At 45.5% G+C, this 241,082-nt stretch overlaps 2 protein-coding genes and 5 long non-coding RNA genes across 10 annotated transcripts; 2 read left to right on the forward strand and 5 right to left on the reverse strand.

The window, feature by feature from the left end:
• Positions 1–216: 216 nt before the first annotated feature.
• Positions 217–9,672, forward strand: LOC132689244 (uncharacterized). The gene is made up of 2 exons (XR_009614931.3): positions 217–364; positions 9,128–9,672. It is a non-coding gene; the product is annotated as an uncharacterized LOC132689244 (long non-coding RNA).
• On the reverse strand, positions 7,607–17,430 carry LOC132689245 (uncharacterized). The gene is made up of 3 exons (XR_009614932.3): positions 16,928–17,430; positions 15,823–16,009; positions 7,607–8,521 (listed from the first exon to the last, which is right to left on the reverse strand). It is a non-coding gene; the product is annotated as an uncharacterized LOC132689245 (long non-coding RNA).
• A 242-nt stretch (positions 17,431–17,672) lies between these two features.
• On the reverse strand, positions 17,673–60,850 carry LOC132689247 (uncharacterized). Of its 2 annotated transcripts, none has more exons than XR_013552814.2 (3): positions 60,685–60,850; positions 19,302–20,026; positions 17,673–18,239 (listed from the first exon to the last, which is right to left on the reverse strand). It is a non-coding gene; the product is annotated as an uncharacterized LOC132689247 (long non-coding RNA). The 2 variants fall into 2 exon arrangements; XR_009614933.2 differs by lacking the exon at positions 60,685–60,850 and adding an exon at positions 28,496–29,151.
• Positions 60,851–67,137: 6,287 nt separating this feature from the next.
• On the reverse strand, positions 67,138–196,956 carry LOC132689242 (uncharacterized). Of its 2 annotated transcripts, XR_009614929.3 has the most exons (5): positions 196,854–196,956; positions 154,732–154,795; positions 71,553–71,612; positions 69,924–70,015; positions 67,138–67,344 (listed from the first exon to the last, which is right to left on the reverse strand). It is a non-coding gene; the product is annotated as an uncharacterized LOC132689242 (long non-coding RNA). The 2 variants fall into 2 exon arrangements; XR_009614928.2 differs by lacking the exons at positions 67,138–67,344; positions 69,924–70,015; positions 71,553–71,612 and adding an exon at positions 152,371–153,009.
• On the reverse strand, positions 185,967–190,154 carry LOC132689243 (uncharacterized). Its single transcript, XR_009614930.3, has 3 exons — positions 189,885–190,154; positions 189,633–189,810; positions 185,967–187,923 (listed from the first exon to the last, which is right to left on the reverse strand). It is a non-coding gene; the product is annotated as an uncharacterized LOC132689243 (long non-coding RNA).
• An 80-nt stretch (positions 196,957–197,036) lies between the features above and the next one.
• ZKSCAN2 (zinc finger with KRAB and SCAN domains 2) lies at positions 197,037–216,406 on the forward strand. Its single transcript, XM_060648810.3, has 7 exons — positions 197,037–198,246; positions 199,334–199,520; positions 202,667–202,758; positions 203,110–203,236; positions 206,084–206,767; positions 208,738–209,229; positions 211,778–216,406. Exons 1-7 carry the CDS (start codon positions 197,842–197,844, stop codon positions 212,698–212,700), a joined length of 2,910 nt encoding a protein of 969 aa, XP_060504793.3. The 5' UTR covers positions 197,037–197,841; the 3' UTR covers positions 212,701–216,406.
• Positions 216,407–222,304: 5,898 nt separating this feature from the next.
• AQP8 (aquaporin 8) lies at positions 222,305–230,278 on the reverse strand. Of its 2 annotated transcripts, none has more exons than XM_078440423.2 (7): positions 230,185–230,278; positions 229,654–229,768; positions 229,223–229,476; positions 227,739–227,865; positions 225,937–226,151; positions 223,995–224,129; positions 222,305–222,757 (listed from the first exon to the last, which is right to left on the reverse strand). In XM_078440423.2, exons 3-7 carry the CDS (start codon positions 229,417–229,419, stop codon positions 222,709–222,711), a joined length of 723 nt encoding a protein of 240 aa, XP_078296549.1. In that variant the 5' UTR covers positions 229,420–229,476; positions 229,654–229,768; positions 230,185–230,278; the 3' UTR covers positions 222,305–222,708. The 2 variants fall into 2 exon arrangements, with proteins under 2 accessions (XP_078296549.1, XP_060504794.1); XM_060648811.3 differs by having other exon boundaries at positions 229,619–229,768.
• Between the last annotated feature and the right edge of the window lie 10,804 nt (positions 230,279–241,082).

The raw sequence follows: 241,082 nt of genomic DNA on the forward strand, positions 1-241,082 counted from the left end.
CTTGATTTCATCTCCTTGTCTCTGAACTCCTTGCTGAATATAGCAACCTACTGACTCCTGCCCCACCTTACAATTTGGACATGGGCACTACTGAATGGCTTTAGGTTTTCCACCACCTTTGGCTGTGGTGCTTTCTAGAATCTCGAGGGAGAGCTTTCCATCTTAGCCCTGGGACCCTGGAAACACAAATGCTACTCTGATCCTTGCCTGGTGTCGAGGAGCGGGAAAATGATTTCCCTCTACCCTTCTTCCATTCTCCGGCTGGTGCCCGGTAAATTAGGCTGGCAAAAGGCAGATCAACAAGAGAAAAACAACGGAAGCTTACGAACACGCGCGTTGTGCGTGCATGTGGGAGCACCCGGAGGTGGGTGAGCCCAAGGGGTGGTCAGAACTTGGACTCACCTACTTCCTTACCCCAAAGAAAGGGAAAGGAGTTTAGGGTTTCTGAGAGAGGGAGGAAAGATCTGGCAAGGGGACCCAGAAAATTCTGGTCAACAAGGGTTTTTGTTTGTAGTAAACTTTGTTAAGCGGATTAAGTAGGTGGCTTCTATATTGGTAAGAGCTGTTAAGAATCCTCTTTACAAATGTAAATTTTCCTTATAAATGCACATCTCCTTAGGACAGGAAAGCTCGCGCCCTGCGTTTAGAGCTTTCCCGGCATCTGCTGGTTCTCAATGGCCTTTCGCTCAAAATAGTCCATATGCCAAAGAGGCGTATTTCGAGGTGGCACGTTGTGGTAACCTTCACGGGGGCCCCTGTTTTACCAAACCTGATCCTTCTGAAAAGGTTGTGAGAAAAAAAGGATGCCTTAAAGGTTTTTCCGTCCTTCACCCCTCTTACGACTTCCTTTGTTACTCCCGACTGCCTTAACGTTTTTCTCCGGTTGTGTCAGGGACTCTAAGGACACAAGACTGAGGGTCTTGTGCCCAGACAGTAAAATTTCAAGCTGTCCTTTTCAGCTTTGCAAGCGAAAGAGAGACAGCAGCCTGAGAAGGGGGGAATAAGCAGCCGGAGAGAGCTGTCAGTTTCACGAAGGTCACGGAGGGCGCTGCGGCTGCCAAGTTCTCAGGATTGTTCCCAAACTCCCACAGAGCCACTGCGCTCTGGCTACAGCCTCTATGCCACAGACCAGGATCTCCGGCTCATTCTGTGGAACAGAGCCAGGTTCCTCTGGGTTCTCAGACGCTCCCTGGGTGTTCACCGGGCACCTCCGGAAGCCACAGTCTTCCTTGCAGCATCCTCATTCACGTGTTCTGATCAGAACTAAAAGCTGGAGATAGATGAGGACACCGGGAGTGAATGATCCCGTCTAGGTAAGGCCGGCCGATGCCATCTTTAAAATGCGCGACATGGCCAGGCTGGCAGGACCCAGGGAGCACACCCCGCGCAGCCCACCACTGTGTCTAGCGGACCTGGAGAAGCATTGCCACAAAACTAACGATAAAATTAATAATGCTCCCCCCGGGACCCCTCCCCCTGGAGTCACCGAAGCATCCTATATATTTTGCACAGGAGAATTATTGAATAGTTTTCATAAGCATATTATTATGGAATAATAATGATAACAATAAATGATGAGGGAGCAGGAGGCAGGCTGAGGGCAAAATACAGGCTGGCACACCCTACGCCCCCAGGGAGAGCATGTGCGACGTTCCTCGGAACAAAGGAAAAGGGCTCAAGTGCTTGCCATAGTGGAGTGGGAAACTAAGGCAAATGGAAACCTTAATTCCCTTACTGCCTGTAGCCCATTGACAAGTCCTTGAAACCCGCAGAGTGACCTCTCTCGAGGAGCTCAGCTGCCTGCTGATGACCCTTTGCTGAGGGCAAAGCAGAAGCTTAGCTTAATACTATCCCGACCTCGAGGACCCTGTAAGTCTACTTCCTTTATTTCAACTGCCCCAAGATACATGCTGGTAATCATGCTTTAAGCTTATGGCCCCCCATATGCATCTGAGGGGGTCTCAAGACTGAGGTTTTATTAAACAGTAATAAATGGTGTTTCCCTGGCAACAGCTAGCCCCTCAAGGCCCTGGAAACCTTGCTTCCAAAATTCCTTAGACTTGCTCTATCCCTGACCCCCTCCCAACCTGAGGGTATAACATCAGTTAACGGTCAGGACCCCAGTGCAGCTCTTCCTGCCCACGGGTCCTGTCCCCGTGCTTTAATGAAATCGCCTTTTTGCACCAAAGACGTCTTCAAGAATTCTTTCTTGGCCATTGGCTCCAGACCCCACGAACCCCCCGTCTCACCCCAAAACTTCATTAACAAACATTTATTATTATCATATGCCTGTCACTAGTATAAGAATTATAAGAATTTCCTATGTATTAACTCATTTCACTCTCCAAACTATTATCTTATTATTATTATTGACTTGATTTTATTATTTACTATTTTTCCCACTGTAGAAAAGAAAGGAAACTGAGGCAGGAAGCATCAGACATAAGGAAGCCTGAAGCTTCTGATCTCCTCCCCTGCATTAATCAACTTCGGCCACACCCAAGATCCAATGGTTCCTGAAGTGTTCTTTTTATCCTTTGTATCCCCAACTTTCTCTACAGAGACTCCATGTATGGGTTTCTTTATTCCTCCATTCTTCTCAGTAACCAGAGGGCCTTTCGACCTAAAGAGAATATTCAGCTCTAGAAAGTTTTCTTGTTTGTTTTGTTTTGTTTTAATTTTTTTTTAATGTATTTATTTTTTGAGAGAGAGAGCGTGTGAGCAGGGGAGGGGCAGAGAGAGAGAGGGAGACACAGAATCCGAAGCAGGCTCCAGGCTCTGCACTCTCAGCACAGAGGCCGATGCGGGGCTCGAACTCACAAACTGTGAGATCATGACCTGAGCCAAAGTCGGACACTCAACCGACTGAGCCACCCAGGCGCCCCTAGAAAGTCTTCTTATGCTATCTATCACATTATTCCCATGTCCCCATTCTACCTGTGGTCCTTGTAAAGCACGTATTAAGTCTATTTGTTAGAGCCCAACTCACCCCAAATCTTAACTAGAGTCTGGAGAAAACACTCTAGTCCTTGACATTGAGAACACCAGAATCTCCTTTAGAAATTTTTGGAGATGGTGGTATTTGGAATCACAAAGATTCTGATTCAAGAGGTTTTGAGGAGAGCCCAGGCATCTATATATTTTTTTTAAATCTATACGTAATTGCTTATATACCTTAGAAACTGAGAAACCTGTCTTCATGATAATAAGCAGTATGTTTTTTGTTTCGTCTGCATGTTTCCGCCTGTGACAGTTATGGATAACTGATGACGAATTTGGAAATTCTGAATTCTTATCCCCAATCTCACCAATGAAATAGGAAATATTACCAATAAAATATCACCAATAAAAATGAAAGAGAGATATGGCATCATGCATGTAAGAGCTGAAGAGAGCTCAGTGGGTACTCCCGAGGTCCTTACCATTTTATTGGCTGTAGGATTGGAGTTTTTCTTAAATTGCCTCTACTTAGCCACCGTCCACTCCCCCGTATGTTGTGAGCTGTTTCCTCCGGTTCTGTTTCTCTGTGAATCTGATCATATCTGTTTCCCATGTATCAGGAATGCGCTGATTTCCGCGTCAGTGCATGGCTGTCTTTCTTCTTTCTCATGCTGTTGGGAATTTATTCTTTTTCATAGCCTTCCATCTGTTCGAGAAGTATCGGGGGAGACAGGGGGCATACAGACGTGCTGGCTCTGTCCACCCTCAGAGCCCATGCCTCCCTCCACGCACTCCAGATTTGACTTTGTGAGGCACTGTTTTACTTCCCACCAAAAAGGGCCTTATTGATTCAACTCAAGGATGAGGAGAAATACATCTTTCCTCGATATGGAAAGGCTTTGAGGCCAGAGGGAATGACCTGCTCCTTAGGTCAGATCCACAAGCTGGGCTTGGGAAGCCATTTTCTCTCCCCCTTCCCATCTTTCTTCTTCCACATCCATATGACTGCCCTCACTCTCTGACATATGGCATATACTCACACTGCTTGTCCTAAAAGAAGGTTCCAGCTGGATTGGGGCTGGAAAGACCCCTGAATCATGCTGATTAGATTCCAGTAGAGAGCCAATTTCAAGATTCACCCTGGCTTACAAGCTGGATACTAAAAACTCTCTTAGCATGACATTTTGATGCTGAGTGAAAGATGTCTGTTTTCAGTGGAACAAGGCAAATGTTGAGAGAAAAGCCAGAAAGGACTGTAAAAGCCATAGCTTCCAGGTCCCAGAACCAAAATATATGAGAGAGAGAAGGAACTACAGTCTATGAAGAGACGCTTAAATTCTCGCAGGGGTCAAGTTTATTCTATAAATCAAGAAAATACAGATAACCTAAGGATCATAAAGAGCCCACATGAGTTTTTTAGTTTCAACTCCCACATCTGATTCCCTGTGCGCATGGAGACCTTGGCACTTGACTAACCTGGAGCCTACAGAGGTATTGAAAAAGTGAGGATCACCTCTTGTCAGCAGCTTTATTATGTGGAACCAGAAAGAAGTGCCAACTTCAGGCCCGGAACACAAGGTCTCAACCTTGGCTGCACATCCGAATCATTCCCATGCCCAGGCTTCCCCCAGATCAGTTACATTAAAATCCCTGTGGATGAAATCCGGTCATGAACACTTTGAAAGGTCCTTGGATGATGTCAGCGTGTAGCTGAAGTTGCATGGGCAAGCCGAAGGTGAATAGTGAGAAAAATTCAACAGTTAAAGGAAGGTCTGAGAAAAGGGGGAGCAAGAGAGGGCTAGGTGTGCAGGTGGAGATCACCTGTTCTGCTTAATGGGGCAGGAGGAAATGAACATTAGTGTTCTACGAGCTTCTACTAAGACCCCCATATTATTGTCCAGGTCTTACCTCATTGAAGAGACACGGAGAGGTCCATTTGTAATTCATTCATTCCTTCTTCAAGCAACCATTTACTGATACCTACGATGTGCTCAGCACTGTCACGGACGGTGGCACCACAGTGATTAATGAGACCTAATCTTGTCTCCCAGAAGTCAACAATGTGGCAGGGAAGCATATAAACAATTATGCCCATCAGATAAGTCTTCTAATAGAGAAAATTAAAATTAGCAATTGGAGCAGTGGGGAGGGAATGATATAATTAAATTTGACTTATGGTTGAGGAAAACTAGAAACGATTCCAAAGGAAAGGAGATAATTGAGCATCGCGATACTCTATGTATTTATTATTTATTTTTTTATTATTAAAATTTTTTAAATATTTATTTTTTTTAAATTTTTTTTAACGTCTATTTATTTTTGAGACAGAGAGACAGAGCATGAACAGGGGAGGGGCAGAGAGAGAGGGAGACACAGAATCTGAAACAGGCTCCAGGCTCTGAGCTGTCAGCACAGAGCCCGACGCGGGGCTTGAACTCACGGACCATGAGATCATGACCTGAGCCAAAGTCAGACGCTCAACCGACCGAGCCACCCAGGCCCCCCAATGTTTATTTATTTTTGAGAGAGGAGAGGGAGACAGAGCATGAGTGGGGGAGGAGCAGAGAGAGAAGGAGACACAGAATCCGAAACAGGTTCCAGGCTCTGAGCTGTCAGCACAGAGCCCGATGTGGGGCTCGAACACACGAACTGTGATATCATGACCTGAGGTGAATTCTGACACTCAACCGACTGAGCCACCCAGGCGCCCCGATCTGATACCTTATATATGAGTAGCAGTTTTCTTGACTGCCATGGAAAGTGGACCATTCCAGGCAGGGGGACCAGAAAAAACAAACAAACAAAAAAGGAGCCATACATTTGAAGAGTTTATTCTGCAACTGTGTCAGAATGGTCATGACATAGGATTTGCGGCAAAAGGTAGCAAGAGATAATAAGATTTAAGAGGAAAGATAGCATTCAATTTTGGAATTTCTTGCATTGAGTTTATGGCCAATGACAAATCAGTTACTGAAAAGTTTTTAAAAGGAGGGCGACATGAACAGATGATGCATGTTGAGAAATCTCATTCTATTACAGGGTGGAGTTGTGTGGGGTGATGGGTACACGAAGACATAACAATTATACCCATTGATGGATACACGAAGTCATCAGACATACCAATTAGTTTGGGGGTTATTATTATTATTATTATTATTTACAATAATCCAGCTATAATTTGTGCTAAAGCAGTGGCCAGGTGAACAGAATAAAGAGGGATTGACACAGAAGAGATTACAGAGAAGCTGTAACTTGGGTGTGAATTAGCTTGGGTGTGAAGGCAAGAAGAAAATCGGATCTGTAGGTGTCTAGTCTGAGTGAATGGGTGACACTATTGACCGAAATGTGGAATAAAGGAGAAGGAACAAGGCAGGAGATGAGAAGACGGGTTCAGGGTTCAACTGCCCTTTCAACATCCAACCATTGAAAGAAGACCCCGAGCAAACTTGTTCTCTATAAAGTATCTAGAAAGGTAGGTCCCCGAGTTGCCGGGATGGACACACCACAGAGCTCCTTGAGAAAGGATCTAGTTACTTTTCATGACAACAATTTAAAACTATGGATGGTGATTTTCACATAATCAAGACCTCTGTATCTAGACCAGTTTAGGATCAGTCATTAGGGTTTGTCAAAACCAAGGATAATAAACTCCACGGGTTTCGGGGGCAAGGCAGATAGTGCTGGTCAGATGAGCACTGGGGTAAATCAGAAACGTAAAGTCCCGGCCGCCTGGGTGGTGCAGTCGGTTGAGTGGCCAACTCCTGACTTCGGCTCAGGTCATGGTCTCGCAATTCGTGGGTTCAAACTCCACATCAGGCTCCATGCTGACAGCGTGGAACCTGCTTGGGATTCTCTCTCTCCCTCTCTCTCTCTCTGCCCCTCCCCTGCTTATGTTCATACACGCTCTCTCTCTCAAAAATAAACTTTTTATTTTTCTTTAAAGAAAGAAATGTTAATTCCTATCAAAAGGAGAAAGCTCTCACTCGTGTTCCAAATGGCTGTTTCTTGCTTTACTAGAAGATCTGTGTTGTCAGATCTTGGAATGTTACAAAAGAAATTGTATTTTTATGGAAATGTATGTGTATGTAATCGCCTCCATCCTTCCACGTTGTCAAGTAACTTCTTTTTAAAGCATACTATACTAGCTGATGAAATTCATCCATGGCCCCTGGGCTTTAAATCTTCTCTAAAGCTAAAAGTTTATATAATTGGCTTGTGCTATCACTTTGGGATAACTTTGTGAGAAAGAGGTCTCCAATTTCTTATACAACTAGCTCCCTTCATTGGCCTTAAATCTAATTCTTCCAAGGCGGAGGGTCCTTCTCCATACTGTTGCAGGAATTTAGAAACAAGGTCCTATTCAATGTATCCGTGTTGTTCGTCATTTTACTGAAGTCAGCGGGGCCCTTTCAGGCTTCTCGTTTCTGAACAAATATTTTTTTTTATATATATTTTTTTAACATTTATTTATTTTTGAGACAGAGAGAGACAGAGCATGAACAGGGGAGGGGCAGAGAGAGAGGGAGACACAGAATCCGAAACAGGCTCCAGGCTCTGAGCTGTCAGCACAGAGCCCGACGCGGGGCTCGAACTCACGGACCGCGAGATCGTGACCTGAGCCGAAGTCGGCCGCTTAACCGACTGAGCCACCCAGGCGCCCCTGAACAAATATTACAGATTGGTCTATACACATGGGACAGTAAGTCTATAGATACAGAAAGTTTTTACCTAGAACTGCGATTATATGGGGCCATCTACAATGAGTATATAATCTCCTCACATTAGAAGAAACAAGAACCAGATAGACAAAGGGCACTGCTCAACGATCACACGATGAGTTTCTCCCAGAGCGTGACCCTCCCTCCTCTGTCTCCCACATGCCTGGGCTGAAAGCTCGTTGTGTCTTTGATTCATCTCTCTGTGGCTGTATCAGTTAGCTGTTGTCACATAACAAACAATTACAAAGCATCAGTGGCCGAAAGCAGTAGGCAATTACTTCTCATTCCCGCGCCTGCAGCTCAGCTAGGGTTCAGCGGCGTGCTCCTGGGCTTGGCTTCAGGCTTCAGGTCTGGCTTATGTCACCTGGGTTCACTCTGCTCCCGTTCTGGGGCCCAGGGCACCTGGGAGGCAGAAGAGTGGCTCCCTGAGGAGCCAGCAAAAACACACAATGCCTGGGCTCAGAATTCATGGGGTGTCATTCCCAACTACATTCCTCAGGCCACAGCAAGCCACTTGGCAAAGTCACAATAATAATCAATGATGTCACACAATCTCCACGAGAGCCCTATGGAGCATAGAAAATCACCTCCATTTCCCAGGTAAAGGCACGGAACGGCAGAGAGATTGAACGAATGGATGGATGCGACACGCACTGACCAGTAATTGGCAGAATAAGCTTTCAAAACAGATCGCTTCTACACCTCGCCACCATCGAACGCTGGATCTTTTCTGTCTTCCATGCTCCGGAAGTTATTGCCTCATCTTCAGAAGCTCATTGTAGTTCTGAGCCTTGGAAGTGTGTTGGCTGTATCAGTAATCTATCCACGTCTGTGCGTTACACAGTTATAGTCATGGCCAAACCCTGTAAGGTCAAACCCCTGCGGTTACAAGATCAAAAGGAATAGAGGAGAAAGGCCAGACAACCAAGACTGCAGGAGAAAGACGGGCTCCTTCCATGGCAGCAACCCCATTTCCCCGCGTTCCTGGACTGAAGTTACGACAAAGAATGCAAATGTAACTCTGTACCAAAATAATGGTGTGCAACTATTGGGCGACGTGTTAGCTGTTTTACCTTATAGCTTAGCCTTTGAGTTAGAACCGTAAATAAGAGTGAACACTTTCCCCCTTGACACACAGCCCCAGAGACCACATAAATAAACAGAGCCGATTTAACTTGGGAGTTCAGATAGAGCAGACAAGGGGTCATGACATTAAGTCAAATGTCACTCTCTCTCCTTTTTGTACTAACACAGATTCCTAACCAGAAAGGGCAAGATCTGGCCATGACGCTGGCCATAAAGGGATAGGTGATGAATTAGGTGCCGAGTCAGAGATCGTTGATCCCCTTTGATGTTCTTCTGATAATGAGGGAGCCTAATCTCTCTATCAGCCTTTTCTGTGCCCTAAATCTTAATGCTGTGTTTCTAATTTGGTCCGCACTGAAAACTGTTGTTCTGATGATTTTCAGGTTTACCAGACTGTCTCTTGAGACAGAGGAATTGCCTTAATCCGACAGAGACTTTTTCTGGAAATTAGAGTCCTGGACTTGAATCGTTTCCATCCTCTCTACTAAGCAGGGCCCGAGAAGATTTTTCAAGGACCTGCTGAGCGCCATGATTTTTGCTGTCCACCAGCCAAGACTGAACAATCACTGAGCTTTAACAGGGGATCTACCTTGTCCAGCAAGAGAAATTATATTTTCATGTAAACACATGTTTAGGTAAACTCTCCCAGCTGGTACTTTGATGTTAAGGGAAATTCAGGAGTGCCTTCAGACCCTCAATCAGCCACCATCAGAGGTCGGTAGAGAAAGGGTCTCAAGCTACCTAAGCCCAGACTTGCCAACATCAGCATCATTTTTTTCTGATATCTACCACTGAGCCCTGCCCCCTCCATGGCTAGTCTGGAGCTTGGTAGAGAACCATGGTCTAGTCCAGGAGTCAGCCAACAATGACCTGTGGACCAAGTTTGGCTCACTGCGTGTTTTTATAAATAAAGTTTTATTGAAATACATGCATGCTCGCTTGTTTATGTGTTGCCTACAGCTGCTTCTGTACTATAACAGCAGAGTCAAGGAGTTGCAACAGAGACCATCTGGCCTGCAAAGCCTAAAATATTTACAATCTGGCCCTTTGCAGAAAAAGTTTGCCAATCCTGGGCTAGTCCTTTGGATATCTAAAAAAAGATATGTCCAGGTCCTTGAACTGAGAATTATCTCCAGCACAACTCACTGTCTCTCAATTGTTAGGAAAATTCTCTATCTTATAACTGGAGTAGAAATATTGTGAATTAATGTGTTTAAAGCTTAGATATTATATCGGTTTTAAGATATATCCACCAATTATATCTTTATATTTTATATATGTTTATGTATGTTTATATTCTTTGACAATCCTTCCATCAAGAGGGGGAGCCTCTGTCTCCTCCTCGTGGATCTGGGCAGGCTTGTAACTCACGTGTATCCAATAGAATATGATAGAAGTAACGTGCTATGACTTCTGAAGCCACAAATGAGAAAACGATGGTGTAGTTTTCTTCTTGTTCGCTGGGACACTTATACTGGAGTCGTGAGCCACCTTTTAAGAAGTCTGACCACCTTGAGGCCACCATACTGTGAGGAAGTTCAAGCCACTTGGGGAGGTGGAAAAAAAATGAACCCTTGTGCACTGTGGGTGGGAACATAAATTGGTGCAGCCACAGTGGGAAACAGTGTGGAGGTGCCTCAAAAAATTAAAAATAGAACTACCCTTTGACCAGTGGGATTTCCACTTCTGGGTATGTATCTGAAGGAAATGAAATCACCATCTCAAAAAGATATTTGCAACCCATGTTTGTTACAGCATTACCTGCAATTAGCCAAGATATGAAGACAATCCAAGTGTCCATCAATAGATGAATGGGTTACAAAAACTTGGTATACACACACACACACACACACACACACACACACACACACACTGGAATTATTATTCAGTCATAACAAAGAAGGAAACCCTGCCATTTGCAACTACATGGATGAACCTTGAGGGTATTAGGCTAAGTGAAATAATTCAGGCAGAGAAAGACAAATACTGCACGATCGCTTATATGTGGATTCTAAAAAAACAAACTAAAAAAATCAGAGAGCAGATTGGCGGTTGTCGGGGGCAGGATGCAGGAGTGGGAAATGGGTGAAGGCATTCAAAGAGTATAAGCTTCCAGTTTTCAGATGGATATGTTCCGGGAATCTAGTGGCCTGCATGGTGATTACAGGTAACAATACTGTATTGCATATTTGAAAGTTAGTAAGAGAGTACATCTTAAATGTTCTCACCACACACACACACACACACACACACACACACACACAATTTGTAACTATGTGAGGAAATGAATGTGTTAACTAGCTTTATCACAGTAATCATTTTGCAACCTATACATATATCAAATCATTACATTGTTCACCTTAAACTTATACCATGTTATATGTGAATTATAGCTCAGCAAAGCTGGGGGCGGGGGGGGGGGGGCAGGGGGGAAGAAAGGAAAGAATGACTCAGAGTGTAGAATCAGAAGCCCAGAGGGTAAAGACAAGAGCCATGGCAATAACTCTCAAGGTCTCGTACTGAGCGCTAATCAAGGAACAGACATTTGCCTGGCTAGATGTCAGAATAGCTATGGACGAGTGGTTGCCATATACCTCTTTCCCTCGCACATCTTTTTGAACTGCAGTGGCTATTGTAGTGATTTCATCCTTAAATCATCATTGTGTGGTAGTTGTATGGAGAAGCAGATGATTTGTCTAAGTCTTTTTTTTTTTTTTTAAGAGAGAGAGAATAAGTGGGGGAGAGGGACAGAGAGAGAGAGAGAATCTTAAACTCAGCACAGATCCTGACACAGGGCTCGATCCTACGACCCTGGGATCATGACCTGAGCTGAAACTAAGAGTTGGACACTCGACCGACTGAGCCACCCAGGCGTCCCTCTAAGTCTAGATTGAAAGAAGCATACGCAAGGAGCACCCCCCAGAGAGCCTCACCCATGCCTGGACATGAGTTAGACAATGAAATCCTGAAATCCGATGCCAACTCTTATCTGACAGATAGAATCAGCTTCCACTCATGTGGGGGAGCCAACTTTGGGAAAAAACACAAAGCGTTATGAAAAAGAACAAGAATAGTTGAAAAGGGCTCAAGAAAAATTATGGGAAAGTATACAGTCATGGAAATCAGATCCCGATGAAGACGAGGGAGGGACGCTAGACCCCTCTATAATTCAGCAAACGTAAAAGCACTTTTTCTTGCCCACTGCGACACCACTTAATGTTGAAAACAGTAGCCGACAATTTTCCTTGCTGCCTGAGGACCAGCCAAGGGCTCGCCTCACCACCTCACCTCACTTGTATCACATACTGAGATTGATAAACGAATGAGTGACCCAGGTGCCACATTTGTATGCACTTTTTTTAAATGACTGGAACATAGAAATTCTTAGTGTCTCTACATCAGGAGCTAGAGAACGATATTTGGCCCTCCAGCTGAACAGCCTTGCCACAGTCGACCCAGCCCAGCCTCACTCTGATCTCAGACTCAGTAGCACGATAACAGAAGCCATGGAAGAAAGAAACTGCCAGCTTGCCAAGTCTAACCCAAACCTGGGTCTGGCTGAAAAGGCTCACACAGATTCCTTTTATAACAAGAATACTCTTACGCCCAGGTAGCATCTCCTGTGGTTGACTACCTGTGGCGGGTAGATAAGTTTGTTAGTTTTACTTCCGCAAACCCACAAGAGAAAAGACCGAGCCCTTGCAACCTCGGAGGAGAGAAGAAAGGGCAGAGACTGATCCAGACCCAATCAGCAGTCAGGTCACAGCCAGAACTAGTTCCTGTTGTGTTTAGACCATGCTAGTTTCAGTCATCATTTCAAGATCGGAGGTGATTCAAAGCTGAGAATTAAAGCATCTTCAGTTCCGAGCCCGAGTTGGGTTCCATCTTGCCAGCTCCTCTCCCCGAATCATGTAAAGCTGCTGGGACAAAATGGGACCATCTGAGCGGGAATCGGATAATAATAGCAAAGAGGAAGTAGGTTGGGGAGGGACGGTTGAGGCCACTCCAAGTAACCGGAGAACCCATTAGTTCCAACAGAATCCTTGCCAATCCCATTGGCCGCCATGAGCCTGTTTCCCCAGGAGAGCCCCAGGGATGAGGGTCTGGCTTGCTGCTGTGAGCACAGGCAGAGCCCTGAAAACCCAGGGGGACTGGGGGCTGGAAAATCCAATTGGTAATGATGATCCCTATGAACTATGTGTGTCTGCTAAGGAGTGACAGTTCTCTGAAACCTTAACACCTTGTCACTTGCACACCTGAGACACGGGTATATACTGTGAGCCCCACATGCAGCGTTACTGAATATCAAATTCTACATTTCGGGCACCAGCCTCTCAGGGGAACTCAACCAACACAGAAAACATCAATGCAGACACATGCACGGTTTGATTCTGTGGAAAAGCTTTCCACGGGGACCTTGGAGCTAAGCAGCACAGCAGGACGGGCAGGGCGGGGCACACAGAAACAGAGGCAGGGCACAGAGATTTTAGCTAAGATGTTAAATGACCCAGAGAATTGATGGACGAGAAGAAAATGGAGATGAGGGAAGGAGAAGCTCAAGAAGGAAGAGAACAGAGGCACCTGGGTGGCTCAGTCCATCTCTTGGTTTCGGCTCAGGTCCTGATCTCACAGTTGGTGAGTTTGAGCCCTGCATTGGGCTCTGTGCTGGCAGTGCAGGACTTGCTTGGGATTCTCTCTCTCTCTCTCCCTCGCTTCTGCCCCTCCCCTGCTCATGTTCTCTCTCTCTCTCAAAATAAAAAAAAAAAGATAAAAAAAAAAAAAAGAAGAAGGAAGAGAACGACTAAGGGAAACAACGGCAGTTTGTAATACAGAAATGATGGAAATAAGAAAACCTCTATTTTCCGGGGTCCCTGGGTGGCTCAGTCGGTTAAACATCTGACTCTTGATTTTGACTCAGGTCATGATCTCACGGTTTGTGGGTTCAAGCCCTGTGTTGGGCTTTGTGCTGACACTGTGGAGCCTGCTTGGGATTCTCTCTCTGTCCCTCTCTGCCCCTCCCCTGCTTGATCTCTCTCTCTCTCTCTCTCAAAAAATAAATAAACAGGGGCGCCTGGGTGGCTCAGTTGGTTGAGCTTCTGACTTCGGCTCAGGTCATGATCTCGTGGCCCATGAGTTCGAGCCCCGCGTCGGGCTCTGTGCTGACAGCTCAGAGCCTGGAGCCTGTTTCAGATTCTGTGTCTCCCTCTCTCTGACCCTCCCCCGTTCATGCTCTGTCTCTGTCTCAAAAATAAATAAACGTTAAAAAAAAAAAGAAAATCTCTATTTTCCAAAACTACCGTCTTTTATCATGCAGTGTCATGATTATTTGTTTACGTCTCTCATCTTGCCTCAAGTTCAAGACAGAAAAACTATCTAGATTGCTAGCACAGCTCTCACAGCGTTAGCAAGGTTCTTGGAGTAGACGTTTAATAAGCTGAATATAGAGAAGGGACAGGGGGCAGAGGGAAACCGGCCTGAAGAGCTTAAGGCTGAATGCCCAGAGTTCTTCCTCAGGGGCACCTGGGTGGCTCAGTGGGTTGAACGTCCAACTTCAGCTCAGGTCATGATCTCGAGGTTGACCAGTTCAAGCCCCGCATGGGGCTCTGTGCTGTCAGCTCAGCGCCTGGAGCCTGCTTCGGGTTCTGTGTCTCCCTCTCTCTCTGCCCCTCCCCCACTCGTGCTCTGTCTCTCTCTCTCTGTGTCAAAAATAAACATTAAATTAAAAAAAAGTTCTTCTTCAGTATTTAAACAATCTCTGTTTCTGTTTCCATCTCTCTCTCACCCACGTGAAGAGCCTTGGAAGCATCCGTCATTTCTCCCTCTTCCTCGACCCAAGTCTCCATCACTTTCCTACCCCCTCTGCTTCCCAATGTTACCTGTGTCCATAACTTCCTTCCCACCCTTGGCATCTCTGGCCTGATTATACTAAGGCTTCTTGGGCTGCCAGTGTGATCATAGCCCCAAAAGAAAATAAATTACTTCATTTATTTTTAATTGATAGTTTGATGAATCATTAAAATAATCATTATTTTCAATCATGTAAAAAAACTGGGGGGCCCCTGGGAGGCTCAGTCGGTTAAGCGTCCGACTCTTGGTTTCGGCTCGGGTCATGATCTCGTGGTTCGTGAGTTCCGGACCAGCACTGGGCTCCGCGCTGATAGCGTGGAGCCTGCTTGGGATTCTCTCTCTGTCCCTGTCTCTGCCCCTCCCCCGCTCACTCTGTTTCTCTGAAAATAAATAAACTTTAAAAAAATTAAAAAAAAAATTTTTTTTTTTTTGCTTAGAAATGCCTCTAGTTTACAAAGCGAGAGATCGCTGTGTCAAGTTCTGGGGTTTTTTTTAAACCACTTATAAAAAAGATGTTGACAATTCTTAGAGGAAGAAAAAGCTGTGTTACTCATTAAGTCAGAGTTACACACGGATTATATTTATAACATATATTTGTGTATCTACCATTTAGAGAGAAAAGGTAGGGAACAGCAAAGCGAGGGCTGCAGCAGTCAGATCTCTGATACTTGATTGTTTCTCACAAAGAGCGTTTGTTGGCAGAAGGGACTAACCAGAACCATCCTTGCTTGAATTGTGATGGCTCCCTATCATCTACAGGGCAAAGTCCAAGGCCAGGTATGTCCTTGTTAGTACTATCAGGGCTCAGCCCATATCCCTTGAATCCCTTCTGAGATTTCTGGGTACCTCTCCCCCTGAATCCCCCAGCTTCTGTAACCTTTGCATCAAAGGACGCATAGTTTAGACTCTCTCTAGAATCCGCACGAGTGGAGCCTCCGCCCCCAAGTACAGAGAAGCAAAAGTCAAGGCAGCCTACGACTCACTGAACTAAGAGCAGGAAAACCCAGCTCCCTTGCTTCAAGTAGGGACCAACTGTGAGGTGTAACTTACACTCCAGAGTTCCCCTGCAGATCAAGTCGAGGCCAGGACTTTGCCTCAAATCACATCCTTGCTGGGTACCTCATTTATCCACTGATGCATTGCAAACTCCTTCCAAAATTAATGGCTTAAAACAACAAGCATTTATCATCTCGTTCAGTATCTGAGGGTCAGGAATCCGGGAGCGGCTCACCTGGCTGCAGGCGGGTTGTCAGCAGGGGCTGCAGTCGTCTGATGGGGATGGAGGGTCTGCTTCCAAGATCACTCACATGGCTGTTGGCAGGAGGCTTCGGTTTCTTGCCAGATGGGCCTCTCTATAGGGCTGCTCACACGACGTGGCAGCTGTCTTTTCCCAAAGCAAATGATCCAAGAGGAGAGAGCTAGTAAGTGAGCAAGAGAGCACAGAAACAGAATCTAATCTCAGAAGGGACAGATCATCACTTGGGCTATTTGCTGTCGGTCACACAGAGCAACCGGCACAATGTGGGACAGGATGGCAAGAAAGGGTACCAGGCAGTGAGGATGATCGGGGGCCCTCCTGGACACTAACAACCACAGTGGGCCTCCTGCCTTCTCCACCCTGCTCCTCCCATTCTCTAATCAGATTTTTCTAGAAGCACTTCTCCCTCCCCACCCAGTTTTATTGAGATATAATTGACATACAGCCCTGCTCAAGCTTTTGAACAGTGTGACTTGGCTTACATATATTGTGAAATGATGACCACAATTGGTTAACATCCACCATCTGGTATAGATAAGAAAGAAAGAAAGAAAGAAAGAAAGAAAGAAAGAAAGAAAGAAAGAGGAAGGAAGGAAGGAAGGAAGGAAGGAAGGAAGGAAGGAGGAAGGAAGGAAGGAGGAAGGAAGGAAGGAAGGAAGAGAGAAAAAATTGTTTTTCTTGTGATGAGAATTCTTAGGATTTACGCTCTTGCCAACTTTCACGTACCTACCGCAGTGTTAGCTATAGTCATCGCGTTGTACATCACATGCCCAGGACTTCTTTATCTTCTAACTGGAAATTTGGACCTTTGACCACCTGTGTCCAATTTCCTCATCCGCACCCTCCACCCCCCTGCTTCTGATAACCACAAATCTGATCTCTTTCTATGAGTGTGGCTTTTGTTTTTTCGGTTTTGCTCTTAGATTCCACATGTAAGTGAAATCACACAGTATTTGTTTTTCTCTGTTGGACTTATTTCAGTTGGCAGAATGCCCTCAAGGTCCATTTATATTTGTCACAAATGCAGGATTCCCTCCCCCCCTTTCTGGCTGAATAACGTTCCCTTGTATATACATACCACATCTTCTTCATTCGTTCCTCTGTCGATGGGCACTCACGTTGCTACCCTGTCTCGGCTACTGAAAGTCACGCTGCAATGAACATGGGGTGCAAATATCTCTTCGAGATCCCGTTTCCAACTCCTTTGGCTATAGACCCAAACGTGGCATTGCTGGTTCACGTGGTAGGTGCATTTGTAACCTTCGGAGGACCCTCCATCCTGTTTCCCGTCGTGGCTGGACCAGCTTCCATTCCCACCCGTGGTGCACGGTGTTGCCTCTTCTCCACATCCTCACCAGCATCGGTTATCTCTTGACTTTGCGACGATGGCCATTGTAGCGGGCATGCGATAGCTCACTGTGCTTCTGATCTGCATTTCTCTAACGTGGGTGATGTTGAGCATCTTTTCAAGCACACGTTGGCCATTCATATACCTTCCTTCGACGGACGTCTATTCAGCTCTTTGGCTTATTTTAAAATTAGACGCTTTGTGTTTGTTTTGCTGTTGAGTTATAGGAGTCTTAAAAAGTATCCTTTAGGGGCGCCTGGGTGGCTCAGTCAGTTGAGCATCCGACTTCAGCTCAGGTCACGATCTCGTGGTCCGTGAGTTCGAGCCCCGCGTCAGGCTCTGGGCTGATGGCTCAGAGCCTGGAGCCTACTTCGGATTCTGTGTCTCCCTCTCTCTCTGCCCCTCCCCCGTTCATGCTCTGTCTCTCTCTGTCTCAAAAATAAATAAACGTTAAAAAAAAAATTAAAAAAAAAAGTATCCTTTGGATATGAGCCTCTTTTATCAGATATATGGTTTGCAAATGCTGTTTTCCATTGGGAAGTCTTCTCCTCCCTCTCCCTCCTCCTCCTCGCCTCCTGTCCCTCCTTTTCCTCCTCCTCCTTCTTCACGTGCTTCCTTTTCCATTGCTGCTTCTATAAGGAGCACTTCTTAAGGAATCACTGGCATCTGAATCCCGGTCTCAGGGATTGCTTCTGTGGAACCCAACTCAAGCCCGCAAAGTCCTCCACGATGTGGCCTCCGCCTGCTTCTCTAACGTCGTCGCTTGCCAACACGTGCTCTTCCCTCGATGCAGCAACTAGCTTGGAAAGGATGCCGGGAATCCCCTGTACCTTGTATGTGATCGTTCTCTGCCCTCACTCGGGGTCTTAGTCCTCTCTTTATCTCTACCACTTGCTACCACTAGATATTTGTCAAGTGAATGAATGAGTGCATACACCCCAAAGCACTCTCTGTCCTTAATTGGCTCCTGCACGGAGGAAACGACACGAGGCTCTGTTCTGTCACCTTGGGCAGGCGTGAGGACTTCACCACGGCCTCCAAACTCGGCGAAAGGGAAACGGAGAAATGCATTCAGTCATTTAATCATTCATCAAGTATTTACTGAAAGCTTACCATGTCCTGGACGCTTCCTGAATCACTGGACAGAGGGCAGTGGAAAAAGACACTCAAAAGTCTACCTGCAGGGCTTATATTCTAGTGGAAGAAATAGTAACAGCCAAAAAGTATGGAGTGTCGCCAGGTCCCGGGCACTGTCCTAGATGGATATAGGTCGGCACACGGATACGGATACAGATATAAATAGATAGATCACTTCATTTAATTCCTACACAACGCTTATGAGGTAGGTCTTACCATTTTCATTTTGTAAATAAAGAGAATAATACACAGACCATAAATAGCGGAACTGGAATTTGAACCCAGGTAGTAATGCTAGAGAAAAAAATTATTCGTGGCTCTTGTTAAAAATGATGACTCTTTTCAGGGGGACCACTGCGATGGGGGTTTTGTGGTAGAGAAGAGAGATCGGCTCAACCTCAGAAACAACAAGAACAAGTAGAGATTTGCAGTCAAGGATCGGGCTGGGGGTCCGCGGATGGGAAATTATTAAAAGGGGGCATCAAGGTAGGGGGGATATCTCCTAAACCAACTGCACAGGAGTTTTACTCAAGGCAGGCCAGGGTGATAAGATATCAAGGGTGGGGGAAGAAGGAATTGGGTCCGATGTCATGGGTTGTCAGATACCAAAGCTGGAGGGGGAGGAATCTAATCAGATATCAAAGGTGGGGGATTTTCACTAAACTGCCCCAGCAGGATTCTTGCTAAAACTGGACTGAATGGGCCAAGGACAGAGCCCAAGGGCGAGACCTCATCAGAACGAGGACTCACAGGAGCCTGGCTGGAGTTAGGGCCAGGACAGTCTTTCGGTGGCATGTTCCGGAACCCATGCTCTTGCCTACTCTAGTCAGCCAGTGGGAACTGCCTTGGCACGGTCGTGCTAACTACAGAGCTCTTTGCTTATCTGGATTTTCTTATCCCTGCAATATGTGCTACTTTAAATTTCTAAAAAGGGAAAAGAGTGAAATTGTGCTGATATCTTGCTTACCTAGAATAAAACTGCCACTTTGAGCCGGAATGGGCGTGAGAGGTAACGCAGTGGAGAGCAGACAGTGGGAGTTGGGTCGGAGCTAGAAACCGTGGTCCTGTCCCCGTCGTCACCTGCACAGCAAGGGAGCTGGGCGCTATGGTTCCAAGATTCTTTCCTCCATTCCCTTCGTACAACCTCGACGATCTAGCCGTAAGGTTTCACCACCTTTATGGCACGTCACCTCGCATCGTATTTATCAGCCTGTGTACCTCATTTCCCCTGTGCGACTGTAAGCTCTCGGTACAGTGAGTGCTCCCGTACACAACATTATACATCCTCAACACCATGCCACCTTGGGCGTGTCTTCTGGTGTCGAGAATGGGCCTCCGTAGCCAAGGAGCTCCCTCAAAATGCTCCTTCAAGGTCACAGAGGACACGAATAAAAGAGTCCAGATCGCCATGCGGGCAATCCTGTCCCATTCCGAAGCTGGTGCTCTCAACTCGCACCAGCGACTCAGAGAAGAGCAGTTGCTTGCATAGAATTGCTGCCGGGTCAAGCATATCATTCTCCGAAGTCTCCCTCAAAGATTTCTCTCTCAGCCACACACAGACTCTCGCTCACAGGTTCAACGTGTACATTTCGAAATGCCCCAGATGGCACAGCTCACCTTGAAATCTGTCCTTTTTGTGAGCAAGGTAGGTCCTGGCTTGAATTCTCAGCTCGAAAACACCGTGGGGATGTACTGCAAAGGAGATTATTCAGAAAGATAGATTTTATCAATATTGACATCTTTACTTCTTTTTAAAAAATGTTTTTAAACTTTATTTTTGAGAGAGAAAGAGAGAGAGAAAGCGAGAAAGAAAGAGAGAGAGAAGGAAAGACAGCATGTGTGGGGGAAGGGCAGAGAGAGAGAAACACACACACACACACACACACACACACACACACACACACACACATTCTGAAGCAGGCTCCAGCTCTGAGCTGTCAGCACAGAGCCCCACACGGGGCTCAAACTCATGACCTGAGCCGAAGTCAGGTGCTCAACCGACCCAGGCGTTCTGACATTTTTATTTGTTTAGATGCATGGGAATTCATTGTATTATTCCTTGCCTGCCTTTACTTCTTAATTGCTAAATAATATATATACTTTTAAGAACAGGGAGGCATTTTCCCCCAAGGATACTGGCTGCATTGAAGACTGACATAGTTTCAACTTCCCCGTGATACCCGGGCTCCCATCAGGCTGTAAGGGTTCAGGTCCCAGCAGGAAATACATAATGTGCTTGAAGGGGTAACTGAAGGAGAGTTTCCAGATGCGATCACTTAGAAAATAGTGGGCAGAAATAAAAGAAATCAACAGAGAGGGTGCAGCACCTCAAGACCATTAGTAAGAATTAGGAAAACCATTAGCAAGGGAAGCCAGCTATTTGAGGAAGCAAAGGAAGCAAGTGTTTGAGGAGATTTGGAGGGTTGTGGACAGGGCGTCCACAAAGAAGCCCAGCCAGCAGCCTGAACAGCGTGGGGAGGGATGGATGTCTATCTCATCCACCTTCCCATTTTCTGGTGCTCCCCGCTGGCCTCGCACAACCAGAAACCAGGTGAGGGAGGGGGGCTCGATGATGCAGCCCCCAGCGCACAGAACCGGGTGGAGAAGAGTGGGTGGAAAATCTGGAGCTGCAAAGTGAATATCCAGGTCGGGAGCCAGCCCCGTCCACCTGGAGCCCAGCTCGTGAGAGGCCAGATGTCAGAAAAGGGGTAGCAGAGGCTCCCATGTAGGTTGTGGCGTATCTACTCTTCTAGGAGTGAACACGCATCCATTTGGCCAACAGGAAATTTCCTCGGTAACAAATGGTTGGATAGATATATTAGCTCTGCTTTCCTTTTTTTTTTTTTTTTTTAAGTTTATTTGTTTTGAGAGAGAGAGAGAGAGAGAGAGAGAGGGGGAGACAGAGCACGAGCAGGGAGGTGGCAGAGAGATGGAGGAGAGAATCCCGAGCAGACTCTGAGCCATCATCACAGAGCCCAACTTGGGGCTCGAACTTACAGACCATGAGATCATGACCTGAGCCGAAGTCAGACGCTCAACCGACTGAGCCACCCAGGCGCCCCACCTCTGCTTTCCTTAAAGGGAGAAAGTCAATCCACCCATAGAAGAGAAAGAAGAGAATCAAATACCATACCGAGGAAGCGTAGCTTAACCATAAGAGTCATGCATGTAACCTTCAAAAATTCAAACATGTTGCAGGGCTGGCCAACGGGGACAAGAAAACATGATTAAATAATGCAGGAAAGTCTGTCCACCACACGCTCCATAGGCTTATGTCCGAAGGTGAGCGTGAGACAGTTGACATCAGTCCACCGATTTCCCCCATCAATCTCATAGTGCAAGTGTTTGTCACGCTAAGTGTGATTCTAGTGTGTAGGTGCAGATGCTTGCGTACCCCTTGTGGCGTATTTTAGATTACTATATATGTCAACGTTTACGTACGTGTGCAGGTTTGTATGTGCAAAGCCATGCCTACTATTCTTTAGAAGCAACTTAAGAAATGTCCAAGGGTTTACGGGGCGCCTGGGTGGCGCAGTCGGTTAAGCGTCCGACTTCAGCCAGGTCACGATCTCGCGGTCCGTGAGTTCAAGCCCCGCGTCAGGCTCTGGGCTGATGGCTCGGAGCCTGGAGCCTGTTTCCGATTCTGTGTCTCCCTCTCTCTCTGCCCCTCCCCCGTTCATGCTCTCTCTCTGTCCCAAAAATAAATAAAAAACGTTGAAAAAAAAAAAATTAAAAAAAAAAAAGAAATGTCCAAGGGTTTTAATGCTTTAGAGCTGTGATCAACACTTTTTAAAACTAGAAAACCCCTGAAAAATATTTTTGAGAATGAACTATTTTTATGTATTGTTTTCTCTTCACTGGCTTTTAAGTCTCACTCCTGCATAAGCTATAACTCTGCTGTAATCCCTTACCCACCAGGCAGACGTTAGAAAAGGAGCCTGGGGAGAGCCCATTGTGGAAATAGGTCGAGAGGAAAAGAAGATTTCTTAGCAGAAAAATAAATTAAAGTCCTTGGAAAAATCTAGTAACTTACTAACTTTTGTTTCTGTAGATGAACATTTTTAAATGCTTAATAATTCCCTTTAGAAGGTCAGCAATAAGTAGTCCTTAATCATACAAAGAAATAAAAAATATACGCAATTATATTCCATGTCATCATAAGAACCAAGGATAGGGCTTCAACGTTGGATGGGTTCAAGCCCGTCTATAACACCTGGAGTTAACTGGTGAACTCTGATCTCAAAGTCAGCAGGGATTAGGTTGTGTGTACTAACAACTATCCCCCAACTTTCAGGGGCTTAAACAAATCAGAGCTTATTTTCTCTTTTTGGTCACCTTTATTGAGGGATAATTGACAAGTAAAAACTGTATATATTTAAAGTATACAACGTGATGATTCAGTATACATTAAATATACTAACATCTCCATCACTTCACATACTTTTTTATGAGAACACTTAAGATCTACTCTCTTAGCAAATTTCAAGTATATAATATGGTGTTAATTAATTAATTAATTAATTAATTAATTAATTTTAGAGAGAGAGAGAGAGTGCAAGTGGGGGAGAGGGGCAGAGGGGGAGAGAGAGAGAGAGAGAAAGAGAGAGGAACTTAAGCAGCCTCCAAGCTCAGTGCAGAGCCTGACTCAGAGCTCAATTCCATGACCCTGGGATCATGACCTGAGCCAAAATCAAGAGTTGGATGCTCAACTGACTGAGCCACCCAGGCGCCCAGTGTTATTAACTGCACATTAGGCCCCCAGAGCTTATTCATCTTATAACTAAAAGTTTGTACCCTTTGACCCACATCTCCCCATTTCACACACACACACACACACACACACACACACACACACACACACACACACCTGCCCCCAGCCCCTGGTATCCCCCATTCTGTTTTTGGGTTCTCTTGAGTTCTACTTTTTTATATATCACATATAACTGAGATCACATATGGTCACATATGGTATTTGTCTTTCTGTGTCTGGCTTATTCCACTGAACATAATGTCTTCTAGGTTCATCCGTGTTGTCACAAATGTCAGTTTTTCCTTCCCTTTTGTGATTTAATAATATTCTACTATATATACGTACAACACATTTTCTGTATCTGCTCATCCATTTGATGGACACTTGGGACTTACTTCCCACTCACTGAGCTGGGGCTCTGCTCTCTGTCATATTTGTCCTCTCTCTAGAGCTCAGCCCGATGGGAGCCCCAGAATATCAAACATCATGGGTCATGGTGCTAGAAAGGAGGGTCTCACAGCAGTAATCAAATGCCTACTCTACACTCTACAACTCATACCTCTCTGACCAGAACTGGGTCACGTGGGTCCACCCAACAGGCCCGAGAATGGCAATCATCTTGCATCCAGAAGATGAAGGGCCAGATATATTTAGTATTTAGCTTTAGTGGCTATCACACCAATATAATGCCCTTTTCCTTATCCTGAGAGCAGAGATTCGGACCTCGGAAACTGAATGGAGGAGAAAACTGGGGTCTTTGGACCTTGGGTTGGCAAAACCAGAGGGAAGATTGAAGCCCGTGTCATCAAGACACTCTCTTTCAGAAGCCTGGAAGTGTGGCCACTGATGGCACTTGCCAGTGGTTGAGTATACTAGCGGCACGGTCTTTGATTGTGATACCCTGTGGGCAAATATTTGGAGAATGCACTGCTAATGTATGGAAACGCATCTACAAACTTCATACAAGTCCTACTGTGCAAATACATGTTATGGACATGACTACACATTATGTACATGACTATTACTGCTCTAATAATGTTCCCCAACCAATACATCATCTCGCACCCTCCTTGGGGTATGGGCATCCCACCTTGGAGACCCTCCCCCTGGAGGATCAAGAGGTTTGAGTCACATTCTTACAAGAGACCAACAGGAAAGGGATCTGTTTACGTAAAATTATCTGTAATCCCAGATGTGACCCCGAGTAATAACTTAATATCTTGGTACATTTTTTCTCTGCACGGCTATCCATACACGGAAATGTTTTTAAAAAGATACCATACTGAACAAACTGCTTTGTAACCCCCTTTTCACAGCGAACACATTGTGAACAATATATTGCATATTCCCCGACATCATTTCTATAACTTTTATCATTTTCCTTACTTCAACGGTACTATAGGTTCCTTGTGAAATCCTATTAAATGTGTATAAGCAAAAAGCGAAAAAGGAAAGATTACTCATTTCCCATTACGCAGACATGACCACTTTTAAAACTTTGCTGGGGCATCTGGGGGGTTCAGTCGTTTGGGCGTCCGACTTCGACCCAGGTCATGATCTCACGGTTGGTGGGTTCGGGCCCCGCATCAGGCTCTGTGCTGACAGCTTGGAGCCTGGAGCCTGCTTCGGATTCTGTGTCCCCCTCTCTCTGCATCTCCCCCACTCATGCTCTGTTTCTGTCTCAAAAATAAATAAACATAAAAGAAAATTAAAAAAAAAAAAGCTTTGCTGTTAATTTTTTTTTGGCCAGTTTCTTTCCAATGTGCTCGTGGTCCCCCATTAATGGGATCCCGTTATGTCTACTCTTCTGTAAACTGCTGTATCATTTCACATGATATGAAATTTGATATATTGTTCATCATTTCATATGAAATGAAGTTATATGACACATATTTTCGTATGTATTGTGTATCTTTCTAGGTAATGGAATACTCTCCTACAACCCCATTTGAAGGACTCTCTGTGGCAATGTTTCCAAAACTGATGTTCTCTGAACATTGTTCTAGAAGATTTCCACAGCTACCTTGAGAGAAAAAGAAATTCTGCGGTACAATAAGTTTGGAAAATAGTGCCTGTTTGAATTGTCATAACGCACATTAGTTATTAAAGTCTCTGAAAATCCTACAACTGAAGAAAAATATTTGACTTTGTTTAACATGGTATTTCTCAAATTTATTCGAGCATGACTCACTTTTTGGAAACACTTCAAATACCACGCTCAGAGCAGCACTAATGACTCTGTAATTATATTCCAGTTCTGTCTTCTTGAACATATAAGTTGTCACAAATTTTCACTGCAAATAGCTACATTGTAATGAATATTCTTGTTTCTACTATGCCCTTCATATATTTTAATATAAATTTAATAAGGCAGAATTATCAGCCTGAAGAGTATAGAGATTCTGAAAGTTTCTCTCCTGACAAATCAGTTCCCAGAAATGTTGAACTTATTATTTATATTCCTACACTGGGGACATGAGAATACCCATTTCCATACAACAATGTCTGCTTTGGATTTTATCACTAAAACAGTAAGTAAATACTTAAGTACATAACTGGTCTTTTTGTCTCAAAAGCAATTAATACTTATCATAGAAAAAGTTTTAATTAATACGAGAGAGAGAGAGAAATCACCTACAATCTCATAACTTAAAAATAACCACCATCAACATGGAAGACGATATGTAAGTATGGATGTTGTTGTTTTTAAATAAACCTGTAATTATGCAAGTTCTATATCATGCTATTTTATAATTAATATTATGTCTTTGAAGTGTTATCACACTGCTTAAATAATTTGCATTTAATACGAGCAAAGCTGAGCAGTTTTTCAGACATTTATCATCTCTTAGTTTCTTTTAGATAATTGTTTGTTCACATCTGAGGGTCACATTTCTGGTGAAATCTTTGTATTTTCCTTATTATTTGGGGGTTCCATTTATATCCATAAAGGAACTTAACTATGTTCATGTATGTTGCAAATATTTTCTCCACATTTAGGTTCTGTTTTCAATTTCACACGTGCAGTGCTTTATATGTAGAAATTTCTGATGGTTACGTAGAGATTGTTTTCTTTGGCGATTGATCACGTAAAAATTAGAAATCTTGTCTACCTCAAGATTATATTATTTTCTTCCGGTACTGAAGGTTTTGCATCTGTGATCCAATGGGAGGAACAAAAAGTAGGTGCCATAGCCAGGAAAGTGGGCATTATGTACCTTCTTTATCTGTGTTCCAACCTGGTCCACGTGGTTTAAGTAATGCTGTGCACGAACCCCTCTCAAATCCTGCCCCAGTTCCTTTCCACCTTTTGGGGTCACCAGAATATTAAAGCTTTACCATATCTTCCTCTTTATCGTGTCTGCAAATCCAAATATCATGCCGGTCATGCCGTATTCCTCTGCCAGCACATTCCGTTCAGTCAAGTCTATTGATTCAAACTATTTTTTTTTCTAAAAACAAGATATTCTCGGGGCGCCTGGGTGGCTCAGTCGGTTAAGCATCCGACTTCAGCTCAGGTCACGATCTCGCGTTCCGTGAGTTCGAGCCCCGCGTCGGGCTCTGGGCTGACGGCTCGGAGCCTGGAGCCTGCTTCCGATTCTGTCTCCCTCTCTCTCTGCCCCTCCCCCGTTCATGCTCTGTCTCTGTCTCAAAAATAAATAAAAACATAAAAAAAAAATAAAAAAAAAATAAAAAAAAACCAAGATATTCTCAAGTGCATACACCCATTACAACATCTCTAACCAGATATCTTTCTATATTCCTGTTATTCAACCGACTACATTTCCTTACTCTGCCAAAATAGATTTGTGCTGATCAACACATACCCATCAAAGGGTATCTCGTGTAATAAAGATAATGTTTGGGTGAAAATATTAGGAGAGTTAGCAGGGCGCGGGCATAGTGAGATCAGCTTTAAGCTTTAATGAATTTGACGACATAAAAGAGACAAACTTTGCTAGTAAAAAGATACAATTGAAACAAATATTTTTTTAATTTATTTTTTTTTTAACGTTTATTTATTTTTGAGACAGAGAGAGACAAAGCATGAACAGGGGAGGAGCAGAGAGAGAGGGAGACACAGAATCGGAAGCAGGCTCCAGGCTCCAAGCCATCAGCCCAGAGCCCGACGCGGGGCTCGAACACACAGACCGCGAGATCGTGACCTGAGCTGAAGTTGGACGCTTAACCGACTGAGCCACCCAGGCGCCCCTAAAACAAATATTTAATATCACTAATAATCAAAGAAGTTTGCACCAAAATAATAATGAGTAGCATTTTTCACCTGTAAAATTAGTCAAGATTCTAGAAAGATAACACCCAGAGTCTGCAAGGGTATGATCAACTATGTGTGGCCACAATGGATGGGAATATAAAGACTTAAAATCGCATTTCTGGAGCCCGAGTTGGCAATACTTATCAAGAGTTTTTAAAGATCATTTGACTTGGCACTTCTACTTCTTTTTTCTAATGTTTATTTATTTTTGACAGAGAGAGAGAGAGAGAGAGAGAGAGCACGCGCGCAAACAGGGAAGGGGCAGAAAGAGAGGGAGACACAGAATTTGCAGCAGGTTCTGTCAGCACAGAGCCCAATATGGGGCTCGAACTCGAGAGCCATGAGATCATGACCTGAGCAGAAGTCGGATGTTTAACCGACTGAGTCACCTAGGTGCCCCTTGGTACTTCTATTTCTAGAAAAGCAACCTAAAGAAATCATCAGAAGGTTATTCAGACTCTGCTACAGTTGTAGTGACCCCTAGTTACTCGGTACTTTAAATATGTTGATTTCGCTATTAAATGAAGATCCTCCCCAACCACCCTGGTCCCCCCCATCAGTAAGTGGCAGAGCGGAGAATGAATCCCCAAATCTGCGAGAACCCCAAATCCATTCTCCAACCATGAGTAACTTTCTTGTCTTCTGTCAGCCTCTATGTTCTAGCCGCTGAATGAACTGTCTGGAATACAAAGATCTCTGAGTTTCTTTCCATTTTAAGTAAGTAGATAGTTTTATGTCCCAGAGGACTTTGCCTCATTGCCGTAAGGGATTCAGGAAATCGCTGTCAGATGTCTTAACTGGTGGCCATTTTCCCACCATCTTACGAAGAAGCTAGTAGAATGAGATGGGGCAGAGGCTGCCAGTGACCCAGGGGCTTGGACCATGGGGACCCCCCCCCCCAACCCATCCAAGCATTGCCCAGGACAAGTCCTGGAATTAAACTTTGGATCCCTAAGCTCACTTTCCCGGGAGGAAGTCGCTCCACACCTTGACCGCCCTCACACCACCGGCACCATTGGCCTCAGACACACTTCTCCAGACGGACGTCCAAGGGCACCGACAGAGAGGATCCCAAAGGGGAAAATACAGGACTCGCACCAGGGAAATTGGCTTCTTTCCCGGCCCTGTGACTTACCCGCTGGCCCTAGGCAAGCCACAGGACTGTTCCAGTCCTCCACTTCCTCCCCAGAAACATCGAGAAACTGTGGTGTGGACAGAAAGACAATGCAACTGGGAGCGCTTTGAAAAATGAGAAGCATTGTACAAATGTGAGGGGCTATTATGCAGTTAGGGAGGAATCGAAGAATCTAAAATTGTCTTGCATTTGAATAGTGTTTCTTATTTTGCAACATGCTCTTCTCATTTTGTCTTCACAGCCGCCGTGTGAGAAAGTAGGGCAGTTATTCTAATCTCCATTTTACAGATGAGGAAACAGAAGGAAAAGAGGCAGTGCCAGCCCTGGAAGGCAGGCATCCTGATTCCCAATCCCAGATTCATTCTCGCCTATCTGCAAGCGATTTGCCCTTATCGGCGGTGCAGGTGACACGGACAGGACATTGGAGGACATTTGTCAGTAACGGGGATGGGGGGTCTGCAGGGTCTGAGCCGAACGAAGAGTAGTTGGCCCCCTGAGGCTCGTTTTGGGTTAACACATGGGCTTTCTAGGAAAAAGAGTAGAGTTCCAGGATTTCTGCATTGCCATGCAGGGCAGGTTGAAAGCCCGAATTCGATAAATACTAAATGCTCAAAGACACCCAGCATACGTTGTTAGTACGTGCCTCCATCAACAGTGTGACCTGCACTGTCCCACCCAGCAGGGGCAGCATTAGGCTGTCCCCAGAGCCATCTGCCAGAAAATTAGCATCTAAGTAGGAAGCTCGGGGTGAGGACTCACAGACATGTTTGATTTTGCCATTGAAACAATTATGAAAAGCACATTTCAGGTGCTCTGGCTTTTGCAGAGTGTTTCTGCGTCCCCGGGAGTCCCAAAATAAGCCTGTAAGGTAGACTGAAACCACTCTTAGAAGTGACTTATCAAAGAACGCGCAGTCAACGAGCTTTTATCATTTGAGTTGTGAGCAAACCCAACAGTCCCGTTATGTGACCGTGACAGATTGGATTATTGTCCAGGATACTCCCTTGGGCCAGAGTACCCTGGAGCCTTGGCCATTTGATTGGCTTTGCCTCACACAGTCGTAGGTGCCAGTCCCAAACCAGGGCCTGAAGAGGAAGCCTGTGTTCCCACTACCTTCTTTCGCTCACATGACCTACCACAAGAAGGGCACGCTCTAGGAAGTGGCTGATACAAAAAAAAAAAAATAATAATAATAATAGGGAGACATGTGGGGGTGCCTGGGTGGCTCAGTTTGTTAAGCCTCCGACTTCGGCTCAGGTCGTGCTCTCACGGTTCATGGGTTTGAGCCCCACATGGGGCTCTATGCTGACAGCTCAGAGCTTGGAGCCTGCTTTGGATTCTGTGTCTCCCTCTCTCTCTCTCTCTCTCCCTCCCCCTCCCCTATTCATATTCTGTGTGTGTGTCTCTCTCTCAAAATAAGTAAACTTAAAAAAATTTTTTTTTTAAAGAATAAGGAGGCATGTGGAAAAGACCTGAACCCAATGTGCATCCTGGTGCTCAAACCATGGGGGGCCAACCTAGCAAAGCCAAACAGTAGCTGAGCCGTGGGTGAATTAGCACCAAACAAATAAATGCTAGGTATTCCTAGCTTCTTCATTATCGTTATGCAAAATATTGTTGCAAGGCGTTGACCGACATCGTTGCCTTCACTAGAGGCAGTGATTATATATTGCAGGGCTTAGTTGGATTTTTAAAAAAAGAAGTTCTTTTTTTAAATTGAAAGATAATTAGCATATGATGCCATATTAGTTTCAGGTGGGCAAAATAATGGTTAAACACTATTCTATACGTTATTCGGTGCTCATCAAGATAAGTATATGCTTCCTCCCTAAAAAAGGGATTCTTGATTCTTAATGGGGGCAGGTAAGAATTTCTCTATATGAAACAAGAAATGTTCCATTTCTTTTTCTCTCTTAAAGCAAATTAATTATGGCTCCAAGTTTCCAAGCGTTACGGTGATGACATGATCAGTATCACTCCGTACTAGACTTCGTCCCCAGTGTGTGGTCTCATATAAATATCCCGGACATATGTATCACCAGATACATATGGTGATACATACATGGAGGAGGGGCCCAGAAAGCCCCCGTTTTTCGCCCTGGCTCCTTCACTCCTCCAGAACTTCATCAGTTACTGCAAGTTCAGAAATCACAGCGGTGAGAGAGAAGGTTGTACTTTTTACCGATTGACATCATCCAGGATCTGACGGAGTTAAGCCGAGTGGAAATCCCTTGGATGATACTGAATCTGACAGTAACAGTTTGAGGACCATGCAGTTTTGAGAATTTACGTCGAGTCGCGACGATATCAGGAAGACAAAAATAACTCTCTGTGTCTCCATTCATTCAAGACTGCTTTTATGCCTCCTAGAAAATTTTTATATTTGTGTTTGCTTAGGTCCTGTACGTTTCTTCTTAAGTGTATTACTAAGTTTTTTACAGAGATTCCCCATGGCCAAGGATAAATGCCAAGTTCCTTTGCGTGCCCAGAAATGTTCTTCACTGTGTGACCCCTCCCCACCTGAGTAGTCTCGCCACACTCCGCTTGGAGTACTCACCCTTCCTGGTGGCCACATTATGTTTCGTTCCCGGTGAATTACATGAATGCGCTCTTCGATTTTCTTGCTTGATGCTTTTTAGACACCTTCCTCTTTGCTTGGGATGTCATCTGACCATCTCATGCTATCCTTCAAGATCTAATTCTAATGGCACCTTCTCTTGAATGGGGGGGTGGGGGGAGGTGTCCAGGGCTAAAGTGAGGCAAGACAGGTGCCCAGGATGCAGAATTTCGGACACTCACTCTCAGGGGCATGCGAATGGCTCCTTGAGGGATCTCATTTATCCTACCCTGTGCCTGGCCTCCCTCTTGAATGCTTTCCTTAATGTACTCCACCTCTTTCCCCAGAACAGATCCCTCCTCGTGCAAACTCTGTACCTTTCTGTATTACAACACTTAACCACACTGGATCGCATTTTCTTAGGACAGAGATCATGCCTTATCTTTGTGGCAGGGGCACCATGCGTGACATATTGGATGAATAATAATTGAATAACCTCCATTATATACAAACACTTATTTTGTGCCAGCCATGGATCTAAATGCTTTACTGAATTGACTTACTTAGCTCTCGCAGAAACCCAGATAGATATTATTATCCCGGTTCCGTAGCTGGAGAAAGGACAAAAAGCGATGAAGTTCATTGCAATATCACACAAGGTGAAGTGGTAAACGCTGGGATTTGAACCCAGCTCCTTCTAATGCCGGACCCTACGTGCATCCCTAAGAAACTTGAGTCACATCACTGCATCGCAATGGATACGAATCAAGAGGGAAAGAGCATTTTTGTCATGTAATTCAGGATCTAAGACGACAAGGGCAGCGAGGCTTGATGAGATGCAGTGTCCCTTTGGCATATTGTCCTCCTGGTGAACATCCTAAAATGCTGAGTTCTTAAAAAGAAAAAAAAAAATGCTGACTTCTTCCCCCAAAGGCATCGATACTGGTAAGGAGACACGATCCTAAGTCCTGGTCCCAAATTTAAAAACAAAAAAGCCAAGTAATGCTTTCGATAGCATTGACCAAGGACAATTGCTGTCCAAAGGGATTTGAGCCCTCTTGATAATCCAGCCAGAAAAATTCTGTCTCCTTGACAATGGGTCATTTGCCAGTCAGAGGTTATGGAGACACCTGTGCCTCTGCCAGCGGCCCAGATCGTCAGTCATGAGCGGTGAGCACCAGACCTGGTATATCACCACTTCCCTTTCTGCGGTGTTACTTCCCACGCAGGACAGCTACCCCGCGCTTCTGTCTTCTCTGCTGTTCACAGTGTGTAGCTGAAACACGCGTAGCTGTCTCCAAGGCTGAAAGACATTCTTCATCACGGTACCGGTGGGAAATTGATGTCAAGCTGGGAGTCCTGAACTCCAGTGCCTGGAACAAATGAGTGAGCTCGGCCAGGTAGGGACTGGAGCAAATTATAACCCACATGCTGTATGGATCGTGCCTTGTTTGGTTTCTGTATTTCTGATGCTCTTAGGGTGTTGCTGGCCCTGGAGAGACCGCCCTGGGAAGGGCTAGGCTAATTCCTAGAGATGGTGAAGGACAAGCCGGCCCGCATGCCTTGCATAAGCAAACCGACCAATCCGGAGCTCACACCCCCAACTTTTCTGTAAGGGCTTCTTCATACGCTCTGGGCCGCCGTCTCCCCAGGACCAAGTACCAGACAAGTAAGGGCAGTCCCACACCCCGGAGCTGCTGAAATGATTCATTCTGGCCAATCCCAAGCCTGCGCATCCCGCCTTGTCTTTGCCTGTGATACCACGATAAAGGATGTTGCCCTCATATCCGCACTCCTTCTGCCTCCTGACCAACCCTGGTGTTCCCCCGTGCGCCCCTCCGCCCCGTGGCATGGCCTAGCATGGCATGGCCCTCTCTTCTGTGAGTGCCAGATTACCTATGCAGTGGCAGTTGTCTCCTAATCTCTTGGCCTTCTCGTATCCCCGAATAATAATAAATAAAACCTACATTTTATTTTTTTTTAAATTTTTTTTTTTTCAACGTTTTTTATTTATTTTTGGGACAGAGAGAGACAGAGCATGAACGGGGGAGGGGCAGAGAGAGAGGGAGACACAGAATCGGAAACAGGCTCCAGGCTCCGAGCCATCGGCCCAGAGCCTGACGCGGGGCTCGAACTCACGGACCGCGAGATCGTGACCTGGCTGAAGTCGGAGGCTTAACCGACTGCGCCACCCAGGCGCCCCTAAAACCTACATTTTAAAAACACATGCCCAGTGCACTGGGGAGCAATCCCTGTGCATTTCTAGCTGACCACTGCCGAACCAAAGTCCACCCAATATAGGAGACATTCTGGAATTTCGAGAGAAGCCAGAAACCCGGATGTTATGCATCTCTGCAAGTTTTCACATCGATAAGCGATTCAGGCTTAAAATGCTGGGTGGTTCATGCATGTACCCAAACATTACAAGCTGAGGAAAACAAAAACTGAGTGAACGGAATAGCCAGACACAGTAGGTGCAGGATGTAATCTATGGTTTTCCATCCTCTACCTTATTGGAATCGTCCAGATTCGGTAAACACATCGTCTTAGACCTGAGGAATAATTTCCTTGATCATTGCAAAAAAGAAATATTTTGGGGCGCCTGGGTGGCTCAGTCGGTTAAGCATCCGACTTCGGCTCAGGTCATGATCTCATGGTTCATGAGTTCGAGCCCCGCGTCAGGCTCTGTGCTGACAGCTCAGAGCCTGGAGCCTGTTTCGGATTCTGTGTCTCCCTCTTTCTCTGACCCTCCCCTGTTCATGCTCTGTCTCTCCCTGTCTCAAAAATAAATCAAACATTAAAAAAAAAAAAAAGAAAAAGAAAAAGAAGTATTTTTCAGGCTTTTCTGACCTGACTCCCAGTAAGAAATACATTTTATATGACAACATTCATAGCTATCTACTTGGGTTTTTTTTAATGTTTATTTTTGAGAGAAAGAGAGAGAGAGAGAGAGAGAGAGAACAGAGTGCGAGTGGGGGAGGAGCAGAGAGAGAGGAGGAGACACAGAATCTGAAGCAGGCTCCAGGCTCCGAGCTGTCAGCACAGAGCCCGACACGGGGCTCAAACCCATAAACTGCGATGTCATGACCTGAGACAAAGCTGGACACTTAACCGACTGAGCCACCCAGGCACCCACTATCTATCTACTTGAAATAAAAATATTATCCCTAATACACATAATGCACTTTGGTATTTTCTATTCTATTCTATTCCATTTAATGTTTCTAGATGCTGGTCACTACGGACTATATTGATTTCACAGCTTGTCAGTGGATGTCAAAGTACAGCTTCTAAAAACAACAACAAGAACGACACAAATTTAGAGATTAGTGGTACCAACCCACCATATCACAGACGAGGAAACAGATTCAGAGTAATAGGATTTGCCCAATATTCTACATGGTGGCTGGCAGAGCCCAAACTCGAGTGAATCACCAGCTCAAGGCCATTTCCCTGATACATTTATGTCCCTGAATTTATAGTATATACGTGGTTTGTGTTGGTGTTGTTATCCGCCGGGGTTCAATCCAAGAAGCATCACAGCTAGAAAACGCACATGTGTGCACATAAGCACACAGATACGAATTTTTATAGGAATGTGAATGGACACAGCCGAGGTAGGTAAGCAGTTTCTGGAAGGCTATTTGGGTGTCTAATGCTAGAGCTTGAAGTTCAAGAGAACAAGAAGCTGGACCCCTTAAGGACGGACGGAAACCATGTCTGTTCTTGTGGTCTCGCACGTCAGCGGTGTGGACATCCTGCAGCGGGTGAATACCACGCATGCAGCCCAGACCCCAGAGGGGGATCCAGGAGAAGGGCCGGGCAGCCCCTGAACCCGCCTGAACCCGCTGCTGCTTCCCCTCAGGCCTCCGAGGCTCCCACAAGAACCTCCCTTCCCTTTCATTAGTAATTTAGACAGTATGCTGCTGGTTCAATTTAAAAAATTGAATATCCATTTCTTCAGTTATTAAAATCAAGGATACACGGTATCCGCAGATGAGAAAAATAGCATCCTTTGTTTTTATTACTCTCCCTTCTTGCTCGCCGTTAGTTATTATCTGAAATGTTAAACTCGAGCTCCTCATTTTCAAAATATGACCGTTTTATCACCGGAATCTTCGAAGGTCCGTTCACATTTGCACACTATCGGCTGACAGCGCTTACGTGTCTTAACTCCATGCTCCATTCATTCCAGCGCTTTCTGCCAGTTGTCTCTAGCCTCACATTTCGTCCTCTGGGATTTACTTACTTACTTCTCATCTGCACATGAGATAGATACATTCTTTATGGAGTTCATTTGTTGGTTTGTTTTAAGTTTATTTTAAGAGAGAGAGAGAGAGAGAGAGAGAGAGAGCAGGTGCATGTATGAGCAGGGGAGGGGCAGAGAGAGAGGGAGAGAGAATCCCAAGCAGGCTCCGTCCGTCAGCACAGAGCCCGACCCAGGGCTCCATCCCACGAACCCTGAGATCACGACCTGAGACGAAATCGAGAGTCTGATGTTTAACCAACTGAGCCTGCCAGGCGCCCCTGTTGGTTTGCTTTTAGCAAAACACTTCCATGGCCTTGCATATCTGGAAACCGCCTTTCTATTGCTTTTGAATTGAAACAAGGACTCTCCTTCTGAGTTACAACCTTGTCTTCTCAAAACCCGTGCTATGTGGCATGATCTCCAGTATATATTGTTAAGTGAGAAAGCGAGGTGCAGAAATGTGTGTGTACCACACTACCCCTTACCTAAAAAAGGGGAAATAAAACACGCACACATTCACACGCACACGTTAACATACAGCCTATCTGATTAACACAGGTGTTGAATACAGATACGGTATATGTGAAGTTGTGCTAATTGACAAAATGTGTCAATATAGCATTATATGTTCCGTGAATTGTGCTAAATTAACATAATTATTAATGCTACGACACAATGTTATAATAACACATAACATAGAGTTGCTGCTATACATATGTTATTTTATGTTATTATAACATATTACTATACACCATTACATGTCAAAGATATTAAATTAACAGGTAGATGTTAAACCTTAATGAAACTTAACACTTAAATGATTAAATTAGGAAAGAGAAGAAATACACTGGAGGCATCAGGAGTCGACAATGGACTTCTTAAAATGGACCTTGTATTCTAGATCTGCCTTTGAAGCCCTGTTTGTATTTTACACAATCATAAAACAAAATTGGGGGCGCCTGCGTGGCTCAGTCGATGAAGCAGCTGACTCCTGATATCAGCTCAGGTCACCATCTCGTGGTTGGTGGGATTGAGCCCCATGACAGGCTCTTCACTGACAACACGGAGCCTGCTTGGGATTTCTCTCTCGCCCTCTTTCTCTGCCCCCCACCATGCATGAGTGCTCTCTCTCTCTTTCTCTATAGTGGATGCACACACACGTTCCCTCTCTCTCTCAAAGTAAATAAACATTTTTTTAAAAATTAAATACAGAAACATACACCCCCCCCCCCTCCCCCAGTCTCTGAAAGTAAATTGAAATGGAGGAACCTAACTGTAGACTCTGTTGGTGACCTAATCTCAGGTAGAGGAAATAGTCCAAGTGCCTCCCTAACGGAATAGATCCAAAGGACAAAATATTGCCAAAAAAAATTTTTAACTGTTTTTAGCAATAGCATTATGGGTGATAGTTTGGGTATTGTTATTTATTTCAAGATAACAATCAGGCAAATGAGTAATCACATCTGTGTTACTGAGAACTGAGTTTTGGGTTTGGTTGAAAAGAGATACAAATATGAGATTAATGAGGTCAGACAAAATCCTTGTAGGCCTGATTTTTGAACTGGATATAAATGCAAGATATAGTTTTTCTTAAGAAATACATATGTGCTAGCTCTGTCCATGGAAGAGTCCTAGAAATAATACATAACTCAGCAGCACTGAGCACCCCTGGTACCCAGACTGTGGTCTTTTTTTTCCCACTAAAAATGTGGGGGCACCTGGGTGGCTCAGTCGGTTAAGCGGCCGACTTCGGCTCAGGTCATGATCTCGCGGTTCGTGAGTTCGAGCCCCGCCTCGGGCTCTGTGCTGACAGCTCAGAGCCTGGAGCCTGCTTTGGATTCTGTGTCCCTTTCTCTCTTCTCCTCCCCTGCTCACACTCTGTCTCTCTCTCTCTCTCTCTTAAAAATGAACATTAAAAAAAAAAAAAAGGATCAGAGATGTTTGGAGAAATGGTTGATTCCAGATCTGGGACAGGAAATGGACGAGGTAAGTGGGAGAACGTCTCGTCACAGAACACAACTGTGGAACACTGCTAAAGCTGTCCTTCCGTCCCTTTTGGCCCTTGATCTGAGGCCAGCCTTAATTTTCTTATTTTGCAGGCTGTTTATTTCTGCTTCCCACTCTAAACGTGCAGCATTCTTTATCTGTGAAGTTGTCAAGTCGTGTGTAGGCGTTGAGTTGTTCATTTTTCCGGTGTGTGATAAGATTGGAATTTAGATAGAGTTCATCACATTCCTCACTTGGGGGTACACCTTCTTTGCTTATTTGACAGAGCCCTTCTCTTGCTTAATGGGTTCACTTATTTATTCCCTTGGGTTTTCATATCCCTCCAACTTCCTTCTCCTTCCCTTTGACAACTGTTTGCACGTGTAAACGTTGCAGCATTGTTGCACGTGCCCATAGCGTTAATTCACACAAATGTCACCTTGCCGCGGACCTCATTTTCTGAGTGTGCACTGGTTTCTGATTGTATATAGCGTCACATGGTGTGCATATCATCCCTTTCACTTATCTGTGCCTTAGTGATTGAACCGAGAGTACCTTCAGATCCCCGTATCACCAACAACACGTGGACGAATGTCCTCAGAGTTGTCACCTCAGAAACCTGTGTGACAGCTTCCCTGGAAAAGCATCCAGAAGTGAGAACCGTGGGTCACATGGCACCCGCATGCTTCATTTAACAATGTCTACTAATGTAGGGGCGCCCGGCTGGCTCAGGCGGTAGAGCATGAGACTCTCGATCTCAGAGTTGTGAGTTTGAGCCCCGCGGTGGGTGTAAAGATTACTTAAAAATTAAATCTTTAAAAAAAAAATTATGTATGTATGTATGTATGTATGTATTATTTTTATAGAGTGAAGGAGAGTGCATGAGAGGGAGAGAAGGGCAGCGGGAGAGAGGGAGGGAATCTTAAGCAGGCTCCGCGCTCGGTGCAGAGTCGGCCACGGGGCTCGATCCCACAACCCTGGGATCGTGACCTGAGCCAAAGTCAAGAGTCGGATGCTCAACCGACGGAGCCCCCAGGCCCCGCTGAAAAGAGAACTTTTTTAAACAGTGTCTGCTGGGGTCTTCTCAATGGCTGTGCCAATCCAATCCTCACCAGCAACGCGGGAGGACCCCGGGGTCCCTGCCTCTGACGAGCCGTTGTCAGTCTCTGATCTTGACTGGATTCAGTTCCATCTTTTACTCTTGAATATTTTTTACTACTTTTGTTTGTGACTTTTCTCTGGTGATTGGAAATTGTTCAATGGTTGGAAGTATATTCTCTGCCCACTGTAGTCGTCACCTCTGCTTTAATGATTCTTTTATTACTATTTTATAATACCGTTAGTTCTTATTCCTTACCATTTTCTTCTGCAAACTGGAAACCTAAAATGTGTCCTCTTTATTTTCAATTCAATTTCCCTCTCTATCAAGTCTGTACTTTACTGTGTCTAATATACTATTTTTAAATTTACCCTATTGTACAATTTCTCACTTTTGTGCAGAATTTCTTTTATTTCTGACTTGCTCACAGTCAGATTCTGCTTCGCTAAGTTCCGACCAGGTTATTTTGAATCTCCTGTTTCGTAGAACGCAAGCATTTTGCATTTTTGGTGAACCAAAAGGAAACTTTCTAAAACTGACCTGGTTTTCCTAGTAGGTTTACAAGATTCTTTTTTCTTTTATTTCTTGCTCTTTTATTTTACGTCGTATGTTCATATTCCTCATCTATTTTTCTCTCTCTTCTTAAATTTTTTTAATGTTTATTTATTTTTGAAAGAGAGAGAGAGAGAGAGAGAATGTGAGCAGGGGAGGGCAGGGAGAGAGGGGACAGAGAGTCCGAAGCAGGCTCTGTGCTGACAGCACAGTGCCTGATGTGGGGCTTGAACCTATGAACCATGAGATCATGACCTGAGCTGAAGTCAAGACACTTAACCCACTGAGCCACCCAGGCGCCCCTCTCTTTTCTCTTTTAATCTGCCCTATCTGGTGAGACTCTTCAATAGTCCTGGTTTTAACACCGAACATGGCGACTAGGCTATTTTTGACGTCCACACCTTTCCATTTGGATGTTCCTGAGATATGCCTGTCTAATCCTATGTTGTAAGGCTGATAATAGCTCAACCCTTCTCAGTTAGTAGGGGGTTTCTTAAGTTTAAAGGTCCCGAGGACTTTTTTCTTCATCCTTGATGTCCAGTAATGTCACCAGGATGTGCATTGATCATTCCGTACCAATATTTCCGGGTTTGTGTTGTGTTCTTCCAGTTTGCAAATGCAGATTCTCCTTTATTCAGGAAAGTTCTTTTCTAGAACGTTGTTGACTTTCGGTGGTGCTGTTCCGTTTGTTCTGTTCTCCTTTGTCCAAGCTGCCAATAACACCTACGTTGTACCTCCTCTGTCCGCCATGCTTTTCTAAGTCTTGCTTCATTTCATTTAGTTTTATTTGACTTCTGAGTCTGTCTTTCACGTTCCCAACTATATTTTCCACCATGCTAACTATTCTTGCTGATGCTATCCACCCTAACTTTGAATGATTTTATGGCTTTGTTTTTCTCCTCCATGCTTCCCACCCCCCCCCCCCAAGTTCTACTAAGTCACTTTCCTTCTTCTCTTAATACATTTTCTTCAAGCCATTGTATATCTTACTTGATTTTCTTTAATTTACTCGTTTTGTAGAGAAGTGTTTGTATAGTGTCCCCCTGTACAGTAAAATTTTTCTAAGCTGTGGTATACATTTGACTTCTTAATTTTATTCTCCAAATTTTCTTTCTCTTTGAATGGGAGTCAATTCTGGAGAGAGCACGAGCTAAAGGATGGTGTGGTGGACAGACCAGGAGAGTGAACTACGGCAGCCAGCCACTGGGAATCAGGTATTCTGTCTCAAAACGCTTTCTTACCAAGTGTTTTGGACCCTCCTACCTTTTCTATCAAGTTTTCTCCTCCTTCCAGTGGTATCTCTGCATATGTGGTTGGGAGAGATTGTCCTATTTATCTTGCAGTGATATACCATATCTTCTAAAAAAAATTTTAGAAGTTTTTCAAGGCTTATTTATTATTTTTTCGACAGAGAAAGAGAGAGAGAGAGAGCAAGCGGGCAGGAGCAGAGAGAGAGGGAGACACAGAATCCGAAGCGGGCTCCAGGCTCTGAGCTGACAGCACAGAGCCCCATCCAGGGCTTGAACCCACTAACCATGGGATCATGACCTGAGCCGAAGTCAGACGCTTAACCAACTGAGCCACCCAGGTGCCCCCGTACCTTCTAAATTTTTATCTCATGATTTAGTGTTTATTTTTCTTCTGTCTCCTTCCGTGTCTCCTCCTCTCTACCACACCAGCATCTTGCTTCTTGTAAACGTTACATATACCTGGGCATACCTGCCCAGTTTCCAAACCACCCTCCACTACTGTGTGGCGTTTGAATGGACTCAGGGATGGTTCTGCAGCCCACCCATACTCCCAGTCCTCAGACACAACATGGACACTTACATTCGGAAAACCCTACATGCTGATTGAGATCTATAGCGGTGCATCTTTTCCACATCCATAAACCTTGATTTGGCCCAATTTCACTATGTTTTGTGGATAGTCTTCATAGGTTGTCATCTGGAGCTGCAGATCTTTCCTAGTTTTATTGAATACAGATTTTTTATTCATTATTGCTCTTCTTTATTTTGTTTTATTTACGGGTTGCTTTCAGGGAAGAGAGTGGGTAAGAACCCTTCTAACTCATAAAAGGTGTTGGAGACCCCAGCTTTGTATTTTAGAAAGATCCTGTTGTAAAGCTTTCACAGGAAGGCATCGTAGAAGGCGAGGAAGGGGAGCAGAGAGTTATTTACCCCCCTGAGAAGGCGGGTGTATTTATGCAAAAGGGAGGGGCGCCTGGGTGGCTCAGTCGGTTGGGCGTCCGACTTCAGCTCGGGTCATGATTTCACACTCCGTGAGTTCGAGCCCCTCGTCAGGCTCTGTGCTGACAGCTCAGAGCCTGGAGCCCGCTTCGGATTCTGTGTCTCCCTCTCTCTCTGCCCCTCCCCTGCTCATGCTCTGTCTCTCTCTGTCTCAAAAATAAATAAAAAACATTAGAAAAATTTTAAATAAAAGAAAAGGGGAGAGGATGAGGTCAGTGAAAGGTCACGGGCTGAGAGACAGAAAGAAAGTGGAAGAAAGAACTCAGGCTTGGGAGTCAGCAGCACGTGGGTGATGATCTGTGACAAAACGGGGTGGAAGCTGCAGGGGAAATTTAGTAGAAGAGAATTGTGCTGAAACAGAACGCCCTGGCATCCTACTTTTCGGAATGAAGAGTGAAAGAGGATTCTACAAAATCAAACAGGAAGGAAATACTAGAAAAGAGGAAAATAAAGAAACCAGTACTGCAAAGGCAAAGAGTATTTCCAAAAAAGGAGATGATGCGTGAAACGTGATCCTGCTGAGCATTCACATAAGACGAGATCTTAGCGGTTGGCATCGGATTTAGCCACCACGCCGTTGAGAGTAGCGACCATTCTGGAAGTGTGAGCCTGCTGTCAGGGGACTAAGGTGTACACGGAACGTTCCAAGGTAGGGGTGGCACATACAGAAAACTCTTGAAGAAGGCCGACTGCACACAGGAAGATAAGTTTAGAAATAAGATAAGAAATACGATAAGATGAGCTCCAACATGGATGGACTTAGAGGGTACTACGCTGGGCGAAGTAAGTCAGACTGAGAAAGTCGAATGCCAACATGATTCCACTCATATGTCTTAAAAAATCTAAAAAAAAAAAAACCAAAAAAAACAAATGAACAAGCAAACAAACAAAAAGCAGAATCAGACCTATAAATACAGAGAGCAAACTAATGGTTGGCAGAGGGAAGGGGCTGTGGGGGGATGGGGAACGTGGGTGAAGGGGAGTAGGAGACACAGGCTTCCAGGGATGGAGTGAATCAGTCACAGAGATGAGAGGGTACAGCAGACGAAATACAGTCAACGGCATCGTAACAGCGCCGGATGGCAGACGGTGGCCACACTCGTGAGCACCGCGTGACTGAGACGTCGGATCCCTATGTCGTACACGTGAAACTAATGTAATATTGTGTGTCAACTATACTCAAATAAAAAAAATTTTTTTAATGAAAGAAGAGACGGTCAGCCTAAGGGAACTTAAGTCCCTCTTGCACAGTAATACATTAGTACCAGAGCTAATGCTACCCCTATAGCAATAATAATTCACATTTATATGGAAATTTAGTTCAAAGGGGGTTTTGCATACATAATCTCATTTCAAATGCACTTCTATTTTATTGATGAGGAAACCAAGGCTCAGAGATGACAATGAACCGATTTCCCGAAGGTCAAAGAAAGAAAACAATCAAAGCATCACTTCGACCGCGTCTTAGGCACAGACCCGCATCTCGAGCCCTGAGTCCGTCTCAGGGCCAGTATCCTCGCAGGGAGCAAAACAGAGGCCACATCTCACCTGAGCCCAAACCCACCGTGCAAATTGTTTGATTGAAATCCGAGCTTTCATTTCCCAGGGACTAAAACTGCAGAGTCCAATTGGTTTCTCATTAACTTCCCCAGAACATTTTCTCTGCCCAGGTATTTCCACGCAAGGCTGATACTAGTTAATTACCTGAATTAAATATTTTACAGCCTAAAAGGGTTTTCTGTACCGCACGATTTATAAATATTCATTCTGCGGAAGGGAGGAGGCAAGCGAAAGTCGGTTTCCAGTGGCTGCCTTTGTAGCAAACTGTTCAATAGTAACCCTCTGGGGCAGGCTTGGTGCCTGGGTAAAAATGTTTTTGGAGCCTCAAATCTCTTATAGAAAAACAATTTCTCCAAATGCACAACCGTTTTTGCTGAGCCGCTAAATAACTCCCGCCTGCCCATGTCAGGGACAGCCTTAAGGTGATATGATAGATGCCAAGCAAATAACCAATCAATATACTGGTTTAGGTCTCCGTCTATCAGTTTGGCATTGTGTGGACTAATTAGATGATAAAATGTGATGAATGTGTATTAAACTCAGCCTCTCCCTGGAAGCTCCCAGGGGTCCCTTCCCATTTTCTAGCTGACCTTTTAGAGCTCAGCTTTATTGTATGTGAATGCAATTAAATCAATTTGTCAGATATTTGCATTAGTCTGGCTTGTTCAGAATTCAATTATTCAGTGTCACTTTACTGCCCTTCGGAGGCTGGTATATCGGCTCATTTTCAAGCGGTGGATGAAGGCAGACACGGGCGGTCTCGTCAAGATTCAGGCCTGTGAGTACCTTTCCCTCAGAGATGGTTCTGAGATCCAGCTTGCCCACAACCCTTCTCCTTCCCGGTGTCGGGAGAGACAGGGCTCAGGGCGTAAGTTATTTAACTTGTGCGAGCCTCAGTTTTCTCATCTGCCGAACGGAACCGCTTTACCGGGGGTTTCTGCCGCAGCCGCCCGACAGTGGGATTGGAGAGCAAGTGGGATTATTTGAGAGGTGAGAACAGCAGACGCTGGTGAGGCAGTGGTGGCAGTGAGCTGGGGATGGGAGGAAGCAGCACTTTAGTGGACAGGTCACGCCCCCCGTGGGCAACTGGTGCTTGGACCCTCTGGAGTCCTCCAGGAGGGCTGTCCCACCCAAGAGGCCGGGAGCTTGGGCATGTCTCCCCCCACTGCTGTTCATTACTGATCGAGAGCTGATCCAGGGATGTTAACTCTCTGGCACTGTGGGTCTGCCCCCAACAGACCTGGCTGGGCATCTTCCTGAGGCCAGAGAAAGCCCTCGAGCAGAGAGTCCCAGATGCTTCCTGTGTCACAGTGGACACGGTGATACGGGGGACCGTCGTCGGCATCCACAGCAGGCCTATGCTTCGGTGCGAAGCCAAAAAGTGGTGGCGCGTGTCCCGTCCTCAGTTCTACGGCTGGCGCAGAGTAAAAACACTCAATGGTAATAGCCGACACCGTTATTTCTGGGGAAAGGTAAATCTAGAGAAACAGCTCTCCTCCACACAGGAATCCCACTGTGGTCCTAAGTGTGTGGCCAACGGAAAGGCGCTGCACTATATGCCTTCCGGGCAGGCGTGGAAGGTGAAATCGTGGAGGGCTTCCTGGAGGAGGTGACATGCGAACTGGCCCTTTTAAGGGTGAGTAGGTGTTTGCCAGGCACACAAGGGGAATAGAGACGTTCTCAACAGAAAGAAGGACGTGTGCGATGACACAGAGATATGGCAAAGTACGTGTTTGGTGACCTGTTCATACTCTAGAATAATTGAAGTGGAAGATAAGAGGGACCTTCGTGTCACCATGTCGGAATTCACGTTTTGAGAGAAATTCTGTGCCATCCGAGGGCATTATAGTATTCTCCTAGAAGCGGCAGGGAGTCACTGGACCTGTTCATGTAAAACTTTTAATAGCCTCTTTTAAAAACTTTTAATAATAGAAATAAATAGGTCAATGAGCACGGACTCAAAAGATCTCCGGCAGAGAAACTGTAACAATATTTTACGTGAAAAGCGCTTCAGGGTTTTCACTGAGCCAGTATGCTGCATGGTTCCAATGGGTGGGGCGGGGGGAAGCGAATTCAAACTCGGATCGTATTAATAGAAATAATGCAACATTCAGATCCAGGGAGAGACGCGACGACCCCTGTCTGCTTTCTGGGCAGCCCAGAAAGCTGTCGTCCAATGTTAAGTGACACATCTTTTCAAAGAGACACTGGAGCCCGCCCCCCGGCAAGAAGCCTACACGCCATGTAAGACGCGGCATGGCCTGAAGAACGGAGTAAGCTGCGGAAAGTAGGCTCGCGGAACACCCGTGAGCTGACTTCTGTTGTGAGGAAGATTGTATTTACTCTGTGTGGTGCCAGAGGCAGGAAATAAAAACTCCAGTGAAGCATATTTCAAGTCGGCAGAAACAGCCAAAGCCATCCCACACTGGAATGGCCCGCCCCAGGAGGGAAGAAAGGTCCCGGTGCCGGGCAGTGATCGGTAATAAATGAGACGAATATCCGTCAAAGAAGTTTAGAGGTGGGGAGCCAGTTGTTGGAAGGGAAGTGACCTCGAAAGACTCTCTCCAGCGAAGATTCTCTGAACCTGGGGCAAGGGTCCTCTCCCGGTGTCCCCTCCAGGGGTCTCACTGCAAAAGAAGGCATTGCACGGGGCATACCACAAAGACACCATTCTTAGTGGTCAAGAATCAAAAGGCAGCATCTCAATGTGGTCAGCTGCAAAGAGTTGGATTAACGGTGAGAAAAGAAAAAATCAAGAGTTGTGTTGTATAAAGCAAGTAATAGGCATTGAGTTCTATGGTCCAGGCACATACAGTAATTAGCTGCAGAGGTAGAAAGAGTGGTCACAACCATAGCTAACATTTACTGAGTATTTGCATACTTCCCATTTAATTCTGTTCCATTCTCATAAAAGCTCTTTGAGTTTGACCGCTTGTGGGATGAAGTCTTTGTGCTATGAATAGCACCCCGCGCACAACTGGTATTGAGAGGGGTCCTGGAAAACCCTTTTTGGAGAAAGAAGTCGCTTCCCACTTGGCATCGGGGCTAACAACCAGTGTTCCCTTTGGACAACATGAGATACTTCCTGTGAAACATCATAAAACATCGCCCTGCAAACAATAATTCAGATCATTATGGCTGAATCCCTTCTGCTCACGACCGTGTAGGCTTTTAAACATCACTTTAGACCCACCTGTTAGGACATTCTGCTCGTTTAGCTCCGACCCTGGTAATCCTCATTTTCCTGAACTGTGATTCAAGCTCACTGTGCCACTCTGACCTCGTGTTCTGCCCATTTGGCTGAACTTCTAGATAACTCCTCCCACCCCCAATGGATGCTTCCAGTGCCCTGTCCCAACTCCTCTCTCCCGCTGGGCCGTCTATCTGAAATTCCGATGAATCCATAGACGCCACGTCTGTCTGCGGAGGATCAGGAAAACGTCCCAACACATTGTTTTTACAGAGTCGCTCTGTGTTTTCACGCACTAACTTCAGCGATTTGAGGGTTAGCTTCCGTGAGTACCCCTTCACCCATGCATATCCAACTATCACCCCGGGACACTCGCTGATTTCTATTTGTTATTCCTCAATGGGAGAGGCACCAAAGAACAAGCGTGCCTTTTTTTTTCTTTCTTAATGTTTATTTTTGAGAGAGAGAGAAACAGAGAGTGGGGTGGGGGGGGCAGACAGAGAGGGGGACACAGAATCCAAAGCAGGCTCCAGGCTCTGAGCTGTCAGCACAGAGCCCAACACGGGGCAAGAACTCTTGAACTGTGAGATCATGACCTGAGCCGGAGTCGGACGCTTAAGCGACTGGGCCACCCAGGCGCCCCGAGCAAACGTGTCTTAATCAAGGTTCTTTGTGTCATCTCAAACTTAAAAAAAAAAAAAGGACACGATAATACGGGGCATGGCTTGGAACTGAAGGTTAGAGAGTACAGCCAGAGCTCCCAACAAGCGACAGAAGCAGAAGCTGGAAAGAAGTCAGAAACCCGCCCAGCCTTTTCCCTCTCTCCCTGTCTCTCCCGCCCCCCCCCCCCCCCCCGCAACCCTTCTCACCCTGCCTCCTTCTCACCCTTCCTCACTCCCTTTCTGGGGCCAGATGGCCCGTCATCTCTGCTTCCATCTCTGCTTTATTCCCTCTCTCAGACTAGCTTCGGCTGAGTCGGAGAGTTAACGGCCAACTGTGGCTGCCCCACAACTCCCAAATTTGCATGTTCTCCTTTCACAATAACCAGCTGAAAATCAATCACATTTCGAATCCCAATTCCAAGTTCCTAAGAGGAAGAATATCACTGGTCTTTTGAACCTCACGGCTCCATTGAAGGTCAAGTGTCCACTCCTCGTTCAACGAGCTGTGGCCGGGGGAGTGGGGGGCAGGAAGGGGTGGTTCAAAAATGGCTCCCCCACATCCCTGCAGTGTGGGGACAGACATTCTCCAGGAAGAGGGCATAGCAGCTGCGATGGGCTTTACCCTTCGAACTAGACCTCAACCACAGTTAATCTTGGAAAATTCCCTTCCACTTGTGGCCAATACTCTGAGATTTCCTTAATTTATTGGCAAGACTTATTTTAATCTCTTCTACTGGGTATTTCTCTAACTCAGGGAAGAAAACAGACCCTCTAAAGTAAGTTCCTGAAATCAAACACTTTCATAATAGCAGATCTCCTTGCTAGTAGGATGCATGGAGAGGGAAAGAGGTCATGAGAGCTCAGGGGAAGACAGTTCAGGAGATGCACTGTTTTAGTCCTAAAAAATGAGGTTGGCTGATTGAATTTAACTAAAGATTACAGGCTCTAGTAAGTTAGTCTCCATCGAGAAAGAGTGGGTCTGTCAAAAGCCCAGATAGATGTACAGGCCTTAAATGAGGCAAGATAGAAAAAAAGATATTTCTCAATGAAATATCAAATTCCCAAGTATGCCAGAGTCTTCAGAAATACAGAAGGAGTCTAACATAAAAACTTTATATATCTTCCTTCGGGCAGATGAATTTTGAATTTATATCCACTGAGAATAATAATAAAGAAAAACTTGCACGGAGCAGAGGGTGACGTCTTTATTGTATATGTTGGGAGACGCCCAGATATAAGGCTGTTCATCAATCAACGGGTAAGGTGCTGCAGGGTTGAGGGCAGACTCGGACAAATCTAGGGTCCAACTCCACAGCGTAGGTGAGCTAACTTCTTCAAAACTTAATTTTCATCATTTATGAAAGGGGGCAATGGTAGAATGCATACTTCAAAGGCAGTATTGTAGAAAGTGAGAATGTGATGGGGACGATATCTGGTAGATAGTTAGTGCTTAATGAATGCACGAGGAATGAGAAATACATCAAGATTCATCTTTTAATGACTCTCCAAGCCCCTCAGCATGGTATACAGCCTGCTTCAAGACCTGCCTGTTTTTCTAGCCTTACTTCCTCACTTCCTTATAGTTTATACTCGAGTAGTAATACAGTACATAATGGCACCTTGATTACATTATGTTCCTTCCTGATTTTGCACCTTCACCCATGCCATTCACTATGCTTGAGCAGCTGAGTGGAGACTAACCTACCAGATATCGAAATATACCATACAGCTCCTAGACAACTTGATATTGGTGAAAAAAAATCAACACAACTCAATGATGTCTCATAACAGATCCATGTACATTTAGTTACAGAGCGATATAGTTTGAGTTAGAGGTGACACTTTATACTCAATTCGTGGTATTGGGACAACTATATATCCTTTTGAGATAAAAAAGTTAAATTCTGGGGCGCCTGGGTGGCTCAGTCGGTTAAGCGTCCGACTTCGGCTCAGGTCATGATCTCACGGTCTGTGAGTTCGAGCCCCGCGTCGGGCTCTGTGCTGACAGCTCAGAGCCTGGAGCCTGCTTCGGTTTCTGGGTCTCCCTCTCTCTCTGCCCTTCCCCTGCTCCCGCTCTGTCTCTCTGTCTCAAAAATAAACGTTAAAAAAAAAAAAATTAAAAAAAAAAAAGTTAAATTCTTATCACATCTCACACACACGTACACATTACATATAAATATAGATCCCAGATAGATAAAAGTACAGCATGAAAAATAAAGCTTTTAAGATAGTAGATGAAAATGCAAGAGAATATGTTTATCTTCTTGGAATATAGAATATATCTGTGGAGATATTGTGTTCATATTCTTGGAATCCAGAATCCCTTCCTTGACAAAACATAAAGCCCAATGCCCTTAAGGAAAGATTTACTGTTTCGACTGCATAAAATTAAAAACTTCTTAAAGACAAAGGAGAGCATAAACAAGATAAAAAGACCAGCAAGAGCGTTAGAGAAGAACTTCCATAAAAATAATTTCAATAGAGAAATCAGAGGGGTGCCTGGGTGGCTCAGTCGGTTAAGCGGCCGACTTTAGCTCAGGTCATGATCTCATGGTTTGTGGGTTCGAGCCTGGCATCAGGCTCTATGCTGACAGCTCAGAGCCTGGAGCCTGTTTCGGAGTCTGTGTCTCCCTCTCTATCTGCCCCTCCCCAACTTGTCTCCCAAAAATGAATAAACATTAAAAAAACTTTTTTTTAAAGAAAAAAAGAAGTATATCTATGAGAGAAATGAAAAGACATTTGAGACATTTTTTAAAAAATGTGTTATTTATTTTATTTTGAGGGGGGTGGGCAGGAGAGAGGGAGAGAGAGAGAATCTGAAGCAAGCTCCACATTGTCAGCACAGAGCCCAATGCAAGGGCTTAATCCCACAAACCATGAGATCATGACCTGAGCCAAAATCAAGAGTCAGATGCTGGGCGACTGAGGCACCCAGTTGCCCCAGAGGCATTTTTTAAAAAATCAAAGTGCAAAGAAATACGTACACCTCCATTTCTAGCCAAAATGGAATACCAGAACCCAGATTTACCCTCCCATCTGAAACAACCAAAAAAGTGGACTTAATATACGAAACAATAATTTGTAGGAGATTGGATACTAAGCAGTGAAGAACAGTGAACCCGAGAGACAGGAAACAAAGGAGGTAAGAACTTGCATTAACACAGAACTTAGAGGGGTAAATCAAAGAAGAAGAAATGTCTCATCAATGACCTTAACTTCCACCTTCAAAAAACTAGAGTAAGAAGAGTGGATTATATCCAAAGTAACCCCATAAGAAAGGAACTAATGGAAATCAAAGTAAGGGTTGCCTGGATGGCTCAGTTGCTTGAGCACCTGATTCTTTTTTTTTTTTTTAATTTTTTTTAACGTTTATTTATTTTTGAGACAGAGAGAGACAGAGCATGATCGGGGGAGGGTCAGAGAGAGAGGGAGACACAGAATCGGAAGCAGGCTCCAGGCTCTGAGCTGTCAGCACAGAGCCCGACGCAGGGCTCGAACTCACAGACCATGAGATCACGACCTGAGCCGAAGTCGGACGCTCAACTGACCAAGCCACCCAGGCGCCCCTTGAGCACCTGATTCTTGATTTGGGCTCAGGTCATGACCCCAGTGTCGTGGGATCAAGCCCCACATTGGGCTCTGCACTGAGCCTGGAGCCTGCTTAAAATTCTCTCTCCCTCGGCCCCTCTCCACTGCTCATGTGCTCTTGCTCTCTCTTTCTCTCATATTTAGAAAGAAAGAAAGAAAGAAAGAAAGAGGCAGGAAGGAGAGAAAAAAGAAGAGAGAGAAAGAAAAAAAGAAAGAAAGAAAGAAAGAAAGAAAGAAAGAAAGAAAGAAAGAAAAATCAAAGTAAATATCAGTGAAACAGAAAACAGAACAATGGTGGGGGGGGGGGGGGGGGGAAGCAATGGAACCAAAACCTCGTTCCTTGAAAAGAGAAATAAAATGGCAGATTGGGGGCGGGGGGGGGGGGCAGATAGAAAACAAGTTAACATCAGGAGTGAGAGAAGTTAAATTATTACAGAATCTACAGATATTAAAAGAATAATTATGAAAATATGATGAACAACTTTATGCCAAAAAACATGACTGCTTAAATGAAATTGGCAAATTCCTTGAAAAACACAAATCGCCAAAGCTTACTTAAAAAGAAATCGGTATCCTAAGTCTTTCTAAATCTGTGAAAGGAAGTGTAACTGTAGTTAGAAATCTTCCCTCAGAGAAAATGTCAGGTCCAAGTGTCTTCCGCAGTAAATTCTACTGAAAATGTAAGAGAAAGTAATAGCAAGTCTACACAAACTTCTTCAGAAAATTACAGGTTGGCATGCTGCACAACTCATTCTGAGGCCATCACTTTACTGATGGCAAAACCAGGTAACGACATTACTAGAAAAACCAACAGACCAATATCCTTAATGGACATAGATGCAAAGATCGTTAACAAAATTTCAGTAAACTGAATTCAACAATATATAAATGAGATAATACATCATGACCAAATGGAGTTTTCCCAGGAAGACAGATTAACTTAACACCAAAAAATCAATTTATGCTAAAAAAATATATATCAATCTATGCAATTCACAATATCAACAAACTAAGAGGGAAAACAACATACGATCATTTCAATAGACACGGGAAAATGCGTTTGACAAAACCCAGGATTCATTCCTGATTAAAAAAAATAATAAAGAACTTTCAACAAACTAGAAATAGAATGGAACTTTCTTAACTTGATTAAGGGCATCTACTAAAAATCTACAGGTAGCATCATATGTAATCGTTAAAAAATGGAATGTTTGCAGGGCTCCTGGCTGGCTCAGTTGATGGAGCGTGCAACCCTTGATCTTGGGGTTGCGAGTTTGAGCTCCACATCGGGTGTCGACATTACTTTAAAAAATAAAATCTTGAAAAAAAAAAAGAAAAAAAAGAATGTTTTCCTTCTAAGATAAAGAGGAAGACAAACGCATCCGCTCCGATCACTTCTATTCAACAATGAAGTGAAAGCTCTACCCAGTATAATCAGTCAAGGAAAAGGGCACTGAGGTTGTAAAAGAAACATTACACCTGCCCTTCTTCACAGATGACATGATTGATTATGTAGGAAATTTCACAGAATGAAGAGAAAAGCTACTGGATCTGAACAAGCGTGTTTGGCAAGATTGCAGGACGTAAGATCCATGATAACAATCATGTGTATTTGGATTACTAGCAATAGACAATCGGCATCGGATAGCCTTTATAAATCAAGAAATATGAAATACTTAAGGAAACATTTGAAAAAGAAAAAGATGTGAGAAGCCTAGACACCGAACAATGCAAATCATGGCTGAGAGAAATTAAAGAAAACTTAAATGAAGAGACATATGGTGTTTATGGGTCAGAAGATTCAATACATTCCAGATATCAGTTCTTCTGCAATTTTCCATAGATTCTATTCAATCCCATTTAAAATTTTTTTTTAATGTTTTATTTTATTTTTGAGACAGAGAGAGACAGAGCGTGAGCGGGGGAGGGTTAGAGAAAGAGGGAGACACAGAATCCGAAGCAGGCTCCAGGCTCTGAGCTGTCAGCACAGAGCCCGATGCGGGGCTTGAACTCACAGAGGGTGAGATCGTGACCTGAGCCAAAGTCGGAAGCTCAACCAACTGAGCCACCCAGGTGCCCCAATTCAATCCCATTTAAAAATCCCCAGCAGGATTTTTATGTAGGAATCAACCAACTGATTCTATAATTTATATGGAAATTGTTATTAATTTATATGGAAGGAACTTCAAATAGCCAGAACAACATTGAAAAAGTTAACTAAAGCTGGACGAAAAGTAACAGTACCTAATTTCAAAACTTATTATAAAGCCTCAATAGTTAGGATAGAATGGTATTGGCGTAGATCGATGGAACAAAACAGAGTCCTGATTTTTAACCAAGTTACAAGAGCAATCTAGTGGATAAAGGATTGTCTTTTCAACAAATGGTACTGGAACAATGGGATATCCATACACAGAAACTAATATTCATAAAATCGAATAAATTGTGATATGTACCTCACACCGTACACAAAAATTAACTCAAAACGATTATCGATTTAAATATAAAATGTAAAACTATAAAACTCCCAGAACAATAATCATAGGTGAAAACTTCTGTGACCTCGATTTACACAGAGATTCCTTGGATCCCACAGCAAAAGCATGACCCATGTAAAAACAAATTGATAAATTGGGCATCATCGAAATTGAAAATTTCTGTTCTTCGAAGAAACCGCTTAAGACAATGGAAAAGCAAGCCAAAGCATGGGAGAAGTATTTGCAAATCAATTATCAGTGATAAAGGACTCTATTCAGAATGGGTAAAGAATTTTCAAAACTCAGTAGTTTTTAAAAACTGATTTTTTTTTTAACTGAGCAAAAGATTTGAATGGCCCCTTCACCAAAGGAGACAGAGAGATGGAAAACAAGCACATGAAAAGATGCTCAACATTAGTCATTGAAGAAATGCAAAGGAATACCACAGCGAGGGGCCCTTACACGCCTAACAGAATGGCTGAAATTAAAAGGCTAAAGATACCAAGTGTTGGTGAGGATGCAGAGGAATTACTGGTGGGAATGAAAATGGTACAAGCACCTTGGGAAACACTGTGCCAGTTTCTTAAGAAGTCAAACGTATACCTATCATATGTTCCAGCCATTCCAGGCCTAGGTATTTAAAGGAAAAAGGAGGGGCACCTAGGTGGCTCAGTAGGTTAAGCGTCTGACTTTGGCTCAGGTCACGATCCCACGGCTCATGGGTTCGAGCCTTGCGTTGGGCTCTGTGCCGACAGCTCGGAGCCTGGAGCCTGCTTCCGATTCTGTGTCTCCCTCTCTCTCTGCCCTTCTCCCGCTCGCTCTCTCTCTCAAAAATAAATAACATTTAAAAAATGTTTAAGGAAAAAAAATAAAGGAAAGTGTATATCCTTACAAAGACTTACACACAAATGATCATAGGAGCTTCGTTTGTAATAGCCCCAGACTGGAAACAACCCAAATGTCCTTCAGTAGGTGACTGGATAAGGAAATGGAGATATCCACACAATGCAGCAATAAAAAGGAATGAATGACTAATACATGGGCGACAAGTACATGTTGAGTGAAACTCAAAATAATTATGCTGAGTGCCAGAAACCAGACAGGCACACATACTGTTTAATTCCATTTCAACAAATTCTACGAAATGCAAACTAATGTGTAGTGAGAGTGCACATCAGTGGTTGCCCGGGGAGAAGTGGGTTGGGGTGAGGGGCAAGAGGGAGGGACTACAAAAGGGCCCGTGGAAACATCGAAGGATGATGGGTATGTTCATTCTCTTGATTGTGGTGATGGATTCACAGATGTATGCAAATGGAAAAATTTACCAAATCGCACACTTTAAATACGTACCGATTATCATGGGTCACTCATTCCTCAATAAAATTGTTTCCAAAACAATATATAGATTATTGAAATGTGTGTGGGTGTGTTCTGTGTGTGTTTCAAAATGAAAAGGGCTGGAAGAATCCACATCAAACTGTGAACAATGATCACCTCTGGGGATAGAGCGCACTCAAAGGTAGAGAGGTATTTGAATGAAGACTCAACATTATGGATACATTGGGATCATTTAAATCTTTTACAAGAAGAATGTATTCACGAATTACCCATGTAGTTTTCATCATTAACAATTTAAAAAATATAGCCAAAGGCGACAGCAAGCTACATCAACCGCCACTAAATAAAACCTTTCTGGCTTTCGGTCAAAAGATAAATGGAAACATAAAGGTTGTCATCTCCATCTTCCTCTTGGTGAAAGCAGGCATTTGGGAGCTGAGATGCAAATCCTTCCCTTTAGAAAGATCTTGAAAGTGAAGAGTTATTTTATAAAGCATCTTAGAGTGCTATTCTCCATAAAGCTATGACAGCATTTATAAAGCATTAGTAAGTGTGCATCCTTATTTCTAATATTTGGAGATGGGGTGTGGAAAGAATCCAGTGAGAAAAGTATACTGAAAGGAGGAGCAGGAAAGGAGGAACAGGGAAGAGGAGGAGGAGGAGGAGGAGGAGGAGGAGGAGGAGGAGGATGGTCATGTGGGCCACAATAATGATAATGATGAAGAAGGAGGAGGAGAAGAAAACAAGGAGGAAATCAGTATGTTGTGTGGTAGTGATGGGGCTACGGGTGAGATCAATTTCATGTATCTTTCACTATCTGTTGTAGGTTAGCTTCTGACATTACAGGGCGTTGCTACAGTAAACAAGGGGCAATGGAGGTCCATGGGTTTTGGGCAGGAGGCTCAAAAGGCTGGACACTTGGACTCGGCTGAAGACAACTCAAAAACTCCATCCTAAAATGGGTTTTAATTCTCAGGAACCCACCCACCTTAGCCATACCACCATTGGGATTTGCAGATAAAGCCCATTACAGCCTGATCCTACTCTGACCACCACCCGCACAAAAGAGCACAAGTCACGACTCACTTGCAACACCATAGTGTTTCCTAAAACTTGTCTTGCTTTATCATATGCCTCATGTATTGCCTATAACTGTTTATTCAGGGGCGTCCGGGTGGCTTAGTCGTTTGAGGGACCAACTCTTGATTTCGACCCAGGTTATGACCTCACGGTTCGTGGGATGGAGCCCACGTGGGGCTCTGTGTTGATAGCGGGGAGTCTGCTTAAGATTCTCTCTGTCTGTCTCTCTGCCTCCCTCCCTTAGCATTCTCTCTCTCTTAAAGTAAATAAGCCAAAGGGGGCGGGGGGGGGGGGGGGAGGAAGAACGGTTTATTCAAAGCCATGGTTACTAATCTACTATTATTTGTACTCAATCTTTGCTGGTAATTAACAATAATGATTATAACTAAAGCATATAATACATGTAACTAATAATAATTAAAATGCAAATGATCGTAACTAACACATAGCGAAGACTGGCTATATAATCTATATAATCTATATGTATGTATATATAATCATTTGATCTATATAATCCATTCTAGAAGTATTATTTGTGCCCTTTTACAGATTAGGAAAATGAGACTTTGAGAAGTTAACTAATTAGTCCAATGCCACACAGCTAAAAAGAGGCAGGGCCAGGATTTGAACTCAGTATGCCCCCTACGTGACTCCAAAGGAAAAGTTGGTTTGTGAGGACAAGACAAAGATGCAAAGACAGATTCCAAAAGTCAGGCACTCGAGCTGGGGCACGTCCAGAGTGGTCAGTTGAGGCCTGTGCCCAAAACTGCAGATGGCATGGATCCAAGTAACAAGTACACAGCCCCAGGAGCAAGAATGAGTTGACAAGGAGCCAACAGCCTTGGGCGCTAAACTCCTACTCAACATTTCATGGGCAAAGCTGACCTTAAGAGTCTGAGCAAAAATAAGCCAATGAGAAGCAACTGGAATGATTCATTGGATTAGAAGAAAGGAGGATGGGGAGGGTAACAGGCTAGTGACAAGAAGGTGGTAGGTGGGATGGCATTTAGGATCCTGGCAACTATCACCAGAGTTTATGTAGGCAAGTCCCGGGGGCCCACTTAGCTGACCTACAGGTATAATGGTGAATCCCTGTTTGGAAATGAAATGCAAGCCGTAGAGATAAACAAGGTCACCAAGAAAGGTCACAAGAACAACAGGCAAGTAACATGAAAGATGTAATTTTTCCATTCTTCAAGTATATCCAAACTCTACTCACAGGTGTCTAGACAGTCGTGGCCCCAGCTTACAGACCTCTGTTTTAGACGCGCAGCAATGCAGAACGCTCCGCGTCATCAGTTCCGAGACGAAGCCTTAAACGAAACCCATTCACTGAGCTCCTTGAGGTTAAAGCGAGGGTAAAGGTCGTATTCATCTTTACACATGGTGCCAGGCTGTCCCCTGGAGTATGGTAGGGACATAATCAACGCACAGGTATTCACGCATTGTTCGAGACACTAGTAGGCTCTGAACGGGTTACCAGAACTTGAGTTTTACGCAGGACCAGAGTTTGGATCATCAGCATCTGGCAGCCACCAGAGAAATGACAAAATCTGCATGGGAGGTGGAGGTGGGGGCAAGAGAAAAGGAAGGGGAGATCTCAAGTCTACATGAACACAGGGGCGCCCGGGTGGCTCAGTCGGTCAAGCGTCCAACTTCAGTCAGGTCGTGATCTCGTGGTCTGTGAGTTCGAGCCCCGCGTCGGGCTCTGCGCTGACAGCTCAGAGCCTGGAGCCAGTTTCAGATTCTGTGTCTCCCTCTCTCTCTGCCCCTCCCCCACTCACACTCTGTGTGTCTCTCTCTCAAAATAAATAAACGTTAAAAAATAATAAAGTCTAGATGATTACAGAAAACAAAGTACTAGGAGGTGGCGGGATACTAGAGTCACTCAGGATAACCCTTTGCTCACATTTCCAGAAAACTCCATGCCCCTTCCTTATGCACAAGCCTTCATGTGACCGAAGCACAAATTTCTCTACCACTTCCAGTGGCCCCGAAGAAACAGATCTCTCCCCTTAAAAAGCCCCTGCCGGCGTCCACTGGGAGGTGTAACTCTCTGATTCGATCCTCAGCAGGAATGACTGGCATTGTCAGTCCCGCTGGCCCGCGGTCACGGGCCTCTCCCCCAGACCACTACCCCTCAGTGGTCTTGAAAGTGCTTTGTTTGCTCCGAGATGAGCTCCCACCATGCACAGGAAGCCACTGCTCCAGAACCTTCATGCAAATTATTCACAGTAGTAAATAGGCTTCATACCAAGTGCGTTGTTTGCCTTTCCCGGGTAGAAAGCACATTCTTGCCACACTTCGGTGGCCCTGGGCCCACGAGGCACACTTCTTCACGGTGCCCTCTAACTGCGTGGGGAGCGCCGAAGTGGTAATTACCTTAGAAAGTGCTCTTTTCCGTGTATTTGGCTGCAGAAAAATAACACTCTGCCTCTCTTTCCATGCGTCTCACGGAATTATGTAAATAGACCCAAAGCAAACCAGTTTAAATGATTATAAAATGGATTTCTAAGTGATATCTGTTACTAGACGAGAATACTAAAAAACCTTGCTCTTTCTCAGCCACCAAGATGAAAGAATAAAACATTTAGTAAGAGAGGGGCGCCTGGGTGGCCTCAGTTGGTCAAGCCTCCGGCTTCAGCTCAGGTCATGATCTCACAGAAAAGGAGTAGTAGTAGTAAGAGTCTTCTCTGGTGGATCGTGCCTCGTGAGTAAGGAACTCCTGGGGCTTTGCCCAGGTGGAAGGGACAAATGTCTTGCCCAAGTATAGAGGAGAGATCACTTCCCAGGGCTCTGGCTGCATTTTGAAAAACAACCGAGGGAAGAAAATAGATACAGAGGATGTAAAAGGGACTCGCCGAACGCAAGAGGGGTCCCCAAACTTTGGCACCTATAAAATCACAATGGAAGGCCGTGGAAACGGATTCCGGATTCAGCAAGTCTGACCGGAGCCCAGAAATTTTCAAGTTCCCAAGTGACGTTGCTGCTGTTAGTGGATAAGGCCACACTTTGAGTAACACTGGCTTAGAGGAAACAGGGACACATGTCAGCCCAGCGTTGGCAAGCCCCTCACTTGCCCTGCTGCTCTCCCCAGCTACTGGGCTATGAGCTACACACGGGGCTCTGCCTCTCCTGACGCAGGCTCTCCAACTGGCATATCTCACCTCGTCAAACAGTGGTTATTCCCACAGGCGGGCGTCTGGCCAATCCCGATCCACAGGGATTCTTTCCTTCCTTCCAAGATCTTAGGTACCAAGGGCCGTGCAATTCTGAAGCCACGCACGTCTGTCTTTATGGCTAATTGGGGAGAGACTGCCTCGAATGGAACCAATACAGAGAAAAAGAAAGGAGACAGAAAAGGAGAGAGAAAAACCTGACAATACTGTCTAAATCCCTGGATCTTTAACTCGCAGACCCAAAGGACTTGGCCAGGGAGTCCAGAAATCCGCCCCCACCCCGCCTTTTTCAACGGACGCCAGTTTGAGCTGGTGATCCTGTCGCTCCGAACGGCAAGATTCCTGGTTACTATGCGTTCCTCCCAACGGCTGCGGAGGCATCATCAACTTCACAACCCTGCTGAGGACCCCGGCAGTGAGGAAAAAGAGGCCAGGTACGCGGACTCAGGCGCCTGACCGAGTCCAGCCTCGCCCAGCTCAGTTAGTGCTACACACCAAGTTGCCGCCCCCCTGCTTCTCGAAGCCATGTGAGCTGCCGAATGGCTCTCCTTAAAAGGGCACCCCTATTTGCCTCGCTGGGGATGCCATTTTCTCCCGGGGTCACTCCTCCGCCACAACGCCTCCATCCTTCAGGTGGTGGGGGGTGAGAGGCCAGGGTGCCGCCGTCACGTGCTCTGGGGACTATGGCAGGACGCAACCGCAAGCTCATCTATTCAGGTAGGTCTGGCTCAGCCAGTTCTGCAGAAACCAATGGTTTCTACCAGACTCACCCCAGGAGGCGTGCGCTGAGTTACCTGGGAATTACCTCTCTGCCAGAACATCCTCCCAGGTAAGACACTCCTAATTTTACCTGTACACGCCAACCCTGTATCCAATTCCCAACATCAAAGTGGGGGTATCCTGAGGTTTCTGTTCTCGCATGTCAGTGTTGGGGAAAAGCTCCGTGCGCTGCCTGCTATTACTTACATCGACTAAGCTACCTCCTCAGCTGTCACTTTTTCTTTTTAAGTTTATTTATTTATTTCTGAAACAGAGACAGAGAGAGAGAGAGAGAGAGAGACAGAGCACACTTGGACGCACAAGTTGGGGAGGGGCAGAGAGAGGGAGACAGAATCGGAAGCAGGTTCCAGATTCCAAGCTGTCAGCACAGAGCCTGACATGGGGCTCGAACCCACAAACCGTGAGATCGTGACCTGAGTCGAAGTCAGACGCTCAACTGACTGAGCCACCCAGGCGTCCCTGGACTGTTACTCTTGAAATAGCAACTCCTTCCTCTCTGCCCCTCCTACTTGTATTCCTTTCATGGAATTTCTTCTGATCTTTACCATAAAATATTAGCCCGTGAACAGCATCATTGCCTCTCCCTCTCAAACTCCTTTCATCCTGTTCTGGCCTCCCTGCCATAGTCAAGTTCTTAACCAGTTTTCCAGAACAGATCAACGTCATCACACCCTTTTGGAGCCTTATTCCTGAATTGAGAGGATAATCTTCACCCTGTATATCAATTTTCTTAGCTTTTAAGATTGTTCCTGGCCAATGTGCGGTGGTTAAACGTGTGGGCTCTGAAAGCAGGCTTTCAGGGTTCAGTACCCACCTTTACCCCTGACTCGTTACTTAATTTCTCTGGGTTTCCATTTCTTCATCGGTAGATAATTCTAGTGACCACTCGGTGGGTTTGTTGTGAGCACTAAGTAACAGTGGGAGTAAGCATTCAATACAACTCCAGGCATCTAAGAAGCAGTCCACAAATATTAGTTCCTATTATTGTTCAGGGATACGAGGGAAATCTCACTTCCCTTATCAATGAGGCAGAAAGAAATGCTTAATTATCACACTTCACACTGTGTTGGAATCTTTGATCTGCCACTACAGTGTTGAGGTTACTTTCCATCCTTTCTTTTTTACTCAGCCTGACACATTGTAGGGGCTCGAGAAATGTGTTCAGAGCACCTGTGGTTAAGCGACGGACTCTCGATTTCGGCTCAGGCCATGATCTCACGGTTTGTGAGTTCAAGCCCCACATCAGACTCCACACTGACAGGGAAGAGCCTGCTTGAGATTCTCTCTGTCCCTCTCCTACTCTCTCGCTCCTTCTCCCTCTGCACCTCCCCCACCCCTCATTCTCTCTCAAAATAAGTAAAAAGAATGTGTTAGGGGCACCTGGGTGGCTCAGTCGGTTAAGCGTCTCACTTTGGTTCAGGTCATGATCTCACAGTTCACGAGTTCAGACCCCGCGTCGGGCTCCGTGCTGACAGCTCAGAGCCCGGAGCCTTCTTCAGATTCTGTGTCTCCCTCTCTCTCTGCCCCTCCCCTACTCGTGCTCCATCTGTCTGCCTATCTGTCTCTCTCTCAAAAACAAATAAACATTAAAAAAATAAAAAATAAATCAAAGGAATGTGTTCAACGGATAAACTATTCTGTACCTGGCTCATCTTCTTGGCTGTATGACCTTGGGCAAGTCCTCAAAACCCCACCGAGTAGATGCCACTTTCCGATTTTTCAAGATGAAGGAAACCCAAGATCAGAGAGCTTAAGCGACTTGTTCAAATACGAAGAGTCCACCGGCTTCTTCTCCTTTGACTCATGAATCCTTCCTGTAAGTGAATATACTACTGTAAGCCCGTAGGGAGTTTTTAATCATTTCAGCATTGACAAATAAGTGACTTCTTTCTTTTTTTTTTTTCAACTTTTTTTTTTTTTTTTTTTTTAATTTTTGGGACAGAGAGAGACAGAGCATGAACGGGGGAGGGGCAGAGAGAGAGGGAGACACAGAATCGGAAACAGGCTCCAGGCTCCGAGCCATCAGCCCAGAGCCTGACGCGGGGCTCGAACTCACGGACCGCGAGATCGTGACCTGGCTGAAGTCGGACGCTTAACCGACTGCGCCACCCAGGCGCCCCATGTGACTTCTTTCTTTAAAACATATTCTATTGTAGAACCGTCTCATTGAACAGTATGGGACAAGGATCGTGCTACATCCTTCATCATATTAAGACAAGTTTTGACTTGTCCCCACTTAACATGTGATGGAAAGCTGGTGGATTTACCTTAAATTATTTATGAAACAGAGAACAAAAAACATGAGTCGGTTCAGGACAGAGTTTTACTATATGTTGCGAGGCATAAAAAAAAAAAAAAAAAGACAAAACAACCTCCCTTTATGAGTTGATGTTTAGAATGCCAAATTCTGTGCTGATTTTTTTTAAACATATAATTGTTGTTCTAAATGACAAGATGTAAGAAAAGGTTTCCGGCTGATATTTGCAAGCACATCTCTCTGCAAATAACACATTGCAGGTGTGGAGAGTCGTTACTCCCAATAAATGCAAAGCAAAATTGTCTATAATTGTTGCTATACGTTCTGTTTTTTACTTTAGTTTTGAAGCGCTCCCTGTAAGACTTTTATCGGATGAATGCCACTCTCAAATCTGGGGAAGGTCAGCCTCGGGTGAATTTGCTGATTTATTATCGGATTCTTGTTCCTCATGAATTGCTGCGTTTCAGTATCCCTGCTCTGTATGTATGCCTATTTTCAAATAATGGTCCATTACAGGTGTACATTAGATAATCTATGATGGGGGCGGGGGGGTGTTGCAAAGAGCCAATGTGTCCCAACAGCTTACCCTGGCTGGTTTGGACAAAGGGTCATCAGATTCCCCGGTCTCCAGTCGGGTCTTCCCCAACCCTGCCAGAAGATACTGCAACTTTGCACGGGCCCCAAGGTCTTCAAGCACGAGAGCTGGCCTTGCCGGACAAACTCTTGCCAACGGCTGGACGTCATTAGTCTGTTCATTCCCCCCACACTGATGCGTCTGCCTTCCAAAAACAGGAAAGGGCAAGGGAATGGATCCGTCCCCCAGAGCGTAAGCTCACATGGCGAGTCTAGAACCATCTGGCCCCGAACACTTCTCCACAGGTTGAGGAGAGCACAGGGGGACCCCAACTTCTCCTGCTGTTTCCTTCCACTGACAAAGACTCTGTCCTTACCTACGCCGTAGGACAGTGAGATGGTCTCGAATCCCGGTACCCGTGGTGACAGCTGGTGATGCTGAAAGGGCCCCCCACCCCCACCCCGCCAGCGTGATGACAAAGCATAAAAACAACTTAAAAGTGTAGAATAGCCCTAATGAGGGGCAGACAAAAAACAGTGGGCAGGAAGTGGTTCATCAGGAGAATTCAGGCCCTTGCCCCCAATGACGTCTGTAGGTAAAGCTGATTATCTGCAATGACTCAGGAGCAAAGCGTGGCTGAAAAGAGCAGGAACTAAAGCCTGTTGAGAGCCCGTGACTGAGCTGGGTTGAAAGGGGAAGATAAATATGTTCTGAGAGCCACACAAGAAGGGGAAAAGGCCTGCAGAGGACACAAGCCACACAGGGGCGTTCTGTGGGGGGTCTCTCTGACCTCTAGCTGCCTGGGTCCTGGAAGGGAAGCGAGTCACTTTCTGATAACTCACAATCGATTGAGGTCCGTCAAGATTTTTAAAAACTATTTTGTAATTTTTTTTTTTTTTTTTGAGAGAGAGAGAGAGAGAGAGAGAGAGAGAGAGAGAGAATGCATGTGAGCAGGGGAAGGGCAGAGAGAGAGGGAGACACAGAATCCAAAGCAGGCTCCAGGCGCTGAGCTGCCAGTACAGAGCCCGACGTGGGGCTCGAACCCACAAACCGTGAGATCATGACCTGAGCCGGAGTCTGACGCTTAACTGACTGAGCCACCCAGGCACCCCTAGGTCTGTCAAGGTTCATCCCAGGGTCTCATATTTAGGCTTTTGACTTTCTCTCCAAATAAGGTTAATATACACAGTCTGAGACATAAGTAGATATGGTGCGATGATATTTTTTACCTTGAAGTTAAAATTTTACCTTTAAAATTAAAACTGTTTACCTTAGAATTTGAAACATTCCCTGTGCTGGATTTCTTCCTCATGCTGCTTGGGACTCCCTCTCCCCTCTTCCCCCTCACCACCACTGCAAGAGGCTAAGCTGTACACACCTCACTACAGACTCCCAAGCCTATGGCCAGGACCAGGGAGAGCTGAACAAGACAGTGAAGGTGCAAATTTTAGGGAGACCCTCGGTCCCAGGCCCCGATCCTATGCTTGCACGGCCCCGAGAGTGAGGCCTTCCTTCGTGTGGATCTCCGGATACCTCGCTTGCCTGGCCCTAGTCCCAGCCCTGCCGGGGCACTCAGCTTTCCAAGCTGAGTTCTGCCCGTGGGGATTCCTGGCAGGAAGTCAGAGAGAGGAAGGACAGGGAGGCCCGGTCATTTATCCCCTGGATCCCCCCCTTCGAGGTCACCTTGGCACAGCTGTTGCCCCTGACAACAGGGTGCAGATGAGGTGGCTTGCTCTACACAGCTCTGTCTCCTTCCATGTGTCCCTTGGAGCCTAGAGGTGGTGACAACTGGCTGCCACCAGCCCAAATTACTGCACTGTCTATTGTGGTTCTCCTACATCAGCACATCTGCAAAGAATCCCTTCGTAAATAAGCCTGCCTTGAATAACGCTATTCTGTCACCTTCCTGTGGAGCCCCTGTCGAACACAGGGGCCTCATTAAGGCTCTGACTCTGGTAGCACTCTGAATTAATATTTTAGGAGTCCTGTAATTACCTTGTGAATAACCCAACGACACCGCATTGTACCTTTTTACGTTAAAAGCATTACTTATGTAGGTGGGAACATTCCTTTTAAATGCCAAATTTTTGCATGGCTGTTTTGGCCTTGGAAAACGAAGGCTGGCCTGGATTTGCCTTATCCTCATGAGACCGTGATGTCCCCCAAACTTGATTCAGCGGCAGTGAGGTACCATGACCAGGAAAACAGGCTTTGCAGTTCGACAGACTTCGATGCAAAACCCCGGCTCATCTTCCTTGGCTGTGTGACCTTCGGCAGGTCACTTACCCTGGCGGCCGCAGAGGCTCCCGGTGGTCCTTCCAAATTTGGACTCTGGCTCTGAAAACACTTCCCGTCTCAGTGTGTGCGCCCAACACCTATTCCGTGCCACGGCCCCAACCGGGACAGCACCCCACTAGTCGGCATACGGGTATCTTGCATACCAAGCCTGGTCTCTTTAAACGCAAGCTCTCGGTGCCTGGGAAAATCATGTGCCATCAGCTTCCACATTCGTTAGCTCGCACCTTTCCTTGCCAGCACGTAGCAAATTGTGTACATCTGGGGGAAGCAAAGCTGGAGACCCACTCCGTAGGGGCAGGATGTCTGAAACAACAAAACGTGAGTTATTTTTGAACTGTTTCCTTTTCGGGCCCTCCTACTCACCGTAATATCTGGCTGAGGTGTGAATGGCTGACTCCAGCAGGTATCGGGAACAGATGGAAGCGCCTAATTATGTCTCTTACATGGGAGGAGAGATAAAGCTGTTAATCGCTAATTGTACACCTCTCCTGTTTCCCCACCGCAGGGCCGTGGGGCAGAGGCCACCTCCCAAACCGAACACAAACATGGCCTGGGCCCGTGGCTGAAAAAAGAAGTGTTTAAAGCTGTCGCGGCACGTCTCCGAGGCTGCCGGCTCGCTTCCGGGGCTGGCGAGGAAGGGGGTCCAGGAGTGAGGAGGCAGGCGGTCTTGGCGGTCTCCGGCTCCCCGTGCCCTGAGCCAGCGAGGACCCCGCCACCGAAGGCTCGGCCAACGAAAGCTCAGCATGGAGGGTAGCAAAGCGATGCTTCCCCACCAGGAAGTGACATCCGGTAATTGCATCCAGCGTGCTTTGGGGTGAACTGGTGACACCGGAGAATGCATGTGATCACACCGAGGTCTGCAGGCACCAGCTTGCATGCACCTACCTCCTCAGTGGACACGGGTAGTGCTGCCATCTAGAATCTTCCTCCATCTTCCAAGCCGTCAGCCGGTGGCGGGGGGGGGGGGGGTGTCAGAGGCCCCCCATCTTACAGGGAGGCACGCCGGCGCAATTCTTGTTACGTGCGAGGCAGCGACGTGCCCGGGTCGTACCTTCCAGGGTGACGAGACACTCCGTTTCCGCTGGCACAGTGATTGGGTCACGGGTGGTCATGTGACACGAGCCTGGCCAATCAGAAGGCTGGGCCTGAAATTCCTGAGAAAGAATCGTTCTCTGGAATGGTTTTCCTACCGGGGATTGCAAGCCGCTGGGGGCCCCGCCTCGCGTTCATCCCGAGTGTAGCAGAAGCTGCGGACGCCGCGCCCACCTGAGTTCGGCTACGGCGGTGCCAGGCTGTTCCCAGCTCAGCCACCTGCTTCTCTTGTTCTCTGCCTGAAGGCTTCCGCTGGCGCCCGGGACCCTCCTCTCAAGCTTGAAGTGAGAGAGAGCTGATACACTCAGACAACCTTCGCCAACAGGAAACGGAAAGCAGCGGCTTAACGCTAGGGTGCCCCTGCTCTCTGATGGGATGCTCTCTGATGGGATGGTCCTGAGCGCGCCCTACGCGGTCTCTAAGAACATCCCAGGGTGACTCGCCCACAGTGGCCACCGGCTCGCCAGTGCCTCGTGGATCGCCGTTTCTCCCACCTCAGTCCCACCTCCCCCGCTTCCTCCCTTGTGCTTCTCTTGCCGGCAGGAGAGTCTGCGCTGTGTGTAGGGAGGTCTCGGTTATTGGATTCCCCAAGAAAAGGTTTGCGGAGGGATCTGTGTTCCCGTAAAGACAGCCGGAAGGAAAGCAGCTAGCATACGGCAGTTTGTTAAGGACACTACGCTCTCAGGACGGGAGGGTGGGCAGGCCCAGAGGTGGAAACTGCCCTGTGGCTGCAGGGGTCTTGGGTCATGGCCATGGTGACATGGTGGTCTCTAATAGAGGCTGCTTCCAATCATTTGGGGGACTCCTCCCCCTGGTCAGGAGGGGGAGTTTTTGACCCTTTAAGGTTTGTACCAGAACCGACATGGTAGCCTTCCTCCACTGGGGGGCCGGGCGGCGAGGGTAAAACCACAATGCAGACGCATCATAGTCTAGGGGTTACCGCAGGGCAGAGGTGAAGAGAAGAGAGCATGTTCTGCACCTGTAGCTCTTGGTCTGTCAATCCCGCGGTGCTGGAAGCCATCAGGCCAGGATGTTGAGAGCCACAAAGTCAGGACGCTGTGCCCCCAAGCTTCTAATGTGTAACCTACTTATCACCGCCCTTGCCTCCGGCTCACCTCTGACTAACTGCCTACTCTGTCACTTCCTGGGGTCACCTCCTGTGTTAGTTTGGTGCCCCCGAGAAGCAGGTGCCCAGATGAGATTAGACATGCAAGGAGTTTATTGGGAGAAGTATTCGTAAAGGCAAACAGGGGAGGAGCTGGCGAAGGCGGGTCTCGTCCTGCAAAGGGGAGAGAAGGGGAGAAGGATGGAGGGGGTAACCAGGCAGGCAGCCACGGGCAGCGGTGCAGTTCCAAGACAAGTTTGGCCAGGCCAAGGAGGGGCTCTCCAGCCAAAGCCATCTGTCAGGGGAGTCCCGCATCTACCACACGCATGGGCCGGTTTCAGTGGCCTGACTGCGCAGGCATTCGCTGGGAGGGGCCCATGGGAAGCGTGGCTTTCACGTGCACGTGGATCACGTGATGGTGGATCAGGAAGTGTGTCCTGATGCAACTGTACTTCCTGCAGCATCGGATCTGAGCGGCGCATTTGCATGGTCACTACATCTCCCAAATAAACTACCTGCACCAGAGTCTGATTTTTTTTTTTTTTAATTTATTTTTGAGAGAGAGAGAAACAGAGCACGAGTGGGGGAGGGGCAGAGAGAGAAGGAGACACAGAATCCGAAGCGGGCTCCAGGCTCCGAGCTGTCAGCACAGAGCCCGATGACCGGCTTGAACCCACCAACTATGAGATCACGACCTGAGCAGAAGTTGGAGGCTTCACCGACGGAGCCACCCAGGCGCCCCCAGAGTCTGCTGTTAGTGGTGGGAGTGGTGGTAGGTTAACTCAAACTATGATGATAAGAAGGCCTGAGAAGGAACCATATATAGAAGAAAACAAAGCACCTGGATCATTTGGACACCTGGATCCAGCCATTCCTGATGTGAGCATCGAATGTTGCCGTTACATAAGTCATTACGTTGCCTTTGTTTGTTGTTTTGATCTTTGTACTTGATGTTTCAGCCGGTTGGTGTTGGGTTTCTGTCAATTGCAATCAAAAGGATATTGTCTATATAGAAAAGACTCTTAAATTCTGAGAACAAACTGAGGGTTGATGGGGGGGTGGGGGAGAGGAGAAAGTGGATGATGGGCATTGACGAGGGCACCTGTCGGGATGAGCACTGGGTATTGTATGAAAGCCAATTTGACAATAACTTATATCTAATATAAAACAATAATAAAAAAAGGATACTGCCTAATACAGATAGCTAGATATCAGTTTTGGCTAGTATTGCTCTGAAATTCATTTTGTTTCCCTTGGATTTAGTAAGCCAGCCACGTGAAGATTTTCTTCCCTAAGCCTTCTCTATGGCAATCCTTGGCCCTCTCCCTTCTCTCCGCTCAGAACGTTATGGCACAGGGGACCGTAGAACCCGCCATCTGATGCTTAGTTTAGTTCCTTTTCTTGTACTGGGCCTGTCCGGGGCTCTGTGCTGTGTGGGGACAGGAAATGCTGGTTGAATTGAATGAAAGTATTTAAATGTGACTCCCCATAAATTGTTACTGACCCTGGACAAATGGACCTACTGGCAGAGCTGCTAATTAATCCAACAATAATTCTGAGGCAATCAGGCTTCATTAACGTGGGTTCTGGCCTCATTTTCAGAAGTGCTTTGGATTGACAACTGTGGCCTGGCAGCTAGAGCAGGTATGTCTAGCCAATGAATCGTGATGCCTTCTGTCACCTCCACTCCCTGGGAATTTAGACAGATCAATCGATCCCTCTTTCGAACCAGCCATCTCTACTGGCAAAGGAAATGTCTGCACCAGGGTTTCTGACTCCTTCAGCAGCTTCCTCACCCAGCCGGCTTCTTCTGCAATTTCATGGATAAAGGGAGGCCCTAAGGCCTGAGCGTTTCAGTTCCTTACCACCAACTGCGAAATCCGACGGCAAAGAGTTCTGTGCAAAAGACAGCCAGATGCCTTTGGACACAAAAATTAATCACTTACAGTTCAAGATAAGCGATCTTTATTTTTCAAAGATACAGATGAATTTGAATAAAGAGCATACAGGCGTTTTTTTTGGTACCGTTCTTGCAATTTTTGATAAGATTAAAATAAATAAAATGTTTTGAATACTGGAGAAAGTAAGGTGCTTTAAATCTGTCATTTGGATAAGGTACAAATTTGGGGAACCATTGCTCTGTCTCGTAGAAAGCCCTTATCTGAGCATATGAATAGCACGAATAGCATTTTTCCTTGATTCCTGTTACTGACAGAGATTTTCTCCCATTTTTTAAAACACTTATTAGATGGGGTGCTGGGTGGCTCAGTTCAGTTGAGCGTCAGACTTCAGCTCAGCTCATAATCTTGTGGTTCATGGATTCGAGCTCTGTGTCAGGCTCCGTGCTGACAGCTCGGAGCCTGCTTTGGGTTCTGTGACGCACTCCCTCTCTTTCTACCCCTTCCCTACTTGTACTCTCTCTCTCTCTCTCTCAAAATAAATAAACATTAAAAAAAATTTTTTTAACATCTATTTGGCCATTTCAATTACTTGAGCTATCTTGAACTGCGATCTCCCAATGAACAGTTTAGAAAGTGGAGTCTACCGATTAGTAAGATTTAGTTTCTTATCTAGACTAGAATCTGGGATCCATTCTTACCTCTAGGTGTATGGTTCCCGTGAAGATCTTCACTCCAAGAACTTCTTGACCTACTTTTGGCTTCTTGCCACAGCTGAACAGAATGGCTTCCCTCTCTCCATTTTGAAGGATGCACCACCAAATGGGCCACTTGTTAAAAAATAAACATTTCCGCCCAGTGGGACTGATTCAGAGCCTGTGAATGACCACGCGTTTCCCGGCGGTCCGAGCAAAAACACTCTGCCGACCTTCAACCTCCCCCAGTACTCAGGAACAATGTATCTTCCAAGATGCCCTTCTCGTCCCTTCTCCCAAAGTGATTTTGCAGAAGTGACAGTAATTTTAGAATGTCAAAATGCATGACCTGGGCAGAAAATAACAAAGACAGATATAGCTAGCGAACACGGTCTTCCCACGAGAAGAGCTTGTCACCTTAGGTGGCAAAGAGAGGAAGGGTCGCCTTGCCTTCCCTTCATAATTTGTTGAAATATGTATTAAGAACCTGCACTGTGACAAAAATTGTGCCAGGCGCATGGGATACAAAGATAATAACATTCATCTCCATCTCCGTCTTTGATAAACACAGTCTGCCAGGTCAGAATCTCCCACAAATCGGTGACAGGTGTGCAGAAAGTTTAATCCCATCAGCCACTGGGGCAGCCAGGAGGGTCTCGGGGTGGGTACGTCCCTCCGTGTGGTCAAAGCACATGGCAGGCTCCTCCATTGCTCCCAATGTGCCCTTGAAATCACACCATCGTTTATGTGTACCATCACATGGCAGAGATCAGGAAGCACTAGAAGAGTCCGACAACTCGAGAAATAATGACAACTTTCGCCAGTGCTTACCGTGTGTTTGTTTCTGTTCTAAGTGCTTCACACACAGGGCCTCATCATCTCCTCACGACAAACTTCATACGTTAGGTAACAGCATTTTCATTGTTCAGATAAGGAAGCTATGGCAAAGGGTAAGGCACTTACTCAAGCTCACTCCAGACAGTAAAGGACAACCCAGGTTCAAAGCCAGGCTTTCCGGTTCTAGATGCGTTCTTCATCACGACGCCGTGCTGCCTCTCGAAGACGTAACCACGAGTACGTTATGGTAAATCCTGTAACTTTCATATGCAGGAAACACTGTGGGTATCCAGAGGAGGGGGTAACCCTGTCTTCCTGGGAGAACCGAAGCCCTCACCTAAATACCGGCTGACAGGAGATAGTCCTGAACAACATTTCCCGGACTTCAAAACAATATTTGGGGAAACAAAGAATTAAAAGTCTTGTCTTCAATTAGAGATCACTGTGATGTGATGGTAACCAAGAATCAGAGTGAGTGAGGTGGAAATAACAGCAGGACCACAAGGCCAGAACGTCAACAGGATAAAGGCTCTCGGGTCCTGGGAGTCAACCTGTGCGCTTGGTTCAGTCCTCAGCTGGTGACGGTGGGCTGCTGGCTTTTCACGAGGAGTGTAGTCTGCATTTGATCTGGGGGACTCTGGGACGTGGGCTGGTTGATTTTGTGCTGGCCTGTTCTCAAGAACTTGTTGGAAATTTTGGCCAGGATTTGGCAAATGGAAAGGATAAGGAATAACTTGCCCCAATTTCTTATTGAATTTATCCATTCTTCACTGTCATTTACAGTAATTTCCTAATTTGAACAGGTTACGCAACGGCAAAACCCCGCAACAGCCCTCACAATCCACAGGGCGAGGCCCAAGCTCTATTCTTCAGTCTGATGTGAAGGACCCCGTGTGAGCCCTGGTTATCTGGCCAGCTCGATTTATCATCATCTCCTCCGGTCTTCAGCCACGCCACATTCCCATTCTTCTCCAACATCACAGGCTACATTCTTACAAGTTTCTATAACAATTTGTATGTTATTTCTTCTGCAAATACAGCTGAATAAAACCTATCAACTATTCATACATTCATACAGAGCTCTAAAGAAAAGTTTTTCAGGATCCCCTTACTCAACGTCTTGAATAAGTTTCTATTAGATTTTCTCTATGCTTCCTTGCACAGTATCTATCTATCTATCTATCTATCTATCTATCTATCTATCTATCTCTATACCTATCTATCTGTAAATCTGCATCAATGTCTTTATTTCTATCTATCTTTCTATCTGGGTAGATATATCTAGACAGATATAGGGAGAGATCTACACAGGTATCTATAGGATAGATGGATAGATAATAGATAGATAATTGATAGATAGGTAGATAGATAATGATTGATAGATAATTGATAGGTAGATAGGTGATAGATGATAGATAGATAGATAATTTTTAGAACATCATATTTTCAGATTGTGAGTTCTTCCTGGAAAAAACTTCCCACACGTCACCATCTCTTAGCACAGAGGTTGATCTGGAGAGAGCATCGATCAATGTCGGTTGAATTAACATTCTATGAAAGCACAAACACAACAGGAAGAAAAAATATACATTACTCTCAGATAAAAAAAAGGGGGCTTAAGGCCGGAGCATTGGGGGTGGGTGGCAGGTGGGCATAAAAACATAAACTAAAATGGAAGAATTCCCTCAAAGCGCAAGCAGCTGCCCAGTGGAAAGAGGCTGCGAGGGCAGAGAGAGGAAGGCTGGTTTTACTTACCTGAATGCAAGCCTTGGGCAGGAGGAAAACGGCTTGGGGTGCTGGGGAGAAGGCACAATTCTAGGAAGAAAGGAAAAGAAATCTGGCTTTGAAACAAGGGATCCAGAGCGAAAGAAGAGTTAAAATATTTATAAGAAGAAAAGCACATGGTACATTATACGTTAACCAACAGGCCTCGCAGCCTTTGAGCAAATCTCTGGAGAGCAATTTTTGAAGTTCTCTGTGCAAAGGCAGAGTGTACACATCTCCGGGTTGATGCACAATCTCTCTCCCCAACAAAACTGAAAGCTCGCCTCGAACATGGTACATATTTGTCCTTGCCGTATGCAGCAAGGCCTTTTGCTGCGGAGCTAAAGGAAAAAAAAAAAAAAAGAATGGAAAAGAAAGAGAAATCCTATTTAACCAACTCACAGAGGTTATCTCCTGATAATTGAGCTTGGAAAGAGGCAAGATGCCTCCTCTTTGCCAAGGTCACGGATGACTCTTGGCTAGATATCGGGCAAGGGGGCGGGGGGAGGTTTGGGGGGTTGTGCAATACAGGAGAAGTGGCTTTCCTCAATCATGGCTGTTTCAGAACCATTTTAAAGAGAATGCCTTCCTTGTGGAATGCTTAATAATCTTCGGAGCCAAGGGGATGACAGCTAAGATTACAAACTCAAAAAAGAAGCCAAGAAAAACCAGCCTGCCCCGGCCCTCGTGTTTCTGTAGCCATTAATCGCAGAGACACCACCTGGGGAAGGCTGGTGCTTGACAGAACAAAAAGAGAAAACCAGGCCCTTGAGTCACTTATTGGAGGGAATGGATGCATGTCAATGAGGCAGATCTGGAGTAAAATTGCAGAAGATCCAGCCCAATGATCTGGTACCTTCCACACAATACTGTGCCCATCCCCCCTCCGTACATGGGTTAACGTGAAAAGAAGGGAAATAATGTTCTTTCAATGTTTACAAAAGTCTCAGGGACTTCTATATATTTTGTTTCCTTTCATTCTTACAAGAACCCTGTCGGGCAGGCATGATTATCGTCAGCGTCTAGTTGAGAAAAATAAGTCTTAGAAAGATTTCCTTCTCAATGCCACGCAAGTAGGACGGAGGGGGCCTGGATGGAAACGCAGACTTCTTCGTTCAAGAAATACTTCTTATTTATCTATATTACACCGTCTAGATCCTGGGTTCGATAATAAGGATTCAAAATCAGAAAGATGCCATTTGAAAGACTCAGGGAACTAAATAGTCTGGAAGAGACACACACACATAAAGAATTACGGGGCAATGTAATATATTGAGTTAAAATTGAGGTCAGCACGAAGTCCGGGAAACGAGCCTACTTTCCGACAGTGAGGTACCCAAATGGCCTCCTAAGATGCCTCCGCCCCACCGTTATGTTCTAACCTAAGTCTTGGGTCTTTCAGTCAAGTATGTACAGAAGCAAACGAGTGCGCCGAGTATTTGTTGAGCACTTACTATGGACAGATCCAGACGGGAGGGTGGAATCAAAAAGAGAGACGACCAGACAGTTGGATCCCATCCTATGTCAGCACGGGCCTGGGATTCACTGCAGAAGAGAGAGAAGGGACAACGCCTCCACATGCATAACATCTTAGAACGACCACGCACACTGGTACCAGCCACCCGATCAGAGGTAGGGACACTCAGCAAGAGGAGTATGTCCACTCTTTAAAGGTGGCAGAGCACAGGGCAAATGCCAGGACTGGGAGTAGACTTGCCATCTCCCAAAGTACCCCCAAAATGGAAGCTGGGAGAGGTTCTGTTGTTTGGGAGGGGAGAAGTTCAGGAGCCCTAACACGCTGGGGGAGGTGAAATTTAACAAATGGGGGCAGGAGGCCAAGTTTCAGCAGTGCTAGCAGGGAATCACATGGAGTTTCCTCGATGAATTCTGGGGTCCACACCAGCTCCCCGTGCCTTCCTGTTTTCCTGCCTCAGAGCTGCAAACCCCTTCCTCCTGAGGAACAATGAGCTCAGACGTGGCCCTTGCTACCAGTGAAGACAGCCCCCACAGGACTCTCTCATTCAAAGGACCTTCCCGAGAACTAAATGGAAAATGAACAGCATGAAACTGAGCACCCCCCTCACCAGGGCTTTCTTCAACTCCAGCTGAGGCTTGCCCCAGCTACTCTGCCCTCCTTGTCTCGTTTAACTCCTGTCCTTCGTCCCACCAAACGTGTCTCCCCGACTTATGCCCGAGTACTGTGAACCTGGGATGAAGTAGCTTGTTTCCCGGTGCTATCATGTGCTGGCTGCGTGGCCACAGAAACGGATTCAACCTCTTGGAACCCGCGCGTCCTCATCCGTAGAAGGGAATTGTTTCAACGTAGCCTTTTCTCTATCCTCGATAAAATACTCCAAAACACGGTGGCTTAAAGCAACCGCCATTTCTTAATTCATGGGTATGAGCTGGCAGTTGGGGTTATGCTCATCTGGGCAATTCTTCTGGTCTTAGAGGAGCCCATTCATCCATCCAGGGTCAGCTGCCAGCTGTTTGGGATTGGCAGGCAGTCAGCGAGGACAGCCAGGGGCAGCCGAGCTATGAATATCTCATCATCTGGCAGGCTGGCCTGGGCCGGTTCACATGATAACCCAGGTTTCCAAGAGGAGCAAAAAGACAGGTCCTGGTGGATGAGGACTTTTCGAGTCCCTGCGTGCATCCAGCCTGTTAGTATCCCATTGCTGGAAACAGTCACGTGACTGAACCCAGAGTCTGTGGGAGAGGGCGCCACCCTATGGCAGGGCCAATAGACAAAGGCCAATTTTGCACGCACCCCCAACTGCCAGGAAATACGTGATAACGTTTGGAGACGTTTATAGTTATCGCAACGGGCGGGAGGGTAGTGCTACCAGCATCTAGCGGGTAGAGACCAGAGACGGTGCTAAGCATCCTACAATACACAGGGCAGCCCCCACAGTGAAGAATTGTCTGCCCCAAGATGTCAATGGTGCCGGAGTTAAGAAATTCTGCTCTAGTGAGTATTGTAGGTGCAATTCAGTATGATGGTACATGGTAGGTTAGATTCCTAAACGACACTGCTTGACTCCACTCGTGTCACTTTTCATCCCCATGGGCCAGTCCCTCACCTCTGAAACAGAGCTAACAATGGCTCCCACCTCATAGGATTGCTGTGAAGGTGAAAAAAAAAAGTCACTACATATAAAATATTTAGGAAAGTGCTTGGCATTTAGCAAAAGCGCTATAAATGAGCCATTGATGTATTAAGAAGCCACGTGCATTGTAACCGCGCTCTCCAGCCCGTCTCTGAAAACCTTCCCAGCCCCGCTCATACTTCGCGCCGCCCATGATGATCAACCACTGTGACGCCAGAGAGCTTGGGTTCCTCGGCCTGAATCCTGACTGCCAGTTTGGTGGCTTAGGTGACCGGATGCTAGGTGATTAAGGAGAGACGCGGTACATTAATCGTTTCATATTTAGAAGAACCTTATGAACCCGGTACCACTATTTCTCGGGCGAAGCTTTAGAGGGTTCATGCACTTGCCCAAAGTCTCAGCCGGGAAGCAGAGAGTCACAATTCGCACCAGGCCCTGAAGCCTGTGCCTGACACGTCTTAAGGAGCTACCACCTCTCAGCACCATCGCTAATGGATTCGGCGCGTCAACCCCTGCCCTTCCATCTATGAAAAGTGAATTCGCAGGCGGGCGTGAAATGCCATGCTACCACTTAGGGGTGGGGGGAATCTGAGAACAGAGCGCAATCCCTCTGAGCCATCATATATAAAAAGACCCTCAACTTCGCTGATCGTCGACATCCAACAATATCTAAAGACCCTGTAACATGGAGGAGGTCCAGCACCTAAATTTCGGGGAGTGAAGATCTCCTTAGAATGCCTTAGAAAAATCCATACGTGAAGCTGGACGTAGTGACTGTGAATAATGTACAAAGGGTCGCTTGGGCATCCTTGAAATTCCTCCCTTTCTAGTCTGACCTTGCCCAGTTATGGGGGTTTACGGAGCAGGGTTGATGGCCAGGTATGTATCTGCAAACTGCCAGGCGGACATCCACGAACCATTCGGCTGTGTCTGGGTCACAGCGCGCGAACGTGAGAGGAGAGAAAAGGTCATTTAATAGGGCTATTGCCCTCTCAGCTTCGCTGGTTCAATACGTTTCTCAGCATTCTCAAGAAACTAATATTCCCCTGCTTGCTCTCTGCGCTGAACTCTTTGGGCAGCTATGACCTCTTAACTGTTTCTTGGTGGCTGCAGGTGAACCTCACTTCTTCCTACCGTCTTCCCTGGGAGCCTTTCACTTCTCTTTGATTCTCCAGAACTGTGCTGATGTAGAGGAAGCCCTGCTCTCAAAGTAAGAATTCCTGGGTGTAGATGAGCCCTAACGGGGCAACTCTGGAAAATTACTAAAATCCTCTGCGCAATGGTTTCCTCATTTGGAAAACGGGAAGCTCATAATATCAATGTCAAGAGCCAATTTGAGAATAAAATTGGTTTAGGTCATATTAAAGCGCATTATAATGTATATAATATATAACGTGCTGTTGTCATTCCTTACCTAGGTATCGCTTTGGGGGTCTTTTGTTAAGCCTCTCTGAGGTACTGCCAACAGATAAAGAATGTACATGCATTATCCCATCTCACAAACGACCCTGGGACACAGGACCCATTATTGGCCCCATTTTAGGGCAAAGGAGACTGAGGCTCGCAGAGGTTGAGTAGTCTCCCAAAGCCAGTAAATGGCAGAGCCAGTGCGTGAACATGGGTGTACCTCAGTGTCCAACACCACATTCTTACACCACGATATGGTCTCCCCCAAACAGAAAAGAGGGTGAAAAAAGACAAGGAGGGAACCAAAGTTATTAGCATTGAGATGACGGTGCCTTCTATCGGGTTTTAGAAAAATGATATATGGTAAGCAAGACAGCGACTGTGTAGAGTCTATCAAATTGAAAAGTATTTATAATCTTCACAACAACTCTATGAGGTAAATATTTTATCTCCTTTGGACAGCTGGGAAATCGAGGCTCAGGAGTTTATGAAATACACCTCCAAATAGCAGCACTAGTAAATAAAGGAATCGAGCCTTGAACCCAAGTCTTCTGGGACCAATTCCCGCCATCTTTTCCACTGCTCCGGTTTGAATTTGAAGCTTGCCAGCTGTGTGGCCTTGGACAAGCTACTTAGCCTCTCTGGGGCTCAAATACCTCCTATTTAAAAGAAAGGCATTTTTAAAAAAAGTTTATTTATTTACTTTGAAAGAGAGAGAAAGAGAGAGAGCGTGAGTAGGGGAGGGACAGAGAGAGAGGGGGAGACAGAGAGAATCTGTCAGCTCAGAACCCAACGTGGGACTCGATCTTAGGAATCGTGAGATCATGACCTGAGCCGAAACCAAGAGTCGCTTAACCAGCTGAGCCACCCAGGCGCCCCAGGAAGGCATATTTTAAGGAGGATGTCCAGGAAGATAAAGTAAAATGAAGCATGGAAAGTTCCCAAACACAGCAAGCACTCGACAATTGACAGTTGGGATTATTATACCGTGTCATCCCAGTGTGTTAATACCTCGTTTTCGTAACATGATCCTAACGAAAAAATTCAGCTTTTTCCCCTTCCTGTGTAGGCAAAACCCCAGTTCGTTCTTCCCTACTATGACTCTCTTCCTTGAGTGTCTCCTTTACCACTAACACAGAACACTTCACTTTTGACACTCCTGGTCGTAAATGATATAGATGAACACCCAGGTGGAAGAGATACGTAGGTCAAGGTCTGGGTCCCGAGGGCAGGAGCTTCTGTCTCTGTGGAGTTGGGGTGCATCTTCCTCCTGGTGTGGATGTGTTCCCAACCTGGATGCTCCCCCAAACCCAACATTATTGGGATTTTATGAAGGCTTCCTCATGTAGGCATAATCAATTATTAGCTAATATCTAGCCCCTCTCTCCTCTCTGGAGGATGGGGGTGGGACTGAAAATTCCAAGCTTCTAATCATGGCTTAGTCTTTCTGGTGACCAGCGCCATCCAGGGACCATCCAGGAGCCCACCCAGAGTCACTTCATTAGAACAAAAGATGTCCCTAGTGCTCTTATCACTTGGGAATTTACAAGGGTTTTAGGAGTCCTGTGCTAGGAACTGGGGGCAGGGACCAATATATATATGTTTTTTTTCTATTATCTCATAGCAATTAACATCTTACACATTGTGTTTAATTTTTTCCTAAAGTCTGATTTTTAAAATTTTTAATAGTTACCACCTTCATATGGTTCAAATTTCAAAGGAGTAAAAATGTTCTTTTTCTAGTTTTATTGAGATGTAATTGACATATAACATTGTGTAAGCTTAAGGTATATAGTGTAATGAGTTAATATGTATATATTGTGAATTTTGATTGCTGCTATACGGTTAGTGAACACTTCCATCACCTAACAAAGTTACATTCTGTGTATGTGTGCGTGGTGAGAACTTTCAAGATCTACTCCCCTACCTGCTTTCAAGTATACAATACAGTATTGTTAGCTATAGTCACCATGCTAGCTATTACATCCCCATAACTTATACATTTCGTAACTGGAAGTTTGTGCCCTTCGACCACTGTGGAGGAAAATTTTTTTTCCCTTTACCCTTCAAGTTTCTTCTAGAATTAAATGTAAAACATTTTTTAAAAAGTGGGGGGCACGTGGGTCGCTCAGTCAGTTAAGCCTCCAACTCTTGATTCAGGTTCAGGTCATGATCTTATGGTTCATGAGATTGAGTCCCAAGTAGGGCTCTGCACTGACAGCACAGAGCTTGCTTGGGGTCCTCTCTCTCCCTCTCTCTCTGCCCCTTCATTGCTCTCTCTCTCTCTCTCTCTCTCTCTCACTTTCTGTCAAAGTAAACAAATAAATATTTTTTAAAGAATCAAATTGACATGAGACAGAATAACAGAAGAAGAAAAAAAAAACTTTTAATTGTATATGCATGGATGCCCAATAATGAAATTGAGATCCAAAGAAATGACCAAGGCAGGCAGTGTTTAAACTTTTTAGACAAAGAGGCAGCACATCTGTGAGGCATTGACAGGACAGAGAAAACTTATGCTTGGGAGCTTCAATCAGTCAGGAATGCTAAATAGAATTGGGGCTAGGGTAGAAAATCGGTAAAAGTAACAAGGTTTGTTTATACAGCCTTCTTGGCTCTGAATTCCCTATCTCCCACGAAAAGGAAATATCTTTACCTCCTGGTACGGGGAGCGGCGGGGGGCGTTGGAGGGGAGGTATTTTTCCAATGGGAGGTTTGTATCCTGCTTTCTGGAGACAGAGGGGAGTCACAATGCTTTTCTTGCACCGGCTGGTCCTGAAGTAACTTCAGTTCAAAATAAACAACTTGCCAAAGTGGCACATTTTGGGGTGTCCCTGCTCTTGGCCCCCATACGACTTGCATCCATTTCTCCCACATACCCCTGCCCCTGGCGACCACCAATCTGTTCTCTTTCTATGAACTGGGGTTTTTAGGTTCCACATATAAGTGAGGTCATGCAGTTTTATCATTGTCTGTCTGATTTGTTTCACTTAGTATAATGCCTCGTCAAATATTACTTGACCATATATTCGTGGGTTTATATATAGGCTCTTGATTCTGTTCCACTGGTCTATGTGCCTGTTTTTATGCCAGTACCATACTGTTTTGATTACTATAGCTTTTAATATAGTTTTAAATCAGGAAGTGTGGTGCCTCCAGCTTTGTTCTTCTTTTTCAGGATTGCTCTGGCTATTCAGGTTCTTTTGTGGTTCCGTACTGATTTTAGGATTTTTTTTCCTATTTCTATAAAATACATCATTGGAATATTCATAGGGTTTGCATAAAATCTACAGATGACTTTGGGTAGTATGGATACTTGGATGACATTAATTTTCTTCAATCCATGAATAAGAGATGTCTTTCAATTTTTTTCATCAATGTCTTATAATTTTCAGTGTAGAGATTTTTCACTTCCTTGGTTAAATTTATTCCTAAGCATTTTATTGTTTTTGATGCTATTGTAAGTGAGATTATTTTCTTTATTTCTTTTTCAAATAATTCGCTTTTAGAATATAGAAAAAAAACCTGATTTCTGTATGTTGATTTTGTATCCCGCAACTTTACTGACTTTGTTTATCAGTTCTAAGAGATTTTTGGTGGAGTGTTTAGGATTTTCTATATATAACATCATGTCTTCTGCAAACAGACAATTCTACTTCTTCCTTTCTGATTTGGATATCTTTTATTTCTTTTTCTTGCCTAATTTTCTGGCCAGGACTTCCAGTACTATGTTAAGCAGGAGTAGTGAGAGTGGGCACTTTTATTTTGTTCCTGATCTTAGAGGAAAAGCTTTCACTTTCACCATCGAGTATGATGTGAGCTGTGGGCTTGTCATATAGGGCCTTTATTAGAATGAGGTATGTTCCTTCTACACCCAGTTAGTTAGGTGGGGCTTTTTAATGTATAAAACGAATGGCTATTGAATTTTGTCAAATGCTTTTTCTGTATCTATTGAGATGATTTTTATCCTTCATTTAATTGTGATGTATCACATTTATCAATTTCCCTATGTTGAATCATCCTTTCATCTCAGGGATGAATTCCACTTGATCATGGTGGATAATCTTTTCAATGTGCTGTTGAATTTAGTTTAATAGTATTTTGTTGAAAGTGTTTACAACTATATTCATCAGGGATGTTGGCCTATAGGCTGTTTGTTTGTTTGTTTGTTTGTTTTTATTTGAAACATTCTTACCTAACTTTGGTAACAGGGTAATTTTGGTCTATCAAGTGAATTTAGAAGTGTTCCCTCCTCTTCTATTTTTTAAAAAGAATTTGAGAAAGATTTTTATTAATTCTTTGTTAAATGATTGGTAGAATTTACCAGTGAAACCATCTGGCTCCTGGGCTTTTCTTTAGTGGGGGTTTTTGATTACTCATTCAACCTCCTTATATAATATTGGTCTGTTCAGACTTTTTTTTTTATTTCTTCCTGATCCAGTCTTGGTATGTTGTATATCTATTTCTTCTAGATTCACCAGTTGGTTGGCCTACAATTGTTTATAGTAGCCTCACGATCCTTTGTTTGTCTGTGGCATCAGTTGGAATGTCTTCATTTTCATTTATAATTTTATGTATTGGCTTCTCTCTCTTTTTTTCTTGGTTAGTCTAGATAAGCATTTATCAATTTTGTCTCTTTTCAAAAAACCAACTTTTCGTTTTGTTAATCGTTTCTATTGTTTTCCTATTCTCTAGGTTCATTTACTTCTGTTCCAATCTTTATTAGCTTCTCCCTTCGACTAACTTTGGGCTTAGGGGGTTGTTTTTCTATTTCCTTGAAACGTAAAGTTGCTGGGGTCGGCAATCATTCCTGGTAGGGTGCGGTATCAGACTGTGCTCTCCCACCAGATGGTGCCACTGGCTGGACTCTGTGTTCAGACAGGGCTGAAGACAGAGCTTTGCTGTCAGATGAGATTACAGGCTATGCTCTGCAATCGGGCAGGCTGATAGGCTGGGCTCCACTGCAGGGCAGGACTATAGGCTGGATTCCAAGGCTGCCCAAGGTCACTCTTAAAGCTCCCTGGTTAGACAGGGCCAAAGCCTATTCTTAACAGTTGGGCAGGGCTTCTGGCTCGGATTTCTCCCCAAGTGTGGTTGAACCAGGGGCTCCATGGCCTTTGGCAAGGCCTCCTGGATGGCAGCACTGGAGGCTATACTCGGCAATTGGCGGAGGCTGCAAACTCACTTCCCTATCTGGGTGAGGCTCTAGAATGGGCCCCGTGGCCAGTATGGCTCATTGAGGACTCATGTCAGGCACAACTACCAACTGAGTTCCCCCACCAGAAGGGGTCACCGGCTAGACTGCAAATGAGCAAAACCACTGGCTGGGATCTCTGCTTGGGTTCCACTGCAAACGGAAATGCATTCCACTAAGATCTGAACACTGGTTGCTATAAGTTCCATCTCCCTTCTCTGTTTCTATCTGGTTCCGAGTAGTCAAGCCCTGCCAGTGATCCCCATGAAGTGAGACCCAAGTGGGCCTCCTGGGAAGTGTTCCACGATGCTGGGGAAGCTGTACCTCCACCTTGGGCTCTTGGTTTTCCCACTGGAAAAACCATAGGCCCAGAGGGGCCCTTTTGGTGTGGTGCTGTGCAGGCCTGGGTGAAGGGTGATGTGGTCAGAGTGTAAACACCCTTCTCACCCTTCAAGTGTGGTCCTTCTCCCTCCCTGTGGTCTAGGGGGGTGCTTCAGCCTCACCTCCAGATTCTAGGGCTTTCGCAGTGGTGATGTCTTTGTCTTATCTATGGATAGTTGCTAGTTGGTCTTCTTGTGGGGAAGGCCGAAGTCGGAAACCTCCTGTGTCACCATCTTGGTTATGTGACTTACACATTGTGTTTAAAGATGTCATTTCAGTAAGCCTATGACACAAGCAGGGGTTACGGTCCCTTGTTTCCGACGATGACATCGAGATGATGGAGAATAATCACACTTGCTCAAATCACATAAGTAGGAAGTAAAGGATTCACTTACCACTCTTTTGATGTCAGATGGAGGACCATTTCCATGGCACGGTGCCAGACGTTGAACACAATACACATTACCTCTTCGTTCACTTATTTATTCAGTACCTGTGGAGTTATCCCTCAGGTTTGAGAGTGAAAGTTGGGCTCAACTTTCTTCTCACTTAGGGGTCACCTTCTTAGCCAGAAAATGGAGTTTCTTACTGGTGATTGAAGACGCCTCCCCAAGAGGCAAGAAAACCACTGATTAATTTAACAGACATTTATTGAGCACCTACTATAATGCCGAGAGATAATACTAAGTGTGGGAGAAACAGCAAACATGGCCCTTGTGCTCTTGGAAAGCATCCAAGTGCAATGAAGTGTCGCACCTGCCTCCACACAAGTGCTAGGAAGGAAAATGAGTCACCAAACTCCACCTAGAGGGGATGGGAAAACATCCAATGCAAATGATGTCTGAGCTGACATGTGAGTGATAAGTCTGTGTCAACCAGGTAGTAGTTGTTCGAGCAAAAGAGAGTATATGCAAGGGAGAGGTGTGGCACAGAGGAAGGGTAGAAAGAATCACTGGAAAGCCAGAGTACCGAAACAGGGAATGCAGAAAGTTGGCCTAGAAAGGGAAGTAGGGGAGAATACCGCATACTGTATAAGCTGTGCCAAGTTCTAACTTTATCTGAAATCCTTGAGGAATCATTCAGAAATTCTAAGAAAGAGGCAACCAAATCAGGATAGTGGTTGGCTTATTGGTATTATAGGAATATCACCATGGTTGGCCAGAGGACGGATGCACTGGGGTATGGAAAAGACTAGAAAGAGTAAGACCAATTAGTGTTATTTGCAACAATTGAGGCCAGAGCTGAAGGTGGCCTGGAGGTGGTGGTGAGGAAGGAAAAAAAAAAAAAAAAAAAAAGGATGGATTCCTGAGATATTTAGGGAAAAACATGAATAATGACCCGTGAGTTACGCTGGTCACATTTTCATCTCTGCTGCTGCCCCAATATTTGCACGGGGCAAATGAACAGAGTTCAGTCCTTCGCAGACCTGACTTGGAATTTGGAGAGCCACCAGAAGATGGGTGTCGAGGTCGGCCCCGAGGATCCTTCAAAAAGATGAGCTGTGACTGTCGAGCCGCTTTCCCACCAACCTACTGACAAGCATCCTAGCAAAGGGGCTGGTGGAAAAAGTGTGTAACAGACGCAAGGTCTCTATACACGGATGACAATTGACACATCGGCACCGTTGTAGCAACAGGGCCAGCGGTGGTCCACAGCAAACACCTTGAGCCTGGAATTGGCTAAATTGGACTCCTGACAGCTTCAGACGCAGAGGCAAAGCCTGCATCTCAAACAGAAGAGGGAGAATTGTCTAAATGCTTCGATTCTTGTAATTGAAGCAATCGCACATCATTTTGCATGCCAGCTTCCTGACAGGATAACCAGTTTGAGCTGAGTGTGGGAATTCAATTATGTATCTTCTGTCTGAATCTTTGAAAGAAAACCACCCGACTGGCCTGTCAAATACCCAGCGTGTTTGCCTGTTGGAAATTGCTATCTCCTCCTGACACAGAAAATGTCTCTGCAGAAGAAAAACCTATTATATTTTACAAAGCTAGCATAACCCTATCACAAAACTTGACAAAAAAGCATAAAGAAAGAAAAGCACAGACCAATTTTATCTATGAATATAGATGCAAAATTCCTAAATAAAATATAAGCATATGAAATGTAGCAGGGTAACATGAGAGGCTTTTCCATTAAAAATTGAAACAAAGTAATATGCCCACTATGACCCTAATTATTTAATATCACTCTAAATGTCTGGCCAATGCAATAAGACAAGAAACATAAATAAATAGAGGACGCAATTGTTGAAGAGGAAATGGCAACGTTTTTCATTATTTGCATTATCTACCTAGAAAATCCAAGCAAATTAACTGGAAGAAAAATCTTAGCACCCATAAGAGTTCATTCATTCCTCTTTTAGGAATCTAACCTGAAGAAATGTTCAGAAAGTCAAAGATTTATGATAGAGTCTCATCCCAGTGTTATTTTTATTAGTGAAAAAAACTGAATACAATCCAAATATCTAACAATAAGGGCCTGATCAAATATATTACTTTAGATCCAGATGATGAAATATAAAACAATTAAAATATATGTTAAAGAATATTTAAGGGGCGCCTGGGTGGCTCAGTCAGTTAAGTGTCAGACTTCGGCTCAGGTCATGATCTCACTGTTTGTGAGTTCGAGCCCCACATCGGGCTCTGTGCTGACAGCTACCTCAGAGCCTGGAGCCGGTCTTTGGATTCTGTGTCTCCCTCTCTCTCTGCCCCTCCCCTGCTAGTGTGCTCTCTCTCTCTCTCTTTCTCTCCCTCTCTCGCTCTCAAAAATAATAAATAAAACACTTAAAGAATATTTAATAACATAAGAAAATGTTCATACATCCTGGGAATAAGCACAAAATACAAATCTAAATACAGTATGATTACTTTTTTGGGAAATAAACAAATAAATATGTATATACATGTATTTGCATTGAAAACAGGCTGGAAGGAAGGAACGTGAAAATGGTATCACTGTTATCACAGGGGTTTTTCAACTTTTCAACTTTTAGAGAATTTACATGCACCAATCGTACAAATTACACTATAAATATACAATAAGATACACAGTAAAAATTTGGAGGATATTACCAGATGATGTCTGAGATCCCTATCAATCTGCTTCTGGCATAAAAATGACAATGTCTATAAAAATCTGACACTTTAAAACGGAAGAGGATTGGGGCGCCTGGGTGGCCCAGTTGGTTAAGCGTCCGACTTCAGCTCAGGTCATGATCTCGCGGTTCATGAGTTCAAGCCCCGCGTCAGGCATCTGTGCTGATGGCTCAGAGCCTGGAGCCTGTTTCCGATTCTGTGTCTCCCTCTCTCTCTGACCCTCCCCGGTTCATACTCTGTCTCTCTCTGTCTCAAAAATAAGTAAACCTTAAAAAAAATTAAAAAAAAATAAAATAAAATAAAACGGAAGAGGATCTGTGATACTATTACCCCTGTCGATCTGTGTTGGGTTGCCCCATAATGGTACCAAGTACTTCACTAAGAGATTTTGGGGAGGTTGGCTTCCTGAACACAGACTCTCTCCTTCAACCTTATCATCCAATAAAAACTTTTTCTTTCTGGGCCCCAGCTGGAGCCCAGTTTGTCACCCAACTCCTTGTTTGCCTTACTTGCTGTCTCCCCTGGGCCCCTTTAGGCAACCCTTATCAAAACCAGATAGCAGGACTCCATCTGAGATGAGCTTCCCAGGTGGCGTATCTTCCAGCAGCACTATATCAAAAACCACTTGGATGCCTGGTTCAGGTCTCTCCCTGGGGACATCCACCAAGGGTAGGGTCTTAGATTTACACGAGTCCTCCCTTAATAGGTTCCTTGTCTGAATTTTGCCTTGTGGTGGACCCACAGCAGACTCAACCCAGTCACCAACCAACCTAGCAGACAACACTTAAGTCCCAAGGAGCTAAATTCAAGCAGAATATTTTACCTCCCGAACTGGCCTGGAATGGGAAGACACTGGGGGTTTACTGAGCCCAGAGACTTTGGGAAGAACTAAGAGTCAAATTCAGAGACAGCAGCTGTGAAGTCCCATCCATAAAATGAGAGCAAAACCATAAACCAGAAATGAAATCTAGGATATGGAAGAGTCAGAAATGCAGAGAAGCTTGAACACAGCAATAGAATCTCCAGGATGGCCAGGACTCAGCTTCAGGGATCGGTTGTGGACATATTGTGAACGATTAAAACAGGGGACCCAGGAACACAAGCTCAAATGCCTGAAGAGCCCAGGTAATTAAAAGAGAAGATGGACGGCCAGCAGGAGAGTGCCTGCCTCATGCAAAGAGAGGCAGTCGCTACTCAGGAACGCCGATCCCCTGCTGCCAGATCTGTTCGTTATTTTATTTTTTAAAGTAGGCTCCCTGCCCAGTGTGGGGCTTGAACTTTCGATCTCGAGATTAAGAGTCATGTGCTCTACTGACTGAGCCAGCCTGGCGCCCCCAAATCCCTCAATCTTGAAATGTTGCCATTTCGTGTTTTGAATGGTATTCACGCCAAACAAAACGTAGTTGGCAGGCTTGATTCACGCAACGGACAGCAATTCATGACTTCTGAGGAAAAGTTACAAAGTTGGAAAAGGAGGAAGAATTAATTGACTCTTACCAGACTGACCCACCCTCAACCTTCCCCAACAGGCTTCCCTTTACAGGAATGGGAGAAAGAAAGAATTATGCTTTCATTGCTTCAAAGAGCGACCCATCCGACCCCAGGGTGAGGGCAAGGATGACATGGCCACCCCCTGACGCTAGCCCCCGCCTATTTCCCCACACCTAGGAGTCTGTGGGGACAGACCGGAAACCAGCACAGTTCCAGGAACCAGCTGTGAGGCACTCCGAGGCTCAATAGTAATGAGTGTGGAAATCTGAATGCCATTGTCACTTCTATGGGGTCCCATCCACCGATAGCTCCTTTGATGTGTTTCTACTTCAGGATACTTCTGACAAGAGAGTAGGGTTTTTTTTTCTTACACCAATAACCAAATCTCCAACTCTCCAGACACCAGCTAGATGTCCCACAACGTAATTCAATTCTGACACCGTCTATCTGGACATCCACTGGTTAAGGGCTGCGCCCGCTTCATTCAGATGCCAGTTACACCGGGACTTTGGATGCTTTGACTATAAACTCAGGGAGTTCCCCCAAACCCCTCTTCCGGTTCAGGAATTTTCTGAAACAGTTCACAGAACTCAGGAGAGCACTTTACTTACTTTTACTAAGTACGGAAGTTCATTATAAAGGATACAGGCAAACAGCCAGATGAAGAGGTATGTAGGGCAAGATCTGGAAGGGGTCTGAGCAGAGGACCTTCTGTCACATGGGGTTGGCTGTGCTACCCTGCCAGCAACTGTGTTCACTAACACTGAGACTCTCCGAACCCCGCAGTTTAGGGGTCTTTGATGGAAGTTTCATTACACAAGCGTGGTTGATTAAATCATCGGTTACTCGTAGTTAACTCGGTCACCAGCCCCTCTCCCCTCTCCCAGAGGTCAGGGGGTAGGGCTGAAAGTCTGGAACCTCTAATGATGCCTGGTCTTTCAGGTGACCAGCCCATCTCCCCTCACACCCTCACCGGAGTCCTCAATCTACCTAGGATCCCACCCACTAGTCACCTCATTAGCATACCAAGGACCCTGGGGACAAAGACTAAGTATATTTCTTTCTTTTTTAATGTTTGTGGGTTTTTTTGTGAGAGAGACAGAGCACAAGTGGAGGAGGGGCAGAGAGAGAGGGAGACACAGAATCCAAAGCAGGCTCCAGGCTCTGAGCTGGTGGCACAGAGCCGGACATGGGGCTCCAACCCATGAACCATGAGATCACGACCTGAGCCGAAGTCGGACGCTTACCCGACAGAGCCACCCAGGTGTTCCCTAAATGTATATTTCTTATTATACAGGTATCACCCACTCTTCAAAAGTTCACATTTCAACACTTTGCTTTTTACAGAAGACCTACGTTGGTATCTGCTTTTGGTAACCAAAAGAAATCCGAAGAATATTTTTGCTTTTATGGGAAAGAAAAAAAAAAACCAGAAAGCAAAAATAGCATTCAGCATTTGTTCGGTGGCAAGTCGTTATAGAGGCAGTGCACATCCCAAGCAGCTAGAGCGGCGAAGCCAAGTCCTTGGTCAGGGAAGGCTGCTATTTTCCCATCTTTTCTACTTTTCATACACAGCCTTCTTCAGTCTCTTGTTTAGACACTGGTGTTCTGTTCTCCGTTTCCCCTCGGGCAATTTTATCCATTTTCCCCCACCTTTGTGTAAGGTAAGAAAAATCCAAGCCAGAACCTTGGATCAATTTCCCTCTGCAACCATATGAAGGCAGGGAGAAGGAAAGTATCATGACCATGAACTTTCAGCTTAATCTACAATGAGCTGCTCACCTGTAAACACGACCTAAACTCTGACCAGTCGGACTACTCTCCCTCCCTCATCTAGGAAGGAATTAAGGACGGGATGTCCGAAGAGAAATGCAAAATAGAACCAGTGAGGCGAACTGACCAGAATGCCGGTTCAGCTTAACAACAGTCAAGTAAAGGGAGGTGGAATAAAACTATAGAAGAGCTTGCTGGTTGCCAAAAAGTATCCATTCGCCCCTCCTTTGCTAGTAGAACACCGTTTTATTGGGTGTGGCAATGCATTCATAAAACACTACTTTGGGGCGCCTGGGTGGCTCAGTCAGTTAAGCATCTGACTTGGGTTGAGGTCACGATCTCAGGGTTTGTGAGTTCCAGTCCCCCATCAGATGAGCACAAGCCCCGCATTGGGCAAGTAAGACTACTTTGCCCCACCTCCCATGAGGTCACATGTGACCCTATGATTGGGTTCTGGTCAATGACATGTAAATGAAGTGTTGACTGAACTTCCAGCAAGATCCCTCAAAGGAACTTCTCTCAGTTGGGACATCTGCCCATTTCCTTTCTCTTCTCCTCCTTCTTCCCTGAAATCCAGGCATGGTGTTGAGACATCCAGCAGGCATCTTTGACCATGTGGTGGCCTTGATGATAAAGGTCACACACTTGAACGGCTTACGTGTACCAGGAAGATAAAAGGAGGTAGTCAATACTAAAGAAGCCTTCCCGGACTTCTGTGCTGGCCTCCAAACTTCTTGCACGGGGGAGAGAAATAAACTTCTCCTTTAAATCAGTTTTAACTTTAGTTTCCTGATACAGGCAGCCAAACCTAATCCTAACTGATACAGAAATTACATAAAGTGTATGTTTAAATCAGCTATAAATGTCTCTAAAGGAATTGTATTCCTTTAAGAAATGTATTTCTAAATAAATCTTCCTGGAAGGATCGTAATATGTGAACTGAAATCTGCTAAGAAAAAACGATCATAGAAATATACAAGGTATAAACAATCTCTTCTGTGAATACTAAGTTTGCTGGAAAAGGTGAACCGAGAAGGGGGAAAGGCAGCCAAGGAAGGGGTAAAATTCTCATCAGATAGGTTAAAGAAAAGAAAAGAAAAGAAAGAGAGAAAGAAACAAAGCTCCTGCAAGGCGAGGAGATGCTTTGCTCTGCATAAGCAGGGGCTCTTCTATTTTTCTTTCTCCTGAAAGCTTTGATCTTGTGGTCTCTGAAAAGAGATTAGAGAAGAAAAGACAGATATCGCAAGTGTCAGGATCTGCTGAGTGAGGCGCGGTGGGGGGAGGTGAGAGTGGTGAGAGGGGAAAATCTCACCAGTGTGCTCAAAGCTGTGAACAGCCAAGGAGGGGGGTAAAAACCCTAAGAAGGGTGCTGATGAAGATTTTTGGGAGGTTTTGGTGGCAATCTAGCCTGTTTGATGGAAATCTGAGTTAACCCTCAGAGGCCTGGCTACCCAGTTAGGATTCAGTGAGCTTCTCTATTAGGATTGCCCGACTTCAGATCAAACAGACCGGCCCACTGTCATGACTTGGTGGTATTACCAAGTATATCCAGGTATACCTGGATTACAGGAGCAAATCTGGTGCAAAGGATTAATTTACAGAGTACGTTGTTTTGTTTTGTTTCCATTTTCTTAAACTGCTCTCAAATAGCGTGCTTGGGGCGACGTGGCAACCAAATTCTGCTCTTGTCTGTCCGGATACCAACATTCATTTCGTTTAAATCGTGTTTATTTTTCTTACACTGATGACACGATTACAGCTTACGAAGAGCTGTACACACATTATCTTTTCCAATTAGCACAGCATAGGTATAAAGTGATCAGGGCAAGTGTAGAGATCTAAGGTGCAGAGAGGTTAAACGACGAGCTAACATCCTTTTATAAAAAACAGTACACCTTATATTTATAAGTTTGGGGCATGGAACTTAGCATTCCCACTAATCCATGCTGAGCCAGGATTAAATGTGGAGGATTTTGATTCTATGTTTCATTGATCATGAATCAGCTTTCCTCCAAAGTCATCTACAGGGATGAACCAGGAGAGAGAATAAACCCCATCAAAGGTGACCTTCTTGGGACATCAGTGATAACAAAGCATAGGCTTCCTAAGTGATAGGTTGGTGCTGGGTGAGAAAAGCGAACGTGATATTTCCACCTGCTGTCACTGACCTCATGGTTCCTTCTACAGCACATCCATAATACCAGTTAAATCCTCAGACTGGTCTCCTTTTCTTTACCCTTTTAGTCTAAGATTGTTGTTTTTATAAAAATGAGAGATGCCTTTTCCATCACTGCTCACAGAGAAGCTACTGAAATTTCTACTCATTTCCAAACCCTTTTGACTACTTGTTGAACCCTCATCCAAGCCAGAGATTAGCTTCCGCTGCCCGGAACAGCGGAAGCTAATCTCTGAAGGACTGACCATCCAGATTACATTTAGAGCAAGTTACGTACATCACAGTTTGTAACGCAACTTCGTGTGCTCTGTGTAACTGAATCCTTGCAATAATCTAGCATCCCAGCCATGAGCATTATCCTCAGTCTGTATCTAAGAAAACCGAAGTGGAGAAAGTTAAAAATCTTACTCAGAACAGAAAGGGATGGAGTTGGAAATTAAATGCAGGAATGTTTTTACCCCACTGCAAATTTATTCTACAATACCCCACTGAATTAAAATTTCTAACTGGCTCCTATACACATCAGAGTTACCACAGGCCGATTAACCACAAGGAAACAGACAAGGGATACTTTTTTACTTTAGAGTTGACTTCCCCCTGTTTTATAAATTGTTTCAGAGACAAAAATGAATCGTTAAAGGCTAGAATCACCATGAAATACATAGGGTTACTAGTTTTCCTGTATAAAGAGCTTTTTATTTTTTTTTATTTTTTTTTTTTTATTATTTTTTTTTTTTATAAAGAGCTTTTTAAAGATCATTAAGAAAACATCTGGGGCACTTGGTGGACTCAGTACAGCAGGCAACTTGATCTCAGGGTCATGAGTTCAAGCCCCATGTTAGTTCAAATAAATAAATATGTAATATATACATAAAGTCATTAAGAAAACATCCTAATCCCGTAATGGAGGGGAAAAAAGATCACGAATAGGCAATTTATATAAAAAGAAATGTAAGTAATACGAATATTCAATGACACTAAAAATCAAAGATATTTTAGGGAGACGTACTCATCTTTCACTTTTAGACTCAAGTACTGATTGGTTGACTCTCCAGAAAGTCAGCAATGGACAAGGTCTATTAACCCAGCAGATGCTTGGCATAGGAAGGTACAAGTCCTTCTTCTATGAACTATTTGTGGAAGTGGAAATTGGCACAATGGTTCTGGAAATATGTGATAATACGGGTCAAAAGAGTCCAAAAACATTCCTATCAAGGACTTCTGGATTAAAATTAAACAGCCCAATACAACCCCCCCAGGAAAATGTTAGCACTCAACAAAACACCCGAACTAGGATTGACAATTAGGTTAATATCGTTGTAAGGGAAAGTTTTACTGGCCGGTAAGTGTTAGACCCACAAATCTGGATTAAAAAAAACAACTCGTGGCCCCACTGTTCTACACTAGCAACAGAGACTCTAAACCTTAACTGACAATTAAGCTAGAAAGTTCACAAAGACTCCGAAGGATGCTGGCACACACAGGTGAGAAGACACAGCCCTGAGTTAGGGGTTATGTTAGGGAAGGGTTAAGTCTGGAGAAGAGTTAGAAGACATTTACCAGGAATATTCTAAAAATGGATTACAAGGGATGGAGGTGAAGGTCCATTCTTAGCAGATTTATACTTGTTCCATACCTTATGATCATGGGTTGTGCCCTGGCTACTTTGCTTGTCAGACGTTCCCCCAGAGACATCGTGATTTCAAAGCTGATCTTGTTTCAAAAGTAACCCTAATCGTGAGGCCATGTACACATTCACTTTAGGAAATGTTTTTGCCATAACATTCATTCTGTGAAAAGTTTATTCATCCGATGCACATATCATTATAATAGTAAACTCACTCCCTATGACCTCCTTGACTTTCTTCAGAACATCACTTGCGTTAAGTGCCTTAATTTGACTTATAGATCAGAAACCATCAAGACTTATTGTGTTTCTTTCTCCCATACACCTAGCTGGAGAGAGTGAGGGTGGGGAGAAATTCTCCTTCTATTTCTGGAAAAGACAGGGGAATTTAAGTTTTTCCCATATATTAGAAGAAATGTGGGAAGTTTCCGAAAAAGGTGCCCTACGGTTGTCACAAGAAAACTTCGGAAAATATTAATCAACTTGAAAGTGGCTAGGAAGGCTGTTCTGGAGCCACAGAAACAAGGGTAGCTGGGCAGGAGGGAGCAGGTGGCCAAGTAACCCATCAGTCTCTGCAAATGTACAGCTAGAAGCTGATCGCACACTTAAGTTTAATACGTGGTATTGCTACCTAAGTTCGAATCACTGTATTACAACCGAGGTAAGCTTCATCTGCTTTAGGAGATGCTCTGGTGACCAAAGAAATAAAGTCCTGTTCCATTGGGGAATTTGCTTTGGTGTCTTCTAGGTACTCCTTACCAAATTACCTCACATTTTCACATGATTATAATAAAAGTCCCCTTGTAAATGAGGCTGCCCCCGTCTTAGCCACAATTTATTGCTTCACATCTGAGCACTTGATCTAACTGTGTCAATCAAGATCCTTCCTTTTGGAAATGAGACTAAGACTCTTCTCTCTGATGACTGCTCTGTAAATGAGGACAATATTGGCAGGGATTATTTCCAGTCCTATATTTATTACCTATTGTTACAGACAATATTTTTTTAATTGTTAAACATTTATTTATTTGTGAGAGACAGAGAGAGACAAAGCACAAGCAGGGCAGGGGCAGAGAGAGAGGGAGACACAGAAGCCGAAGCAGGTTCCAGGCTCTGAGCTGTCAGCACAAAGCCCAACGCAGGGCATGAGCCCATGAACCGTGAGATCATGACCTGAGCCAAAGTCAGATGCTTAACCGACGGAGCCACCCAGGCACCCCAGTTGCTGTGTAAAGTATTAGCCCAAAACTTAGTGAATTAAACAGTAAACACGTTCTCTCACAGTTTCTGGGGATCAAGAATTCAGAAGGGGCTTGGCTGTATGGTTCTGGCCCAGGCTCTCTCTCAAGGTTGCAGTCAGGATGCTGGCTGAGCCTGTAGCATCTGAACGTTTGGTTGGGGCTGAAGAATCCAATTCCAAGATGGCTTCCTCACACGGATATTGGCAGGAGGCGTGAGTGCCTCACCACACGGACCTCTCCGCAGGGCAATGTGAGTGTCCTCATGACATGGCTTCCCCAGAAGAAGTGATCCAAGAAAGAGAGTAGGGAGGAAGCCACAGCACCCTTTATGCCCCGGTTTCAGAGGTCACAAACCCTCATTCTGCCACATTGTATTCATTAAAAGTGAGACAGGAAGTCCAGCCCGTGCTCAGTGAGAGGGGAATTAGACTCCAATTGGAGGAAGGAATCGCCAAAGAATTTGGGGACATATTTTCAAAAGTGCCAGAGAGCATATATACAGAGAGAAACAGAAGTGAGTCAACGAGTCTGCTTGTGTTTCCTGAGGTGGGCTGCATCCCTGCCCTTGGGTTTTGTAAAACACCACTGCGTTCTTAAAAAGAAATCTTCTTCCCTAAGCTGTCTTGAGTTGGTTTAATTACTTTTCAACTAACAGAATCTTAATCACTACATGACTTCCTTCAATTAAAATCTTTGGCTCTTCTGATGATTTCTGCTTCAGCCACTTTGCTCAGAGATCCGGGCACTGATTTTTACACTCGATATCCTCAAGTCTTTTATCCCTCTCCCAGATGATCCTACCTGCCCAAAACTATTGCCATAATCTTCGGTCCCCTCTTACCTCTTTTTCCAGTCTGCCTCAGCCTTCCCTGTTCTGGACACCGCTTGGTAGTATCAGAAGAGAGGAAACACAAAACCAAACAAGAAGCCAAAAGAGAAAATCCTCCTGAGCACATGTGGTCTGGATAGTAAGTATACATGACTTCTGAGAGGCTCCTTCCCATCGCTTCTTGGCCTTTTGGCCAAGATCAAGTGTAGTATTAGAGGCTCCTTCCCTGAAAGTTTGAGTTCAAAGTCAAGAAAATGTGACCTTCTGCTTCTGAAGTCAATAAAAAAACCAACGTCCAACGTCGATGACCTGAGCAATACTTCATAGAATATACTGCCCAGGAGGGGCATCTGGATGGCTCAGTCGGTTAAGCGTCCGACTCTCGGTTTCGGCCCAGGTCATGGTCCCACAGTTCATGAGTTTGAGCCCCAAGTCAGGCTCTGGGCTGACAGTGTGGAGCCTGCTTGGGATTCTCTCTCTCCCTCTCTCTCTCTGCCCCGCCCCTGCTCAAGCCCGCTCTCTCTCGCTCCCTCTCAAAATAAATAAATAAACTGAAAAACAAAAAGAGGGGCTCCTGGGTGGCTCAGTCCGTTAAGCGTCCAACTGCAGCTCAGGTCATGATCTCACCATCCGTGAGTTCAAGCCCCGCATCGAAGTCTGTGCTGACAGATCAGAGCTTGGATCCTGCTTCAGATTCTGTGTCTCCCTCTCTCTCTGCCCCTCCCCCACTCACACTCTGTGCCTCTCTCTCTCAAAAATAAATAAAAACACTAAACAAAACCAAAACCAAAATACTGCTCGGGATACGAAAGAGTCTCCAAAATCTCCAACCAGAAAGAAATGTGAGAAAAAATGGCAGTATGTAAGTGGTATATGAACAGACCCTCTCCTGATTACCTACCTGTCAAGAGGCTATGGGTCCTGTAGTGACAGATAAAGCAAAGCCGAGGTGAAGGCTTTGTTAGTGTTCATTTTGCACTGCGCAAGGCAAAGAGAGATTTCCAGGGGGTGCAGGGGTTTTGGCTACCAGGAAGGTCCAATAAAGGACGGAAGAGGAAAACCATCCCCATACTCTTCCAAAGTCATTGAGAACTATTTCTCAAGAGGGATAGATAGAAGAAATGCTACGTACTTTCTAGTCCCCTGCCCAAACCTGGAATATGGACGTGCAGTGGATCCCGGGAAGCAACACCAAGACCCCCGCCTCAAAGCCAGTGTAACCCTGCTGGGCATGCCGGCTGCTGGAGGCTCACAGCTCTGCCCCTCATTGGAGATTGCCCTCGGTTACGGGGAGCTACGCTGCCCAAGGTTATACACCCTCTCAGGGGATGGCATATGGCCAATGACGGATTGGCTCAAGAGTTCAAAGGCTCAGCCTTTCTCTCAGTTTGCAAGGACTCTGAAGGGCTGTCCCAGATAGAGTTCCTGTCCAAATTCCAGCCCCATTTGCAGCCACATCCCATCTACACCCTGCCCAGTCTTGCGGTTCTCACTTTCTTGCAAGTGTATCTTCCGGGAAATCTGTGCTCAGAACTCCCCATCTCAGAGTCTGTTTCCAGGGGTTCCGTCGAAAGCAGTACTATTATCTTCTTTATCCAGATGACAAAACCGAGCTTTGGGGAGTGATAGCAACATGCATCTGGCCACAGAGTTCGTGGTGGAGCTCTGATCTGACCCTGAGGCTGTCTCATTCTCAGGTCGCACCGTTCCCAGATTAACCCTCCACCAAGCATGCATTCAATAGCTTGTCGATTTTCCAATTACCTTATTGGTTGGGAGAGCATCCTACGGATGAGACCTGAAAATTCTGACCCATTGCAACGCTTTACCTGCTTGCATGGTAACACTACAAATTTGGTTTGTAAATTAGTCTGTGTGTCTAGACAATGTGAGCCCGTGTCTAAAGGGACCTCATTCCAGGGGAATGGATAAAATAGTTTCTGTCACTTTGAGGTCTTGCCTGAGAGTCTGCCCGCCATCACCGGAGCTGACCCCAGCCTTCTAGATCATTTTGCTTTTCCAACGAGACAAAAGCAAACCTCTGATTGCGTTCTCCACTGCAGCAAGTTAACGCCGGGCACGTCATTTAGACTAAGAGGGAGGCGCAGCTCTAAAGAAGAAGGAGACATGCGGAGAGGAGGGCCCAGCTCCGAATTCTGTGAGCTCAGTCCACCAAGGCTGTGGGCAACAGAGATCAAGACATAGTGGTATCTGGGGAGCCATAGACACATTGAGATTTGCACCTCCAGACTTTGAATTTCTAATGCAGCCACCAGCAGAGTGATTTATTAGACTGACCCATGGATCTATATCAGACAAATCTCACCTTCGCATTAGGATCAACAATCCCAGGAATTGTTCTCCTATTAAAGAAAAAATATTACGTTTTATGGCCGTCTTTGTGACTCTCATACAACCCATGACAGAAAAACAGTAAGTTTTCTGTAATAGACAATGGAAGGACATTCTCTGGTTGGGCTAACCTCCATTTTAAAGTCTATTGACTCCTTTGGTTTCATTTTCTTTTTGTTTTTAAATTACCAAAACAATAACGCTGACAGTAAATTTTGTAACAATACAGAAGAATATAAAATAATAAGTAAAACTTCCCTTTTAATCCTCTCCCGAAGCCGCTCTTCCGAGATCACCACCGGGCATGGTTTGAAGTGTGGTGTCTCAGCTTCTTCCCTATGCATTTTCTTTTCTTTTTTAAAAAAAAAATTTTTTTTAATGCGTATTTATTCTTGAGAGACACAGAGAGCACAGGCAGGGGAGGAACGGAGAGAGAGGGAGACACAGAATCCGAAGCAGGCTCCAGGCTCTGAGCTTTCGGCCCAGAGCCTGACGTGGGGCTCAAACCCACGAACTGTGAGATCATGACCTGAGCCGAAGTCAGATGCTTAACCGACTGAGCCACCCGGGCACCCCTTCCCTCTGCATTTTCAAATGTGCATACATATGTGCATAGAAACACGGATGCCTACACACGTACACACGTAGTTGTAGCCTCAATATGATTCTGCTATACCAATTGTGCGGTGTCTTCTGTTATTCAAAACAATAGAGTGGACTTTTCCTGTAACCAATGCAACCCAATACCACATAGGTATCAGCAACAATAAGAGTAATGCTGGCAATGAAGCATACTCTGAGCAGGCACTGTTTCAAGTGTTTTCTATCTAGTAACGCATTTAGCCTCACGCTTGGCCTATAGATGAGAAAACTGAGGCCCCTGGAAAAGTTTGTAAACTCGCCCCAGGGCACACAGCCAATGAGTGGTGAAGCTGGGATTTGAACCCAGGGAGTCTAGCGCCAGAAGTCTACTCTCATCATAGAGTGGGGAACATTCTCTCATCAATCATATCAGGAAAGGTTGAGGAGGTGCCCTGGATTCTTCAAAAGCATGGGAGTGACTCACTGCAAAGTCTGTCATTGTATTCTGAGACTCCCAGATGCCCATTTCAGAGACCCGGGAGCCTGAATAGATGCCAGTTTCCCTTACCACGAGAGGGCTGATCCCTGAGGCTGAGTCACAGAAATAAAAGCTGAGAAACGGATTCCAATGTCTCCATATGTTTTCATCTTTATTTTCGTATTTTTTATGTATTTATTTTTTTAAGTAGACTTCAAGCCCAGCGCGGAGCCCAATGTGGAGCTTAAACTCATGACCCTGAGATCAGGACCTCGATGCTCTACTCACTGAGCCACCCAGGCGCCCCTCATCTTTTGTTTCTTAAAGATTTTATTATTTTTTTTAAGTAATCTCCACCCCCGACATGGGGCTCAAACTTACAACCCTGAGATCGAGAGTCGCATGCTCTACTGACTAAGCCAGCCAGGTGCCCCCTATTTTCATCTTTAAAGACAAGCACTCCAGAATCTGAATGTTGCTTTGGATTTTATTATGATCTAGAGGAGGAGCAGAGTAAAATAAATTTTAATAATTGAAAACACAGTAGGCATTTAGCCAACGGTAGGTGGACATCGGATGGATGCGTGAATGAACACGTGGACAGAAAAAGAAACAAAGAGGAACCAAAGAGGCTGTCTTGGGTCCTAGAAACGAGCCCGAGTCTTAACGCCTGATAGATCGCTTGTTCCTGGCTCCAGATTCAGGGTGGTTTACTGTTCCAGCAACATTCGTGTATTTCTGATTTGGGAATTTGACTGGCACCACCCAGGCACCCTGACCACCAAGCCCCAGACCATTTTTCTGCCAGCTGGTTTCTTGTTTCAACTTTCTCTTCTTCCCTGCTAGCCTTCTTTCTAGCTTCCTTCTGTTTCTTCAGTTTTCCATTATTATTTTTGTTTGAGTTCCTGCTTTTAATTCAAGATGTAGTATTTGCTCAATGTAGCCAGTGAAATAATGCAAAGACGTATAAAGAAATACCTTCTTGGGGAGCCTGGGTGGCTCAGTCAGTTAAGCCTCTGACTCTTGGTTTCAGCTCGGGTCCTGATCTCACAGTTTGTGAGTTCGAGCCCCGCACGGGGCTCCATGCTGCTGACTGTGGAGGAGAGATTCTATCTCTTCCTCTCTCTCTCTGCTCCTCCCCTGCTCACTCGTGCTCTCTCTTTCAAAGTAAATAAATAAGCATTAAAAAAAAAATACCTTCTTGGGGCGCCTGGGTGGCTCAGTCGGTTGAGCGTCCGACTTCGGCTCAGGTCATGATCTCACAGTCTGTGAGTTCGAGCCCCGCATCGGGCTCTGTGCTGATGGCTCAGACCCTGGAGCCTGCTTCCGATTCTGTGTCTCCCTCTCTGTCCCTTCCCTGCTCATGCTCTGTCTCACTCTGTCTCAAAAACAAATAAAAACATTAAGAAAAAAAAATTTAAAAAAAAATACCTTCTAATGCTCCTCTTCCAGTCCTGCCTTCTTCAGATAACCACCACCACCAGCAGCCTGGTGTGTATTTTCCACCTCTTTCTCACGCTCACAGAAACATGCAAACATAGAATCATATGTAGAAAAGGTCTTCGGGGTATGTGCTTTTACAAAAATAGAAGCATATTATACACATGATTTTACAACTTTTTTCCCCCTAAGTATATCATGGAGATCCCTCCAGGCCGATAGACCGAATTATAACTTCTTTTTGTTGTTTTTGTGAAGCTTGCTTTTTAAGCAAATTATCACACAGTAGAATTGACCTTTGGGAGTCTTTCGTACATCTATTCATTCATACAACCACCACCACGATAAGAACACGTAACGTTGCCATCACCTCCAAAAGTTCCCCTGTGCACTTTTAAGATGTCCTTTGTTTTATTTATTTGTTTGTTTATTTTTAGAGAGAGCGAGAGAGAGAGAGGACAAGCAAGGGAGAGGATTAGTGGGGGCAGAGAGAGAGAGAGAGAGAGAGAGAGAGAGAATCTTAAGCAGGCTCCATGCTCAGGGTGGAGCCCAACACAGGGCTCGATCCCACAACCCTACAATCACGACCTGAGCTGAAATCAAGAATCGGACGTTCAACCGACTGAGCCACCCAGGCTCCCCGAGATTGGCTTCTTTAACTCAGCATAATGCCTTGGAGATACATCCAAGTTGTGTGCATCAACAGCTCTCTATTAGGGCTATTAATACTCTTACTGTCACACATGTTATAAAAAAATCATACGTGGGAAAGTTTGGCTTTTGATTTTGTTTCGTTCTTTTGCCAGATTTGGTGTTTGTTTTTTAATTTTTTAACGTTTTATTTATTTTTGAGAGAGGGCAAGCAGGGGAGGGGCAGTGAGAGGGGGACAGAGGATCTGAAGCGGGCTCTGCACTGACAGCAGCAAGCCCGATGTGGGGCTTGAACTCACAAACCGTGAGATCATGACGTGAGCCAAAGTCGGACACTCAACTGACTGAGTTGCCCCAGGTGCCCCAGGTTTTGTTTTTTTCATGTAGCCACATGCGTCTGTCTTTTCTTTGTGTATTCTGGGTTTACAGTCTTGTTTGATTGGAAAGTCACCCTCTGCCAAAGTTTTAAAAAAATGTTTCAACTGTCTTTCCCCCAAGATGCATTTCCCTTAACATGTCCAAACCCTCTGAGAGTTAACTATGATCATTTCCATCCCTCCTTTCCAGATGAGGAGCACACCAAGTCAGATGCCAAACTGTCCCTGTGCGGTGTTGTCCTTGATCTCCTACAGAGACTGAGCAAACAAAAAAAAAGTAACAATGCAAAAAGAGTGGGAATAAGGGTCTACTGCTTCTCTGGGCTGCATTCAGCATGGCGAGTGATGAAAAATGGGGGAGTCACTCCCTTGGGGGCTTTGTGGAAGCCATGTACCCAGTGGAAACGGAATGAGACAGACCTGGGAGAATGGAAATTCTGTGTCTTACTAGCTGAGTGACCTAGGACAAGTTATTTAACCTCTCTGAGCTCTAAGTGTCTGACCCATAGAATGGTAGTAACAGTATCTGTCTCTTGGGGGTGTCGTTATGATCTTCAAAGAGACATTTTTCACGACGCCTGGCATGATGAAGGGGGTTATAAAATGTGCTTTTCCCTTCCTTCCAATGCACACACCAAGTCAAGCCCAAGAGAGGGCAGCCGATCTTGCCAACCATGCGTTTCACAAGGTTAAGGAACCACAGTGGTGAATCCAAAAAGCACAGGGACCTATAATCCTTAAGAGGCATGTAGCTCTTTGGCATAATAATAGCTAATATTTACAGGGCTTGCCATCTGCCAGTTACCTTGTCAACTCATTTAATCTTTCCTACAATCCTATAACCTAGGTACTACCATTATTCACATTTACAGTTAAAGAAACGGAGTCCCAGAGAGACTTAGTAACTCATTTGAGAGCGTATATGGCAGAGCTGGGATTTGAACCTGCGGAGTCTGGCTCCAAAACCCATACCCTTAGGTAACGTGCCGTGCAGTGCTCGACACCACACTGTATCACGTGACACCATGCCATACCGCACTATGTTAAACGTCTAGCCAAACACAATACCCTCTGGTATTGTGATCGACTGGTGGTTAGCTAAAGATAAATAGGGTAAATTTGGGGGAAATGGGCTAGCGGACACATGAGCCATGAATGAGGGCGGGGTCTTGAGGTCTTCAGCAAACTGAAGCAAAGATTATTCCATGGCATGACACCCTGCTGAGAGGCTGAAGCCTGCCATCTTCATTTCAAGCCCCGCAAAAGGCCACTTCTTCTGACAGCTTCCTATGGGGGACAGCCGGCACCTGTCAGGATGTTTTGCATGCAAGCGGAAGAATCAGCCCTAGCTGATCTAGTAAAAAGGGAATTTGTTGGAGGGATTTATGGAGAAGTTCCGAAAATGGAAGGAAAACCTGGACAAGCAGAGAGAATGTGAATTGGAGCCACTCCGGGCGTGAGGAAGCAGTGATGGGTCTCTTCTGGACCCCGCCGCCGAGATGAACACATTCCAGGGATCGCCCGTCATCCACACTCCTCCAGATTCCAGAAAGAAGACATCTGATTGGATCAGCCTGGGGCTTGTGCTTATCCAAAGGAGGCAGTGACCCTAGGACAACTCGGGTTCCAGACTTCCCAGTTTGGAATCATCACCCACAGCTTTGTCTGCCCAACAAAGTCAGTGTGAGTCAATTCCTCTTTGAAATCCCCGAGGCCAGAGCGGAGACGCTCAGACAAAAGAAAGTCCGACGCAGACACTCAAATGCGCAACGGGAAGGCCCTGGGGACTTATAAATCAGGTAACACTACTGCTCTCACGGACAGTAAATGGGAATGCATCTCTCCATCTCATCCTCCGTGATAAGCGGGCATCAGATTGGGCCTCACCACCATGCAGACCCTCGGATCATTCCGCAGCATGTCCTGGCAGCTTGGAGACTGTCTAGCCTTAGAGCCCTGGCCGATGGCCATTCAAAGCACAGAATACACTTAAGAATTCGTGACAATAAAAAAAGGACCGTAAAAAATCAGGACTGAAGGGACTGAACTCTGAAATCCTTAGGAATTCAGCAGGAATCTGCCTTGGCCCCTGTCTGATTATCCAGTATGTGGGCGCTGAGGCTGCTAAGGAAGCTCCTGAGGAAACCTCAGACCCATTCCAAAGAGTGACCAAAGCGTCCACTACTAACCTGGAACACAGATGGCTCTCGGCGTCCAGAAACGTTAATGCCCCCAAACCCAAAAACTCAGACGGATCTAGAAACGAATAATTACGGCATAAGCCATACGCATTTATTCAACAAATATTTATTGAGTTACACTTCTGTTGTATTTATGTGAATTTCTTGCTCCCGTGTCACTGGGGCAGCTGCTTTTTAGCTAATCAAGGCCGGGCTGGACTCAGGTCTGCTGAACTTCCCCGGGATGAGCTCGACTCTGATTAGGGCATTTGCATCCCACAGTAACGACAGGAGTGCACAAGAGTCAGCCCCACGACACAAGCACATTCTTTGCCTCTGCCCGTGTCTTGTCCGCTAACATCCCAACGGCCAGAGTAAGATCAAGAGGCAAGGAGGTGCACTCTACCCACGATGAGGCCATGACAGGTGGGTGGATAATACTATCAGAATGGAGATGAGGATATAGGGCCAAGAATTCAATAATGAGGAACAGGCAGTCTTGTGAAGATCAAACTTCTTCTTTCTTCTCCGATCACTGTCACGCCTTGGATGACATTGGTGGCGGCCAAGGGAACAATCTCGGGGAAGCAAGACAACTGTTTCAGGTAGGCAGTGGAAGCAGAAACCAGGCCACAGGAATGAAAATCGTGAGGACGCTCTAATTTATTCTGGAATTTATTCCAGAATTTACTAGAAAGGAAACATTTATTCTGGAATTTACTAGAGATAAGAAAGGAGAAAAAGGAAGCGAAGGTTGAAGAATGTACCATTCCGGCCTCAAGGCATTTGCCCATGCCTTTCCTTCTACCTGAAATGTTTTTCCATCAGATCTCACAGAGTTGACGCCTCCCTGCCATTCAGACCTCAATTCAACTGTCACCTCCTCAGAAAGACTTGCCCTGGGACACCCCTCTCCTCATCTAAAGCATTCCTGTTCCACCCCACATCATTCTCTAATATATACCATTAACCTCATTGCATTTATCTAGTCTCTAGATTTTTTTTTTCCTGTTGTTTGTTGACTTGTTCATTATCTGTCCTCCTCACTAGGGTGGGTTCGGGTACCTTTGTTCTGTCTTGTTTACTGTGTCCTCAGTGACTTCAATAGTTTCTGGAACATGGTGGGTGCTCAAAGCAATTGTTTTTTAAAAATTTTTTTAAATGTTTATTTCTTTTTGAGAGAGAGAGAGAGGGAGTGCGAGTGGGGGAAGGGGTGGAGAGAGGGGGACACCCAGAATCTGAAGCAGGCCCCAGGCCCTGAGCTGTCAGCACAGAGCCCGAGGAGGGGCTCGAACTCATGAACCATGAGATCATGACGCTTAACTGACTGAGCCACCTGGGCACCCCTCAAAGTAATTGTTGAACAGATGAATTGATGGATGAATCAATGAGTAACTTTGAAAATAGTGAAAAAAAGCACAAACTAGAAATGATGAAAGAGAAGAATACAGAAAAAAGAGAAGAAGGAAAGGGCGTCTGGGTGGCTCAGTCGGTTAAGTGTCTGACTTCGGCTCAGGTCATGATCTCGCAGTTCATGGGTCAGAGCCCCAAGCTGGGCTCTGTGCTGACAGCTCAGAGCCTGGAACCTGCTTCGGATTCTGTCTCCTCCTTTCTCTCTGCCCTTCCCCTGCTCATGTTCTGTCTCTCTCTCTCTCTCTCTCAAAAAATGAATAAACATTAAAAAATTAAGAGAGAAGGAAGAGTGATAAACCAAAACAATGTGGCAGTTTTGAGGAGAGCATAGGAAGCAGTTAGTGCAAGAGAAAATGAATTTCAGAAGGAAATTGCACCAGGAACAAAAGAGTTAAAATCTGCAGCCCCTGCCCTGATGCTCAGTGTCTGAAGGGGGTGATCAAGGGGAAGAGGGCTTAACAAGGGGCTTGCGGCTCATTTACATCCTTCGATCCATCAAAGTCTGACCAGGAGGCATCGAGTTGGAAACTGCCACACACTTTGCATTCTTCCTTTGTGCTGAACACTAGCTCAGTACTAGCCCGGCAGGAATAGGAAGGTCAAAAGACAATCTGTTTCTTGTAAATAAATAATAATAAATCACCACGCTTGACTATACTCAGGAGTCCCACTGTGCTTGGAGTGCCACTGTGGATTAGAGTCCCTTGCTGACAGCCCAGGAGCTGGGGCCCTGAAGGTCCCTGCCATTCTCCCAAACTCCATTTCCCACTTGAGTTCTGGCAAATCGCCGCTTCCCCTCCACTCATTCTTTCTTTCCCCCTCCTGACACTCCTACTGCAATTCTAATACGTGACTTTACTCTCTTTTCTTCCAACGAGTCATCCCTCCCAATTGCTTTCCGGGAGGTTCATCGACTGAATCCTTCAGCTCACTAATTCGCTCTTCAGCTGTGTCCATCATGCCAGCCAGCTTCTCCTTGGACAATATACGTGGCTTTCATTTTTCACAATATGTTTTTCACGCCCAAACAATGTGGCCTTTATTTGTTTATTTGCAGTATATTCTTCATGTCCCAGAGTCACCAAATGGCTCCTCAAAACTTCTCATTCCTATTTTTGGTTCCTAAAATCTTTGGATTTGGATATTCGTTTTCCTTGTTTTAACTTGAAGCAATTCGAACCCGGGGGGTGCCTGGGTGGGTCCGTTGGATAAGCATTTAACTCTTGATTTCAGCTCAGGTCGTGATCCCAGGGCCGTGGGATTGAGCCCCGATTCGGGCTCCATGCTGAGTGTGGAGCCTGCTTGAGATTCTCTCTGTCTCTCTCTCTCTCTCTCTCTCTCTCCCTCTCTCTCTCGCTTTCTCTCTCTCTCCCCTTCTGCCCCCTCCCCCACTCATGCTCGACCTCTCTCTAAAACAAAAAATATATATATATCCACAATAGCCAAATTACGGAAAGAGCCTAAATGGCCATCGACTGATGAATGGATAAAGAAGATGTGGTATATAGATGTATAACAATGGAGTATTACTCGGCGATCAAAAAGATTGAAATGTTGCCATTTGCAACAACATGGATGGAACTAGAGTGTATTATGCCAAGCGAAATAAGTCAGAGAAAGATAAATATATGATTCCCCTCATATGTGGAATATAGGAAACAAAAACAGATGAACATAGGGGAAGGGAAGGAAAAAGAAGATAAAAACAGAGAGCGAGGCAAACCATAAGAGACTTTTAAATACAGAGGACAAACTGGGGGTTGCTGGAAGGGAGGGGGTTGGGGAGATGGGTAAATGGGTGAGGGGCATTAAGGACAGCCTTGGTGGAGTGAACACTGGGGGTCATATGGACGTGATGAATCGCTGGAAACCATTATTACACTATATGTTCACCAACTTGGCTTATTTTATTTAAATATAAATAAACAATTTAACAAATTCGAATCCGTTATTTCTGCTTCTTGCGGCATAGATTGTTTAAGCTGGTGTGTCGTATTTTCCTAGAACTCAGATTCCTTTGGGACTATTTGATGGCTTGGCTGTGATGATGAAGGCTGGGGGAACAGATGAGGTTGGAGGCAAGACCCTTGATCCACGTTCGTCCTCCTCCCGGTAGGGTTGTGCCGAGGGTTTCCAGGTGTAAAAATTTGCCCGCAGTCCCTTCCCTTTTTCACCCCTGTCCTTCTCCTCCTCTGGGAATGGGCCGGATTCTAGGCTGCAGACGGTGCTGCTCTTGGCCACCCTCTGCTGGGATTGTCCCAGGGCCAGCGCCAGCGTCAGTCAGTCCTTGTCACCCGCCCATGGCCCCCACAGAACTCCAGGCCTGTCTTGCTCTGGATACAACTGCCCCCAGTTTCCCTGCTCTGGGATCCATCACAAAGGGCGGGGGGGGGGGGGGGGGTCAGCCCTCAAGTTCTTGCCCCGCCTCTGCCACCTGTGACGCTCAGACCTCCTTTTACCCTGTCATATTGACACTCCAGCACTTTCTCCCTCTTGAAATGATGTGCCTAGTTTTAGTTACGCTCTAGGATCTCTGACTCTCTCTCTGTGTCTTTTGCAGCAGCTCCAGGGTTAGATGCAGGAAGGAGCCAAGAGACTTTATCAATTCTCCACCTCTGCGAGTCTGTTCATGCATCGACTAGCATGCATGCACGCACACAGACACCCACGATGAAGCATAATACCGGGGACCTCATGTAGGCATATTTGCAGGACAAATTTTCTTTTTTTTTTCCAATATATGAAATTTATTGTCAAAGTGGTTTCCATACAACACCCAGTGCTCATCCCAAAAGGTGCCCTCCTCAATACCCATCACCCACCCTTCCCTCCCTCCCACCTCCCATCAGCCCTCAGTCTGTTCTCAGTTTTTAAGAGTCTCTAATGCTTTGGCTTGAAATGCTACAACGGTGGATAGGCCAATCTGAAATTTTGATAAAAATTGTTTAAGTGCCCTTCAAAACACCGTACCAATTTGCACTGTCAATCTCGGTGCCGATTTCCCTGCAAAAACTGTATTCATGGAGTATTACCAAACATTTCAATGTTCACAACAAAAATGTACAGGAAAAAAAATGCATTGTTCTTTCAATGTGCTAGACTTCCGTTATGAGGAACGTTCAATTATTTTTTTCATTTGTGTACTGTACCATTTCCTAAATTAGTGAAAAAGGGTGCTTGATCTGAATACCTATTATCAAAATGATTTGTGAAATAATTTGTGGAACATCCAGCTTACGGGGGGTTAAAGGCCTCTGATGTCCACACCGTAATAAAGTCTTACAATTCCTAGAAACTCCTGCTTCTAAGAGCTGATGGTGGCCTTTAGGGGCCCCATCAGTAACGTGTCCCCAACTGCAAGTCCTCGTGTGGGATTTTTAAGACCTCCCGGCCAACCCTCCGTGTGTTCAAAATCCGGGACATCCGCCATGGCTTTCCTCCCCATACGGATTCTAACCAGTTTGATGAAAAGATCCAGGGAGCCAGAGGAGCAAAAGCAGAATGGGTTTTACTTAAACAGCTGGATGAGAGAACATTCAACGGCTGCCCTTACAAATTCGCGCTTCGAGAATAGCAGGATCCAGATATACCCCCCAGGTACAGAAGAGCCTGCCTGGTGAAAGGGACACGAACCCTTCTTATACCTGAGAGGAGATAGGTGCAAGGGAGGAAGGGGGAGGGGGCGCGGAGCAGAAAGGGAGGGAGGGAAAGAGTAAATGAGGCAGAAATGCAGGGAGGAAGACCCCAGACAGAGAGAGGGGGGAAGAATGTAAGAGTGCCCACTGTTACACCGAATGAGGAGGTAAGCGAAGCCTTGCCCAAGGGCAGAAATCCCCTCCCCTCACTTACTAGAAAGCAGAAATGCTTACACAACCACCTTCTCTGTGGGCCAAAGTGACGACTAAGGAAAATAAAAACGATGCCTACTTAAAACCTGTTGCTAGTTTCTTTTAGACCTTGAACCTATCCTAACTGGGATGTCTCCTCCAGATGCTGAAGGGTATTACCAACTGTCATTGAAGGGTTTGTACCTAAAGCACCTATTTGTAGAGTTCTGAAATGCCAATAATCCCAGGTGTGAGGTCCCCAGCAACCCGTCTCCCCAGGCCACTCCTGCACTCATTAGAAGATGATGAAGTTTCCTCTCTTGGAAAAACCTAGGCCCACCTGGGCATCTCCAGACATCGGGACCCAACTCTGGGCCCCAACTCTGAGCACCAAAGACTGGCTCTAAGAAATCATTATTTACTGCAAGCCTGCTCGTGGGGGACATTTGTCACGGCTGCTGAGACACTTGTATTCTCGGCACACTCTCGTGCCTTTGGGAACCTGACCACAAAATGAGTTGATTTTAACTGTGTCTTGCAAGGAATGCACCTATTTTTAGCAATTATCTTTGGAGTCACTGAAATAAAAGCTTCTGAAAATTAATGATTCTCACCAAGGTGTTGGCTCCTTTGTATGCAGAGATGAGCTGCATAAGATTAGAGAAAAGCCAGGCAGAGGATATGAAGGCAAGAGTGGCCTTCCCAAGAAGAGAAATACAGACAGGGTGGTGGTGCAGGATACAGGGAGAGAGCTCCGGACCGACGTGACGTCAGGAAATCAGAGTCCGATTCAGGAGTATGGTGTGAAGTCAGCCAATGGAAGAGGGAAGAAATTCTCAGGAGAGAGGAAGGAATTTCAAGGAGGATAGGGAACTGCGTTAGAAAATAAGAGATGACTAAACAAAATAGCAGTGTAGGTCATGTTTGTCACTTCTAGGATGAAGCGGTGAAAAGCAGAAGCGGATTTATCTCCCCAGAACCGAGAAGGCTCCATGTTTCCTTTAGAGCCTCCCAGAAGGCAGAGTGCCATCAGCTGGGGCCCCTGAGCCACCACATGGAGTTGGGTGTCGCCAAGGTGCATGGCAGCGACACAAGTTTGTTGGATCCAGCAGCTGGAAGACGTGGAGGTTGTTGGTTATGGAGATGTCGTTTCTCCTGTTTCTCGCATGAATCCTCCCAAGAACTTTGAGAAAAACTGGGTTTTCTGTTGTACATGGGGTTGAGATTGGTGCCCGTTCCATACCACACTCGTCACTGCTCTCTGCTCGGCAGGGAGGGTAATAACCTCCCAGACCGAATCACCAGGTGTCCCTTACCTTCTGCCTCTTGGTTGGAGGTAGCCAATGGGAGGTGACAGCACTCAGAGCAGGAGGGGAGAGGAGGTGGGGGATTTGTTCCTGGGCCCGTGGCTGGCCCCCTCTTACTTCTAGGGCTCCTTCAGGCTCTGCTAACTCTTCTTCTCCCTCCCTGCCCTTCCCTCTTGGGCCTGAGGGGTGGTAATGGTTCCTACTTCTGCTATTCCAGGGTGCTTCACCAACTGTCACGGCTCCTTCATCCTGCCCACACCTCTAGAAAGAGAGGATGCCGTGTCTTTTCTCCTGGAACTCATGTTCACAAGGCTACCACTGATCGTATTTAAATTTCAAAAGGCAAGACAAACCCAGCATGCCCCAGGTCGTAGAGGCACCCTGGCAGTTGGCATAAGGGGTACAAATAATTATTTCAAAAAACTGTTCTGGGACATAGGAAACATGGGGCACCTATGGATCTGAGTCTGAAAGCAAGCAAGCTTCTGTTTCAATGAGACACCCTGGCCCTTCACATCTGTCCATTTTCCACTTACTCTACTCTAAAGGAGCCAACTGTCCTCCTGCTGAATTGGGCCATAAATCAAGGCTACTGAGATACATTTGGAAACAAATCTCACAGATTTCATCCTTGCTTTAACAGAGGCTTTTCAGGATGGGTTGGAGGGAACGTGAGGTGACACTCAACTCCTGGGGACATTCTTTCTCCTTTCCCTGGAAGTTCTCCCCCAGACTGATAGGGCAGGTGCCCCCCGGCCCCTCCCTCGCTGCCACCTGCCGGAGCCTCAGTGCTGCACGCAGAATCTGAGAATCTCAGAGCTCCCTTTTCTTCCCTTACCTGGAAACCTCTCAGACACAGAGTCAGGCATCCACACCGGGAGCTGGTGGCACCCAGTAGGCAAAGCCAAATCCCTCTGGTTTGATAGAAGCAGAAGTTTGATTTCAAATCCTATTTAAATTTTTGTTTTTAATAACTTTAACGTAGAGGGAGAAAGAGAGCATAAGCAGGGGAGGGGGCAGAGAGAGAATCTTTTTTTTTTTTTAATGTTAATTTATTTTTGAGACAGAACCAGAGAGCACATGTAAGCAGGGAGGGGAAGAGAGAGAGGGAGACAGAGAAACCCAAGCCAGCTCCACTCTGTCCACACAGAGCCCGATGAGGGCTTGAACTCGGGAACTGAGGTCGCGACCTGGGCTGAAATCAAGAGTCGGTCCCTTAACCGACGGAGCCACCCAGGCGCCCCGTCACATCCTGCTTGAAGAGGTAGACGGGGAAGTGAGCACCTCATCGGTACCAAGTTAACCCAAGAACTGATGCGAAATGGGAAGCTGGTGCTAATGGGTGAGAATGAGATTTCTCGGCACACAAAGTGATTCCAGGGCACACGGTTCGCAAGCAATGTGAGTCATGGCGCCCAGAGCTGGGCAAGGTGGGCACTTGTTCATCCAGAGTCCAGAAGCCGGCTGGGCAAAGACGAATCCTTGCAGTTTTTCAGAAAACCGTGGTGGCTGCCTCGGGGCCTCTCACAGACATTCCCCGGGTTGCTTTCAAGGCATGGCTCTGGGAGCCGGGCTTGGGATTCATGGGATTCTGCTGTAAAGCTGGACATTGTAACAGGAGCTGCTACAATTTCAGGTGGGTCGTCAGGCCAGGACACTTCAGCGGAGTTTGCTCAATCCTGTGTCTCCTCCCAGTGCGACCAGACAGAGGAAAAGAGTGAAAGTCATTATCCTTTCTGAGATGAGTGACTTTCTGATGGAATTTACAAATATACAACCTAACGTCTCTTTGGACCCAGGGTTCAGATTATTCACTGGCTTTTGAGCATCAAGGGATGGCAAAACATAATGTCTAAGAGCCCGAGTGCTCGGGTCCCAATCATGCACCTATCACTCGCTGGGGGACCGCTTCACTTGGACAAACCCCTTCACTCCCATGCCTCAGTTTCTCTATGAAGTAGGGATAATAGGAGTACCTTCTTCATAAGATGGCTGTATGCATTCAAAGACTTTGTAGGATTGGTGCCCAAAATAATGTGAAGCACATGGGAAGAGCCGTGTAAGCACTTTTTATTCTCATCTCTGTCTGGGTGGCCCGTAGGCCGCTCACACTCAAATGTTTGAAATGGAGCTCATCGGGGCACTTGGGTGGCTCAGTCGGGTAAGCGTCCATCTCTGGCTCAGGTCATGATCTCACAGTCTGTGAGTTGGAGCCCCACGTTGGGCTCACTGTTGTCAGCGTGGAGCCTGCTTCAGATCCTCTGTTCCCCTCTCCCTCTGCCCTTGCCCTGCTCACGCGTGTGTGTTCTCTCTCTCAAAAATAAAAAAATAAGATAAAATAATGAAATGAAATGAAATGAAATGAAATGAAATGAAATGAAATGAAATGAAATAAAATAAAATAAAATAAAATAAAATAAAATAAAATAAAATAAAATAAAATAAAATAAAATAAAATGAAATATAATGGAGCTCATCAATTCATTTCCCTCTGAAACACAAAATTTCCGTTAGGCATACTGAGTTACTGATCTCGTAAATAACTTCACCATTTCCTCAGGGACCAAAACCCAGCCTCTTTAAGACTTCTCCCCTTCTCCCTCTACATACTATAACTGGTAACCAAGCACAGCTTTGAAACATCTCATATGTGTCCCTTCCTCTCTGTTACTCCTCTGCCATTGCCTCATTCAGACCCTGAGCTACATCCCCTGAAACAACTTCAGGATTTATGGCCGCATTTTCGGCTTCGTCCTGCATCCTCATCCCCAACGCCTATACCACCCTTTATGCTGCTGCCAAGATGACGTCCCTAAAACACAGATCCCAGTGTGTGTGTCAGGCAGGCGACACTAGGCTATGTTACATAACAAACTCCAGATCTCAGGGGTTTACCACAACGAAGGTTCCATTTTCTTTACGGTACAACCCAATGGGAATGGGATGACTCTTCTCCAAGCCGCTTCCTTATTTGTAGCTATGCCATCCACACCTCATGACCTGGTGCTCTCAAACTTTGATCTCAGGATCACTTCACAGTCCTAAAGAAATCTGCTTGTGTGGGTTATGACTAGCAAAGTTTACCATGTTAGAAATTAAAACAGAAAAGGTTGAAAGCTTTGTCTATTTGGGGGGGCGCCTGGGTGGCTCAGTTGGTTAAGCATCTGACTCTTGATCTCGGCTCAGGTCACGATCTAATGGTCAAGCCCTGGGTCGGGCTCTGTGACGAGATTCTTTCTCTCCTTCTCCCTCTGCCCTTCCCCCCTACTCATGCACACATGCTCTCTCTCTTTCTCAAAATAAATAAACATTGTTTTTAAAACCAGTCTTTACATGGTAATATATATGAAGAATAAAATAATAAAATAAATAGGTAAATAGAATGTTTTTCTCCAAAACAAAAAATTCAGTGATGAGTGGTGTTGTGTTACATATTTTTGCAAATATTTTTAACATATGGCTTAAAAAAAAAAAAAAACAGCTGGATTCTCTTATCTGCTTCTGCTTTCAACCTATCGCGATACGTTGTTTGTTTGAAGTTAGATGGAGAGTATATAGCCTTCACTGATGTGTGATTGAAAAGAGAACTGAGGGGTGCCTGGGTGGCTCAGTAGGTTAAGTGTCCGACTTCGGATCAGGTCATGATCTTGCGGTCCGTGGGTTTGAGCCCCGCATCGGGCTCTATGCTGACAGCTCAGAGCCTGGAGCCTGCTTCAGATTCTGTGTCTCCCTCTCTCTCTGACCTTCCCCGTTCATGCTCTGTCTCTCTCTGTCTCAAAAATAAATAAACGTTAAAAAAAAAAAAAGAAAAGAGAATTGAAACAAGAAGACATTGTAATAATGTTCTCAGATAATTGTGGATATTCTTTTTTGACACTATCCCAAAATTTGACAAGTGCTTATTTTCCTAAAGGCTATTTGCAATGTAGACTATGAGATCCTATCAATGAACTTTTCATACTCTGCTACATTAAAATATACCAGTCGATTGTACAGTTTGATGGATCTTTTACCTGCATGATTTTGCAACATCGTGCATGGATCGTTCGGAAAATACTCGTTCACTGACTTATAGAGATCTTCTGTATGTTGGCGCATTACATTATACATTTTTTAAAAATCACATCAATTAATATCACCAATTTCATCAGAAGCGTCTCCAAGAATTGGAAAGCTGTCAGGCTCACGGTAGCAGATACAAATTTTTCAGACTCTAATTTTCTCCTGGGAGATGTACTTTATTGGCTACAACGAATACTATCAGTTGCTTTCCTTAGAGTGATAGGCTCACTCCATTCATTCTCAAGAAAGTTTCAGCCAAATACCCAAATCCAAAGAACCATAGTTGGTCAGTCATTCTTTCAAGTAATCTCCGTCATTAAAAATTACCATATTTTCCACAACAAAAATTCAGTAAGATGAATGGCATCATTTTACACTTCGAAAAATCCATTTAATGTTGGGCCTGCAACTCAATTGCATTTTCTCAAGACAACCATCATATCTTGGTTTGCAGAACTGCTTAATGCATACATCCCCTTTGATCACACAAATTAATAATAAAAAGGCGCCTGGGTGGCTCAGTCGGTTAAGTGTCTGACTTCAGCTCAGGTCATGATCTCACAGTCTGTGGGTTTGAGCCCCGTGTCTAGCTCTGTGCTGACAGCTCAGAGCCTGGAGCCTGCTTCGGATTCTGGGTCTCCCTCTCTCTCTCTGCTGCCCCCCCACTCACACTCTGTCTCTCAAAAATGAATAAATGTTTAAAAATTTTTTTAATTAAAAAAATAAATAAAAAGACTTGTAGTCAAGGCTCAGGATCTAACAGAATTAATAATTTTTACTACCACATCAGGACATTTATAACTGAAGGTGGCATTCTCCTTTTTAATGCAAGTGTGTAGCAATGAAGAATAGAGTGACTATTGGTGTCATTTTGGTGCCATTGTCTTGATTCATGCTAAGTGCCAGTTTTATTAAGAAGTTGTTTTAGGTTTATTATGAGATAGTTTTTTTTAATTTTTTTAATGTTTATTTATTTTTGAGAGAGAGAGAGAGAGAGAGAGTGTGTGTGTGTGTGTGTGTGTGTGTGTGTGTGTGTGTGAATGGGGGAGAGGCAGACAGAGGAGGAGACACAGAATCCAAAGCAGGCTGCTGGCTCTGAGCTGTCAGCACAGAGCCCAACGTGGGGCTCAAACTCACCAACTGTGAGATCATGACCTGAGCCGAAGTCAGATGCTTAGCAGACTGAGCCACCCAGGCGTCCCATTATGAAATAGTTTTGACTTCAGTTGGATTATGAAAATCGTTTTGTTTTTTAAAGTTTATTTACTTACTTTGAGAGAGAGAGAGTGCATGCACACGTGCATGGGGGAGGGACAGAGAGGGTGAGAGAGGGTCCTAAGCAGGCCCTGCACTGTCAGCACAGAGCCTAACGTGGGGCTCCAACCCCATGGCTCCAACCATGACCTGGGCCAAAAGCAGGAGTCGGATGCTTAACCAATGGAGCCACCCAGGTACCCCGAAAATAGTTTTGAATTTGCAGATCCCCTTCAAGCGTTCCAGGGATTCCCTGGAATCAGTTTTCCACACTTTGAGAACCTACTGGCCCACACTCCTCTGATTAATACAGCATTTTGCACCCCTGCTTACTAAGCTGCCCATCCCCCAGGGCAGTGCTACACAACACTGCTCCAGCTCAACTGGTACCAGTCTACAATCCATCACAATATGTAGACATTGAGAGTGAGAACGTAGAAACATTTATAGAAATTTTATGCCTGCGGAAACTGACAATAAAAGAATAAGGATTTTTTATGTCTACGCTTTTTACTTCACTTTGTAAACACTATTTTTAAAGTTTATTTATTTATTTTGAGAGAGAGAGAGGAGGGGAGGGGCAGGGAGAAAGGGAGAGAGAGAATCCCAAGCAGGCTCTGTGCTGTGAGTACACAGCCCGACTCAGAGCTCGATCCCACAACCCCAAGATCATGACCTGGGCCAAAATCAAGAGTTGGACGCTTCAGCCACTTAACCCAGGTGCCCTGGTATTATACTTTTAATTTCAGTGCGCACCTGTTCACTGCTGGTATACAAACACAATTTATTTTTTTATGTTTATTTTTAACCTTGGAACTTTGCTGATTCACTTATTAGTTCCAGGAGTTTTGTTTGTCTTATTGTAGGATTTCTTGGAAATTTCTATGTAGACTATCACTGTCACCTTCTTTTCCAACCTGTATGCCTTTTATTTCCTTTTCTTGCCATTGCACTAGCTAGAACTTTCAGCATTATGTTGGTTTGTAGTTTGATTCCATTGAAATTGGAGAATATGCTTTATATTATTTCAGCTTTTTTATATTTGTTGAGGTTTGTTTTATGGCTGAGGATATGGTCTATCTTGGTGTATGTTCCATGGGCACTTGAAAAGAATATTGAAAAGAGTGTTCTGTAAATGTTGATTAGGTCTCACTGACTGAGGTTACTGAGTTTTTCTATATCCTGGCTGATTTTCTTTCTAGTTTTCTATCAATTGTTAAGAGACAAATATTCAAGGTATCAACTGTAATTGTGAATTTGTCTATCGTTCCTTTCTTTTCAGTTTTTATGTCACATATTTTCCAGCCCTGTTGTTTAGTGCTTACATATTTAAGACCGTTAGGTCTTTTTGTGGATTAGTTCTTTTGTCATTATGTAATGACTTTCTCTGTATGTGGTAATTTTCTTTGCTGGGAAGTTTTCTTTTTTCTTTTATATTTATTTATTTGTTTATTTTGAGAGAATGAGAGAGAGAGAGAGCATGAGCAAATGGGGAGGGGCAGAGAGAGGGACAAAGAGAGAATCCCAAACAGGCTCCAGGCTATCAGCACAGAACCTGATGCAAGGCTTGATCTCATGAAACACAAGATCATAACCTGGGCCAAAATCAACAGTCAGTCACTTAACCAGCTGAGCCACCCCAGTGCCCTAGCTCTGAAGTTTTCTTTATCTAATAATGATATAGCCACTTCTGCTTTTCATTGATTAATATTTGTATGATATGTCTTTTTCCATTCTTTTACTCCAGCCTCCCTATATTATTATTTGGGTTTTTTTAAGTTTATTTATTTATTTTGAGAGAGAGAGAGAGAGAGAGAGAGAGAGAGAGTGGAGGGGTCAGAGAGAGGGAAAGAGAGAACCCCAAGCAGGCTCCACACTGCCAGCACAGACCCAATGCAGGGCTTGAACCCACAAACCATGGGATCATGACCCTCTGAGCCAAGATCAAGAGTCAGACACTCAACGAGCTGAGCCACCAGGTGCCCTCTTATATTGCTATTTTGAAGTGAGGTTCTTATAGGCAGCACATAATTGAGTCATGTTTTTAAATCTACTCTGCCAATATCTTTCTTTTAGTTACTGTATTTAGATCGCTTACATTTAGTGTAATTATTGATATCTTAGGGCTAAGTCCCTTTTATTTGTTGCCTCCTGTTTGTTCTCTCAGTTTTTGTTTGTCAGTTTACTTTTTCCTGCCTTCCTGTGTGTTATTTGAGAATTTTGAATTCCATTTTTACTTATACATAGTGTCCTTTAGTGTATATCTCTTTGTATAGCTTTTTAGTGGTTGTTCTTGGTGTTACAGTGCGTATAGATGCATATATACATAACCTACTACAGTCTACTGGGGTCATAATTTTACCCGTTTAAGTGAAGTGTGGAAACCTTATTGACACTTTATGTTTCTTTACCTAGCAACAAACAATTTGTAATTGTTTTAAGTATTTCCGTTCCATATGTTTTAGAGCCACATCCCACAGTGTAATAATTTTTGCTTCAACTGTAAACCATGATTTAGAAAACTCAAGAGGAGAAAGAAAGTGTATGTATTTCCCGTATTTTTTCTAACTGGGTTCTTTCCTCCTTCCTGGTATTCCAAGATTTTTTTATCATGTTTTTTTCTGTGTAGAGAACTTCCTTTAGTCATTATTTTAGAACAGGTCTGTTCATTACAAATTCTTTTAGTTTTCCTTCATCCGAAATGTCTAATTTCAACTTCATTTATCAAGGATATTTTAACTGGTATAGGATTCTGAGTCACCAGTTATTTTATTTCAGTGCTTGAAAAATATTGCCATACATCTTTCTAACCTCCATGGTTTCCGACTAGAAGTCTACTGTCATTTGAATCCTTTTTCCCCTATAGATAAGTTTTCATTTTTCTCTGGCTGTTTTCAGGATTTTTTCTATGTTTTTAATTGTCAAAAGTTTAACCATGATATGTTTTGGTATAGATTTCTTCACTTTACCCTTTTGAGAGTTCATAAACCTTCTAGGTTTATGCCTTTTGCCAAATTGGGGAACTTTCAGCACATTATTTCTTCAAGTGCTTTTAAAAACTCCATCTTCAGGTGCCTGGGTGGCTTAGTTGGTTAAGCATCCAATTTTGGCCCAGGTCATGATTTCACAGTTCACGAGTTTGAGCCCTGCATCAGGTTCTCTGCTGTTCACACAGAGCCCACTTTGGATCCTCTGTCCCCCTCTCTCTCTGCCCCTTTCCCACTCATGCTCTGTCTTTCTCCAACATAAATAAACATTTAAAAAAATTAAAAAATAAAAAGTCTATCCTCTTTTTCCTCTCTTCCTGGGTCTTTGATGACATGGCTATTAGATCTTTTTTATAGTTCTACAGGTCCTTGAGGCTCTGTTCATATTTTTCAGTCTATTTTTATCTATGTAATTCTTATTGTTCTATCTTCCAGTTCAGTTATTCTTTTTTCTGTCTCCTCCATTCTGCTGGTAAACCATTCACTGAGCTTTTTAGTTCAGTTATTGTTTTATAAAGTTCCATTATTTCCATTTGGTTCTCCTTTATGTCTTCTGTTCCTTTGCTAAGACTTTCCATTTTTTTACTTGCTTTAAGCCTTGTTTACCATTGCTCGTTGAAGCATTTTATCATGGCCACTTCAAAGTCTTCGTCAGACAATTCCAACACCAACATCTCTGTCATTTCAATGTTGTCATCTATTGATTGCCTTTTTCGTTCAGTTTGAGACTTTACTGGTTCCTGGTTTGACGAGTGATTCTCAACTGAAAGCTGAACATTTTCATATTATGTTATGAGACTTCAGATCTTAATCAAACCTTTCGTATTATGGATTTTTCTGATACCACACTGAAAGTAAAAGAGGGCATGCCACCTCATTCCTGCCAGACAGAGGTATGAGTGCAGGCTTCCCACCTGGCCTTTGTTAACATCCAAGTAGAGTTTTCCTCGTTACTGCAGAGGGTGGGAGTTCCTGTTCTTCATGGTCTCCATGGATATCTTGGTGGGAGTTGCCTGTACCTACCAAGTAATGGTGAAGTCAGGGTTCTGCCCGGGTCTCCTGTGGCATGCCCCAGAGGGGGAGGGGAGAGGCCCTCCATTATGCCCAGGTAAGGGTGAAAGTCCAGGCTCTCCACATGGTCTCCGTTGTCACTACAGGATAAGGATGGGGGAACTTGTTGGCATAGATGAAGTCCCAGCTTCCTCACCAGCGTTCTCTCACGCCACCCGCTGGGAGAGCTGGGGTACCCTGCTAGATTCTCGAAAAAGTGGAAGTCTAGGCTTCCCACTAGCCTTTGCTGATGGGTTGGGAGTGGGGCCACAGTTTCTGGGGTGTTTGGCTACAGTAGAGCGGCAATTAAAGTTTTGTCTCTATTAGGTTTTGCTCTTTTCCTGGTGCTTTGGCTACTGAGGTCAAGCTTTTATGGGGATGGTTTCTTTGTCTGCTCCGTTAGCATTCTGGGTGACTGGCTTCTTCAGCTCCAAGTCCAGAATAGGAGGCGAAGATGAAACCAAACGTGTTTACCAACGTTATCATTCCTTGGTCCCTAGCCTGTCTGCCTTCTCTCCACCTTTCAGAGTCTTCTTATGCTCGTTTTATGTGCAGCGTCCAGGAGTTTTGGTTTGGCTCAGCAGGAAAAATAGGAAAAAGGATATCGACTCCATCTTCTCCAAAGCAGAAAATCCAAAACTAGTTTTTAGGGGGGGAAAAGCTTGGAAAGAACACATAGTCACTCTTATCCTCTCTCTCCTTTCCTACCTTCTTTCCCACCGAGATTCTAAGTGTTAACAAGCTGGAGTGTCTCCTTCCACTTTTCTCCACACTTATTTAAACAATTACAGACACACACACACACACACACACTGGGTTTTCCTCATGGTGTTTTGCCAGAACAAAATCGTGTTATATAAGCTTCTCCGCAACTTGCTATTTTCATTAATAATACATAATGAGCACCTTTGCAGGTCAATAGTCAATAGTCATAGATCTAACTCACACTTTTTATTAGCTACTTAATATTCCATAATATGGAAGGGCCACACTTAATTAAGTTGTTTTTAATTTTATCGCCTCAACAAATAATTTTATTTATGTAGGCTAGATTACCAGAAGCAGGGCAGGTCAAAACAAACAATATGTGTATTTTGAAGCTGAATAAATACGGCTCGGCTATGGTCCCCAAATGACTCTGATGATTCACATTTCTACCAATGATATATGAGATTACATGTTTCTTCCAGCATCCTTTCCAGCTCTAGGCATTTCCCCTCATTTTTAATTTTTTCCAGTCTGCCAGGGGTAAAACAGTATTTTCTTTTGATTAATATATATCTATTGGCCACTTGGATGATCCCATTCATGCCTTTTTCCATTTTTCCTGTTGGGTGTTAGTATACTGCTCATCAGTTTGTGACAGCTCATTGTACAGTTTTATCTGTCACATGTATTACAAATATGTTTTCTCTGTCTAACTCCAACCTATTGCCAAAGCATTTTGTGAACATTTTCCTTATCACACTTACCATGTCGCATTGTCCTTTGCTGACAATTGCTGTCTCTGCAGAGGCCGTGTCCCTGAGGCTGGGGATCATTTGCTAAGCTCTGTAGCCCCAATCCCAAGCAGTAATTGGCACATAGTAGGTGTCCAAAGGGTGATGAAATTGATTGCAGAATTTCCATCTCAATAAAAAGGTCCCTCCATGTTCCTTTTCCTTTGTGCCATCTGAGCGACGCATTAATTACAGATGTTCCATCAAATGTCAAGCTAACCTCAACAATTACAACTTGAAGCAAAGAGCCCGGCCGAAATGACAAGGACCCTCATCCCCAGGACTGAGCTGTGGACATGAGGAAGGACAAGAAAATTGCACCATCTGCTTGGATTTAGATAAAAGGACTCAGCTCACACAGGACATTGCATGAGAGGGGAGGGAATGTGCCTATTTGCTATTCCGGCTTATGAAGCCTATTTTCATGTTATGTGTCATTTATGGAACAATCTGATGTTACAGATGGCTTGAAGCTTTTATGCTGCAAGGAGAGGGAGTGAGACAGAGCAGAAAGTCATTTCTCCTCAGTCTTAGGGACTGTCCCCCACTCCAGCAAACTGGGGAGCCTCATGTTCAGCCAAAGCCACCAAAATAAAGTGTGACAGAGTGGAGGGCCGGGTGGAGGATGAAAGGAGAACGTAGGGGTATGTGGAGGACAAGGAGTGGAGGGACGCATGGGGGAAAAAGAGAATAAAAGTGTGTGAGGACCAGAGCGGACGGCAGTCTGGGGGAGCCCCCAGAGGTAAAGAAAGAACCCAGCCCTGGAAGTTAGGCCAATGTTAGTTCTAATCTTGCCTGCGTTACTTGCTTAACCCCCATGCTGTCCAAACTGACTGGTCACCTCAATGGCGCAGGAACACACAGCTGCAGGCATCAACCCCTCCTCCACGCCACCTCCCTGTAGTGTTGCCATGGAAAATCTCTCTGCGTTCCAGTCCTCGCCGAGTTGCTTTTGTGTGCCTGACGCTGTTGCTGAGTTGAAGTTTTCTGCTCACCTGGCCTGCAACAAGATTTATCCCTGGTTTCACAGGTCACCCTAATTTACCTGGGATCAAAGGACTAGTGTTTCCCGGATTCCCTTTCCATAGCTGACCCTTGCTTCTGCGACCCTGGTGTTAGAAAAGTCCAGATGTCCACATGATGCTGCCAGTCCCAGAGAGGTCAGGCCTGGCCAGCTTCCACCAGCCTAATTAAATGCTCCAGGAAAGAGGGTCATGTCGTCCTCATATGGCAGTCCCTACAATAACCATGTGACCTGAGTGTGGTGGCTGAAGAGGGAGTGTGATTAACAGTGTGTGCATCCGATCGCCTTAGATGAGCATGAATGTGATTAGAATCTCACTGCAAAGAAAAATGAAAGACATACCCCTCACAATATATGTTGCCCAGGCAAACTTTTCATTACCAGTGTGAAAGCACTATATACTGAAAACACCAAAAGGCAAAAAGAAAACCTAAGTAAATTGAAATACATGCCGTTCTCCTGATTAGCAAAAGTCACCATTTTAAAGAGATGCCATCCATCCCCGCTATGGAGTGAACATTTGTGCCTCCCAAAGTTCTATACTGAAGCCCTAATCTCCAGTGTGATGGGATTTGGCGTGGGGTCTTTAGGTGATGTCACAAGGATGAGGTCCTCATGGTGGAATTAATGCTCTTACGAAGAGTGGAAGAGACAGACACGCTCTCTCTATCTCTCCCCCACATGAGGATTCAGCAAGAAAGTAGACAATTGCAAGCTGGAAAGAGAGTCCTCACCAGGACCCGACCTTGTTGGACCTCCAGCCTCCAGAACTGTAAAAAATAGGTTCCCATCGTTTAAGCCACCCAATCCAAGGTATTTTGTTATAGCAGCTCAAGGTGACTAAGACATTCCCCGAACCCCTATGAATTTGTACCCACTTAGAATTGAGTTCCAATATGTTTTGGAACTTAGTAACTTGAAAAAAACTTTCTTCTGGGGGGGAAAAAAACACATGCTTAAGAACAGCTAAGAAAATCTTGCAACAGAAGAATAATGATAAGGGACCACATATCACAACATATTGTGAAGCTACAATAATAAAACAGTGTGATATTCGTCCAGGAATAGGCCAGTGGATTAACAGAACACAATTTGAGTGTTTAGAAATAAACAGACCAGAATTCAGTGTATGATAAAGATGGAATTTCACACTGATGAGAGCAAGAGGGGGTTATTCAATAAATGGTGTTGGGGTACGATTGTCTATTCATTCAGGGAAAAAATAAGTTAAATTCCAACCTTACACCAGACACGAAAATCAATTGAAACGGAATTAAAATCTAAATGGAAAAAATAAACACTAAAGGTAGCATAACACACTTACTTATTACAACAGCCCTAAAAGATATCTATTTGATCCCCATTTTGAAGGTGTCAAAACTCAGGCTCAGAGACATAAAGTGGCTTACCTGAGGTCACACACCAGCCACTCATAGAGGATCACAGACACTTTGTTCTCCAGATGCCCCCATTAGGTGAATTTACCTTATGGTTTTCTTTCAACCTAGCTCATAACTCTTAGCAAATGATCTCCACCTCCAGCCCAGGATGGTCAAAAGACCTCCAGTCTTACAACCTGGGTCCTCTCCATGGGAGCCACACATTCTCTGAACAGAGGCCAGGGGGGAGACCATTGAGAGAAATTCCAATCAGAATCAGTGGTCTTCTTGGTGCTTCAACAGCATGGTTTAGTGATGTGGTGGAGACTGTCCTGGAGAAAGATTAAGTAGGTGACTCCTGAAGAGACTGGAGAGGCCCTGTTTATCGGTTTGCTCTTTTTTTAAAATTTTTTTTTAATGTTTATTTATTTTCGACAGAGAGAGAGAGAGACAGAGCATGAGCGGGGGAGGGGCAGAGAGAGAGAGGGAGACACAGAATCCGAAGCAGGCTCCAGGCTCTGAGCTGTCAGCACAGAGCCGGATGTGGGGCTCGAACTCACGGACCGCGAGATTATGACCTGAGCCAAAGTCGGACGCTCAACCTATTGAGCCACCCAGGCGCCCCTTATCAGCTCACTCTCTAATGAAGAGTTTCTCCCAAGGGAGTGGAGGCTCAGCCATTTCACGCTCCTCACACACCACGTCCCAAGACTGAGAGAAAAGCTCACAGACAGGATGGGGCAAGAGACACAGCATTCAGCACTGGATGTATCCAGTGCTGTACTGGGGTCTCCATGGGGTGCTGTAGAGAGCAAAGGGGCACACAAATGACTCTCCCCAACCCTGACCTCTACTGCCTTCCGCTTACTTTTAATCATATCCAATTCCCCACATGGTCTATAGCTTCTCTGAGTCTGAGCCCGCACCTCCCCTGGTCCTTCCAGACCTTTCTGTTTCCCCAGTCCCTCCCAATTGCCTGCCTCTCTTAGACCCTCTCAGTCCCTGATTACCTCTGTCTGCCCCATACACACAGTTTTCCCAGTCACTCCCATGTGCTCCGCATCCAAAATGTCTCTTCCTTCTTTCCAATTCAAGAAAGGAGGGCCCTTTCGGGAAGGGCTTAGAAGGTTATGTAGGAGTCTCCCAGGGAGAAGGGCAGGAAATAGAATTCCAGGCAAAACTGACAGGGAGGCATCAAAAGAAAACTTTCAGAGTGACCGGAGTGACGTGTGCATTGGCATGGAGGCTTGAGGGTGGACACCAACCAAATCTGAAGGATCCGATATTTATGCTTTAAAAAAGCCGGCCATAATAAGAAATGGGTAGTCATCGAAAAGAAGGTTCTGGAAGGTACAAGCCCTCTTTTCTACCAGAGTCAGAGGATACAATGGAAATCCATACCAATGGCCTCTTGTCTTGAAAATCCTGATGATGTCAAGAGTCTAAGACCCTCAACTGCAGGTTACTTCAAGTGATATTAATTATGTGAACAGAAATGCATAAGGCGAGTGCCATTTAGTAGTCTCTATTTTTGTGGTACATCTGGAGAGCCATAACTGTCGATCGGTACCTTGTGTGATGCTTTCTTGATACTCTTGTTGGCTTCAGCCCCCTCCTCCAGGCTACTCCCTAAAGCTAATGAGGGACTCAGATCCTGCCTCTGCCCAGGATGACAAACACTGATCAACGACAAACATTGCTGTCATATCCTGACATTTTGACCCTGTGGGCACTTAAAACTCTGACATACATTTGAGAGCTTTGCAAACAATATGCTTCTCTCTCAGTCTCTCTCCCTCTCTCTTTTACCTTTCTTTCTTCACACACACACATGCTTACAAAAATGTTCACAATTTCCCATGAATAAGAAATAAATACAAAGCATTACTATTGTAATTCAATTTGTGATGGGTTGATAACTTATTGGTATAAATAATCAATCCTAAATAAAACCAATAACAGCTAAAATTACACAGAATAAACCTTGTTATTGACTACACATTGACAGGAGAATCAAACTTTATTTTCAAAAACATTTAGATCTGCAAATTTTGACCCAGAAAAAAAAAAAAAACGGTCTTGATAAAATTTGATATAGACAATACCTAATCAATACATCAAATGTTTTCAAATTTTAAACGGAAAAGTGTTGAAAATGAAGATGAAAATATTTCAGTAGAAGTAACATTTTTAGAGATGATCTAACTGTTCTATGGAAAAAATTAATAAGGGATTAAATTGACATTAATGGAATTCATTCCAGAAAACACTTTCTGGATAGAAAGTCCATCAAGTTGGTATAATTCCAAATAAAAATCTTGGATTCAAAACAGTTTCAGGGTCAAAAGAGCAGGAACAAGCATCCTAAAGTCAAAACCTAGGGGTCAACATGGTGAGGTCAAAACATCCAGGGGTGCCTGGGTGGCTCAGTCGGTTGAGTATCCGACTTTGGCTGGTCATGATCTCGTGGTTGGTGGGTTCGAGCCCCATGTCAGGCTCTGTGCTGACAGCTCACAGCCCGAAGCCTGCTTCAGATTCTGTGTCTCCAACTCTCTCTCTCTGCCCTTCCCCAGCTTGTGCTCTGTTTCTCTCTCTCTCTCTCTCTCTCTCTCTCTCTCTCTCTCTCAAAAAAAAATAAACATTAAAAAAAAAACAAACCACCCAGTAGTATGGCCACAGATTTAAGAGGACATCGTGCCAGATGACTTCAGTTGGCCTCAAAACAGAGCCTTTGACCATCTTTAAAAAAGTTTTTTTAAACTATATGCCTCTGAAGAAATAGTCAGGAAAAAAAAAGTTAGAGAGGGAGAGAGCCAAACCATAAGAGACTCTTAAAAGCTGAGAACAAACTGAGGGTTGATGGGGGGGTGGGAGGGAGAGGAGGGTGGGTGATGGGTATTGAGGAGGGCACCTGTTGGGATGAGCACTAGGTGTTGTATGGAAACCAATTTGACAATAAATTTCATGTTAAAAAAAATAAAAATAAAACTCCCAACCAAAAGAAAAATAAAAGAAAAAGAAAATGCAAAAAAGAAAAAGAAAAAAAAAAAAGGAAGAAAGATGTCAGTTACACAGAAACATGTGAGTCTCTCAGGTGCCCGGAATATTTGGAAGAACACGGAGTAAGATGTGAGAAAATGGAGAACATTTGTAAATGAGGATAATAGGAGAATCTACTCACAGAGACAAGAGGATGAGACAATCCCCAAAATACATCCCGGCCTAGGAAGAGTGCAACAAATGTTATCTCTGTGGTGGTAGAAAAACAGCAGTACTAATAGTATTTAAGAAGCTATGCAAGAGATTTACATGTTAGTCATAAAACTAAGTTAGATTTAAAGAAACTTCTTATATTTCCTGCTCTCCTCCTCAAACTCAACTCCAACCAGCTCCTACCCCCTGTTTCCTATACATGCATTGCCCGCGTGTGCAAACACACACACACACACACACACACACACACACACACACACACTACGTGGGAGCAAGCAAAGTTCTGCCCTTGTCCCTTTGCCCCTGCCGTTCCTCTTCTGGAATGCCCTCTCTCTCCTCCCCACCTGAAAAATATTCATGTGTCCTTCACAACCCAGATCAAATGTCATTTCTTCTATGAATTTTCTATTGGCTTTTCCGCTATGCTTTTAGAGCCTTTTATTCATATTTTATCACCTCATATTATAAAAGTTTGTTGCTATTTCCCTGAGTTCCTTGAGGATCTTTCTCTCCGTGAGTCCTCAGCACCTGGCACCCAGGAGAAGCTCAGTAAATGTTTATTCAGGCCAGGTTTACTAATGGCATCGAAATTAGGATAAATCTTCCCTCTAAAGAGATTCATTAGTGTAATCTGGCCTGTTTTGCAGAGAGAATTAGATTGTGTTGCCTTTGAATAGGAACAATTCTGGTTAGTAAGAGATGTTCTAATGAAATGCCAATTTAATGCTAAGAGAAAGGTTCTGGAACATTCCACACAGCCGTGCAAACAAACATTCACTCGTCAAGGTTTGCAACTGCTGTGTTTGCAAGTTTTCTTAATCAGCAGAGATCTCCTTACTGACACAGGCAAGGAGATTCGTGGACTAGCTCCCCTGTAGCCACAGAAGCCACAGAAAGCCACTGACACCCATAATGGACTGATGCTGCCAGATACATCCTCTTCTGACTTACCACTGTGGCAGGGTAATTTGTTGAAATAGCAACGAGTGTAAGAATTACAAACGCAAAAGTGCGTTCTGTGCTTTGGAATCTGAACATCCCCCTGTCTGGGAAGGTAGCCAGGCCTTTGTTTTCTCTGTCTTCAAAGTGTTTTCAGAGCAGACAGCCAAAGTTCCTGAAAGGCAGCCTCCTTCCCTGACATTTGTGAAATCCTAAGACCACCACGAAGATGATGCTAAGCATTGTGGAGGAGGAGTTTAGTGAGTGCCTGAAGGAGGGGAGTAGGAGGAAACACAGAGAGGAGAGAGACTGCATCACAAAAAGAAAGGGATGGGATCCTCAGCAGTAGGATTATTAACCACGCCCCAGCAGAGCCCGGAAGACTTGGCAGGACTTTCAGGGAAAGGACTGTGTGGTGCAGCCAGGAAGGCTGGGCCTTGGTCGCACCCAGATTTCCAGCCCCAGTGGAAATATTCAGGCCCAGGCACGGGATGGAAGTTAAGCTTCCCAATTTCAAGGCACCCTATGGGCTTTTGACAGGCGAAGGGGAGAAACTGAAACTAAAAGGGACTTCCCCAAATATTTAACTCCACCTAAAACCCCACCCAAAGCTCCAGGAGGGCGAGTCAGAAGAGTAGAGTGACTTCCAGTAAAGCCAGTAGAGTTTCCCATTGGCTGGGAAGGTTGGTGGTTCACAGTAGAATTTAAGAAGACAAGGAGAAGTGACATTTCCTGCATAACCCGATTGTGGCTGTGAATTCACTGGCTGCGTCATCAGAACGCCTTGACAGAGAACATAGGAGCATGTGAAACCTGACTGCTTCCACTGGAGTCAGGACAAGGCTGCCCTCAACTCCTCAAGGGCGGGGTAAGCACGTCTTTGCCTCCCCATGGCCTGGAAGCAGTTGGGTCAATGTTGAGTTTACCGCAGTATGTTGCCACTAGACCCGTATCAAAATCCTCATGCTTCATAACCAGCATGGAGATCTACTGAACTCCTTGGATACTACTACCATTGAAAGCTCCAAAGCTTCTGAGCGTTATTCCCATTTTTCATAAATTCCTCATGGTCGTAAAGTGGTAGTTCATTGAGTCAATAAACAGGCATTTAATGTTTGTTATGTGTCAGGCACTGTGCTAGGCACTGAGGATACAACAGGGCAGAGATATTCCTAAATAATGACACTTTCTATTGTATCCTTTTGGCGACTGAATTAACAGCTAGTTTTCTGGAAGCCATACATTATTATGACTTTATTGCAAGAAAGGAAAAGGAGAGAGCTTCCTGTTAGACCTGATGTTTTAAGAGCCTCACATGCCCAGGGCAATGACAGCAAAGACCTCTGAGGTGGGGTGACCTCTGAAACCATGGTAGAGAGAGAGAGAACACCTGTACAGATCTCAGCACATGACATCACCTATCCACCTAGCTCTGTGACACTCAAGGGTGGCGACGAGTGATCAGAAGAATCCCCTGGGAAGCTTTGAAAATGTATCAGTGTTCAAGCCCTACCCCAGAATAGGAATTCCAAGTGATTCCAAAGACTGACAGCTGGGGACTCTGCTCCCAGGGATTCTCATTTAATTCACTGGCTTTCGGCCTGATGAGGAGTTTTAAAAGCTCTCCTGGTAGACTGGAATGTGGTCCCTGGACCAACAGTATCCCCTGGGAACCTATTGAAAATGCAAATTCTCAAGCCCCACATGCAAACATACTGAATCAGAAACTCTGGCGGTGGGGTCTGGCGATCTGTGTGTGTGTGTGTGTGTGTGTGTGTGTGTGTGTGTGTGTTTTAAGTTTATTTATTTTGAGAGAGGGAGAGACAGAGAAACCAGCAGAGCAGAGGGGCAGAGAGAGAGAGAGAATCCTAAGCGGGCTCTGTGCCATCAGAGCACAGCCTGCTGCAGGGCTTGGACCCACATCACGTGAGATCATGACCTGACTGAGCTGGACGGTTAACCAACTGAGGCATCCAGGTGCCCCTGGAAATCTGTGTTCTAATAAACCTTCCAGGTGATTCTGGAGTGTGATGGAGTTTTAGAACCATCACTAATAGTTGTCCAAGCCAGAAACCTGGGAGTGATCCTTGATTCTTCCCATTCATTACCTCCCCCCATTCAGCCACGCCTGTCTATTTTAACTCAAAAACAGATCTCAAATTCCTCTCCATTGCCACGCTCCTCATTTAGATGGTTGTCATCCTTGCCTGGGCTTCTGGGACCACCTCCCAAAGCAGTGATTCTCAACACTGGCTGCACACTGATGCCCGGATCCCTCTTTTTAAAAAATACAAAATTAAAAAAATAAAAATAAAATAAAATAAAATAAATATTAAAAATACAAACTTATAAATATAAAATTAGATACAAAAGTGGATAAAATTAGATACTAAAGTAAATACAGGGGCGCCTGGGTGGCTCAGTCCGTTAAACATCCAACTTCGGCTCAGGTCGTGATCTCACAATTTGTGGGTTTGAGCCCCGCGCAGGGCTCTGTGCTGACAGCTCAGAGTCTGGAGCCTGCTTTGGATTCTCTGTCTCCCTCTCACTCTGCCCCTCCACTTGCACTCTCTCTCGCTCTCTCAAAAATGAATAAACGTTAAAAAACTTTTTTTCATAAAAAAAAAGTAAATACAAAATTAGATACAAAAACACTTGCCAAACCCACAGAATAGTACACCCCAAAATAGATAAATTATAAAATAAATTCTAAAAGAAAGCAAAAATAAGTGCCTGGCACAGGAGTAAGTACTCATTAAATGTGATATTGCCTTACTTCCTCCAAAGCAAAAAATAAATATGTATTAAGAATGAATAAAAAAGCAGCACCTGGGAGGGTCAGTTGGTTGAACGTCTGACTCTTGATTTCTGCTCAGGTTATGATCTCATGGTTTGTGGGATCAAGCACCTCATCAGGCTTCGTGCTGTGTGGAGCCCACTTGGGATTCTCTCTGTCTCCCTCTCTCTCAGCTGCTCCCCTGCTCTCTCTGTCTCTGTCTCAATATATATTAAAAAAAAAAAAAAGAATGAGTAAAAAAAAAATCACAATAAATTATAAGTTTTTTTAATCCAGAAAAAAATGTTATAATATTTCTATTTCTTTCCCCATGTATTTTGGTGTATACTCTGATTTCTTCTTCAATATGATGACACTTTTATAACATGGTTTCCTATGGAAAGAGTTAGAAAGATAATTCCGTTTTCCTCATATGGTTAATTAAAAATTTTTAATTGTTCCTTTAAGCTTCATAATTTATTCTTGGTATGTTGAGGAAATTGTTTAAATTTTTTGTCCCAGGGGCGCCTGGGTGGCTCAGTCGGTTAAGCGTCCAATTTCAACTCAGGTCATGATCTCATGGCTTGTGAGTTTCAGCCCCAAGTTGGGCTCCATGCTGTCAGTGCAGAGCCCGCTTTGGATCTTCTGCTCCCCCCCTTCTCTCTGCCCCTTCCCTGCTTACACTCTGTCTCTCAAAAATAAATAAATCTTAAGAAAAAAAAAATAAAAGATTTGGAAGACTCTTCTGTAGAAGAGTTTTTAGCTGTGCACATTGTAAACTTTCCTTCTCAATCCCTGCCCATGTAATTCTGGTGCTGGGTGCTGAATGGCCCATTCCAAATATTGATTCAGTCCTGGCCCTCCACTGCCATATCCTATCACCCCATCAGCTTTCACAGTAGACGGCAGAGGTATACCTAAAAGCCATTTCTATCACGGGATCGCAAGCGATAATGTAGCCATATGTGTAGGTGACTGCAAACTACATAAATTTATTTCATTAACCTCAAACTAAAATGCATCCCCATCTTAGTTATAGAAAATTGCCTGCAATCCGTCCAAAACTACTCAACATAAAGGAAATGCAGTGTGGGGAGGGGGAGGGAAAGTCGGAGTGAGTAGACATCAGTCTTAATGGATTGCACTTAGAATATTTTACTTATAAATTTTATGGGGGAGGGGGTGCATGCAAGGACAGGACCTTAAAAGCTTTAAGCTTCATTGGCTTCATGGTATGGAAATAAAATAGTAATCTCACGGTCTGATGGAAATGGATACTGTTATTTTGGATGTCCAGCGTCTTTCCCCCTTCTTTGCACAACAGAACCCCTCTTGCCAGACAACAAAATATTCTTCCCTGTGATCTGGAGTGAACATGTGTAGTAGACGTGGTCAGTTCTGGTATACTCCATCCCCTTGATGGTTCAGGGGTGGTCACTTAATATGAAAAAGGCCAATGAGCGTCTTCTCTGCAGTTTGACACATGAATCCTGGAGAATGACGTACTTGCTGCCTCTATGGTTGTGGGTTACAAGGTTAATGTGAACGAGAACTAGAACTTCAATGGTATACAATGCTAAAACAAAACAAAAAACAAGCAAACAAACAACAACCTTTTTTTTTTAAGAAAGAAAGGAAAGGAGGGAAGAGGGAGAAAGGAAGGAAAGAAGGAAGAAAAAGACACAAAAGAGGAGGAAGAAGAAGAGAGAGGAGAAGAGGGGGAGGAGGAGAGGCAGCAGAGAAGGAAAGGTAAGACGAGATGACAGGCAGACAAACTTCATGACATAAACTCAGCTTCTAGCTCCACCGTAGTTCTATCCACAAATGCTAAAATAAAATAAAAAATAAAATAAAAGATTTGGAAGACTCTTCTGTAGAAGAGTTTTTAGCTGTGCTACAGGGTCTCCTCAGCTACGTGATTCAGGGGATTGCGTTTCTGCTTAAACAAGCTTGACTTGAATATCTGCCCCTTCTTTGCAGGAGAAAGGGTCCCGACCAATTCAGAGAGTGTGTAACAAGACGATTTGACCTCATCTCTGGACGAGGAGGGAGCGCCCTAAGAAAGTGGCCCTTTACACTGAGACTGGAAGGGGTAGGGCTAGGGGGCAGTAACCTCCAAGACTTTTTAATTTCTGAGTAACCCAAAACTGCCTGGGCAGCTTCAGAGTATGATCTAATGAGATTTTTTTTTTGCTCCTTTTCAGATGAAGAAAGCCTGGGACAGTCAGGAAGTTTCTCTTCTCCACTTGGAAAACCCCAATGAGGTCTTTTCACCATACTAAGAAGTAGGAGAGAGAATTGGCACCTTCCAAAGGTCAGGTGTATGGTTTCACATGACATCTAAGCCTACTGAGGCTCCAGCCTCCACCCTCAGGAACTGAGAAGGCTTGATCCTAAAGCTGATATCCTGTGCTCCAGGCCAAGGACAGAGGATCATGAATTAATATCTCCTACCACAGAAATAAAAATGACATGTACTTTACAATATCCCTGTACTTTTCAGACAGAGAGCTTTCCTACACGATCTATATTCTCTTACAAACCTAATAACCTTATATATAGCTCATGTATTTAATTTGCATATATATAGCTGTTGTATATAGATTTTTTTCCCCCAAGAATTGAATGGCCAAGAATTATACTTCCTCGTCATTTTTCCTGGGACATAGTTTGAATTTCTTATCCCCATTTTGATGATAAGAAATTGAAGGGACCAAGAATAACAAAACTGAAACTATGAGTAAGTCCAACATGAGACAGAGAAGTTATCTGGCCCAGCATGAAAATGAAAATTGTTCAGAACCTGGTATAATTATTCCTGGTCATAATCACACTTAAAAGAATTATACACACACACACACACACACACACACACACACACACACACACATATATATTTTTTTAATTTCAAACATGGAAAAGAACTTGTGGTTCAGCATGGCAGCCTTAGGCTCCCCAACCCTCCCCCATCCCATTCCTTCCAAGAGGTCTCAGTAATGATTTAACTGAGAGGGTAGGAAGGTTGAAAATACAAACAGAAACATTATTTTTTTGGCAACAAGGAGACAATCAGAAACTCCAGGCTTAAAAAAAAATTATAAGGAAGCCATGGTCTAAACATGAAAGTAAATAAATGGGTCATGATTTTAAGTAACTGACGTAAGAATATAAAAATCTTTTAACATTGATGCTTTGACATTCTTATTTGAATGACCCAAGGGTTGTGACTTTATACCCACGGAAAAGAAAATGTAATCCTGGCTCAATCCTAGGTCCAGGCGTAAAGGATAATTACATCATTGTGATAATGAGGGCATTGGTTTGTATTCAACTTTGTTGTCAACCTAATGGCAAAGAACAACTTGACTGTGTTTGAAGAAAGAATGTAGCTGTTAACTGTCTTGGCAACTAAAATAAAAAGGTAGTCCTCAGAAAAGGGGAGGTAGAAGGGTAAGCTGAGACAAAAGGAAAAAGGAAACACTAAGGTCCTCATCTTACAGAGAATGTAGAAAAATAACATTGATAAAACAAGAAATGGGAAGAGAGGAATAGCATGTAAACTATATTATACAAAGGTATACATGCAATTTTTAAAGAACTAAAAACAGGGGCGCCTGGGTGGCTCGGTTGCTTAAGTATCCGACTTCAGCTCAGGACATGATCTTATGGTTCATGAGTTCAAGCCTGAGCAGGGCTCTGCACTGACAGCTCAGAGCCTGGAGCCTGCTTCGGATTCTGTGTCTCCCTCTCTCTCTCTGCCCTTCTCCTGCTTGTGCTCTGTTTCTCTCTGTCTCAAAAATAAGTCTTTTTTAAAAAAATTTTAAGAATTAAAAACAAATATACCAACTATTGGGAAAAGAAGACAGAAGGAAAAGTGTTCATGTACTCAAACTAAATCTTCTTTTTTTATAGAAAAAAAAAGGAAATAAAAATTGCTTGCAGTAAACAAGAGATGTGGATGTGTTTCGACAAATACAGAATGGTACTGTATTTTTCTCTTCCTTATGATTTTCTTAATAACATTTTCTTCTCTCTAGCTTCCTTTATTGTAAAAGTACAGTGTAGGATACATATAACATACAAAATACATGTTAATCGACTGTTTAAGTTATAGGTAAGTCTTCTAGTCAACCGTAGGCTAGTGGTAGTTAAGTATTTGGGGAAGTCAAAAGTTATATGCAGATTTTCAACTGCACAGGGGTTCCGTGCCCCGAACCTCCCCACATTGTCCAAGGCAACCGTATATTGTTTAGAGTCTGGTGGAAACAAACAGAAATAGTTAAAAAGAGTTTCTCCAGAGAGAAGACTACAGATGGCTGAAAGGCTATTATTGCTTTTTGCCAATAAGTGCTTCTGGATTATATGACTTCTTACCATGTGGATCTATTCCCATGATAAAAAAAAATTTTTTTTGAATTTTAATAGGTAAAATTCTGGAAATGGATTCTCTGAATCAATGACAATGCTATGACAATATCTTTTGATGGTGTTAAAAAAGAATGGATCTGATTTAATAGCGCCCTGGGGAGCAATGGTATCCCCCACAATTCAATTCTGCAAACATTTATTGAGTAAATAGATTCTCTGTGACAGGACCTCTACTAAGCCATAGGGAGGATAAAAAGATGAATCAGACATGGCTCCTGCCTCCAGGAGCTTACAGAAAAGTAAGAGGAAAACACGAACACACAAGATAAGGTAGAATGGACTAAAGGCATAGAGTTCCATCAAAACACAGTGGGGCCTGGGAGGAAGGTCCGGCTACAGGATTTAATATAAGGCAATGAGGAAATATCGCTCATGCTGCCAGTGACACCCAGACCCCCTTAGTTCTCTCCACCCCAGTAAATGCTGACAGCATCCCACTGAGAACATCTGTAACTCTTCACATAAAGGTGAAGGACCTGAACACAAATACCATTATTTAAAGTGACCCTGGGGCGCCTGGGTGGCTCAGTCGGTTGAGCATCCGACTTCAGCGCAGGTCATGATCTCCCAGTTCGTGAGTTCGAGCCCCGCGTCAGGCTCCGTGCTGACAGCTCGGAGCCTGGAGCCTGCTTCCGATTCTGTGTCTCCCTCTCTCTGCCCCTTCCCCGCTTGTGCTCTGTCTCTCTCTGTCTCTCAAAGATGAATAAATGTTTAAAAATATTCAAAATTAAAAAATTAAAAAAATACATAAAGTGACCCTGGACCACAGCATCTCACGACCACTGGCAAGTTAACAGAAATCCCCTGACCATGGGATTATGGTCTTTTTAAATAAAATACCTCCTGAGCGGAGGCCTTGAACAATGGATAAGATTTGGGCAAGCGAAGATCAAGGGGAAGGACATTACACACAGAAAGAGTCAAAGAGGCAGAGAACAGAAACGTAAGCATGGTTTTGCTTCTCTGTGGGATTCCCTGTGGCCGCTGAATTTCTCTTTTGAAGGATTCATCTGGCACTCTTGTAATTATGTGGTTCCTGTCTGTCTTCCCCTTGTGAAACTAAGCATTGGTTTATCTACTAACTGCATCCCCGATAATACCTGACATCCAGAAGGTGTTCAACAAGTAGATGGAATGAGAAATCCCAAAACAAGGAATGGAGAGAGGAGAGGCAGGGTGGTAGCCTCATGTACAAGCCCACTCTTTGCGCTGAACGGCTACCCTTCTACCTGTAGAAATGGCGACTGGCGTCTTATAAGAGCCCCCCCCCACCCCCCGTGAACTTTTGTCTGCAGTCATTTCTCCATGCACCACAAGCCCCTGCCTACAACCTGTTTCTGTATGCCCTGGATCCACTTCTTCCTTTCCACCCATCTCTTCTGGGCTCACCTGTGATCTGCGCTCGGATATGTTCATTTGATCAAAAAATGTTCGTTGAGTGCTTATTGTGTACCAGACGCCGGGACGTGAGGAAGAACTACACATACATAATTTCTGCCCTCTCTGAACTTCCATTCTCCTGCAGTAGGCAGATAATCATGCTCAAAAGAAAAATATTACAGACTGTATTTGAGTGATATGAAGGAAATGAAAAAGATGTTATGAGGTAGAATAATAGTCGATCTAAATTAGCCCCGTGTTGCCAGGGGAGGAAGGGAGTTATAAAAGACTTTTCTGGGGAAATGACATTTAAGCTGTGAGGAAATGTTTGAGAGATAAGGCTGGAGAACTTGGACCAAATCATTAAATCATTCAAGGCCTTACAGACCATATTAAGCTTTGCTGTAGTAATACCAGTAGCTTACAATAGCCATCTGTTTCTAACTCGTGTGATATGCCCATTGTGGGTCCTGTCTCCGCATTGTCTTCAAGCCTGATGGATCAGCCTTTACTGGGGCCAATGACACTCTTACAAGAGAGGGAAAAGAGGGAAGGGAGGAGCCATATATATGGCTCGTAAGCTTCTGCTTAGAAGTAACATATATCACCTTGGCCCACATTTCATTAGCCCCAGCGAGTCACCTGGCTACTTTCGTCTTCCATGGGGTAGGACTACATAATCCCCCTGCAAGGCACATGACCGAGCCTAATATCGGGGAGGCAGGGAATTAGAACCCTTTGCTAGGGAGGGACATCAAGTATTTTGCACAAAAATATAATTTCCTACATAGATTTTATTCTCAGAGCCATGGAAAGCCATTGAAGTGTCCTTAGCAGTAATAAGACACATTTTTTAAAAAGATCACTCTGGCTACAGTGTGGAGAAGGCTCGGAGACAGCCCAAAGTGGATGTTGGTTGGTTAGGGTGGTGGTAAAGGTGGGAGAAAAATGATGACTTAGACTAGGGTGATGGCAGCGGAAATAGACATAAGTAGGTGAGTTAGAGAACGTTTTTATGAGAGGAAATCTACAAGACCTGATGATTTGTTGCATATGGATAGTGAGGGAGAGAGGGAACTAACAAATGAGGCTAAGAGTTGACTCTCGTACCTTCACATCATAGCTACCCATGCATTCCTAGACACCTTCTTCCATCAGTAAATAATCCATACCCTACTAAACCATTTCCCTCTCCATTCCAAATGCTGCCACCATCCCAAGCAACTTCAGTATCTATTTGAACAACCCATCCACCACCCGTGCCTTTCGAATCTTGTGCCTTCCCAACTCCATGGCCCTCTCCCCTGCTTCCCTTTGTTCCATGAGTCTCCACGACCACACCTTAGACTGTATAGTCATCCAACAAGAAACGCTATGACTCTGAAGTCTCAAATCCTAAAAGTTTTCTTTGGCAACAGGCTGATAATCATATCAGCTTTGGATATGCTTTTGGATAATTTTTTTTAATCTTTTAATCCTCTTTACTAATGTCTGAATTTTTCACCTACCTAGGAAAGTTCCAACCCTGGGTCAATCCCACATTTGCATCCCATGTATCTACCCTAGGCTGTGAGCTCTGCTGAGAGACAACACACAATCACAAAGAATGAAATCTTTGCAAAATGTTGGCCGGAAAACTCAACAGGACCCCTCCAGCTGCTCTGAATATCTTCTAGGCTTCAGATGCTTAGTCTCCTGAACTTTCTCATCCACCTCTTCTCTGTATACCCTTGGGTTAAGACCTCACCTTCTACTTCCCATGAAAGCAGAAATGCTATATGACCTTTCCCTTCATAGAGCTCCTTCAAAGGGAAATTACTCCTCACCGTTCCTGCAGTGAGGGTATGGCCAAGACTCACCTCACACGAGTCCATCCACTGTCCAGCCAAACTCAGATCATCCATTGACCGGCCAATAGCCAATCATTTGTAAGCCTGGCTCAGAAAAGTATCCAGTCTCCTGCATGTGAAATGGAGAAACTGAAGCTGCTGAATGAAGGTCAGTTGTGTAGCAAGTATGATCTGTGGGTACACAGAAGTTAGTATCAGGTAGAGACAAAACGGAAAAGAAGAAGCCGGTCAGCAGAGAAAGGAAAACGGAGCAGAGGTACGGGGAGAAGACGGCAATGCTCTACCATCCATTAGAATGGGAGAATCTTAGTTCTCAGTGTCAAATTCTGTAAGGCTGGCTCTCCTTTGGTTGCCTGGGCCCTTAAGAGTCTTCGTGTAGTCTGTGGTAGACCTTGCTTTTTCCCTATCCACTCTTCCTTCTCCTTTCCCCCCTTCCCCCTGAATAACACAACTCTGGCTTTGTTTGGAGGACAGCATGCCCAATTAAATATACTTGCCTCTCCAAACCTCTTGCAGATGGATGGCCATGTGACTTGGTCTGACCAGTGAGATAAACTGTAGTCTATTGTTGGTGCCTCTAGGGGAAAAAAATTTTTATTAAAAAAAAAAAAAGCCTCAACTGACATGCACCTTTTACTCTTCCTTCCTGCCTGGAGATAAGGCATGATGCTTGAGGAACAGTAAAACATCATGTGGCCAAGAAAGCAAAAGCTACATGCTGAGTGTGGTGAATCAGGCAGCTAGAAAGGGCCTAAATTCTTCATCATTTTCTTAAGTAGCTGTATCACCCCTGAACTGCCCATCTCTAGATTCTGAATATTTGAGAACCCTTGTTAGACTAAACACCTATACTTGGATTTTGATAATATCTGTCTCTTGTGTCCAAAGTAGCCACAACTGAAAAATAAAACATTAGATAGAACGTTCTCCTCCTACCTGCCAATTCACCTACAAAGTCCACGCATCCACATCATCCTTTTCTTGCCAGAGAAGGAGACCCTGGCTGCTAACAGGTCCTCACACATTCTAGACCCTGTGTCTTCTCAAGAACCCTGCTCTGTAATCTGCTCTCTTTCCCTTCTTTGCTCTGGCCCCTGCCTATCAGTATTAAGCCTACTCAACTCTCTCTCATTTAAAATAAATCCTGGTGCAATCCCTGTTGAAATAACACCAGCATTCTTCACAGAACTAGAACAAACAATCCTAAAATTTGTATGGAACCAGAAAAGACCCCAAAAAGCCAAAGTTATCCTGAAAAAGAAAACCAGAGCTGCAGGTATCACAATTCTGACTTCAAGCTGTATTACAGAGCTATAATCATCAACACAGTGTGGTACTGGCACAAAAACAGACACATAGATCCACGGAACAGAATAGAGAACCCAGAAATGGACCCACAAACAGATGGCCAAGTAATCTTTGACAAAGCAGGAAAGAATAGCCGATGGAATAAAGACAGTCTCTTCAGCAAGTGGGGCTGGGAAAACTGGACAGCGACATGCAGAAGAATGAACCTGGACCACTTTCTTACACCATCCACAAAAATAAACTCAACATGGATGAAAGACCTCAACGTAAGACAGGAAGCCATCAAAATCCTCAAGGAGAAAGCAGGCAAAAACCTCTCTGATCTTGGCCACAGCAACTTCTTACTCAACATGTCTCCAGAGGCAAGGGAAACAAAAGCAGAAATGAACTATTGGGACCTCATCAAGATAAAAAGCTTCTGCACGGCAAGGGAAACAATCAGCACAACCAAAAGGCAACCGACAGAATGGGAGAAGACATTTGCAAATGACGTATCAGATAAAGGGTTAGTATCCAAAATCTACAAACAACTTATCATACTCCATGCCCCCCAAAAAACAAATAATCCAGTGAGGAAATGGACAAAAGACATGAATAGACACTTCTCCAAAGAAGACATCCAGATGGCTAACAGACACATGAGAAAATGCTCAACATCACTCATCATCAGGGAAATTACAAATCAAAACCACAATGAGATACCACCTCACACCTGTCAGAATGGCTAACAGTAACAACTCAGGCAACAACAGATGTTGGCGAGGATGCGGAGAAAGAGGATCTCTTTTGCATTGTTGGGGGGAATGCAAGCTGGTGCAGTCACTCTGGAAAACAGTATGGAGGTTCCTCAAAAAATTAAAAACAACTACCCTAAGACCCAGCAATTGCACTACTGGGTATTTATACAAATGATACGGGAGTGCTGATTCGAAGGGGCACATGCATTCCCATGTTTATAGCAGCATATCAACAATAGCCAAAGTATGGAAAGAGCCCAAATGTCCATTGACTGTTGAATGGATAAAGAAGTGGTATGTATGTGCGTGTATATACATATATACACATATATGTGTGTATACATACATGCACACACAACGGAATATTACTCAGTGATCAAAAAGAATGAAATCTTGCCATTTGCAACAACATGAATGGAACTAGTGTGTATTACGCTAAGCAAAATAAGTCAGTCAGAGAAAGATAAATATATTATTTCACTCATATGTGGAACTTTAGAAGCAAAACAGATGAACGTAAGGGAAGGGAAGCAAAAATAATATAGAAACAGAGAGGGAGACAAACCATAAAGGACTCTTAAATACAGAGAACAAACTGAGGGGTGCTGGCGGGGTGTTGGGTGGGGGGATGGGCTAGATGGATGATGGGCATTAAGGAGGGCACTTGTTGGGATGAGCACTGGGTGTTACATATAACTGAAAAATCACTAAATTCTATTCCTCAAATCATCATTACACTATATGTTAACTAACTTGGATTTAAATTTAAAAGTACGTACATACATATATTAAAATAAAGTAAAATTAAATTAAATTAAATAAATAATAAAATAAAATAAATCTTGGTGCCCTCAACCCCAACTCTCTCTCCTCCTTGCTCCCTCCCTATCTTTCTTGTCTTCTTCAAGGTTCCAGCGGGGATTATCTTCAGTCTCACCTCCCATGTCATTCCCTTTCATTCACTCCTTAAAAACAACTTCATTCCCCCCCCCCCTTCACCGAAAACTCTTTTCTGAAAACAGCTTTCTTGAAGTATAATTGATGTACAAAACACTGCACATATTTAACGAATACAGTGTGATGGTTTTGGACATATGTATACACCCACGAAGCCATCACTGCAATCAAGGCAATAGACATACTTGTCACTCTCAAGAGTTTCCTTATGTCCCTTTGTTTTGGTCTTTTGTTCTTAGTGTGTGTGTGTGTGTGTGTGTGTGTGTGTGTGTGTGTGCGTGTATGTATGTGTGTGTGTGTGTGCGTGTGTGTGTGTATGTGTGTGTGTGTATGTGTGTGTGTATGCGTGTGTGTGTGTATGTGTGTGTGTGCGCGTGTATGTATGTGTGTGTGTGTGTGCGTGTGTGTGTGTATGTGTGTGTGTATGCGTGTGTGTGTGTGTATGTGTGTGTGTATGTATGTGTGTGTGTGTGCGCGTGTATGTATGTGTGTGTGTGTGCGTGTGTGTGTGTGTGCGTGTGTGTGTATGTGTGTGTATGCGTGTGTGTGTGTGTATGTGTGTGTGTGTATGTGTGTGTGTATGCGCGTGTGTGTGTATGTGTGTGTGTGTGCGCGTGTATGTGTGTGTGCGTGTGTGTGTGTGTGTGTATGCGTGTGTGTGTGTATGTGTGTGTGTGTGTATGTGTGTGTGTGCGCGCGTGTATGTGTGTGTGTGTGTGCGCGTGTATGTGTGTGTGTGTGTGTGTGTGTGTGCGTGTGTGTGTATGTGTGTGTGTATGCGTGTGTGTGTGTATGTGTGTGTGTGTATGCGTGTGTGTGTGTATGTGTGTGTGTGTGCGCGTGTATGTATGTGTGTGTGTGTGCGTGTGTGTGTGTGTATGTGTGTGTGTGCGCGTGTGTGTGTGTGTATGTGTGTGTGTGTGTGTGTGTGTATGCGTGTGTGTGTGTGTGTGTGTGTGTGTGTGTGTGTGTGTATGTGTGTGTGTGTTAAAAACACTGCGCAGGAGAGCAACACTCTCAGCAAATTTTTAAGAGCACCATACAGGATTGCAGAGTAGGCATTCATCTTGCATTTAAAGAAAACTCTTGAGGGGCTCAGTCGGTTAAGCATCCGACTTTTGATCTTGGCTCAGGTGATGATCTCACAGTTGTGGGATCAAACCCCATGTCAGGCTCTGTGCCCAGCATGGATGCTCTCTCTCCCTCTCCCTCTGCCCCTCTTCTGCTAGTGCTCTCTCTCTCTCTCTCTCTCAAAAAAAAAAAAAAAAAAAAAAGATTAAATTAAAAAAAAAGAAAACTCTTGAAGTCTCCAAGAAAAGAACACACTCTACACCCCCCATCCACACAATTTACTTGCTATTTACAGAAGATGCCAAGCTGCGTGCCGTCACTCGCCCCCAGACCTCGGTACAGACCCCCGCCCCGGGAAGCACTGCTCATTCTATGCCCCGTCTCACCCTGCACTTACCGGGCCCTCTTGAACATGCCCTTCAGGTCTCCACTCAGACATCACCTTTTCCTGGGAGCCATTCCTAAAATACCTTCATGCCTTCTGTTCCCAATTAAATTCTCTGTGCCTCAGTCCCCTCAACTATAGAATGAGATATAAATAGTACTTACCCTAAAGAATGTTGTAAAAATTAAATGGGTTAATATCTATAAATGCCTCAGACCCTTGGTTAGCACAGGGCAAAACTGTGTAAGTGCTTATTCAATGAGTAAATAAACAATTCACTTGCTAAAATTATTCCTGTTGGACAATTATCACGCTGTATGGAAACTGCCCGTTTGTCTCGCCTTCTAGACTAGTAGTTCTCAACTCTGGTTTCACAAGTGAATCACCTGGGAAGCTTTTTTAAAAAATCTGATCCCTAAACCATATCCAGACCGATTAAGTCAGTATCTATAAAGATGTATTCTTAACACACACACACACACACACACACACACACAACTCCATTGTGTGACCAAGTGCAAGCCACAACTCTAAAACCATTGATTCTAATCCCTAGCTGCACAAAAAATTATCTGATGAGTTTTTTTTAAGTACTGATGTCCAGGCCCACTCCAGACCACCCTCAGAACGTCTGGAGGGGCGGTCAGGCATCAGCATTATCCTAAAGCCCCTACACAGTATACAGTAAGGTATAAGAACCATTCTCTAAACCAGAGGTTGGCAAGCTATGGCTCACAGGCCAAATCCTATCCTCCATTTGTTTTTGTAGAGAAAGATCTATCAAGACACAGCCACACTCACTCGGTCACATAGGTCTGTGGCTGCTTCCACGCTTCAAAGGCAGAGTTGGGTACTTGTACAGAAACTGTATGGCCCAGAAGCCCAAAATAGTTTCCTAAGACTCTTATTTCAACATTACATCCATATTCCTGAACTTGGCATGTGTCAAGCCTTTGAGAAATTACTTATCCACGTTAATATCCAGCCCCCCCTCCCAAAACTAACTGCCAAGATTCTTTTTTTCTTTTTTGCCTTACCTTATGGTTCCATACGACACATTCTGCACGTCTTGGGGACCGTGCCCTTCGCGGGAGGTTCCCCGAGCTCTAGGACACTTCATCAAAACAAGGCTCATTTCACTTTTCCACCAGTGAGGGCCTGCAAGCAGAGATTTCTCTCTGCTTCTCCAATAAGCAGTGGTCCTCTGGGAGACTCGACATTCTCCGTTTAATTACCAGTAACACAGTCAGATTATTTCCCCTGGGCGTTACCTCATCACAGCCGGGGAAAGCCACTCAACGCGAGCAGAGGGCGGGGTGCGTTCCTTGGGACCCTGCTGCCCCCACCCACCCCCAGTAACAATACAAATAAAGGGAACTTAACGCCCAGCCTTCTTCTTTTCCGCTCATGTCATTTCATTTTCTCCACAAAAACAAACCAGAAAATGTTTCAGCTCATTTGGCTCCGGGTTACCTCAAAAGAATGAGCCCCTTTTCAGCCCGTGGATATAGACATCAAAGGAACAGCTACAGATTTAAAACACGGCATTGTACCTGCTTCCGGTCTTTCCAAACCTTGTTGGAAAGATCACAGTGAATCTGGGAGGAGATACAGAGCCTCTGGGCTGCTGGGAAAGACATTGGTGAGAATCACAGGTTACAATCGTCCGAGGTCCTGTCTCCTCCTTGGAGGTTCAGCCAATGAAAACAGCCACTTTCATGGCATGGTGCGATTTTATTTCTATTAATCTCCCTTGGCTGCCGGGGAGATCCCACACCTGGTTTTTGGGATGCTCCCAGGTGATGATTCAACTACCAACTTACTCTGGCTCCTTAGGAGGATTAGTTGTTAGGCCGCATAATTTAGTTTCTGCAAAATAGGACTAATTTCCTCATGTGTTGTCTATTTGCATAGCAGTGTCCCGAGGAGGAAATTCAGGGAGATGTAGAATTGGATGATGCTGCTAAAGTCCATCAAACCCAATCCCCCCTGTCCAGGCTGTATCGCTCCAGGATCATAGGAGTTTAGGACCATTGCTCATTTTCTAAAGGAGGAAACTTTAGTGACCTAAGTCGCTTATGTAACTATATTTCCAACAGCCTATGTGACATCCCCCCCCCCCCGTATAGCCAATAGGTTTGTCACACCTAGCGTGTCTAGTGTCTCCCGTTTATCACCAACCTCCTTCCTCTCCATATAATTGTGCAGCGCCAGCATCCACTGCCCAGTTGTTCAGGTTGCGCACAACCTGAGGGTGGTGCCTGATTCCTCTCTCTCATCCAAGCTCCACTTCCAGCCCATCAGCGAGCCTGGTCACCTCTGCCTCTCTTACCTTCTGCTACTCCCCTAAACCAAGCCACCACCTCCATTACTTACGGCTGCTAATCCAAAAATCTCAGCTTTTACTCTTGATCTCCCTACAATGCATTTTCCATTCAGCAGTCACAGTTAATCTCCTGAAATGCAAATCCCGTCAAGACATTCCACTGCTTCAAGTCGTCTGATGGATTCTCTTTCACTTAGAATAAAATTCAGTCTCCTTTCCTTGGCCTCTAAGGCTATAGTCCCGTACGCAGAGATCAGGGTTTCGCAACCACGGACATTTGGGGCTGGAGAATTCTCTCGGCGGGGGCTGTCCTGTGCACCGGAGGATGCTTAAATGCCGGTAGTATAACCACACCCCGAATGGTGACCTTGCCCGTCAATCCAACCCATCTGAGGCCACCCCCCAACCTCCAACACTTGCCCTACCCTCGTTCACCATGATCTGACGCCACGGTCCTGCTTGTTCCCAAATTTACATTTGCCGCTCCTTTGCCTGGAGGGTCCTCCTCCCAGATCTCCACATGGCCGGCTCCTTCCCATCAACCGGGTCTCAATTCAAGCCGTCACCTCCTCAGAAAGACCTTCCCAACCATCCTGCCCAAGCAGCCCACCCATCCTTTAACCTCTGTCTCATTGCCCAGTTTTATTTCCTTCATAGCATGCATTAGTACCTGAAATTATCGTCTTCGTTTGTTTGGTTCTACGTCGTGGTCTTTTCCTGGACCGTAAGCCCTATAAGACTTCATCCATCTTGCTCTCCACTCTTTCCCCAGTTACTGCCTAAGTACTGCATATAGTAGGCAGTCAATAAGTGGTTGTTATAGGACCCAATGAGTGGACCCATAAGACTACAGCTAACTCACGTCTGCTAGGGCTGGACACGGATGCTTTCCCAGGCCCCAGGGCAACTGGATCTGTTTCAAGAGAATGGCAATCTGTCACAAGACAGATTATCTATCTCTGGTTAAGAATACAGGCTTCTTGGGGCGTGTGGGTGGCTCGGTCGGTTAAGCATCCAACTCTTGGTTTCAGCTCAGGTCATGATCTCACGGTTCATGGGTTCGAGTCCCGCATCGGCCTCTGTGCTGGCAGCATGGCTGGAGCCTGCTTGGGATTCTGTCCCCCCCACCCCTCCCTCTGCCCCTCCCCTGCTTGTGCACTCTCTCTCATTCTCTCTCTGTCTCTCTCTCAAAATAAATAAACATTTATTTAAAAAAAAAAAAAGAATACAGCCTTCCTGAGTTCAAATCCCAGCTTTGCCATTCATCAGCTGTGTGACCTTGGGCAGGATGCTACACTTTCTAACCCTCTGTTTCCTTGTCTATAAAATGGGAAAAAATAAAGGTCTCTTTCTCCTAGGATTGGTGCAAAGATTAAGTGAGATAATAAGCACAAAACACTTAGAGTGGTATTCTATATTTAAACATAAAAACACTTAGAGTAAGTTCTGTGTGTTTGTTGTTGGTCGTTGTTATGATACATTGTTTCACTGAGTAAGAACTTTCCTGGGGAAGGTGACCTCACTGCAAGATGTGAAATCCCACTGGGGCGCCTGGGTGGCGCAGTCGGTTAAGCGTCCGACTTCAGCCAGGTCACGATCTCGCGGTCTGTGAGTTCGAGCCCCGCGTCAGGCTCTGGGCTGATGGCTCGGAGCCTGGAGCCTGGAGCCTGTTTCAGATTCTGTGTCTCCCTCTCTCTCTGCCCCTCCCCCGTTCATGCTCTGTCTCTCTCTGTCCCAAAAATAAATAAAAAACGTTGAAAAAAAAATTTTTTTAAAAAAAAGATGTGAAATCCCACTGCCTCCTCAACCATCTACCCTGAGAGAGGAAAAGCAGTCCTGCGGAACTTTCTATCAGGGACTTTTTCTCCCGAAAGCTATTTCCCTCCAATGCAAATAAATCTGATTTTATCTTGAGCCCAAGCAGAGAACTACCTATGTAGTAGTAACCTTTAATAGCCCAGAACAATATAATTGCTACTTCTTAGCATTCTCTTCTCCAGGGTAAATAATACTAATGCCTTGAATGCCTACTTGCTTTTCCCACTTTCTGATCTCTTACATTCATTGTTCTCAATTTGGAAAGAGATCTAAATGAAGAGAAAGGAGAGCTGCTGTTGTCATAGCAACTGCAAAGGGACAGACAACCCAGTTGGGATTAAGAAAAGTCGAGTTGTTTATGTTTTGTTTTTTCCATTTTTCTTTCTGATTGAAAACATTCCATTGCTTTGAAACGGAGGCACGTGGCTGACACTGTCATTCTTACCCAGTGCCTCCTGATTCTTCCCTCTCCACCACCTGACAGAGAGGGGGACCTGTCAGAGTATGCTGAGAGAAGGTGCTTGGGGACATCTCTATTGAAAAGCATCCCCTGTTTTATCACCTTTAAGGCTGAGTTTTGTGTTCATCCAACACAGTACACAGCCTCTCTCCCTACTTTCTGTCTTGGTTTGCATTACAGGTGGGTACCTGCCTATTCCCCAAGCTACACTGATAAATTCTTCAAGATCAGGAACAGGGCTTATTCCCTATATTCAAAAAAAGATTTAAAAAAATTTTTTTAACTATTTTATTTACTTTTGAGACAGAGAGAGACAGAGCATGAGCAGGGGAGGGGCAGAGAGAGAGGGAGACACAGAATCCGAAGCAGGCTCCAGGCTCTGAGCTGTCAGCACAGAGCCCGACGCAGGGCTCGAACCCACAAACTGCAAGATCATGACCTGAGCCAAAGTCAGACACTGAACCGACTGAGCCACCCAGGCGCCCCACCAAAAAAAAGATTTTTTAATCACACAAATAAAAGAGCAATTGTACACTAACTCGAACAATCTACACGCACACACCCCTTCATTTCATTTACATTTAATCCAAATGCTAATACTTGAGTTTATTTTCTCCACTGTATTTCATGTTTTCTACTGTTGTCTGTCTTAATTTTTCCCCTTTCCCTCTTCTAACTTTTGTGGGATTGATGAAGTTTTCTTTGCTCAACTTTTCTACTTGTAGAGTGCCTATATCTATATATCTCCAAATATACAGAGAATACTTAGATACAAATTTAAACTTTATTTTTCTCTCCACAGGGATAGTTAATCAATGTTTATACCCTCCTTCTGATGACACCCTTAGCTTTCATTTGTCCCCCCAGCTCTCCAATCCCACTCCCTGTGTGGAAAACATCTGGGGTTTTTACTCTAAATTGTTGCCCTGTTTGCATTACCCATCAAAATTTGTACCCTTAAATGTTTGTTGTGTTATCACTGTGCCTTTTTCAGGTCCCAGATCTTCCTTTCTCTTTGAATTTCCATTTTCATTTTTGCTGAAGCACATTCTGAAATAATGCTTTCAGAGAAGGGCTCTCAATGATAAAACTCCTAAATATCTGTAGAGAGGACAAATGTCTTTACTCTCCCCATACCTGACTGATAGTTTGAATACAGAATTTCAGGTTCAACACGAGGTTCTCAGAATTTCGAATTCTATTTTCTCTGAGGATCCGAGAAGTCTGATGCTACTCTAATTCTCTTTTCCTTCTTGGAAATCTCGTTTCTTCCCTTCTGGAAGTTTCAAGAATTATCTTTGGGGTACTAAAGTTCACCTAATGTGTCCTAGTGGGTTTTTATTGTTATTGTTGACCCTGCTCGGCACTCTGTACATCTGTCTTCAGCTCTAGGAGATGTTCTTCTGCCGCTTCTGTTATCTGTTCCCCCTTTCATTCTCTATCCCCTTTTAGAACAGCTAGTCAACACATTGTGTAACTGTAAGGACCATCTTCCCTTTTAATCTCTTATGCTTTACAGTTCTGGATCCTTTATTCCATGTTCTGCAAGAGTCCCTTACTTCCGGTTTTCTAATTCAGTCTTCAGCCCTCTTATTGACTCGAGTTTTGTTTTACAATCCTACTTTAAAATTTCAGGGCCTCTGATTTCCCATTTTTTTTTCCTTAGTGGCTTTCTACGGTTCTGAGAGACTCCTGAATCTCTCTGAGGAATTCATACTAAGGCCAATCTTTTCTTCCTTCCCTCTTTGATCCTTTCTCAGAAGTTAGTTTCACTGTTTGATGGGTTCGATACCTCTCTTGTGATGTTGGTTTTTCTCACGTGTCTGGTGGGTTTTTTTTTTTCCCCTTGTATTTTGCAGACGAGGGTTTTGAAGGAAAATATTTGGCGGGTAGACTAAATTTCTTCAGCTCAGGTAAGATCTCTAGTTACCTGGCAGCAAATTCAGGTTTTGATCATGAAAGCTCTCCCTCGGGTGATTTTGCAGGTTAGAGGCAGGGCAGTTACACGTGGTGGCATGGCAAACTTCAAGGTGGTTCCCATGGTCCCTGCCTCTTGGCATTCAGGTCATTACCGTATCCCACTGGGTGTGGTGACTGACTTCCACCCAATAGGATATGACAAGGTGATGGCTCCCCTGATGATGTCACATAATGTTAAGACTCTTTCATGCTAGCAGACTCGGGGTCTTTCTTCTCTCTCTCCATTACTGGGTTTGAAGAAACAAGCTGTCATAAATCCCACCGCCACAAGGAGATGAATTCTGGCAACAACCTCAGGGACCTGGGAACAGAACCTTCCACAGTCCAGCCTCTAATAAGAAGCAAGCTGTGGCTGATGACTTGATTGCAGCCTTGTGAGACCCCAGACAGAAGACCAGCTGAGCTATGCCCAGACTCTTGACCCACAGAACCGGTGAGAAACGTGTATGTGTGTTAAGCTGCTAAGTTTGTACTAGTTTGTTATACAGCAGGAGATGCCTAACCTAGTGTTTGCCCTCCCGATGTAAGGACTCCCTTCTCTTCTTGGGGACATTGGTTAACTGGGTGTGTTAGCCCACTTCTCAATCCTCAGTGACCACTTGGAGAGTTTCCTTCTAGGACACACACACATACACACACACACACACACACACACACACACACACTGTAAACAGGTATACTCTCAGCTTATCCTGGGGGCTAAGCCTGGAATCAAGAGTTCCAAATCCTTTTTTGCTATACAAAACAGTCAGACTACAGCACAGTCAAATAAAAAGGAGTGGCCATTTTCATGGTTGAAAATAGATGCAAAATTCCTAGATAAAATATTAGTGAATAGGATTCAACAAAACATAAAAGAATAATAAATCAGGAGCAAGTAGGATTCATTTCAGAAATGCAAAGACAGCTTAGTATTAAGAAGATTTAAGAAATTATTCATCAGCTTCATCAGAGAATTCAGTATATGATAAGGTAACATTTCAGTTTGGTGGTTAAGTTATAAATTATTAAGTAAATGGTGTCGAGACCGCTGGCTGGCCTTTTGAGTGAATACTTCTAGATCCTCTGTTCATCTTTTATATCATAACAAATCTCAGAAGGACAAAAAAATTTTAAGTCAAAAAAAATTACTTGAAACAAAGATGGATTTTAAAATAAATTCAGAATGGGAAATCTTTCCAACTGTGGCACAAAATCCAGAGGCCATAAAAGAAAAGATTAAATACAGATAAATAAATTGACCTCATAAAAAAATTTCAATGTCTGCACAGCAAAAAAATGCAAACCGGTGCAGCTGGTCATCTGTTTGGGGAGGAAAGAGAAGGGAACTGAGGTGTGAATAGATGTAAACCCAATGAGCAAAGAGAATGGCCTGGCCAAAATAGAGAGTGAAGGATACATGAGAGAAAAGGTAGGTGCATATTGGAAGTACACAGAGGCTGGTGTATTCCTATCCATTACAGAGCATCCACCAGGGACAAAGCACTATACACTTTAGGGGACAAAATGCTCAGCCGCTTGACATCAGTCAGTATCTGTCATAAGCCACCCTAGTCCTGGCGCAATGGGTGCATCCAATAACTGACCCACACACCTCGGAAGGGTCATCCACGCATCAAGACTATCTGTAGGGTCAGTGGAGGTCTCTTTTTAAAATTTTTTTTTAATGTTAATTTGTTTTTTGAAAGAGAGAAAGAGTAAAAGTGGAGGAGGGGCAGAGAGAGAGGGAGACAGAATCCAAAGCAAGCTCCAGGCTCTGAGCTGTCAGCACGGAGCCAGACGCGGGGCTCGAACTCACGGACCGTGAGATCAATACCTGAGCCGACATTGGATGCTTAGCCGATTGAGCCACCCAGGCGCCCCAGCTGAGACTGCGTCTTAGCTCAATTTCTCCCTGTGCCCAATTCTGCTTTCCACCTGTCCTTCTGGTGGGTCCCATTAACGTGCTCTAAAAAAGCCCTTACCCATGACTCTGCCTCAGAATCTGCTTCCTGGGGACCCCAACATACAGCACACACTAATGACATTGAAGAGTGACTATTTCCACACTCTGGCCAACAGTGGGATACATATCACTCTTAATTCCTTCCAGTTTGACATGCCGAAAGTAGTATCTCTTTGTTGCTTAAATTTGGAGGAATATAGACTCTCCCATATGCCCTATCGGCATTAAGAGTACACACCGACCGAAGCACATTTCAGGAGGGCAACTTGCCAAAAATAAAAATTGAACATTATGTAGACCCTTTTTTAATTCGAGGTGTTTTTAAAATTTTTTAATATAGATTTAAAGGTAATTGTAGATTCACACAAAAGAATACAAAGAGATCCCGTGTACTCTTTACCCCAGTATCCCCAGTGAGAATATTTTGCAAAACTAGAGTCCAGTATCACAGTCGGGATATTGGCATTGAGGTTGAGATTTCCCTTCTTACTTGTACGTGTGTGTGTGTCTGTGTGTGCGTGTGTGTGTGTGTGTGTGTGTGTGTGTGTGTGTTTAGTGCTATACAATTTCACATTTGGACTCACCTATCCCCATTAGGATTCACCACGACAATGAAGATACACTGCACAGTTCCATCACCACAAGGATCATCTCTGTTGCCTTTTTTGACCAGCCCTACCTCCCCCCATGACTCTCCACATCCTAACACACCCCATCCCTAACCCCTGGCAATCACTGAGTTGTCTTCCATTTCTAAATTGTGTCACTTACAAATGTTATATATAAAAGGAATTACATAGCATGTAACCTTTTGGGATTGGCTTTTTTCACCCAACATAATTCCTTAGTTTCTTCCCAGTTGTGTAGTCCATTCATTTTTTTTTTAATTTTTAAATTATTCTAATTAAAAAACTGTTTAATGTTTATTTATTCTGAGTGAGAGAGAGAGACGGAGTGTGAGCAGGGGAAGGGCAGAGAGATAGGGAAACGCAGAATCTGAAGCAGGCTCCAGGCTCCGCGCTGTCAGCGCGGGGCTCAAACTCATGAACTGCAAGGATCATGACCAGAGCCGAGGCGGACACTTAACCAACTGAGCCACCCAGGCGCCCCTGTATCCTGTTCCTTTTTATCGCTGGGGTGTATTCCATGGCTTGGAATGCAAAGCAAACCAGAATCTGCTTACCCATTCACTTGCTGAAAGACATCTGGGCTGTTTTTAATCTAGCAATTCAAGATCTAGACATCTAACCCTCAGATACAATGACTCAAAGGAAAAGAAGTGTTTACAATATTCCTCCACCCCCCCCCCCCCACCTCGCAAATTGGAAGAAATCAACATTCATCAGTAGGGACCTACTTAAACAAACTGCATTAATTCACCTAATGTATGTGTGCCCATACAGAGATATTCCATGTATATAATCGAGTTACAGAAGAGGAAATATATTATGCTCCTTACGTGGTTTGGGTTTGTGTGTTTGTTTTTTTAAGTGTCACTGACAGCAAAGAGAGCAGAGAGAACTTTGTGCTCACGTTTCCGTCAATGCCATTCCGTAAATTCTATATTCCTGTCCAGTATTTATCTCCTCACATTTATTTCGTCCTGCTGCCTTGGGTAGGCCCTCAGTAGCATTGTAATCATTGGTAGTTAAGGCAGGCATCCGTGTGTTGCTTCTTACCTTAACGACAATGTTTCTAAAGATTCACCATTAAGGGTAACATTTGCTGTCTATTAGCTCAGGGAATATAGTGGATGGTATTGTAACAGCATCGCGTGGGAACAGATAGTAGCCGCAGAGCATCATGTATACAGTTGTCAAGTCACAATGTTGTACTAATGTAACATTGCGTGTCATTTACACTTCAATAAAAAAAAATATTTGCTGGGGCGCCTGGGTGGCTCAGTCGGTTGAGCGCCGACTTCGCTCAGGTCACGATCTCGCGGTCCGTGAGTTCGAGACCCGCATCGGGCCCCTGTGCTGACAGCTCAGAGCCCGGAGCCTGTTTCAATTCTGTGTCTCCCTCTCTCTGACCCTTCCCCATTCATGTTCTGTCTCCCTCTGTCTCAAAAAAAATAAAATAAAAACGTTAAAAAAAAATATTTGCTGTATATTTATGGTAGATACCCTTTATGACTATTTCTATTTCTATCTAGAAAGGATGTTGCATTTTAGCAACCGTCTCCCCAGTACCCATGGAATGGTTTCCCCCCTTTAATCCCTAAATACAGTCAGGTACATTGATATCTCCATTGATTCCCCAACTTGAATTTCTCAGATAAATCCTACTTGATCAAGATCTATTATTCTTTTAATACACGACTAGATTCAATTATCTGGTATTATTTAGAGTTCTGGCCTCTACATTCATAAGTGAGATTAGCCTGTAATTGTAGTTTCTTGTCTTGAAATCAGAAATACACTAGCCTGACAAAATAAGATTGGTGGGTCCCTGTGTTTTTCTAAGCTCTGAAATGTAAGATGTGAGCGAGCTCCCCTCTGAGATTTGGTAGAACTTGACTTATAACTACAAAAGGCTTGAGTATTGGGTGATAGGGAGGGAGGGGCATATTGGTAGATGGGCCCTTAACCACCATTTCTGTTTTTTGTAAGTGTTTTCTATTGGCTTTCTTGGACCAATTTTTGGTAACTTATAATCTCCTTGACATTTTTGTCCATTTTATCTAGGTTTTCAAATGGATTGGTATAAAGTTATATAGCTGGATCATATCATTCACACATTTATTATGTGAATTTGCTATGTATGCTCTATTACATTTTTTAAAAAATCTTTTTAAAGAAAAGAAGGGAAAAGGGAGGGGCGCCTGGGTGGCTCAGTCGGTTAAGCGGCTGACTTCAGCTCAGGTCATGATCTCGCCGTCCGTGAGTTCAAGCCCCACGTCGGGCACTGTGCTGACAACTCAGAGCCTGGAGCCTGTTTCAGATTCTGTGTCTCCCTCTCTCTGACCCTCCCCCGTTCATGCTCTGTCTCTCTCTGTCTCAAAAATAAATAAACGTTAAAAAAAAAAATTTAAAAAAAAAAAAAAGAAGGGAAAAGGGAGCCTAACAATTTAAACCACGTGGATAATTCCTCTTGTCATTCCAGTTAAAGAAGTTATGCCTCACTCGAGCAAGACGTGACTGCTATCCACACGGTCAGTCCGTTTCTACCTTTGAGCATCTCGCTCTGAGGGTAATTCAATAGTTTAAAGACATTTTTCATATAAGTCGGCCATGAACCAAAAAAATAACGATGGGATTCAAAGAAGAAAAATCGTTAGATTTTTGCAAGAGCATATCTACCTCCAACATCAGCCCAGCTTACAAAAGAATTTCTCCGGCAACTTTCCTTATTTGTAGTTCTTACCTCACCCTCTGACTTCAGCTAGGATGCTGCACGAAGAAGTCTCCTAATTTTAAGAATCTCCTCTGTGTCCGTGCCCTCTCGTCCTGCATCATATCACGTGTGTCTTCTCTCTTTGCCTTCATCCTACGTGCAGGAAGTTGGTATGTGCGTATCATTCTTTCAGAAACTCCAGCTTTGGGTTTTAGTGATCATCTCAACTACTGTTCTTGGTTTGTTTGTTTCATTTATTTCTGCTTTTATTTTTATTAACTTGATCCAGCCATTTTATTTGAGCTTATTTCATGCCTGTTTTCTTGTCCCCTGTTGCTGGAGTTCGTCTGGGATTTCAAAATGGAAATGAAGCAGTCCTTAATAAAAAATAATAATAACAGAGCACCTGGGTGGCTCAGTCGGTCAAGTGTCCAACTTCGGCTCAGGTCACGATCTCACGGTCTGTGAGTTCGAGCCCCGCGTCGGGCTCTGCGCTGACAGCTCAGAGCCTGGAGCCTGCTTTGGATTCTGTGTCTCCCTCTCTCTCTGCCCCCCTCCCCGCTTGCACTCTTTCTCTCTCTCAAAAATAAATAAACATTAAAAAAATTAAGCTTAAATAATAATAATAGTAAGGAGTTGGGGGGGAGTAGGCGTGCCTGGGTGACTCAGTTGGTTAAGTGTCCAACTCTTGATCTCAGCTCAGGTCTTGATCTCAGGGTCTTGAGTTCAAGCCCTGGGTTGGGGGCTCCAACCCGAGAACATACATTAAAAAAAAAAAAAAGTACGTGCATTCTGAACCAGCAATTTCACATCTCTGCATCTGCACTAGAGAACAATTCACACATTTGTCCCAAGATGCTATATAAGAATTATCTCTTCACGTTATTGTTTATAACAAAAAGGAAGAGCCTAAAAGCACATCAATAGGAATATAACTTACTAACCCATGGTATACTGAAATAGAATAGTACACAGCAGAGAAAAAGAGAAAAGTAGAGCTTCGTGAATGCTGCCTTGTCTCTTTTTCTATCCAAACAGCTATCCAGTTGTCTTTAAGCCACTTACTGAAGAGTCTCTTCTCTCACCACGTGGATATGCTATCCTGGTAACATACTAAATCCTCATCCGTTCCTGGATCCGTATTTCCACACTTTATTCCATGCCATTGAGCTATCAGTGCACCCCCTCGGTCTATGTTCTGCTGTTATAAATTTTGTTGTTTGATAATGTATTTTAATATATAATGGAGAAGGTTACTTCTCATTACTCTTCTTCTAGAGAATGTCCCTGGTAATCACTACCAGTTCTGAAAAAAAAAAATGCTATTGAAATTTTGATTGAAATTGCATTGAATTTATAGATTTATCTAGTGAAAATTGACATCTCTACAATTTTGAGTCTTCCTATTCAAGTGCAAGGTTTGACACTCCATTGATTCAAATCTTCTTTTATGGCCCTCAATAGAGGTTTATAGTTTTATTCATATAGATCCTTCACAATGCTTGTTAAGTTTATCCCTAGATATTTATGGCTATTGTCTCACAAGAATATGGAATTCAGTATTTCCAAAACTGAACTTTTAATCTACCTCGTCACATTCTGTTCCTTTGCCAGATCCTCCCCGGTGCAATTAGGGCACCTGTATTCACCTGGTGCCGTTGTCCAGCACCTGAGTCATTCCTGAGCTCTCCTTCGACCTCATGTCCAACTCCTGACCAAATCTAAGGACACCATATCTCAACGCCTTGACCTCTCCTCATCTACACTATCAGTCTCCTTGTCCACGCCAAGCCACCAACTTAACTTATTACAATAACGCGATAACTATTTTATGTTCTCTCTTCTTCTTCCGTTCTTTACACAGCAGCATTTTTTTTAAAAGGTAAATTGACCAAATCACTCTCATGCTTGAAAGCCCCAGTGGCCTTGCATTGCCCTTAGATGCAATTCAACGTCCTTAGCAAGGCCAACAAGGCTGTAAACGATCTGGCCCGTACCTATCAATCACTTCAACCTTAAATATCCCACCACTGTCCTCATTCATGACACCCAAGCCCCAGTGGACTTACCTCGGTTTTTGAAATTACTGATGGTGGTTGATTAGGTCATCATGTCTATTTCTTCACGTCCTCCCTGTAATAGAATTAGACGTCTTAGTCTCGTTGCTATTGGAATCTGCCATGTGATTTGCTTTAGCCAACACAATGTAAGTAAACAGTGCAAACAGAGGCTTTAAATGGGCAGGCACGGTTTGGCTTGGATTTCTGTCATCTGGCAGGAGAGCACTCTAATTAGCTGCTGGTCTCACATGGAGACATGAGTGGAACAGACCTGAGCCCACCCTGTATGCAAAACTAGGATTCACCAGCGATAGACACTCTGGAGCAGAACAATAGGTATTTATTTTTTTAGGCCACTAAGACCTGGGAGCTATTTGTTACACAGCGTTCATCACAGCAATAGCTAACTAATGCACCAGTTCTCTCCTACCTCCGCGACTTTAATGTATGTCCACTTCTCTAGACTGTAAGTTTCATGAGGGTTAAATCTGTGTCTATTCTGTGTCCCTCTATATCGCCAGAGCCTGGCATAATACTCATTATGTGGGAGTGGCTAAATAAATGTTCATGAAAAATAACTATGGTAAACTTTTCATGGTAAATACTATCTCTGATTTTATTAAACTTTGCAACATTGCTTAGGTATATAGTTGCTTTAAACAAAGTTTTTTTAAATGTGTATTTATTTTTGAGAGAGTGAGACAGAGTGTGAGTGGAGGAGGGGCAGAGAGAGAGGGAGACACAGAATCGGAAGCAGGCTCCAGGCTCTGAGCTGTCAGCACAGAGCCCAATGCTCAAACTCATTGACTATGAGATCATGACCTGAGCTGAAATTGGACGCCCAACTGACTGAGCCACTCGGGGGGCCCCCGCAGGTGTATAATTGTTGTTAACTGCTCTGTTGCCGGTCATTTCACTGAGCTCTCCTATTCTTACTAATTACCTTCCAGTTGATTCTTTTGGGTTGTCTATAACCAAAAGCGTATCATCTGTGGTGGCAGTCTGTTAAACTGTGGTCCCGACAAACCATGCCTCTTGGTATTCACATCCTTGTGTAGTCCCTTGCCATTGATTCTGCACTGGGCCTGTGACTTCCTTTTAATCAATGGACTGCAGTGGAGATGGCACTCCACTGTGCCAAGAATTAAGGAGGCCTAGAAGGTTCTACTGTTGTGCTTTTGTGAGTCTGGATCTACCCTGTAAGAAGTCTGATTCCCCTGCTGGAGGGACCACATGGAAAGAGACAGGAGAAAGAACCACTCCAACTGGCAGAATCTTGAGCAAATAAAAGGGTTGTTATCTTAAGCCACAGAGTCTTGGTGTGGTTTGTTACACATCAATAAATAATTGAAACATCTGTAAATAACAACTTTGGTGGGGGGGGGGGTGGTAAGAGAGAGAGTGAGAGAGAGAGAGAGAGAGAGAGAGAAACAGAATGTTAACTATAGAGAACAAACTGACGGTTCCGAGAAGGGAGGTGGGTGGGGAGATGGGTGAAACCGGTGCTAGGGATTAAGGAGTGCACCTGCTGTGATGAATACCCAGTGTATGACAGTGTTGAATCTCTAAACTGTACACCTGAGACGAAGGTCATACTGTATGTTAACTAACTGGAATTAAAATAAAAACTTCAAAAAAATAGATTTGAATTTAAAAACAACAACAGCTTCGTGTCCTGAATTGAAACCATTATGCTACTCTACACTCCTGTCTAAGTGCGTTGGCTGGTTCTTTGGTCCTATTTTGTAATCCATCTGAAAAACATTATGAGTCTTAGTATTTGCTAAAGAAAGTAAAATTTGGGGAAAAGTCATCAAAACACTCATATCGGTTATTTCCTGAGCATGATATTATGGGAGGAGGGACTTTCAATTTCCACTGTATGTTTCTGTTATTTTTAAATTTTATATATAACATTTATTATCTATATACTAAAAAGATATTAATAGTGGTGACTGTAGGTGTCATTTTTTTTCCCTTCCCTTTCATGTTTTACTGTGAAGAAAAACGACTTTTTTTGCTATGTGTATAAAGGTGTGTGAATTTTACATATTTTGTCGTGTTGGGTACATGTCCATTTTTGTAATGTAACCAAATGTTTAATATCAGCATTGGACTTTGAAATTTATTAAATGTGTTTTTGCGTTTGTCTAAATTGGATGGTTTTTCTCCCTTGATTTATTAGCATAGTAATTTAGATAACCTAATATTGAATCATCCTTGCATTATTGATTCTCCGGGTAAAAGAACATTCCTCTTTATGCAGTAGGGGGTCTGCCACAGGTGGATCCCATGAGGAAGGATTAGGGCTTGAGCAAGAAGCAAATCAGTGCCTCCAGGCGCTTCCAGATGGCCCAATAGATAAGGAGTCCCCATGCCCAGAATGCAAGCATCTTCTGCATTCTTTAAGGAAAACTCAGTTGTCCTTATGTATTCCCACGACAAATCCCCTGTGATCATAATCCACTTTCACTGCCTGAGCCAGTGATTTTCAGTTGCACTGGAAGACCCACACCGATCAATCCAGACAACCAAACAGTTGAGGCAAACAGCATGAAAGAGAGGTAGGAGGCTGAGTAAAAGAGGAACTAACACCAAATGAAGTAAAGTTAACACGGGAATCCAAAGAGAACTCGGACGGAAGTATAGTTAATGAATGTACTAAGAGCTATTTAAGTCGATGTCACATTCTTAAATCAAAATTAGGCTGCCAACCATAAAAATAAGCAGCACTCTTGGAAATTTAAATAACGGCTTGCTAAGATTAAAAACTCGGCATAAAAGCTGAATAACAGGACAAACACATACGAAGACCAATTTAGGAATCTGCAAAACCAAAATAGTTGACTCTCCAGAGAGCAGTGCTAAAGTAAAAGAAAGGATTTTTTTTTCTATACCTGACACTCCCTCCTTCCACTGCTGCTCTGGAAAATCTGGAAGCAATCTGATGAGTGGGACAAGAGGAGAAGTCTGAACCAGGAGGAGAAAAAGATCCCTGCTTTCTGCTTCCCCAGTGTAGACCGCCAGCCCAAGCATGACCTAGGCTTTCACTTTCCTTGCAAAAATCTTTCAGCTGAATTTGAAGTATTGCATGGGATGTATCTGCTGCAATAAAACTTTTCTTCGGCTTGAGATGAGCGGAGACCTGATTGACAATGACCTGGAACTTCGTGGGGCTTCTCTGGGATTTCCCTCAGGGCTATGGAATGGATTTGAACAGACAGTGGAAAACAAAAGCCCAATTGCTGAGTGATTATCTCCAGAGTCCTGCTGGTCCTGCCTAATGCGCCTAATGCGGCCATGCGGTCCTCAAACTGCAGAGCACATCAGACACTCCAGGGAGGCCTGTTAAAAATAGATCTGGACGCCCCAAACCACAGTCAGTCCCTCCCTCAAGGTGGGGTCCCAGCAATCAGCATTTTAAACAAGGCCCTCCCCTTGGAGGATTCTGATCAAGTTAACCTGCTTGCCACGCATTAAATAATAATACTCTTCAAACCCACTGCTCAACGCACAATCGCTTTCCTCTGTGCCTTAATGCAAGCTCTTCATTTCTCTTAAAAGTCTCTACCTCCACTTTATGGCCTAAAGTGCCATTTCTTTGCAAAGCCGTCTCGGATTCCCTTCTAAACTCCCATTTTCTTCCCTCCCTTGAGCTCTTGTAGCCTCTCTTAAATTTTAGCGTTCCAGTTAAAAGCTTTGGAGTAAAACAGACCAAGGTTTGGGTCCCGGCTTTGCCACTTATTAGCTGTGTGACCTTCACCAAATCATCTGAAGTCTCTAAGCTTCCCTTTGCTCACCTGTAAAATGAGAACGGTGCCGGTGGAATGATAGGATGTCTGGAATTTTCCTTTTTCATAACTTAGATGGGGGAAGTGAGCAGGGATATGAACAAATCAAAATAATTATCATCCATCGGTTGATAATGATTGGGGCTGGATGACAGGTACCTAGGAGTTCGTTATATCATTGCGTCTATCTTGTGTATGTTTGAAATATCCATAATAAAAGGAAAAATTCATTTAAAAACATGAATGCCCCATCAGGAAAAAAAAAACTGTATAATCAAAAGGAACTGTTGATAATCCATGAAAAAGATGCAGGCAAATGATTTTAAATGTTTGGTCTTTCTAATAATTTTTTAAAATATTTTAACATTTACTCATTTTTGAGAGACAGAGAGTGAGCAGGGGAGGAGTAGAGAGAGAGGGAGACCCAGAATCTGAAGCAGGCTTCAGGCTCTGAGCTGTCAGCACAGAGCCTGATGGGGGGTGCTCAAACCCACGAACTGTGAGATCGTGACCTGAGCTGAAGTGGGCACTTAACCGACTGAGCCACCCAGGGGCCCCATGGTCTTCCTAATAATTTTTTAATGTAAATGTTATAAAGATGATATCTCTTACATAATAACCAAATGATATTAAATAAAATAATGGATATTAAGTCCCTATCACAGTATCTACCACATAATTCTCAATAATTGTTATTTTCCTCTCTTCTTTCCATCAAGGCAGTTTGTGTATACATGTTACGTCCCCTCCCTGAGCTACACTGGGAACAGCAAAGAGAAGAAACCGTTTCGGTCTCCAAAGTGCCCACAATGCCTCCTACATGCACTTGGCCCAAACTAGGTACCCAGTAAATATTTGTGGAATGGGTCTTATTTATTTAACAACCATTTGCACGACACATACTGGGTGACTGGCGCTATTCTAAGCACTTTATAAATATAAATCTGTTCCATCAAGGACTAGCCCAATGAGGCCCTCTGTGCTAAAGATGAGAAGCCAGAAACAGCAAGATGAGTACCATGCCCAGGATAATACAAGAAGAAGCGGCAGGGTGGAGATCCGAATTTGGGTGTGCCCTTGACACCGTCCCCTCGCTCGATCACGGCCGTGCTGTCCGTTGTGAATGTTGCCCTCGCCACCGCCCCCAGCTTGCGTTGTGGGAGCCGCAGCCTGTCTGCCTTGTGAATGAGAGCAGGGACTTGGCTTCCCAGAGTGGAGCCTTTGGGAAGGAGTTTCTGTCCACGAGTCCTGAAGTGGCAAGTGCCAAAGCAGCAGCCGGGCAGGAGGAGGGAGAGCCCCGTGGGCTGGAAAGAGAACATCGCACACAAGAAATCCAAAGGAGCCAGAGGTGAGAACTGAGTCAGGGCTGCAGAACAGGTTAAGGGTTCAAAGCAGGAACAAGGAAGGGAGAAGAAAGCAAATGCTGGGGTTAAGAGATCAGAAAAGAAGGAGGGGGGCGGGAGGGGGAGGGGGAAAAGAAGATCAGCAGCAGGGGTGTGAACATCTGGGCGTAGCACACACACAGCCAGCTCATAGGACCCACGGGGGCCATGGCACACAACTCCCCACCAGATCCACCTTCAAGTGGCATCACATTGGTGGCTCGAACTCAGCCGCGGAGACCGTATTTACACCAGGGAAATCGGCAGACACCACAAATCAGAGCTTTTAATTTTTTTTAGCAAGCTGTCAAACATCTCTCAGCATGCCACTGGGCTCATCCCAGGTGATCAGCTCGTCTTAGCCATCCAAATTTATGAGTTGTCTCTTCTGGTAGGCAGGGTCGTTGCGCTTCGGTAGAACAGGTTTGCTCAAACGGGCCATGAGGAGGCAGAAATGGATGAATGCATGCACGAATTTTCCTGAAGGGGTTCCTAATAGGAACTCCTAAAAGAGAGGCATTATAAGCAATTTTGGTAATTGCAGCTTTTCAGGTGGCAAACGAGAGAGGCATCCCCCACAGGCTGCAGTCAAGAACTCAAGCGTCATTATTCAATCATCGACATCTCTCTGCAAAGCACGGTAAATAGACATTTCCAGGAGGTTTGGCAACAAGCCAGGTTTTGCAGCATCCTTCCCCTCTCAGCAAGGAGACTGGGAGAGTTCATGGCGTTCGTCTCCTGACCAAAAGAAACTAGTGAACAAACGTGGATTGGGCTGCTCCAGCAGCTGTCCTGAAGGCTGGCCGTTGCCCCAGGATCAAACACACAAACAGGAAGCGGGCGCATCTCAGACCCCAGCCGTCTCTCCCCCCAAAACCATCTCAGCTGGCTCAATCAAAGAATGCGTTACTACTTTTCAACATCCTTAACAGGAAGTGTTAGTTTGGTACACACTTCAGCTAAGGTTCAATTACAAGTTAGCTTCTGAGAGGGAACAACATACTTTCTGACTCATAACCTGCTGTATAAACCATGTCGTCAGTCCAAGAGTACTGAAAACATGTAAGCTGAAGAAATTCTAGTATATGCTTTAAAAGGGGGGAGGAGGGGAAGCAACCTGTGTTAAATCTTCAACTCATTTTGAATTTTCCAGATCCATATTTGGAGATATCCATGTATAACCTAGCTTAAATATTTTTTAAATGTATTTATTTATTTTGAGAGAGACAGAAACAGTGCAGGTGAGGGGGGCAACGGGGAACAGAGAGAGAGAGAGAGAGAGAGAGAGAGAGAAAGAATCCCAAGCAGGTTCTGTGCTGCAGAGCCCCACTCAGGGCTCAAACTCATGAAACCACAAGATCATGACCTGAGCTGAAAACCAAGAGTCAGACGCTTAACCGACTGAACCACCCAGGCGCCCCAGCTAATTTTTAATATGTTCTTTAGAAAGCCTGAGATGGGGCGCCTGGGTGGCTCAGTCGGCTAAGTGTCCGACTTCAGCTCAGGTCACGATCTCACAGTTCATGGGTTCAAGCCCCGCATCGGGCTCTATGCTGACCGCTCAGAGCCTGGAGCCTGTTTCGGATTCTGTGTCTCCCTCTCTCTCTCTGACCCTCCCCCGTTCATGCTCTATCTCTCTCTGTCTCAAAAATAAATAAATGTTAAAAAAAAAAAAATTTAAAAAAAAAAAAAAAAAGAAAGCCTGAGAAAATGCGACTCTGTCCTTTAAGAAGATCTGTTATCAGGGCAGCAAGATAATGAAACAGCAGCCACTAGAACCTGCCTCCGTTGCAAGTCGTGGCACCTAACAGGTGCTCAATAATAAATAAAAATAAATAAAATAATAAATAATAAATAAATACTTGGTGTTGAGTAGAGCAAGTGGAGTTATAGGAAGAAAGGCATCAAGATTACGGAAACATGCCTCTTCCTTTTCCAGCTTATGCCGATCTGCTGAAAAAGAAAACTTGATTAGCGAGGAATCACTTCTTCTTGGAAAGAAGTCTCAGAGAAGACAGGACGCTATGGGTACTAATGGTAATTAGAAAATTAGGAAGCAGTTCTGATCTTGCAGTTCGTGAGTTCGAGCCCCTGGGACGGGCTCTGTGCTGACCGCTCAGAGCCTGGAGCCTGCTTCAGATTCCGTGTCTCCCTCTCTCTCTGCCCTCCCCAACTTGCGCTCTGTGTCTCCCTCTCTCTCTCTCTGTCTCAAAAATAAATAAACAGTAAAAAAAAAAAAAAAATAGAAAATTTAGAAGTGAAAGAAATGAAAGGAGGCATCAGAGGCTTTTCGGGAACTAGGATGACAGTCCCCTGTAAAGACTGTTGACTTTATAGACTCTCTGAAGTTCAAACCACAGGAGCTGATTGCAATCTTTTAGAATTTCAGGTTTAGAAACTTATCCTTCTTTTGAGTCCTAGTAGTACAATTAGGGTTAGATTCAATTTCATTATGAGCAGCTTACCTATATAAAGAAAAATGCTAAATCATATAAAGGTGTTCATATTCTTTAAAATTTTGCTTTTAAAAAAATATTTTAGGTGTTCATATTCATGATCAGTTCACTGTCATTTATTTTACTTAGAACTTTTTTTTAGCATAACTGACCCAAGAGCCCCTGACCCACCCTCTTCTCTGAGAACTACCTTTTCCCTTTTGGACTTCAGTCAAATTGACTTGCTTACTTGGCCCTGGTTCACAGCATAGTTCAGTGGGTCAGCGCGGACACAGGTTCAGCTTGGGACAGATCTCTTCTCTCTTTGGAGCTGAGGATATTAGGGATAGATGCTAGGGAATATGGGAAGCTGTTTGGATGCTAGACCTGTAACTTGGGAGTTCAGGGTCCGCCGGGATTGTAAAAGCAGACAGAGCCAGTCTCTTGAAAAAGTACGAAGCATACATACCGACCAGCAAATAGAGGTGGGAATATGTGACCTGGGAACGAGACAAGAGACAGCTCTGTGGCATCTCAATGACTCGACAGATCCCGCTTGCAGCCTGCCCAGGTTCTAACTGTTCGTTTTTTCTTATGTCAAACATCCCAGTGTCCCTTCTAGGACATTTTTTTCTTAACGTAAGCCACTTGATAGTGGGTTTGTATCACTGGCCACTGGAGAAGCTAATCAAAGTACTTGTCTGACAGCGTTAGCCCCTGGGGCAGTCACGCTCATCGGTCCAGCAGGAGCCTCCTCTATCTGATGCCACTGGGCAGGCAGGAAACGATTTGGTCCCAGGGTCAGACAACTCCAGGACCCCGGCTTAGCTCTGCCTCAATCCCGTATGTGAGTAGGAGCACATCACATAACGTCACTGTGCCTCAGTTATCCCAAGGCCACCTCTCTACGTTTTTGTGACGTTCTGCGTGAACCCCCAGTAGATACTCATTTCTTTCCATTAAAATGATAGTTTAGAAGAGGCACCTGGGTGGCTCAGTCGGTTGAGCGTCTGGCTCTTGATTTCCGCTCGGGTCACGATCCCAGGGTTGTAGGATCGAACCCTGCATCGGGCTCTGTGCTGACAGCTCGGAGCCTGGAACCTGCTTCAGATTCTCTGCCTCCCTCGCTCTCTGCCCCTCCCCCACTCACACTCTGTCTCTCTCTCCTTCAAAAATAAATAAACATTAAAAAAAATTTTTTTTAAAAAGATGGGGCAGGCTGGCTGCTAGGGCTAGGTCTGTTGGCCGTCTTGCTGTGAGACAGGACAACTGTCTCAGAAAACACATGAAGAGCCATGAGCTGGGGACTGGAGGATCTTTATCAGACTCATCAAATGTAATCCGTACAAATAATCACATTCCCATTCTACAGATGAGGGAGCTGAGTCCAGGGTATCTTAGCTACTTCCCCAAGTCCCACAGGTGACAACTGGGGAGGGGGGGGGGCGCTTATCTGGGTATGAAGTCCCACTGGACCCTGACTGCCTGGTTCAAGTCCCATCTCCATCCCTTGCCGGGTATAGGACCTGAGATAAGTCACTTCACCTCTCCGTGATCAGTCTCCTCCTTGTGAAATGGGTTTCGAAACAGCCTCAATAGCAGAAGAGCACTAAACGACACGATCCGTGGGACGCACTTAGCGTAATGCTCAGCAGATAGCGAGCTCGAGAAATGTTAGTTATTAAGAGGAGCATCTGCTTCTCTGCCTCCCCCTGGCATCCGTGGCACTCTTCACTTTCCACCAGATTTGCACCTTTACTCATTCACTTCCTCAATCCGTAAACACGTATAATGACGGGGCTCTGAGGACCGAGAGATGCGCCTACGTCGACCTTCAGGGTAAGGGAAGGTCCCGATGAAGAGGTGACTCAGAGAAATGAAGATGTGAGGAGGGCTGTTGCCAGCAGGGAGAACAATGTCAATCACAGTCAGGATGGAGGAGGAGTTGTGACACATTCTAGGGAACAAATCATTCATTTTTAAGACATAAGCTCAGAGCACATTGCTCTTAGGATCAGGGCAATCCAGTGGTTTTCCATCTCACTCAGGATAACAAAGTAGCTACAATGAAGGGTCTACGAGACCCAATGTGATCCACCTGAACCCACTCCCTCTCACTCCCCCGTTCTGTTCCAGCCATGCTAGCCTTCTTACTGATCCTTGAAATCACCCCAGAGCCCTTGCACTTACAGCATCTTCCACTAGATATCCACATGGCTTGCTCCCTCACCTTCTTCAAGTCAAGGTTCAAGCACTGCCTCCTCACTGAGCTATTCCTTGAGGGCCCTCTTTAAAATTATGCCGCCCTCACCTGTCACTCTCTACTCCTTTCTTGCTTTCTCTCCATCGTACTTACTGCCTCTGATACACACCATCCCCAATTAAAAAGAAGCCCCATGCCGGGCACCTGGGTAGCTCACTCGGTTAAGCTCAGGTCATGATTTCACAGACTGTGGGTTCGAGCCCTGCATCGGGCTCTGTGCTGACAGCTCGGATTCTGGGTCTCCCTCTCTCTCTGCCCCTCCCCGTACCCCGCTCACGCCTGCTCTCTTTCTCTCAAAAATAAATAAAATATTTTTTAAAAAATGAGCTCCATGAGGTCAGGGATTTTGTTTCTGTTCACCGCTGTATTCCCAGTGCCAAGAAAGGACAGTCCCTGGCACTGGAAAAATGTTTATGGAAAGAATGAATGTGGCCACTCCCCAAATGGCTAAAGCAAAAGGGAAGTTGTCAAGAACCAGATCACATGGAGTCCTGTGTGCTAAGATAAGGCCAGTGAACCTAAGCCTAAATCCTGTGAGGGGCCACGGAGGATATCAGCAGGCCACAATCTGACCAGACTCCTATTGAAGAACACTCTCCCGGGACAAAGCGTGCAACTGAGACTAAGGGAGCCCGGAAAAAGCAGCAAGACCATTTCTGAGGCGAAAGCCCCCAGTGAGAACTTACGAAGGCCTAATGACGAAGGTGACTAGAGGGGTGGAGAAAAAGGAACGGAGTAATGAGCATCTGAGGTGAGAACGTGTAGGACGCGGTGACTGGTTGACGATAGCAAGTAACTAAGAGGGGATGTGTGTCTTAAATGACTCCTTGGGTTCTGTCCTCAGCAACTGGGCCCGTAGCTGTCCCACCACGTTAGGGAATATGAGTGACAGTTTGGGGAGGAAGGAGTGAGTTCAATTCTGTATATATTGAATTTTGCAAGCCAGTGAAGATGATCTCGGTTAGACCAAAGAGTCTCTTCATACAAATGGTAGTTGCAGGGGACCCCGCTGAAATGGTAGGTCCCAGAATTTTAGTAGAAGCCTTGCCGCGGTATCCGGCAGTCGGGGGTGAGAGACGGTAGGAATACAGGTGGGAAACAGATTTTACTCTCTCTCCGGGTAGAATGTTGAATGAACTATCCCCATATAACCCCATCAGTGGTGACTGATCCTATGGGATAATCAGGGATAGCACTATTGTTCACCTACGCTACGGGGTGAATTTGGTCTTGTGGGCTGGCCTGGGAGCCTAAGCACCTTCTGTTGTTTCCCTGCTAAAATGTACACCCGTTCACAAGCTGAGGACTGCGATATTATAAGATGGGAAACCTCCGTATCTTTCCAGTCGTACGTCGTGAATTCTTCCACCTAAAAGACAACTGCTTTTGGAAAATGTGAGTGAAGTATGTTTCTGACTCCCAAATAGGTTGCTGACGCTGAGGAGCATGGGTGACCTATCATAGTTCCAACTCTGAGACAGAAAGAATCCTTGAGGGGAAGAGTATAGAGAAAAGAGGAGAAATCCCAAAACATCATAACAGAACTTTGGGGAGACAAATATCTGAAAATGCACCATAAAACTTGGCAAACATGTTCCTCCGAGTACGGGAGTTTCAATAAAATAACCAGTTACTAGTCAGGATTCTTTGCGTTGCAATTAACAGAAACTCAAACTGACTTACATAAAAAAATAATAATAATAATAACAATAACAATAATAAAAGTATTCAACCAATTTTTAAAAAATTAAGGAGGGACTACTGTTGGCTCAAATGGCTGTAAAGTCAAGGGGTGGCAAATACAGCTTCAGGCACAACTGGATCCAGGGGCTCGGCTCAAATGACGGCTACTCAGTTCAGTTTCATTTCTTCCCATCTCTGCCTGGCTCTGCTTTCCTGTAAGTTGGCTGCTTTACCAAGCAAGTTGACCCTTCATCAAAGCATGACGGCTGACGTCAGTTTTGGGTTTAGGTTTTATCCTCCCAACAACCTTAACGGAAAGAGGATACTCTTCCGACAGGAGGCGTGATCACAAGTGATTGGATGAGTTTGGGTCACGTGCCATCCCTAAGTGACATCAGTTTTGGGTTTAGGTTTTATCCTCCCGACAACCTTAACGGAAAGAGGATACTCTTCCGACAGGAGGCGTGATCACAAGTGATTGGATGAGTTTGGGTCACGTGCCATCACTAAGTGAACACGACAGCCAGAGGGACTGGAACCCGGATTAAGCACACCTGGGTCATAGGCTACCTGGAACACAGGCTTAGTGCAGGGAAAGGAGTGTTTCCCCAGGGAGAATAACGCATTCTGTCACCAGAAGGAAGAATAGATGGTGGCAGCAATGATGGCAGATGTCTCAGGGGAACCTGGCCGGGGAAAACCTTCCTCAGGGGCTTCTTTTTCCTCAGAAGGCTCCTTTCAGGGCTGACGCAGGTATGTGTGCGGCCCCAGTGAGCTGGGGGAGTCAAAAAAGACTACATAAAGCATAGAGAGGATGAATGCTGACTGAGGACATAACTCACCCCGGTGAATGCATCGGCTGTGACCTCTCGGTTCCACTCCCCCTGCTTCTGCTACAGCACCCAACAAGCTGATTTCAATACCCAGCCCTCCCCACTGTCCAGGGTCATCATCTCATCTCCGCTACTATTTGGCAGGATGATTGGGAAGGAGAAAAAAGGCAACTAAGTTCAACAGTTCATGAGATTGAGGTGGGGTGGAAACAAAGAGCACTTCCGAAGCTGGTGGGTGTGCTTCTACATAGAGTCTCCCCCTCCCTTGCCCCGCACTGTAGCTTCATAATGGGCGTGGCCTCGGAGTATGACCCTTAGGTCACACCTCTGAGAAAAGAGAAATTATTATGCCACGCAGGGAGGTTGAATGAGAGGACTTGCCAGACGCCCTCTTCTAGGTATCAGGGAAAGCAGGGATCGGTCGGGGGAAAGAAGGCCTGGGGTGGACCCAACTCAGACACCAGACAAGGAACCGGCAACAGCAGTTGGTTTAATAAAACAGGAGCTGGAGAAGCAGTGCCCGTTCAAGCTGCATAGGCCACGGGACGGGTCGAAGATGAACGAGGGAGGTAAAATCCTAACTAATGACTAGGACACCAAGAGAAGGCGAAGTGGAAGCCTACATCCATGAAGCAACGTGGCCTTCAGGGACCACCATCCGGTTGTTTTATTTTTTTTATTTTTTATTTTAATATATGAAATGTATGTCAAATTGGTTTCCACACCATCCGGTTGTTTGAACAGTCATACGGAAGTTAGGTGGGGAAAGTGTGAGAGCCATTGTCTAGAGGTAATTCGAGTTCGTACACAACAGGAATTAACGAGCAGAGAACGCCCAGCGAAAGCCAGATAGGTACCGAGTTGGTCCGAACGGATTCCTTTAGATAATGCATGGGCCTCTGGGGTAGGTCCAAGGTCATGATGCTTGGACACTGCTCTATAAATCTTAGGGAAGTACCCTTTCTAAGTTCAACATCTGATATCAACCAGTAATATGTTCAAAAACCCTAAGTCCTACTCTTCTGGGGCCACCTTTATAGCCTGGTGTTGAAATAGTGTTTTTCAATGAATTCTTTATTAAACTTGTTTCTTGACTTACGACCTGTCAACAAAGTGGGTTGTTGCTCCTAAAATATGGATCCAGCTCTTCTAAGACCCACACCTTGGCTGGGCACTCCTTTAGGAGAGGTTTCTCTTTTGATGGATATTTTTCTGCTGAAATAGATCATCAGGTCTTTCAGCCCGTGTTCCTGTCATGTCTGAAGCATTTCTGCCTTACTTAAGCCTTTCATTATAATCAGCTGCCCTTAGCTAGCTACTCCCTGCAAGGGCTCTGCCTCAATCACATATGCATTAGCACAATTGCCCTTTTTGCTGTGGATCAAGTTATCTTTGGGGTGCCCTATGTAAATGAGAACACTTCAAAATGCTGATTTATAATGAGCCAAAAGTTGACTGACAGAGTAATAATACTACTTCTATGAGTGGACTGTTGAGAAGGCCACATGGATGGACCAAGAAGGAACATGGCCGGGAAAGAGAAGTGAGATGACCAGAAGAATGGACAGAAAAGGAAAGGAACAAAGAGAGACGCAGGCAGGTAACGACGGCCAGCGGGGACTGGGGGGTGATATTAGGCTGGAGGTGAAAGGGAAAAAGACTCATTTTTTTGTGACCGTCATGACAGTCACAGAAAATAATATAAGACATGGAAGTCACTGGGGGAGAAAAAAAGTGAATCTGATAGAGTAACTGATAGGATTGAGCACTTGAAAAAATGATGTGTATGAGAAAGGCAAGTAGTACAAATGAAAGAAAAAAAAAAAGAAGGGCACTAGGAAAATTTTTCAGGAAAAGAAATATAATCACAACACACCTTTTGGCTCTTCGGTGAACAGTATTGGCTAGTGATCGAATTATAAACAGCGATATCGTTATATTAAAAGGATGGGAGATAGGGAGTATAAGAGAGCTAAACCCTCCACCATTATTTCAGGATGTAAACAGATAATATCTAAAGTTGATACATCAAGGAACAGGTAAAGGAGCTCATTACTTAGAAAATAGCTCAAAAAGGTAAAAATGGTTGCCTCCAGAGAAGAGGAAGGAGGTTGTTGCTTCTCATTACAAGCCCTTCAGTGCTGTTCAGTTATTTTTAGTTAGCACGAGACTTAGTGTCAGAAAAAGCTTTACTGAGCATCTGCCCTGCGCCAAGCATTTGACACACGTGCAAGCCTCATTCAAACCTCACAACAAGAACAAACACCTCCCTGGCTCTTCCTGGGTGCGGGGTATTAAGCGCTTTACACTTATCAACTTAGTCCATCTTTGCAACAACTTTATGACGTGGCTAATCTTATTTTCCTCCCTTCACAGAGGAGGAAACAGATGCACAGAGAGTGAGAAACATGCCTGAGACCACACAGCTGGGAGTGGTGGTGGTGCTGGGATCCGAGCCCAGGGAACCTAGCTCCCAACCTCTGCATCCTGTGTGCCCTCTAACAAAGCCAAGGCACAAGTATCTCAACTTCGGGGACGAGGGAATGTGGGGAAGGCAAAAGCTACTCTTCTAAGATCACACAGGTGGTATCTTGTGAGGCCTGGTTTGACTGTGAGATTAACATTAACACCTATGCTTGGTCTCTCCATGGAACATTGCAAGTTTGCGTTTAAACAAATGAGCTCGTCGAGAACAAGGCTATTGTTCACCACTGCTGTTCAACATAGTGCTGGAAGTTCTAGCCAGTGCAATAAGGTAAGAAAATAAAATCAGGAATATACTAATCAAAAAAGAAACAGGGCACCTGGCGATTCAGTCAGTTAAGTGACCGACTCTTGGTTTCAGCTCAAGTCATGATCTCGTGGTTTCGTGAGTTTGAGCCCCACATCGGGCTCTGTGCTGGCAGCATGGAGCTTGCTTGGGATTCTCTCTCTCTCCCCCTCTCTCTCTCTGTCCCTCCCCCCACTCTGTCTCTGTCTCTCTCAAATAAATAACACTATTAAAAACAAAGAAATAAAATGGTCTATATTTGCAGATGACATGATGTTCTACACAGAAAATCCCAAGGAATCCACAAAAAAACAACTAGAACTAATAGATGAATTCAGCCAGTTGACAGAATACAAGACAAATATACAAAATTCAATTGTATTTCTATGTACTATCAATGAGCACATGGAAGCCAAAATTTAAAATATAACACCATTTATAATTGCTCAAAAAATGATATAGGTATAAACCCAAGTATAAAAAAACATGTTCAGAAATTCCATAAAGCTGAAAACTTACAAAACCAAAGATCTCAGGGGTGCCTGGGTGGCTCAGCTGCGTAAGCGTCCGACTCTTGATTTTGGCTCAGGTCACGATCTCACAGATGGGAGCCCAGGGAACCTAGGCTCCCATGCTCAAGCGGGGCCTGCTTGGGATTCTCTCTCTCCTCTTTCTCTGCCCCTCCCACCGCTGGTACTCTCTTTCTCTTTCTCTCAAAATAAATAAGCAAACATTAAAAAAAAGAAAGAAAGGGGCGCCTGGGTGGCTCAGTCGGTTAAGCGGCCGACTTCGGCTCAGGTCATGATCTCACGGTCCGTGAGTTCGAGCCCCGCGTCGGGCTCTGTGCTGACAGCTCAGAGCCTGGAGCCTGTTTTGGATTCTGTGTCTCCCTTTCTCTGACCCTCCCCCGTTCATGCTCTGTCTCTCTCTACCTCAAAAATAAATAAACGCTAAAAAAAAAAAAAAAAATTAAAAAAAAAAAAAGAAAGAAAGAAAACCAAAGATCTAAATACACAGAGAGACATGCCATGTACATGAATTCGAAGACTTGAGATAATAAAGATGTCAGTTCTCCCCAAAGTGATAAAGTTTGACATAATTCCTGTCTGGTCTTTTGTGTTGTCTGTTTTGCTAAATCTGGCAACACAACCATGGTCCCTGCCCTCATGGAGTTTATAATCTAGTTGAAGGAGAATACAAAAAGTCTTCAAGCAACAAAATAATAAATAAAGGAACAACACTTCTATAATAAAGAATATAGGAGACTGATTCTAGGCCAGGATAGTCAGAGAGTGGCTCTCAGGCAAGGTGACATGCTGAGACGTGATAAGTATGGAGTCTAAAAAGACTCAAGTAAGGATGATCAAAGGAAAAGACGTGGCAGGGTCTCAGACGTAGGGGCTGAGTTTGGAGTGTTCCAAGAATTACCAGAAGGGCAATGCAGCTGGAGCAAAGCGAGCAAGACAGAAGAATGACCAAAGGAAGAAGTTTGGAGAGGTAAGTAGAAGCCAAACCCCACAGGACCCCAAAGAGACACAATAAAGTATTTCACACTCGGGAAACAATTGAAGGGGGATAAAATGATCTGGTTCACATTTTTGAAAGCTCATTCTGTAGAGAATGCTCTGGAGAGGAGTAAAAACAAAGGCAAAAAAGAAACACAAACAGACAAAAAGCTGGGTTGGAGACCACAGTGGTAAATATACCGGGAAGAGGACATGGTGGTGACTTTGGCTAGGGTGGTGGCAATACAGGGAAAGGTATGGATGGATTTTAGAAGGAGAATTGGCAGGACCGACTGATGGACTGGGGGGAAAAAAAAAACGGACAGAGCAAGTGGGGCAATCAGTGGCTTGACCAGTTGGAAGAACAATGATGCATGCTGTTTGCCAAGATGGTAAGATCCCAGGAGAAATGGGTAAGCAGAGGGGAGGAGGTGGGAAATCAAGCTTTCAGTGTTGGACATACTAAGTCTGAAATTGCTGACGGACAACTAAGTGAAAATGGGTATCTTCAGTATATAGATCAGTGGCTCTTGACCCTGGCTACTCAATAATTTGCCTGAAGGGCTTTTTAAATGTGCTGTTGCCCACACCCTACCACCAAATATATATGCATAACACTTTACACCCATCAGATTAGTTTCATATGCAAAAGTCAGAAAATCACAAGCACTGAAAAGATGTGGGGGACACAGTCCTCAGACATCACTGGTGGGAGTTGAAATCTGATTCCATGAATCCAGAGAGCAAGGCAATGGCATCCAGAAATCTTTAAAAAATGTTCATGTCTCATAACCCAGGAATTTCCAGGTACAGTTCAAAGAGAAACTTTGAATGAGATCTTGCCATTTGCAACTATGTGGAATGGCACTAAAGGGTATTATGCTAAGTGAAATTAGCTAGTCAGAGAAAGACAAATATCATATGACTTCACTCACAGGAGGAATTTAGGATACAAAACAGATGAACAATAAGGGAAGGGAAGCAAAAATAATATTAAAACAAGGAGGGGGACAAAACACAAGAGACTCTTAAATACAGAGAACAAACTGAGGGTTGCTGGAGGGGGTGTGGGAGGGGGGATGGGCTAAATGGGGAAGGGGCATCAGGGAGGACACTTGTTGGGATGAGCCCTGGGTGTTATACATAGGGGATGAGTCACTGGGATCTACTCCTGAAATCATTAGAGCACTATATGCTAACTAACTTGGATGTAAATTTACAAATAAATAAGAAAAAAAGAGAAAGAAAGAAAGAAAGAAAGAAAGAAAGAAAGAAAGAAAGAAAGAAAGAAAGAAAGAAAAAGAGAAGGAAGGAAGGAAGGAAGGAAGGAAGGAAGGAAGAAGGAAAGAAGGAAGGAAAGAAAGAAGGAAAGAAAGAAAGAAGAAAGGAAAGGGATATATTTGGGACCAGAGGAATCTTCAATCTTTGGTTCAAACTCCTCAACATTTTGTTTCAACTCCCCTTACTTCTTTGCACCACCCCCACGATGGCCTTCCTCCTTTCTCTTCCAGTATATTCCCTCTCTCCCTCTCTCCCTCTCCCTCTCCTCCTCCCTCTCTCCCACTCCCCCCTCCCTCCCCCCTCCCCCCCTCTCTCCCTCTCCCTTTCCCTCCCTCTCTCTCTCCCTCCCTCTCTCCTAGAATCCCCTAATCTAGGTTCCATGAGTGGGTTCCAGAGAAACTATAAATCCCCTGGCATTATAAGTAAAAATTTGCACCTATGAGTATTTTTCCTGGGGAATGGGTCCATAGCTTTCATCATATTCTCAGAGAGGTCAGAGTCCCATAAGATGAAAATTCAAGAAACGAATATTTTCATGGGATACATGTAATAGCTCCAACACAGTTCCCTTGGTCTATTGTGCCCTGGGAGCAAGAGTTATTTCTCATCAGAAGAAAAAAATCAAAGAGAGAAAATGTAAAGTGATTTGTTCCGACCCTGTTTCCACCAGCCCTGTGCCCTGGGAGAAAGTGCCCTGCCTTTGGAAACATAAACATCTCTATCCTTCCCGGCGTGCTAGGCCTCCCATCCATCATTCCAGTCAGGCTCTGGGCAGCCGCGGCCGGCCTCCTTTCCCGCCATTCATGACCCTCTCCATCAGATGTCGGGTCTGGCTCTGGCCAGCTTGTTGACGACTGGAGATTTTCCTAGGCCAGCCAAACAGCCTCCTCACCATCAGAGCTCTCCAGAGCTAAAGAAACTACCGGAGCCCAGGAAGGGACGACCAGGGCTGTAGAGGACGCTCCCACGGAATGCCTGAGCCCATAGGTCCAGCCGTAGCTACAGGGGCTACCGGAGGCCTGAAGACCCTGGGGTCTAAGCGGGCTCCTCTGTCACCCGGCACTGTGGAGTCCCATAGTTCTATGCGTTAAACTCGAACGCCAGGGAAAACCAGGGAGATGGGAACGACGAACACACACACACCTGGAGGGAGAGTCAGCAGAGGAGCAGCCGGGCAGCTCTGCTGATCTTGGCTGGGCCTGCCCACGTGTTGGTGTGTCGGCCGGCCGTCAGCTGACCCGGACGGCCTCTGCCGGGTGACTGGGCTAAGTCAGCTCTGTGCCAAGTGTCTCTCACTCTCCAGCTGCGCTACCCTGAGCGTGCTCTCGTGGCAATGAGAAAGCTACAAGGGACAGCGAGCACTAAGCCGGTTTGCAGCCTCTGCTCACATCACATCTGCAAATACTCCTCTGGCCAAAGCAAGTCCAGAGGACTTGGGGCTGAGCCCAGAGGCAAGGGCAGCCCTGGTGCCCCTCCCCACAGTGGGCAGGTACCACAAGCCAGGTGAGAGCCTGTATTTAGAGGTCAGGCTCTGCCTCCTACCAGGAGTGTCTCTTAAAGTCTCTGAGCAAATAACACATTACTTCTCACCTATCTGGTTAGCGAATTCTTTTAATTTTCCTGTGGTAATACAGTCCCGTAATGGGTTGGAGAAACAGGTACCTTAACACACTACTGATGGAATATTATCTTTTTAGAGGATAACTGAATCACGTTTACTATGGAAGATGGCCAAAACGGCCCAAAATTCTTCTCTTTCCCCTTTTTTTAATGTGTATTTATTTATTTAGAGAGAGAAAGCGTGCGTACGAACTGGGGAGGAGCAGAGAGAAAGACAGACAGAGAATCCCGAGCAGGTTCTGCACAAGCAGCGCAGAGCCCAACACGGGGCTCGATCCCACGGACCCTGAGGTCATGACCTGGGCTGAAACCAAGAGTCGGACGCTGAACCGACTGAGCCACCCGGGCGCCCTTTCTCCTCCCCGTGTCAATGTGACTTCGCAACTCCTCCCACCATGAGTGTGGGTTGGTCACGCGACCTGCTTAGGCCACAGCAAATGTGACACACGGCAGGTTTAACAGCACTTGTACACTTGGGAATTGCCTCTGCCGACATGCTTGGAAGCCACTACGGGATGAGCCCGAGCCAGCCAGCTTGCTATCGGATGAGAGGAAAGTCGAGGTGGAAGAAGTCAAGGTGCGTCAGTGGCCCTGTGTAGACAGACGCGAGGCCGGCTGCGATCAGCCACGCCTGGCATACAACAGAAAAGCCACCCAGCAGAGCCCGGCCCACATTGCCAAATCCCAGAATTCCAGAACGAGCGGCTAAAAGATGCCAATTCATTTTATCATATTCTCCTAAGGGTGTCTTTCAGAAGTAAAGCTACCATGGAGTTTCACTCCACAAATATCTCCTATACCCCTACTATGACCTGCCAGGGTTGTTCTAAGCACTGACAACATACCCATGAAAAGGAAAAAGATGAGGGCGCCTGGGTGGCTCAGTCGGTTAAGAGTCCGACTTCGGCTCAGGTCACGATCTCGCGGTTCGTGAGTTCGAGCCCCGCGTCGGGCTCTGGGCTGATGGCTCAGAGCCTGGAGCCTGCTTCCGATTCTGTGTCTCCCTCTCTCTCTGCCCCTCCCCCGTTCATGCTCTGTCTCTCTCGGTCTCAAAAATACATAAACGTTAAAAAAAATTTTTTTAAGTAAAAATAAAAAAAAAAAAAAAAAAGAAAAGGAAAAAGATGAAATGTGTTCCTGTCCTCATGAAGTGCGTATTCTAGGAGTAAGCCAAATTTTAATAATGACCAAGTACAATATGTTGTTTGACCAAGAGTAACGAGCACTCTGGAGACCGAAAATAATAACGTATGACATCCTGTTCCGGGCACCATTTAAATGAGGACGGGGCGGGGCGCCTGGGTGGTGCAGGCCGTTAAACATCGGGCTTGGGCTCAGTTCGTGATCGCACGGTTTGTGGGTTTGAGCCCCAGGTGGGGGTCTGTGCTGACAGCTCGGAGCCTGGAGCCTGCTTCGGATTATCTCCCTCTCTCTCTCTCTCAGAAATAAACACTGAAAAAAAAAAATTTTTTTTTTTTAATAAATAAATAAATAAATAAATAAGGATGGGGAAGGGTCTGGGGCGGGGGGGGGGGGGGGGGGCGGGGGGGGGGGAGGGACGGCTTGCATTACATGAGAAAGCCGCCAGACCAGACCTCTGTGAGAAGGTGACATTTGAACAAAGATTTGAAGGAGGTGAGGAATGAGTCTCACGGATATCTACAGGAAGAATCTTCCAGGGAGAGGGAACAACAAGCAGTCTGGAGCCAGAGGAGAGGGCAGGATTCGAGGTCAGAAATGTGAAATGAGGTGGGGTGGGATGCTGCGTAGGCCTTGCGGGTCTTATCAGGAGTCTGCTGTAAACTCCCGTACACGCCTAATTTTTTTAACCAAGTGTGTGTGTTCCTTTCAAACAATATTTTTTTATATATTTATTTACTAATTTATTTTGAGAGACAGAGAGCAAGAGCAGGGGAGGGGCAGAGAGAGAGGGAGACAGAGAGAATCCCAAGCAGGCTTCTCCGCCCTGTCAGCACAGAGCCCCATGCCGGGCTCAACCTTTGAGGGTGGGATCATGACCTGAGCTGAGATCAAGAGTCGGACACTTAACCGACTAAGCTACCCAGGCGCCCCTCAAACAGTAATTTTAAACAAGTATAGAGAGCAAAACCAAATAGCTCCCAGATTCCAGTATTACTGGACTCTACACGCGTTATCGTAATCCGTGGCCATGCAGGCTCAGAACTCCAGGGAGCCTGCACGAGAGTACCGTCATTTTTGGGCGCAGGCTGCCCTCTGCTGTCGGCTTCTGGATTGGCACCTTCACAAGCGTCGCCTGAAGGAGCAAGGTCGCTGCCCCAGTGGGGAAAAAGATAACCAGTTGACAGAAGCCCCCTGTTTTCCTTGCCGGTAAGCCCGACTATGTCAGGAAGCCCTTAACAGAGGGGAGAGGAGACCCCTCCCCATCTTCACCCATTCATCGTCCGCCCATATATGCCACTTCTTAAAGGACTCAAAATTTACCCGCGCGCTCGCAAACCGTGTGGACACTGTTGGCCCATTCTGCAGGTGAGAGAATGGGTGCTGGGAGGCTGTGAACCGTGCACTCCATCTCACTAGCCAGTGCATGGTTAAATCAGGACAAAAGTCGGGCCTCCCAGCTGCTCCAGACCTACTGAAGCCCGACAAAAGGGTAGGTGCCTTTTGCTCAAAGTCACAAATGTGAAGCAGCAAATCCAGGATAAACAGCTGTGAGTCGTCACCACCCCAACCAGGACTCCCCTCCTGCCCCTGCTCTGAGTCCCCATCTGATTCTTTCCCTGCCTCTACCTCCGCTCAGGAAGGATCCATGGATAGCTGAGGGATGGATGGCGGGCCCCCAAGGAGCCCTCGCAGTTTGGCAGAGGATGACACAGAGGCAACCTGGGGACAGATGAACATGAGCCATATTACTGGATGCCAGAGGGGACAGACGAGAGTGGGTGGGTGGGGTCACCGATGCCAAGGAACCTCGTGAGCACCCCTCCCGGGACACCGACACAAGGGGGAGAGAGAACATGAGGGAGTTGACTGAGAGTGATGGGAACGGACTGAGAAAAGCTGGAATTAAAAGAACTTAGTTTAAACTGACTAAGATTACATTCCCAGCTTCCGCACGGCGGGACTCAGAATAGAAACCAAGCTGGGGTATAAAGATCAAAGGAGGTGACGTGTTTGCACACTGGAGGGTTGCAGCCCGAGAAAAGTGTACCCGCTAAAAAGAAGAGAAACAGTGCTGAAGTTCAGCTCAAAAGACCTGCCTTCTAGTCCTGCCCACACCCCCCCACACACATATGGAAGTGGTTTGAGACAAATCCCTCAACCTTGTGGTTTTGGCTTCTTTGACATTCACGATACCTCAAGGGGTTCAGCTGAGGACCCATGAAGCAGGGAATGTGACCCTGCTTGGAAACACTGTCCACTTCGGCCAGCCACCAGAGGGACAAGTGCGACCCCTCTCAAAAAACGATCGGGGCGCCTGGGTGGCTCAGTCGGTTAAGCGGCGGACTCTTGGTTTCAGCTCAGGTCACGATCTCATGGTTCATGGGTTCGAGCCCCACATCCGGCTGTGCAGCTGGCAGTGTGGAACCTGCTTGGGATTCTCTCTCTCTCTGTCTGTCTCTCTCCTACTCATGCTGTCTCTCTCTCAAAAAGAAATAAACTTAAAAAATAATCATATGACCCCACTCTAAAGTAGGTGTTAACCAAAGAACTTTTTTGTTTGCTAATAGCCAACGATTCTCATCGTTCTATACCGGTCTCTGGCAAAGGGGAAGGCAGTACTGATAAATAGCAATGGTTTGCAAGTTTGGGTACAAAAGCTAGGAGGGATCTAACTTATCTGACTGAGATAGGGAAAGACAATTCTCAAGGAAGGTGAAAGAAGGGGGGGAAGGGTGGCTGGAGCCTGATGCTCTGGAAGCTTCAGCCCAAGAGAAACAGGCTAGGAGACACCTTGAGGAAAGCATTTTATTTTGAGTTCATTTATTTATTTATTTAGAGACAGAGACAGCATGAGTGGGGGAGAGGCAGAGAAAGAGGAGAGACAAAGGATCCCAAGCAGGTTCCGCACTGCCAGTGCAGATCCCTGATTCGGGGCTCGAATCCACAGAGCTGCAAGATCATGACCTGAGCTGAAACCAAGAGACCAGACGCTTAACCGACTGAGCCACCTAGGCGCCCCACGGAAGGCATTTTTTGAAGCTGTGTGCCGTAGGAAGTGCCGTTGAAAACTCTCTGTTGCTTCCCTATGAGATCTTCAGTGAGATCTGCACTGCTTACTAATGCTTAGGGAAGTGTGATTTCTTTTTCAGGGGATGTAAAGAAACACCAAGTCCTGCTTTAACTGTATCACAAGGTGAAAACTGCAGTGATCCATGAGGAGAAGCCAGTATACAGACTATGGGGGCATCCTTGGCCTGAGGACATTCAAAACTACAGAGAATGGAATGTCTTTATTGCAAAAATCATTAAAATTTAATCCAATAAATATGCTAAAGGCCATTCTACAGATATACACAGAGCATTATATCACACATTGGCGCAAGTAACTGGCTCTACCTGAGACATTGAGGCACATTTCGCAAGGTAAAACGACAGTCGGACAGACGGAGACGTAAAGAGGAAATCATTCTGCTAGAGCTAATAGAATCTGCCTCAAAATAGTCATGTCCCTCTAGACTGCTGGGGATAACACAGGAAAAGAGGGCAGAATCTTAGGAAAATGTATTGGCTGAAATGAATGAACAGGCAATAAATTAGAGCACTAAAAAAGAAAAGGCAGAGAAAAAATGAAATCATGAGTCGCATCATAACTGTGAGATTGGATTAACAAGAAGAAAGTGTTAAACTAAACAAAGAAGTCAATGTTGATGATGACAAAGGTACAACCCACATGCAGATCGAACCATCATAAATGTTTACATACCAAATAACATGCCCTCAGATGCTTACAACAGGAACAGCAGAACTCATAAGGAGAATTAAGACAAAAATGCAAAGGCAATAAGCATTCATTCCATTTTCTTGGCCCATGACAGATCAAGTAGATAAAATATAAGTAAGGATACAGAGTTCACAAAAAATGTAGCCAATGAATTTGAGCTTATAAATATAGGCATAAACATGAATATGGATATTCAGTCAAAAGCTGTTTACTGAACACCTACTATGTGCCCAACGTTGTTCTGGGGGCTCAGGCATAAGAGTTAATACAACGGAAATAAATCCCCATGCTTGGAGATTTACAGTCAGTGCAGAAAGATACGATCATTGAGTTAAGGTGATTCTGCTGGGTTTCTCCACTCTAAAGTTACCATTTTTCCTTTTGTAAATAATACATTTCTTTTGGGGAGGTACTCTGAGATGATGTGAAGTGTTCAGTTTCTCATCATACATTTGCTTCCTAGTTTTAGCATCCACTGGTGATTTCTGCCAGAAACAGTTAGGACTGTCGCGATTACCAAATGGCGATTATTTAAATTCTCTCAGTGTTTCTACACTTACTACTTGGAATTCAACTGTGAGCAAAAGGTTTCCCGCCTCTCCACTTATTTACTCATCCATGTATGTACTTAAATCTATATGGACACATAGATTCTTATGTAATTCCATAGATCATCATCCATCACTATTTATTTATTATTTACTTTGGCGTTCAAACTATCCCAGGTTTGGCCAGTGGGGGCCCCTTGACACGGGCTCCTGAGTCTTTTTGACATGTCCCCATCATTTGAGTTACTTCCTTGTACTTTCAGGGGTGCATGGGTGGCTCAGTCTGTCAAGCGTCTGACTCTTGGTTTCAGCTCAGGTCATGATCTCGCGGCTTTGTGAGTTCGAGCCCCGCATCAGGCTGTGCGCTGGCAGTGAGGAGCCTGCTTGGAATTCTCTCTCCCTCTCTCTTTCTATCTCCCCACCCCCCACTTGCGCTGTCTCTCTCTCTCTCAAAATAAACCAACTTAAAAAAAAAAAAAAAGTATTGTACTTTCCTTGCCCTTGCCCTTGCCCTGGAATCAGCCATTTCTCTCAGCCACTTTGACTCCTTTCATTGGAGAATGGTATTTACACACCACGACATGGGTACTAGGCACGTTCGTTGTTAGTTACTGGGGTGTCATTGCTTCCAGCCCACCTCAGAGATACATCGAGAGACAGAGAGACAGATGGACAGATACACAATATGTCTATTTCTGGAATTTATCTACCAATAGTTAAAACCATGAATTCACACTGCTGGATCCAGTTCCAATTCAACACCACCAGGTTTATTCTAGCCTTTCCTTTTTCCACATTCTCCCCTTTTCTAGCAGTGAGAAATTTCTCTCTCATCATCCACAACACGTTTCTTTAGTAAGATACACATAAAATAGTTTCAGAATTGTTCATCTTTTAAAAACCAGACATTTTGAGGAGTTCTGTTTCTGAGACATAAAAAGACTATGGATTGGTCTTTTTGATTTAAGAAAGAGAGGAAAAAAAGGAGAGAAAACGAGAGCCTGAAGAAGGGTCCCACAGGCATAAAAACAGATCTTTCCAGCAAACTGGCAAGAAACCCCAAGTTCACAGAAGAGAACTCTCATTCTTGTTCAAGCAGGAGGAGAACTTGACATTTGAATGCTGGTTTAGGGGAACATAAAATTCTCAGTTCAAAATCATTTTGCCTCACAAATTTGAAAGTGCTGATTGTATTGTCTTCCAGGGAGTTCTGGATTTATCCTTCTTACTTCCTAACTTTTCTCTCTTTCTTTCCTTTTTGTTGTCTTTTTATGCTGCATGCTGGGACAAACCATCACAGATTATATTTGCAATGGTGTCTTTTCAATGACTTAATGCATCTTGAATTTTTTATAGCAGTGTGCTCTTTTTAAGATTTTTTAAAATTTTTTTTTAAAAAATTTTTAACATTCATTCATTTTTGAGAGACAGAGAGAGACATAGCATGAGCGGGGAACGGGTAGAGAGAGAGGGAGACACAGAATCTGAAGCAGGCTCCAGGCTCTGAGCTGTCAACACAGAGCCTGACGTGGGGCTCGAACTCACAAACTGCGAGATCATGACCTGAGCCGAAGTTGGACGCTCAACCGACTGAGCCACCCAGGGGCCCCTAATTTTTTAATGTTTATTTACATTTGAGAGATAGAGACAGAGTGTGAACGGCGGAAGGGCAGAGAAAGAGGGAGACAGAATCTGAGGCAGGCTCCAGGCTCTGAGCTGTCAGCACAGAGCCCTACCGGGCGGGGTGGGGGGGGCTCAAACCCACAAACCGTGAGATCCCGACCTGAGCCGAAGTCAGACGCTCAACCGACTGAGCCACTCAGGTGCCCCTGCAAAACATTTTCTGAATGTGATTTGTCTAACGACTATTAAAACATGAGCTTTGCTTATTTAAAGGCTTTCTTTTCCATATTTCTTATTTTCCCGTTTCCTTGTGTGCTGGTTTTTCAGTTCACTCAAATCGTTATCAACCTTTTAGTAATGTTATTTCCCAAATAGCTGGTGATTCCTGAAGGTGTGCTTATCTTTCAGTTGACAAAAAAGAATAACTTAGAAGCACTAAGAAATTCCGAGAAATAAAAAAACGTAAAACCAGTTCCCACAGAGGGAAAAAATAATTACAACATCAGACTTGTTAAGCACTGAATATCAGAAGGTGGAAAAGAAATGTCCATGAAGTTATGAGGGAAAATTATGTGGAATCTAGACTTCAAGCTCTAGTCTAACCTCTGAAGAAAACCAGTGCCATGAAAGAAAAGCACAATCTTCATGTAAGAGGGGAAAAACCCTAAAAAAAAATAGTTGAAGAAGCAAAAGTCAAAATTATATACTTGATAATTTCAGAAATATTCAGTAAGAAATCACATCCATTAAAAAAATCATGTTAATAAAAAATAAGTAATTTAATGACTTAGAAATTTTAAAAACTGGGGTACCTGGCTATCTCAATCAGAAGAGCATGCAACTCTCGATCCCAGGGTTGTGAGTTTGAGCCCCACGTTGGGTGTAGGCATTACTTAAAAATAAGTAAATAAATAATCTTTTCTTAAAAAACAAAGAAATTTTAAAAACCATATTTGCTATTGTTTAAGACATTCAGCATCAGGACAGCATAGCATCATGGAGTGAAGTCTGAATTTATGATCTCAGAGATCGAGCTGAGAGACTTCCGGAATGGATCACAAAAGGGTCTGAGGTAAACACAGTTCAGAGCCATAGAGAATAAATACAGACCTTCCACCACTGGTCTATCAGTAGCTCAAGAAGAAAGGAACATAGAGAACAGAGGGGGTAAAATAAGAAAAGAGATAATGTGAGCAAATGTTCCCCCAGGTGAAAAAATATACATCTATGAATAGCCGAACTATGCATAAAATGTAATAAAGTTATCTTTCCAGACATTTAAGAATTCAGAAAATTGACCTCTCAAGTCTTCATTCCTAAAAAACAAAAACAGGCTCCAAGATAGAATGGAACTAACCTAAGAGTACAAGAACGGGAGACACCCCCCCCCACCGGCCACTTGGGTAGCACATCGTTTATATCTGAGCTGGGGGTCCGAGGGTAGATGTCTTTAAACAGAGAGAAGGTGGAGTTAGAAATCTCAGTTAGAAATATGATCAGGGTCGCCGGGGTGGGTCAGTCGGTTGAGCATCCGACTCTCAATTTCAGCTCAGGTCAAGATCCCAGGGTTGTGGAATCGAGCCCCACTTTGGGCTCCGCACTGAGTGTGGAGCCTGCTTGGAATTCTCTCTTTCTCTCTCCCTCTGTTCCTCCCCCATTCATACTCTCTGTCTCTAAAAACAATTAAAAATTAAAATAAATTTTAAAAGTTAAAAGAAAGAAATACTGGCAATCTTAGGGAAATCACAAGGACGTGCTTCTTGGTTTGGGGGGCAGAGGGGTGCTGGGGGAGGAAATTAGAAATTCTAAGACCAAAAAAAAAAAAGCCATATAAGAAAGTTAGGATCAAATATGAAGCCAACTACAACAGGAAGTGATTCTGCACAATTGATTCATGGATTCTAAGAACAGACTTTTCTACAAGTCCTATCATATCACTTGGCTCTGCAATGAAAAACATTTGTATCATCATAACACTGTTAAGTGGTGTTTATTCATTTTCAATTTCTGTGCTAAACCTATTAGCAAAATGTAAATGTTATCAACCTTGCGACGTACAGAAGGTTGGGGGGGCAGATGGAAGTCAAAAATTGTAAGAATACTAATATCCACAGTTTTGATAGTACCAAGAGATACTGTCTAAAGATAACAGAACAAGAAATTAAATTTTAAAGATCATATTGACTTTATAGGAATGATCGCTAGAAGAACTACAAATAAAAAAGACAGCTAGCTAAATCTGGTGGTGGGATTTTAAAAAAGATCACTTCTTACCTTTCAAAGTTGAGCACCAGTAAATACTGCCTATGTAAGATAAATTAAAAAAGTAAAAGTATAAAAATATTATTTAAGTTAAGGAAGCAACAACCAGAATACTTAAAAAGGGAAGTGGTTAAAAAATAGATTATTTGCGGGGAGTAGCATGAGAGGCCGAAGATTGGAATTGAAAGACTTCCGTTTTTCATGGTATGCCTTTCCATATAGCTCTGCTTTTTGCTTTTTTCTTTTTCTTTTTTCGTATTTGTGCTCTAATTTTGTAATGATTTTTAATGTGCTAAAATATTAGAGCAACCACTGAAAAATAGAATAAGATCTATAATTTCCAAAACCCAATATGGAAAAAATGAGTCAAAGAAACTCAATCAATGCAACACTATGCAGGAGAATGGGGATCAGGGGTGGGGGGCAAAGAACAAGGAATTACAATAAACAGAAAATATAAAATATCATGGGAGGAAAAGGAAGCAAAACTCTTAAAAAGGCAAATTGATCAAAGGCTAAAATCGACTGCGTTAAAGAAGAGAAATATATTAATGTAAGAAATACATTTACAAAGGGTTGGGATATATTATGTATGTCATGTTAATTGTAATCAAATTGAGTTGGGAATTCAGGAAGGCCCTCGGGAAAAGAGGGAACAGAAGGTTGTATATTCTTGGGGCTACAGGAGTGAGGTGAGCCAAAATCATAGCTGAGTCGAGCAGTGACTGAATGGGCCAGCCCACATCTGACCATTCCGAGAGAGAGTGTCGCGGGCTGAATAGTGGGTCCTCCCAAACCAAATGTTCAAGTTCTAACCCCTAGGACCTCAGAATGTGGCTGTATTTGGAGATGGAGTCTTTAAAGGGGTGAAGAAGTTAAAATGAGGTCATTAACCCAATGCTGACTGGTGTGTCCTTCTAAGAAAAGGGAAGACAGACTGTGTGAAGACACAGGGAGAAGATGGCCCTCCACAAGACAAGGAGACGGGCCCCAGAAGAAACCAACTCTGCCAGCACCTTGAAGTTTCTGTGGTTTAAGCCCCCCAACCTATGGTAGTTAGGACAGCCCGAGCAAACTGGCACAGAGGGTCTCCTCTTCTTGATAATGATAGTACAATTAGAGACATCACATGCACATGAAGTGGACAGAATAAACAGGGGTTGTAGGCAGAATTGCACACGGGTCTAGCAGGTTCCACTTTGGCAGGAGGTCTGGGGCATAGTTTGGAAGGTTTTTCGGCCGTTAGCAAAGGATAGGAGTGGCAAATGGACTCGGGGTGTACATTTAAGGGACTGGATGCTCGGGAAATTCTTGACCGCCGCAGCCCTATTTACCTACACTGACATGGGCATGCCTTAGGCAGAGAATGTTGGGAAAGCCAGGTTGCCTAATTCTGCCACCTGAAAGCCACGGATCAGTGACAGGCGACACCAGCACAAGTAAAACTCAGGGCTCCGTCTCCTGATGGGTTTGTGAATTGGCTTCCTAGCACTCTGACAGTTCTCTTGTTTGCTTTTCTTATCCCTTGCTTTTACCGAGAAAATCTGGGCCTGACTTAAAAATTAGGACAATAGAAGGGAGTCAACAAACTACATCAGTAATCTCCAATTAAAAGACAAAGACTCAAAGTAGGGATAGGCTAATCAATGGAACAGAATAGAGTCCAATAGAATCCGGGAAGACTTACATGTATTCAATCCACTCATTTCAACAAAGGTGCCAAGTCAATGCAAAAGAGAGGGCAGAAGTTTTTTTAAACAAATGATGCTGGAAGAACTGAATATCCATATAGGAAAAAAGTACAAAAGAACCTCCACCTCTACCTCACTGCATACACAAAAAATGTGCTTGAAATGGACCATGCACTGAAATGCAAAAGACACAAAGCCCTACTTTTTTAATGGATGAAATACTTGAACAGAAACTTCAAGGGCCAATACGCACATGAAAAGGTGCTCCCTGTCATTGGGGAAATCTAAAAGACAGAGACTCTTTGTTTTTAAGTCCTGTTACCCAGCCCTGGGCCATACGCTCCTAAAACAAAAATACATGCCTCCTTTAAAAATCTGTGGGAAATAAAAGAGATGTAAAGCAGGCGGTCTCCTTCATCATTAAGAATGCTAATTGGCACAGTTTTATGGAGAGCAATTAGGCAAAATTTAACATCATTTTACATGCAATGACCTGTGACAGAGCGCTTTCAATTGTAGGTATAACCTAAAGAAAACTTACTACCCCCCCACCCCACACCCCCCCCACCTCTCCCCCTCCCACCTCCTGCCCCCCATGCACAAAGACGCACGTGCAAAAGTGTCTACGGAAGATTTATTTGGAAGAGTGAAAATGTGGAAACTCTCTAAAATGCCCACGAGTATGGGGGTGCGGTTAAGTAACTTATGGTGCACCCAACTCTTCATATGATAGATGGAATCATTAAAATAACAAAGTAGACTTGTATCTACAGACATGGAGAGATCGTCCAAATAGACAGACCTATTTCTAAGTAAAAAAGGAACTCACCAAACAATGCAAATGGCTATTTACATCATATTTTTTATGTTTGTTTATTTTTGAGAGACAGAGAGAGAGAGAGAGAGAGAGAGAGAAACAGAGCATGAGCAGAGGAGGGGCAGACAGAGACAGAGACACAGAATCCAAACCAGGCTCCAGGCTCTGAGCGGTCAGCACAGACCCCGACGTGGGGCTCAGCCTCATGACCTGAGCTGAAACCAGGGGTCGGGCGCTTCACTGACTGAGCCACCCGGGCACCCCCCACAGTTCGTATTTTAACAATCAGCCCAGTAATGCCAGCGTCTGCTTGTGCCAGACAGAGGTCTGAGTAGTTTTGTTGTTGTGGTTGTTGTTACTGCGTGTTTTCTAAAGGTTGTTCTAAGACGGTCTGCCTGTCAGGCAACTGCTTCACTCCAACTATCTCAACCCGAAGACTGCTTCGTCGGTGTTGGGAGGAAAAGAAAGAGGCTGGCAAGCAGCCTGTGACCCACACCAGGCTGCCCCCACCAGCTGTTGTGGGCACGGCAGCCCCCCATGCCCAGCTCCGAGGGGGTTTGTCACGTTGCTGATTTCCGCCATGTTTCCCTCCCGAAGTGGCAGCTCCAGTTGCTTCCCCGGTAATTTCCAAGATGCTAATTGCCACCTGCTGATTTCCTGTAAACACTGTACTTTACACATGTGATTAATCAGAAAGCTGTGGGCTATTCTGAAGAAGCGTGTGTGCCTGTGTGTGTGTGCACGCACGCACGTTTCATTACTGTGGTGAATTTAAATCACAGGCAATGTTTGCTCACAAAGCCGCATTGGCGGAACGGCAGGGAAAACAAAATTACAAAATACCATAAACTGCAAGTTCACAGACCGTATAAACAACAATTCGAGTCAGCCCGACAACTCACTGAGTCAACTCTGGAACGGAGCAAGCAGCGACAGGGCATCTCCAAAGGAGACTTTGAATCACAGGTGTTTGTGCTCCTCGGAGAAACCAAAACCGAAAACATTTTCCAAGGTTTTTGGTAAAGAACATCCTCGTAAGTTAGTTTCAAGATCAGCCTCGTACCAGTTCCTAGGTCTTCCACCGACTACCCACAAGATCTGTACAAATTACCTGAACCTCCAAACTGCCATTTCCTCATCTGTCAAATGGAGATAATGGCTAAGTCACCCGAGAGAGCGCGTAAATTACTTATTTTGCATATTAGTCAGAATTGTTTGGGGTGTTAGTGACAGAAATTTAATTCCGAGTGGCTTAAGCAAAGCAAGAAATGTATTGGCTAAAAAAAATTAAGACTAGGGGCTCTGAATTCAGGTGCTAGTGGGTCTGGACGCTCAAATAATGACTTCGGAACTCTATGACACCCTCCCCTCTTCTTTCCTCTGTGCAGACCTCTTTGTCGAGCAGACTCTATTTATGGCAAGCTGGTAGACCAATCAAGAGCTCCACACGCAGATCTTCTCTTCCCAGCGACTGCAGAGAACTGGCATGGATAGCATCTGACTTGAAAAACGGCCCGCTAGTCCATTCCCAGATCACAGTTTGGGCGCGGTCAAGTGCGGACTCACATAGACCCTGCTCAAACTGCAAAGATATGCACAGCACCAGCCACATATATGAAGACACAGCTGGACATCTCATCTCAAAACCCAAACAAGACAGTCTGAAGGACAGCCAGCCCCACTTGACAGTGCTTGTAAGAGGAAACACTGGGGTTCTGATGTCAGGATCGGAGTTCCAGGATTGGTACTCAATCTTCCATATAAGCAGATGTACTGAGAAATGAGAGAGAGAGAGAGGTTTGCTCAACTCAGAGAGAGCAGTTGGTCAGCCCTTCCTACACATGCTCACATCTGTTGACTCCATTTCAGTACTTGGCCAACAGGGAAAAGTGGGCGGTTCATAGACCCAAACCCAGATACATCTGGCCAAGGTAACCATTCGCCATTTTCTGTTTCCAAGCCTCTCTGCAGGCTTACGGCATTTCCTACCAGAAATTCTTAATATCCCCACCAGTACTGCTGGTCTTGAAAGTATAGGGCCCATCAGTCTACCTAATCACTTAGCGTTTTTATCCTGCTCTAGCCACTACTGGGGCAAGATGGGATCCTCTGCCCCTTCATTTCCACTGGCCCTCCTCCTCAATTTCTCCCCTGCTCTGAAGAGAGTCCTTTAGTGTGATAATGCATCCGTTACCCTAGCAGAGTTGATAAATATTAGCCATAGGGGTTTGATGTTTTTAGGTACTTTGCTCTGAAACATGTGAGAATTCAGGGCAAATGGGTCTTATCAGGACAGATGAGAGAATCAAGTGCACAAGAAGGCTGGTGGCTCTTGTTGGAAAAGGATGGGGGGATGGAGATCAAGATCAAGGGGGCTTGCTGATGTCCGTGAAAGGACACATAAAACAGAAAGGAAATGTTGGTAGCAGCTTCTGGACTGTAAATCTCTTCCTGACTGGCTATGAGGAGCATCAAAGTCCTTTCTATAACGAACAGAGCTTAGTTGCCTTTCCAGTCCCTGTGGGCTAAAGGAACAGAGTTCGAGGCAGCACAGAGTGATGGGGAAGAGCACAGACTCTGGATTCAGATCACCTGGATTTGAACCTAGGATCCTACACTCTGTAGGTAGGACACCTTGGGCATGTTACTTAACTTCTCTGAGCCTCAGTTTCCTTATTGGTAAATAAGGATAAAATAATGGCATCTACCTCCCAGGATTGGCCTGAGAAGGCAATTAGTTAATATCCATAAACTATTTAAAACTGAACCTGGCTCATAATAAACACTGCATATATATTGGCTTTATACAAACAGCAAGCTGGACTCCCTTCCTTCAGGGAATCCCTTTGTTTACATGTACATGGTTGATTGGGTGATTACCCCAGGACAAGCGTTGTTGAGTCTCTCTACAGATTCACAGATGCAAAGTGGGGGTACCCAAGAGGGGTGCAGCTTGCACCCAAGGAGCTTTGATTTGTTCACAAATTGCTACTTGCTGTCGCTGCACTTGATTCCGATGCAAAGGGTTTTTTCTTCTGTTTAGCAGTGTTGGAATGAGCCTGCATTGGCTTACTCTGAAAATAAGGAAAGGTCTGCAGTGTACTTTTCTTGCCCTAGGCTGAAAAGACTTGGCACAGTCACTTAAAGGGTGAGCTGGGTTGATCACAGAAGGGCTTAAGCGGACATCAGCCTTTGCTAACAACTGGGAAGCAGCATCACAAGCAGGCACTGGGGTCAATAACAGGTGTTCCCAGAACTCCAAAGGCAAAGGCAAGTTAGAACCCAGATATGAGAGATGAGGGTAGAGATTGCACTATAGGCTGGCTCAAGCATGGTCTGCCTAAAGCGTGGCTGCAGCTATGGTGCCCACGGTCATCTTGTCCAGGTCACCCTCACATTCTGGCATTCCCGACCTCCCTCTCTTTCACCAGTTACCCACTCAAGTCACTCTGGGCCACTATGTACACTCTATTCCCACTCACCTCTAGAATTCCTTTTCCTTATCAAGTCAATTCCTGCTCACTTCTCAAGCATAAATGAATTTCAGTCTCCTCCTTGAGGTTTGCTTTGACCCCTTCCAAAGTCTCTGAGCTGATACTCATTTCCTGATACCATCATGTGGAATTATCTATTGCCTTATGACATCTCTTATACTGGGGCCTGTAGAACAACAAACATCCATTAGTTTTGCCTGGATAGCATCCTTCATTCCTTCTGCTGGTAGTAACACTTACCCAATTTTTCTTTGGAGGAAAAAAAGCCCTTCCAAATTCTTGGTCCATGTGGCTCAAAAGGCTCAGCTCCGGGAGTGCACATGTGACTAGGCCTGATGCATCGAGTATTCCATCCCCTGGTCACAATGATTGGTTCAGGGCTGGGCACATGACCCAAATCAATGCTATGAGTTTCAGCTCCAGGATTTTTGCTGAAACTACTGAGAAAGGGGGAGGGAGGAATCTCTCTTTCAAAAGACCAGCAACCACCATAGGATGGAGACAAACTTCCTAAAACTTAGGCCAATTCAGAAAAAAGAAGAGCCAAAAAAAAAAAAAAAAAAAAAAAGAGAGAGAGAGAGAGAGAGAATCAGACGCCTAAGGACACGATCTGGATCGTGTGACACGATAGGATACAGCTATACCTAAACCTCAACATCACCTGGACATTTCAATTACGTGAGACAATAAATTCCCTTCATTCATTCATTCAACAAATATTTACAGAAGGCCTATTATGTACCTGGCACTGCTCTAAACACTAGAATACAAGGGATACACTTTTTTTTTTTACTTAATACAATGTAAGCTAGATTTCTAGCCCTGGTCAATGAAGTCTTCATGTTGCTTAATTCATGAATTGTTATTTAGCATCCTTCATGTGAATGCCTCTTTTTCCCAAGTACACTCATTGAGAATGGAGACCACACATTATATTTCTCTGTATCACCAACTGTGATATGTGCGCAGTAAATAATTAACAAATTATTTGTTAAGTCAATAAAGGCTACATTTATTGGGAACTACCACTCGTGGTATTGATTCAAAGAGCATAGCTCAGAAGAAATGTCTAAGGAGCTTTGCCAGTGAGCTCTGATTAGACCCTGGCAGCCAAAAGATGTATGTGCTTCATGAGCACAAACATGGCATGATGATGGAATCAATATTAATCCACAACAAAAGGAATATATCAGAGGACTGACATGATGTCAGACCGTATGCCAGTGCCTATTTCTGCTCCTAGTCCAAATTCTTGGAAATGACCCAAGAAAAGATGTTGTTAAATAATAAATATTCAATATTGATGAAAATCAAGAAAAGGTACACAATGGATCTTCTGAACAGAAGGAGAAGAGCTTACTCCTACATGTGCAGGAGGGGATCGGCTATGAAGGGGAGTGGTTCTGGGGAAAGTCCAAACTCAGAAGAGCAAGCAGTGGGTAGTGAATGGTAGAGTAAATGGAGAACTGAGTTCAGAGCAACTGGATGGTCAACTCAGCTACTGACACTCTTATGCCATGCGGGAGTAGGCAGCAAGCACCTTTTTCTGCAGAATAAAGCAGTGGCTATGGACGCAAAGAAGGAAGGCACAGGATCCTGCCACGGCATCTTCCAACTCCTAGGAGAGACAGGAAACATTCTAACCAGAGGAAAAGCTACCAGCTCACTCTTTCTGGTGGCATACCCACTGCCTTCTAGCAGCTGAATATAACCAAAATCATCATCAAGAGATAGATATGGAATATCTCAAGCACAAGAAATGGGAGGAGCAAGAATCCCCAAATATACTGCAAAATCTAATCCAATGGCCCTTTCTCTCTCCTTCTCTCATTTAATCTCTCAACAATAAAAACAATAAAACAAAAAAAACCCAATAAAACAATAACATCTCTCAGTAAAAATGGCCACTCCTTTCTTCCTGCAACACATGCTTTCCTTGGCCATCATGACACCACACTGTGGTGGTCTTCCTTTTATTTCTTGTCATTTTTAATTAGTCTTCTATGTGTTTTCTAGGGCTGCCATCACAAAACACCACAAACCGAGTGGCTTAACAGAACCTTCTCATTTCAGAGCTCTGGAGGCCAGAAGCCTGAAATCAAGCTGCCAGCAGGGCTGTGCTCCCTCTGAAGGGTCTAGAGAAGGCTCTCTCCTAGCTTCTTTGGCTTGTGGTAGTGAAGTACAGTCTTCACATGGACTTTCCTCTTTTTATAAGGACACCAGTCATATTGAATTAGGTATCCTATTCCAGCATAGCCTCATCTTAACTTATCTGCAATGACCATAATTCCAAATAAGGTCACATTTTGAGGTACTGAGGGTTAAGATTTCAATATATGAATTGGGGGGCACAGAATTCAATTTACAATTCCCCTCCTTTGCTATCTACTTAACAATGAGCACGGACTTTCCTTCTCTTCCCTTTACATTTGTGTTCTCTCCCTATATGTTTTCATCAAATCTGACGGCTTTAAGTAAATGCTGATGACTTCCAGATTTCTATCTCCACCTCTGACCTCTGCCTTGAGGCATACCCACTGTCCATTTGAACCTTACATATCTAATAAAGATCTCAAAATTATGGCATCCAAAACAGTATTAATAATATTCACCATTACTCCAACAAACTGGACTCCATGAGGTCTCCCCACGTCAAAAACTATAGTACCATCACAGTTGCTGAAATAAAAAACTGAGGATCCCTCCCTTTCTCTTATGCTCCACAACCAAGCAAGACAAGTCCTAACAGCTCTGTATGCAAAATATATAGAACACATCCATTTCTCTCCACCTCTATTGTCACACCAAAGCCCAAGCCATTACCAATCTTTTGCCAGAACTAAATCTGTAGGCCCATATCTTACCATTCTTTACTTTACCTGCCTCCGGTCCACTCTTCAACATCAGTGTGATTTTGAGAAAGTATACATCTGATCACGATACTCAGTAGCTTTAAATCCTTAAATGCCAACTTTTAGAATCAAGGACATACTGCTTACTATGGCCCACAATGCTCTTTCAACATGGTCTTGCCCCTGCCTGCCTTCATCTTTACTCTGGACCCATCTCTCCTCTTGCTCTTTATGCTCCAGACATGCTGTCTCCTTGGTTTGTAGAACACCTCACACAATTTCTCACCTCAGGGCCTTTCTATACACTCGCTAGTCCCCTTTTCAGGAAAGCTCTTCCATAGATTCTGCACCTATGTGCTTCCTTCTCATCCTTGACACTCCAGCTCAAATATCAATCCTCAGAGAATCTTTTCCCTGATCAGACTTTCTAAAGTAACCCTTGCCCCAGTTACTGTCTGTTCTATCACCCTATTTATCTTCCTTCTAGTATTTACAATAACCGGAAATTATCCTGTTTATTTATATAGGTACTTGTATATTCTTTGTCTCCTTCTCCAAGCTCCGCTAGAATGTAAGGAACCAAGTGTGTCCTTCGCCACTATGTCTTCAGTGTTCAATACTTTACCTGAAACAGAATTAACTTCTATATATGTGTTTAATGGATGGGGAGATGAATAGAAAAATAGGCCTTAGAAACCCTCTTACTCAAATCCCTGTATGCTGAGTATTCTCTTAGCACACTATTTCCAGGAGTCTAAATGAGAGAGAATTCTTTTTCCTAGAGACAGAGAGATGCCCTCACTTTCTTGCAACAATGGGCACACTTTACATTGCCTTCATCGTAAAGTCCAAATTCCTTCCAACCTGTCTGTACAACTTTATCTTCCACCACTTCCTTCCCCTATAGTAAGTTCATGGTACACTTAGCTTCATACCATTACATGAAAATACCACTCATGTTTATGTTACCTCTCTTTGGAATGCCTTTCTTTCTCCTCCTGCCAAACATCCTTCCAGATTCCCTCTATGAAGCTTTTCCTGGTAGCCAGAGAGGCTATTAGCCTGTAGTGTCACAGGCCTTTATACATACCCCTACCATATTTATTCTAACAAGTGACAATCCTAGGACTAATTTTCCCCATTTTACTCTTAATACTTTGAGTAAAAGGATTATGCCTTATACTTATCCCACTAGTGCCTAGCATGGTGCCTCATAGAGATATATACAGGAAAAAAAATTGTTGACTACTACTATATATGAATATATAGTTAAGAATTTTTCATTATGGTATTTCTCAGTGGAGTGAAAGGCACTGGAACATTTTAACAGTTGTTATTCTGTCAGCTATCTGCCCATCATTAATGAACCAGTGGGAGAGGTGATTTTTAATTTGTAAAAAGGAAAACTATTTCCACTAGCTATGGCTTGGTTAATAAACCACAGTTGAAAATTCTGTATCCAAAATAGGCACACCAATAGACATATTCAACCTCTTCACGAACACTTTTTGATTTTTAAAGAAATGAATTAAATTTTCAGGGCATAAAAGAAATGAGAAGTAACTAGCATTATTAGGATATTCTGTAGCTTGGATTTTTTTTAACTTAGCATAGGCCATAGATAGCACTTCTTGGAACTATTTCGTGTATAGTTAATGTTTACTTTTGTGGTAACACTACATTAATCCCATTGACCAAAAGCAAGGTATGGCAGCTAGTGTGGCTGCTGGCCAAAGGGCTGGTGGATCAGCACCACGGACAGAGGAACAGCATGTGAAAGGTCGCTCAAAGGCAGCTTGTAGGACAGCTGTGATACCAGAAAGACTGGTGTGAATGTTTCTCTGGGGATCATTCAAAGACAGCGGCTTATTGTTAAAACTGGAGGGGAGAACATGAGAATTAATTCCACTTTTTTATGTTTGAAAATTTCCATTAAAAATATCCACGTGTGTTACTGAGAGGCCACCAAAAAAAAGAAAGAAAAAATTACTCCTAAAGACCTTGGGATCCTACATGTAAGAGATAATGAACAATAAGCCCCAGTACCCTCTGTTCCAAGTGGAGTTTTGAGAAGGCTAGGCTGTAACTTTCCCATGGACATGAGATTCGTCTTGCGGAAGTCGGTGTGACGGAATAGGAAGTTCAGACGTCTATAGACGATCCGTTTCTTGAGAAGCAAGATGTTTCAGGAGAGCAGTTTCTAAGAAATGAAACCTCTCATCACTGTCCCTGATAAGAAGCAGCTGGGGGCTGCAGCCTAGGGTTGCAGGGAATGAGGCTGAGTGTAGGAGGTGGTTGTGAGATTGAGCCCAAGGTCCACACACTGAAGTTCTGGGTGGGCCCAAGGTCAATACACTAAAGTTCTAAGTCAAAACAAAAACAAAAACACTGTTTAAGTGTTAAATGGGCTAGATAAATAGAGGGAACCGAGATATAACGCCAAGCACATTAGGATGGAAAGGAGCTAAAATATGAAGAGGGTGGAGAGGTACAAAAGGAAGACTCACCTAAATTATTTGGGGGGGGGGGGGCCACTAGGGACTTTTCATGCAGCAGCCATGTCAGAAGAAAATAAGAAGCCAATAGAGAGGCTGGTGGATAAAATAAGAGAATGAATGTAAGCACACTCATGGTAAGAACCATTCAGAGACTACGGACGGCAGATAACATTGAGGGCCTACTATGTGTGAGGCACTGCTCTAAGTCCCCAGAGAACATGATTGAAAAAAAAAAAATCCAGCTTTACTGAGCTAACCTTCTGGTAAGGGAGACAAATAAATGTATTTGCCGGGCGTGTGAATTCCGACTGGCTGTTTCATTTAGGCAGAAAATGTGGCTTCCAGTTTGCTGCAGTCCCCACCATTCCCTATTGTCTTGCACTCTGCCGACTTCACTCTTTTATGTCATCTGCCTGAGCTCTGCAGGCTTGTGAGCTTGTGACCCATGCTCTCCGACGCCCCGGGGCTGCTTGTGATGCTTGTCTCTCCTGAAAGCACCAAATGGCCCAACAAGCATATTAAAGACCCTATTCTTAGCTGAATCCATATCCTGGGTTGCCACTAGTCTCAAGTAACCTTGGGTGGTTAGATCACCTCATGGAGATCTCAATGTTCTCAACTGTCAAGTGGAGGCAATGGTATCTGCTTTATGGGATTGCTGTGAGGACTAGCCATTGCCCCACCAGCTCTCACTCCGTCTTTGGATCTCCTTCTTATCACTACGTCTTCAAAGAAACCTTCCCAGACGCCTGACGAGCGAGGCCAAATCCCTCTAATCTACACAGCACATTCCTCTTCTTGGTCCTGTTGCAGTCACAATCCTACTCTAGCTCGTGGAATCCGGGATTAACGCCTGCCCCTCCCAGCAGGCTGAAAGTGCAACAGTGACGAGGGCTGTTTTCACTCGCCACCTGTCATCACGTGTGGCCCAAAATAGATGCTCAAAAAGTACTAACGAGAAAGAAAGAAAAGTAAACTGTGCAAAGACAACCCCTTTGCACACATTGGTTGCCCGACAGATTCTCTCGGACCTTCCCTGTGACGTGGACGCTACTCCCAGCTTCTGGGCTGCTAGGATATGTAGGTCGAATTTTAACTAGATTTCCGCTGAAAAAGAAAAGTCACTAAGCTTTCTTTTCTAATAGGCTACCGACCCCTAAACAGGGATTTTTGTTTTGCCCGCTGATGTATGCCAAGTGCCTAAAACACTGCCCGGCACCTCATCAATAAAGGAACAGATGGATGGGCAGGCAGGCAACGCTCCGAGTTTCACAGAAGTTGGGAGGCGTCAACAGCTCCTTCTAGCACCACAGTGGCGGGTGGGGAGGAGGAACGGGGACTCTGGGCCAGGACCGCCCCCCCTCCCCCCCCCCCTTCACGGTCAGCCACACCAGATTTTCCCAGAGCGTGCGACAGTAGGACCCCCGGACGACAAGGTGTTCCCCCGCCACCCCTGGGGACCTGATTGGAGCTGTTTAGATGGTCCCGCAGCGGGGGACAGACGGGGCGCCCCCGCAACACCCTTGGGGGACTTGAGAGGGTGCTCCCATAGCGAGGGACAAAAGGGGCGCCCCCGCGACACGCTTGGGGGCCTGAAGGGGGCTGCCCAGCTGCTCCCGCAGCGGTGGACAGAAAGGGCGCCCCCACGACACTCTTGGGGGCCTGGACAGGTTCGCCCGGACGCTCCTGCATGAGCGGTTGGCGCCCAAGCCCCCCGGCGAAGGTACCTGCAGAGCAACCCCAAACGCGTCCGATCCCACTGCCAAAGACCCCTCCGCCAGGCAAAGGAGTCCCCCGTCTCTCTCCCTTTTCCGCCGCAGAAAGACCTTTGCACCCCCTCCCCAATAGTGTTCCTTCACCTCAGAGACGTCTCCCCGCCTCCCAGATCCACCGCTGAGGGACACCCCCCTTTTCCAGGCAGTTCCGCCGTCTCCCGCAAAATGCCTGCTCGGCCCCCGACTGTGTCCCTCCGCCCCCGGGCAGTTCCTCCGCGCCCCCCTCATTCCTGAAGTCCCTCAGCGGCGAGTCGCTACGCTGCGCGCTCTCGCGAGAGTCCACCACGCAGCCCTCTCCCCCAGCCCCTCGCCCGCGAGGTAGCCTCCCCGGACCCCGCGGCGCGCGGTCGCGGGCGGCGCATGCGTGGCCGCGGCTCCCAGCGCCCCCCGCGCAGTCCGCGGGCGGAGCGGAGCAGGCCGTGCGCGCCGGGCCGACAGCCGCCCTCCGCGAAGCTTCGCTGGGTCCCCGCGGCTTCTCTCCCCTCAGGGGCGGAACCACCTCGCGGCCTTTTCTCGGCGTGCGGAGGTTTCCTGAGGACGGCCGGGACCGATTTGGGCCCGGAAGAGCCCGGCGCTGGCGTCGAACGCCGCCGGCCTCACCGGCTCCCGCAGCGGCCTGGGAGCGCCGCGGGGCTGAGCCTCGAACCCCGATCTCCGGGCCGGGCGGGGCCTGCACATCCGGCCCCACCCACCCGGGGTCTCGCCTCCGCAGAGCCCAGCCCCCTCCCGGCCCGGGCGGCCGCCCCCGCCCACCCTTGCTTCAGTTCCCCAGATTTTCTCCCAATCCCCTGCCCTGGGTCTTGGACACTGCACTAAAGAGATGCACCCCGGAAAACCCCATCTTCTTTGGAGGAGAGGCCGGGTTTGGGACCTTAGGGTACACATTCACCATTTCAAGCGCCTAGGATAGATTTGATTAATGAGCCTGGGGTACCCTGTTCCTGCTGACACTGCCGTTTTTCATGTCCCTACTCTCCCACACTTCCAAAATCATTAAGCAGGGAGCGTTCCGAGGATTGGGTTATTTGCGTCTACTTTGAGCTAGACGTGAGGTTGACCCCGGGGTTAGAGCATGGATGCATCCCTGGACCCTCAGATGGACGCACCCCTGGAGGTTGAGGGATGCTTAATAATGAAGGTAGAAAAGGACCCCGAGTGGGCATCGGAGCCCACTCTGGAAGGATCGGAGAGCTCTGAGTCTGAGACCTTTCGCAAATGCTTCAGGCAATTCTGTTACGAGGATGTGACTGGACCCCATGAAGCTTTCAGTAAACTCTGGGAACTTTGCTGCCGGTGGCTGAAGCCCGAAATGCGTTCCAAGGAACAGATCCTTGAGCTGCTGGTGATTGAACAGTTTCTCACCATTTTGCCCGAGAAGATTCAGGCGTGGGCTCAGAAACAGTGTCCGGAAAGTGGAGAGGAGGCGGTGGCCCTGGTAATACATTTGGAGAAAGAGACTGGAAGACTAAGACAGCAGGTGAGAGAGGATTTTCCAAATTGTTTTTAGAACGAAGGGGATGGCTAAGGCAGGGGGGCCGGGGTGCCCTGCAGATAGGGCTTACTATGCAGGGATAAATGGTACTGAGAGACTTCTAAAGCGAATCAATTTGAAAGAGGACCAGAATTTCATATTAAACAGAAAAAAAAAAAAAAAAAAAACCTTGGTTAAAATATTATTTTGCAAAGGAAGCTAAACATTATACATCTAAGTGTTTGTATAAATCTCTGGCATTATCGTTCCCAAAAAAATTATATAAGGGAACACCACGTTATGCTTTGCAGGGTTGGACTTTTGTAGTTTGATCCTAAAGAGGGCTATTTTTGCAACAACAACAACAACCAAAAAAAAAAAAAAAGAAAGAAAGAAAGAAAGAGAAAAAAATGAAAGGAAAAAAGAAAGGACGGACTTCATCAGTTATCCCAGGGCTCTCTCTAGTCCTTTAATATTTCAATGTGTGTTTTCCAAAGTGCCCTCAATGCCACCATCCTTGTCACTCTTGTCTAGCTTAACTGCCAGATCTTTGTTTGTCAGTGGCATTTCATGGTCTTCTAGTCATTTTCAAGAGCCTTTTCATTAACCTCATGAAATCCTGAAAGATTTGCAAGACTTGCAGTTTCACCTTGCACGGGATTTGCATTGTATAAAGACCTGCCTATCAGGCTGCTGTGTTGGTCAGGCATAGACACTACATGTGGAAATTAATTTTCTGTTTTCAGTTCACTAGTGAATTTATTTCTGTTCTGATAGCTTTCGCTTCTCTGTGAACCTAATAGATGGGAGAACTCCATATCTATGCTAATAACAAGGAGGCTCTGTATTTTACTCCTGCTAGATTTCCCCCCTCTGTATACTAATAAAGAGCACTCTCCTGCTCCCTTTCGCCTAGACTCCTGGACAGTACTGTTCACCCAATGCCCTTGGAGGCTCCATTGTGAATGGAGTGAAATTTTCGTTCCTTCTCACATCTTCTTTCCTTCTTTGATGTCTTCCTGGGGGAAATTTGGTCCTCTTCGGGCCCTGTTTTCCTCCCTCTTTCCATTATGGCATTGGTTTTATTTCCCAGGTTAGCAGTCCTGTGCACTCAGAGAAGCAGGTACCAATGGGAGCAGCATGGGAGGTAACGGACTTTCAGCCAGAGCAGGTGGAGACCCAACCCAGACTGGTGTCTCTGGAGGAAGCTGGAAGCCTCCGCTCAGGACGGGAGGAGCAGCTGAACTGGAAGAGAGAGCATCGGCCCTTACCCAAGAATGGTGAGAAGGACTCAGAGCATGCCCAGAGCAGAGACCATGGCAGATTTATTTTCTAGCCGTAACACTGTGACTGGTTCAGACTAGGATCCCCTCGGTACATATTTGAGAATAAATTAAATATTTGGGGAGCAAGACTTCATCAGCTTCAAGAGTTGGGAACACATGCAGCATAAGTAAAAGCCATCATAGGGATGGACTCTGGGAAAACTTGGCTTTCCCAGACTGGCCTCGAGGTCTTGCAGTGTAACTTAAGAATCTCCTTTCTGTAATCAGCTTGTGTTTTTCAGTCCTGCTGTGTGTATATGTGTATATGTTCTTGGCTGGCTATAAACAACTTTCAAAACTGTTTGGAAAGGGAAACAAGATATTTACTTTTTAAAAATTCCAGGGGCACTTGGGTGGCTCAGTCGGTTAAGCAAGCGTCTGACTTCCGCTCAGGTCATGGTCTCACAGTCCGTGGGTTCGAGCCCCGCATTGGGCTCTGCTCTGACAGCTCGGAGCCTGGAGCCTGCTTCGGATTCTGTGTCTCCCTCTCTCTCTGCCTCTCCCCTGCTCACATTCTGTCTCTCTTGCTCTCAAAAATAAACATAATTTTTTTTTTTAATTACAAGTAAGGCATCCCAGAAGTGGCATATGAGAGAGGTAAACAGTAAGATTTCATAGACAAGGGAACACAGGTTTCATAGCCACCCTGGGCATTAATAAGTCAAGTAGAAGGAAACTAAACACCCTGTCTTTCCCCGTCCACTGTAATCTCATCATCCCTGTAGTCTGGTATCAGGCCGAAAGAGAGGAATGGAAAGATCACTGAACCTACAGTAGGAGGCTTGGGTTTATATCTTCTTGTCTCTGCACCTGTCTCCATCTGTCCTTGGGCAAGTAATACGGAAGGGCGCATTAATGCATAGAGGTGAAGCGATTAGGCCTTAGAGGAAGACAACCCGACTCAAAACCTAGCTCTGCCATTCTTTATCTGTGTGGCCTCGGTCAGGTTACTAAGCTTCTCAAACTTTCCATTCTGTCATTTGTAAAAGGAAAATAATAAGGTGGTTAGTGTAGGTTAAATGAGGCAACGTAAACAGACCAGTACACAGTGGTGCTCAGTAAACGTCAGTTTCCTTTCTCCCGTAACAGCGCAATTATCTTTAAACTTCAAATCTGTCTGGCTTACACAGTCCCTCACCAAGTGGCAAGATTCACTACTGTGCACCCAACCTCCTTACCTTTCCTGAAATTCACATTGTGGTAGAATTCATTGCAAATATTTATATTTTCTGAATTTCAAAGTTCACATGGATTACATGTTCTGAGTTACTGTAGCTGATAAGCTACAGTAAATTTATGGTGTTTCTGGGTTTTGACAGCTCAGGGTGATAATTCACAAAGTGGAAAAGTGTGTTCTGGGTTCTGTCGAGGTGCTTACGAGGACAGTGACACTGTGGTCGTGCTACTCCCCCTGCTCGGGTGCACACTGCCTCTGTAATAGCTCGCTGCAGGGGCGCCTGGGTGGCTCAGTTAGTTAGGAGTCAGACTCTTGATTTCCACTCAGGTCATGATCTCATGGTTCGTGAGTTTGAGCCCTGCATCAGGCTCTGCGTTGACAGTGCAGAGCCTGCTTGGGGGTCTCTGTCTCCCTCTCTCTCTGCCCCTCCGCTGCTCACTCTCTCTCTAAATAAATAAGTAAACTTAAAAAAAAATTTTTTTTAATAGCTCACTGCAAAACAAACTCCGAACAATATTTGCTTTTCCCCCTTTTTTGGTAAAAGTGAAGATCCTTTTTTGGATTTCTTCCGGTTAGCAAAAAGAGGTACTGATGTGTGTCTTTTGTAAAAGTAAAGTGGCATGACATGAACTTTTGAAAAGCAAGGGATACCTGTACTGTGTTTCCAAAGAAGTGGTTCAGTTTGCTTCTTTAGAAAGTGGTGGAACAAGCTTTTGAGTTCTCGACCACAGTAAAATCCATTCCGGAAGTTTTCCCTACATAGTGAGTTGCAGAGTAGAAGTTAGACCACAGACTTTTGAGGGAGTGTATTGTGTGTTTGCCTGTCCAGGACTGTGTATCTATGTGTGCTAACTTGTTTAGCGTATTGAAGCATTGAATGACTTATACTAGAGATTGCAAACTGGTAACTCACATGCCAAGTCAGACTTCTTTTGTTTCACCTGCAATGTGTTTTTGGTTTGGGGGTTTTATGCATTTGTTTGCTTTTAGTTCTAAGGTTTAAGATTTTTTTTTTAATTTTTTTTAATGTTTATTTATTTTTGAGACAGAGAGAGACAGAGCATGAACAGGGGAGGGGCAGAGAGAGAGGGAGACACAGAATCTGAAACAGGCTCCAGGCTCTGAGCTGTCAGCACAGAGCCCGACACAGGGCTCGAACTCACGGACCGTGAGATCATGACCTGAGCCGAAGTCGGACGCTTAACCGACCAAGCCGCCCAGGCACCCCTAAGATGTTTTAAAAATATTTATTTACTTTTGAGAGAGAGAGAGTACGCATGCACCCATGTGTGCAAGCCAGGGAGGGAGAGAGAGGGAGAGGGAGACAGAGGATCTGAAGCAGGGCTCAGACTCACAAACCATGAGATCATGACCTGAGCTGAAGTTGGACGCTTAACCAATTGAGCCTCCCAGGTTTAAGGTTTTTGAGATTTCATAGAAAAGTCCAGATTTCTGGCTTCTCCTGAAAAATATTAGAAGTTCTGACTATCACAGTGAAGCATCAACTGGGACTGGGCATTGGCCACACCTTTTCAGTGGTGTACATGCTCTCCAGGTCCCCCATTCCTTACCTGGCCCCTTTCATAATCTGCTTTGCCTGCTAACTCCCTGAAAGCGTTTGCATCTGTGAGCCCTGCTTTAGGGTACCCTGGTTTCGGGCATTTGTTCTGAACTCACTGATGAAATGATCAATTTCTATTTACTGGGGTTTTTTTTTATTTTATATGTGTATGTGTGTATATACATACATATATATATACGTATACGTGTGTATATATACGTGTGTGTGTGTATATATATACGTATATATATGTACGTATACACACACACACACGTTCATTTCTTAAAAAAAAAGAAGAAAAGAAGCTGCACGAATTAAAGGGCCGGAGCCCAGAACCCTAATTGTTTCTCTCTCTCCTTACAGCTCGGCCTTCTCCCTGGCTTCCTGTCCCTGCTACTGAATGGAACAACATAGGTCAGGAAGGAACAACCACACCACTACCTGTTGTGTCTCAGGTAAATTGTAGATCTTCTCTCTGCCTTCCTAGAGTATCCAGTCACAAGGACTTCCGTGCCTTCACTGCCCTCAAACTTCTACACCCCCTCAAAGAGACTCCCCCCGCACCTCCTACCCCCTACCCCTTTTGCAGAGAAGACCGGACCCAGCCTTCTGAGTAATGAGACTCCTTGCTGGATCATCTGTCTTATGACCCTTTATAACATCTGCTTCATCTGGCACATCATACACACTTGGTTCCCTGATTTTAATTCTCCCTTAGGGCCCTCCCTTCTGTGTTTCCTCCACGACCATTCACCCTTTAAAGACCCACGTGGTTATCTCGGTAGTCATTGCTGTTGTTGTTACAGGGGCCGGTGAAAGATGTCCGCGTGGCGAGAGGCTTTTCCTACAAAAAGAGCGTACATCAGATTCCCGTTCACAGAGACCTGTACTGGGATATTAGGAAAGAGAGTGCTGGGAACATGATCTCCCTGGGTAAGGATTCTTTCCCTTTCCACATAAAAGATTTGGGGATTTTTTATATCTTTATTTCTACCAATAATACAATCATTAAAATGTCAACACTTAAAGGACCTCCATGCTGTCTAATCATTTCTGTGGCCTGGTTTACCAGACCTAGTCCTCTCTTGTCCATGCTGTCTTAACTCATTCATTCATTCCTCCCTTCCAGTTTAGAATATATGCATATTCTTCTAACTTAGGGGTGAAGACATTGGCAAGGGGTTATATAGGACTGTCATATTTGTATTACTTAAATATAAGCTTACAGATACCACTGGACTAATAGTACCATAAAGTCACAAGGTCTTTGTAAGATTTGTTTTTGTTTAACTGTAGCAACCCAACACTTTGCACATAGCGGGACATACGGGTGGGTGCCCAGCAAATATTTGTTGGATGGATGGAAATCTTACAGATGAAAGGAAAAAGTAATTTCAGTACAATTCAACACAATACAATTTCAATACCTTGGTAGTGTGTTGTGAGTTATTTGAATAGCACAAATTTACAGGCACAAGTAACCACTAAAGTGTCACTTTACAAGCAGACTTCTGAAGGATTATGTCACCTGCATTAGTAGTAGGGACAAGTACAGTTCATTTATACGTAAGCTGAAAGTCGAAGACTGCTTGTTAATAAAATTACAGGCCCGAAATGTGCACTGATCCACACTAGACACATTATAGATACGTGTTAATAGGGTAGCGGCTATTTAAATTTGTACAATTAATTAAAATTAAATAAAGTTAAAAGTTTTAGTTCCTCAGGGGCAGTAGTCGCGGTTAGGACATTTGATAGCCGTGTTGGAAAGCACAGTTAGAGGTCACTGCTGTCATCACAGAAAGTTCCGTTGGACACGCTGCCTGTAGACACTGAAGTATAGAGACTATAAAGTGGACTATGTCAAACCGAATAAAAAAGATAACACCAACAGTTGTTTGTAATCAGAAGGCAACTAAGTCCTCTGAGAATGACCAACATAGGTTGCCACACCCTGGTGGCAAAGTGGTCTTCCCGTAGCAGCAGGCACCCAGCGTCCTGCCAGGGTTTCACGCAGGCCTTTCTTGGTGTGACCTTGGAGCGTGCATCCAGGCCTTGGAGGGTGCCGTGAGAGCCCTGAGTAAAGTGCCACTGGCGGGCTGGGGGTCATCCTCTGAGAATTCAGATTTAGCCAGCTGATCCTTGAACAAGATAGTTTGAACTCTATGGGTCCACTTCTATGGGGATTTTTTTTCGATAAATACCGTCCAGTATCTATCCAAAGTACTCACAGTTAACTTAGTTAATGTATTTTCCCTTCCTTAAGATTTTCTTAATAACCTTTTCTTTTCTCTGACTTACTTCATTACGGGAATACAGTACATAATCTATATAACATACAGAATACATATTAATAGGCTGTTTATGATATCGGTAAGGCTTCCAGTCAACACTAAGCTATTAATAGTTAAGTTTTGGGGGAGTCAGAAGCTATACACAAATTTTTTTACTATGGGGCGTTGGTTCCCCCAGCCCCCACTTTGTTCAGGGTCAGTAGTGATTACATGTGGAAAGGCCCAGGCCCGGAGACAGCTGCCCCAATCTTTTATCATAGACTGTAAACGGATGACTCATAGGCCGAATCTAGCCTATACACACATTCTGGCCTTGCACAGAGTTTTAATTTAAAATTAGTTTGTAAATCTGGATTTCCTGTGTATCTTGAAAAATCAAATGTCAGGCACCCCGGGCCCACCTTCTCACATAGCAACAATCCGCCAGAGCTGAATCAAGGAGCTGGTGCTGAACTGCCACATTTCTCCCTCAGTTGCATCGCCTGCCTGGTCCTTATTGTGGATATTTGAGCTTTCATTATTCCTACACTTCCTATATCAAGTAAAAATAAAGAACTCCATCCCCGGGGTTCTTTCAGAAAGGATTTGCTGTGATGCTCCTTCCCTTGAGAATTCCGTGGAGTTTCTGTGTGTATTACCTAGAGGACGAAAAGTGAATTTTATTACAATACCTATTGGGCATTGGATACTTCAGAGGCGATCATTTACTTAATATTCCCAGCACTTCTGTGAATAGAGGCCATCATTCCCTAGGAAGCTGAAGCTCAGAGATTGAGAAAGTTTCCCTGGCCCAAGAGTAAAGCAGGTGATGGAGCCAGGGTTCACGTTTAAGACCCGTTACCCGTTGATCTCCATAGTGCTGTAATGCAACAGATTGTCGGTATGCTTCCCTGGCCTTCTGTCTCTTCCTATTAACCTTGTCAGATGTATCCACAAATTCTTGCCTTCTCGCCTGTCCTAGCCCCAGTGTGTGTGTGTGTGTGTGTGTATGTGTGTGCGTGCACGCGCGCATGCGTGCACGTGCGGGTTGGAGTGGGGGTATGTGGTGGGCAGATACGAACACACTTTGTTTTATAAGTAACAAATACTGGTTAGGAGCAGACACTGAAACTAATACGACGTTAGACACCGAGAGGAAATCAAAGGTAATAAACTGTATGTGTCTTAACCTTAAAGACTTTCCCTTAAGAACTAGCTGGAGAAAGAGGTGGTGCATATGTAAGAAATAAAATGATAATGTCAGTTACTAGATGATTGTGACAAAGAAGAGAGGGGTCAGAATAACTATATACTGCACCGTAAGTAGTAGCAATCACTGTACTGCACACTGTCATGGTTGAGGAAGTTTCTAAAAGAGAAGGGGGTTGGACAAGACCTTTCAAGGATAGGTGTGAACAGGTGTCCAGGACATCACGCTATGGCAGCAGATCAGGCTGTGCGGCTATGGCCTCCGTGTTCAGCACGGAATGTATTTCTCTCCCTGTAGGAAGTACCGTGTCCGTGTCTAACAAGATTGCCCGGTTGGAGCAAAGAAAGGAGCCATGGACCCTAGGTGTACACTCCTCTAACAAAAGGAGTATTCTCCGAAGCAACTACGTCAAGGAAAAGCCGGTTCACGCGACTCAGATCCCCGCGCGCAGTGCGGGGCGAATGTGGGGCGAGCAGCAGCACTGGGGTTTGGAAGACGAGAAAATAGCAGGCGTGCACTGGAGCTATGAGGAGACGAAGACGTTCCTCGCGATTCTCAAGGAGTCTCGCTTTTATGAAACGCTGCAGGCTTGTCCCCGGAACAGCCAGGTGTACGGGGCCGTGGCCGAGTGGCTGCGCGAGTGCGGCTTCCTCCGGACGCCGGAGCAGTGCCGGACCAAGTTCAAAAGTCTCCAGAAGAGCTACCGGAAGGTGAGAAACGGCCACGTGCTGGAACCCTGTGCCTTCTTTGAGGACATGGACGCCCTGTTGAACCCCGCAGCCCATGCTTCAGCCGCTGATAAGCCAAAGGAGATTATCTCTCTCCCCAGACTAAAGAGAGTTGATGTCAGTGCTAAAGAACAGACCAGTTTGTTGGAGGAGGAGGAAGCCGCAGAGGCATCCGATGGTGACGAGAGGGGTGTTGCGTTCATCCGGAAGTCTGAGATTCGAGGCGCCCCTGTCTTGTTCCAGAACCTGAGCGGTAAGGACTGTGCTCTTTGCTTTGGGTGTGAAAATGGATGATACGGGTTTGTGGTAGCAGGAGTAGACCAGAGGCAGCCAAACCCGGGGACCGCTGGCCTGCGCCTCTTGCCCCCCATCGCTGAAAGTACTCTGGGGTGGGGGGGCTGTTGCTGCAAAGGGCCGTTCTCGGGCTAGAGCGCAGCATGGATTTGCGTATTTGGAGCCTGTGGAAGGAAGATAGGTGGAGTCCAAGGGCTGTGAGGAATCCAGCATCTGAGCCGTATGTAAAGCAGCTAGCAGAATTGCAGTATGATAAGTCAAAGATACGGTGTTGCACTGTCTAGGATAAGTAGCATAAGAATGTATAACAAAAAAAAACGTGAAAAGTGGAATTGTAGAAAAAGGCAAGAAAGGAAAGAAGAAGGAACACAAAGTAGACGAGTCAAATGGAAAACACAGTAAAATGGTAAATGTAAATCCAAATACATCATTCGTTACAAATGTAAAAGACTAAGATGACCAGTCGTCTAAAAAAGCAATTAAATATAGCCTACAAGAGATACATGTGAAGACCAGAGGCCTTGAAATTAAAAGATAGAAAAAGATACACAACATACCATGTAAACGGAGGCTGGTGTTGAAATCTGGGGACTGGGAACATGCAGAACTAAAGTGGCAGTTAGTGACTGTGTGACAGTAAGCACATCATGTAAGAACTTGGAGCTTCAGTTTTCTCATCAGTAAACTGCGACTGAGGATTCCAGGGTTGTTAGTGTGAAATGAGATAATAGATAAAAAAAATCGATGATGGCATTCCGCAAATGTTAACTGCGGGGAGGCATTGCCTGGTGTCACTGTTACCAGGAAAGTTTCTCCACTCCGCCTGTCGAAAAGATGGTGAATTCTTAGGGTGGAAAGATAAATCCAGGAAGGAGAGCCACCGGGGGCGGGGGGGTGTCCTCATGACCGCATCTGTTCAAGGGAGACAGCTCAGGAAAAGACGGGAAGATACATCGTACCCGTACAGGTGCTCAGCAGTCTGGAAATCCATAGACACGGGGGCGGGCCCAGACTCGGGAAAGCAGTGCCCGCCCTGGAGGAGGCCACCTGGTGAGACTGAGGACAGAAGTGACTTCATCTTACAAAACGCACAGAAAGCACAGTTTAACAAACTGTATTCAGACACGTCCTGAAAAGGTTTACTCTGCTGTAACAGCACAGCGTCTGCCTATCTTGCAGATCATTTCCTCTCTCCAAGTAGAGGACTCAGGGACATCAAAGACTACTCTGGACACAGTTGTACTCTTCAAGGAAGGCTGGCTAAAAATGTGTCCTGATCTGTTATTCTTAATCATTTAGAGAAGATAGCTGTATCCTCAGTTGACCGCCATAGCCATGGCAGATTTGGGGGACTGCGTTCTTACTCTGCCAAGGAAACTTTGAGATCAGTTTATCAATTTCAATTTCGAAATCCCATTGGGATTTAGACCTTACAGATTCATTTGGGAATTGATGTCTGTACAGTTTGAGTCTTCCTATCCAGAAACGGAGTGTCTTTCCATTTTTTTTTTTTTCAACATTTTTTTTTGGGGGGGACAGAGAGAGACAGAGCATGAACGGGGGAGGGGCAGAGAGAGAGGGAGACCCAGAATCGGAAACAGGCTCCAGGCTCCGAGCCATCAGCCCAGAGCCTGACGTGGGGCTCGAACTCACGGACCGCGAGATCGTGACCTGGCTAAAGTCGGACGCTTAACCGACTGCGCCACCCAGGCGCCCCTTTCCATTTTTTTATAGTTCATTTATGTCTTTCAGTAAATTACAGATTTTTTTTTTTTATATAGACCCTCTCCTTTATTTTGCACATCTTATTCCCAGGCATATCATAGTTCCTATTGCCACAGTGAAGGGGATTTGCTTTCTTTTATTCCTTATATTTAGAGGCTATAGACTCTTTTTCTTACCTCTTTGAACTTTATCCTTCCCTGGCAGGTGTGCACTGGGGCTACGAGGAAACCAAGACTTTTCTTGATATCCTGCGGGAGACTCGGTTCTACGAAGCCCTCCAAGCCTGTCATCGGAAGAGCAAGCTGTACGGGGCCGTGGCTGAACAACTCCGGGAGTGCGGCTTCCTCCGGACGCCGGAGCAGTGCCGGACCAAGTTCAAAAGCCTCCAGAAGAGCTACCGCAAAGTGAAAAACGGTCACGTGCTGGAGTCCTGTGCGTTCTACAAGGAGATGGACGCACTGATCAACTCTCGGGCCGCTGCCCCTTCCGCCGACACTCCAGAGGAAGTCCCATCACCCTCAGGGCAGGAGAGAGAGGAGGTTGAGATGGAGTCCCAGGAACCCACAGGCTGGGAACCTGAGGAGACCTCACAGGAGGCAACGGGAGAAGATTCTGGCAGCGAGAGAACGAGTGAGGAGGAAATCGTACACGAGTCGGAATTCCAGGGGCCCCCGGGTCTACTGCAAAGCCCGAGCGGTAAGGACCATCAGGGGAAAGTGGGATTTACTGAGAAATCGGTAGCTCTGGCATTTTGCTTGTGAGTATGTATTCATTCCACAAATATTTGAGTGCCCTGTGTTACATGAGGAACAGGGGATATAGCAGCAAATAAAACACAGTCTCTTTTCTCATGGTGCTTCTATTCAGGGAAGGAGCTTACATTCTAGGGATTCAGTCTGTGGGATCTCAGCCTCAGTGTTGGTCTATACGGGCCCATGTTTCATCTCTCCTGAAAATCCTGTGCGGAAGAAGAACTTGGAATTACACATGACATATGTGGAACAAAAACTCAGAGCAAGTAGGCTGAAAACACAGACATCTCAGTTCTCTGTGATGTACGTGAGGAAGAGGCTAGGCAGCGACAAAACGAGAGAGAGACTCTGTTCTGGTTCTCAGCCCCGCAGCCCCACCTGCGTGTTTCCCTGCTGACTGCTGGTACCCTCGCAGGCGTCTACCTCTGCAGCGGCCCAGACCTAAAATTTTCAAAACTAAGTCACCGTCTTTCTTCCCACACCTTGGGTCTTTCCTGTGTCCTCTCACATCCAGCCTGAACACATTAGAGATGTTTCTGATGCTTTCTCCCTCATATACATCGAAGCAGATAACACTTTTTTGTGAACGGTTCTGGAACTTCTGTCCCCTCTTTAGTCAGCACAGCCACTGCCCTGGTTCAGCCTTTTTCTTCTGTCTGTGGCCTAGACTTTTGTAAAAGTCTCCAAACCAGGTTCCCCCATCAGTCTTGTGTTAAGTTCCACAGCCATCCTCAGTCTGAGCTCCTCTTTCTGTGCTTACCTGTTACCATCTTCCTTCCAGCACTCTATGCTTATTCAAAACAAACGCTAGAGAAGGAACATACGTATGTTTTCTGCTAGTGTTTACGTGGGAAATTGTAGTTTGAAGGCTGAGACCATTAAGCGCGACATGACCCTGGTTTCGATTACTGGAAACAGAGTCCTTTGGTGCCATCCCTCATGAATCTCATTTTTTAAATCGAGCTACAGACCTGTCCATGAATTGTCAGATTCTGTCAGAGCCAATCGTGAGGCTATGACTTCCTCCAAACCCCAGGATGATGTTGGACCCAGTGAGGTTGCTTCAGAAGAACTGCAGAATGAAAGAAGATGATGGCATGGTTAGGGCTTTCCCTTAATGGACCAACTGATGGATGCCCTCCTCTCCCCAACCCATGCCACAGCCACCAAACTTGGGAGGGAGGGATATCTGCAGTTTTAACTCTGTGCTTGAAAGGAGAGGGGTGCGTGCAAGGAGAGGGGTGCGTGCAGGGAGAGGCGTGTTGAAACTGGCAAGTAGAAACAAGGCAGCACAGCAAAGTGCTGAGGAACGAGGGTTTGGGGGTAAGACAAACCTGGATGGAATAATATGATGTCTGGAATTTGATTCAAAATAATCTGGGTAGGGGCACCAGGGTGGCTCAGTCAGCTGAGTGTCCGGCTCTTGATTTCAGCTCAGGTCATGATCCCAGGGTTGTGGGATTGAGCCCTGCGTTGGGCTCTGCACTGACAGCACAGAGCCTGCTTGGGATTCTCTCTCCCTCTGCCCTTCTTCCCTGCTCACGCATGCACATGCTCTCCCTCTCTTTCCCTCCCTCTCTTTAAAAAAAAAAAAAAAAATAATAATAATAATAATAATAATGACCTGGGTAGAGGGAGCAGGAAGCAGGTGGGAATAGAGGTGAAATTAGATTGACCAGAAGTAGGTCATTGTCAAAGCCAGGTGAGTGGTTTGTGGAGGTTCATGTTACATACCGTAGTCTCTACTTTGCTACATGTTTGAATTTTCCATAATAAAAAGTTAATACAGAACCACATAGTTAATAAGTGACCAGGATGCAATCTGAACCAGGGCTGTGTGATTCCAAAGCCTGTGTCTTTCCACCACCTCACTCTGTCTGTCGAGCAGACTTCCTGGAAAGCTGGCATCCGGGATGCACCTTGCAGTGTGTATGGGGCGTGGGTGAAAGCGTGAGGGAAGGTAATTCCACTTTGGGGAAGGGGATGGGGAGAATTAAGATTTGAGCCCGTGTGGCCCGTGTGCGAGACAGCCAGAGAAAAGCAGTGACAAAGACCATTTGGGGAGGAGAAAGAAACGTGATCAGATATTGATGCACTTGGAGGTCCATTGAGGAACCTGGGCACTGGACTCTGCTCTGAACACTAGTGCCACACGGGGTGTGTGAGCGCAGATGGGAAATTTTGAAAGCAGGGTGGGAGGGAGTGGAACTTGGGGAGAAAGCTGAGCTGGTCCCGTGTGACTCAGGACACGGACGGGGAATAACAGTTTGCTTTGGAAAACATTTCTGGAAGCCTCCTTTGTACGAGGTGTTGCTGGCTATGGGTGGAACAGAGTGCACATAAGGCGTAATGAATCAGAGAAGGGTAACAGGGCTTAAGAGGCCCGAGGACAATACAGGGATCCTAACAAAGCCTCGTAGGCCGTGTTGTTTATGTTAATATGGGACCGCTCGGAAATCTTTCTCGTCTTTCGTTTCTTTCTTCCTTCCCAGATTTTGAAATTGGACGTAGTATCAAGGAGGATGCAACACAGGTAATCTACAAGGACACAGAACAGCATCGGGCACTGATAGGAAAGTCTAAGAGGGTTGTTTCCCAGAACGCTGATCCAGGTAAATACCGGAAAAGGGAATGCATCTCAGGAAGACAGTGGGAAAGCCTTCAAGCGGTCAGGCAGGGAAAGCTGATGTCTCAGCCTCGAGATTCAGGGAGAGCCGCAGCGCATCCGAGGCCTTTGGTGGGGAGGAGACCCTACCGGCTTCTCAAATACGGAGACGGCTTTGGGAGGAATGCTCGTCTGATGTGCCGGGTCACCCACCAGAAGGAAAACCCTTACCAGTGCGGTGTCTGCGGGAAGTGCTTCGGCAGAAGCAGGAGCCTAATCAGACACCAAAGAATCCACACGGGAGAAAAGCCGTTCAAGTGTCTTGACTGTGGGAAGAGCTTTAACGACTCCTCCAACTTTGGTGCCCACCAGAGAATCCACACGGGGGAGAAACCCTACAGGTGCGGAGAGTGTGGAAAGTGCTTCAGTCAGAGCTCCAGCCTCATCATCCACCAGAGGACGCACACGGGAGAGAAGCCTTATCAGTGCGGGGAGTGCGGGAAGAGCTTCACCAACAGCTCCCATTTCAGCGCCCACCGCAGGGTGCACACTGGCGAGAACCCCTACAAATGTGCAGACTGTGAAAAAAGCTTCAATAACTGTACGAGGTTTCGCGAGCACCGGAGGATACACACCGGAGAGAAGCCCTACGGCTGTGCCCAGTGTGGCAAACGTTTCAGTAAGAGCTCTGTCCTCGCCAAGCATCGGGAGGTTCATTCCAGAGAGAAGCTTCTGCCACACCCACCGCCCGCCTGTGCCCTGGAGAGCCCGCCTAAGGGAAAGACTGATGACTTCAGGAAAACGTTTTGACGTTGACGTCTCCTCCTCCTAACGTGCCCCTTTAGTCGTTTCACCCCATCTCATCCTCGGAAGCGATCTTTTCTTAGCTCGGGAGGGTGATTCCCGAGGCCAGCTTGACAATATAAATAAACCAAGGGCCTGCCTCGCGTCCTCACCTCTGCCTCTGACTTGAGCTATCCGTTCCTCTCCTTCTGTGCGTCTCAACATCTCCCTTGGCCAAGTGGGGAGGACATCTGTCAGGGTTCAGAACGGCGGCCCCTTCGGCATGTCAAGGCCTCTGCTGCGGGACTGCCGAGTCCAGCAACATTCAAGGTCCCTCCGCGCCGTGAAAGTTGTTTTCGAGCGGACCCGACCTGCCGAAGGTTTCCCGTTGTCCACCGCGTGGGATCCTGGATGCAACTTGATCCCAGATTTCTTTTGGGGGTAGAACTTTCAGGAGTCTGATCAGGATGACATCGCATGCATCTTGGTTTTGAAGGCAGTCGTTAAGGAGATTGAGCCCCCTTCAGAAGTCTGTTGCAATTGTGCCCTTTTGGTGGCCGGTTGACCCACAGAGCGAGGGTGGAGGTTCTGCCACTGAAACCACGTTACTGCCCCCTCACCCTCCGTGGAGACGAGAGGCAACCCACCACCCACCAGGCTGACCTTTTCTGCACCTGAAGACTGAACCCCTCTGCCCCTGGCTGCGGTTTCTCCAGCCTCTACGAAATTATCCGGTTCCTTTTACCGTTTCTCGTAAGTCCCACACTTACCTCTTAGTTGTTCCGGGTGCTCTTATCTGACTCTCCTGAACTACCGGGCCCTCTCCAGTTTGAACAGGATGCATGCCTGTGGTGTGTGGCATTAACAAAAAGTAGAATCTTCATTCAGACACGTTCTGCCCTCCACCTGCTCTGGGTCTTACCTAGAACGTGACTGGCATGTTGGCACATTCTATGCCTCCCAACCCCACGGCTTAGTATGACATTACATAATAATCGTTTTCTAAAACTTTAAGAGGTTAGGGAGGAAGTGAGGTAGAAACCGGAAACATTCTCTAATAGCAGTCAGACCCCTTGGGCCTGCTGTAGATCAGATCCCCACCTCATTCAGAGCACCACCTCCAGGCTGTTTGTTAAATACACCCTCCGTCTCTGAGGCTTCTAGTCCCTGTTCCTAGGGTCGTCAACCTAACTGTAGAGCCCAGAGTAATTTATATACTCTGTAGCTTACTGAGTGAAAAGTGGAAAGATGTGCAGAAACTTCCAATCCAGAACACTGTTGTTTTCCTCGTTTACCTGTAGGTCTGAGAAATCTCTTCAATAACCCCCTCACACTAGCCCAACGAGTATTGAAGGAAAAGTCAAAATGGGGAGGTGGGGGTGGGAAGGGAGGTAATTAATTCATTCCTGGAAGTTACAGGTGAAACCAGGGAACCTGGTCATCCTAGGCTGGTTCCTCCAGGACGAGACCAGTGGCATTTATACTCTTAGTACATAGGCAGCCTGGGGCGGCTTTGGCTTAGGGAAGGGAAGTCCTGACTTTAGTGGAAGGACAGCCAGAGTCAGGGCTGTGCAGAGATCATACTTTTGATCTTACCTCCTCTCCCGTGTCAGGTGTCCTCTTACTTGGAGACATCTGGAGATCATGTTTTTCCTTCGGGGACGTTTGAATCTTTCCAAGCCTGTTCAGCAGAATACCAAGGAGGGTGGGCGGTGTAGAAAGACGTCGAGTTCGTGGTGCCAGAATGGGGTGTGGCCTGCCGGAAGGCAGGTGACTCAGGTACGCATCGACAGATGTTTCTGATTTACGTTGGTTGGAGATGTTACGATTGTTCACACCTCAGTAGGTTGACTTCCTGCGTGTGGTCCGAGTTATAGACTTTTAATGGTGAGTGCAGTGTCTTGTCGGTATTGTGCCTAGCACAGTAAGACGCGTGCGTGCCCGTGGGCGTGTGCTGATAGTGCGTAGATGCTCTGGAATCCCAGTGCTAGAGAAGATGCACATTGATAGGAATCACCACTTAGCGACGTGTACACAGGACTGGTAACTATATTGAAGCATGATTCAGGAAAGTAGATGATTTATTCACACGTATTTATTAAGTACTGCTATGTGTAAGGCCGTCTCCCAGGCACAGTGAGGGATGCGAAAGCGGAAGAAGACACGGTGCCCATGCCCCAGGAACCTGCAGTCGGACAGAGGAAGTGTCGCGGCAAAAGGTCATTAGTGCCGGTTACCTTCGTGTCACTTGCCGAAGGTCGGTGACTCGGCTGTGAGAAAATCACTTTCACCTGCAAAAGAGTTTTTCTGAATTGCCCCAAATTGCGTCTGTACCTGCGCCTCTCAGACGTGCCCGGCGGCGGGAAGGGTGCAGCATTCATTCCATCTCGAGCGGAACACGCCGGTCCTGTGGAAGTCTCGTACATCTGGGGTCGCGCAGAGGTGGAACCAGGGTTCCCCTACCCGTATTCCTGATGGTAAATGGGCTGTTTGGACATGGGTTAAACTGACTTCCTGAACTCTGTCTCTGTTCTGAGGAAATAGAAGGTCCCACCCACCATCTTAGGCCAAGACATCTTGCATTCTGTCTTTTTCCAACTGGAGCATGAAAGTCAAAATGAGTAGTGATGTGTCTTGTATATCACATTACATTGCCTTTATGAAGATCCATAGGAAAAGGTTTTTTTCTGGGTCTCGGTACCAGGGAAAGCTCTGATCCTAAGCAGGAAAAAAAAAAAAAATTACAAACACTGTGATTTTTATAACTTCTTCCTTTTCTCTCTCTGTTCCGGCTGCTGGAAAGCTCAACAAAACGTACAGGCCACCTCAGCCAACTACCTAAAACCCGTATTTGTTTGACCCTACTGTGTTTCTTTAAAAATTATGCCCAGTCCTATTTTTTTAGAGTAGTTTGAATTAGTAGACATTTTATTCTCTGACATCTTATCCAAGGCACTTTGGAAACTGGCTTGTATTCCCTGCCTACACTTGCTTTGTTACCCCCACAAAGACCTCCAGTTCCTACTGGTGATTTTATTACCCATATGCCCTAATTTATTCATAAACCTTCTTTGAAGAGGGAAACTTCACACATACGCTTAAGCCCCTCAGGGCCACCTGCCCCAGGCGACTGAGCATTAGACCAGAAACCAAAAGGGACACGTTTTAGTCTTGTCGCTATCACTGAGTGTCGTGTGACACATCTCTGCCTCTCTGGCCTGTGTTCCTTATCTGGAGACACGTTGAACTTCATCTGCAAGACTGCTCTGGCTCTAATGTTTAGTGAGATGACGGGGCACAGTGTGGATGAGGAAGAGGTCATAAGGCCAGGTGCCCAGCCTGGCCCGCCACGGCGTGCAACGTGCAGGCCACACAGAACCGCTGCGTGCTTTGGGAAGAGGGGTGCCGGGAGCCCGCGCGGTGCGGAGAAAGGCCAGGTCACTCGTGTCCACCAGCAGGCAGCCCCCGCGGCTCCCCGCCTCGGTAGCCAGTGGCAGGTGGCTGCGGTGATGGAAGCGGTGTGGGAGGTCTGGCGGCCGGGCCAGGCCGGACTGGGCTGTGACGAGTGGGGGCAGTCCCCAAAGCAAGGAGTGCCGGCCGCCCGTGCAGCTGTTCGCTCGGCCGCCGAGGGCGTTCCACCTGTCAGCGTGCGTCTCTTCGTTGTTCTGTATCCGCGTTCGCTTAGCTGTCTTCTTGAAAACTTGTCTGTGAAATAAATGTCTAAAATAAATGACTCCTGTTGGTTTTTGCCATCATTTGAAGGAGGCGTTCTATTAAGGGAAAAGAGAACTTACAGGGGTGATAAAAGCAGGTCCCAGTGGCTGTGTCAAGAGAGTTTCGGAGTGACTGCAGCTCCCTGCTCTCCCTGCCCTGAGGGGCCGGGGGGCTTGCGAGGCCACCGCCGTTGGCTGTCACGGTCAGAGAAGTCCCAAGGAATGGCTCTGGTTCCAGGGTGGAGTTCGCCCTGGAGGCCCCCACGCACGGCCTCTCCTGGCGGCCTGAACAAGTATGGACGATCTCCCCAGAGACACAGGGCGGCTTTAGATTTACCGTTTTCCCTGGAAGAGTTCCAGCGGCCTCCGTCTGCCCTTCTTGCGGCAACAATTTCAACTCCACGGTCATAGAGTCAGTGTAGACACTTTGTCGCTGGGCGAGGACGTGTTTCTAACTAAAGTCGCAGGCACTGCGAGAAGAGTCCCAGGGTTCGGGAGCCATCCACCCGGACGTGAGGTGGACCGCGTGTGCCTCTGCCCTGTGCTGGACTGCTGGTGCCCGGTGTCCTCGCGAGTTACAACTGCCGAGTCAGGGTCTAAGCATCCCTGGAAATTTTCCGTGTTTTCCTTGAGTAAATGGGCACAACCCTTTGGGAGGAAGTGAAGACGATGGCGTCATCCTCTGGCCTCCGTTCCCTCACAGACATTGAGGTCTGTGAACAGACCCAGGTCTGGGAATGACACGAGAGACTTTAGAGCTCTAAGGGGAAAGACAATTCTGTAAGGGCTACACATCTGCAATTTCTAGAAACGGTTAAATCAACTAGACTTGAAGGGAGGTGAATGAACGTTTTTGTGTTTAAGGACTAAAAGGAACATAGCTGGGGGCCGGGGAGTGGGAGGAACGGGCTTCCAACGATGGAATGAGTACATCACGGGATGAAGGGCCAGGGAACGTTGTCAATGTAATAGCGTTGTATGGTGACAGGTGGCAGTGTGAATACGCTTGTGAGCACAGCATAAGGACGCAGTTGCCCAGTCACTGTCGTACCCTTGAAACTAATATAACACTGTGTCAACTATACTTCAATTAAAAAAAAGTCTACAGCTAGTCACACACACACACACACACACACACACACCGCCCAAACTTCACAATGAGTCCGAGGACACTAAGGGAAACCGTGGCTTTGGGTTGCACGAGAGGTGGATACCGAGACCCACCTGGACATGGTGGCACTTGAGAATGGAGGAAGGGGGACGAGATCCGAAAGCCCACAGCCTTAAGGCGTAAGGTGCTTGGATACCTGAGCACAGGGCCCGCGGGTCATGCTGGCGTGTTTGACATGGAAGGTGTGGAAGTGGCAGTAAGGGATCCCTCTCCCGAGAAGCTACCCTGGCCCGGACAAGCGCGACTGGGCACGCGCCACGTCCGAGGACCAGCCCCAACAGCAGCACCACGTGGCAGAGAGACACGGGCAGCACCGCAGGCACGAAGACAGACGCTTGGCAGGAGGGTGGGAGACCGGCATTCTGCTCTTCGGGGCTGCCGCAACTCCCAGGGTTCTTGGACAGGCTGATGACGGAGAGTTGCAGAAGAGACTCTTAAGTAGAACAAACTGAGGGCTGCTGGAGGGGAGGCGGGATGGACATAAAGGAGGGCACTTGCTGGGATGAGCGCTGGGTGTTACATGTAAGTGATGAATCACCGGGTTCTGCTCCTGAAACCGTTGTTACACTATATGTTACCTAACTTGGATTTAAATACATAAGTTAAAAAAAAAAAAAAAAAAGGACACTTGGTTCAGCATCCGATTTCGGCTCAGGTCATGATCTCACAGTTCGTGGGTTCAAGCCCTGCATCAGGCTCTGTGCTGACAGCTCAGAGCCTGGAGCCTGCTTCACATTCTGTGTCTCCTCCCTCTCTCTCTGCCCCTCCCCTGCTCATGCTCTGTCTCTCTCTGTCTCAAAAATAAATAAAACATTTAAAAAAAAATTTTTTTTAAAGAAAGAAAACTAGACTGTGTGTCCCAAATCCTGGATTCTATTGAGCTCTGCCGTTAGATCGCTCTGTGATTTAGTCAAATTATTCAGCTGCGCCGGGTTTTGGGGTCAGGCAGCCGTGAGTGGTTCCCAACTTCTCCCCCTTTGAGAGGCCCAAAGAAGGTAGGTGAAAAAATAGACGTGTGCGAAGGTCATTTAGAAGCTCCTTTCTAGACCTCCGCCCCTCACCATGACTCTGGTACCTGCAAAGTCAGAGCCTTTGATTACATCACACCACGTACCACGAGCTGACACGTCTTCCGTTTCGCCTGTACTGGGCATCGTGCGAACGCTCTACAAACGTCAGGTTATACTCCCACGCATTCCGTGGCCCTGCCTCCGCTGTACAGAAAAAGCAGCGGAGAGACGTGAAGTCGCCTTTCTCAAGCTTACGCAGCAAAGACGTGAACAGTCTTAAGATTTAAGCTCGGATCTTGCTCAGAATCCAAACTCGTAGCCACCGCATTTTACCGTCATGGAGTTTCCAGCTCTGACCTCCCCCGTTTCCAGTTCCTCCTTGTTCTGAGAAGACGAGAGGTGGGGTGGGGATGATCTGGGTCAAATTTGGATTCTACTCTGGAGGGTCTGAATGACTTTTGAGAGTCATTGGGATCAGCCTGCCTGTGCCATTCTTGTATTTATTTTTTATTTTTATTTATTTGTTTACTTACTTATTTTTGCCTTTGGAGAGGTGATTTATTGCAATAGATTCCCAGAACATTAGGACTTGGAAAGGACTTGGAGAACTTAATATTACTGTCCTCATTTAAGAATAAAAAAAGAAAAAATTGACAAAATTTAAGAAATTTTCCTTGGTCACAGGTCTAGAAAGTGGAAAAACTAGGTCCTAAATTTAGGGTCTTTTGACCGTAATATAATTTTTTTAAGTTTATTTATTTTGAGAGAGACAGCACGCGAGAGGGGGAGAGGGGCAGAGAGGGAGAGAGAGAGAACCCCAAGCAGGCTCCGTGCTGCCAGCACAGAGCCCTGTGTGGGGCTCCAACTCACAAAGCTCCTGCCTTGAGCTGAAACCAAGAGTCACGCTCAACCAACAGAGCCACACAGGCTCTCCATAATTTTTTACTATACTACACTAGTTATAATATGTTGAAATTTTTTTAAATGTATTTATTTTTGAGAGAGAGAGAGAGAGAGCGACAGAGCACAAGTGGGGGAGAGGCAGAGAGAGAGGGAGACACAGAATCCAAAGCAGGCTCCAGGCTCTGAGCTGTCACTGCAGAGCCCGACGCGAGGCCCGAACTCACAAACCGTGAGATCATGACCTGAGCCGCAGTCGGACGCCTCACTGAGCCACCCAGGTGCCCCAGCTATGCAGAAGCTTTCTATCTTGATAAGGTCCCAATAGTTCATTTCTGCTTTTGTTTCCCATGCCTCCAGAGACGTGTTGAGTAAAAAGTTGCTGTGGCCAAGATCAAAAAGGTTTTTGCCTGCTTTCTCCTCGAGGATTTTGATGGCTTCCTGTCTTACATTTAGGTCTTTCATCCATGTTGAGTTTATTTTTGTGTCTGGTGAAAGAAAGTGGTCCAGGTTCTTTCTTCTGCGTGTCACCGTCCAGTTTTCCCAGCCCCACTTGCTGAAGAGACTGTCTTTATTCCATTGGCTATTCTTTCCTGCTTTGTCAAAGACGAGTTGGCCATCTGTTCGTGGGTCCATTTCTGGGTTCTCTATTCTGTGCCATTGATCTGAGTGGCTGTTCTTGTGCCATAGCCTGTGACATACTTGCCACCAAACAATGTGGGGATGCAAAGACGAATTAGCAACAACCTTCCTCTTGAGAGCTTATGGTCCAGAAATTGTCATGAAAGACCAGGACTCGAAGTCCAGTTGCAAGTAAGCAGTGAGAAGGTACAGTGCGTGTCTTCCTGACCCCTCCTAATGGGGACTAACCGGCAAATAGGAGATAAGGCAGGAGACATATTGTCCCTCATTCAGAAACGTCCAAGTGTGATGGCAAAGTCATGAACCCTACAAACATTCCTGATCTTAGATTTTGGCTCGACCGACGGGCTGTGGGACTCTGGGTGACACCATCGCTTGGAAGCCGCATCTGTCCCCCTGGAAGATGAGAAGGGGTGAGGGTGCCTGCCTGTGTTACTTTCCTGGGGCTGCTGTACAAATTACCCCAAACTGCGTGGCTTAAGACAACAGAAACTTATTCTCCCACAGTTCTGAGGCCACAAGTCTGAAATCAGGGTGTCAGCAGCACCAGGCTCCCCAAGGCTGTGAGGGAGAAACCTTCGTTGCCTCTTGCAGCTCCCGGGACTCCTGGTACTGGCGTGTGATGCAGTGACTCCAGTCTCTGTCCCCATCCTTCTTCCGCGTGCCTTCTTCTCTGTGTCTCTGTGTGTCCTTTTCTGTCTCTTCTAAGGACACTCCCATCGGACTTAGGGCCCCCCTAACCCAGCCTGATCTCACCTTGATTGATCCCTACCTTAATTACACTGCAAAGACCTTATTTCTACATATGGTCACCCTCTGAGGTTCCAGGTGGACATGAGTGTGGGGGGACGCTATTCAACCCACTGTGCTGTACCTCATAGGGTTGTGGGGAGTAAATGAGATAAGGCATAGAAAGCATTATGCACAGTGCCAAGCATGGACTAAATGATCAGTGTTAGTTACACACGTGTTCATGCATATGCACACATGTGTATATGTATGTGTGTATGTACACGTATATGTTTGCACACATGTATGTGTATGTATATATAACTATTTTGTTATTTACTAGATTTACCAAAGGTTTCTTTCTTTCTTTCTTTAAATTGTTTGAATGTTTATTTATTTTGAGAGAGAGAGAGCACAAGCAGGGGAGGGGCAGAGAGAGAAGGAGAGAACCTCAAGCAGGCTCCGAGCTGTCAGCACCGAGCCCCACACAGGACTTGATCTCACAAACTGTGAGATCATGACCTGAGCTGAAACCAAGAGTCAGATACTTAACCAACTGAGCCACCCAAGCATCCTGCAAAGGTTTACTTCATCCCATAAACAAATGAAACAGTAACTTTTCACACTTGTCACTCTTTGTAAACGTTCTAATTTGCTTGTTACTGGTTTTATATTATTGCCTGTTTGTCTTTTTTCCTTTTTTTTTTTTTAGGGTTGTTGTTGTTGTTGTTGTTATTTGTTATTCTCCTTGTCTCCCAAAACTGCTCTGGATGTTTGGGTATGTGGTGTGCCCATTTTCTCACCAGGCAGCCTCAAAGCATATCGGTGATTTTCTCTAAGCATTTTGTTCATTTTTACTCGGGTGAGCATTTTGCTCATCTCGTAGAAGTGGGTGGGTCTTCATTCGTTGTTGAGAATTACTTTTCCCCGGCCCTTCTTCATGGTGTTACAATGACCAACTTCCATCGGTGACCCATAGATTGTAGAGATGATGTGCTCTTTTTGGAAGGTATGAGGTTACAAATGTGTCTCCGTATCTTTTTTCAATCCTTCCTTATTCGTGATAGTCATATCTTCCATCGAAACACCACTCTCTCTCCAGACCTATGTTATGCCATGTTATTGATCTCCTTGGGAGATCCTTACAGCTCTGGCCGACCCCCATACTCACTCCCATCCCCGGCCAAGCACCTCAAGTGGGCGGATCCGTGTCCTAGGTGACACTGGCCACTAAACCAGACCCTGGACCCTGCGGCCTCTGATCAGGGATTGACTCTGAGCTCCTGGCAGGGCTCCAGGATGGGTCTGGCCTGGTGGAAGACGGGCTCTAGGACTGCCCACGTCCTCAGTACCTACCTTGATGCGGACCCTAAGCCAGGCTCCGGACAGCTAAGGCCCAGCCCAGACTTTTGCTTCCTCCCCAGCAGCGCCCATGTCCGAAATGAAAGGCAAATGCACCCAAAAGGGAATAGTGGACTATTTATTGCAAAGCTAAAGTGGCAGCTCAGGAAGCAGGGAAACCCCCTGAAGGCCCTTCTGTAACAGCGAAGAAGGAGAAGGAGAAGGGGCCGGGGGCAGTGAACTCCTGCGCATAAACAGCCACCTATTCAGCTCCTGGGACCCTCCCTCCCGAGAAAGACCTCTCCCTCGTGCTGGCAACACGCCCCCCAGGCTGAGGTCTCCGCCGAGCCCAGTGGAGTTCGGAGAACGTAGAGCATCCTCAGAACTTAGCGGCAGTCTGTCTATCTGGGAAGCCAGGCGCACATGGGGGGGAAGCAAGTGAGGGGCTCCTCTGGGCCTCTGCCCAGGCAGGAAATGCAGAAGGTGACCTGTCTGCATTCTGGGTGGGGCCGCAGCAATGCCACCAGGGTCACCGTCCCTTAAATATTAGGCGGGTTTTCCCATCACCAATGATGAACCTACAAAAAAAAAAAAAAAAAAAAAAAAAAAAAAAAAGATGGCTCCATAAGGCCCCCGAGCCTCTGGAGGAGAGACCCAGCCCTTCATCAAGTGTCTCCAGGCCCAGAATTCTCCAGAAAGATGCTCTCCTGAGCCCTTCCAGCCTCAATAGCCAAATCCCCTCAGGGAAAGGGAGAAACTCTCTCCTGTTTGCTTTCCAGTAACCTTTCCCTGGAGATGCTCTCTCGGCCATTCCGAAAGCAACAGTGATGCCCTTCATCGCCAACCCGTGGGCTAAGCGGGACTGCAGATGGGCAATGGCGGCAAACGCTAGAGACCAGCCCAGCGACTGTGCCCTCCCAGGCTGCGGGAGGTAGGTTCAACGTGTACCAAGTCCAGACCCTAGTCCCTGCAGGGCCTGGAGCAGGGAAAACGAACAAACAAAAAACACACCAGGCCCCTGCAGACCTTCAAAGCTCACAAAAGGAGAGCTCAAGGGGAAGCAGTCAAGCAGATACTATCCTTGTGGTGGCATCAACCTTGTTCCCCACCGCACGAGGCCCGGGAGCTCTGCTCACGTTGCATTTCGTGTCAATGGCATCTCCTGGCACGCGTGCTCTTGGGGGCACCATCTCCACGGTTCTCTCTGTGGATAGGACTCCCCCGCCCCGTGAGGAGCTCCCCGACTCGTGGTCCACGTGGCCGTGCAGGTGAGGCTGACCTCGCCCCAACTCCCGACATAGCCAGGAAGAGTGCCTGAGCCCCGTGGCTACAGGGGTGGATGCAGAGGGGGACACGACCCACGCTGCGCCGGTCCAAACCAGTGAACGTGAGACCCCGGGCTTTTGCCAGAGCTGTTGTTTTATCTCTTCTGGGGTGGTTAAGCTGCCGACATAGAAGCCTAGCTTTTCCGGCGAGCATCTCTGCCTCTCCCGGAGAGCCTCTCGGAGCATGAAGCCGCCCAGAGGATAGCAGACCAAGTCCTGAAGACACTGAGCACCACCTGAAGCCGGTGCCACGTGTGAACTTCTCATTTATGTGAGTGAGTGAATTCCCCCTTGTGACGTAAACTGCGTCCAGATGGATTTCCGTCACTTGGAACCAAAGGTCCCGGAGCCATAATCTTTGTCTCTGGAAAAGACTCCCTCTTCCCTTCTTCAAACCCAAGTGAGATCCCAGCCCTCTAGCCCTGGATGCTCTGGGAACTGACACCAGGTGCCCACGAGAGGGGCTGGTGACCCTGGGTCACGCTCCTACCTGATAAGCACTCCTACGAGGAGGCTCCCCAGGAGCGGGCCCAGCCAGTAGATCCAGTGGAAGTCCCAGTGATTGGCCACCACAGCAGGTCCAAAGGCACGGGCAGGATTCATGCAGGCTCCGGACACAGCACCCCTGCAAACACCCAGCCACGTGGTCGCCAGATCCCAGCCAGGCCCCAGCCCGCGTCAAGGTCAAGTTCATTTCCCCAGCTAGGCTTAAGTCACACACCACCCAGAAACCCTCTTGAAGCCACCATATTGTGGGGCTCTGGTGGGGAGGGGGCAGGGGGGTGGATCCCAAAGAAGACACAGGCGAAGAGGCTATTAGCACCGGGAAGTGGAAGGCTTCTCTGTCACTCCCCCCACGCCCTTCTAGAAGAACAGACAGCAGAGAGTGTTCCGTGGTGACAGGAAGAGAAAACGGGTCCAGGTCCTCGTCGACGTTGAAGAAACCAAGGCAAGCAGTCAGCATCGACCGCATGAACTTCGGAGTGAAGCTGACCTGCATCCGAAACCCAGCCCAGCTCTTTCTAGCTGTGTGCCCTTCGCTCGAGGAGAAAGTACCTATCTCATAGGCTCTTGTCAGGAGCCACTGCGAAAATGCACTTAGGAGCCCAAGACTCACAATATAATTCACGTACAAGCGTTTAATCTAGCTAACCCTTATTAGCCCTTGTTGTGCCACAAGCTTGGGGCCTGGCGTCTCCTACGGGAGGAGGGGGGCTGTTCTCCGGGGCTACCTCTCTGGTTCTGGGGTCGGTATCCTTGCCGCGTTGCTGAGGGTCTCCCGGGGTCCCCTGCCCGGCAGCCAAAGTCCAAAGGATGAATCGTTGGCTTGTAAAGGAACCAACAGCCGCTAGGGGGCAGCAAAGCACCGCCGCGGCTTTACACGCGCTTTCCGCACGCCCCCCCCCCCGCCCCCCCAAGCTCCCCAGACTCCGCCTCCCAAAGGATGACAGCGATGTGGGCGGCAGAGCCGGGACCGCCTAGACTTGGTTCTGTGTCCAAGAGAAAGAAAGGAGGTGGGCATTAGGAAGGGGCTCCCTCGGGGCACGTGGGTGGCTCAGTTGAGCGGCTGACTTTGGTTCGGGTCTGGTTTATAAGTTCGAGCCCCGCATCCCGCTCTCTGCTGTCAGCTTAGAGGCTGCTTCAGATCCTCTGCACACCCCCCCTCCTCTCTCCCTCCCTCTCTCCCTCCCTCTCTCTCTCCAATAAATAAACCCCCCCCCCCCAAAAAAAAAAAGAGGAAGGGGCTTGTCCCCTTCCCTAAGAGATTTGGGCTCTTATCCCAGATCTGTCCTTTAATTTGCCACTGTCCAGTGACCTTAAATAAGTCATGTGTGTTCTCTCTGGGCTCAGTTTCCTCATATATAAAATGGGAGAAACAATCCCTGACCCAAGCTTGTCTCCTTAAACCCCTCCTGCACCCCTGAGGGGCTCACCCTAGATGAGTCAGTGGGTATGGAAGCTCTTTGTGAGGCTGAGGCTAAAACCTGGCTTCCCACTGACTGAACAAACACAGCTCACAGAAATGTTTAACGCTACAAAAAAAGGTAAATTCCCGGGTGCCTGGGTGGCTCTGTCAGTTAAGCGTCTGACTTCAGCTCAGGTCATGATCTCACAGTTGGTGAGTTCGAGCCCCGTGTCGGGCTCTGTGCTGACAGCTTGGAGCCTGGAGCCTGCTTCAGATTCTGTGTCTCCCTCCCCCACTTGCTCTCCATCTCTCTCTCTCTCTTTCTCTCCCAAAAATAAATAAACATTAAAAAAACTTTTTCAAAAGAAAGGAAAATTTCACGAGAAGCCAGTTTTCTGACTTCCCTGGAATGATGTTAGAAGGGTCATTTGAGGCCCACGTTCCATCACGGCAATAACTTACTAGAGGGGCAGAGAGGTGCCTCCTTGGGTACCCCAACCCCAAAGGCTGGCCCAGGACCGCTCACCCGGCCAGGATGTCCACGGTGACGGCAAAGCCAATGGAGAATGGAGCCAGAGGGCCCTGCGTCTTCTCGTTGATGGCGCCCATGCAAACAGCCAGTGCCAGCAGGGTCGTCAGGATCAGCTCCACCACCACCGCCCCCCCCACCTGCCCCGGCTCCTGGACCGTCACAAAGGCCGCCCCAGACGCGTTCCAGAACCTGTCTTCAGGACTCACTGCCTGCGGAGAGAAGAGAAGCCACTGGCCTCACCGTGTGGGCAGGCCAGGGGGACGGTGGGCAGCGAGGGGAAGCGCGTGCCCCCCAACCGCTGGGGCAGTGACAGGCTCTGTCCAATCCACAGTCACGCATACCCCAGCTTCAGTTTTCACTGAGAGCCACCGGACTTCTCTGAGCCTCATCTGTAAAACGGGATAACCCAGCAGTGGCTGCAGGGGTCAGGGCCCCAGAGCTCATGTAACTAGACGATCCTCTTTGAAAAAAAGAACACAAAAAAACCTTACTCAACAGACTCTGCAAACACATCCGACCAGATGCACCCACTGCCAGCCCCCTTTAAGGCCCCTTTGAAGGGGTCAGGAAACCCTGAGGCTTGACAGGAAGTCAGCCTCAGGAGTCATCAGGGCACCTGGAAAGGGAAGAGAGCAGAGCAAGCTTCTGGACCCTGGACCTAAATCTGGACCCGGCTGCTTCCCGGTTCGGCTGAACCTGGGCCAGCTACCGACTTCGTCTGCGTTTCCTCCTCCATAAAGCGGAGGTGATGGTAATCAGAGCTCTGAACTCAGGCAGCGAGTGCCCTCTAAGAACCGACGGTGGCTCCTTGTGACGCAGCCGGGAGATTTACCGAGAGAAGCTGCGTGAATTGCTTCGCAGGGAGGGTGTGCTCAGTGACCAGAGCCTCCGCCCTGCACTGCCCAGATTGTGTTGGGCGGGTTTGCGGGTGGCCCGGCTGGAGGGAGAGCCTAGGAACTGCTTTCCATCAGGGATCAGAGCGGGAAGGTCCAGCCCCCACTCTGCAGACAGGGGATAAGGTTCTCAAAGGGGAACACGGGGAGACCAGGGCAGGGAAGACAGCAAAATGGGACTCCAGACCAAAGTCTGCCATGGGCCAGTGCTTAGAGCTACAGGCCGAACCCCAGCCAGGCTAACGGGCGCCCCCTGTTCCAACCCGACCCCACGCCCCTTAACACACTTGCCTACAAGCCCTACATCCTGCAGGGCCCCTGGTTGTACTGAGACTTAACAGCAACAGGAAGGGGAAAAAAGAAGGGAAGGAGGCAAGGAGGGAGTCCGTCCGTGAAGTGATGTGTGGGTCTATAAAAACCCGAGTGGCGGGGAGGAGGCGGTAGCCGTCCTGCCAGGAGAAGATTCCAGACATAAACTGATTGTTAACTCCCATCACACGTCGAGGGACTCGGTTCAAAGGCAGGCAAACTGGAGAACAGGCAGAGAAGTTAGTTCAAGGAGAGTTACCAGAGCCTTCCCACACCCTCAGTTTGTAGAATGAACGAATGAGTGAGTGAATGAATTAACGGCAAAACACTAGAAACATTATCCAAAGCCATTCCAAAGCCAGAAATGGTCTCAGGGAGAGAAACTTCAAGTCCCAAATTCTGCTTCCTAGTCTGTCCAAGGGAGAGCTGTGTCCAGACACCGACAGAACAGGGTGTGTTTAAGGAGAGCCAAAGGCCCCCTTCCCAGGAGAAAAGGACCCACCCGATCCCAATGAAGGAAAATCCTAGAGGAAAAGAGTGGGGCGCCTCCGACTCCCCACTCCCCTCACTCCAGCCCCCGTGGGGATCACCCACCTTGGCCAAGGCGGCCCCGATCAGCCCCCCGCACAGCTGGGAGATCCAGTAGGGAAGGAGCATCACCAGGTTGAGGCCTCCGATCAGCATGGCCGCCAAGGACACCGCAGGGTTGAAGTGCCCACCACTGTCACCCGCAAAAGCAGAAGGAAGTCTTGAGACCAAGGTCTAGGCCAACACTAGAGCGCATGTGTCCCCCCAGGTGGCCCCCCAGGATGGCCCTGCAGCACCAGAGTGAGCCAAGGACCTTGCCCAAGTAGAAAACAGGCACCAGATCCTGCCCGTTTTCCCTGAGGTGCCCACTGGTGGGGTGAGGGATGTGGGGGACAGCCGGGGAGAAGCGGGCAGCCCCATTCCTGCCCTACACCCAGAGCCCACGGTGTCCAGAGGAAGGACCTGGTGGGCGACCATCCCTTAACTCCTTCCGGACTCACTCAGAGCTCCAGCCCTCAAGAGATGTGGCCATCAGTCAGAATGAGACCCCAGACTCCAAATTAGGAGACAGAGAGAGGTATCCTGGCGTCCCTTTACCAGTGTCCGGGCTCTGCAAAAGAGCTCCTGAGTGGCTGAACTCCGTCTTTCCCTAGGCTGGAGGAAAACCCTATTCTAATGGCACCAGTAATGTGGAGCTGAGCACTTGGTGCCGTTTGATTCCCGCGGGGCTCTCAGCGTGGGCTTCCTCCTGGCTCTGCCACTTACTAACCAAGAAACCGTGGACGAGTCCCGTGGCCTTTCTCGGCCACACCAGGAAAGTGAGGATAATGATAGCAACTACCCTCAAGGGGTTGTTGAGAGCATTCAATGAGTCCATATCTAGAAAGTGCTTAGAGGGGCACCTGGGTGACTCAGCTGGTTAAGCATCCGACTGCAGCTCAGGTCACGATCTCACGAATTGTGGGTTTGAGCCCTGCATTGGGCTCTGTGCTGATGGTGCAGAGCCTGCTTTGGAGCCTCTGTCCTCTGTCTTTGCCCTTCCCCCACTCAGGCTCTCTCTCCAAAATAAATAAACATGTAAAAAAAATTTATATATATATATATATATATATATATATATATATATATAAAGGCAGGCAGGCAGGAAGAGAAAGAAAGAAAGAAAGAAAGAAAGAGAAAGGAGGAAGGAAGGAAGGAAAGAAGGAAAGAAGGGAAGAAGGAAGAGAGGGAGGAAGGAAGTCTTTAGAACAGTGCCTGGCACTGGGTTAGCATTGTATATGTGTGGGCTTGAGGAAAAAACTAAAATATACTCTCTTCTCCCCATGTTACGGGTGGGGCATTTAGGGTTTGGAGAGGGACTTGCCCAAAGCCACAGAGCCCTTAGGCTGCAGAGGTAGGATTTGAACCCAGGCAGTCCGAGTCCCCAGCCCACGCTCCTATGTACAATGCTGGGAAACTTGCGTATGTGCCCAGGGTCCCCGCTGGTAGCTTTGCTCCCCGCCTCTGCCCGCCCAGGTTAGCCTAGGCCGATCCCTCGGAACTGGTCTCACCTGATATTCCCCAGTGTGGCGATGATGAGGCCCAGGGCCAGCCCGTGAGCCAAGGCCGGCTGCAGCAGCCCAGTGTCCGGCCCGTTCTCAATGACCGACAGGCACCCGATGAAGATGAAGAGGGCAGAGCCCAGCAGTTCGACCAGACAGGGCTGCAGGAACCGCTCATACCAGGATTCACGACACCTGCCTCCCATGCTTGGCTGCTTCCCCTTGCCACCGACAAACTCAGCGTCACACACAGACACAGCCGCCTGCAGCGGGGAAAAGGGAGAGCGGACACGGGTGGGAGGAAAGCCCCGAAAGGAGCCCCCAGCGCCCCAGCCTTGTCAATTCTCAGCACCCCTTGTACGGCCAGGGTGCGGAGGCAGAGGCAGAGGCCAGCTGCGGGCTCACCTCCGCAGACATCAGGGCCCGAGTGACCCGCGCACCTGCTCTTGCCTGAGCTGGCTGGGAGAGTGCACCTGCTGTCGGGCTCTTATCTCAGACCGGGGCTGCTCATTCTCCTTCGGGCTCTGCTCCTGTTAAAGGGCTGCGGAGGCTCCCCTAGGGTGCCAAGAAAGCAATAAAGCGCGGTGGGAGGTGGCCCTGGGGCCCAGAAGAGGAAACATTTTCTTTTTTTTTAATCTCCACTGGGCAGGGCAGGGGATGGTCAAGGATCACTAAGCTTTCTGCCAACAAGGGGAGAAGGCACCGGCTGACCTGCACCACCTGGGGAGTGGGGCCACCATAAGGGTCCCCGCGGCCACCAAAAGGGTCCGAAGGAGACGAGCGTGTGCGCACGAGGAGGGCCCCTCTGGGCTGGGACCGCACGTGGGAGAGAATGGCCAGCGCATTTTCAGTGATGTTTCCGTGGATTCCCTCAGACGTCTCCTCCTCGTATCTGGGGCCTCAACAACTCCCCTCACCCTCACTGCCTGATCCAGGACTGAATGCGCGGAGACGGATGACCGTCCACCCACCGACAGCCAGCGGCAGCCACGGTAACAACGTGCGTCGCGGGAAAGCCTGCGGGCCTCGGAAACAGGCTGCCTGGATCCCAAGCCCGTTTCTGCCATGAACTGGCTCTGGAGCCCTGTGTTGCTGTCCCCTCTGCGCCGCAGTATTCTCCACTGTGAAGCGTGAACGATAGCGATAGAACCGACGACATAGGGGCGTTTGTGGTTTGAATAAGTTCATACGACAAAGAGCTTGTGACACTGGCAGACACAATCAGCACAACACCGGTGTCTACTAATGAAGAACAGATATTTACGTGTAACAAGTATTTATCGAGCAATTTCTACAAGCCTTCTACTTGCCAGGCACCGGGCTAAGAACCTTATATGCATTATCTCACTTCAGCAGTAAGCCCGCGACGTAGGTACTCCTACTTTTCCACAAGGGGAGGTGGAGATTCAGGAAAGTTACGTTTCCCAGGGTCACATAGGTTTTGTGATTGCAAAACGTGTGGGTTGAGTCACAACGGACAAATGCTGCGTGATTCCACTTATAGGAGGTCTCTGGAGTAGTCAGAGTCCTAGAGACAGAAAGGAGACGGTGGTTGCCAGGGGCTGGGGGCGGGGGGGCAGAGGGAATGGGGAGTTGCTGTTTAATGGGTACAGAGTTTCAGTTTGGGAAGATGAAAACGTCGTAGAGATGGATGGTTTACACAACAATGTTAATCTAATTAATGCCACTGAAGTATACACTTAAAAGTGGTTAAAAGTGGTAGATTTTATGTTATGTGTATTTTACCACAATTGGAAAAAGAACTTGTGGGGTAAGCCACTACAGTCTAGTATCTTTTTAAGATGGATGGATGGATGGATGGGTGGATGGGTGGGTAGATGATGGGTGGATGGTGGATGGACGGGTAGATGGATGGATGGATGGATGGATGGATGGATGGAAAGAGGGAAGGAAGAAAGGAGGGAGGGAAGAGAGGAAGGGAGGGACGGAGGAAGAAAAAAAGAGGAGAGAGATGCATTCCTTTATTCATCCATTCAACAAATACTTAAGTACCTGCCATGAACTAGTTCTAAGAGCTAATTGGAAATGTAGCAGTGAATAAGATGGGCAAAGATTCTTTCAGTGCTCTTATCTGTTACCTGAGTATTTTTCGGTACAGATAGAGATCCATAGAGAAATAACGTCAGGGAGAAGAGAATGTAGTGAAGACGTCTCCCATTTACTACTACTGCATATCTAACACTGTGCTGAGCACACTGCATATATTCACAGCAACCCCATGATCTCTTATCCCTATCTTCAGGGCACAAAGACAAACCAAGGCACAAAGAGTTGCGGAACTTGCCCAAGGTTGTGTAGATAAAAAGTATCCACTCCAGGACAGAGCGAATCCATCCAGGGTCTGATGGTTTGCTAAAAGCTCTTTTCAGCTGGAGGCTCAGGAACGCAGCCCCTCTTTTGAATATCTGCACATCTCGGGTAGGTTTAGGGTTGATTATCTCGAGCCCTGTGCTCTCCCTCCTCTGTACCCACCTCACGCGGTACAAGATGTCTCACACCCTTCCTCCCGTGTCCCTGCAAATGGCAACACGAGGCAGTTGTCCAACCTTGTGCTTCCCCATCTCCTTCACGCTCTGCCCAAGTCCTGCCAAGAGCTGCTTCCAGAACATGTCTCTCCTGGTTTCACCCAGGCCTCCATGAGTTCTTGCTTAGTGTCTTGAAGAAAAAAAAAAAAATCAAACGTTCAGGATACACCTGCCAGGTTCTAGGCCCTGCACTGGACACCTCACGTGCATTCTCTCGGTTAAGATTTACAATCATCTGATACCTTCCCCGCGTCACAGGCAGGAACTCCCAGCTGGGGTCACTATAGCTCCTCATCTGGTCCCCTTGCCTCACCCAATTTTAATCTGTTCCTCTTGTACTGGGAGCCAGCAGGGCACAGTTCAGCACTTGGGTGCAGGTGGGGATCAGGCTTCTCCACCATCGCCTGCTGGCTTCTCCCTCAGCCCCAGTGTTTTCTTTTGGAGAAGTGGGAAGACGGCGTCCCCCATCCCCATAAGGCTGTCGCGCAGATTAAATGAGACAGTGCCAGATTCAGAGCAGGCCCCATCAAGAGCACCTATTGTTGTGGTTTTCGTCAGAGTAGGCTAACCCATGTAAAAAAGAACCCAACATTTAGCTGGGTTAACATAATAAAAATTGATTCACTGTTGACACAATAGCAGGCCCTTTATGACATGGTGACTCAGGGATCCAAGCCATTTCCATCTTGGAGACCCACGATCTAGGTCCCCAGATCTTCTGCACCAGCCAGCAGATGGGGGAGAGAGGACGTGGGGGACGTTTTTACGAGCTAGGCCTAAAATGGCAACTATCCCTTTCCTCCATGTTTGGTTGACCAGAAGTCCATCATATGGCTTCACCTGACCACAAAGGAGTCTGGGAAATGTAGTCTAACCACGTGCCCAGGAGGAAAAAGAAAGGCTTTTTGTGAGCACCAGAAATTTCTGCCACATGACAGATGCTGTTGTTCCCCAGACTATCAACCTCATCACATCCTTCCCTGCGTTAAAACCTTTCAGCCCTTCCTATGGCTTTCAGGGCAAAACCAAACTCCCAGAGCCGGCCACACAGGCTGTGAGTCCTACACTGACTCACCTCTGGTCACACAAACCCTAAACAGTCCGATGAGCCATGTGCCCACTCCCCTCCCTGCCAGCGCTGTTCCCTCTGTTTGAAGTCCTGTTTTGCCCCCTGGGCCAACCTGTACTGCACATTGAAATCTCAGATCGGGTGTCTCTCCCGTGACCCCTGGTCAACTAGATGTCACCTCTCCAGACACAGCCTCCCTCGCTAGATCCAGGGACTGTCTTGGTAGCTCCAAAAACAGTGGCTCTCCAAAGAAAACCTGAATGTCATTCAGGCACAACATATTTCCACAACTCAAGATTTCTTGTGTGGACTGCCGTCTCCATAAGCAACACACTGGTCCCCCCGCAAACGACTAGGATAACCGGTGGGCTAGTGAGATAGTGTCTCCTTGAGAACTTGTTTAGCTTGGCAAACTTCTCAGTCTTCCAATCCCAGGTCTGGTTGACATGACTGAGGCCTCTGATTTTTATCTCTGTTTAGATCCTTGTTTAGTTCAAGATGTCTCTGCAGCTGTAGACACCTGTCTGCCCTCCACCACCAGGTCCAGATGGAGTATAAAAGCAGTTCTATGTCATCCTGTCACACTGCTCTTCCTTCCTTTCTCACTTTGATAGCTGCACTGTGGGGCAAGAATGTGATGTTGGTGCCATGGCAGCTGTCTTGAGACCAAGAGGTCCCACTTGCCAGAAGGGTGGATCTTTGATGATATCACCAAGCCACCAGACTAACCCCAAGATCTGACTTCCTTGTTAAATTAACCTGATCTTCTCGGATTGTGTACCAGGGCACCCCAGAGAGCCACGCTGAACTCACAGGGACTTTGGGGGATTATAAAACTTCAAGGGAAATATAGTGATTCTCAATATCTGTCAAACACCATGTGAATTACTAGCTCAAGGTTGTTCAAGGCTGTAATATCAAATGGCCCTACATTCTCTCCAATAACATCATATCTTTGCAAAGCTGGCTTTATGGGAGTTGCCATAATAAAAAGCAAGTACTGCATAAAAATCAATGTGGAAGAGGAAATGTAGGGAATAGGGTCTCCAACCTGACTCCGAGGTCTGGGAAGTTGTGCAGTGCCCCAAAGTACACACATCTCGTGGTAATTAACTGTAGAATTTAATAATGGAAGTTATTTAAGGACTCAATTCAACTGAGTTATGTGTAGTCATCTGAAAATGAAATGAAAATATAAATAAAATACTTTTCAATATATGTGTATTTTCTTTTCAAATGGCTAAGTTGTTAGGACATAAATGCTACATGCTTTGGGACCTATTTGTTTAATGAGAAGAAGCAGCAGGCATTTCTTTTGGCCCAGGAACGCTGTGAACCCAAGACAGTTTGGGAGCCTGTGAAATGAACAACATACGTCCCGTTTCAGGAAGTGGGAGTTGAGATTTCTATCGCTTGCAGCAGAGAACGTTTCCGGCTAGTACACACTCTCCCAATTGCCTGGCGACACCAGGCTTTCAATTGAATGATTTCTTCTTGAAACCAGCCAGTATTTGCAATGCAGATGCTTGATAATTCAGGCTGATCCTGAGATGGACAATCACAGAAACTAAAAGCAGAACTCTTTGTCTCTTCTGAAACAGTGGCTTTATTTCTATCTAAATAGCCCTGCCGTTGTTTTCAGCATACGATGACCAGGGGCTTAGGGCAACTTAGTGGTTGGAAAAGAGTCTAGCTTTTTTTTTTTTTTTTTTCTTTTTTTTTCCACTTTTCTGTCTGCGAAACTGCAGGTTCACATGCTTAACCGACTGAGCCACCGGGCCATCCCCAGAACAGACATTGTTTTTTTTTTAAGTGTTTATTATTTTGAGAAAGAGAAAGAGAGACAGAGACAGAGACAGAGACAGAGACAGAGACAGAGTGCAAGCAGGGGAAGGGCAGAGAAAGAGGGAGACATCGAATCTGAAGCAGGCTCCAGACTCTGAGCTGTCAGCACAGAGCCGGACGTGGGGCTCGAACTCACAACCACGAGATCATGACCTCAGCTGAAGTCGGATGCTTAACCGACTGAGCCACCCAGGCACCCCCTTTTTAAAAACAGCAATACTGACTGCGATGGGGAAATAGGTAAACTCCTGTTGCTAGTGGAAATGTAAATTGCTACAATATTCTGTAACACAATCTTGCAATAGTTATTAAATATTTAAACTCACAGACCCAGCAAGCCTCATATTTGAAAATCAATCCTACAAAAGATAACCTCCAATAGGTAAGAGTATATACACAGGGACATTGATTTCATCGTTTGTTGTAGAAAAATCTGGGAACTACTTGAAAGATCATAATTATGAAAACACTTGAACTAACCAGGAAATATGTACCCCAGAATGCATGTCTCCCATAGTTCTCTACACCTTCAAGCCTTTGGATGGTCTGTTTCTTTTACCCACACTGCTCTCTAAATCTGGCAAAACCTCTCATCCTTCAAGTCTGAACAAAGATATGAGAATGTTTGTAAAGGTAGCAAGAGAGAAAGTATGGAAAATATAAATCACGGGGGCTGGCTAACAATTAGATGCATGTCACAAAGTGGAAGAAGCCAGACATGAAAAAGCACACGTCCTATATAAAAAGTTCCAAACAAAGCAAAGCCAAGGACAGGGCACGTGGAGATTTCCGGGGCGTTGCCACCTTCTGTCTCCCGATCTGGATGCTGGCAAGGGTGAGTTCTGTTTGTGAAAGGTCACTGAGCTGTTACAGTTGTGTGCTTTTCTGTGTGTATATTACATTTCAATAAAAAAAGTTACAAATAAAACCGGTCTGTGTTTAGGAAGTTACCTTTTGGATAAAACCAGGAGGGAATTTGCAGGCGAATCTAGGGAGAGAACACTGAATTCAGTCTCTGTGTCCTGGGCTGCCAGGTTTTATGCCCATAATATAAGAATATGCCATTTTAGAAACTGCCTTTAAAAATCAGAAGGCTTTACTCCACACCCTTTAGTATTCCAGTAATTGAAATTGTTGTCAATAACAACAAAAGTTAGGGGTTGAGTCCGATCCCAGACCTCCTACTGAGCATTTAACAAACTTGACCTTGCTGATTCTTCAGGGCAGTCTCGTGAGGCAGGTATTGTCCCCATTTTGCAAATGTGGAAATCAAAGTTCAAAGGCCCAGCAACTCAGTTAAGGTCAAAGGTAACTGGGCTCAGAATCGGTTTGCTTTCCACAGGTAAACGATCTCAAAATAGAAACCAGAAGGATCTTTTGGATTTTTTTTTTTTTATCAATTCTTGAGCAGCTTTACTGAGGTATAGTTGATAGATAATACATTACACACATTTAAACGTTGATGTTTTGACATCTGGACACACCATGAGACCTTTATCACAATCAAGACAGCAAACACATATGTATCATCCCCCAAAGTTCCCTTGTGACCCTGTTCTTGTCTGCAAACACTAATCTGTTTTCTTTCTTTTTTTTTTTTATGTTTATTCTGAGAGAGAGAGAAAGAGAAAGAGAAAGAGAAAGAGAAAGAGAAAGAGAAAGAATGAGCGGGAGAGGGGCAGAGAGAGAGGAAGAGACAGAATCCCAAGCAGGCTCTGCACAGAGCCCAACACAGGGCTCGAACCCACTAACCGTGAGATCGCGACCTGAGCCAAAATCAAGAGTCGGACGCCTAACCGACTGAGCTACCCAGGCGCCCCACTAATCTGTTTTCTCACACTATGAATAGGTTTGAGTCTTCCAGAATTTTCCATAAGTGAAACCAAGCATCTGGCCTCTTTCCCTGGACGTATGTATTTTAGCATCATCCAGGTTCTAGCACGCACGAGGTCCCCTTCCTCTGGTTGCTGTGGATGTCTCCACGGTGTGATCATGCCCCAGCCTCCTCCCCCACTCGCCCTTGGATGGGCCTTGTTCCAATTTGGGGATGCTGCCCAAAAAACTGCTGTGAACATTTTTGTACGAGTCTTTCAGTGACACGTGTTGTCATTTCCCTTGAGTGACTACCTAAGAGAAGGACGGTGGGTGTGAATTTAACTTTTAAAAAACCACCAAGCAAGTTTCCAGGTCCTGCCTGCAGTGTAGGAGACTTCCGGGCTCTCCAGATTGTCACCAACGGCGGGTATGACCAGTCTTTTGGAGTTCAGACGTTCTAATTTGCACTAATTATGACTCATTTTGTTGAACTTTTTTTTTTTTTTCACGTGCCTATCTTCTTTGCTAAGATGTCTGTTCGAATCTTTCAAGCCCGTATGTTAGCTGTTTGGTTGTTTTCTCACTATTGAGTTTTGGGACTAGCATATATACTCCAGATACAAGTCCTTTTTTCAGTGATATGTTTGGCAATATTTTCTTCTCATCTGAGGCTTGTCTCCCGCACTGACAATTTAATATTTGAACCATTTGTAAGCGTGCGGTTCGGGGGGTATGAAGTGTGCTCATATTACATGCAGCCATCATGACATCCACCTACAGAATGTTTTCATCTTCTCAGACCAAAATTCTTTACCCATCAATGACTCGCCGTCCCCCTGCCCCCCAGTCCCTCACAAACACCTTCTGTCTCTGAATCTGACTACCTCATATAAGTGGAATCATACAATATCTGTCCTTTTATGTCTGGCTAATTTCACTTTGCATAATGTCCTCAAGGTATGATAGGAAAAGATAGGTAAATTAGGTAAAAAGAGAGGGAAAGGTTAGGGCCTGAGGTCCCTGGATGGGAAAAAACAGATTTGGGAACAATGCTGGGAGCGGCTCATCACAGCAAACCCCCTCCAGCGTCAGGTCCCTCTTAAGAATGTAACGGACGCCACCTACGCCCCTCAGGTTCCCCTCAGGAAACTGACAAAAGACATGACAAAAGATAAGTAGTGGATCATAAAACGTATGACCCACAAGGAATGATATGGCCACAGACCAGTCTGAGCTCTCACACAATGGAGTCGAGCCGGTCAGGACCGCACAGCCCAGCACGTAGAGCTATCCAGCCAGTAAGGGTAGGACCTGAGAAGGAACGAGGGGGAAGGGAAGGGAGGGCTGACCAGGACCTTATAAAACAAGGACCCTCGCCTGTAGTCCGTGGGCATTCACTTTCAGATGCCCCCTCTCTGTAAAGAGAGCTTTCCTGCTAATCTTCCTTTCTAATCGGATGCTCTAATAAACTTTTGTCCACCTCTTCATGCTTCAAAGTGGCAAGACAACGAATCCCGGGTATTGGGTAAAAACTCCTGCGATGAAGCTGCCACCCAGGTGGGAGCAGGTGTCAGAACTTCCTTCCTTTTAAAGACCGTATAATAGTCCATTGCACGGATATGCCACATTTTGTTTATCCATTCATCTATCGATGGATATTGGGGTCGTTTCCACCTTATGGTTATTGTGAATAATGCTACTAGGAACATGGGTATAATAATTCTTTCTTGATTGCTAACAAAAAAAAAAAAAAAAGGAACTTCTTTTCTTAAAATTGCAAATGTCTTTTTCCTCTGTGTCAGTGGTCGGCTTCCCTAATATCTCCGTCTCTCTGTATGTGTCTCTCTCTCATCTGCTCTCTCTCTTGCTCTGTCCCCGTAATGGATACCTGGCATTAGTGTCTACTTAAGACCTAATCCCTCTTTCTTTGGGTGATAGCCTCTTGATTTTCCCGGGGGAAACCACAGGTCTTCCGTTGGCTCTCTCGGTTCACACAATTTGGGAAGAGCTGACAGCTTTCTGCCACCACTCAGCTCCCCAACCTGTCCTCCCTACCCCTTCAAGGGCAGGACATCCACCTGGGTCGAGCCAGTCAAACACTCAGGCCATCCTGACTGACTTGGGGATGAGCTTATGGTCCAAGTCAGGCCCTGACTTGCAATTCCGGGCATTTTTTCTGGAGATTTTTGGGAACGAGATGTGCTATTCCTCCAGAGTTCCTGGGAAGGGGGTGGCGGTTCAGAGGGGCGGAGGGACCAGGAGTCACCAGCGGCCATCACTGCCACCATGATGGATGAGCCCACAGAGAACGGAAAACTCACCGAGGAAAAGAAAGCAAACGGAGCACAAGGTGGATGAGCTCGATATTTTGTCTGCCCACCGGGCCCCGAGCCAGCCAGGCTGGATTTTCCCCGATCAGGTCTTTGTCCTTCTTCAGCCAGTTGGAGCTGGGTTTCTGTCCCTTGCAAAAAAAAAAAAAAAAAGACTCCTACTTACAACACTCTCTTTTCTTCTCCAGCTTTCCTTTGTTTTTTCAGATTTCAGGATTCTGAAATCTGAGCAAGCAAACCTGTCCTTGTTGTGTCAGGACCACAGACAATTGTTGGTGGGTGCAGGGCAGGGCAAGGCCTTAGTCACCCAGAGGCACGCTTGCCTACCCAGAAGAGAGATGATTAAGAGATAAGTTCTCGTGAATCAGGGACATGTGCCAGGCACATAAAGAACTGTTACAGAAGGCAAAGTGTGAGGGCAAAAGCCACCTTCCGATGAAGTGCCCTGGAATGGATGGCTGCCACCCTGATGACCTGACTTTGGGCCATCCGACAGCCTCTTTGTCATGACGCCAGGAAGTCGGACAGTAAGAGCAGACATCCGTATTCCCGATCATCCTCTCTGGGAATGTAGACACCTCGGGGTAAGTATCCTCCAAGGGAAGGGAAAGGTGGCGGGACCAAGTGGGACCCCAGCCAGCAGCCCAATGCAGAGGGGGCTCAGAGGACAGGGCGAGCTCTGGATGGAGCAACAAGGTCCCACCCACGCTGGGCCAGGGCTTTCCGGGCTGGGGTGACGATGGAAGTTGAGTGGCACTAGACTGCGGCGGGTGCAGGACCCCGGGAGCAGTGGGGGAGGGGTGGGCAGGAACAAAGCCGAGGTCAAGGACTCTGCTACATGTACTGTGCCTTGTTACAAAAAAACAAAACAAAACAAAAAAACAAAACAAAACAAAAAACAAAACAGAAACCATCAACACCTCGGTTGTTGTCCCAAAAAGGGAGTTTACCTTAAGACCACAGGCGTGAGGGCACTGGGGTGTCAGCGGCTAACCCCGGCCACAGCAGATTACAGCTTTCCTCCAGTCCTGCCAACAGCAGTGTGAGATCGGTGTTATACTTATTAACCCATTTTACAGATGAGAGAGCGGAGGCCCAGACATGGGAAGGGCCGCGCTCAGGACCACAGACTTGTGAACTCTGGAGCTGGAATTTGGATGCAAGGCTGCACCCAAACTGGTGCCTTTTCTATTCTTTAAATTTGGTGAAACGTGGGGCACCTGGGTGGCTCAGTCGGTTAAGCGGCCGACTTCAGCTCAGGTCATGATCTCACGGTCCATGAGTTCAAGTCCCGCGTCAGGCTCTGTGCTGACAGCTCAGAGCCTGGAGCCTGTTTCAGATTCTGTGTCTCCTTCTCTCTGACCCTCCCCCATTCATGCTCTGTCTCTCTCTGTCTCAAAAATAAATAAACGTTAAAAAAAAAAAAATTTCTTTAAATTTGGTGAAACGTCATCTTAGGATCATTAACTCTTTAGCATAGAGCAAAACCAAAGGGCCCAAAGCCACCGAGCTGAATGCAAACAGGCTCTTTAGGCGACCCACCCCAAAAGAGCCAGAGGCCCTCACTGACCAGTCACAACCGGGCACAGTGCCTAAGTTCCCAAAAAACAGAAAATTCCATCCATCCCCAGGCCCCCTCACTCTGCCCTATAACTGCAACCCCTCAACACCCCTGTATAAGGCAGTCTCTCCTTTGCTGTCCTGCCCGCTGCCCCCCTGCAGTATATTCCATAAACTCTGATCTCTTCTGTTCTGCTCTGGGTGAATTCTTTCACCTCCCGCACCACCGGCTGCCACCCAATCAGAGCACCCTACATTTGGTGCCCCTGCCCCGTTCCGATCGGGACACCCCACATTTAGGTTTGGCGACCCATTGTGCAAACTTGTTCGTGTCTGTAATCGTGGTCACACATACACGCAAAGTATAGCTGCACAGCAACAGTATAGCTGTATTTCTCAATTCTAAATAATTGTATCTGTCCGCTCAGGGGACATACAAACAACCCTATCCACCTGAATAATAAGACTTTTATCTTTGATACGCAAATTGCCATCAGGTAAAAAAGCTTCCAGTCAAAGATAAGGCATACCTCATTTTTCAAGGAATTCTTCATTTAAAGCCAGAAGTGAATAACTTGCTAGAATCAAAATACTCAGTTCCTTGATATCTGGTGAGTTTTTTCAATGACATTTTTTAGGCTAAATGCATGGAAATTTATAACGGGGTTCAAAATTGTGGATTAAAAATGTCTATACAGGGGCGC

Source organism: Panthera onca, chromosome E3, assembly GCF_046562875.1.
Source record: "Panthera onca isolate mPanOnc1 chromosome E3, mPanOnc1 haplotype 2, whole genome shotgun sequence".
Classification (NCBI taxonomy): Eukaryota; Metazoa; Chordata; class Mammalia; order Carnivora; family Felidae; genus Panthera; species Panthera onca.

Coding starts and splice junctions, on each gene's coding strand:
- ZKSCAN2 (XM_060648810.3), top strand. CDS start 197,842: ATGGATGCATCCCTGGACCCTCAGATGGACGCACCCCTGGAGGTTGAG. Junction 202,759..203,109: donor CACTACCTGTTGTGTCTCAG/GTAAATTGTAGA, acceptor TTGTTGTTACAG/GGGCCGGTGAAAGATGTCCG. Junction 203,237..206,083: donor TGGGAACATGATCTCCCTGG/GTAAGGATTCTT, acceptor CTCTCCCTGTAG/GAAGTACCGTGTCCGTGTCT.
- AQP8 (XM_060648811.3), bottom strand. Junction 227,866..229,222: donor GCCACACTGGGGAATATCAG/GTGAGACCAGTT, acceptor TGCGGGTGACAG/TGGTGGGCACTTCAACCCTG. Junction 226,152..227,738: donor TCGGGGCCGCCTTGGCCAAG/GTGGGTGATCCC, acceptor TTCTCTCCGCAG/GCAGTGAGTCCTGAAGACAG.